This window comes from Arvicanthis niloticus, chromosome 6 (assembly GCF_011762505.2).
Source record: "Arvicanthis niloticus isolate mArvNil1 chromosome 6, mArvNil1.pat.X, whole genome shotgun sequence".
NCBI classification, from domain to species: Eukaryota; Metazoa; Chordata; class Mammalia; order Rodentia; family Muridae; genus Arvicanthis; species Arvicanthis niloticus.
In genome coordinates, this window is record NC_047663.1 from 49,250,056 (window position 1) to 49,533,661 (window position 283,606).

Here is a 283,606-nt window from a genome sequence, read left to right on the forward strand (position 1 = left end):
CTAAAGGCCCCGAGGGGTGACCATCAGGCATTGGTCAGTGTGATGCTAAAGGCCCCGAGGGGTGGCCATCAGGCATTGGTCAGTGTGATGCTAAAGGCAAGAAGAGAACCTGGAGGACCACTGAAGGTCACCTGAAAGACACTATCGTGCGTGGAAGCAACTTGTAGAAAACACTAGGTTGGCTCACTGAGGATCAGTTCCCAGCCTTTTCCCTTTCTCCTCCTGCCATTTAGGCTAGAAAGCTAAATACCTGTTTTCCCAGCCTCCCTTGCAGCTAAAGATAACATATATGATTCAGCTTGGGTCAAAGAGATATACTTATAAGTCCCTGGTAAAGGTGTCTCTTTCCAGCTAACATGGAAAAACACGGGTAGGAAGAACAACTACTCTGCTCCTTCTGCTGTACCTTCCATGTGAGAGGAACACAGGCAGGAGCCTACAGACATGCGAGTATCTTGTGACTATGAGGTAGTAAGCAAGTGTACAGAATGATGTACTGTATACAGGTGGTAAGGCAGTCAATAGATTATCTGATGACATTACTGGATGATAAACTGTGTGACCTATTGTAGGAGAGATGAATACTTATTTCTGCCACTCTAGGATAGGTTTTCTGTTTTATTTTTGTTGTTGTTTGTTTGTTTACAGCTATGCAATTCTAAGCATTGATTATGGTGTGCATTAAGGACTCAGGCAGGGGAAACAAAGGGAAAGGTTTTTTAGTCCAGTAGAGGTTGGGCCAGACATCCAGGCCTTGGATGTATGCATTATCTCTCTTAGGATGAGAGCAATAGAACAAATGAGGGAACAGGAATTCTGTAAAGTCTAGAAAAAGATGTGAGAAAAACATCTCATTAGTTGGATTTCTGGTTCTTCCCGTGGCCTGTGTAGTCTGGGGAAAGAGGATCCTGTCAATGCAAACCTTAAAATTTTTTTAATTAAATATATATTTAATATATTATATATTAATTTACTATATTTTAAATTGTATAGTATATAATTTTATGTCTATTATTTATAGTCAATGAATTTACATTAAACATATTTATATTAAATGATTATATATTAATTATGTATATTAAATTATATAAACTTCTATACACACATTGATATATGTGTGGAGGTCAGAGGACAACTTTTGGGAGTCTGTTCTCTTCTTCTACCACGTGAATCCCTGAAATTAAATTCAGGTTATCAGTTTTGGTGGCAGGCACTGTTACACTCTGAGCCATCTGACTGGCCCTGTCCCCTTCACCCCCACCCCTCTTTGCTTTGTTTTATTTTTTTGAGATAGGATCTTGCTATGTAGCTTTGACTAGTCTGGTACTTTTTAGTCACATAGTCCTGGCTGGCCTTAAACTCATGGCAATCCTCCTGCATCAGCCTCTCCTAGTTCTGGGATTTCAGGTGTGCATCACCACACCCAGCCATTTCTTTCAGTACAATAGGCAGTAAATATTGTACACCACTCCCAGCTAATATATAACAAAAAGATTATGATGAGTGACTTCTTTACAAGAATTTGCATTTATTTAATTTTTCAAACTAACCTGGCTGGTACAGCTGAAGGCAAGACAATTATCAAGCATAATGAATCCAACTATTAGACGGTGCCATTAAAGGCTTTCTCGACTGCAAATGGAGAATATTGCTCCTCATTCATTATTGTTGCATATATTGTCTTTAACATCACGTAACACATGCCAGGCACAGCAGCACTATTTCCTACAGAGAACAATGAGGAAGACATGACTAACTAACACACACTTACAAAGTGCAACAGGTACATGAACAATTACCTTCATTGACACATGCAGCCATTCTGAAGCTGTGGAATGTATAATACAGATTTATGGCAAATGTGTGTTTCATCACATTTCTCTCTCTCTCTCTCTCTCTCTCTCTCTCTTCCTCTCTCTCTCTTTCTCTCTCTGAATTCCAGCTTTGAAACATAAATAAGTGAAATATGGAGGAAGAAACCTAGATAAAAATCTCTTTTGTGAGACAAGGACAACAGGAAATCTACCAGGATCCTTCCTGAAGCATCAATGATCCAGAAGCAGGCGCCTGGCTTTTCCAGAGTCACCTTCAGCCCATCTTCCAAATCCTATTAAAAGGGGAAACAGAGGCAGTCATTAATGGAGAAAAATCTGGATGAATAAACACATTTCTGACATTATTTCCACGCTAGTAACAGACAGGAAATATGGTATTGTATTAAACATTATAAATCTTTAACTTATTTTGTTACATTAGACACATACTTTTGTAGTAAGAAAATTAATAAGGAACACTGTTAAAGAGAAGCAACTGCTTTGTTCATTTTTTTGTATGTTTGTTTGTTTGTTTTGTTTCTTTAAGGTACAGTTGGCCACACTAAAAAGAATAAGTAAACTAGAAAAGACTGACAAATTCTTTGCTATTAGCTAATTCTTTGTTAATAGCAGTTTTGTGGGGGCAGACAGGCATTTGGGTAGCCTCAGGGTGGTGGTGGTAGTTACAATATTTATAACAGTTATAACATTTTTTTCTGACCTATGCCGCCATTCTGAGGGGGACAGCCCAGTGCACTCCCTGGGATTAAATAAGTGCCTGGAAGTAGTCAGTGCTCAAATCATGAGGAGTCCTGCTGAATCCGGATCATCCGCAGCCTGCTGTTCTAGTGGCAAATAGCACAGGCATTATTGAAGAGGGGAAGAGGGTTCCTTACAGAGCAACACACCCTCTTCCTCTGAGATCGCTTACTCTGCTCTCACCAGAAGATGCTCTCCACACACTTCAGTGACTGTTTTTCAGGCTTTCCACAATTCTGCTATGCAGAAGTAAGGGGTTTGCTCAGTGATCACGCTCTAGCAAAGCTGCTAGAGACCTCGACGTTTCTCAGCATCACCACTACTGTCTTTCTCAGCACAGCCACTTTGTTGGAGGAGGGACAGGGTGCTGCTGACTTGGACACCAGAGCATGTTAGCAGCACCCCAGACTTCTAGGCACTTGAGGCTAGCAGTAGCACCTTCCATGCTGCCCCAAACACACGTGCTTCTGGAGACAAAATCATTCCCAACTTGGGTACCAACACAGCAACGATGGAGAGGTAGTTTTAAACTGTAAACTGCATCATGCACTTTGCTCCCTTGCATCATCTTTTTTTTTTTTTTTTTTTTTTTGGATGATCTCAGAATAAAATTTAAACTCTTTACTATAATCATAGTAAATTTCCAAAACTCTATATGAACTGGCATCTTCCTCTTTTCTTTTTTCTTCCTTATACCTCGCTCTCATATACTTACTGATCTTTTCCATAAACATCGTCAATTTTTTTAAATGTAGGCGTTTCCTTCTGTCTAGAATGCACTTCCCTCTAGATCCCATTATGCCTCACTGTTCACCCACACAGATCTCAGACCTAATGTAATCAGCAAGGCTTTCCCTGAGTGTACTCTCTAAAAAACTCCCCATTCTTTACCACAAGATAGATACCTTTTCCTTCCCAGGAATGCAACAGAACATTGTCTTACTGTCCCCTTTGTTGTGTGCCTCTTCACTAGAAGAAGACCGTAGTCTTTTCCAGTGCTAGAGCTGACACGCTCTGACTAGTACCTAGCATGCAGTAGGTACTCAGTAACCTTCCTCTGTCAGTCTCACGCCTAAGGCCAAGTGCCATGGTTTCTTCTTCACTTTCCTTTCCAAGATAATTTTTTAAATTATTAATTGACTTGCCCATTTTTTTCTAATACCTCCTGACCTATTTTTAAAAGTGTAGATGGAATACTCTGTATGACAACTTAACATGAGAAAGCTTATTATGAAATATAAATATTAATAAAAAGCCAATTAATAATTTGTAAAAAATGATGCCTTGCCCTGTAAGTTTCAAGCAAAGATATGATGAGGCCTGTGGTCAAGAATCATAATTAGTTTGGCCCCTCTTTGCAAATTTCAAGTCGTAAACACATTCTCGAGGGACCCAAGACTATAAAACTTACCTGGTGTAGAGGCTCAAAGAATCTATTTGTCTATCGGCTGGGTTTATTAAACAGTACCACAAATCTGAAACCCTTCTGTGCTGGCTTCAAGTTAATAGCACACTGGGTCAATAGCAGGATGGACTAAGGTGCTGCAATGTCAAGACATGTTGACAGCGCCCAGAAACCACAGCCTGTTTCTTACACCGATTTATAGGCTGTTTTCATGAAACCAAAGATGTTCGGCTCTCCTGGAAGCTGGCTGGCTGGCAACTCTTCAGTCCTGGCTATGGACCATTCTGGCACTTCATCGAGCCATTCTGGCACTCTGCCGAGAGGCTTGCTTGTCTCGCTTGGCTGGGCTTTCTACACGGTGCACAGTAGTCTCCACCCGCAGGGATGACGACGCCCTGACGTGGCGAGAGGACGTTTCCGTGCACTGCGAGGAGGTTTCCACGTGCTGGGAGGACACCTCGAGGAATTGAGGGAGTCGCTTCGTGGAGGGGGTGAGGGAGGGCCCCTCTCGGTGGCGCTGGGAGGTCTCTACCTGCCGCGAAGACGTTCGAACCTGCCGGGAGGACGTCTCCACGCGGTGGGATGACGTTTCCTCGCGGTGGGACGAAGTCTCTACGCGGACAGTCGATGTCTCCTTGTGGCGGGTGCTTTCCACTCGCGGGGCGGAGGACTTGCTCCTAAGGGGCGAGGCCATCCTGCCCGTACACCTTGGTCAGGAGGGACAAAGAGGCCAAAAGACCATGCTTGCGTCACATCACACAGGGAAAGGTGACGTCAGTGTGGTGTATTACGTCAGGGTAGGCAGCAGGACGAGACCTAAAAACAGAGAAGGCTTCCGGCACGCCCCGCTCGATAAGTGCGCGCACAGCGGGCCAGAGCCGCACAGATGGGCGGGGCTACTTTTTCCGTAATTGAGGTTGTCCCCACCCTCACGTCCCACTCTGCCCCGCGACCGGAAGTAGGAGCCGTGGCTTCCGGATTCTCTCTCCCCAATCGAAGCTGCGGTTCGGTCGGATTAGTAGTGTTCGCGCCTCTCTGCTTGTTATGGCCGCGGCCGTCGCTATGGAGACAGGTGCGTTGTGCCCTGAATCCAGAGTCTTCGCCGAGGGACTGATCCTTCGCCCCGAAATCCTGTCCTGTTTCCCTTTTCCTGCGCCGTCGTTCGGGCTCAACTTGGCATCCTTAGAGTTGGGACCGGCGGAGGAGAAGGCGGTGTTGCTTTTCAGAATATGGCCTGTGAGACCATCTTTGCTCCTGGGTTGCTCAAACCGGTACTCCAACCCTGGCTCTTGGGGCCGGGCGGGGCTGTGGGAGAGGACTGAGACCTTCCACTTTCCGCTCTTTGAAGCTTCTCCCGAAAACTTGCCTGAAATGTCGATAACCTGTGTATTCTAATGCACTGTCTTCTCTCCGTTGTTTAATCACTTTGCATCATGCTTCGTTTTTGTGTAGCACTTTGTTTTTGCTTAACGTAATCACTGTTGGTAGCTGTGGTTATAACAACATAGGCAACCACACAGCTATTACAGACTATCCAGTGATCTTTGCTAACATGGTGGCCTGCAGGTGGTAAATTCCCATTCTACTTGTTTCCTCAACAAACTTTAAAGGATTTCTTTGCTATTTTCTGATGTTCTATTTTTGTTCTGGAAACAGGGTCTCACTACGTAGTGAAAAATATATATCCATATGTATATATGTATATATCTTTAATTTCTCTCTCTCTCTTTTTTTTTTTTTTGGTTATTCGAGACAGGGTTTCTCTGTGTAGCCCTGGCTGTCCTGGAACTCACTCTGTAGACCAGGCTGGCCTCGAACTCAGAAATCCGCCTGCCTCTGCCTCCCAAGTGCTGGGATTAAAGGCGTGCGCCACCATTGCCGGGCTATATCTTTGATTTCTAAGGAAGTCTCTTTAGCACTTTTATATTTGAGTTCATTCATTCATTCATGTGTGTGTGTGTGTGTGTTTGTTTATAGGGGTGGGGTGGGGGGGGGACGGTGCATACCAAGGTCAGAGGACAACTTGGACAAGTTGGTTGTCTTTCTGTAACCCTATGGGTTCCAGGAATCGAACTTAGGTCATCAGACTTTGCTGTAAAGCACCTTTACCTGCTGAGCTGTCTCACCTGCAGTTTATTTTTGTTTCTACAAGTCAATATTTATATTGTAACTTTGGGGTGATTTTTTTTTTTTTTTTTTTTTTTTACTGTCTTTTTTCCTAGATGATGCTGGAAATCGACTTCGGTTTCAGTTGGAGTTGGAATTTGTGCAATGTTTAGCCAACCCAAATTACCTTAATTGTAAGTTAAGAACATCATTAACTTAAGTAGCTAGCTCTTAGTGATTTCTGAGAAGATATGCAAGTTTTAATAGTATTTATTTACTTCGATGTGTTTGAATGGGGTTTTACTTGTGCTGGTCTGTAAGTATTAGCCGAGCAAACAAGGGCTTGTGGTTTTTAATTCCTTGTGTTTTGTTGTCAGGGATGTTAAGAAGAGCTACTTTATTTTAGAGATTACAGATCAGTAGTCCAGCAGTTGGTTGACATACAGATTGTTTCTTTGTGTCTTTCAGTTCTTGCCCAAAGAGGTTACTTCAAAGACAAAGCTTTTGTTAATTATCTTAAGTACTTGCTTTACTGGAAAGAACCAGAATATGCCAAATATCTAAAGTAAGTTTAATTTTTATAATCCTAAATTTATTTATACTTTATTATAAATACAAAGTGCTGATATTTAGCAGTTTTCTCGGTGTCAGAATGGGAAACAATATTTTGAATCTTTCTGCTTTTAGTGAATGTAAGACACTGTCATCTCTAACTTGGATTATTATAGGAATTGCATTTATTTTTGCTACCATTCTTACCTCACTCCCTTCAAACAAAACCAAACAACTGTCTATGTGGGAGCCAGCTTACTCTGTTCATGCAGGCTAAGGTCCAGTGAACTGGTTTTAGACTACAGTTCTAATGTAATTTGGTCGTGTCTAACCTTGTCACTTAGCACTGCCCTTGTCTGTCTGGATATTTAATGCCTACCAACCCTTAAAATCTTGGAAGGTAGGAAGTACTGTTTTCTGGGGTCTTAGAGGTACTGCCCTTCTTTATAGTGCCCTTTGTTTCAAACACCGTGCTAAATGTATTGTGCACATTAACTCACTATAAAAGAACAAACACGAACACACTATTAAACTCTGCTTTGACTTAAAAAGAAAAAAAGAAAAGGAAGCTGGCATACACCTTTAATCCCAACATTTGGTAGGCAGAGGTGGGCACATCTCTGAATTCAGGGCCAGCTTGGTCTACACAGCTGCTTCCAGGACAGCCAGCTCTATACAGGTAAACCCTGTGTAGATGCCCCCCTCAAAGGAGTGGGCAACAAAAAACCCAGAAGTTTAGCCTGTCACCCCTTTAATCCCAGCTCTCAAGAAGCAGAGTCAGGTAAATCTCCATGAGTTTGAGGCCAGACTGGTTATGTAGCAAGTTTCAGGCCAACCAGGGCCACACAGAGACACCCTATTTTAAAAATTAGGGGAAAGCACTTCAAACCTCTCTTTATCCTTGTCACGTTCTGACTTGATTCCTGGGCTGCCTGTAGATTTGCTCTTCATGATGCAATTATAGATTCCTTTAGAAATCCAAATGATAGACTTGAAGTTATTATTAGAAGATTATAACGTTACATGCTATCAAGTTTTCAGACTGGGGATTGAAAGCCTTAGCCATCTTCAAGTGAGTCTCTCCAGCCAAGCTGTTGAAAGATGATTATCTCCACTCTGGTTGGAGGCTTCCTGTGAGCTATGTCCCTCTTAGAGGCAGCTTACTCCATTGATAGCCAAGGTCTAGGGAGCACTTCTTTATATTGTGATCAAATACACCTCCTTATAGCTCTAACCTGTTTGTAGGTTTGTTTGTTTGTTTCTTTCTTTCTTTTTTTTTTTTTTTTTTTTTGTTCATCTATTTCCTCTTGGAGGTAACAGCTATAGATATTTAAATACAAGAGAGGTTGTGAGGTAACTTTATTATATCTTGCATAATGTTCTGAAATAACATGATAGAGTGATATTGTCAAAGGTACTATAGTAATAGAAATGGTAGGCTTGAGATCATTTTTAGGGGAGTATCTGAATTGGAACTTGGAATGCCTTAAATAATGTTGCTAATTAACTGATGAACTTAAACCCAGGTACCCTCAGTGTTTACATATGTTAGAACTGCTCCAGTATGAACACTTTCGAAAGGAGCTGGTGAATGCTCAGTGTGCGAAATTCATTGACGAACAGCAGATTCTACACTGGCAGCACTATTCGAGGAAGCGGATGCGTCTTCAGCAAGCCCTGGCAGAGCAGCAACAGCAGAATAACACAGCAGGAAAATGAAGAGCTGGGGACAGACCAGGCTCTTAGGACATGTATATAATGTATTGCTATTTTACAGTACAGAGAAAAAGACTCTTCTGCCCCCTTTATTGTTGCACTCAGAACCATTAGTGTTATTTTTTGGTTGGCCAACTTTTTATTGATAGATTATTTCTATTAAACCAGGATTGCTCTACTTTGATTTCTCTGGGGATTTGTAAATTTCAATTGCATTTAACATAACCAATTGAGTAAGAATTGAAATGTTAGGTGTTTTAGAACAGTTTAAGAACATGGGGGGGGGGGGTGTGGCGGTGGTGACGCACGCCTTTAATCCCAGCACTTGGGAGGCAGAGGCAGGTGGATTTCTGAGTTCGAGGCCAGCCTGGTCTACAGAGTGAATTCCAGGACAGCCAGGACTATACAGAGAAACCCTGTCTCAAAAAAAAACAAAACAAAACAAAACAAAAAAAAACCCATGGGGGTGACATACAGTGGTACCCTGGGCCATATCATTAGGAATGTTGCTGAGATAGATCAGTTATTCCACCCTGTATTAGTCAGGGTTCTCTAGAGTCACAGAACTTAATGGGATGTCTCTCTATATAAAGGGATTGTAAGTCATTACAGTCTGCAGTCCAACTAACCCAACAATGGGCAGCTGAGAATGTTCAGTCCCATGAGGCTAGTTGTTTCAGCTGGTCTTCTGGATAGGCTAGAATCCTGAAGAAGTTAAGTTCAGATGTGTGCTGGCAAGTAAGTACAAGCTGGCAAGAAGAGTGAGCCTTCCTTCCATTATCCTTAAGTAAACCTCCAACAGAAGGTATGGCCCAGACTAAAGGTGTGTACCACTACACCTGGATTTGGAACTTGCTCTGTTTCAGGCTGGATTTTAACCCAGAGATGTGCTTACCTCAGTCTCCTGAGATTAAAGTCTCCTGGTAGTACCTCACCTGGGCCTAAGTTTTTCATTGCTACTATGTCTCAAGATCTGGATCAAAAGTGTGCCCTCCATTTCTGGATTATAGTTCATTCCAGATGTTGTCAAGTTGACAACCAGGAGTAGCTATCACACACCCCTCCTGTTTTCAGGAAGCTCTAAGTTCCTTCTTTCTGCAGGAGAGGATATACTCAATTGTTCCTTGTTTTGTAAGATAGCTGACCTGGTGGTAGTGGGGAAAGACTGACAGTTAATGACTAAATGGACTTTTGTCCGTAAAGATGAGCCTCAAACACCTTTGGGAAAGTTAGCATTTATTTGGTAAGTACAAGTAGGCACTTTCTTAAAACACTCTGAATTCTCTTTAATCTATTTCAAACAGATGTTTATGTATCTGTTAATTGCTTTTGTGAATGTGCCCCATGTATCTGGTCCTGAAGGAGAACAGTAGGAGAGGACATCGGATCCCCTGGAATGCAGTTGAAGGTGGTTGTGAGCCACTACATGATGCTGGGAACCAAACCTGGATCTACAAGGGTGGCAAGAACTGTCAGCCACCACTCTTGAGACAGGTTCTCACTTTGTAGCACAGGTTGCCTTGGAACTTGTGATTCTTCCACTTCAATCTCCTGAGTACTGGGCTTCAAAGTGGCTACTAGGCCTGACTCTTATTTTTTTAATGCATATGAATCTTTGGCCTATATGTCTATCTATGTATCACTTGCATTCCTGGTTCTCTCAGAGGCCAGAAGAGAGTATCCAATCCTCTGGAACTGTAGTTATTATTTCATGAGCTGCCTGCCATGTGGGTGCTGAGAATTGAAACCATGTCCTCTGGAAGAACAACCAGTGCTCTTAAGCACTGAATCACCTCTTCAGTCCACATTCTTGCCTTACTTGTAGAATAACAGTTGGGCTTTTCATTTGTGACAAGGTCTGGTTCTGTAGTTACCCTTGCCTCAAACTTGTGATCCTCTTACCTTAGCATCTGAAGTAGTAAGATAACAGGTGTGCGTTATTATGCCTGACACAATTATTTGAAGAAATTGAAATTTAGATAGTACTTTGCCTGTGGCTAGGAGAACCAGCCTGTTTCACAGCAAGAGAATCATATTTTAGACATCTGTGAAACAAAACTGCCTGAATTAAGCATAAGAATTCCATGTCTTTCCTAAATGGTTTAATGAAGTTCTCCATTTCAAAGGCAGAAAAGGGTTTTGCAAATACACAGAATTTAAGGTAATAGATACTAATTCATGCTGATTTGGAAGTTAATAAGTTACTTTTTATCTTCAGTGTGAGGAGCAATGTGCTCGAGCTCTGCTTCTTGGCAGTTTGCGCACTGTGCAGTCCCCCCCCCCCCCCCCTCGCTGCTACGCAGGATCAGGCTGTTTGAGGTGCACCAATAAGGCATGCCCACGTGGCAGGTGCTGATTGGGACATGCAGGGGTATAAGAGAGATGAGAGAAGACCACCTAGAGAGATAGGAGAAAGGCATCCAGAGAGAGGACAGAAGGGCATCCAGAGAAAGATAGATAAGAAAAGGGCTTCCATAGAGAGAGGATAGTAAAAGATCCTGAATAAAAGCTTCGTTGAGAAGAACTCTGAGTTGCGTCATTCCTGTCTGCTGGTTGGATAGAGAAGCAACACTTCAGTATTTCCTTTGAGTTACTACTACCAAACTGAAGACTCATTTTACTCAAATCTTTTAGATAGCCATGTGTTTAAAAAAAAAACCTAATTAATGGTTTCTATTTTAATTCTTTTTTTTTAAAGATTTATTTATTTATTTGAGTACACTGTAGCTGTCTTCAGACATACACCAGAAGATGGCATCAAATCCTAATACAGATGGTTGTGAGCCACCATGTGGTTGCTGGGAATTGAACTTAGGACCTCTGGAAGAACAGTCAGTGCTATTACCACTGAGCCATCTCTCCAGCCCGTATTTTAATTCTTTATTGTTTAGACATACACTGATTTTAACAACATCATTTACTCATCAACTCAAAGTGTTTTTGTGACTTCTTTTAAATGAACCAGGCAATCAATACAAAATTGCAGTCATCAGGCTTTTTTGGTTTGGTTTGGTTTTTCCAGACGGGGTTTTGCTGTGTAGCCCTGGCTGTCTTGGAACTCAATTTGTAGAACAGGCTGGCCTCAAATCTCAAAGAGGTCCAGCTGCCTCTGCCTCCTGAATGCTGGGACTAAAGGCATGTGCCACCACAGTCCAGCAAGGTCATCAAATCTTAATCTTCAGAGAAGATCATCTCCACGAGGTTGGCTTGACAGCACTCAGACTCCACAAGTTTTTGAGGCTGTAAAAAGAATGGATTAGTTTTCACCACTGCTATGAATATTAGAAGGAGTGGAATGAATTCTACTTTGACAAATTTTTGAACACAGAAATTATGCCATCAGCTAGTTATAACAAGCTTTATTAAATAGTTAGGCTACTTGTCTCAAGATGAATCATTAAAACACTTGGCCTGAAAGGACTTAAATTTCCACACCAGGAAGCCCCATAGGCTGAAAACAAGAGACAGCATGCCCAGTGCCATCTCTTTCCCTCAACTCTTTAATTGAGGATGCTAGGGGCAGGGCTGAAATAAAGGGAGAGCCCTTTTAAACATGAAAAATGAATTTAGGGAACACTAACAAAGGTGCTTTCAGAAATGAGTCAACTTTCTTCTGAACACAGAATCTTAAAAAACACACCCTAATACCTGCATTATTAATAGTTCACTGGGATTGGCAGAGGAATGGACACCAACTTTTGTGTTTCTGATGTATTCTGAGCAACAATGTGATGTTGGAAATCAAAGGTCAAGATCTTTTCAAACTTGACTCTAAAGCAACTTGAGTTTTAACTACATTGTAACTACAACATAAAGGTAGATACTTACTGTTCCATATTTAAGTAGTGTAGGCACTGCGGTTATTTTCAGTTTTTGTCTGAAGTCATTATTTGGGTCTTTCCAGCTGTTCCAAAAGGAAAAAGATAATGAAAAATACCACTTGGTTTATTACAGTTTACGCAACAGTTACTAACATATTAGTAATCACTGCTTTTATTAGCCTTTAAACATTTTGAGAGCTGTAACTTGTGTCACTTTCTGCAAAGTTTAAAGTGTGGCTAAGCTAAAACAAATGTAAAGTCAATAGAGTTCTGAACTTATTCCAGACCAAATTCATTGATGATGATATGTGGCTGAACATAAATATGAATTCAATAATTCTCATTGTTTGGCTTATCAGACAATACCTAAAACACAGAGCCTGACCAATTATCTTTGGTCCTTTCTACCCAACTTTTTAATCTAGTCCGTGTCTGGAGATACAGTATACATAATTGATCACTTACTAAGGTTTGTCTCCTACTTGGCAGTAGATGAACACACAGTCTTCAGTAACATGCTTCAGCCCCTCTCGAATGACTGGCTCAGCTTTTTAAAAAAGTTAAAAAGTAATTATACATCTGCGATAGTCCAGCGCCCTCCCCTGTCCCCAGTCTTAGACTTTAACCCGTGGTAAGATAGGTGTCCTCTGGCCTCGTGAATCACTTAAGTCCTAGTCCTGATTGTCTTTAAGGCACACTCAGAAAATTGGCATAGATATTTGCTAACGGAAAGATCAACTGGTGAGTCTGGTCTTTTTTATGAGACACTAATGGTTTGGGGAACTGAAAAATTTAAAGAACCAAGTTCCAAGATCTAAATCCATGATAAAAATGAGGGTCATCCTTGGGTGGAGCTAGTAAAGACCTGATGAGAGACGGGTATAACTCAGATGCTTCTACGGGTCTGCAGGACCAAGATCCTTATTTCAGCCCACTTTCTGACTTCAGCAGGGGCCTTCTTCCTACCACTTCCGTGGCGCAGCAACCCCCAGTCCTAGTTCGAGTCTCACCTTCCACGCAGTCCGGACACCAGCTCTTCCCTTCGGTATCCTTAGAACCGCTGAAGTAGGCGAAAATGGTCTTGCCTTCATGCTCCTTCACTGCCTTGTCGAACTCCTCGAAGCCCAACACGCTCACCTCCTCTAAGGTGGCCATGAGTACAACAGTCCAGAGACGTTCACAGGAGATGCCCTAGGGTCCCGCCGCCTTAAGGCGGGGCCCAAGTAAGGCGTGGGCAAGTTTCCAGGTGGGCGGTGCCGCGGCAGCAGGGCGGTGCTACGGGAGCCTTAGATGGCCATAACTCCTTAGGACCGTCTTTTTGGTCTGCTGGAGTTTCTTTTTGGCGCCAGTTTCCTTCAGACATCTAAACGCCTGACCTAGTCTGGTCTCCACCCTGGCTTAATGAACAATGACTGCAAATCCCGTCGCGATACAACACCTTGATCCTCAAATGGCCCAGGAAGCTCAACGGCTCCCAAACAGCGGCGCGCCTGTTGCCATGGCAACTGCGCGAGAGGCCGGAAGCGAGGCCTAGTTTGGGGTCGCCTTATGGTCTCTTGGTGTCCGCGCCTCGCCCAAATCAGGTGGGTTCGGGTTGGAGCTGGGGGAATTCTGGGAAGCTGCATTAGGGAGAGAGACAGTGAGAGAGACCTCGCCTCGGGTTTGCCTTGCAGCTCCGCCCCTCCTATTACCTTTCCATTTGTCAGACTTTAGGGGGGCCGTGGCTGGGGGCGGCGTCCGGGATTGGGCGGGGGTTTGGAGAGAGCTGGGAGGCAGAAAGGCAGCGAGGACTGGATCCGAGTGTTGTGAGTGCGTGTGCGGGGCACGCTGTCTAGGGGAACAGGTGCAAAGACAGCGTGCCTGAGGTTGCGTTGGGGAAAGGAATTGCCCAAGAGCTGCGAGCCCGGCACTGGGCCCTTGCCTGGGCTACGCGAGTGTACGCTGGCAGCGAAGATGCCGGCTCATTGCGTGAGGGCCGGCAGGTTGCGGCGGGGTGTTCGGCCTCTGTGGGCGAGGAGGTGGGGTGCAGGGTTGTCCCGAGGCTATGGAGTAAGGCGCCGGGTGAGGTCTTCAGTGCGGCGGATGCTCTGTGCAAACATAGGGAGGCTGCAGAATGGTCGGAGGCCTTTAGAGAAGAGAACTGTGGAGCCCGCAGGCCCCCCTGGGGGGAACAAGGCCTTTGGGGCACCTGGGACTGCAGGCTCCGTTGAGGCAGCAATGGACCCCAGGACGGTGTGGGTGAACGGGGCTGTGGGTGAGCCCGAGGTGGTTGGGCCTGCTGGGTCTGTGTGGGTGACTGTATCAGGGGAGGAGGAGCAAGACAATAGGAGCTCACCAAGCTGTGAGAGAAAAGGTCGACCAGGAACACTTGGCCATGAGAGCATCCTGGAACTGTGGTTGAAGGTGCAGGCTATGAGGTTAGCTTCAGGATGCTGGGAAGGAAGCAGAGTGGAGCTCCATCCTGTTCCTGCGGGAGAGGGGCCTGTCGAGAAGGGTATTCCTGGGCGAGCTTCCTGGGTAGAGACCAGCCGAGGTGGTGTCACGGGACCCTGGGTGAGAAGACATACTAGGACATTCCCCCAGGCCTCAGGACTGCCCACAGCTAGGGGAATAGGGGTAGGTTGTGAGAGAGTCTCTATCCTTTGTAGGGAGGGACAAGCTGGGAAGACGCCTCCTGATGTGGGTAGATCTGAGGTAGTAGAGAAGATAGACTGTGCTGCCTCGGGTCCTTGGGAAAAAAGACAAACTGTGGCGGTGCCTGAGGCCATAGGATGGTCTCAGGCCTTGAAAAGGCCCAGAGCTGGAGAAGTGAGGGAATGTGGAGTTACCTCATGTCTGTGTGGGGGAGGGCAGTCAGTGCAGGTTTCTGGGGCTCTGGCAGAAGAAGCTGAATATGGGCATATGTTATGGGAAAGGGGGCAAATCGAAGGGAGCCCTGATGCTTTGTTGGTACTACCCAGGGCTATGGAAGATGAAACCACCTCCCATGGGGGCCCAGGGTTGTGGCAAAGGAGACAAGAGGTGGAGGATATAGGTTCTAGGGGTATTCCTGGCCTAAGGACCATGGGACAGCCTGTAGGAGTGCCTTGTGCTAGAGAAGAGGAAGCTCGATGTGGAGGTGACCCAGGGTCATGGGGAGCTGCACAGACTGCAGAATTGTGTGCTTCTGAGGTGCAAGAGATAGATTCTCGAGGTGCCCAGGGCCTGTGGGGTATAGAACAGACAATGGGAGCAGTCAGAGCTTTGGGGAAGGAGGCAGATGATGCAAGTGTTCCAGGATTGTGGGGAACAGGACAGTTGCCAGGTTTGCAGACTGTGGTGGTATCAGGAGAGAGGGAAGAAGAAACCAGCTATGATGTTTCAGGCCTGTGGGAGAGGCAGCAGGCTCAGGAAGCTCCTCTGGCTGAGCCATTGCCAGGGCCAGTTATGGAGGAGACATACAGTGGGAATCCTCTAAGCCTGTGGGAAAGGAGGCAGGTCATGAGGGAGCAGAAGGCTCAGGAGCCTGTAGCTGTAGGGATACCTGGGGCTGTGGATCAGGATGTCAGATGTGGAGCTCTCTCATGTCCATGTGGGAGGAGGCAGGCTGTAGGATTGCTTGAAGCAGTTGTGCCAAAGCAAAGGTGTGCCACAGAAGTCGTGCCCTCAGCCCTGGGTGTGCCTGCTGCCTTGTGGGTGTGTCAGGAAAGCAGCCCTCCAGATGGTGTGAATCTGCAGGGAAGAACTCATATTGCCTGTGGGAAGCCCATGGCTCCCGAGGAGTGCTCATCTATGGTAGAGTGTACTGAACCTGGAGCTCTCCCATGTTCATGGGGAAGGAGACCAGCTATTGGGGTTCCCATGGCTCCTGAAATACCTGGTTCTCTGAAGATAGAGGCTGGCTCCAGAAGTTTCTCAGGCTTATCAGGAAAGAGACAAACTGTAGGTATACCTGTGACTGCTGGGGTATCTCCAGCTGGTGTGGGCGTGGCTCTCAGGGCATCTAGTTCTTTGTGGGAACACAGCTGTAGGAGAGCCTCAGACTCAGGAGGCAGGTCACCTGCAAGGGTATCAATGACTGTGGGGCTCCCTGAGCCCATGGAGGATGCAACACTCTCTGAGGGTTTACAAAGAAGCCAATCGGCTATGATGCCTGTGGCAGCTAGAGCTTCCACAGCTTCTGGGCGCTTTGGAACTCACAGGGTGGTAGATAGAGGCTATGGAGAAAGCTCGGGGATATGGCAAAGAAGACAAATGACTGAGGTACCCATTGCTGCCACTGTCCCTAAACTTGAGAAGGAAGCAGGCGCAGAAGGTGTCTCTGATCTGTGGAGAAGACACAGTGGAAGAGTTCCTGAGGCAGCAAGGGAGGCTTTGCATCAAGGGGTGCTGGCAGGTGTTGGGGTTCCCATGGTCAGACATGTGCCTGCACCAGTGTGGGTGACTGGGCCCTCTGGAGAGGAGGCATATGAAGCTGTCTCTGACCGGACAGTGCTTAGGAGACTGTCCACTGAGGGGGTAAGGGCATCAGGGGAAGAAACAGTGAGCAGACAGAGCCTGGGACTTGTAGGGAGGGGCCAGGCTGTGGAAGTGCCTTACGCCGGCGAGCTTGGTTCCAGGATGTGGATCAGTCCAAGGTCTGCAGGGGAGGAAACAACTTATGAGAATATTCCCAGAGTATCTGCAATGAGGACAACTGTGCCGGCAGTTTCAGGGGAGGAAATAGACCTTGGCCATTTCAGAGATGATGTGCAGGGGAATGGGAAGAGAGCTGTGGGAGGGATTCCTGAAGCTAGAGTGACAATGAGTGATTTGGGAGAGATGGGGGAGGGTGGATTGAGAGGCACCTTCCAGTAGATACATAGAAAACAGTTGGAGATGTCCTGGGGTTTTTGGGGGGGGGGGGGGGAAAGAGGTTGGGGAACCGTTTGTCTTGGGTATAGATGAAGGAACTGATGTTCCTGGAACCTCATGATTCCTGGAGAGATACTTTGTGGCAAATGTCATAGGGTGTGTAGGGTAACAAATTGGAAGACTTTTAGAAAGATGGGGAGTGCATTACAAGGAGAGGGCTATCCCAGGACTTTTTACAAGGGAATGGTATGGGGTGGGTGTCCTTGGACTTGTGTGTGAGTGTATGTGTGATTGTTGACTTGAGGTGCACAGCCTCAACTACGCAGCTCATGATGTGGCTTCAGTTCCAGCCCTGTGGTGCTGGCAAGCTAGTTAGTTGGCATTGCCTTACTAGTGTGTCTCCCATCTGCTTCTTGGATCATGTCTCTGTAGTCTTAGAAACAAGCAGTCGTGTACAGCTGTCTTTATATTCCTGCAAATGCATCCAGAGGATCCAGTCTGTAAACTTCACATTATTTTTAAAAAATTTAAGCCAGGTTTTTTTCCCCCCTCTTAACCTTGAGCTTCCCAATTGATTTACTCTAGAATTCTTTGAGAGAACAAATTTTCCAGTGTATTTAAAAGTTAAAATTTCTTAGAAAATTGCTCAATGCAACTATGTTGCATTAAATTGTTTACTGTGTTCAAAATATTGATTGTGGGAAATAAAAGAGTAAGACAAGGCCTTCAATTCTCAAGGAGCCATGTCTAGCTGGGAAGCTGAGACAGACAATGAAATAGGTAAATGGCTGTGTGTGACAACGTGGTTAAGCTAAGCCGCAGGGGGCCATTCAAGTGTTAAAAGATCTTCAGAATAGAGAGAAGGATGGGGGTGGAGCTCCTTAGAGCATCTCAGATTCTTCAGTTAGCCAGAAAGTGGTCTCACTGTCAATGTGTACAGAGTGGAGATGGTGGGGGAGCTGAACATCTAGAGAACTTGCTCAGCTAGTTAAAACCCCAGCTTTAGTTAGAATCGATTGGGATTTATCTGAGCTACTTAACATTCTGGAATGAATACATTCTGCTCTTTTGACCATTAGTTAGGGTTTATTTATGTAGAACATGCCCATGAAACTATCCGGTCATAAAAACAATAGTTTGTCACAATACAATTTACCATAGAACCCTAGGATTTAAAATGAAAATGGCCCGATGGATTATCATTAAAATAGTGGCTCCCTAGTCTTTTGAAAATGAGAATTTCAAAAGTGGCTGCTTTTATAAATGCAAGAACTAGACCTCTTTTTAAGCAGTCATTCTTGCATGAGGTTACTGTGAGTTCACTCTAAAATGTTGCTATATATGCATGGGATTATGGGGTTTTTTAATCTGATACTTGAAGAGAGTTGCACTGTTTAATTTGATACCTGTTTCATTTAAGGAAGATTTGCCTGATGACTAGGCAGTCGCTCATGTTCTTCATCATCTGACGTGATGGGACCAAGCCAGCCAGCTTCTACATGTGTTCAGTTAGCATCCAGTCTCCAACTGGATGCAATGAGTGACCCCAGGAATCTTCAGCCCCAGGTTGGTTTGCTGTTTTTCTTCAGATATTTATTATAAAACATTTTAAACATGAAGAAAAGTTGAAAAATAAAAAGGCATTGAACATTTTGAAGCCATTTTGTAGATTTAGCAGTTGTTAATAATTTGCCTGTTTTCTGTCTGCTTAACCATCTGTCTTTAAGGTTTGTGTATAAGCATTCCAAAGGAAGCTACAAACAGTGCCGCTTTCATTTTAAATATTTCAGACATTTTACAAATGAAATTTCTTACCTAGTTGTATTGTTTTCATACTTAAGAAAATAACTTTTAAAAACGTACATGTGTGTCTCTGAGTTGTATGTGCACATGTGTGTGCAAGGATATTTGTAGAGGCTAGAAGAGGGCATTGGACCCCTCGAGGCTAGCATGTGGATCCTGGTATCCCTTATCCACAAATAGCTATTTAATCGCTCAGTCTTTGGGTGTATGGATAAAAAGAGTTCAGTATTTAAAGTGCTTTGTTTGTCTAATGGTGGTCGCTCAAATGCTGTGTTCAAATGTTATAGGTTAAAATGTTTTTCTACTCGAATTTTTTCGTGTGGTTTTGTTTCACTGTTTTCTGTTGATACTATTTTCTAGGCTTTTCTGTTACCCCACCTTGCTTGTGTATGTGAAGCACTCACATGGTTGCAATGCAGACCTGTACAAATATGCATTCAGGAGAGTGTTGTTCCGCCTGCTCATCCTCCTGTTCTTTTCATCATGCCCTGGGGGTAACTGATCTCATTAACTCCCAGTTTTCTTTGTCATTTTCTTTATGTCCTAAGGACCAGATGCATGCACATATTCTTATGGCACCTTCTTTTCTTGCTGTTACAGCTACTCTTTTCCACCATGTTTTCTAAGAAGTATCTCCACACCAGCTCCTAGAGCTGTTTCTAGAGACATCCTATGTCTTCCATTTCTAGCACTCTATTCCAAGACAAAGATTCCTTCATGACCAATCCTCCATGAACATGTAGGCTGATTTCAGCAATTGGCAATTACAAACCACCCAGAAGTATGCAAGCCTTTTTATGTGTACTGTTGGGAGTGCATCTGCATGGTATCCCAGAAGTGATACTAGACTGCTGGGTCAAAAGTAGAAGAATATTGCAAAGTTACCTCAGAAAGGTGTGTGCCTTGACCATTACACATTCATGTCCTCTCCCTCTCTTTCCCCCTTTCCCTCTCTCTCCTTCTCTCCCTCTTCCCTGCTTTTCCTTTATCTTTTCTGACTTTCTCATTTCCTATGTTTTTTTTCTAAATGTGTATGTGCCTGTGTGAATTTATGTGCATTACTCTATGATAACATGTTTCCCTGCAGCCTACCAAAAGCATATAGTGTTGTACTCTTTTATCTCATGGAATTTCACTATCTTTTTATAAGGTTGAACATTTTTTAAAGATTTAAAAATTGTTCTAATTATGTGTGTAGATTTGTATAAGGATGTATGCACATGAGTGTAGGTGTATGTCAAGGTGAGAGCTTAGAATCCTCTGGAACTGGTGTTACAGGTAGTTGTGAGCCTACACACACACACACACACACACACACACACACACACACAGCCCTTTGTACTTGCAAATAATATTTTCTTCTAGTCTTTGCTTATTGGGGCTTTTTTTGGTTTGGTTTTGGTTTTTCAAGACAGGATTTCTTTGTGTAGCCCTGGCTGTCTTGAAACTCATTCTGTAGACCAGCCTGGCCTTAAACTCACAAAAATCCATCTGCCTGTGATTAAAGGTGTGCACCACCACTTTCTGCTTTATTCAGGCTTCAAGCGTGTGTGTGTGTGTGTGTGTTGGTTCTTAATCAGGGAGAAAATTTTCAAAGAAATTTTATTTATTTATTTATTCATTTATTTTCAAGACGATTTCTCTGTGTAGTCCTGGCTATCTTGGAATTTGTTCTGTAGACTAGGCTGTCCTTAAACTCAGAGATCTGCTGCTCTGCCTCTCTGCTAGGATTGAGGGTGTGTGCCACCACTGGCCAGCTAAGACATTTCTTTTAATGGAGTCAGATTTACTGCTCATGTATCATTTCACTTTCCCTCACATCAAGAGATCCTGATATTAAGCATGAATTTTGAATCATAGTTTAAAGAGACTTTTCTTGTGTTCACATTAAAGAGGAATTCATCAGTTTGCCCATCCCCCAGTGTGTATATCAATCTTGGGGTATTGAATTATGTTTAGAGAAAGGCTTTCCCCAAATAAGATAATAGATTTCAGTTACTGTTTGTTGTTGCTGTTGTTTCAGTTCGTGTACTTTCAGGTGTTTTCTACTTAGTGAAGTTTTCCCTACTCCTTTATTACCACCTACCTCCTCTCAAAACGTCCCTCCAGGTTTAGCATAGACACGTGACTGAGTACATTTGTTGTGAGTGTCAGGGAAATCTCCCAGTGAAGGTGTCCTGAAATTGGATCCACTGAATTCCGTGACATGGACTCCCTAACTTTCCATAGTAGGTAGGTTCTTTTAAATTGTAAAGTCATAAAATTATTTATTTCTCTTGACCTGATAAATCTTCGAGCAAATTACTTAACCTAAGAAAATAATGTAGAAACAGAAAAACAAAACAAAATCCCAAATACACACCTGTATTAATAATGTAACCTGTAAGTGGAAAAACTAGAATAATCTTATCTGTTCAGTGCAATTGTAGCTCAGCCTGCAAGGCTGGTTTTGATGATTAGAAAATGCAACAGTGAAAGTAGTCTTAAAATCCATGAGGAATGTAGAAGGATGTTTATGTGTATGTTTATGTTAAGTGTAGAGCACCATAAGGCTGTCTGTTATGATGGACTCTGGTAAGAACTTAAGTCTATGCAAGCCTGGGTAAGTGACTGACTGTTTAGAACAAAGTGCTTTATGGGCACAGGGTGAAAAGAGTGTCTAATGACCAAATGAAGATCTCGGGAAGACCTGGGGACAGCATCCACTGGCTTAGCTCTGCTGTGTAGTGTGTGCCTGTGGGGCTGCTGTTAAGAAAGCTCTAATCCACTTTGACATTCTGAACCAGGGCAGATCTGTAATTGGGAGTTGAAGAACTCGCTGGTTGTTGCATGAAGCTTTATAAGTAGCCTTTGTAGGAAGACCCAGTATTCTGTTATCAGGCAGAAGGCTGTCACTGTAGGACTAGGTGATTTAGTAGAAAACCTTGTATGTCATGTATACAGGTGGTTCTGTGGGCACACCAGAAAAATATCTCTTCATACAAATAATTTTCTGGGTAAAATATTGGTCACTGGAGTGTGTGTATGTGTGTGTGTGTGTGTGTGTGTGTGTGTGTGTGTGTGTGTGTATGTGTATGTGTGTGAGAGAGAGAGCTATATAATATGTTATTTTTCTAATGTGAGCTTACTTTTGCTTATTTATTAAAGAACCAGCTGCAATTTAATAGGAGTGTTCCTACAAATCCCAGCAACTTGGCAGTCCGGTACTCTTGCCCACATGGAATTAAAATTGAAAAACTGAAGCACTCATACAATGAATTGTATCGTGGTAAAGACTTGGATTTTAGAGCTGGAAATGAATTAAGCAGTTCTGTTTCATTTTCTGTCGTATCAGAAGAGAGGCTTAGCTATGCTGTCCACCTAGCCAAAAGAGATGTAAAACGAAGACAGTTTGAAGAACACGTGAAAGATCATCTCAGAAGTCTGCCCCATAGCTCTCACAAATGTATGCACACCAAGGTGGAAAGGAAGGACTCAAAGAGTCAGGATGTCTGTCATTGCAGCCACCAGCCATCCAAAGTAAGCATTTCCAGCTCAGGTGCCAAGGTGTATGTGTACACATCTCATCCAGGACGATCTGATCTTACTGTGCCACATTCACCACCCACCCATGATCCAGGACTTCAGCCACAGCCACAGCCCAGAATAGAGGAGAACAAAAACCTGTGGGAACAGAAAGGCCTGCTAGAAGTTCAGCGGCTCCAGAAGGAATTGAGCAGTTGTATCCGTAAGATAGAAGCGCTAACTAAAAAAGGTGAGAAGAACTCAGTTCTTCATTTGATGAGATACCATGGCCTGGGATAATTTAAATGCATTCATTCTTTTGGGCCTCCTCCCCCAATACACACACCAACTGAGTTCTGCTGCCTCCTGTGAGCTAGTTGGCTCAGTAGAGCTTAGCAACCACTACAAGAGAGTTGGACTTGTAGTCTGACATAGGTCTCCTTTTTTTGATAAGTTTGCTCTGCCCATCCCGTGTATGGATTGCCTGACCATACATCTAGCACCTACATATAAAGTATCCTATTATATTTGCTTCTTGCAAAAATTATTTTAGTGTGCCTTAAAAATACTATAGTATTTGTGTATTATAGATAAACCCACATCATGTATGACCACAGGGTAGAAGGGAAAAAGCATAATCATATACCATTTTCACAGTAGTTAGTAATGTCAGGGTCTTAGCATTTCCTTGAGAAGTAGTAGATTCAGAAATGGAGAGTAGGGTTACTATAGCCAACAAGTAGAACATCAAGTCCAGCTCTTACACAGTGAGGCATGAAAAGCTGTATAGCAAAATGTGCTGTTGGGCTAGGATAGTACATACTCTAAAATTATATTTTGCATTTAAAGTTTAAAAAACATATATGCTTGTTAAAGAGAAAATGAAAATGCCTTCTAATGTACCTGTTGGTTGACACAAGATAAAACTACCACTGAGGTTGTGGCTGGATAGGAGAAAAAAGAGATGCACTAAGGATGGGTACAGGCTCATCTCCCAGCTCTTGAGGAACCAGCTACAAAGAAACTGCCACCAGTTGCAGACCAGCAACATCTAGAACAAAATACACCTGCCTGAGGAAAACAGCTTCCACCCACCACCAGAAAAAGTCTCCACATAATGCCTGAGCGGCATGGGTGATTCAGAACATCTCTGTAGAACACCCCAGAGATATTGTGGTTTGTTTCTCATCATCCCTTACTGTTGGTGTTTAACATGACCCCACCAGATGCTTTAGGTAGAAGCCAAGCTCCAGGGAACAAAGCTCCCAGGTCTCCTGCTCTATTGATCTGGCCTAAGACTACAACCTTTAGAACTGAGTTTTAAAAGCTTTGATGAGGCAAGGCTGACCTGGATTACTTTTTTTCCTTAAATATTTCAGTGGGTCACCAGTAGTTGGTGACTATAACAATGTCCTGACAAGGACAAATGATTAAAAAGACATGTGAATACATAGTCTCAGTTTCTGATTCAGAAGCCTGTGCTTCCCAAGCCCAGCTGATTGCATTAGAATCACTTTCAAGGTGAAGAGTTAAAAACTACTGCCAAAACCAGTTCCTGTTTCTGTTCTTACAGGTATGTGGGCTTGGATCTTCTCTCCCCTGTGTCACTCAAATAGAGGTGGCAATAATGTGGCCTAGACAATCCCATATGTGCAACTTCTGGCTTCAAAGTTTTGTTTCTCTTAGCAGTCTAGTTGCCTTGTTGTTCTTGTTTGACTCCTTTTCTGTCTGGTGCTGGGACTTAAACCCATGCATACTTGGCAAGTACTGTAGGGCTGCTCTTCATCCCCCTCTCATGTGTAACAAGTAATGAGAAAATCAAACTCGGAATATAGTTACACAAGCAAAGTATTGTTCTTATCAAACTTGTCTGTTAAGATGTTTATAGAAGAGTTTGTGTAAATGTATTTGGAAGCAGTAGTCTAGAAGAAATGGGTGGATTGGCTGTCTCCTGAGCAGTATTCCAGAAACGAACTGCATTAATCTTTACAAAAAATATGGAGAGCCAGTGTGTACAAGAGTGTGTTTCTTGACATATAGCTTGACACTTAGACATTCAAATGACTTTAGCACGTCTATCTTAATGTGCTAGAGAAAGAATTTCTCACTTGGATTCAAGATAAATAATTCAGCCCAAATAATCTCACTTAACATGATAGTCCAGTAAAGGGTTTTTTTTTTTTTTTTTTTTTTTTTTTTTTGCCGTTTGTTTATTTGTTTTTGTTTTTGTTTTTTTTTTAAACTAGGGGAAGCATTGAACATTTTGGCTCAATATAAAATAATTTTAAGACAGTGAACTTGCTGTCCATTGGGATTTGTTTTGGTGAATTCTGGTGCCCAGGAGAGTTTGCCAGCATCTTTGTGTCCCTTCTGTCTCTGAGTCCATATACAGATCACTCACTCAGTCTCAGCCTTGGCTGTTAGAAGTTAAGTCCTCTAAGGCAGCCTTTTCGTTTCCTTAGTAAGACACGTTAGCTATTACTCTATTAAGTACTTAAAGTTTCTGTGTGTGGTTTTTAACCTAATGTGGAGAAATACTTTCAGATAGACTAGAAGAGGCTTTGGATCCAGATGAAGAACATCGAATCCGAGTCAGGAGACAGGAGCAAGCTGTGCGCTGTGCCCGCATGCTCTACGGTCTTCAGCAGCAGGTAAGGGAAAGCCAGGGGAGTTGGAGCAAGTGGCCTGCATGTGGATTTCTTAGAGATTTGTAGTTTTCCTTCAGTCACAGGAAGATGAGCACAAGGGCCCTGCATAAGTGCTAATGAAATTTCAGGGTTAATTTTCTAAATTTATGGACTAGTAATTCACATTCTTTTGACAGAAAGGTGTGTGTGTGTGTGTGTGTGTGTGTGTGTGTGTGTGTGTGTGATATGCATATGACTAGGCTTCTTAAACTTGTTTTTAACATTGGGGCAAAGACTATTGAATCTACTAAAAGACATTTTTCCTTCTGAAAAAGTGCTTGTACATATGAGCCTGAGTCTTAAAGTGACTTTAATATCTGTCATAAGTTTATTACACATGTTATTCTTTATTTTATGATACAGAATGAAGACTATTGTCTTTCAATGGTTTATAAATGTGACACACTACCTCGCCGATAAGGAGCACGTCACATTCAAGATTCTTCTGACAGTGTCTTTTATTGTTATAGCTCTTTTAGTTAGAAGGATGTAAGATGGAGAACAAAGGAAGGACCCCAAGCCCCAGAATGTACTGACTTATATACTATCAAAGAGACATGATCTGTCCTCATTGGCTTACAGACTGGGGTCTCATTTACATATCCACTGATAGTACTATCAGCGGGAAAATTCGCACCTACGCGTGCGCACAGCTGCAGACACCAAGGCCAAGAAGAACCAGGAACAGGAAGCCAGCGCCATCTTCTAATGGCGAGCGTATAGCTACTTCAGCAAACGCAGCATGGCTCCTAACATATAAACAGGCATTTGCATTGGATTTTGTGTGTGTGTGTGTATATGTAATGGATTTTTTAAAAAGTTTGTTTTAACTTTAACTTTTATTTGTTAAAAAACCTTTAAACCCATTTTGGTCATTTGAAGTTACATGTTGGTTTTTATTGCTTGAACCAAAAGCTTGTTTGTTTGAAAACAAATGTCATAATTAGATTTTCTTATATATTCTTTTTGAATCCTATGTTGGTTCTTATTCTATACCATTGACACAGAAATTGTTCTAGGAAAGTGCAATACCATAAGCTATATGTATTTCTAGCTGAAATTGTTCTGAAGCATAGATCTACCATGTCAGATTCTGTCTGTCTGTCTCTGTCTGTCTCTGTCTCTCTCTCTCTCTCTCTCTCTCTCTCTCTCTGTCTCTCTCTCTCTCTGTGCGGGTGTGTGTGTGTGTGTGTGTGTGTGTGTGTGTGTGTGCGTGCATGGTATGAAAGGGTCTTACCATGTAGCCCTGGCTGGCATGGAACTCAGATAACCACTGTCTATGCCTCCCTGGTCCTGGGATCAAAGATATGTGCTAGTACACCTAGTAGAAAGCCAAAGTCTTTTTAGTGTGGCTCATAAGACTCAGCAAGCTGGTCCTTCTATTGGTCATTCATGGTCAGTTCTTACACTGGAGACCTGGGTATAGGTCTATTAACTGTTTTGAAGAAATCAGTCAGTGTTAGGGGGCTATGGGGAATAAATGAGAAGCCTTTTCTCATTTTTAAGTGACTTGAGTTAGTAAGGGTTGTGTTTGGATAAACCAGGGTTTGTTTTTCTATAAGAAAGATCAATGGACAGGCATAAAAGTTTTGTTTCCCCCTTTTCATAAAACAGGTAAAGGAAATCCAGGAAGAATTGGATAAGTTGAGTCCACAAAAAATTAAACATACTAAGAAGGTATGTTATGATTCTAATAAATGGTTATTAATAGAGTGCATTTACAGTGTTTAGTCAGTGTTTCTGTATTCCTGTTAGGGAGAATCTGAAACAGGTCACTATGTGGTCATTCCTGGTATAGACAGGTCACTGTATGGTCATTCTTGGAATACAGACAACAGGAAAGAAAAGAACTTGTTTCTTGAGAATGTGAGGTTTTGTAATTCTCTTCTCTGTGAAAAAGGTTTTACAACAGAGAGCACTTTGTGTGGCAGATAGACTCCAGATACTCTTAAAGGTTGCTGTGGTGTCAGGAAGTCAAAACCTGAAGTAACCCCTTGCTTCTTGTTTGTTGCCAGTCGTGGGCAGTGTCTAGGCTAGCAGCCGCTCATCGAGCAGCCATCCGGGCCTTGCAAGTGTTTGTCACTCAGTTTACTGACCGAGGGGAGCACCCAGTTCCTGCTCGGTGTAGGGAACTGGGCAGCCTTATTCGTCAGTTGTCACTGTGTTCTGCCAAGCTGGATGTTGATCCTTCTGTGCCAGACGTGGTCATAGACATCTTGCAGCAAATTGAGGTAGGAAATGGACTCCAGTTTTTGTTAAAAGGATGTTGTTTCCAAGCAGGGGAATAACTCTGACTCTCTCTAGTTCCAGTCAGTGAGACTATAAGGCAAAACTTCTGCCTTGCCTGGTAATTGGTGCTTTGCAAAGAACGTAAGTTTGCATTTTTATTGCCTTTACACTCTGATTTTATTACATAAAAAAGGAAAGGAAAGGAAAATGGCAAGGAATTCTTAGATTAGTGCTTAATTATCAGTATTTGATCTAGATAGGTTCTAGAAAAGAAACACTTAGGATACATGTAAGTAAGAACCTCAGAGTTCTTTAACAATGCATCTTAAGCATATCTCCTAGTTTTGAAAGTATTCAGTAATGTAGGAAATTAAATACTTGTTGCTTGATTCCTTTCCCAACTTACTATCTTGTTTCCATATGAGCCTCCCTGACTGTGCTCTGTTGTCTTTAATTCGTACTGACTACTACTGCCAAGTAAGGAGTGTGGGTGTGACTAAGAGGGTGGGGACATAGACCTCCTGCCATTGCTGTGGGCAAACAGCCACTGGACCCACAATGTTCTGTTAGCTTATGAAAATGTATATTCAGAACTACTTGAGTTCATGAAGTTTTGTTGAAATGAAAATTAACATGTAGCACATACAGCTATAATCTGAAGACTGTGCTTAGTTTCCAAAGTAATGATTCTGAATTTTAAGGTTAGGGTGCCTCTTAAAAATGGTCATATCTTTACTGTTGATTTTAACAAACTAAACTAGTAAAAGAACTTGTGGATATTACTTTTATTAATCCCTGTTGTAAACATTATCAATTTTAAACTAATGGGAACATCTTGTTAATCATTAGAGATAGCCATTTAATGACATATCTCTTTGGAAGGTAATATTTTTCAGTGTTGTGACTAAAGTCATACTCTAGTTGGATAAACTAAGAGAATAATGACTGTTTTGTAACAGGCTTTGGAGTCTCTCCTGGAAAAGAAATTGTCACCTAAAAAGGCAAAGAAATGTTTCACAGAAATTCAGAGCAGATTTCCTATTGGTAGCCAAAAGATCTTAGAAAGATGGCCAACTGTACTGCCCAAGAATGAGAGGAGACCCTTGGTCACAAAGGAGACAGTTCCACAGGAAACCAGTCGACCTTCTGTGGCAAAGAGACTTCTTGCAGGTATATGTCTCAAAATGTTACTGTGTGATATTTTACTCTGTGAAATTGCAAGCTATGGCATCACACTGGGAAGTCAGAATTTGTGGCCCTGTCCAGGATTGCTACTTGTCCCTAGGATCAGGAAGTAGCATCTAGTATTTATCCTAGGACTGGAGGCTGGAATATGCATCTATAGAAGACCATGAGCAAATCAAATCCCCTTTGCTCTATCACAGTGCTAAGCTGACTGTATTGTACTGGTGTGTGGATACGCACATCTGCACTTGACATTTGTGCATTTCTGGATCCTCATCCTAGGAAGTGGGTTGTCAGGTTGTGTGGTATGCATATTTGAGCAGATTTTGCCACTTTACCCCTTAAAAGTATGTGTTTGCTTCTGTTTTGATGAGTGGTATTTTATATAATAAGATCTGAATGTTTCTAGCCTCTCAGTGGGAAATGGCATCTCACTGTTGCTTATTGAGGCTCAGTCCCCTTGAGACTGTTCATGGTCTCCTTACCTGTGCTTATTGCTGCTCAGATCTCCCCTGTATATTCTTCATCCCTCTCCTTCTTGGGTTCCAGGTCTCTGTGGATAGTGTAGTTCTCAATCTTTCTTTGTCTTTTCTTTTTTTGGCTTACATGTATTATAAATATTTTCTCCTACTTAGTCACTTATTTTTGGAATCAGTTTATGGTGTTTCCTTCTGGTATAGAAACTTAACTGTGCAGGCAAATCTATCAGTTTTACTCATATTTTAATATTTGATAAGAAAACTTAGTTTTTCTTTGTTTTTTTTTTAAAGATTTGCTTGCCATTGCTCACTCTGTGAAATGTAGATTGGGCTTTCTGAGTGTGAGTGTGCTGCTGGCAGTCTGTGTTAGCTCATGGGGAGTGGTGGCTCTGTTGCCAGCAGTCTTTGCCAGCTCATGGGGAAGAGATGGCCATACAGAGGAGTGCTCATTCAGGCTTCTTTTCTATACCTCAGTCCAGTGGTAGAGCTTTCTACATAAATTTTTATAAAATCCTTGCTACATAAATTTCTTTTTTCTTTCTTTCTTTCTTTCTTTCTTTCTTTCTTTCTTTCTTTCTTTCTTTCTTTCTTTCTTAAGTTTTTTTTGAGACAGGGTTTCTCTGTGTAGCCCTGGCTGTCCTGGAACTCACTCTGTAGACCAGGCTGGCCTCGAACTCAGAAATCTGCCTTCCTCTGCTACATAGATTTCTAGTTTTCTGTTTTATAGATTTTATTGCAGTTGTGAAAGAAATTTTTATTAATTATGAAGCTGGTTATCGCTACTTAAATGGGAGTTGTTGGGTTTATGCATTAGCATCATAATCTGGCAGTGCCTTGAAGGCTTTTATTGTGACAGTGTGTTTCACTGGGCCTGAAGTTGAAGATTTCTGAAACCAGAGAGCTTTTCTTTCTTAGAGCTCGATACCCAGCCTTTGCACATCAGGCAGACACAGTGCCCTGAGCTGCACACTGAGCTGCACAGCCAGCTGGAAGGCATCCCCCGAGCCCTGAAGTAGAGCTATCCTGCCTATGTCCTTGGTAGCCCAGGCCAGCCTATAAAACTGAGGCTGACCTAGAACTTTTTCAAACCTCATGTGTTAGGCTTCTGAGTGCTGGGATTACAGGTATGAACCACAATATTCTGCTAAGGGATGTGTCTGGTAACCGGTTGCAACATTTAAAATGTTTAATATTTAAAATTCCTAATGAATAGTGATGTGTGTTATAAACTGATGTTTTGGATTTGATGTAATCAAGGATTCTGTTGCTTGATCTTTCTGACTTTTTCCAGTAAATGAGATAATCTATAAACATTTATGGATAAAAGCAGTAATCTGGTTTTCCCTTCTAAAAAAAGTTCTGTTTTATTTATAATTATAATTGGAGTGGAGGGAGAGGGTGGGGTTGATAGGAATGTGTGTGGTGGTCAGAGGACAACCTTGGGGAGTCAGTTCTCCCCATCCACCGTGGGTTCCAAGGAGTGAACTCAGGTTGTCAGTGCGTAGTAAGCTCTTCTTATCCTCTCAGCTATCTTACTGGCCCTAATATTCATTTTTTTAATGAGGTAGAAGATACAGATAGAGAAGTGTACAAAGTGTCAACCCACTGCTGAGCTAATACCCAGAAAGAAGGCCATGCTCGTTATGAACTGCCTGCAGTAGACTAGCGCGACTGCACCTCGGAAATGCCTTTTGTCCTCCTCCCTCTCACCTGGCCTCCTGTATGTACTGAATTCTTAAAAATATTTTAGTTTTGGTTTTAATTATATGTATGCAGTGCCCATAGAGAGCAGAAGTGGGCAGTGGATCCTCTAGAACTGGAGTTACAGGCAATTGTCAGTGGCCTGGCCTGGGTGCTGAGGTGGGCACATGTTTTTAACTTCTGAACTATCTCCAGGACAGAAGTTAATCCCCCTCCCACACCAGACAGAGTCTCAATGTGTAGACCAGGCTGGTCTTGAACTGAACTCAGATATGCCTGCCTCTGCTTCTTGGGTGCTAGGATAAAAGGCGTGTGTCACTTTTCTCAGCTATGGTTGGTTTTTTGAACCCTGTTGTAGAGTCTATATTTAACCTTAGATTTACTGAGAGTAATGATGTATTGAATTTTCTTTGACCTTATTTTGTGCTTTTCAGTTGCCAATGTTACAATGTTTCCCTCATTGCAACTTACTATGTCAACATTTTTTGTCATTTCCCTTCTCTTAGGATCTGAGACTTACAAGAGTGTCTCATATCTGTTAGAGCATTTGTCTATCTACTGCTCTTCTGTGGACCCTGAACAGCTCAGTGTTTCACCTGTAACCTCTGTGAAGCCCTAAGTAATGACAGGAGGGGCAACTCATTGAGGGTGTGGGGAGGGGTTCTACAGCTCAGCTGTTCTGACAGGTGGAGTAGGGTCCAGTCCACAGACGGAAGGCTCAGTTCCAGAAGACAGCCCCACTTGAGATACCAGTTGCAGGTCTTAGGTTGTCACTTGACATTCTAAATCTAGGCTTGGTGGGATTGCTCACCCAATTCACATATATCCAATACAAAGGCCACCACACAGGACACAGGTGAATAGCCAGACGGGAGGTACCTAAGGCCAGGAATGTGGGAAGGGGCACACCAGAAGCTCCAAGAACTTCCATGTATATAGCAACCCAAAAGCTCTCTGAAGCCCATAGTGTAAGAGGTTATCATGAAGCTTTCATCACATGGGCAGGGTTGATTATAATGCAAGCCCTACCTATGTTCTACCCTTCTTTGAGTGTGGAGATGTGCAGAATGCAGGAGGCTTGACTCTCACTCACCCTCCTTGTGACCTTGAACAAATGCTTCATTTGTTTTCCTCACCTGAAGAATTTTAGCAATCCTGTCCTGCCTGCTCTGGGAGGCAGCATGATAGGGCACATATGGATGTGAATTCTGTACCAAACATGAGGCATGGTAATAGCTGAGGCGTGGTAATAGCCACGCTATCACCATTACTATGAAGTGAAACTTGGCTATATGTAGCCGGTTCTCAAGTGTCATGCACTTGCTCCTGGGGAGCAATGTGGTGATCTTTAGCTTTGTTTTTGGTTTTTTTTGTTGTTGTTGTTGTTTTGTTTTGTTTTGTTTTGAGACAGGGTTTCTCTGTGTAGCCCTGGCTGTCCTGGGACTCACTCTGTAGACCAGGCTGGCCTTGAACTTAGAAATCCGCCTAACTCTGCCTCCCAAGTGCTGGGAGTAAAGGCATGTGCCGCCACTGCCCGGCTTGTTTTTCTTGTTCTTATGATTGTTCAGGTCATGTTTTTCTCCTTCTATTTTAGATAGCGCCCTTTCTGTTCCTAATTCTTCATTCTTATTTCCTGAAGTTTCTGCTTCCTACTCAATACTTCTAAAATATTATGGGGAGCCCCAAGGGAGGGAAAAATGTCTCTGTGTCATTTGGGATTTATGATTGAGCCTAGTTGGGTCAGCTTCCTTGTGATTTGAGTAATTGTTGGCTAGTGCATTTCTTAGAGGCTTCTGACTACTGATTGCATTAGTATCCTGTGTGAGGATGGCTGGTGGCTGCCACTCTGCTGGCGGCAGTGTCCTCAGACTCAGCTTCCCATGGATTTGCATAGCATTTTCTGTCTGATTGATGCCATTCACAACTGAAAAGGTGTCAGGACCTAGCAGCCAGCATTGCTTCAATAGATGTAATCTTGGGAGTTACTAAGCTATAGATTAACAGGAGTTAGTCCTGGCATTCTTATGTTCTGCTTTGTAGTACTTGTTGTGAAACTAACTGAGCTTTGAGAACATCTAAGGAGAACAGTGGTATGAGGGGCTCTGGGTCCTGACTTACTGTTGCTAAGGAAGAATCTCAATAAAGTTTTCTTTGGTTCATATGTATATGCATGTGTATATGTATATGTTTTACATCTCAACTGCAGTATCCCCTCCCTCCCTCTCTTCTCTTCTCCCAGTCCCTCCCCTCTGACCCCACCCAAATTCACTCCTCCTCTGTTTCCCTTCAGAAAAAGCAGGCCTCCCATGGGTATCAACTAAACATTGCATATCAAGTTGCAATAAGACTATCGACCTCCCCTTGTGTTAAAGCTGGCAAAGCACCCACTATGAGGAAAGGGGTCCTAAAAGCAGGCAAAAGAGTCAGAGACATCCCCTGCTCCCACTGTTAGGAGTCCCCAAAGAAGACCAAGCTACATAACTGTGACATATGCAGAGGTCCTAGGTCAGTCCCATGCAGGCTTTCTGGTTATTGGTTCAGTCTTTGAGCCCCTATGAGCCCAGGTGCCCAGGTTAGCTGAATCTGAGGGTTTTTTGGTTTGTTTGTTTGTTTGTTTTTGTTTTTGTTTTTGTTTTTGTTTTTGTTTTTGTTTTTGTTTTTTTGTGTGTGTGGTGTCTTTTACCCCTCTGGCTCCTGTAATCCTCTTCCTCTTCTGAAGAATTTCCTAAGCTCTACCTAGTGTGGGTCTCTGTATCTGTTTCCATCAGTTGCTGGGTGAAGCCTCTCTGATGACAATTGGACTAGGTACCAATCTATGAATATAGCAGAATATCATTAGGTATCTTTTCATTGATTTTTTTCCAGTCATGTTTGGTTCAATCTAAACAGAAAAGATGAAAATAATAAATATCCTGTAACTACCATGCATTTTAAAACATTTTACTCTGGAATTTAAAAAAAAATGTGACAAGTACTGTTAAAGACCCTTGAATACTTCCCTCCATTCCATTTTCTTCCCTTTCTAGAGGTTTCCATTATGAACCTGTTCTGGTTTATGTCTGAGCTGCTTATGTACATGTCTATAACATATTACTTCACACATGTGACCACATACAGTATGTATCAGCATGTAATATGATTATTTTTAAATTATAAGACATATTCATAGGTGAAGTCTAATTTTTCCAGTGCTAGGGTTCAAACCCAGGGCTTTACACACTAGGAACTCTGAGCACCTCTGATCTAGTAGCATCAGTTCTGAGTAGCATCCCTAGTTCAGAGGATTCTAATTTTTTAATTCTTAATGTGGGTCTCTTTTGTATGAATAAACCATAAATGCTTTTCATGCATATTAACAAACTCTTGGGTTGTTTCAGTTTCTGCCATCAGTCTGTATGTGTGGTACAAGGTGTCACTATGTTGACCAGGATGGCCAGAACTCCTGGCATTGAGCAAAGCCTCTCTTGCACCTCCTAAGTAGCTGAGAATACACAAACATGTTACCGTGCCACTATGCTGGCTGGTTCTGCTTTTATAAACAGTGACAGGGTGAGGTCAAAGCCAAGCCGGCACCTTCTCTCTGTTGTTTACATGTGCAAGTTCCCTGGGCAGAGCGTGCCTGTAACTCAGCTGCTATACTGAGAATTTTAAGCCTCAGAACATTGATGGAGCCACTCTTGAGGGGAGCTAAGCACTTCACTCCTACACTACTGGCTTCTGAGTTCTTTCCTTCTTCATTTATGTTTGTGTCATACTTGACATTTCCCCATTCTAATAGTTAAGAATCCTAGCTTATGGCTTGATTTTCCTGATTACTAAACGAGGTTTATCATCTTTTTTTTTTTTTTTTCTCTGAGTCATGGTTTCTGTGTAGACTTGGCTTCCCTACAACTCACTCTGTAGACCAGGCTGGCCTTGAACTCATAGAGATCCACCTGTCTCTGCTTTGTGAGTGCTGGAATCAAAGGAGTGTGCCACCACCTGGCTCTTTATCATTTTCATGCTTTTACTGACCACTTGTTTTTCTGCCTAATTTGTAGCTTTTATACTTTGCCCATTTCTCCATTGAACTGCTTATTTCCCATATAGATTTGTAAAAGTTCTTTTTATCATCTGGGTACTGATGCCATGTTAACTACACATATTTCATGGCTCTGCTTCCAGATTTGTCTGATTTGTTATGGTGATTTTTTTTTTTTTTATCAAAAGCTGTAGTTCAGTGTAAGTAAACTCTAATAAGTTGGTATCATGTTTGAACTTAGGCAGTCTTTTCTGCTTTGATGGCTTGATAGTATTATCCTTCTTAAAGCTCAGAAGGACTTCATGCTGTTCGTGAGCTAAGCCCTTTTCAATGTGAGCATAGCTTCCACTTTGATTTCGATGTGTGCACAGTAGTCCATAGCTGCTGGTCTGTGGCTTCCATCCTCTGCCATTGGCCTCTGAGTCACTCCACACTGCCTTACTAAGATTCTCGTCTCTGGGCAAGAAAGACTTTTGCCTCCACCTTATTTCCCATTTTGTTGTTGCTTTTCAAATTTGTTGGATTAATTTTTAGAATTTTACTCTTCATATGAATTTTTAAAATTTGATTTATTATTTTATGCATGAGTATTTTACCTGCATGTGTGTATGTGTACCACATGCATGCGTGGTGCCCTCAGAGGTCAGAAGAGGGCATTAGATTACCTGGAACTGTAGTTATAGATTGCTATGAACCATTTTGTGGGTGCTGGGAACTTAACCAGACTCTTCTGGGAAAAAAAAAAATGCTCTTAACTTCTGAGCCATCTGTTTGGCCCCTTCATAAGAATTTTAGGATCAATTTATTTAAGTTTTGCTTGCTTGCTTGTTTGTTTTTTGGTAGACCCACTATTAAGCCCTTACTGACCTGGGACTTTCTACTGACCTAGGACTTTCTGTGTTTGTCAGACTCACCTCAAACTCAGAGATCTGCCTGCCTCTGCCTCCTGAGTGCTGGAAATAACGGTGTGCACCATGATACCCAGCTGGATCAATCTGTGTACAGACACACACACACACACACACACACACACACACACACACTTTAAATTTGATATGCATTTGAAATTGTAGATCACTTGGTGGAGAACTGACATGGTTACAATGTTCAGTCTGTAAAGAAAACTTGATTCAGATTTTCTTTCATGTCCTTTCAATGGCCCAGCACTGCAAAGATAAAATAAAAGCTTTGTAATGTTTTCTGTGAAATTCCTATATGTTTTTCATTAGATTTTCTCCTCATTTTCTTGGATTTTTTGTTTTTGTGTATTTGTATGTTTGTTGTCTTTGTGGTTCTAGGGCTGGAACCCAAGTCTCTCACATGCTGACACAAATTTTCAGAGCTGGCCATGGTGGCACATACATTGATCCTAGCATTCCAGAGGCAGAGGCAAGTGGATCTCTGAGTTCCAGGACAACCAGGGCCACACAGAGAAACTCTGCCTAGAAAAACAAACAAACAAACAAGTTTTAATCTGAGGATGGAGAGATGGCTCATTGGTTAAGAACAATTGGCTGCTCTTCCAGGATCTGGGCTTAGTTTCCAGTACCCACATGGTAGCTCATAGCTATCTATAACTCCAGTTCCAGGAGATCCGAAGGTACTAGGCATACATGTGGTGCACATGTGGTGGATAAGTGTTTTGCCTGCATATATGTTTGTGCTCTTGTGCATGCAGTGCCCATGGAGTTGAGAAAGGCATCAGAAGCCCTGGGACTGAAATTATGGTTGGTTTTGAGCCACTGTGTGAGTGCTGGGAACCGAACCCAGGTCCTTTATGCAAAAGCATAAAGTCCTCTGACCACTGCCATCTCTGGCTGCAGTGTTTCCATTTTAGAAAGATAGCATCTGCTGTGATAAAACACCATGATGGAAAGTAACCTGGGGAGGATAGGGTTTTTTTATTCACAGTTCCATATAACAGTTCATCATTAAAAGTAGCAGGGAGTGGGAGAGAACTCACAGGGCAGGAACCTGGAGGCAGGAGCTGATGCAGAGGCCATGGAGGAGTGCTGCTTACTGGCTTGCTCATCATGACTTGCTTAGCCTACTATAGAACCCAGGACCACCAGCCCAGGGATGGCACCACCCACAATGGGCTAGGATTTCTCCCTTAATCACTAAGTAAGAAAATGCCCTACAGTTGGATCTTTTGGAGACATTGTTTTTCAATTGAGGTTCCTTTCTTTCAGATGACTCTAGCTAGTGTCAAGTTGACACACATCTAGCCAGCACATACAGTTTGGCAACCCGGTGGAAAGGTGTCTAAGATCAGCAGGGTGCCAGTGAGGGGAGTATCTTAAAGTCAAGAAATCTAGAGAAGCCAACCTTGGTAGGAACAAGAGATATTACAGAATTAAGACCACAGACAAGAACTGGAAAGTCAGTAAATGTGGTCCTGACATTGAGGAGGTTGGTCATGGTGCTTGGACATTGGTAATTACACCTGTGGGGGTGTTGCCAAGGAGGTAGTAGGTGTGGCACCAGAGGTCCATGCTTCTCACAGTGCCAGGCTGGAGATTAGATCTTATGTGCTTTTAAGTCATTTCCCCTGTGTGGCTTAAGTAGAATTTCTCCTATGAAATCTTTGTGTAGATGTGTGTCAGCCTGATACGGAGCTTCAGAGGCTGGAGAGTGAACTGGATGTGTTAGACGCAGATATACTTCCAGAAGACGCCCCCCGTAGATTGGACCCTGGTACAGACCTCAAGGATGAAACATTAACCCCAGCAAAGCCACAAGCAGTGAGAAAGAAGACCATGACAGGGCACATGCCATTTAGGAAGAAAGACACTTTGGAGTCAGCCAGACCACAGCAGGTATGAAGTCTTCCGTTCTTGTGACCTGTTTATATTCATCTGATATTGTCCAAGGTCATACAAGCTAGTAAGGGGTAGGACCAGCATTTGTTTTGGGGCAGATGGATATCCTTTCCTGTGTCAGTAAAATCCTAACTAATTTAATAACATGGTCATAATTAAGAAGCTTGTTTTAAAATTCAATATTTGAAAGTGTAAGAGTTGAGAGAATTTAAGATTCTGTTCTGAGTAGTTAGTGGGATATGTTATTCCTGCAGCTGATAGTGGCTCAGTGGTTTTAAGGGTGCTTAGTGCCCTTTTAGGAGGCTGAGATTAGGTTCCCAGCATTCACATGGTGGCTCACAGCTATCTGTAACTCCAGTTCTAGGGGGTCCAATGCCCACTTCTGGCCTCCACAGGCACATGTGGTGCACAGACATCATGTAGGTAAAACACATAGAATTATTTTTAAAAGATTATGTTTCTACTAAAAATAAATACTGATCTATTAGTCACTGACTATTAAAGGGTCACTTTAAGTGAGTGCTTTTTAATATAGCTTTAGGAACTAGCTGGGTAGTTAGAGCTTGTGATCTGAAACTACCTTATATTTTAAGCTTCTATCTAAAACTTCCTTATGGGGCTGAAGAGATTGGTCAGTAGTTTATCACTGGCTGCTCTTCCAGAGGACTTGGATTTGATTCCCAGCACTCACATGGTGGCTCACAGCCATCTGTGATCCAATTTCAGGATATCTGGTGTCCTCTTCTGGCCTCCATGGGCACCAAGCATTTAAGTAGTACAGGCAAAATACCCATACACATAAAATTAATTAATTAAAAAATTAAATATCAACAATAGTAGAACTTACTTATAGTCCTACAATAAAAACCTGGGGAGATGAGCACCTCTGGTCTGAGTGTACTTACTGCAGTGACTGCCTCTCAGAAGTGCTGTCTGAAGGCCTCTATAGCACATGGGTATTGTCACATGGCCTTGGAAAAGGAAATTTCGGCATACTAGTGTCTTAGTTTCCTTTCTATTATTGTGGGGAAAAGCCACCAAACTGTGGAAGAAAGAGTATTTTTAGTCATGAAGGGAAGCCAGGGTAGGAGTTCCAGGCAGACAGTGTACCAAGAGACCATGGAGAAATCCTTCTTACTGACTTGCTCCCCATGGATTGCTCCTGCCTAGGAGTGACACTGTTCACAGATAGCTGGCTTCTTTCCCATCACTCATTAATCAAGAAAATGCCCCAGACTTGCCTAGAAGCCAGTCTGGTGTAGATACTTCCTTTCTCATTTGAAGTTCCTTTTTGTAGAGGGCTCTAGTTTGTGTCAAGACCACAAAGCACTAATCAGCACAGCTGGTAACTGACAGGTTATGGATTGGGATCACATCTTTATTCCTTCCCAAATAAACTTGTAACGAGGTCATTGAGAAGTCAGAATTGAGCCTGTAAGAGAGAATTCTACTTGGATGATCTTCTCAGCCTCATGCACAAGGGCTGTTTGAAATTGTGTGATTCATTGTGATTAGAAAGGTTAAGTATTTTAGGCAAAAATATTTTGTAATTTACCTGTAAACAAGCATGGACTTTTAGAAAGGAAGATTTAATTAAGGAAAAAGATAATAAATATTTTATATACAAATGTGGAAAAGCCAAGGGTTCCAGGTTTACTTCATTGTCATTGATATGCTTCTCACATTCCCTCAAAGTGCTTTCAGTAGCTTTTAGAATGTATGCATGAATAGCAAAGAGGCACTTGGAGCTCCATTGAGTCAGAGGTTGAAGATACAGTGTCTTTGATATTGTCTGGCTTTTAATGCATGTTTACTTCTTACAGGGACTCCACATATCTGAAAGAAATCGACCAAACCAACCTTACAGCAAAAGCAGGTTGCAGCAGACAACAGTGTCATCCAGATTAAAAATGACCCGACAGCCTGTGAAAGACCATAGGGCTCCTTGGATACCTCCAAACCCCACATCCCCACCAGCCTCTCCTAAATGGTATGCAAAAATTCAAGGACCCTGAGTTTATATGACTATATTTTATTCACGTTAAAGCAGATGAATTAGTAGGTTTCATTCTTTGCCATGGGCAGAAATTCTTATTTGGATGAGTGATACATGAGGTTTTTGTCTAGAAGTTTGTTGGTTTCTTTTTGTACCTGTCCGTGGGTGAATGGAGCACCTCAGTGTCCACTGGGCATGTGTCAGTGTCAGAAGGATTATATGCTGTGTTGTTTGCTCTGTGAGCAGAGTGTGCTTACCTGAGGCTGGGCATTGTATCTTTCTTATGCCTTACTATCCAGTGCCTACACATAATAGGCATTCACTTAATCTTTGCTGAATGAATAAATATTTTTAAATAATTTTAATTCCAAGTTAAGAAAGTTGTTCACTCTGACCTCATCCATATTTGCCTGACTTAGCCCCACCTGCAGGAACTAGTCATTGTAGTGCTAACATTACTGTCTTTTTACCCACACTCATAGCATAAGGATAGTATGGAGCTGCTATCTGTCCCACAGGGCTAGAGAGAAGGTTCTGTCCTCAAGGGGAGCAGGCTCTGGTTTGAATCAGGCTGGGGGGGGGGGCAGCTAAAGATAAGAGGAGCTTGTTTGCCAAGATTTGGGAGTCTTTGAAAGCAGAGTGCAAAGAACTAGAAGGTCCAGCAGGACAAAGGAGGAAACACAAACAGCAAGTGAGAGCAGGGCAAGGAGCTGCCTAGCTGGAAGGGCTACCTTGCTGGGTCGAGTGGGCAAGTGAGCAGCCTGGTTCTAGGGAGCCCCCTTGCAGGTGTGCATGATATAAGTCTGTGGTGGTATGCATCCCTCAGCCTTAAGGGGAGGAGAACAAGCACTGATCAGAGAAGATTATGTGACCAAAAGCTGGGTCTTCTGACCCAACTGTGGGGTTTTTTTCTTTGTTTTGTTATTGCTGTCATGACTTTGTTCTGATTTCTTTGCTTTATGCATGTCAACACTGGTATATGAGCTGAGTTGGTAATGTAAAATATCAACAGGTTGAAGTTTGTACTGCTAACCACATGCACAATAGCTGCTAGACTACAGTTTCTCAACCTGTGGGTCATGACCCCTTTCGGGTCAAATGACCCTTTCCCAGGAATCACATATCCAATATCTTGTATATCAGATATTTACATTATGATTCATAACAGAAAAATTACAGTTATGAAGTAACAATGAAATAAGTTTATAATTGGGATCAACACAGCATGAGAGGTCATTGCATTAGGGTGGTTGAGAACCACTGATCTAGACAGTGTGCATGGTGGGTGGAGATGTGAGGCAGATAAGGCTTCCTGAATCAGAGTGCTGTGTGAGACCTAACACAGACACTTAGAGGAATGTGGCTTGCCATATTATTAGTGATTCATATTTATATATTTAAAGCCGGTTTTGTTTGAAGTATGTTCTTTATTTTGTGACAGTTTTTTTTTTTTTTAATTTAATTGAAATAGTGACTGCTTCTTGAAGCAAAGGGGTCTTCTCCCTTCAACATAGGGCATGAGAGGAGGATCCTCACGTTCATTTTCTATGCAGGCGCCAGGCTCTGAGCTGTAGGTCAGCGGCACATGGTTCTTTTAGGATGAGTCACAGGGGGTGGGTGAGTGACTACAAAGGCATGCTTTTCCATTCTATGTAGTGCTGCGTGGCTGAGGGTGAAGTGCAGCCCCAGAGATGCTGCAAAGGAGCAGTCCCTGCAGCAAGAGGATACCCACAAGGGAAGTCAGCTGGGAGGTGCTGCCGAGCAAGAAGCAGCCAGGTCTGTATTAGCTGTTTCAAAATTAAAGGGCTCTATTTATACAAGACTCTGAAGCAAAGCCCTCTTGTCTTTCCCGTGTCTAAAGATGATTATTTAAAATTAGATTGTTGGACTTTCCTATCACAGTCTCCATGTTACTACCAGCCCACCATACTTTTAGCCTTTCTTTTTTCATTCAAAAACTTCTGTGTATGTCATTTGCCAATTTGTATATGGCACAGTTGTATGCTTTATGTACTTTTTAAAAAGAGCAAATAAAACCATAATCCCAGTTTTTATTTGCAGCCAGTGGAAAATACATGTAATTAGCTGTGATTGAGGATAGAATGTGGTATACACCCTAAGATCTGGGCATGTTCAGAACAGGGAGTGTTTTCCTCTTGTTGCAGAGAATGAAGCCTCACAAAGGGAGGTCGACATTAAACCAGGACTTGCATAGGCAGGAATAAATGTAAGGGGTATAATGAGCGTTCCCAAGGATAACAGAGGCAAAAACAGCTTGCTCTGCATTTATTAGTGGCAATTATAGGAAAGCAAAAATGAGAGTGGGTATTAGGGCTTGGGGAACTCAGGGGTACGATGCAGCTACACTGTATACGTGAAGGCCCAACTCCAGCTTCAGCCCTTAGAAAAGAGTGGGCATCAGGTAATGTTCACATAGCCACAACCATAGGAGTCGGGGCTCTTTGACAGGCACATACAATAAAATTGTTTACAGTTAACGTCCGCTTTTGTTTTTATTTGGCTTTATTAACACCTACACTGGGCTCTGTTTCTTTATCCAAACAAGTAACATGTTCTGAGATCTGTGGTGGTTGCCTTTCTTTGTGGCAGTTTCTTGTGTATGTACTAACTTAAAGAACTTTTGTGTATAAATATCCTTTTATAGGAACATGGTGTGGGAGCTCTCATGGTACACAGAGGATACATTACTTTTGAGTCCTTTAATAGAGCCAGGATTGGTGCTGGGTTAGTGTTATTTCTGTGGTAATGACACCCTGTGGTGTTGAGGCATGGTTACCTTGACTCCTTGTATTGTCTGTTAGGCTTTCTTGGCCAGATGCTGAGTCTTCCAAAAGACTGAAGGAACTAGAAGAATTGGAAGCCAAAGAAATGGAAAGAAAGCAAAAGCAGAGGTAAGTGTTTGTTCCTGAGGTAAACAAGAAGGCAGGCTTGGTCTGCGTCATCAGTCCTTCAACAGTGAGCCAGCCACACTCCTGTGCGTACTGGTTTTCTGCCTCCTTAAGACTTCGAAGCCACCTAGGAAGTCTTTAGTAGAGCTGAGATAGATAGCCAAGGGCTTCCTGACTTGGCTTTGAGGAGAGTTGATGTGACTTTTTCTGCCCTTTAGGCTTGATTGGCTGGAGGCTGAGACTTCTAGAAGAACCAAAGAGTTGGATGAACTGAAAGCTGAAGAAATGGATAGGCTTCAAAAATTAAGGTATATGTCTGCTACCAGGGAATGATAGGGATTTAGTTGATCCATATAGTTTGAACTCTAAGAGTGAGTAATCGAATGAATGAGTGTTTGCATGTTTCCATGTGCACTGTGGCATGGTTTCCTGGTTATGTATGGAGTGTGAAGGAGAATTGCAAAAGCATGTATGATCTGAGGATGTTCTGTGTTTGCTTCTTGTTTGCTGCCTTACATCCCAAGGCACTGTGCCAGGCAGATGCCAGTCTACCTGAGGGCAGAGAGCATGTGGAAGTGCATGGTCTGACTGATGAGTATGTGGATGCTGTTGTCTCACCTTAGCCTGATACAGATGAGGTTTTCAGATGAGGCTGCTTTTCCCTATCCATCACCTAAGAATAGCAAACGTCAGTAGATGTTGTGACCAAAGGTAATGAAAAGATGATCTCGGGAGTCAGGGCTGTAGGTAGCTCTGGGAAAGGAGATGTAGCTTCTACAACAGTATTACTGGTTTGGGAGGTGATGCACAGGTGTTCATTTATAATATCCTGAATCATACAATAAAGAAATCAAGCAATAAAGAAATATGCTTAAGATGTAATGGGGACAGTGCCACTGACATAGTTAACTAGTTTTTTCTAGCTTTGATGACCATTTACCCTGTAGTAAAATGAACAAGCACTGATTGAAGCATCTGTACATCTCCCCATCATTCATAACAGCATTCAGCTCCAGTTACAGGGCTGTGGTTCTTCTGTTAGAGGCCAAGGGGACTGGGGTTAAGATTTCAGTTATATAGTCACAGAATTTTAGGATTTGAAGGATAACCCTACACACATAGCTAATATTTCCAGACTCTTCTGATGTTTCCAGGAAGTAAGTGGCCAGCGTGGCCACTTACATACCCCTGGGATAGTGTGGTCCACTGCTGTTGGAGGGAGTCTTCCTTGGTCATCTCTAGCTATTAGAAGGTTGATTGCCTGTCCCTGACTCCTATCCACTTACCTTTTTGTATCTCATTTATTCTTTATGTGTATTTTTTCTATATGTATGCTACATTTATTTTTTTTTCTATTTCTCTGAGTGTTAAAGGGGCACACTTACTGAAGTGCACTCTGTGGATACCCTTGTGAATATATTCTCAGGTTATCCCAGTCTTAGTTACTTTTCTATTGCTATAATAAAACACCATGACCAAGGCAGCTTATAAATGAAAGCTTGCAGTGTCAGAAAATTAGACATGATAGCAGCATGAAGAAATGGCTAAGAGCTATATTTTGTTCCACAAGTAAGCAGAGAAATGGAGGGAGACACAATGGGAATGGTTTTGAAACCTTAAAGCCCTCCCCCAGTGACACACCTCCTCCAACAAGGAGGTGTGTCACACACCCCTAATCCTTCTCAAACAGTTCCACCAATTAGGAACTATTCAAACAGGTGAGCCTGTGAGGGCTATCTTCTTTCAAACCACCACAGCCATCTCACTGATGGCAGAATGGATTTCTTCACCCCTTGCAGGAACTGTTCTACCAGGCATGGTGTGTATGCCTGTTGTTCCAGCACTTAGAAGACTGAGGCAGGAAGATTGCCATGAGGCCAGCTCACTCTACAGTAGCTTGACCTTGTCAAAAATAATAATGACAGTGATTAATGGGAGGGGAAGGAATTTATTTTTTCAGACATTTCAAACCTAAAAACTTTGTTCTATGCTTATATTTGCTAATTTTATGTTCCTGTTATTAGCCTTGTTATAGAATTCTTGTTTAGAAATTATTTTAGTGGGAAAAATTTAATATTAAACTTTTTATTAGTAGATACTTATACACTCACACAAAGTTGTAATAATACAGAAAAATTTGGGGTACTCATTTCTCAGCTACCTTGTGTAACATCTTAACAAACTGTTGACTATAGCCAGAATATAGTGAGACATTGAGGATACATGGGACTAGTGATATTGATATTAATATGTTTTATAAAACCTGGTATGGTGCGGAGTGAGGGAGTGCCTCAGTGGGCCCATGCTGAGGCATCCCTCCTCACACCTGAGGTAGTATAGAATAAAGTTTACTTGGGGGCATAGGAAGGGGGATTGAGAAGGGAGGAGAGGTGAAGAGAGAGGGGGTACAGAGAAGAACAGAGAGGGGAAAGAAGAGGAAAAACATGGAGGGAGGGTTGAGGGGGAGAAAGGAGTCAGAGAGAGGAAAGCATCAGAAAGCAGAGAGAGGAAGAGAGGCCCATGTTGCTAGGTAGAGCTACTGTTGGGCCGAGCCTAGAAGGAATACTAGCAATAGTCTGGAACATACCCATCACCACCACTATTCCTCATGTTTCTCTTCTATAGCCGTACCTACTTCTCTGCTGCCCCAGCTACCTTGTGACTCGGTAAATGTGGCAGTTAATCCAGAGGCCAGTTTGCAGGAGGAGCCAGTTCTCTTTTCAACTATGGAGATCAGACTATGGGCATCAAACTGGGCAACAAATGTCTTTAGCTGTTGAGCCATCTCATCTTAGAATTAACTTTTTTCTAAGAATTAACTTTTTTTTTCCTAGAATTAACTTTTTTCCTAATATAATTCTATGGAGAGTCATTCTGGTTACTACATGTATTATTTGTTCATTCATCTGCTGGTGAGTCAGATCTCATGGTTTAACCACTCATAACAACTGAGGGATATATGGGTTGTCTTTAGCTTGACATTATTTTGACTAAGGATTGTATAAACACCCATGTATTGTGTGATGTGTTTTATTTCTCTATAGTAAGTGCCCAGAGTAAATTTGCCAGATTATATGCTTCTTGTATGTTTTAGTTTCTGTCTTAGTCAGTGTTCTAGTGCAGTGAAGGGATACCATGACCAATACAACTCTTACAAAAGAAAGCATTTAATTGGTGGCTTGCTTACAATTTCAAAGGCTTAGTTTATTATTATCATGGTGGGTCATCAGACAGCATGGTGGCAGGCAGGCTTGATAGTAGAGAAGTGGCTGAGAACCACATGCTGATCAGTAAGCAGAGAGAGGGTTGGGGAGAGAAGGAGTGGGGAATTTTGGTCTCACTTAGAGCAACTGAATGCACATCTACCTTTCACAAGACCCCAGGAGGTTTGTGCAGTCATGGCAGTTGGAGGAACACTGTGGATTTATTGTTTCTTTGTTTGCCTTTCCTGGAGGAGTTACATGATTATGCAGAATAGAACATTCTGGCTGCAGACTTGAATTTTCAATTTTACTTCTAAACAGTGTCTCTGCCACCCAGTTAGCTGACAAGGTGGAGGAGGCAGTGCTGGAGCGGTTGAAGCCCCTCTTGATCAAAGCCCAGGTAATTGATTTATCTTGTTTGCTTGCCTTTAGCAGTTCTGAAATAAAAAGAGTTGTTGCCTAGGTCACACTGACCCTTTTTTAGAGGGCCAAGTGTCTCCTCAGTGGTGGGAGGCTGAAGGACAGATGAGCCTGTAGACAGAACATGGATTCACTGCTGGGCCCTTCACCACCTCCAGACCATCACACAGTATCCACTATTCACTGTTCATGTATCCTCTATGTGAGTGGAGGGCGAGAAGATACAGGTAAGCGGAAGAGAAGCACTGTTTTTGAGAAGGGTGACATTTTAACCTGGGGAAGAATATTAGACTGCATTTTCCATTCTTTGTAAAGGGAAAAATTCATCGATAAAAATGACATTCACTTAATGATCCCCTGGGTGCTGGTCTCTGTGACCTTGATAACTTAGAATGATTGGCTATTTTACAGTTGAAGAGGGAGATTTGGGGCACTTCTGCACAAACTAGGACTTTCTCAAAGATGAAATGACTTACAGCATACCAGAATTTTATGTCACTCTCCTGTAAGCAGTAGGATTCAATAGTGAGACTTGATGGATCCTCCCTGGAGATAGAAGCCATGGTGTTTGCATGTTTATAGATGAGGCCATGTCAGAACAGCATGGCCGTAACTGGTTGAATGGCATGCTGAGTCTAAGAAGTGTTAGGTTATTAGAGTCTATGGCTATCTTCGGATTACTAACCTTAGAGGGCTCCTAGAGATGGAGTTGTGTAGTCTCCTCGTTTGTCTAGGAGCAGAATATACAACAGGCGAGTTGATGACTTGCACAACAGCATATAATCTGGCAGTGTTTATAAAGTTGAGAGATTAAAAAATGTTCGGAGTACCAAGAGCAACACATGGCATTTGTTTTTATGAGGACTGAGTACTTTAATTGCTGCAAAAAGCATAGTGCAGCTAGAGCTGATGGATAGTTCCTCACAGGTTACTCTGCAACACGACTCATTTGTTCAAATATAAATTGTGAGTTTTTATAATCTATGAGTGCATTTGTCCATTTTAATAGAGAGTGAATTCTTCGGTGGAAGCAAATAGTCATTTGAAGGATCGTCCTTCATGGAATGCAGCAGCCGCAGCCGCAGCCGCAGCCGCAGCCGCAGCCCAGCCTGCTGAGCAGGTGTGTGGTCGGTATTCTGCTATTATCACATGATAATGTCTCCAGTCAAAGGAAAATGATATGCAGATTACTTTGCAAACACTACATTATCCCACTCAAGGAGAGTGAAAATTATTTTTCTTATGCAGCATGTTAATTCTTTGGGTGTATATTTAGTTCTAGGTCTGGATCAGCTGTGCAAACAGCTCACAGACATCTCTAGAGCCACAGGTTTCTGTTGGTGCACTTTTATCTCTCCCCCTCAGGATAGAGTGTAGATAAACTGTGGCCCTGACTGTTGATGGCCTGCAGCAGGAGAATCACTGCCCTTGTTTCCTTTCATCCAGCCTACTTGCTCACCACTGGCCCAATTTCCTTTCTTTGTAAGGCCTGATTTTTTTGTTAGACAAACAAATTTTGAGTACCCAGTACGGTGACTGTGTCTGGCCCAGCAGAAAGGAAAGAAGGTCCAAGAAAGAAATAAGAAAAATAAAAACCTCTTTTGTTGTTGTCTAGGCTAATATTTCTCTGGAAGATTTGCTTTTAATGTTTAGGGGACTGTCCCTGCCTACCTGGCCTTAGAGACTCTGGAGTAGAAGGTGAGGATTGCATTCCTTTAGTCTTCTAAAGGTTGAAAAGAAGTGCTTGCTGCTGTAATTGCTTAAAGCAAGCAACAGGCAGAGTATAAAGGAGTAAGTAGAAGAGGAAGAGAAGGAGAAGGAGAAGGAACTACAGGAGGAGGAAGAAGAAAAGGGAGGATGAGGAGGAAAAGAAGAAAAGAGAAGACGGAAGAGAAGGAGGAAGTGGAGAAGGAAGAGGAAGTAGAGGAGGAGGAAGAAGTAGAGGAGGAGGAGGAGAAGGAAGTGCAGGAGGAGGAGGAGATGACAGCGACAAGAAGCCCAGAAAACTTGTTCAGAGTTGAAGGGCAGAACCAGGCCTTAATCTCAGAAATGTTTTGTTCTTTACCCAGAAGAGATTCCTTGAGAAAAAAAAGGTAAATAAATAAAAATTTAAAAATGAAAAATTAAAAACAAAAAACCCAAAACGTCAGATTACAGATCTATATTAGGATCAAGATAAATAGTGAGGTGTAGTTACAGACATCAGCACTCAGGAGGCAGAGGCAGGTGGATCTCTGTGAGTCTGTGGCCATCTTGGTCACATAGTGAGTTCCAAGACAGCCAAGGCTTATGTAGAGAGGGGGGGGGGGAAGAGAAAAGCAACTAATCAGGGAGAAATGCTTTGCAACCTGTAAAGAAAGTACTTTGTGGATTTAAAGAACACAGTCAGGAGAGAATGGTAAAGCTCTCAAAGATTATACCAAGATCAAAGAGAATAAAGAACCCTGTACTTGGTAGTGCCATGGTCCTTTAAGGAACATTACCCTAAACATAACAGAAGACATACATGCTCTGCCAACCAGCAACACAAATGAAATGGCTGCTCACATTGGCAGCGATGGTACAGCTTGGTTAGTGCAATCATTAAGTGACTAATAAGAATTGCATTGGCTAGTGCTTTGTCACCTGCTGACTGAGAGGTTTGTTCTCTGTAGAATCTCTGCCAGTTGGATCACTGTGCTTTAGGGTGTAATGATCAACAACAATCCTTGATTTTTCAGTTCTCTTATATCACGTTTCCACCATTTTTCTTCCTTTATTTTGTAGGCTTCAGATGTCCATTTTGAATCTAGGAATATTTGTGAGCTGGATGACTGTTTTGAAGATACTGCTAATGAGCTCTGGGCTGCGACTCATGATAAGATCTTGGAGTCAGAAACTTCAGCCAGATTTGGGAACAGCAAGGACAGCCCAGATCTGGAGACCATGATGCTCCGGATGGAAGAAATGGAAGTAAGGTCTGGGGTGCTGCTCTGTTCTGTTCTGAGGGGGTCCACCTCTGCTCCTGATCACACTGCTGATACTCAATATGGCAGAGCCACTGCATCCTACTTTTAAATTGAAACTGTTACCAACTGAGTGTAAGACCTTGCTTAGCTCAGTTGCTTACCTTAATATGTAGGGTATTTGAGAATAGAAGAAGATATAAAGTATTTAGCACATAGCCCCGTAAGTGTTATCACCATCCTGTTATCACAGTTAACAGTAACTTCTAATTCCAAAAACATAGAGGTCCAGACTTGGTCCCACAGTTTGGATCATTGGATCAATCCCTTATAGACATCAATCTTGCCTTTTTCTACCTTGCTGCAGTGATCCTGTTGAATCACAGATGTCCTCACCTTCTTTAAATCCAGACTACTGCTTTCAGAATGACTCCTTTTTCTTATAAACTTATAGACCTCAGACATGAGCCATCCTACTGAGCAGGAAATCAAAACCAGTGATCAAATGGTGTGGTCAAGGTCATAAAAACTACTGAGAGCTCCGATGGCTGGTCCAGGTCTGACCCCACACTCAGCAGTTTTGCTTCAGTTGTATCATTTCTCATTGCTAAGTAGGAAATTATAAAGAAGATAATTTTTGGTTGTTTTTGAAAATTTAAAGACATGCTGTTTGTTCTATTCTTTTAACCACTTTCCTTCTCTTGGGGTAACTGACTAGATCTGAGCTGCCCTAAGCAGTAGAAATAGACAACTTATGTCTGTTGGAAGACAGACTAATGAAGATTAAAGTACAGGTGGTCTGTAGGTGAACAGGGACATGATGTGTCTGTCATCACAGCAAACTCTAGGGGACATGCTACCTGAGGATACAGCCATGCTCGTCACACTTTCAGAGCTTCCCTCAGAGCTGCTCACTTTCTGTCCCAGAAGACGCCTGTTCTCATCAGTGTCTGTCTGCTGAGCTCTTTCCACACTTACTACTTCTGGTTTATAATGAAACTTACTTTTTCTCATAAATTAAACTTTCTTTTTTAAAGAAATACCAGGAGACAGTTCGCCAAAGATATAATAAAATTGTATACGCTGACCCTCACTTATGGATGCACGAAGAGAAAAATGGTAGGTGTTTCTCCCTAATCTCACCTTCAATATTTTACTCTGAAAATTTCTAGCATAACAAAGGATTGAGAAAAACTATCCAGTGACCAAAATCCCACTATAGTCCTGAGGTTCCCACATTGCAGTTCCCCTGTGTCCTCAGCTCATCTCAGTTTGTATGATGATCTTATCTGTGCAATTCAAAGCACATTGCCAGGTAACAGTGCACTTTACTTTACAGATATGCACCATGAGCTTGAGTTTCGTATTTATTTATTTATTTATTTATTTATAGTTTTGTTTTGGTTTTCTGAGGTAAATTTTACATATAAGGGATAGTGAGGTGGCTTAGTGAGAGGCTGAAACAGAATTGACAGAAGCTCCTGAACCAGCTAACCTGGCATATGCAGCAAGAAAGAACCTGTTTCAAAGTGAAAGGTCTCCACTGATGCCTAAGGTTTTTCTGACTTCCATATGTGTTCCATGACATGTCAGTGCTTGCATTCTTACACCTAATCTCACATGCATACACAAATTTATTAACTAGGAAAAAATTACATATGATGCACACATCTTAACTCTTTTCATTTGAGGAGTTTTGACAAATGGATGTTTCTTATCCAAACTCCTGTCTAGGTGAAGCACACAGTGTTGCTGCGGAAATTTCCCCTCTGCTCTTCCCAGTCAGTGCCCTAACTTTAGGTAACACTGCTTTTCAGTCATGTTGAGTAATATAGAGGTTTGAGGAAGTGCAATCTATTGCTGGGCGGATGTTTGCTTGACTAAGTCTTTCAGTCAACATAGCATTTGATAGCTTGTTGTTGCTTATTTCATGTTGCTACTGTAGCAAATGGAACCTTAGAACACTCCTCACCCACACATTACTGAATTAGAACACAGACTTATGCTCTTAGAGTTTGAGAGGTCATAAGGCTAAAAATTATTGGGAGCCTATGGTCAGGCCTTCCTTTGTTTTGTTTGCCTGTTGTAAAGATACTACAGTCACATACACTGATTACTCTCCACCCATCTCAAGATCTTAAAGTCCCTTCTGCAATGGAAGTAACACAGAATCCAGCTATTGGCTATAAACGTCTCAGGGTCAGTTTACCCTACTAGTTAGGCCTCTCTCTAACCCTCTGTCTTCTCCTCCCTCATTCTTCCTGAGTCGTGCTCCTTAGAATGTTCATACCACATCTAATTTGCATGTTTGCCAGTGAATTTTTTTTCTTTCTAGCTTGGGACTATTAAAAATAAATCTAAGGCCGGGCAGTGGTGGCGCACGCCTTTAATCCCAGCACTCGGGAGGCAGAGGCAGGTGGATTTCTGAGTTTGAGGCCAGCCTGGTCTACAGAGTGAGTTCCAGGACAGCCAGGGCTACACAGAGAAACCCTGTCTCGGAAAAAAAAAAAAAAAAAAAAAAAAAAAAAAAAAAAAAAAAAGAATAAATCTAAGGTGTTGGAGAGATAGTTCAGTGGTTAAGAGCATCTGTTGCTCTTGCAGAGTACCTTGGAGTTCCCAACACCCACATGAGTGACAGTAGGCTGTAACTCCAGTTCCTGGTGACCTAGATTCCTCTTCTGATCACTGTGGCAACAGGCACACCATGTATACACATACATGCAGGCAAACACAAAGAATAAAAATAAATCTAAAAAGTTTTTTTTAACTTAATTATGAATCTAAAAGTCAGCATGGTGATCTGAAGCTGAGGCAGGAGGATCAAGAGTTCTATTCTAGGTGACATGAATTCCAGGCTAGCTTTACTTACATACAAACCTATGTCAAATAAATCTGTTGTAAACATACTAGTTTTTAGTCTTTGTGTGGCCCATCAGTTTTTATTTCTCTTGGTTAAATATCTAAGAAGTGGACTTGCCAGGTCATGTGCTAGGTGTACCAAACTTCATAAGAACCTGCCAGACTGTGCCTAGAGGCTGAGCCATGTCAGCTTCCTTCTCCACTGAGTTGTGCTTGCTTGCCTCTGGCAGTGTAAGTCTTGCATTTTGTGTTCTTGGAATGAATCTGGTGGGGGTATTGGTTCCTCATGGTATTTCAGATTCATTTTTTTCTAATATTTTAAGCTTTATTGTTATTTTTGGTTATGTGCATGTGCCTATTGGGGTAGGAGGTGGGGCCACACAAAGGTATTGATTTCTCCCTAGTGCTAGATCTTCAAATGGTTGGTAACTACCAGATGTGCTGGGAACTGAACTTGTGTTCTCTGCAACAGTGCTTTATGCTCTTAACCACTGAGCCATTTCTTCAGGCCTTCAATTTCTCTTTCTTGATGAGTAGTGCTTCGAACCTTTTCAAGTGATTAGTAATTAATGATGTATAATTCTTAATGATATATCTCATTTTTTCTGATTTTTAATTGGGCTGCCCTTTTATTTTTTAATTATACAGACTATTTGTGTGTTTTAGGGATTAATTGTTGTCAAATACATGTTTTGGGTAGGTTTGTTCTGTTTCTGGTTTTTTGTGTTTTGCAGTACTGAGGCTCAAGCCCAGAGCCTTGCATATGCTCAGCACACACTGTGCTCTGAGCTGTCTTCATGGCATTGCCTTTTTAAAAAAAAGGTAACTGCTATATTCATGTGGTTGTCTGACCAGTGTTTATTGCTACTTTCTCAGTTCCAGAACATTTATTTTCACACACCCCTCCCCCCAAAACAGCCTTTTGTATGTGTCAGTGGTTACTTCCTCTACCACTACCCTCCCCCCACATACACCATTTGCTGGCAACCACAACTGAATGACATTAAAAGTTTTAATTCTGATAAAACCTCGATCATCTTTGTATATGATGCATTTTTTGAGGCCCAGGGAAGCTTTGCCTGCCACTGAGATGAGAGGATGCTGTTTTCTTTCAGGAGCTCTATGGTTGGTTGGTTGGTTGGTTGGTTGGTTTGTTCGTTTGTTTGTTTTAGCTTTAATGTTTAGCCTTAGGGTCCGTCTTAGATAACCATTTGTGGTTTGAGGAATAGGCTGCTGTATATGTATGCACTTGTTCTCGTTCCATTTGGTGAAAGAGACTTGCTTTTCTACTTTTCAGAACTTAACCATTTACACTGTGGCTAGTTGCTGGGCTGCTGCCACACTTTGCTGGGATGCATCAAAAATGTGTTTGACTCATGTTCATCTTCCTCAAGAAGGAGTGGATGTGAGTGAGCATTGCCCTCAATGGAACTCAAATCCAGTGCATATTACACTTACCTGGAGATGTGAAGGAAGGTGTAGGTTAGGTGCTTGATGCCCTCTTATATCATATGGAATTACTTCAAGATACAAATTTGGGTCATTGTTTTAGAAAAAGGATTCTCCATGTTAAATTTTGACAGAAAGATGGGCCATCTAACAGAGTACTTGTTGTAGGATATTTGCTCACACTATGAACCCCAAGATTTACTGAAAAAAACTGTTTCTAGTTATGGTGTGGCTCAGCCCTTAGCACATATCATTAATCCCTCTGGCTGGAATTCAGACGGGCCCTTAGGATACGCCTTTAATCCCAAACAATGAAGGTAAAGTTAATTTGTAGAAGGAAGCACCCATGTTTGAAAGTGATGTCTAATTGAGTGGCAGACAATGTGACGAATCAGATAAAGATTTGACAGAATAGGATATGCCCAACTCTCATAAGAAGAGAGAGGAAAGGGAAGTTAGTTGAGGGGTAATGCAGATAAAAAGAAGGCAGTTTTTCCCAGGATAGTTATAGAGAGACAGGTTGATGAGAGAACAAGCTAGACACAGGTAAAGGCAGAAAGAGCCAGCCATAGAATGAGAAGGAGACAGAAGATTAGAACAAATTGACAGTTTGAGGCCACACAGATCTATTCAGGAGAGGCCAAGAGAGAGAGGCCAGATTGAATCAGTCAGTGTGGAGAGGAGTTTGAGCTAGAACAGCTGAGTTGAACCAGCCAGCTGGAGCTGAGAAAGAACTAGCTATTCAGCAGTAAGTCTCAGAGGCTGAAAACATTCTAGGCCTAAATTAGATTGTAAGGAAACTAGAAGCTTCCAGTTGAAGCAGTAATAAGTCCTGGGATGACAATTACATCAGGCAAATAAAAGATACTTTTACAATAGTCTTGTACTCTTTGTGTGTTTTCTGCAGTTTTCATGCATTTAGTTGTTATTCAAGGTGACAAACCCTGGCTTCTGCTTCATGGGCTGGTAACTGAATTGCTGCTCTGGGCCTGGCTTGTGTGATTCTGCTCTTGCAGTACTTTTCCTTATACAGGCTAAGCAGACATATACAAAAGTGCTGAGATCCATTGTACATCCAGAGCCTTAACATACTGGACTTTCCGATCTGAGATGCTCAGTGAAGCTTATACTCAAATCCCAGAATCTAAACAACTACTGCACCTGAAACCTTTCTGGTCCTGAGCAATTAGGGATACTCAGCCTTTATTATAGGGCTCTCTCCCTTTGCCCAGCCCAGTTCCTGCCTATGAACACTTACAGCTCGTTCTAGCAGGCTACAGCTGTTTGCCAAGGTGCCTTAACTTTTCACAGGTTCACTGAGACCTAGAGAATTTGTCAGTCAGTCATGCTGGCAACATGCCTACTGTGCAAAGACCCTTCTAATGCTTGTGTAGTCAGACAGTGGATATTTTAGCATTTCTTTTTGAGTTACAAACAGAGAAAAGGGATGTGTTTTACTGATGGTTTGGATATGGACCACAAAAGTTGCATACTTAAAGGGACTTAGTGTCTTTTCCTTTCAAGAGGACAACCTTTATTAGTTTGTATGTCGGTCTCTATGTAGTAGCTACATTAACATTTAAGAGGAACTCTTTAGGGTCTGGAGAGATTGCTTAGCATCTAAGAGACCATACTACTCTTGCAGAGGACTGGAGTTTGATTCCCAGCGCTGACACCAGGCAGCTCTCAACTGCTTGTAAGTGCAGTTCCAGTGCCCTCTTGTAGTAGTTACAGGAACTACACTCCAGTGCACATACCCACACAGAGACATACACATAATTCAATATTTTTGTATGTTTTTACAGAGGAGCTCTTTAGAACACTAAAGCTGAAGTGGTTATTGGATGCATGTAACTCCAGCATCCTGAGTCCATGCTTGTTGCCTCAGGTGCATTACAGAACCAAACTTACAGTGGTCTTAGGGTTATGTGGTGTCTAATCCATTTCTCTCACCTCTGTGAATAACTGAGAAGTGATTGTACTCAGTATCAGTAACGCTCTTCCAAAGGCTGCCCTTGGCAGTGTTTTTCCTGAAAGTGTATGATCTCAAGCATGTATGTGTCTCAGAAACAGAGTGGTGCTAGAACAGCTTTACCTGAGTGACGGGTGCTTTTTCTTCCACTTGAAACACATTTAGAACTAGAAATCACCCAAAACTCAGGAGAGCTCTCAGGCCTGCAAGTTATAGTTAATAAATTAGTATTTTGACTCTCATGAAGATTTTTTGCAGCAATGTCCAGAGACAAGTTAGATCAGCTAATTAAGTGTTCAAGTCTGAGTGGCTTTCTCCTTCTTCAGTCATCAAAGCATTTAAAGGTTAAAAAACAAACTTCATGACTTCAGCCTCCTTGACTGGCAGCTGGGTACCAGTGAAATGGTGTCTCCTAGGGCCTTGCATGGACTGGGCAAGGAGTCTCACATAGAGCTGGGGAGCAGCTCTCTTCTGAAGACTGCCTGCGGGGGGTTGTTTCTCTGAAGCCCCTCTGCACCACTTCTTGTGTTGTAATGTGTAAGCCAGATGCCTGTGACTTCCTTCCTCACAGCTCACTAGCTGCTACCATCCTCTTAAGAAGGACAATTTTGCCGGGCAGTGGTCGCGCATGCCTTTAATCCCAGCACTTGGGAGGCAGAGGCAGGCGGATTTCTGAGTTCGAGGCCAGCTTGGTCTACAGAGTGAGTTCCAGGACAGCCAGGACTACACAGAGAAACCCTGTCTCGAAAAACCAAAAAAAAAAAAAAAAAAAAAGAAGGACAATTTTTCCTGACAACAGTCATTTTATACCTGTCCTTTCTAGACCAGAACACCCCAGCAGTAAGTGAAGGACCTTTGGCTTCTCATCCAATCAAGATCATCAAGACAGCAACTCGAAAGTGCCCTGCTGTGAACATCTTGTTAGAAAGGCCCTGCAATGGCAAGTGAGTGGCAGGGATACTGCATAATTTTGCTGGTTGGTGACACTGGGTGTAGTTAAATTCTGCATTCCTTTTGTTCCTACGTGACAGAAGTTGTTTTGAGCAAGGTCTTATAAACTCTGTGATGGGTCAGGAAAACAGTGGTTCCATGGTGGGCATCTAACACTTGCATTGTAAGGAAGCCTCCAGCACTTGACAGCATTTAGCTGGCTGGCATATACAAGTTGTGCTGAAACTTAGTGTGAGTTTTATTTCATCTATGGAGCAAGAATCCTTGCAGTGTGGAAGATTATTGCGTTACAAAGAGGAGTGGGCAATGATGGTAGGGTGCTGAGTTTTGTTTAAACAAACCATTTGTTCACATTTGAATGCCTTCATCCTTTTGTGTTCTCAGCTCACTGGATGAAAGTATGGGAACAGAGGAAGGATCGGGGAAAAGAGAGTACCCCCTTCCCTTCCTCAGAGAAGATCCGCATCAGAAAGAAGGCCAAACTCCCCTCTCAGTCCCACCAAGGATGCGGCACAGCATTGGTGATTACTGTAGCCGATTTGAGCAATTCCTACGGATCATATCTCATGAGGCTATAGGCTCCTTTAACCCATGGCTCATAGCTGAAAGGTCAGTAGAATCTCTGTCTCTGTTCACAGGCCAAAGACCAAGTTTTAGACTTGAAGAGGAGCTGGAGAAAGGGTCAGCTGAGGTCCTATTCTTTGCTTTAGGGTCTGAGGCTCCACTGTGGCTGCTCTTGGGCTGGTGGGCAGCCTCCTCTGTGAACTGCTCTTCAGATGCAGGAGGCTATGAAAACATCATGGTCTTTGCCACCTGGAGGAGTGGAGTGCCCTTCAGTCTCCTTCTCTCAGGCAAGCCTGTCAGGCTGAGCTCAGGGTGCCATAAAACACTGTAGACTGAGGGACTAAAAACAACAAGACACTCTTTTTCACAGTCTGGAGGCTGGGAGTTATCTAAGATTGGAGTGTCTGGTGAGTGTCCCCTTCCTGGCTGGCTGACAGCTGGCTTCTTGCTCTTGTCCTCTAATGACAGAGGTCCTTTCTCTCTTCCTCTTGGGGCACCATTCCCATCATGAAGATTCCACCCTTGTGACCTCATTTGAACTTCATTTCCTTCTAGGCTCAGGCCATCACACTGGGAGTTAGGGCTTCAGTGAATGTATACAAATACTCAAGTTGGGGCTAATTTTTTGATGCTGATGGTGAGGATTGTACTCAGAGTGCTCAAGTTTTGCTGGGAAGGAAACAGCCATAAGAATCCTCACGACTGAGGCACACTGGCCTTGGCAAGCAGCTAGCTGCTGACTGCACTACTGTTCTCACATCTTGCACCCCCGGGCCCCTCCTCTGAGTACCACTTTAGTACAAAATGCAAGGTGTTTTTCATCACTGAGCAAAGTAGTAGATTGCTTATATTTTTTTTCTTAAGTTTTAAGCATGCCTCTTGTTTTATCTATTTCTGAGCTTTTGCTATCGTGTTCTGTTTCTTCTTAAGTTATTGGAGGTCATGTGCTTTCCTGGGCAAAATGCGCACTAAGAAAGAAGATTTAGGACTTCAGGGGACTAGATTCCAACGTGGGATATCCAGAAAAATGGCAGAACCACTTCCAGAGACAGTGCCAATCAGCATAGGTAGACTGGAAGGGGAAGACAGAGGGCTTCAGAAGGAATGTTTCTTTGAGGCACAGTAAAGAAAGGAAGCCCCTGTCCTGCCACCTGTTATGCTGAGTGAGTGAGAAGTGCCCTTGTGTTTCCCTCACAGTTGGGTGGAGAAGCAGTAGTGGGGACTTAGAGAGTGAAGGGAACACAAGGACGAGGTGGTCACTTCAGTCTCCAGAAATCAACGCGTGGTGATTTGGACCACTTCTCCCCTGAGGGTAACTGTTAATAGAAAAGCTGGATTAAAAATAAAATGCATACACTTGAAGGCATCAAGATACTAACTAGGTAATGAAGAACAAGTAGGTCAGGACCCTGGAGAAGAGAGCGCAGCCCAGGCGTGGTGCTGAATGGTTCACTCTGGAGGAGAGCACTGCCACAGCCTCCTGAGGCCAGAAGACCGAGGCCTTGCTGAAGTTTCTTCACTTTGTTGGTTATGGTGTTGGTATTGAACCCAGGACCTTGTACACTTTGGGCCAACCCACTACTGCTGAGCTACATCCCCAGGCCTTGTTGGGGCTCCACTCAATGTCACATCTTCTCATTTGCTGAGGTGACTCTAGATGTTCTTCCCTGGGCCCCATATGTAAACAAACATGTCTTCTCTGGAGGAAAATTGTATCATCATAGGAGACTTAGTTTACTTCTATAATGTTCATAAACAATGCCTATTTTATGTGAAAATACCCAGGCAACAGAGAAACAACACTAACAGCACATCCACAGCAGGTCCAGATAGTGACACTATTTACAGATGCAAATAGCTGCCTGGAGTGTAGAAATAAAAGACTCAGCTTAGAATTTTGCCAGAGGACTGGGAGCTCGTCAAAATCCAAACAGATATCCATGGACAAAAAATACACTTTCTGAAATGAGGAATGTATTGGATAGGCTTGATAGCAAACTAGATACAACAGAAGGAAAACCTGGAAGCTTGGAATGTGGACCAGTTGTGGGGTGTGTGTGTTTGTGTGTGTGTGTGTGTGTGTGAGAGAGAGAGAGAGAGAGAGAGAGAGAGAGAGAGAGAGAGAGAGAGAGAGAGAAGAGAGAAGAGAGAAGGCAAAATTAAAGATGCAAAGTAAAGATGGGCAACTAGGAACATAGAAGACAGAGCAGTGTGGTCTAATACATGTGAGGTTCTGTCTTGGGAGAGGAGAGTAAGAAAATGAATCTGAAACAATGTCCAGAGAGGTAGTGGCTATCATCTCCATAGTAACAAAGGCCATGAAGACAGAAGAAACTCTACAAACCCCAAGTGGGTCTGAAAATATCTCCATATGATTTATGTATTAGTTATAGATGGAAAATAGCAATTTATAAGGAAGAAGCCTGGTAAACATTACCACATCTGAGTGGCCAAACTCAGCAGTCACCAGTAAAGGAACAAGCACTGAGGGGACACAGTATCCCCACTTCTGCATCTGTTCCAGAACTATGCAGCTGATGGTGATTATAAGAGAATACTAAACAATCCAGGACATGAGGAAAATGAGGGGGAAAAGCTTTACTCTCCAAAAACTGTTATGGTCTGAAAGAGAGACTGGGGAACGTATTTTAAAGAAAAGATGTCTAAAAAGACAGACAACTAAGTAGCCTGGATTGGATCTTGGATTCTGAGAAGTTTTAAGGGCCTTATTTAGACAGCTGGAAGGTTCGACTAAAGTCTGTGCGTAAGATTAGACAATGGTTTATAGGAATGTTACCACACGGTGTCTTTTCTAGGACACACTGAAGTTCTTGAGAGATTCCAGATCTTCAACATACTCTCCAGTTCAAATAAAAAAGGCTGTGTGTTGTGTATACATGCATATGTTTATGTAGAGGTATCTGGGATATGGAGGGCCTTGCCCTGTCCCACAGAGAAAGCATGCTTCTTCTCTGAGCTGGGGCTGGGCTGTGGCCAGGTCATTCATTTTCAGTCTGCTCTAATGTCAGCCATCTCAAGGGTGAGATCCATTTTATCTGTTTTGGTGCTCCTGCAGGGCTTGGGGATCTAGGTGCTACCATCTTAATATCTGGGAGAGCCAGGCCCTTCACTTTCATTTTCTTCTCCAGAAGTATCTTGGCTCTTAGGGCTTCTGGATCATCACACAGTTTCTGAGCTGATTGCCTGGGTTTTCGTGACTACTAAACAGCTCTGTTTGGCTGCCCACGCCTTCAGCTGTGTCCTTTGTCTTCCAGCTTTTCAGATGAGCTGGTAGATGAAGCACTGGGGGCCGTGGCTGCAGAACTGCAGGATGTGTGTGAAGACTATGCAGAAGCTGTGTTCACCTCAGAGTTCCTAGAGGCCGCTGCATGAGAGATGTCCAGGCAGGGCCCTCTGATCACTGCTGGAGGGACAGCACCACCCGCTGTCAGCCCATGGGGGAATCTTTGTCCTCAGATGCCCACTGAAGGGGAATGCCAGGGAAGTCACCCTCCCCTTGTCTTAGCAATGCTTCTAGAAGTTATAAAAAGGTGGGTTACATTTATTAGTGCCTGAGGAGCATGAGACAATTAGAATGGTACATTTTCAGAATGTATAATTTTCCCATTGAAATGATGTGTTCATTCCTCTGACTCAGTTGGAGATCAAAATGTTTTGAAAGGTAATGGATAAAGATATTTCACATAGGGATTCCAGTCTCTGTGAAACCCACGGGGGTGGAGGGATCAGGGCTAACCCAAGTGCCGTTACTGTCTGGTCTCAGCACCTGGCTCCTGTTAAGTGTGTTCCTCACATTGTCATTGGTGGTGTCTCCCCGCCTGAGCAGCAAGCTCCGTGGAATGCAGATTGGTGGTGCCACCAAGCCTCTGCTCAGCAGCAGTGGAAGTGGGGAGCCCAGCACACGGGCACACGGAACAAACAGGCCCAAGCATACCTTTCTCCGAAGCTCACTTCCTAGGGACTTTCATGTTCTCAGTTTCTCAGAGTCATGTATTGCTGTTTTGATACATGCTAGTATAAAAAGCGTTTTTCTGAATGCAGAAGAAGTTTGAAGAGGCCCTCCCCATGCCAGCTCGCTCTCCTAGAGAGCAGAAGCTTCTCTGCATCACAGAGCATCCCATCTGGAGGAGGGAACCAAGACTTGAAGACTTCTGGACTCTTCAGAAGACCAAAGATGCCCATGTGGCCTTTTGAAGGCTCTTAGGTCCTGGTGCCAAGATTTTCAGGAACTCTGAATTGAGAAAAAGAAATGTGCATAAAAATAAGGCAACTGCCTGAAAAACCTTTTCCTGGATCAGAGTTTGGCTCAGTTATTTGTGTGAGGCTTGGTGAAAGAAGTGTAAGGAACAAAGGGAGAGGACACCCAAGGACTAATGTGAATCTGGCTACCACAGATACCTCAACGTGGCCTTCTGGGATTGTTTCTAAGGTACCAGAAATTCAGGTGATGATATAAGCTTTTTGGTCACAAAAATTGATTCTTGTTTAATATTTTTCTGTTTAATATATAACCTCAGAAAGGACATCAAGGGATGCATGGGTCTTCAGTGTGGGGGGTTAGACATGTATGTGCTCTTGAACCAACAGAAGCACTTGTCGTTGGTAGTATCATCATTTGTTATGCGGTTTTTACTGTGCTGATTTAAAAAAAAAATAAACTCAGTATTTTAAATTGTGAACATGTCTATTTGAAGTAATTTACATCTCCTTTTTCCCACAGGTAATGTGAAATGGGATTTACAGGAACCACTGGGAAACTTTTGTATTTGATATGAACATAGTAGGCTATTTACCACCTCAGAGAAAAAATGAATGCTAATAAAAACCTAACATTTATTGAGCACATACTAGAGTATTGCACTAAAAGAGTTCCCTGCATAACTTAATATGGATGCACTCTGTGTGAGACAGATACCATCACACCTCCAGCCAGCCTGTGTTCATGAGATATGCCATGGTCATGGAGTCCCTCTCCCATGAAGATTACTGTGTCCTGTGCTCCTGCCTCTCCCTGTCTCCACTCAGTATCCTAGACACTGCTTCTGGAGCAGCGCTTTTGCTGAGTACTTCCCGCTGTAGCCTGTCCTTGCAAGTCTGGCCCAGCTTCCTGTACCAGGTGACTCCCACTAGCTCAGGTGGGTGAGTCTCATCCCTGCCTTGGGTCCAGGGTCTGCTTCGTAGCCCAGACTTGCAGCCACAGTGCAAGAGAAGTGAGTGAGCCACAAGAAATTAGAATTTGGAAATGAAAATTAAATCCTCTGATTCCATTAATGTTGCTGTATACAGCCATGCACCCAGACCACTAGAATGTTTGCTGTGTGAATTAAGGCTAAGCACAAGTGACTCATTCTCTAATTCCCTTCAGCTTCCTCATGACCAGTTCACAGCCTGCCTTTCTTGACTGTGTTTGTGTTTGTTGAGGTGTTTTAGTGTCCCCTTCCATCATAGGCTGACTTTCACTCCAGGCCAGACTGTCTCTCACCTGTTTACCCCTCGTCTCTGTTAGACGTGGGGCAAGGATTCTGCCTAGCACTTTGTTGCCCTGCAGGTACATTTGAATTAATGTATGGGGGATGGATCACATTCAGTACAGTCCGCAGATACATGTTGACCTTGTGTGACCCTGCCAGATGGTCATCTAGGAGTGTGCACATTGGCCCCTGAAGTCCACTGCCATTGGCTTCCAACTCATTGTGGAAAACTTGTCTCCCTCTACTTAGACTGGGGCACGGGGGTTAGGGAGATGTCTGCCCCAGCTACTCCTGGGCCTCAGTCAGACTGTTCATGTTAACTGGATGTGGGCCAGGCCCCGGGCTAGAGAACTGACAGAAGAGTGAGTGTGGGTGGGTGGGGATGGTAAGGTGACCCTCTCCCCTTCTTAGTATGAGTGCCATTCTTGCACCAGGGTGGGTGATGAAAGGTCTTACCTTCTCCTCACTAAGTCCAAGTCCCTGCCTCCCTAAACTGGGGACCTCCAGGAGAGTGGGTAAAAGAGGCAGTGCTGAGAGGGGACACAGTGGCCACAGGCTGACAGGTGGAAGACAGACCACAGTGAAGCAGAATCACGTCAGGAAGTGTCTCCAAGTAGTGCTGGTGTCTTAGCTTGACACTGGTCAGAGTTGCCTGCAATGACTGAAAGCCAGGTGTATCCTCACTGTGACTCCTGGTCACCATGGAGGTACTCTCTGGAGAAGTGGTCCTCAACCTTCCTAATACTGCTACCCTTCAGTACAGTTCCTCATGTTGTGGTGACCCTCCCCTATAAAATTATTTTCATTGCTACTTCATAACTGTGATTTTGCTACTGTTATGAATTGTAATGTAAATATCTGTTTTGTGATCTTCAGGAGGTGAGAGGCCCTGCTTCTGGGGGTTTCTTCTAAGCAAGCCCCTGCTTCTTTGGGTCCATACAAAGCAGAGGAAGGCAGCAATCTAGCTGTATGTCCTCATCAGTACTGACTTCCCATGGGGTCTCAGTTGGTGCTAGAGCTGTTTCTGGTCAGTTTCAACATGGGTGTGTACTTCAGTAGCCAACAGTGGGGGCCTGGGTTACATAGACTCCTGTAAACCATGCTTCTGTGTGTTCACTCGGGGTTCTTAGTAAGGGCCCCTCCCTTGCTGACTCCTGTGAGCAGCCCATCTTCTCCTTTCATGGGAGCTCAGTGCTGAGTCCCCTCTCTTACTTGCCAGGCCTCTATTCCTATACCATAAGCCCAATTGTGCTTACATCAGTCCACCCAAGGCACCATGTGTATCTTCAGTCCAGCCAGAGTATGCAATACCCTATTAATTGTCCCCCTTCCTAGAATGCTGAGTGTGCCCAGTCTCCTTGACTTTTTCCCCCATCAGGGTCTCATGTATCACCAACTAAGAATGGCTCTGGAGAAGACCTTAGCATCTCTTCAGTGGCTCCTGACCTTGCTGCAGCCCCTTCCCAAGATACCTGTGCCCAGGCCTCAAAGACCCAGCCTCTCCTCATAGAATCATTCATTCTCCTGGCCCTGGGTCTTACAGCTTTGGTCTCTCCCTTCCCCACTCAAATGCCTTAAAGTCATCTGTGGAGAGCCTTCGAAGGCCCACCCTGTGATTTCTGAAGTGCCTCTGCAGCACAGCCCATGGCTGTTCTGGGGGCGGGGCTGAGAGTCTGGCTGCTCACCTCCACCTTTTGTGCTCTGACAGTCCTCCTCCCGCACAACATTCCTGCTCCCCTGCCACTGTGGGCCTCTGCTCTCCTGCAGCCTTCCACTCTGCCCCCTCCTGCTCTTCTCTCTAGGTCTTACCTACACTTGCCAGGTACCCTCCCCCTATCTCTGTCCTGGTCCTGCCTCCCTCTCCAGCCCAGACCTGCTTCTTTCCCAAGCATCCCACCCACAAATCCTCTCCTCCAACTCCATCCTGGTGAGGTCTCCTATGACCCTCCCACTTGTGGACTGCAGGTCACTGGGCCTGTCCTGCGAAGCTCCCTGGATGTTCCTGTCCCCAGCTGGGGTGGGGCCTTCAGTAGCTTTAGTCTGCCTCTCAGTGCGAGTGAGTCTATGCGCATGGAAGAATTCCAAGGAGCTTCTGACTCAGGAATCTGTGTTCCAGGGGGCCAAGAGTACTTAAGTCTTGGCCCTTTGGGCTCTGCTGTCCATCAGACTCCTACCTCAGGTTCACCAAGTCTAAGCTATATTTGACCTAGAAAAGCCAAGCAAACACTGCTTACTCGGGTGCACACAGGAAGCAGGGACTGGGGACCATGGAGACTGGGCCAGCTACCGGAATGTTTGCAGAATTCTGCAGGACCCTCAAGATCTCCCAGGAGAGCTCCAGCTCCAAGATACTCTGTGAGATAAAGGGCTTCAGTCATCACTGGTACCTAATGGAGTTGTCCAAAGAACAGGAGAGGCTATGTGTGTACCTGGATTAACCACCCACCTCCTCATCTTAAAAACCCATTGTTTAAAAATTCCCAAGTGCCTTTAAATATATGCTATTCTCTCTACCATATAACCGCCCCTTTGTGTACCAGCAGTAGTTCGGATGGTACATTAAAGGATATAGCCATGAAAACAAACCAGCCTCTGGCCATAAGATTATTTATTATTATTATTATTATTATTATTATTATTATTATTATTATTATTATTATTATGATGATGTAGATTTTTTTAACAGAACCTGTTAGGAGGGAGCCTTGCAGGCACTGAGAAGCTGGGCTCTGGAATGCCATCCTGGCCTCTTACATTGTTTTTTCCTGCTCACTGTCCCATGTGGATTCTTGCCATGTCCTTCCATCTGGACACCTGACTGATTTTTTCCAACTTTGCCTTTTTGCTGCCCTAGGCAGCACATCTGGGGCCTATCCATCTAGTCTGCTGCCCTGTCTCAGACCCACAGCCTTGACTTGGGCCTCACGGTCACCAGAACTTTCTAAACTGGATCACAGCCTTAAGCAGTAGATGCAGTGTCAGTTCCATTTTATAGATAAAGAAATTAAAGCTTATGGAAGAGGAACTTGATTAGGGCCATCTAGACAGAGGGACAGGTCCAGAACTATCAATCTTCATCTTTCACCTCCAGATCCAATGTTCTGTTTTTACAGTTGTCTGGATACCAGAGTCCAGAGAAGGGTACTTCAGTACAGGAGGTGGAGGGGAGGGGCAACAAAGAATTTCCAGCCAGACTTGGTAATGACTACTCTGTGGTTGGGAAATCTTCAGCTCACTTGGCTTCAGTTTCATCTGTAGAATGGATCAGTAATCTCTAGATCAGTGTCAGTGTGAGAACCCAACGAGGTGGTAGAATTATAGCACCTAGCCCCCAGGTGATGGAGTGACTTGATTGTCACTTCTCTTATGGAGGCCAGTCTAAGCAAGAAGGTAGGGACAATGGAGGCAGCTTAGGATGGAGTGGGAAAAAAAAAATGGTGCCAGTAGCTGGTCCTGAACCTGGACTCTGTGGCAGCCCACATCAACAAGAGGGGATAGATGGCCCAGTCACCTTCGTGTGCTCAGAACCAACCACTGTGGCGGCCAAACAGTAGGGGTGCAGCAACTACACACTCCCACTAAAAATGAAGACTGCACTTGCAATTGACAAGTACAAATCTACTCAGGCTGTCGCTCACTGGGTAACATGCTCATTTAGCATGCTCAAAGCTGGTCAGTCCTCAGCACCAAATTAACAGCACAATGATGCACATCTGTAATCCCAGCACAGAGGTGCTGGAGGCAGGAGGATCAGAAGTTCAAGTTCCCACATGGAGCCACATGGGCACAAACAGCCCATGTACACAGCAAAGACCTTCCTCTTTCCAAGATGGCTCCTGGGCTACCTCATTGGCATTGGCCACTTCCAGTAACAAGACACAGGTCCATCTAATGCCTCTGCTCTGATTGGTCAGGTCAGAGTCACCTGTCCTCTGGAACAGAGAATGACACTCCATTGTCTCAATAGCATGAATTGTGCCAGGCAGTGGTAGCACATGCCTTTAATCCCAGCATTGGGAAGGCAGAGACAGGTGGATCTCTGTGAGTTTGAGGCCAGCCTGAGCTACAAAGAGAGTTCTAGGACAGCCAAGGATCTACAGAAAAACCCAAATCCTGTCTCAGATTAAAAAAAAAAAAAAAAAAAAATTAAAAATGGTGCTGGATAGTTGGCTCAATGGTTAAGAACACTAGCTGCTCTTCCAGAGGACCTGGGTTCAATTCTTAGCACCCACATGGCAGCTCACAACTGTCTGTAACTCCTATTCCAGGGGACCTGAACCCCCAACACAGACATACATGTAGTCAAAACACCAATGTAAAAAAACAACCACTAAGTATGGATTGCACCTGGGTGGGAAACGGAAGCCCTGTTCTCTGAGACAGAAGGAATTGATGTTGGCCAAGCAGAACAGCCAGTTAACATTAAAGAAGCACCCTAGCTCCCTGGCAGAGGCTGTAAAGCAGGCACTTGGCACACCAAAGGCCAGAGGTTCAGTTCCCAACACAGAAGCAAAACAAACACACCATTGTCTTCAGATGAGGCAGTAACAAACTGCCGTTTGCACTAATGTTAAAGTTCACTGTGTATATAGAAACACAAAAGCAGGCAGAATGAAAACAGAGCTGAAGCAAAGGGGAGAAAGGGGGGGATGCATTTCTACTGAGTGAGGACAGCAGTTGGAATAGTCTTCCTAGAGAAGGCAGCATTTACTTAGACCTTGAACAGTAAATAGGTAGTTCAGACCGTGTTCAAGAAAGAGAGGAAGGGCCTGCCATCACTAGCAAGGGGCTTGCAGGAAGGTAGATGCAGGTATGGATGTACTGCATGGTTCAGACAGCGTGGAGGGCTTCAGGAGTTAGGCCTCTCCACGTCATCCCAGGACAAGTGAACAGGACAGCTTCATGGCCTGAGGAGGCTGACTGGATATTAGGTGGCAGCAATGGTTCCAGCTTTATTCATTTTTTTCCTTCTGCCAAGGAATTTCATCCAACTTCAAGAAGATGCCCTTGAGCCGGAATAGGCAGCTTCCTCCACCCCTAGTCCCTTCCTTCCCTTGAAAGCAGGTTTGCCCCAGATTGCCCTCCAGCTCTCTAATCTTTATTCCATGTCTAAATGAGGGAGTCTACTGGGAGCCCCAGGCCCTTGCCAAGTGTTCCATCTGTGTTAATCAACCCCTGTGAAACCAAACCCGGCATACACTCCTGCTTCAACAATAAACGTGGAAAGAGTCTGCAGGCGCCTGGCTGTTACAGTGGATGAGAAAATGGATTGAGAACAATAAGAACTGTGGAGGGGCAGATACTGAAGGCTGAATGGTCATGTCAGGGGCAGAGGGGCAGATACTGAAGGCTGAATGGCCATGTCAGAGGCAAGTCAGCTGTGTCAGGAACCTCCCCACAAGCCCCTACAGGCATATCCTGTTAATTCTTTGGCTCTGTGTGATGGAGAAGTCTTGGCAAGTCTACAACCTGCCCAATCTCCTCCCAGCTCTCCAGCCTCTCTCCCAGTTAGAAGGCTCTCTGACTAGCATTTGCTTTCAGAAATCCAGGCATGTGTGCTAAAAAAAAAAAAAAAATGTGGGGCCACCTTGAACCTCGATGGTCAGGTTTTTGTGTGAATGGTTCAGGGCTTCAAGACCTGAGCTTTCTCTGTCAATGTGTCTGGTCTTCCTTCCATTCTGAGCTGGGACCCGATAACAAGGGAGTTCTGCTTTACTGTCTTATGATCTGTGTGTGTCATAGGCCACCTGAGCCTGGGAGATAGGTTGCTGGTCAGAGAGCTTCCCCCAAAGCTTTTAATTAACTGGTCCATATTCACAGCTCTAGTCAGGAGCAAGCTCCAGATTCCCCATACCGACTAAAGGGACTATTTCCGTCTGAACAAAGGGATTGAAACAGGGTTCCTGCTAATCGGAAATGTCAAGATTCTTTAAAATCCGATCAAGCCTGTTGTGCTGGGGTACACCTATAATACCAGCTACATGGGAGGCTAAGACAAGAGGAGCACGAGTGTGAGGAGGCTCAGGCAGCACTGAGTTCATAGCCAGTCTGCACAACTCAGGGAGACTCTGTCTCAGAAGAGAAAGAGAGATGAGGTGGACCTCAGTGGTAACCAGAGCCGTTACCTATCACATGTGTATCAGTCGGGCTTCTCTAGAGGCGCAGAGACATAGGATGTCTCTATGTATGAAGAGAATTGTAGGCCACCGACCGGACTCGGCTGGTCAAGATGGCACCAGCTTCTGGTACGACATATTGGTAAACAAGTGTACTGCGCATGGGATCAGCCCTTCCCAAGCAGGGTATGCTAATGAGGCACTACAATCCTGACCAATCACCCCCTCCTGAGCAGGGTATGCTAATAGGGTATGCTAATGAGGCACTGCAATTCTGACCAATCTTGCACCTCCATGCGTTTCCCCCCCCCCCCCCAGGGCTGAGGGTATATAAGCAGCTCGCCCTGGGCACTCAGGGTCCCCTGCAAGAATGAAGAAGCGATTCTACAATAAAGGCTGTTGAGAAGGATCCAGTTGTTCCCGTCTTCCTTGCTGGTCGAGAGGGGTGAGACAGAGAATATATTGTAGTGACTTACAGGCTGCAGTCCAACTAACCCAACAATGGTCCGTGGTGAATAGGAAGTCCAAGAATCTAATAGTTGCTCCCATGAGGCCAGTTGTTTCAGCTGGTCTTCTGAATAACCTGAATCCTGAAGAAATAGGCTCCAACAGATATGCTGGCCAGTAAGTAGAAGCAGGTGAGGAAGAATGAGCCTTCTTTCTTCCAATGTCCTAATGTGTAAGCCTCCTGTAGAAGGTGTGGCCCAGATTAAAGGTGTGTACCACCACACCTGGATTTGAAACCTGCTCTGTCCCAGGCTGGTCTTGAACTCAGAGATCTGCTTGCCTTAGTCTCCTGGGATTAAAGGTGTGTACTATCTTGCCTGGACCTACGCTTTGCTTTTCATGGCCACTATGCCTCAAGATCTGGCTCAAAAGCATGCATCATCCCGTGCCATGATTGGAGTCAGAAGCCTGTGTCTTGCAGCTTCAAGATCTGGATCACAGGTGTGCTCTCCATTTCTGGACTGAAGTTCATTCTAGATGCAGTGGAGTTGACACCCAGGAACGGCCATCAGAACACACAAAGCCCTCTGGGTTGGATGGCAACGCTGAAAAACAGACAAAAATCTGTGCCCCCCCCAAACGTACAAATAGTGACATAAAAATGTCCACATATATACACAAGCACATGCCAAAATGCATATGCACGTGTGTGTGTGTGTGTGTGTGTGTGTGTGTGTGTATGGCCTTGCATGCACATTACACAAAACATGTACACAAAACATGTCCACTTTTAGGACCTAGGATCCCTAGGCCCAGGTAGGCCAAGCCCCTCTGATTATGCACCCAGAAGCAATGATTCCAAGTCCTGGCCCTACCCCTTCAACAGTCTGAAGTTATTTATGCGTCTCCTCTACACCTTATCCTACCCAGAGGCAGAGGGGAAGTTATTATCCTCGTGTCTGCAGGTGAGAACAAAAGCCCAGAGTGGAGTGAGATTCCCAGGAAATCACAAAGAGGTGTGTGTGTGTGTGTGTGTGTGTGTGTGTGTGTGTGTGTGTGTGAGAGAGAGAGAGAGAGAGAGAGAGAGAGAGAGAGAGAGAGAGAGAGAGAGAGAGCTCCAGCCTTCTTCCCAGCTTGCAGTTGTTTCCTCTGCCTCACAAGCGTCTCCTCTGACTGGTTAGCTATTGCTTACTCTCCATGCACAAAACCAACGCTAGGTCATACTCCCACCCCAGGAATTTATAATACTTTCACTAACATGGGGGCGGGGCGGGAGAGGGAGTGAACGGGAAGGAGACATCTACTTCCCAGTTGAGGGCCACAGGATCTTGGCGGTTCTACTTCAAACAGCTTGACTCTGAAAACCCTAGATGCTTTTATTTCCCAAAGAGGAACGAGTACAATGTCCTGATATTAAAAACTTCACGGCTCGGAGCAACTTCAACATGACATCCACAGCCCCTTTGCTGGTCCGGCTAGGGTGGCAGGTGCTAGACATTGGAGACCTAGACCACTCGCCAGCAGTTTCCTGGAGGTGTACTAGACTCCTTCCTGCAGAGGGCGCTGCTGAGTGCCCACTGCAGGCTCAGAGTACCTGGCTCAACTCACATGCCCGGCTACAAGGCTGGGGCAGCTGTGTTTCCTGAGGCTTTCTTTGACCTTTAATCTTGCCAGGGCTTTGGGAAATTGTTGGGTCTACATAATGAGCCTACCTACAGTGTCCTTTGTTTGGAATTCATGGTGCTAGCTCGAATCACAGTTTGAATGGTCATGGCCGTACCCCTCCTCTCTCTTTATAGATCCCAAATTTCCAGGTCCCCATCCTGGAATGTACTCATCCAGTCTAGCACTGAGCAACCAGGCCTGGCCTGAATGAGCAATGTAAAAATGATGTTCCTTTCTGAGCCACTGGCTTCCAGATCGTTTCACTGGTGTGGTGTGGTGCGGAGAGGTGCTGTCTGGCCAATATCTTCATTCAGAGAAAAGATGGCTGCAGTGCTCACAGCTCCTGGCCCTCTCAAGCTGCCTCAGTTCAGTTCCTACTTTCTAAGCCAGTCTTTGGGGCTTCCTTTTACTCCCTGTGGGACCCTAACAGCTCCTTTGGACTCCTGGGGCCCCTGAGAGTGTTCCTTACAATAGGGGCACACATGTCATCTGGACCACCTATGACTACCACAAGCCAGGTGGCCTGAGCACCAGTACACAAGACTTCTCCTGGCAGCAGGGACTGGAAAATAAACTTCTTGGGGATAGAGAGGGAAGAAAGAAGGGACGGAGGAAGGGAAAGAGGAAGGAAGGAAGGGAAGGAGGGGAGAAGGGAGGGAGGGAGAGGACAGACAGACAGACAGTCAGACAGACAGACAGTCAGACAGACAGACAGACAGACAGACAGACAGAGACAGAAATATCAACATCAGCCAGGGCTGGCTTCTACAGATTCATGGGAAGGTGTGAGCTAGGAGCCTCTTCTCTTAGTTACTATGGTATCATTACTGCTCTAGTTGTGGGTGTATGTTCATATGTGTGCACATGTGTGTGCCTGTATGCATACAGGTATGTGTGTGTATGCACAGAGGCCAGAGAGGTTAATGTCAGGTTAACCTCATTTGAGGAGAAACTTCCTCAATTGCGTCTCTGCTGCGTGTGTTGTGGTTGTATACATGTATATTTACGGGTGGGAGGGAACACGCACATGTGGGAAGGACTAAGGTGAACTTTTGGTGTCTTAGTCAACCACTCTCCCCCTTATATATCTAGTCTCTTAATCTGAACATACAGCTCTAGTTTAGCTGGCCAGCTTCTGCCTCTCACATGCTGGAATTACAGACAGTCCTGCAATGCCCAACATGGGCACTGGGAATCTGAAGTCTAGTCCTCACCTTCTCACAGCAAGAACTTTCCCTGCTGATCAGTCTTCTCAGTCTCCCCCCTACCCCCCAACGCCCACCCACCCCTGCCACGAGGACCCTGGAGCTCACCAATTCAGCTATGCTAGTTGGCCAACTGCTTCGAACTTCCCCTCTCTGCCTGCTCAGTGCTGCTGCACCCTAGTTGATACTGAGGACTGGAACTCTGGTCCCCATGCATTTTACTGGCAGAGCTCTCTCCCCAGCCTCCGGTTTGTTTTGGTTTACAGTCACTTAATACTCAGCTTGCTCAACCGTATAGCATGGTGCTGGGCACACTAGGCTGGGGTAAGATACGTGGGCAGAGTCAGGCTAGCTACCCTTCACTAGTCAGCTCCCTCATTAGTGTGAAGGAGGACTCCCTGCCTACGTGGGATTCAATCACCAGGTGCTCTGAGCACAAGGCCCTCCCCTCTCTATGTCCCTCGTAAATTCTGTGACTGAAATCTGAAGCTCATGCCCTTGAGCACTTTTTTTTTAGCACTTTTTTTTTTTTTTTTTTTGGCCGTGCTTCCTGCCCTTAGAGACAGATTTATATAAAATAACCTGGAGGGATTTCTAGAACCACATTTTTATTCCCCAGCAGCCTTTCTGGGCCAGGATGTTTCCTTGATGGACTATGATCCTTCAGCCTGCAATTTAATTGGCACCTGTTTGGTGAAATGTCTCCCACCGCTTGCAGAGAATCTGGGAAAGGGGTGTTTCCATCTCCATGATACCAGAAGTCCCTAGGGTGTCCTTTGCCTCGGCGTGTAATCTAGTATATCTTTAATAAGTGGAGTCAATTCACTTTCAAAACCCTTGTAAAATCCAGCCTTTTAGTCATTCTGACCAGAAGCATTCAAATTGCAATATGAATAGATAGCCTTGCTGCCCGGGAGATCTGCCTGGGAGACCGACTTGGCAGTTGCGTTGATAGCCCTGGGAGGCCTCTGCCCAGACAAAGGCACTCACATCTGTGCTCCAGAGAATCCTGCTGACTCAGAGCCTCTACCTGCCAGGGCACCTCCCCTGGGGATTCAGAAAACCGCAGGATTGTATCGGAGCTGCCAAGGTTCTGAGAACCCTGTGGGACCAGTGGGCTTGCAGCAAGCACAGACAGGGAAGCAAGCACACAGATGCAGGCGGCTGGTGAACAGCCGAGGCTGCAGCAGAGTTGGTGGTAGAGCCCTAGCTTCTTGGTTTCCTGTGGTGTGTGTGTGTGTGTGTGTGTGTGTGTGTGTGTGTGTGTGTGTGTCTGTCTGTCTGTCTGTCTGTCTGTCTGTAGGTATGGCACCGGTGTGGAGATCAGAGGGCAATTTTCCATCTCAGATTCTGAGGACTGAACTCGGATTTGAGTAAGTATGCAGCAAAGGTGTTTATGTGCTGAGCCATCTCACATGCCAGTCCTTCCCTTCTGTGATTAACAGGAGAGTGAGCATTGGGAGTTTTGGGTTTGCTTTCCTGCTTTGACACTTATCACAAACTCTGGGGTATCAAGAAAGATGTTAAACCTCTCTGAGTGTTGATTATCTTATTTCTAAATTTGGCATGGTCAGAATGCCTACCTCATTTCTTGCTATCAAAATTAAAAGAGGTAACAGCACTCCTAAAACACGATCTCTTTACCCACAGACACCTGTTACTCTTACTGTTTTTATTACATAGAAATGTGTTGTTACAGTAGACACTGCAGAGCAAACGCAGCCAAGAGCATCCCAGCTGGCAGAGTTAGGGAACCAGGACAGTCTCTGTACAGGTGACAGGTGACGGGATTTCTTCTTAACAAGCTTTAGGATGTGCTCTCTCTTCTCTCTCTCAGCATACCAGGCCAGTGCTCTGCCACATACCCACACCCAGCCCTGAGATTCATGTTTGGTTTTGCTTTATTTTTATTGAGTCAGAATCTAATGTATCTCAAGTTGGCCTTGAACTTTACAGGTAGTGGAGGATGACCTTGAACTTTTGATCCTCCTGCCTCTGGGATCACACCCCCGGCCTCCACATGTGCTAGGCAAGAACTCTGCCAGCTCTTTTCATTTGTGGAAGGGAGAGAACCAACTTTGGAAACTTGTCTTTGGACCTCCACCCTTGGGTTGTAGCACATAAGCATGTCTACATTCAGTAATAAATACACTAACCTTAACTGTAGTAAAAGTAAGAGGCAGACAGCAAAGTAAGAGGTATCTCTATAAAATGTCTTCTTCTTCTTCTTCTTCTTCTTCTTCTTCTTCTTCTTCTTCTTCTTCTTCTTCTTCTTCTTCTTTTTGAGACAGGCAGGGTCTCACTGTATAGTGCTGGTTGGTTGGCCTGGCCTGGAACTCATGAAGATCTGTCTGCCTCTGCCTCTGCAGAGCTAGGATTAAAGGCATGTGCCCCCATGCCCCACTTGTCTATGTACTGTCTTAAAGCTTGATTGTATAATGTCTCTGCATATATATGGGGAAAGCTTTTGGAGTCAGACTGGAAAACATGCATACTTCAGAGAGGATGCTCAGAATGTGGGAGGGGATTCGGAGGTAAGTAAAGGAGGGTGCCCAGACTGGTGGGAGATGCCAGGCTGCCAGAGAACACAATAGACCCTACTCTACCCAACCATGCTCATCTTGGGCAAACACAAAACGACTAACAGTTCCTTGGGCCTCCAGAGTCCCCTGGGTTCCTCCATTCTTTGTGCCCCTGTCCTTGACAAGAAAAGTAAGAGCTAGAACAATGGAGGAGCCCGGAGCAGCAGCGCCAGAGAGGCAAGCCTTACCTGAGGCAGGTGGATGGGAGCCAGACTATGTGTAGATAGCATAATACACGCTGATAAAGCCCCATCTGTTAGACAATCTATTTACATAATCTGATAGTGAGTTCTGCCCTGGCTGATAGTGCTGTTTTAGTAAGCGCCCTCCACCATTTATGTATTGTCTCTTCAATACCTTATCATCTACAGCTACGTTTGACTTTCTGCATTCTGGAATCCATAATAAATAAGTGGTGTGCTGTGTTGGGGGGGTGGAGAGAGGAGGTACACCTGGGGCTAGTGTGATGTCAGATGTCAGAGCACCTAGATGAGCTAGTTCCAGCACTGTGCTGCTGGCCACTTCCAGGAGTGCACAGTAGAAAGCCAGTGCTGCCGGGCTTTAAGATTTTTACCCAGCACCAGAAATAATTGGAAAACAACAGGACTTTGCCTGGGGCCAATTTTAACAGTCTGGACGTTAAACAAATGCAAAACACAGGCACACCTGCAGAAAAACACACGAGGAGGTAAAATTGTGGGTGTCATTCCATGGGCAGGAAAGAGAGGGTCCTGGCACAGCCAACTGGATAGCTACATGAAGTAAACTCCTTGCCCTCCTTCAGTTTATGACTGCTGCATCCCTCCACCACCACCCATCTCCCTGGACACTGTCTTGTTTTGAAAACTCACCCATCACCTCTTGAGACCTCTCCAAAATTTTATCTACCAGCACCAACACCACCTACTCAGTAAGAGGGAAGACCACTGCTGTGGAAAAGAAAACCACAGTTCCTGAAGTCAAACCTGAGAACACAGGTGAGATAGGTCACTGGATGCTTGCTGGGTAAGCTGGGTGACCTCAATGTAATCTGAGGATCCCACATGATGGTGGAAGGAGAGAACTGCCACCATATGGTCGTCATGGTGTGTGTGGCATATGCCATGACAATAATGAATATTTATGTAAAGTGTTTTACATGTATGTACTTTATTTCATGAGTGTGTTTTGCTTGCATGTGTGTATGTGCATTGTGTGTATTTGTGGTGCTCACAAAGATCAGAAGAGGGCATCAGATTCACTGGAACTGGAGTTATAGTTGTGAGCCACTATGTGAGTGCTGAGAACCTAACCTGGGTCCTCTGGTATATATATGTATGTATGTATGTGTATATATATATCTGCCAGGCTGCCAGAAAGCACAATAGGCCCTATTCTACCCAACCATGCTCATCTTGGGCAAACACAAAACGACTTACAGTTCATTGGGCCTCCAGAGTCCCCTGGGTTCCCACTTGGAAGATATATATATATCTGACAAGATTCAGCTCAATGGGTCCTTCTTCCTTCCCTTTCTTTTTCTTTCTTTTTCTTCCCTTTCTCCTCCTTTCTTTCCAGCTGTCCTTAAACTCTTAGGATGGTAACCACATCTGGCCAGTTCAACAGACTCAGCATCTTGTCTCCAGCATCCTTTGAACACACAAGGTGTACCTGTCGCTTCTAGTGTCTGCAGCCCACTCTGGTGGGAACAGTGTGAAGGAAGACACTAATCAGAAACTACATTTGACCTCCCTATGAGGTAGGGTCTGTCTTGCCAGCAGCAATCCTCGCACACTGGGATCTTGGTGGCGTTGACATTGAAGGAATCTTTCTGCTTCTTCAAGAGTCCCTGAGAACCACAAGGCCTTCCTTATATAATCTGCCCTCACCAGGGAAATGGGGACAGGCATGGTGCTATTCTTCTTGGGATGAAGGTGGACACACACAGTAAATAAGTCTTAGCTGGCAGGAAGGAGAGGCAGGAAGGGCACAAGGATAGGACACACTACACTGTGTCCTGGACTCCAGGCAGAACTAGGGCAACCTAGAGTGAGAGAGGAGGGTGAGAACAGGCTGGCTACTCCCAGAGCTGTCCTAGGAGTCTCTAAGAGAGACTTGGTGTGGGGCTGTTCTGGGACTGAGGTGATTCCCCACAGGCATGGATGGCAATTGAGGGATCTGAAAGCATGGGGAGTAGTAAAGAGAAGCTGACAAGGGCCTGAAGCCAGCCAAAAGATGCCTGAAGGAAGGGAGGTGACAAAGGTAATGATGGGCTAGTGGCAAGGAAAGTCATAGAGGGAGATGGGAAATGGGGCTGTGGAAACTTCCGTGGGAACACAAGCTGAGAGCCTGGGAGAGACGTGGAGAGAGGGTACCAAGCCTCAGATATGCTTGTCCATCCTTGCTCATCTCATCTTCTTGGCTGTGGCTCAGAGTCCCAGCTGCAAAGGCCATTGTGAGTTGTCATGAACCTGCCACATGGCCCCCTGCTTCCTGGTCAGGTATACTTTTGTTAACAGGCATGATGGGCCCCAAGGCCACCATCTACTAGAGTCCCTTCCAGGGCGACAGACACACATCATGGATCATCTTGTCAGTGGCTCACTGTGTTGTTCTCGAGAGAGTTGCCATTGGAGAGTTGAGAAGACACTGTGGCCAAGCCCAGATGGTGTGGTAATGCTCAACTCTGTCAGCCTTTACAACCAAGTCCAGAAAGAAAATGAGCTGGACCCAACCTAGCTGGCTTCCCCCGTGGCCACGCTGGCTCCCAGCTCTTGCTTATTCTTCCAAAGGCTTGAATACCATTTCTCCAGGACTAGTAGTCATGCCTGGAGTCTGGCTAGTGGAGAAATCATCCTGACACCAGATCCCCTTGCCCACCTACCAAGAGCTCTACCTTTGGACCACAGCTGTATCTGAGCCTAGTCTGGCCCCTCTTCCCTTTCCCCAGTTATCTGGGTTTTAATATTTGCATAGGCTGGCTGGAGAATGGCTGGCCACTATGATGGTAGAAGCACTGTAAACTCAGAGATGGAAGCCCAGACACAGTCACTCTCCCATTAGGAGCTGGAGGCCTAGGAGACACCACAGGCTCCAGTTCCTCCCTCCACCAGGCAGTGAGGTCAGCTGCTGCAAATTGCTAGTTATTCTTTTCTTCAATTAAGGACGATTCTTCTAATACAGGAAGTTAACTCCCACCAGCTAATCTAACGGCCTTGAGTCCCGATATGTCTGCTCTGTCTGAAGGCAGGGCCTAAGCTGCCTCGGCAGTCACTCCAGGTCTCTGCACAGAAGCTACCTGAGAGGCCAGGCTGTGCAAGCCCTGCTGGGCTCCAAGCCCACTTCTCAGGGGAACTTCACACCGGCTGGAGTTGCAGGGAATGCTTAGTTAGAGGGGAGTCAGGTAGCTAGCTTATGGAATGGGGAGGGTAGACTGTGAGATGCTACATAGCTCTCTCTCTCTCTCTCTCTCTCTCTCTCTCTCTCTCTCTGTGTGTGTGTGTGTGTGTGCATGCATGTGTGTGTGTATGTGCACGTATGTACATGTGCATATGTATGTACATAAGTAGATGTGTATATGAATATCTGTGTGCACATTCATATGCACACAGACCCAGAAAAACACATCTGCTATTGGTGATAAGAGCCCCTAAGATTCTCTCTGAGTCTGGTCATCCCAAACCCTAGACTACTGACCTTGGGAAGGGGTGGGTGGACCATACAGGTGAGGTGCCAAGCAGAGCTACGCCAGGAAACAGGACTGCTGTCAGCGGTCACTGTTGCTGCTGAGAGCCATAACCTGGGGTGGTACTTAGGCCCAACTGTGTCCCTTCTGTGACAGGTTTCATTACGTTTTCTGTGGTCAGTGGTGTCCACTGTCACCACTTATGAACCCAAAGACCAGGTGACTAAATGGAGACATTGTACAAACTGCTAAACCTCTGAAATTCCCCGAGCCATAAAGAAGTGTAAGGATGAGGAGACCCAGAGGGACAGAGCTCAGGCCTGAAGTGGAATTCTATAGGCCAGTGAATTTTCTTAGCCTGTTTCCTCTGCATAAACTGGGAATGACACAATACACCCCAGAGGGTACATCCAAACTTAACAAAAGTTCTTAACACAGACTGCAGTTCCAATATGGGGGAGTACTCCAGGGTTAGGAGTGGAAAGGGGATTATCCGTGCCCTCCCTGCTAATAGCCAGTGGCCTGAGGTGGTGAACAGCTTTGAATTCATGACTTTGGGGCTCCTGAACTTCCATGTCTACAGGAGTCGGTGTTGCTGTTCTACTCTGGAGCCCTTGGGACTAAAGGGCTTCTTGAGAGGTAAGACAGTCATAGCAAAAACCAAGATGGACAATCTTTGTCAAAGCATGGTGGCTAGCTGTCGTGAGTGGAGGATCGTCAGAAACCCTGGTTTGGTAGATGAGGCATCAGAGAACAGGGAGAGGTCCATAAGTAGGTGGTACAGGATATAGACTTCCGCTGAGGTAAAGAATTTTTTTTTTTTTTTTTTGCTACTGCTAGCTCTGTGCAAAAGTTTTGGGAAGGCTCTTGCCTGAGGGACTGAGCCTTTGATAGAGGGAGTATAAAGGCTGATTAACAAGGATAGACTGGAGGAGTCAAAAACCAAAAGTGGGTGTGTCCGTGGAGGCCCCTTGTTTCTATAGGGCAGTAGATGGGACACTAAAGTCCTGGCTGGCCCAGGGGTGGAACTGTCTAGTTTTCAGGGTGGGTGCTTGGCTGCCGACTGTGGGAGAAAAGCAGGCTTCAGGGAAGGCCCAACAGTCCTCTGAGGAGCCTAGCCCTCACCCTAACCGGCAGCAGGGAGGAAGTAGCCTAGCCTAGAACTGAGCTAGGGCTATTCTCTCCAGGATCCTAGCTTCTAGGCCCCATCTAAAATGACTGACCATCTCCTGTGGATCCCCTGACTGCAGTGGACAGAAACCACAATTTATATGTCTCAGGAGGCCTGTTAATTAGAATGTTTGCACTTCTGTGAGAAAAGTGTTAGGGAGACCCTGCTTTCTGCCAGGCCCTGCATAAACCTTGCTCAGCCTGGACTGGCAGGTGGGGTTTGCAAGTTTAACGGGTCCTTTAGGACAAAAGCTTTTCTCTTTTGAGACTAGAGTCCATCCAAGCATCCAGCACCCCTGGAGTCGAGAGCTGATGGAGAAGTCCCCTCTCATTTCTGTGAGACTTCATTCTAGGTTTCTCTGTCTCTTGGGTCCTGATCTTCCTAGCTCTCTCACTCCGTCCTCACGGACTCTAGCTAGCGCCGATTTCCTTGAATTTCTCTCTCTCCCAAGGGTGTTTCTGCCCTAGGAGTGTCTCTTTCTGGTGCTGTGTCTCAGGGTCACTGCGCCCCAGGCTCGCAGTCCATGTCTCCATCCCTGCCCGGCCCGCAGCGTCTCCGGGCTGTATAATTCCGAGTCTGTCTACGACTGTCGTTCCGCGAGGGTCGGGGTCTCAGTGGCCGCATCCAGTGGGCTGCGCCTCCCGCGCGCTGCGGTGGCCGCGCGGCTCGGGCGGGGGTGCGGGCCCGCGGGGGCGGTGTCGGGCGCCTTCCGTCGTCAGTCCCTCCCCGGCGGCGCGGAGGGGGGGCGGCGCGGCCGCCGCTCGGCTCCTTTAAGGGAGCGGGAGGGAGCGACGAGGCGGCGGCGGTTGCGGTGGAGGCGGCCGAGCGAGCGGGGCGGGGGCGCGGGGCGCGGCGCCCAGAGAGTCCGCTCCGGCCGAAGGCGCCGGGGCCGGGCCGGGAGCGAGCAGCGCCGGCAGCACAGCGGAGCCCGCCGCCCGGGACATGGCCAAGGCGGGCAGCGCAGGTGAGCGCGGCACGGGGCGCGCGGCGGGTGGCGGGAGGGATCGCTCGGCCCAGGTGATCCCCCCCACCACCAGGTGGGCGGAGGCGCAGTGACCGTGGCGACTCGCCGGGACCCTCGGGCGCGCAGAAGGGGATCCGCGCGCCCTGCGTCCTTCCCGCGCCCCCAGTCACCTCGTGGGACACCGCATCCCGCTTGCCCCGCTGCATTGGGTCAGGTCTGCGGCTCCTCGGTCCAGGAGGCAGTTGAGAGCTGTCGCTGCCCTCCGGGAGACCGGGGGAGTAGACCCCGGCACCGGAACCCAAAGGAGATGTCCCGTGGCTGCCGATCCATCCCACGCCCAACAAACCAGGACGCGCCCCCTTGTCCTGTCACTCTGTATCCTGGATGCGACAGTCCCCCGACCCTACCATCAGCTGGGTCTGGAGACCCAGATTACTGGTCCTGACGCTGGAGGGGTACTCTACGGCTGGGGAGCCGCCCCGCCCCCCATCTGACCCAGAGGCAGAGCCTCAGGTGCCAAGCTAGGCAGGCGGGGCCTCTGTTGTGGTCCCATGGGCTTTGCTCTCCTGCAATTTCAGAGCTGTAGCCCAAGGTTCACAGGGAGTAGGTGTTAGTCGTCCCTTCATTCATCCAGTGAGGCGTTCATTCACCAGCATTTGCTCTGATGTCAGGCCCTATGAGTTGGCTAGGACCGGAAGGGGACCAGATTTAGCCCCCGACTCCCCACTCTGCACCCTGGATCCCACAGTGCCCTAAACGGCCAAGTTGAGGAAAGACTGTGTTCATAGGGCTGGCCACAAACGGGCGAGGCTAGTCTCAACAGTCCTGAGCTTGGGAGCTCTGTGAGAATCTGCCATGAACTCACATCCAGCCTGTGACGTTGGCAGGTGCCATGCTATCCCCGTGGGGCCTGGTGTGAACCCCACTTCTCCACCCATAGGCATGGCAAAGATGGAATGAATATGATTACTTGCCCACATTCTAGATGTGAGTGCCTTTGAGCTGCCTGCGACCCCGGGACAGGTCCCAATCCTTGGCATGGACTGGCCTTGTGACTCAGGTGCCTGTTATTACAGAGGAATCCTGTCAGGGAGAGGCTGGTTGTGTGAGACAGCATAACCAAATGCATCTAAACACCCCCTTTCCCACTTCCCTCCCCTCCCCTCCTGAGGGAGGCACAGTGAGATGACACCAGGAGGCTGGAAAAGGCTCTCTACTCCCTTCTTTCTCCTGCCTCGGTCTCTCCCCACCCCTGCTCTTCATAAAGGAAGAGCATGTGTCTCTGCTGCCCTTTCTGCATGTGCTCCTGTGTAAGCACAGGTCTGGGTGCCTGTATCTAGGTCTCTTGCCAGGGCACCAGAGTAGCAACAGCAGTTAGAGAAATCTCTTCTTGACCTGTGTACCAAGTAATGTACTCAAGCCCTTTACTGCCTCTTGATCCTGAGACATAGGACGGCACTCCCCCTTTTAAAACCGTTGGAAGCAAACAGCTCCCTGAAGGTGGCTGGGAGGGTCTAGGCAAAGCCTGGATGCAAGACCAAGAGGGTCTTTTTGTTTGTTTGTTTGTTTTTGTTTTTGTTTTTGCTAAGGAATCTTTCTACTCCGCTCCTCATTCTGGGAGAGGGGCAGCCCTAGGTCCTATGCATTGGCTTGTGGGTCTTTTGGTCCCTAGCTGAGATCCGTGGGGAGAGTATCCTGTGGAAGATGAAGAAATCACCAGGCCTCCCAGCACTGTTGCCAGAGGCTGTGCTACAACTTTTCCATTTCACACTCTCAGTCCTTTCTCTCAGGGCAAGCCAGACTTCCCTTCTCTATGACCACCTGCCTGGTACCTCTGTCCCTTACTCAGCTGCCACCCCAAGGAGCTCTGCAGATGACCTCTGGCAAGATCTGACCACTCTTTCCTTCTCAACTCTCCTGGGCAACTTGGCAGCCTGCGAACATCCCTTCTTTTTCTTTAGCTGCCTTAAACCCAGTGACTTGAAAATGCACAGTATGGCAGAATGTCTGGTTTCTCTCACCAAGTACATTTATGTTGAATTATGTCATTAAGCTTTACAACAGAGGCGGCCAAGTCCTTCTATTCATAGCTGGGGAAACCGAGGCCCAAGAGTGAAAGATGGCAGTTCAGTACCACACACAGACTAAAAGGCAGAAGGGTCAGCCCTCCACCCTGCGAGGTGAGATTAGACTAAAGAGAGGTTGTAGGAAATCTTGTCCATGAGTGAGGGGGTCTGCTTCCTGATTTGTGTGGGATTTCCTGTGAAAAACTGACCAATGGTCCAGCTGCTGAGAGAGGAGATGGGCTTTGGGTCCTGGGGCTGTTGTACCAGACTCCAGGCTGTACACTGTACAGTTCCATCATCACATCGTGGTGAATGGTGGTGCTGGAGCGGCACAGTGTACATCCTGAGCAGCCAGCCAAGGCTATGCCAGCTGTGCCAGGAAGGCAGTTCAAGGACTTTCGTGTAGCTAGGAGAATCCAGGCACAAGAGAAAATGTAATCAGATCCCAGAAAGGATGAGATTAATTTGCAGAGAGTGGATCCAACTTGATTATTACCAGTCTTCAAGCTTTGGGGCAATCTCAGCCACACCGAAATCAGAATAATTGGCCATCTCCAATGCTTGGAAAGGAAGAACAACACCCCTTGGTCTTGTTCTGCGGACAAAAGAAGACAGGATGAAAACCAGAGAAAGAGGTGGGGATGAGAACAGGACTGGAACTCTATAAAGGAAAAGATAATTCTCTGCGTAGAGCCACCCATGGCCAGAGGAAGCAGCAGGTTGGAGCAGCGAAGGCTGGGTTCTCTAGCTGGATCTTCAAGGGTAGCAGAGTTTAGACAGAATGGTGGCAAGGGCCAGGCTTCCTGGTCCTGGAGACGCTTAAGCAAAGGCTGGGAATTTGGATAACGAGATGAGTAAGTGTGCAGGGGCTGCTACAGAAACATCCAGCTGGGCTGGGATGCCAGGTTCCTAGAGACTTGGTGCAGAGATCAGAAGGAACTCCAGAGAGAGAGCAGGGGTCAGCAGAAAGGTGGTAAGGCTTGTGCCTTTGGACAAATCCCTCTGGCACAATGTGAGCGCTCTGGAGGCTGGAGGGCTGCCAGCATGGGAGCTGCCTCTGTTGGGAAGGGCTTGCTCTGCCTCTGCCAGCAGCCCTGCCCCTCCCTTCCTGTGAACCTTACAATGACCCCCTCTCTCTCTGTACCCCAGCGGGACAGCAGGATTGGTTTGTCCCCAGCCAAGTGCAAGTGGGAGACCTAGATCCTTACTTGGGTCAGGCAGAAACTCAGCAGACAGCCAATAGAGTTTGTAAAGCTGTAGGAGAAGGGAAGGAATGTTTGGAGAGCCCAGAAATCATGCCACAGTGCTGGGCAGGAATTCCAGGCTGGAGGAACCAGTTTATGCCATTTCCAGGTGTTGGCCTCTGCTCTCAAGAGGAGGAGCTGCCTGATGGGGGACAGCAAGCCTAGTCACCAACTGCAGTTTAAAAAAAAAAATACCAATCTGATGTGTAGAGGCTAGGCAGGGGGCTCGCTTGCAGATCCTCAGGTTCAAAGCCTTGATTAACAAGGGGAACACCGGGGCCTAGGTGTGTGTTCAAGGTCACAGGAAATGGTAACAGCAGGCATGAATGCTCTAGGAGGAAGACCTGCTTCCTCTGGCAGGGACCAGGGACCAGTGGCCCAGCAGAGGAAACAACCAGAAGTTAGGGGACAGGACCAGGGCTGGGATTCTCTGCACTCTGGAAAGATGGCCGAAGAATTGAGACACATGGAGAAACTCCCAGGCCTAGGGTACCAGGATAATGTCCCTGCGTATCTTGGGAAGACCATCACCTCTGCAAGGGGACTGCAGTCCCCCTTTGCAATTTCAGACTCCAGGACTTCCTCAAACTCTGCCTCCAGGAAGCCTTCCTGGGCTTGCTAAGGTCAGGCAACATATAGGTTCACAGAGGCTGACACACACAGGCTGCAGTTTGAGACCCTTCCCAACCTCTGTGCCTTGGTCTGTGTTGGGGAGTAGAGAAGTGGGAGACTTACTAAACACAGCTTGGCATCTTCCTCCATTGCTCTCTGGGGGCAGTGTCTGCAGCTGGTGGGTAGGGTGAATGACAGCAAACTGTGGTAGTTCCCAGCTGGAAGTTTGGAGACTTCTAGTCCACCTGTTAAAGAAAAGGGGGGGGGGGGCACTGAAGAGATGTGTCTCAGTGGTTAATATATATGCAAGCCAAACACACATAAAATAAAATTAAAAAAAATCTAATTTAAAAAATGTATGATGGTGTGCAGATTGAGAAAGGCAAAGGGTCCTTTTCTGAATCAAGGGCAGGAACATGAACTCCAGAAACGAAGGCTTTGAGAGTTGGAGGAGTCTTAGAAAGAACCAACCAGTTGCCAGAAATGCTCTGAGATGCCAGGCCTGTAGAAAGGAGGCCAGGACTAGGGGTTTACAACTGGCTTCTTTTTTATGGAAGCCCTCAGAATTATTTCCCCTTTGATGGTCTGACAGCACCTCCTTGCAGGGTAGGGTGTAGGGTTAGGATAGGTGCGGGATGGATACACACACAATCACAGTGCTGTTCCTATTTTGAAGATGGGAAAACTTGACTCCAGAAAAGTTGAGTATCTGGTTCTAGATTCATCCGTGGACTTGGAGGCAGACCGGAACTAGCAAGCAGGACTCTAACCTGCTTGCTAACCTGGTCTGGGTTGACCTTGAACTGTCTGCTCTGAGACTTAGCTTTTGCATCTGTAAGAAGGAATGGGGAAGAAGAGCGTGGGCTCCGGAGGAGCTGGAAGTTCTCTACCCACCCTCTCCCTGGGGTCTGTCTATCTTTACTGCCTCGCCTCTCACCTCTCACCTCAGATGGGATTTGGAGGAGTTGAGGATTAAGGAACCCCGGGGAGTCAAGGACTTTCACAGCCAAAGTCTTCTAGGAGGTCTCAGACTAGCTTGTCACCCGGGCCTCATGGAAGGGTGTGGCCAGCTGCACTGAGCCCCTAGGGAGAGATTTAGGGGTAGGAGGGGGGTAGGAGAGAATGCATAGCAAATAAGTTTGGAAATCAGATGAGATCTAAGCTCCCCACCCACTCCCTCCAATCTCTCTACTCACTCTCTTTTAAAATTCTTGTTTTCTAAAGAGAAAGAAATGCTAAATTGCACCCCCTTTCCCAAGGAATGGGAGCCTTAGTGAGTCACTCCGGAGGTAAATGCCACCTCCAAGGTCCCACGTGTGCCTGTGGAGGCCTGCACAGCTGTGTGGTCACAACCCCCACCTAGGGTACACATGTGGGTAGGGTGACAGGGGCCTCCTGCTTGTCTTGGCTCTGGGTGGGAGCTGGGTCGCTGCAGGGGAACCTAGTCAGCTGGCCTGTTTCCTGCAGTATAACCCAGATGGGACCAGGCTTTGAGCCAGTGTGGCAATCAGCATTCAGTTTGAGGCTGGTGAGGTGTGTTTGGTGGCATGGTGGGGCTGTCTGTGGCTAGAGTGGGTTGCAGTATGGGTGCATTTGAGGAGCCAGGGGATGAGAGATTGGACCATGTAGCTGACTGTGGAAGGTTGCTGAGGGTCTCCTGGTGTCAAGCTGACCTCAGCTCGAGGTGTGTGTCTGGGTGGGCGGTGCCAGTGAGGAGGTGTACCACCTCCCCGTGACCCATTATTCTGGAGGGAGGAGAAGTAGTCCGTCTGTTGGCTGGGGATGCCAAACAAGGGTTGAAAGCAAAAATAGAAACACACTGGGCCCATCTGGGAGGGGCGCTGAGTTCTGGTGGCTAGAGAGTCCTCTTCTGAGCCGGCTGTTGCTGACGCTGTGTTTGTTCGGCTCTGGGTATTTACAGAGTACGTCACTGCCCTCCTGTCCTCCTCAGGGATAGACTTAGGTCTGCAGACTTTGTGACCGTGAGCTTAAGGTGGGGTGGCAGCTGGAAGGCTCTGAGCATGTTCTAGGAGCTGTCTTCACACATGTATTGGTCACACATTTGACCTTTCCTGGATTGTTTTCAGGACCCCAGTGCCATCCTCCTGGATCAGAACTCCCCTTGGCTCTGCTGTGGCTTCCCCTTATGAGCCTGGTCTGAGCTAAGCAATTCTGGATTCACCTCTGGCAGCATAAAGAGCTATTTTGAGCCTCCTATTAGGGCCTGGTGTGGGGAATGTGTTTATTCTTTGCGATGTTTTCTTTCCTTCTTGTGTATTATAATCTGGGGCAGGCAGGGACGGCAGCATTACCCAGCCTGCTGTCAGGGCTTCCCTGCCTCACTGGCAGTTCCTGGCACCCTGATGATTTGGCACCAAATCGAGGGGCCTGAGGGCAGAGATCACCTTGAGGCTCATCTTTACAATCTGGGAGTTGCTGGTGGAATGGGGTGTCCATGTGAGAGATCACATTGTCCATTGCTGGGGTGTGGCAAGGAGCTGGTCTCTCCTGCTGTTTGCTTGCTGCTGATGGCAGCCTTTGCTGCCCTTACCAAAAGCTCACTGAAAGTGGTGGTCCCTGCGAGAATGCACAGCATCCAGAGTCTCTGGCTTGGTGCATAGATGTCAAATTCTTATTCTCTGGCCCCCACCAAAGGGTTCTGGGATGATTAGGTAGGATGTCATCTTCTGTCTTGACACTCTGGGCTGTCCCATGTCTTCCCATGTGTGGGACAGTGGCAAGTGCTATGGAATGTTTCCTGTGGGGTAGGGGAGACAGCTTTTGCCTTCTGGAGCAAGAATCTGGCGGGACATCGGGGAGACATCTGGGCCTTGGAGAAATTGTTCCAAAGAATTCAGAACTGTTAGGAGTCTAATTGGCAGAGCAAATGAAAGTACAATAGATAGCCAAAGCTATTAATCACTCATTATCTCCTAAATAAGGTAATTAAGGGGTATTTAAATGGCATATTTATAAGATACCAGCAGGTCTTCAAAAGCACATCGTTCCCAAAACAATTGATCTGGCCAACTAGGCCAGGCATGGAGACCCAAGTTCTAGTCCTCACTTTCTTCCTACCCTCCCCCTTCCTCCTGACCTTTAGGGATCCCAAGCCTCTCTGCAGGAACATACCTGCACTGTGGGAAGGTGATAGGTCACAGAAACCCCTGCAATTATAAAATGCAGTACAGCATCCAGAGTGTGCTGCAAAAATATTCTTTAGGCATGTCCAACCTTAACATGGTGGCATGGTGTTGTCACCTACAAAGTTAGAGATCTGTGCTTGAGATCTAGGCAATGGAGCTACAAAATAAAAATCTCCTAATACATTTCCAATTTTGTGTTAGACCATAATCATAGCTCAACTGGCCACTTGTGGTCTGTAGGCCACAAGTTGGATATGCCTACAAATTATTTGATATGGCTCTGGGTCTGGCCTGGGCTGGGTTTCTCCTGTGCCTATGATTGTCACTTGTCATATAACTGGATTAAGACTGGGGATGCAGTCATGGTCTAGTTTGAGGCTGGTCTGTGTTAATGTCTGAGGTCAAGGTTTAGGCCATGGTTGGTTTAAGGACCCCAGTTGCTGTCAGGATGATTCTGTATCTTGAGGGCTCAGCTTCATTCCTTGAGTATGATCTGCATGGACTGGGTCTAGTTGGTTGCCCTGAAATCGGGTCCCTCCTTGGGTCCTTCAGGATGCTGGCTCCTGAGCCTGGGTACCCCTTTGGGGTTCCTGGCAATCCCCTGAAAGAGATCAGCACACAGCTCATCAGTGGCACATCTAGCATTTTAGGAGATAGTTAGGACTGTTTCTATAGCAACCAACCCCCGACCAGCACTGGCTTCCTTCAATAAGGCCTTTTTCTGGAAGCAGCTTCTCCTGGCCTCTCTTCTCTCCCTGGGTGGCCGTACAGCCCCTTCAAGGCCATGCATGGGTTGGTTGGCTCTGGATTGTATGGTCCCCATTCTTGTCCTGACCCACAAAGAGCACCTGAGGGTACACCTTGGTGTGTGTGCTCTCTAGAGAGCAACCTTCCTCAGGCCCTTCCTGTGCTGTTCCATGTGGAACCACAAGAGAACTCTTACCACGCAGCAGCCCTGTTCAGCAAGAGGCAGTGGGCCTGGAGAAGGCTCCTGCTAGGCATCTGCTTTAGGGGAACCTGTGGTCCAGAGGGGAGGGCAGGATGACAGAGATGCAGATATTAGCTGCCATGGGACACCGGCGAGGAATCAGGCATCGGTCTGGCCTGGGAACAGGGAAGCCCACCCTCCCCTTCATCTAGCATGAATGGTTGGAGAATGGAGGCCCCAGTAAAGGCCTGGAGGAAGAGGGAGACACATGGAAGGTTTTGGCTGAGGCCAGATGGTGGGAGGATGGGCTGGGAAAATGGAATGAGGGGAGGAGGAGAGAGGAGCAGCTCCCATTCCTGGGGCCCCAGGAGAGTGGACTGCACTTAAAAGTTTCCACTTAAGAAATACCCAAAGAAAAGCCCTTTGGATAATCACGGTTTCTTATTCCACTTAACACACTCCTTTACTTACTCATTTTTCATCCTATTTATTGTACGTGTGTTCGTGTGCATGTGTGCGTGTGTGTGTGTGTGCATTTGTGTGTGTGTATGTGTGTGTTTGACATGTATGGAGATCAGAGAACAATTTGCAGGATCTGGTTCTCTCATTCTACTATGTAGGTTCTGGAGATCAGACAAGGGTCATGAGACTTATACAGTAAACTAAGCCATCTTCACAGCCCCAACAAGCCCTGTTATGGCAGCAGTGGAGACTGGGTACTATGCTATACTTTTCTTAAATGAATGAATATTCATTTCCTGCCTTTATTACTCCTGATGTAGGCATGGCCATTATCTCTGCTTTACAGAGGCGAAACTGAGGCACAGAGTAATTGTTGAATATCTAAACTGGGAACCAGGCCAATAGAAGTGGGCAGGTTCCCTGGAGGGTGAGGAAGATAGCAGAGAAAGGAGAAGGTGGGAGGAGGAGGGGGAAGAGGGGAGGAAGAAGAAGAGAATAAAGGAGAGGGGGAGGAGGAGGGAAGGAGAAGGGGGAGGAGGGGGAAGGGGGAAGTGGGAAAAGGGGGAGGAGGGGAAGAGGGGAAAGAGGAGGAAGAAGGGTAGCAATGGGAAGAGGGGGAGGGGAAAGGAAGAAGAGGAGGAAGAGGAGGAAGAGGAAGAGGAGGAGGAAGAGGAGGAGGAGGAGGAGGAGGAGGAGGAGGAGGAGGAGGAGGAGGAGGAGGAGGAGAAAATGGCAGCAGAACCAGTGGTAAGGAGGCAGCTTCCTTGGAGTCAGTCACCCGCCAGTCTGTGAAGCCACCCTCAGGCCATACTCCACATCCTGACTCTGAGTCCTCAGGGCCATCATGAAGATCAGTGATGTGTGCGTGTGCGTGCGTGCGTGTGTGTGTGTGTGTGTGTGTGTGTGTGTGTGTGTGTATGTGTGTTTTCCCCGACCGGATCATTTCAGTCACACTGATGGCCAGGAGTTAGACCATAGCACTGGCTTATAGAGCCCACCCATCTCTGTGTGTACGGTGGTGGGTAGGGGTGGGTGTCCAAGGCTTGTAGCATCACTTCCCTGCCACCTTCTCTGCTCACTCACTGGTGTTCAGTTATCCGTGCCACCAGGACAGTTTCAGTTGCAGTGGGTCAATGGTCATTGCCAGGCAGTGGGTATAGACAGGTCCAGGGCTGTAACCCAGGCCATGCTCAAAGGTACTTGCTTCACCCTGGGATCTAGGAATCATGTATGTTATTCGTATACCCTAGCAAATGTTCATGGTTCTTCCTGGAGAATTCTATGTCTTCTTTGCCTGGAAATGGCTGTCACTGTGGCCATGCCTTTCTCTAGCCCCACTCTGCCTCAGCCTGGTTAGTCCTGTTCACTTCTTCCTTTGAGGTTCAGCTTAGGACTCCTCCCCAAGAAGGAGCACTAGGTTTCTTCTTGGGGTGTGGTCCTCCCATGTGTGACCCTGCCTGCCCAGAGACTACTTATATGGAATCTGGCTCACGGACCAAGCACCTTGCTCTGTGCTATGTGCAGGGCAGAGCAGGGCTGAGACCTGAGCCAGCACTCCCAAGGGCCAGGATGGTTCCAGTTCCTCTCTGCTCTCCCTTCCTCCCCCCAAGCACCATCTGGCCTAAGGTCTGTCCCAGGAAACATTGGCCTATACTTCTGCCTCCTTCCTGTGAGGTGGCTTCCCCTCTGGACAGGGCTCCTAAGTACAAAGCAGTGTATCCTTAAAGAGGGGCTTCTGCCTTAGGCAGGGCTGACCTGAGGTCCTTAGGACAGACCAGAAGGCTCCTGTCTGGCTGTGTGTCTGCCTTTCTGTCTATTATAGATGTAGAGCCTGAGATAGAGCCAGTGATCTGAGCTGGTGTCTGGCTTCACTCATGTAGGAGGAACTCAGGCCTGTCACAAATCCTAGGAGAACACGCTGGGCCTGAGGTAAGGGGCTGATGGATCTGGAGACAGACTGGAGATGTCTCAAACACCCCCCTCCTGCAGGGCCTGCGCTGGGCTGTGAAGCAGCAGTAGCTTCTCTGTAGGCAGTGCTTAGGTAGTCTCTTCTCCTTGATGCTGACTTGGGGGTTTAGGTAATTGTGGTCCTCAGACAGAGACAAGCTGAGCCTTGGCAGACATAAGCCTGAGGAGTCCCTTGGCAGCAGCTAGAAGCTTCCTGGGTATTCTTTCCCTGCCTTAAGCTTTGGTTCTATGGATGACAAAGGCCGCCTCCAGGCAGTCAGCTAGAAACTCTGGTGACTGATGTTAAATTTAAACCTTATAATGATACCCATTTTAGAGATGAGAAAAACCTGAGGATCAGAGAGGTTAATTTGCTTTGAACCATAGAGGAGTGAGTGAATGCAAGGTCTTGTCACTCAAAAGGTCATGTTCTAAGCTCTGTGCAGAACTTTTACTGGTGCCTGGTAACTGGTTGCCTGTAATGTTGGAACAATCCTAGGAAGGGAGAGTGGGAGAGTGGGAGCTCATGTCCCTTAAGGAACTCTCTCTCTCTCTCTCTCTCTCTCTCTCTCTCTCTCTCTCTCTCTCCCTCTCTCTCTCTCTCCCTCTCTCTCTCTCTCTCCCTCCCTCCCTCCCTCCTCTCTCACCCTCTCTTTTCTCTCTCCTTCTTTCTTTCCCTCCCTCCCTCTCTCCCTTTCTCTCTCTCTCTCTCTCTCTCTCTCTCTCTCTCTCTCCTCTCTCTTCTCTCTCTCCACACCCCGCCCACACCATGTGTCTGGTTTTTCTTCACCATTCAGTTCCCAGCTTGTCTGATATCTTTTCCAAGCAGTCTCCCCCACAGAAGACCTTGTGGACTTTTTCTCCTTTGAAATGGTCTTTATCATTTGTCAGAAGTCAGTGTATTGGAGGGCCAGTCAAAAGATTGTCCTCTCCCAGCCGGAAGCCAGTTGCTTCTTTTAGTATATTTATTTATTTGTGTGTATATGTGAATACACATGCATGTACATGTATGTGTGTAGGCATGCCTTTGCCACAATTTTGAGGCAGTTGATTCTCTTCTACTCTGTGGGGGTCCAAGATCAAACGTAGGTCGTCAAACTTGAGGGCAATCACCCTTACCTGCCTTGCTAGCTGCTTCTTAACATGTCTGTTGTTATAGGTTTATTTTTAATTTTTTTAAAGATATGATCTCACTAGGTAGCTCTTACCATCTGTCTGCCGCTGCCTCCTGAGCACCTGGATTAAAAGTGTGCTATCACACGTGGCTACAGGTTTCTTTTATATTAGATATATGTAGCTGGAGTTCCCTGTTACTTTTACAGAGGTTGTTTCGGGTAGACACCCAATGGGAGAGAAAAAAGACCTGGAGTCTTCTTTAAACAAACTTACAGCACACATTAAAAAGCGCAAGCAAATGTAGTTTGAAAGCAAGGTGGGTAATCATAAATAAGTCAGAATGTACAATTGAAAATAAGCCCAGAGACGTAGTTTGAACTCAGAGGAGGCGAGGGACTCATCAGAGAGGAGAGTTGCTGTGAGCTGCAGAAGAAGGGAGTTACTGGGCTGGTTCACACATAAAACTAGCATGGGCCACCAAGTGCTTCTGATGAGCAAGGCTGGGTGACAGACCCTTGCATGTGCTTGTTAGTTTCTCAGGCACAGATGGCACTGTTAGAAACTCTTGTGGAAGAAAGAGTTTGAAAGGGACAGCTCTAAGTTGGTAGCACCTTTCCTTACCGTGGTGAGCAGGTGGCCTTTTGGCAGCCTCCAGAGAACGTGTGTGTGTGTGTGTGTGTGTGTGTGTGTGTGTGTGTGAGAGAGAGAGAGAGAGAGAGAGAGAGAGAGAGAGAGAGAGAGAGAGAGAAGTCCCATCTACTCATCCCAGCATCCCCAGCAGTCCTTGCAGTGTCTGTGGCAGGGGAGCTTCCTTTGATGCCCAGCAGCCTCTTCATTGCTCTGTTCTAACTAGAAGAACTTGTTCCCTCTGAAAGAGCCTGCCTGCCCCCACCCCAGTGCTCTCTGGGGACCTTCAGAATGTTGCAGTGATCATAGATGATATGGCTGGCACTTCGGGCTGCTGTGAGAATGATGAACCCTCTTCTCTTTTTTTTTTTTTTTTTTTTTTCCTCAGGCTGTAGCACACACTGCAAGCAAGAGCTTGGCAGGAATGTCCATGCCTGTGCACTTGTACATATGGTGTGAGTATGAGAGCCTCTGTGTGCTGAGGCCTGTCACTCATCTCTGGCTATGCAATCTCAGGAACCACAAAGACCCTAGCAACTCTCCAGATGGTGACACCACCACGAAAGCTCTGTCTGTTCACTGTTGCCAGTTCAGGTGCTGAATAGTCAAGGCTGACAACACTTTTCTTACCATCTAAGCAAACTCTTGCTTCTTAGGAATGAAATAGACTTGGACAGTAAGGGATGTTTTTATATCAATATGTCAATATGTGGTATATATTCATATGGGCTATGGAATAATTTTAATAAATCACATCTGTTTCTTGAGAAAACTGCATTAATTAAGTTAACTTAAATTTGGGACAAATTTTAAATGATTTTAAAAAAATTCTTATTTTTTCAGATTTATTTTTATTTTCATTTGTGTGTGTGTGTGTACGTATGTATGAACATGAGTGCAGGGCCTTTGCAGGCAAAGGAGTCAGATCCCTGTGAACTGAAGTTATAGGCAGTTGGGAGCCTCCTGATATGGGAATGGAAGTTGGGCCCTTTGCAAGAACAGTATGTGTTTTTAACTTCTGATACATCTCTCTAGCTCTATTTTTTGTGTTTTGGAGTCACAAAAATCTCTACATGTATTTGAAGATGAAAAGACAATAGTATTTATCATATCACAAAAATATTTAGGTATAAATCAAATTCTAGCTGTTCATTATTAGGGTTTAAGAACACAGCGGCTTCTTGTGGATTAATCTCGATTCCCACCATCATGCTATATACTCAGGCTTAATTCTAGTAGATTTTCTTTCTGTAGAGTTTTGGTTTTCTGTGTAGATAATCATGTGATCTCACAATAAACACAGGTTTGTTTCTTGCTTTTCAATTTATATTTTCCATTTTTCTTGCCTTATTGCACTAGCTGATAACTTCCACATACATTTGGAAAATAGTCTTGCATCCAGGGTAGACGGTCACAGTTATGGCACACCTATATTCAGACCTCCTGCCAATAAATACAGGGCTTATGGGTGGGAAAACAAGTGCCCTTGCTCTGCTGCAGCTTCAAGGGGCTCCATAAAAAGTATGGGGCAGAAATAACTTTGCATCTAGAGGTGACCCCACACTGGTGCTTCCTGTGACCTCTGCCCTTTCATGTTTCAGAATGTTCTCTCTCTTGCCTGCAAACCATAGAGCATAACCTGGGTATGTGTCTGGGAGTCTGTGCTGGGTAGGGCAGGAGGGCTGGCCTCTCCCTAAACTGTTCATGTACATGGTAGGAAGTGGTGCTAGTATCCTGCAGGTTGGTGGGTAGGGTGAGCTGGGCTGTTGCAGGTCTCCACAGACTGCATCGTAAGATGCCCCCTGCCCGAAGCTGGAGAGATCTTTACCTTTCACAGTCCTGGGTACCTACTGTGTGTCAGATGGACTCCTCAAGATCCAGAGTTCATTTTTCCCCATGGGGGAGCCTCTATTAGGTTTCTCATCATACAGATGGGAAGTGGAGGCAGGAGCATTGTTCATACTAGCACCTAGGTCTCTGTGGGGACAGGATGTGAGTGTCTGAAGGCCAAAGCCTTTGCCTGAGGGAAGATGTACCCATGTGCATGGTGAGTTCTCTGTTTTTTTTTTTTTTTCTTTGAACATGCACGGACTGCAGGATGCAGCCTTATTTGAATACCAATGAGGAGAAGGAATAAATGATGCTACTGAGTTCATGGTGTACCATCACCTAAGTCACCACCCAGTTCCAAAGATGCTGGTGTGGGGAAGGTGCCTCTCAGAACTGATGCATTAGACTGAAATCATGTAAAATTACATATGCACCGTCAAAGCTGAGTTTCCTCTTTCCTCTGCCTCTTATCAAATTCCATTCCACAGAGATAATGTTTATAAATGGCATCTTGGTGTGTGTCCTCCCAAACATTTTAACAGCTTGGGAAGTATATTTATGTATTAATTACTGTTCCAAACACTTTATCTTTGCAAGACACGATGCTAAGCTTTTCAGCGCATTTTGTTTAATCTTTGCAATAAGCTCCGAAGGCTGGCATGGGCTAGCGCCACAGCATAGAAGGGGAAGCCAAAGCACAGAGAGGAGAGGCAACTTACCTGACATCACACAGCTTCTAAGAAACAAGGCCTGAACTTGAACCAGGCCTAAGCTCTTAACCAAATGCCACACATAACCCTCAGTATGCAGGTCTATGTTATTTTTAAAAAACAAGGTCAAAACTGTTCTGGAACCTTCTTGTGTGTATTTCTGCTAACCATACTCCATGGGCACCTTTTCCGTGTCCATGCCTAAAACACTACTTCATCTCTTCAACCATTGCTGGGAATCATCTCATATGACTGTGTATGGATGTGTGTAGCTCATCTCCTGCAGATGAGCACTGGGGTTTCTCTCGCCATACAGGCATCACTGAAATACTCTGACAATCAATTCACACCTGTGTCTTTTAGAACTTCCCCAGGAAAATTACCAGGTTGCTGTTGCTGTTGTTGTTGTTTTTCCTACCTCTTCCATTGTTTTCATTGTATAATGAGATTGCAATTGACCTACAATCTCTTGCATCTCACACACCTCAGAGTGTGTAATGCAGAGGTCTTCATGTGCATGGTGACCCCATGTGAACCCCACAGTGCTAAGTAAGGAGGACCAGAGGATGGGCGTGGGTACCAGCTGTCAACAGAGACAGGGCACATCTTTAGTCATGTCTCTCCTCACTTGGATGTGTGTAGTGCTGAGTCTTGCCATGGTCCCCGTGTGCCGTGTGTGGCTGACATCTCTGGTGATCATCAGGGTGTCTGGTCTTTCCACACGACTTGTGTTGGTCAATGAAATGTGAGCAAAGCGTGCCATTTCTGGGCAGGAGAGTTTAAAACCGGGCACGAGTTTCTGTTTCTTTGCTTTGATGGACCTTGACATCTCATTTGGAGATGGTGACATCATAAGGTGGTGGCCCCTCCGAGCGAGCGTGATGAAAAGAGCCTTCTCTGACCCATGAAGTGGAAGTGAGTCACTGTTGCTATAAGTAGCTGAGATGATTTCTTATCACAGCTCCACTGTGGAGCAATATATTGTCTCCTTGGCTGAGTCTCTTAGCTACCACCCCAGCTCTTTCCCCCCGGGAGCTTCCTCAGCGAGAGTTTTTGGACTTAAATGAAAACACCATGGTGAGAGGTGTGGTTGAAGGCTACAGAGGGGGAGAACTCAGATGTGGAGGATGTAGCTGCCCTTTGTCTGAGGGGCCTGGTCTTGGCCCCATCATATTGGAACACCCTCTCAGTCTTGACTAACACACATGTTCTCTTTGTAGGTGGCCCTTCCCCGGGTGGCGGTGCCCCCTGGCACCTTCGGAATGTCCTCAGTGATTCAGTGGAGAGTTCAGATGATGAGTTCTTTGATGCTAGAGGTGAGTGAACTTTATTTCCACCCCACCGGTTGGGTGATCTTTCTAGAAGTCCTGCACAGTGGATCCCTGCTGAGGACTGGAGTGGTCTCCACCCACACTTGCAGTTTCATACTCCATAGGTGGGAATGGGGACTCAGTACCCTCCTGTTCACTCTTTGAAATATTTCCAAAGCTCCTAATATGTGCAAGGTGCTTGGGATGGCACAGGATACGGTGGGCTTGTTTGGTGCTCTCATAAGCAGATAGTCTAGCTCGAGAGCAAACATCACAAGAGGATACAGAGGGAAGCCCAGTCACTGGTGGGAATGATGTGATCTAGCCCAAAGTACCAGCTGTCATGGGAGAGAATATAGCCAGGGCACGGACTTTGATGTGGGTGGGATACCCTTTCTGCAGAGCCAAGAAGTAGGAGCTTGCCAGGTGAGGAGAGGTGGCAGCAGGTATGGTAGCTCTGACCTAGGAAAGATTAATGAATGTTTTTTGGCTCTGAAGGGAGACCTATGTGGTGGTGGTGGTGGTGGTAGGGTGGTACACCAGGGGAAAAGGAATAATAGATGAGACTGGTTTGGATGCCAACAGTACCTATGTGGCTTCTAAGACAGGGAAGATATGGAGAGAGCCACCAATGATACTCAGAGGAGCTGTGACAGGTAGTGGGGATCCAAATGGTACCCAGAGGGACCCCAAGAGTGGTATTTTAGGTAGAGAGAACATAGAAGCCAAGGTGTGATTATAGTAGGCAGATGCAGGGGCAGGAGGCTAGTCAATCTGGAATTAGGAAAGAAGACAGGGTGGCCATACTGAGGTAGGCTGGGTGGAAAAGGGGTCTTAGTACCTTTTAGCCTTGTGGGTCTCACTCAGGGACATCACCAAGATTAGGGGGCTGACTTATTTGAGATGGGGCTAGTTTGCAATACTTAGTAAATGTGATCTTAAGGACAGACAAATGGTTATAAGCAGCATGTGGACCTAGGACAGGCAGCAGGGACTAGTCTGAACATGATCTCCACTTTGGCTTCAGACATGGTGTTCCCTTTCTGGGGTCTGAGTTTCTTATTAGCTCTGTATGTCCCCAGTTGGAGAATATTTCCCAAATATTGGGATTCAGGAGATTTCTAGGGAAGCCTGGCTGGATGCTGCTGGACTGTCCCCACTTAAGCCTCCCCCATTCTTGGCTCTGGGCAGAGAAGCCTCTCCCCAGTAAGGTCCCTAAACCAGCCCATTGGGGGCTCACTTCCCATCTTCCCTTGGTGTCTGATTGGAGTGGCTGCCAGGGCTGCTATTCTCCATAGCAACTAGCCCACAGTGTGACAACACAGCTTCAATATTTTGATACGCAGAAGAGTTTCATTTCAATATTTCTGCAGTTCATCAGGGCTGTTTGTCCTTAGCTGCTATGATGGCATGCTGCAGGAGGCAAGCATCTGTGGGTGGCACGGGGTCAAATCTGTTTTGGGCCTGTCTTCCCTGTGAGCAGCTGAGGAACCTTCCTGCTCCCATCCCTAGGACCATTGTCTCTCTCAGTCCTCTCAGCAGTGTCTGTCCTCCCTTCCCCAGTCTCAGAGAACTTGGCCTTACCATGTGCTCCCGGCTTCACGGTACACACACCTGTTTGCTGCTCCTCCCTTTGCCTATCATCTCATTTTCCTTCTCCATTCTTCCAGCATCCTAGACTTCACCTTACAGTGTGGCCTCAAACCCAGATCATATAATAGCTGGGATGTCACTCAAGATTGTGTGTGTGTGTGTGTGTGTGTGTGTGTGTGTGTCTGTGTGTCTGTGTGTTTCCTCAGGTGCTATCTACTCTGATTTTGGAAACAGAGACAGGGTCTTTCACTGCCCTGGTACAGACCAGTCAGACTAGGCAGGCTAGTCAAAGAGCCCAGAGACCCATTTGCCTCCACCTCCCCAGATCTGGGATTACAAACTACCCAGCATTTTATGTGTGTGTTGGGGATCAAACTAAGTCTTCATGCTCACACAGCAAGCACTTTACTGGCTAAGCCTCTTCTCAGTCCCCAGTCCATTTTACAAGGTGAGAAACTCAGTCAGGGATTTTACTTAGGGTTGTAGACTGTAGCAGAGCAGGGGGTATAATCCTACTTCATGTGTCCCTTCTTTCACAAGTACTTATTATCTGTTCAACCAGTGTTAGGCTCCATCCTCATTGTGGAGACTGAAGGTCCCATTTTAGTCCACATGTGGCTTGGATAGCAGGTAGAAGGGGAGAAGACAGCACATGAGCAAATGACATATATTGAGAATTGCTATATAGACAACATAAAGCAATAGACATTTCACTGCAGAGGATGTTTGAATGGCAAACACATGAAAAGTTGCTCAATACTATCAGTCATCAAAGAAAGACAAGTCAAAACTGCAAATAGGGATTGGGAGGGTGGCTCGGCTGTTAAAGTGCTTTCCTTGCAAGCCCAGGAACCTGAGTTCAGTCCCTAGCACTCACATGAAGACACTAGGCATTGTAATCCCAGAACTGGGGAGGGACACAAAAGAGTCCTCAGTGCTCAATGGCTAGCTGGTCTAGTCTAACTGATGAGCTTGGGGCCAAGGAAATGGATGATAGTGTTCCTGAGGGTGATTCTGAGGCTGTCCTCTGGTCTCCACATGCACATATGTACACACACACACACACACACACACACACACAGACAGACACACACACACACACACAGACACACACACACACAGACACACAGACACACACACAGACACAGACACAGACACACACACACACACACACACACACACACAGACACACAGAAGGAAAGCAAGACACACCTGTAAAGATGGGCTGGTGAGATGGCTCAGCAGGTGAGGGTGCTTGTTGCCAAGCTTGATGACCTGAGCTTGATCCTGGGAACCAGATGGTGGAAGTAGAGAACCAACTCCTGAGAGCTGTCCTCTGACCTCCACGTGTGTTTTGTGGAATAAGCGTACCCCTCCTACATATGCATATAAACTAAACAAATATAAACATAAGAAGTTGTTTGAACTGCAGTGATACCATTGTGTACCTATTAGAATGGTTCATTAGAATAGCTGGCTGCAATGTGGAAGAACAGGGTCCTTTCAAACTATCCTTGGGGGTAATGGACAGTTTCATAAAATTGGTGGCAGTTTCTAAAGAAGGGTGGGGAATGTAGCTCAAATGTCGAGTCTCCCAGCATGCACAGTGGCCTAGGCTCCCCTCCCCACCCAGTCCTGTGATCCTTTTATGCTAGGTGTTTATTCAAATTGAGGGAAATGTTATGCCAGTTTGATTTATTCTAGCCTTAATCTGAAAACATCCCAAGTGAAAACCAGCGAGTGAATGGGCAGGCAGAGTCTGTTCTAGAAGAAAGGCATGAACTGAAGCATGCAGGAGTGCAGACAACATCAGAATAAGTCACTCTGACAGAAAACAAGTCCAACCAAAGCAGAGCACACTGGCTGACTGCCCTGACAAAAAAACTCTAGAAAATGCCAAGCATCCCACAGGGACAGGAGCAGATCAATGGTCTCAGAGTGGGAAGGAGAGCAAAAACAACGAGAGAAAACTGGGTGTGATCACTGCCTCACAGCATCTATGACTGTCAAAACGCTACACTGAGGTTTTCATTCATTCATTTGTTCATTCATTCATTTCCCTCAGATTATTATTAGAAGATTTAACACAATACAAACTAATGAAAGTTGAAAGGCATTAAGATCAAAATAAAAATGGCTAAGAATTGCCATCCTTGTGGCCCATGATGCCTTCCCTCACTGAGAAAGGAAGTGCCTGTTCCCTTTGGTTCTTCTCTCTGGTTCTGAGTACCCACCCTCTTTCTATGAATATGCATCAACAAGCTGAGCTTGGCCTTAACTGGGCTAGTGGCTGGGGAGGTGAAGGGTCTGGAGCCTGATTATATTTAGGTATACTGGCACTGGAAAGTCTGACCAAGAACAAAGCAAAGGGACACCCTCCCCCTCACAGGATGCCAACTTTCTGTTATTTATCCATCTCTGTTTTCTTTTTCTTTGGTGCTCTCTGCTTTCCATAGCAACTAGGAGAAGATAGTGCTCAGATTAATAACTTAAATTTTATAGAAGACTAGGGCAAAGTCAGGTCCCATAGCTGATTAGGAGCTTAGATCAGATTGTCCCTCCTTGGTTGAACTTCTAGTGTGAGCATGTGGATTCCCAGGGAGTCCAAGTTAGGGAGTCCAAGCGGAGATAACATAAAGTGGAGTCTGAGGGCCCAGGTCTTCATCATGGTAGTGCCATTGACTGGCTGCCATCTGAGCTCAGACACATCTCAAAGCCCTGGCTAAGGTTCTCCTCTAGAAGATAATAGGGATGTAGCCATTAGCCCATGGGTGAAGAAGGAGAGGAGGTGATTGCTGGACAGAGGAGCTATTATAGATGCAAGCCACAGAGGTCTCTAAGGTCCTGCCCTCATCCCATATTAGGGGAGTTGAGAGAGGGAATGCCTTTAAGTTTTTGGGGGTGGGTGGAGTGGGCACCATTCTCAGTGTGAGAGAGGATTAGTAGAGTTCAGAGAAGCCCAAGGGATGGGGTCTATGTTAGTGCAAGGTGAAGGTGAGGACCAAGCAACAAGCATTCAGGTCCTTGGAAAGACCGGTTCTGTGGGCCTGATGTGGGTGATATTGGACAACCAACTAGAAAAGGTGATACATAATCTGGTCTATGAGCTGGAGGCACAGGAGAGCCCCTGAGCCCTGGGAAGGAAGATGAATTCTGGGCCCTAATAGCCCCGGAGGCTGGGCTTACAGGGCACTACCAGGCTTCAGCTTAGAGCAGAGTCATGCTGGGGTTAAGGTTTGAGTTGTACTGATGGTAAGGGAGGCTCAGCATGGAGCTTAGCATGGGGAACAAAACGCCTGGCAGCCATCCAGATGTTCCCTCTGGGGTTCTGTGGGTGCTGTGGGGAGGTAGTTCTACTTCAGAGACAGTGGGGGGATGCTAGGGTTGGATCTTGTGGCCCCTCTGTTAGGAAATACTTCAAGTAGAGTCATTTTGCATGCTGTGCACCCCCTCCTTGCGTGTGCGTGTGTGTGTGTGTGTGTGTGTGTGTGTGTTCTCTGGGCATCACAGGGGACAAAGCCCATTGTTTCCAGAATGAAGATCTGAAGGATGAATGTGAAGAGTAGGACAAGCCAGAATTCCAGAGGGATGGAGAGGCAAGAGAAAGTGTTTTGGAGGGATAGGTTTGAGCAAATGGAGAGGGTGAACAGAGAAGGATTACAGGAGAGAGATTCTAGATAGCAGGGGGAAAGGAAGCAGAGGAGAGGAGAGAGAGAGAGAGAGAGAGAGAGAGAGAGAGAGAGAGAGAGAGAGAGAGAGAGAGAGAAGTTAAAGAATTCTGGAGGTGCGTAAGACAGCCAGTGATCCAGAAGAAAAAGTGCCAAGGGCAGGAAAGCCTCCTGCATGGATTGAGGAGTCTGAGGAGACAAAATTGAAAGACAGGAGAGAGATTAAGGAGGCTCTTCCACTCAGAGAAAAGGAGAGACCCAGGGGAGGAGGCAGGGACAAATACCGGGATGTGGTAGAACAAGGGAGAGAGACAGTGAGGCTGCTTAGAGAGAGCACAGGGAGTCTGAGAGATACAGAGGCAAATTCAAGTACCAGGAGAGGTAGAAGCTCATGGGAAGAGATCCAGAGAGAGCCAGTCTTTGGGGCCAGGGCCTGGAAACCAGGCAGGAGGGAATCATGCTGAGTTTGCAAGTGAAAGTATTTGACAACAAAGGGAGCTGAGCTGTACATGGAATCAGGAGGAGGAAGTGGGGGGGGGGGAGCCTCACACTCCAGGGATGGAACTTCCCGAATTGTAAGAATCACTATCTAGTTTGTACTGAGCACCCACTGCCTGACTGGCACCAGACCTCGCACCCGGCTCTCTGGTCTTCCCACACTGGAGTTCTTTATGATGGCATCCTTCACATCATGGCTTCCTGTGGGAAAGAGGTCACATCTAAACACACAACATGTGCTTAGGAGTCTGTTTGCTGCAGGATGGTTGTTGGAATGGAAAAAAAAAATACCTGCTTACTTGGGTAACCAACTGAACCAAGAGACAGAACTGAGGCCTGTGCCACGATGTCTGGCTTTAACCTCTTTGTGATTCTGTTTCCTCAAGGATAAGCCACCTTATATTTTTGCATGCTGTTTTTAGCTTGTGTAATTCTTTCAAAGTTATTATATTATTTGTCCCTGTGGCAGCTTGCAAGAGGACTTAGAGAGCTAGACATTTTATTGCCATTTAAGGGACAAGAAAACAGAAACAGCAGTGGGGGGAGGGGCATGCAAAAACAAAGCTCACAGCTTGTACAATCTGCACTGTAACCTGGTCAGATCTCTGCCCAGTGTTGGATGCCACTCACAGGTGTGAACTCGTCCCCAGAGGGAGCATATGCGAAGTCTTCCAGGTGTGTGGGGCCAGTCAACACAAGATGTCCAGGACAGGGGGCTGGAGGGCAGGATGTCAGGGCTTTTTTTTACTCTTTTGTGAGACAGGTTCTCACTGTGTAGCCTAGGTTGGCCCCAAAGTTAATGATTCCCCCCCGCCCCCCCGCAACAGTCTTCCCAGTGCTGGAATTATAGATGTATGCCACAGTAGCAGGCTTAAGGATATCTGAGCTTACCCAGTGCTCAGAATACTGTTTGCTAGGCAGAGCTCTTGAGCAAGGATTTTTCAACTATTCAGTGTCCTTGTCTACATAATAAAGATAGTAATCATTGTTCCTTGGAGTGTGGTGTGTGGTGTGTGGTGTGTGGTGTGTGGTGTGTGGTGTGTGGTGTGTGGTGTGTGGTGTGTGGTGTGTGGTGTGTGGTGTGTGGTGTGTGTGTGTGTGTGATGTTGTGCTGTGTTTGTGGCATGTATATACTTGTTATTGTGGGTTTGTTCATACATGCTCATGTGGAGGTCAGAGGTTGACTCTGGCTGTCTCCAGTGGTGAATTTTTATCTTTACTTTTTGAGACAGGATCTCTCACTACACCTGAAACTCCACTAGGCAAGGCTATCTGGTTAAACAGCTTCAGAAAACCACCTGTTTCTGTCTCACAACTCCCAGCAACTCCCAGCACTAGGGCTACAAGCATGTGAAGCCATTAATCTTTGTTGTAAGTCCTGGGAATTTAGGTATCTCTGCTTGTGCAGCAGGACTTTACTGACAGAGCCATCCCTAGCTCCATTGTTTGTCCCATTTTTATGAGAATACAGTTAGTGGTTTTTTTTTCTTTATATGATCTTTCCCAGGCTGGTCTTAAATTCACTATGTAACCAATGCTGCCTTGAAGTTCAGATTTCTTGCCTCCACCTCCTGAGTGCTGGGATTGCAGGCATGCACTACTACATCTGGCTTATGAATTTGTATTTGTAAATCACATATAACAATCTCACTTGTGAAAGTTTTATAAGGACTGTTAAATCAACCAACAAATCAAATAAATAACAGAATAAGACAGGAGGCGTTGATAGAAATGGGATCTGGGTTACTGAGCACTGGTGTGAGTCAGAACGCTGGACAGCTCCCAGAGGTTTGGGTCCTCCATATTGATTGCTGGAGAAACCCTCTCCCAGAGAGGCAGATATCAGTCTTTATTCTTCGTTATCCCGAACTTGGGGATTCTCCTCAACATCCTTGCTGTCTGCATTGTGAAGGAAGGCACTAAGCTCTTCACCATGAGGGCTCATCTTGAGGCAGAAGGTGGAGTGAGAACCATGCCCACTCCCACAAGTGCGCTGTTATAGAAACATTCTTTCTCAGGACGAGGGACTATGTCACGTGTGTGATGTTGGCGACAGGGGACCCAGAGGCTTGTACAGTGCAGTGTGGACAGGGGCTATGTCCCCACCAATTTTTCCCAGAATAATCATTAAGGACAGAGTCAGGGCTAGGGGGAGTTGAGCAGGAAATAGAGGCATTAAAAGGTTCCTGTAGGTGAGATGGAATCTAAGGACTCCATATAACTCAGACAGTTTAGAACCAGAAGGCTTTCTCTATGCTTACCTCAGAGCTGCTTCTGTACCCATCCAGCTCCAACCAGCCTACGACCTGCTGGTGAATTACTTGTCAGAAGAAGAACTGAGCTCAGCAGCTCTTATCTCTGGGCCCCCTCTGTACCCTGGGGCTGACATACTTCATCTCAGTTAAGCCTTCCCAGAACTCTATGAGTTGGACATTGCCTGTCTCCTTTTACTGTTGGGAAGATGGAAGTTCATAGAAGTCCAGTCACAGTCCTAAAGGGAAATAATGGGCAAATAATGAGGTTTAGGTTTTGGTTCTTTCTTTCCAAGAAATGCTAGTTTCAGTGTTAGCAGTGGATGACGTCCTCCTTCTCACTTTCTCCTGCTATAGCATGTAGGATTCTGGTGAGTCACAGCATCAAGACCTTATTGCAATGACAAATTCATCAATAGTTTAGTCCGGTTACTGAAGTAACTCTCAGCAGATAAAGTCTTGGGTGGAGGATGTAGTTCCGTGGTAGAGCACTTGTCTGGCATGTCAAAGGTTCTGGGTTCCATCTCTAGCACTGCAAAAAAAAATATGTTGAAGTCTGTTTCAACTTTTGGGTGAAATGCCTACCCTCTCAGACACCAGCTCTGGTTAGGACTACCCAACCAGCCCTGTCTGCTAACATCCATCTCTCCCCATCCTACAGAGGAGGTGGCTGAAGGAAAGAATGCCATCCTTATTGGAATGAGCCAGTGGAGCTCCAATGACCTGGTAGAGCAGATTGAGACCATGGGGAAGCTGGATGAGCATCAAGGTGAGTCTCTGCCTCTCCCAAGCCCTGGTTGTGCATGTGTGTTACAGGGTGGGGGTGGGGCTGCCCATTGTGCCTGGGACCTATAGGAACTCTCTGGGTGACAGAGGGTCTGGGTGGAGGTTGAGGAGGCAGCGCTCTATAGGGCTGCCTGGTTGGGGGTGCAAAACAACTCAATGGCACATATACAGAGTACTTCCTTTGTTCATCAAGTGGCATTCAGGAGCATTGGTAATTAAGGGCAATTGAGGCCAAACTGTTATGTTCCGGGTCTATGGGACTGAGATCATTTAGGTAAGATAGGCTTCCAGGCACTAACCCGCTCACAAAACCTGCGCAATTCCCTTCCCAAGGCAGTCATAGCCCAAGTGCTTCCTACCAGGTTCCATCTTTAAGAGGTTCCACTGTGTCCATGCTTTTACACTGGGGACTAAGCACCCAGCATATGAACATTTAGGAACAGACACACCTATTCCATAGCATTCATTTTCTTTTCTTTTCTTTTTTTTTCTCTCCTTTCTTGGTCTTGACACTAGACAGTTTTAGTCTGGGCCAGAGTGGCTAAGTGGCTATGGCCATCTTATCAGGGGTTGTCTAGTGGAGGTAGTGTTGACCCAGCTCAAGAAAATGGTCACCTTGCCCAAGCACCCAATTCTTTTCTTATCCTCCATCCCCTTCACTTTTGGGCCAGAGCTTGTCCCATGCAGAGAGATGGGTAGGCTCAAGCTGTTGTTCATTCACTATGAATGAAGAAGCCATGAGAAGCTAGGTCTGAGTCTTATTTAAGGTCCTTCTAGTCTAAGACACCATCTCTAAATAGGCCTTAGTGGCCACATGCAGACTGTCCTTCCATGAATGTGATACTGGTCTAGGGAATGTTTAAAGGCTTGGCCCTACTAGCTTGACTTGTGATCTGGGAGATAGTGCCACAGCCACATATTTGCAGATGGCTCCTCAGTCTGCTCTTTGCTTCACACCCCCAGGAGCTCAGAAGGAGTCCAGAATGGGTCACCTATTCTGGATTCTCCCCCCCAACCATGCTTGGTAGCCACAAAAAAGACAAAACCAGGTTTGTAGTCACCACTCAGTTGGCCTTCCCTCCTCACTCCCACCCCCACCTGTCTGTTTAGGCTTGTGTGACTCAGACTCAGTGTGAGCTCAGCAGGGGTGAGGGAGAGGCAGGGTGAAGTGTGAGGGTGGTATGGTGGTTGGGGGAAGGGTGTAAGGAAACATAAGGAAGGTCTATTGGACAAGCAGAGCCTCTCAAGTCTAAGGTCTGGACAGGAGCCTCCGTCCTGCTGTATCTTGGTTTCTTCAGCTGCAGTGTGGGGTATGAGTATTAAGGGTGTGAGAATTATGAGATAATACTTGCAAAAATGCACCCAGTCACAGGTCGTTTTAGTGATGGAATGAACAATCTTTCACAAGCATAGCTGTCACATAGCAAATGCCATGTGCTGGTGTAGGATCAAGTCAGGGAGGTGAGTGTTCTGATTGCAAGGGCTGATGCCATGGCACCCACTGCCTGATCCCCAGTACAGAATGTGGAGCAGGGATCAGGGAGCAGAGAAGGAAGAGGATATTCAGAAAGGCAAGCCAGCTGCATTTCTGGCTCCCGCTTTCCTGTGGATTAATAATGTGGGTTGCTGTAACACAAGGGACATACATGTGAAATGTCACTTCACATATCAATTGTGGGGCCTCTGCAGGAACCTAGCCTTGTGCTAGATGCAGGGGAAACAAAGATGGGCAAGATAGCATCTTCATCCTCAGGGTCTACCCCACAGCGGCAGGATGCCGTGCAGTGAGTCAGGCTGAGAAAAGGGCTGAAGAGGGAGGCTCTGGGGACTATTCCAGGTAGAAGGATTTCTGACTGTGCTTGCTGGAAAAGAACTGATGATCTAAAGAAGCTGATGCTACTGCCTGCTTCAAGCTTCCTATCCTTCCCCTCACTCATCCCAGGAACTCCTTTCATGGTAGTGCCTTGGCTGGTCCTCCTTACCTCCAGCTAAGACCTCTCAGGAGCTCCAGACTTCTGATTGATGGTAACACTCTGTCTGGATGACTCAAAGACCCCTCATGCTCTTCAGCTTCAAAACACAGTTTACTTTCTTCTGCCCCTTGAATTATCTTTTGCATTTCATCTTTTCTATCCATCACCATTTCTATCATGTTACAGAGGCTCTCCTCAGTCATCAGAACATCCAGTCCTTGAGGGCACTGACTCTGAGGAGAGTGCACTGGCATGCACATGCTCCTGGGCATCCATCCTTCCCTTGTTCGTTCCTCCCTCCCTCCCTCCCTCCCTCCCTCCCTCCCTCCCTCCCTCCCTCCCTCCCTCCCTTCCTTTCTTAGTTCTTTCCTTTCTTTCTTTTTCCTTCCTTCCTTCTTCCTTCCCTCCCTTCTTTATTCCTTCCTTTCATTCTGTTCTTTTATTGTGAAAACATCTTGGTCACTTTATTGTTTGTTCTGTGGGTTTCTTTATGACCTAGATCATGCACATGTCCCAGAGAGACTGCTTTGTCCTCCCTCCCTCCTTCCCTCCCTTCCTTTCTTTCTTTGTTTTTGTTTGTTTGTTTTTGAGACAGGAACTCTCTATGTAGCTCTGGCTGTCCTGGAACTCACTAAATAGAACAGGCTGGCTTGAACTCACAGAGAGCCTCCTGCCTCTGCCTCCCAAGTGCTGGAATTAAAGGTGTGTGCCACTGTATCTGGCTGGTCTTGTTTCTCTTTTTCTGAACTGGAGACTTTCACTCACCTAAAATATTCTTTTGCTAAGTTTACAGTTCACAGTTTCTTCTCCCCATGGGCGATGCAATTTTAGACCCCACACCCATATGTGGCACAGGCTTAGAGTGTTAATTACTCATGTGTGGCTTTTTCTTTCTCACTGTCTCTGAATGGTTTTTTTGCTGCTGCCCCAAAGGAATGGTGTCTGAATGTGCATCTATGTATATATGAGTTTGTGTGTGTATATATGTTTGTATATGTTTGTATATGTGCTTATGTGTGCACGTGTATGTTTGTGTATATGTTTATGCTATGTACACTTGTGTATGTGTGTATTTAAGTGTTTGTATTTAAGTATTGCCTATTTGTATGTATGTGTGTTTAAGTGTTTGCACATGTCTGTATTTGGGTATGTATGCATATCTATGAGTGTTCCTTTATGGCTGTCACATCCCTTCAAGGACATACTTTAGCTCCTCACTATCCACAGACTGGGGTCAAGTCTGGAGTTGGCAATTTATCCTCAGCCCCTAGCCTGGACCCTCCAGCCATGGGATCCCAGGTCTGCTCTGTGCAGCTGTTGACTTCCTTTCCAGTGCACCCTGGGTTTGCTTCTGTCCTTTGTCAGTTGCCAACCTTTATTGTAGTCCTGGCTATATAGTCACCTACTGGGTGATATGTATTCTACTAGAAAGACACCCTTCAGCATTAGCCTTGTGCACACTAGTTATTATTTGACTATTACTTGTCCTGTTTTTACTTAGTAATTTTTACTGTAAGAAAAGCCACATAACTTAAAATATACTTTTTAAAATACATTAAGTGTCTGGTTCAGCAGCGCTAGGTCACACTGCTCTCTGGCTGTCACCATGCATCTTAGGAACTTGGTTACCATTCCAAACTGACACTGCACTGAGCACCAATCCCTACCCCCCAGCCCCTGACAAGTAGTAGGCTGCTTTCTTCTCCAGGTTGCTGAGAAGTAGGCTCATGCAGCGTTTGTCCCTTTGTGTCTGGATATTTTCAATAGCATAATGTTTTTGAGATTCATCCATGTTTAGCACGAATCAGGACTTTATTCTATTTGTGGCTGAATAACTTTCCATTGTATACGCCATTATGCTTATCCACTCACCTGTTGATGGACATCCAGGTTGTTTCTGTTTTTCCCCTATTGTGACTAATGTGGCTGTGAACACTGGAGTACAAATATCCACCTTCTTTCTTGAATGCATTCTTGTTGGGAGAAAAAAATCAAACAATGAAAACAGAGCCACGTCTTCCTTCCCAGTCCCTTCCGTGGCAGACCTCATTGAACAGCTTTGCAATGTGTATAGTTCAATAGCTCGGATTAGACATTAGTGTCGCAAGTCATTCTTTCATTTTTTATTCATCCTATTCTGACTCGCACGGTTGCATGACAGACGCGCTGTTGCAATAGATGTTGACATATTTCATTAAAGGAATGCTTAAACTTTATTTAAGATGATGTAGACCTGTATATGTCTCTGTGTGAGTACATGCACATGAGTGCAGGTGCCCATAGAGGCCAGAAGAGGACATCAGATCCCCTGGAGCTGGAGATACAGGTGGTTGTGAGCTTCCTGACATGGGTGCTGGGAACCAGACTCAGGTCCTCTGCAAGATCAGTGTGCACTCTGGGCTGCTGAGCCCACTCTCTAGCCCCTCTTCTGAATTGTTGTTGTTATTATTATTATTATTAGTGTGTGTGTGTGTGTGTGTGTGTGTGTGTGTGTTTAAACAGGGTCTCTTTATGTGACCCTGGATGTCTTAGAACTTACTATATAGAACAAGTTGTACTTGAACTTACAGAGATCTGCCTGTCTCTGCCTCCAGAGTGCCTGATTTTCTTAAACATATTTTTTTGTTCATATTTTATTGTGATATTTGCCCTTTGCTTCTACTTATAAGGGAGCCTTTATATATTCTAGATGTAGCTCATTTTCAGTTATTGAGTAGTTACTTTTCTCGTGATTGTGACCCATTATCCTACAGGAGGCAACCTGAATGAGGAAAGATTGATTTTGTGTCAGGTGATACAATCTATCATGTCTGAGAAGGGACCACATCTCCCAAGAGGCAGAGAAAGGAACATGCCTGGATTCAGCTGGCTTTTTCCTTTCCTTTCCTGTTTTAAAAAACAAAACAAAATAAAACAGGTGTGTGTGGTAGGTGCATGTGTGTGTCTGCATGTTTACATGTTTACATGCACATATGTGTGTAAGAGGCCAGAGTTTGACATTTGGTGTCTTCCCCAGTCATCTTCTGCTTTATATATATTGAGGCAGGGATTTCTGAAGTTTAAACTCATTTGTTTAGTCTGGTCAGCTAGCTTGCCGGAGGCTGATAGTACAGGTTGTCATGCCCAGCTCCATCTGTGTGAGTGTTGAGGACCCGAACTCAGGTCCCACCCTTGCATAACAAGTAAGTGCTTTGCCTGAGCTGTCACCTCAGCCTCTCCTTGTGTCCTGTTCATTTTGTCTGGACCCCAGCCCATGGGATAGTGTTGGCCACAGTTGGGGTGTGTCTTCCTCCTCAGTTAATCCTTTTTAGAAACCCTTCACAAGGACCCTTAACGGATCCAAAACTGCCTCACGAATGGCCTAGACTTTGTAGTGCACTAGAATTGACAATCAAAGTCAACCATTGCAGCTGTGTATTTGAAATTTTACTTCTTTGAAAGCTTGCACCGCACTAACAGTTTGTCAGCTGATTCTTTTGGGTTTTTCAATATGCCATATCATTTAAAAATCTTAGCAGTTATATTCTTGCCAATATTTATACTACTTATTTTTCATTTTAAATTGCGTTGCATGGCTCTCTTAGACGTTTGCCTCCGTATTTACTCCCATCTCCATGACAGGGTAACCCACTTTTAAAAAGGTTTATTTATTTATCTTTATTTATGTATATATGTGCTTATGTGAATGTATGTGCAACATAAGCATGTGGGTGCCCACAGAGGTCAGAAGAGGGCATCAGATAATCTGGAACTGGAGTTACAGGTGGCTGGAAGCTGCCATGTGGGTGCTGGAAACTGAATCCAGGTCCTCTGGAAGAGCAACACATGCTCTTAATCACTAAGCCATCTTTCCAGTCACAGCGATCCATGTTTAATGCCCAAATCACAATTCACAATAAAAACATTGCATTATGAGGCTGGAGAGATGGCTCAGCAGTTAAGAGCACTGACTGCTCTTCCAGAGGTTCTGAGTTCAGTTCCCAGCAACCACATGGTGGCTCACAACCATCTGCAATGGGATCCAATACCCTCTTCTGATGTCTGAAGACAGTGCCAGCATACTCACTTACATGAAATAAATAAATGTTTTAAAAATAATTTTAGAATATTGCATATATGTATAATACGCAGCTGAGTTGTTGGGCATCCCTAAGTCAGGACCGAGCAGCAGAAATGTTGGCAGGCTTTTGTTTGATTCTGACTGCAATGAGGTATGATAATGTCACCCACTTTACCAGTAAGTACAGCCCTTGATTTATGGTTTCAGAAATGTCTATTGGGTTGAAAAAAAAAACTTTCTAAAAAATCATGTCTTTCCGTTTCCTTTGTTCTGTACCCATTCCTCCTTGTCATTCTTAATCCTTTTCACCAAAGACTTAGCAATTTTGATTTTAAAAAAAAGTTCTTAGTTTTATTTTTAATCAGCTCCACAGTCTCCTTTTCCTCTTTAATTTACATAAATCAATGTTGCTTTTATTTCAGGACATCTCCCCTCTTACTTATTCTCCATGTGATGCAATCTAGAGAGAGACTAGAGGACACTCACTGGTCCTTCCCGACTTTGGTAGGATTATTTTTCAGTGGGAGATTGATTTTGCCAATATCAAACTTTGGATAATTTTTTTTTTGTTTAAGGGAACCCCCAAATTGTACAAGTTTTAATCACCACAAAATATGTGTCTTACCCACTAGTCCATCTCACCAGCCTGAATAAGGAGTCTCTTCACTCAGTTATGCCCAGGGACTTCAAAGCCTCCTCCTTCTTCTTGATCTATGAGTATTCAGCACCATTTATAAAATTTTTGGTGAATAGATTATTTTTACTGTTTGTGAATTTTAGTATCTTGTGATTAAAATGTTTGAATTTTAAGTATTATTCCTTTGAAGTTTTTCATGTAGTTCCCCTCTCTGAATATTACATGTAAGTCTTGTTTTTCGAGACAGGGTCTCTCTGTGTAGCTCTGGCTGTCCTGAATCTTGCTATGTAGAGCAGACTGGCCTTAAACTCACAAAGACCCATCTTCCTCTGCATTCCCAGTGCTGGGCTTCCATACATGTTTTTAAAAATAAATTTCCTCTGTTTGTAGGTTGTAATTTTTCCATCTATTAGGTCAAACGTATCAATCAGTACAGTTTTCTCCTTTCAATTTTTAAATGCCTTTGTTTGACATAATTAAATTTCTTACATGCCATTTTTTCTGTATGTCTAAAATTCTACACTTAAACAGTTATTTGTGTGTATGTGTATGTATGTGTAGACCAGGATACAATTTCTTTGAGTCTGGTTTTTCCTTCCACTATGTGGCTTCTGGGGACTGAACACAAGTCAGGCTTGGTAGCAAGCAGTTTGGCCCCAAGACATCTGGCCTGTTCCATAAGTCCTTGTGCTTCTAAATACCTTTGTTTAGCCTTTGAATGCAACATCTCTTACATCCACAAGATCCTTGTCAGTGGCTTTCTTGGTGTGCAGTATCTCTGGTAAGCAGTTGGAGGTCAGCGTAATCCTTATTGCTGTGTGGATAGCCTGGAGTTCTGTCCCAAAGTGGTAAATGCTCCCATGTCTCCTCTTATGTTGGGTTCACACTGATCCTGAGTGAGATTTCTTGGCACCTGGATGCACTCATCCTTGCTGGGAACTTTCCTTATCATTGCTCCTTCAATTCAAGCACATTTTCCCTGTTTGTCCTTCCAGAGCTTATACTAGACAGATGCAGGAATTTTTGTAGCAGCATTTCAACCTGTCCTTATATCCACTACCCACCCTTCCCTCGTTTTTCAGAGACAGGGTCTCACTATGTAGCTCTGGCTTTCCTGAAACTCATTATGTAAACCAGGCTGGCCTTGAACTCACAGATCTGCCTGCCTCTGCTTCCCCAGTGCACCACCATACCCAGCTAACTTGTCTGTATTCTTATTTCTTGGTTCTGTTTGGTTTCTGGGCATTTTTCCTCAGCTCTAAACAACAGCTTGTCTGTTTTCTTCTCATGGGCGCTTTTGTTTTGCTGGTCGACATCTATGGAGCTGGTTTTTCTTTCAGCAATCATCTTTCCACTTTCTTCTGTTCTCATCTGTTTTGTTGCCTAACAACCTGGCATTGACTCAGAGAGAGCACAGGTTCATTCTGTGTTTTCTGAAGTTCCCTTTTGCCAGCTCTGTTACATCTCGGAGTTTTCTGTTGATTGGAGCTGGGTGAGAACAGACCACACACTTAAGGCAGGATTAATTAGCCAAGGATGGAAAGTGAGATTACAGCACAGGGCGGTGACCACCTGATTCCATTAGCTAAGAACGTGCAGCCGCTGTCAACACTGTCCAAGCAAATAGTTTTTGCCAAGTTCTATTTTTAAATCAAGGTATAATTCATATGCCATAGAATTCACTCTTTAAAAGTGTACATCCCAGTAGTATTCAGATGTCTGTGCATAGTCATCACTATTACCGAGTTGCAGAACATTGTCCCCCAAAGAAACGCCATTCAGATCAGTAATCACTACGAGTCTTGTCAGTGGAATCCAGCAGATGTGGTCCTTCGTGTCTGTCTGCTTTCTGTTATGATGTTTATGAATCTCGTCTATATAGTAGCACATATCAATACTTATGATTGCATGTTACTCTGTGGCGCAGATACGCCATATTCTGTTTATCTATTGATCAGCTAATAGGCATTAAAATGGTTTCCACTTTTTGGGTATTGTGAATAACTCTTTCCGTGTGTGTGCATGTGCGTGTGCGCTTGCGCGTGTGCGTGTGTATGTTCATGTCCCCCAAGTGCATGATCAACTCTCTTGATACATCCCTAAGACTTATATTTTTTTAATTAATTATTTTTTTACTTATTCAATTTACTCTGCTCAATTCCCCCCTCCAAGAGTTAGAATTTTTTTTTTTTTTTTTTGGTTTTTTTGAGACAGGGTTTCTCTGTGTAGCCCTGGCTGTCCTGGAACTCACTCTGTAGACCAGGCTGGCCTCGAACTCAGAAATCCGCCTGTCTCTGACTCCCAAGTGCTGGGATTAAAGGCATGCGCCACCGCGAGTTAGAATTTTTGTACATTTTATTTAACCTCTTGATGAACTGTCAGAGTCTTCCAAAGCACCCCTCCCCCACCCCCATTTCACATTACCCTGAGTGACAGGAAAGTGCCCCTGTTCTCCAGCTCCTCATCCATGCTCATCTCCTCTGCTTTTTTAGGTTGTAGCCTCCTAGTGAGTATTTGAATTGTCACTTCCCTAATGACTAGCTAGGTTAGCATCTTTTCATGTGTTTATTGGTCACTTGCTTTTCTTTTTGGAGAGCTTTCTATTCAAATCCTTTTCCCACTGTTTGTCTTTATACTGTTGATCTGTAAGAGCTCTCGATGCACCCCCAGCACTGGAATCTTGCCATATACACAAGTTACAGATATTTCCCCATCTCACTGGTTGTTGTTCCCTTTCTCCAACGGTGTCCTTTGAAACAAAGATTTAAATTTTTCTTGAAGTCCAGCTAATTTATTTTCATTGTTTATGTTTTTGATCTTATATCTAAGAGACCATTACTTAACCCAAGAGCATGATGGTTTATATGTTTTAAGTATTTTATAGTTTTAGCTCTCGTATTTAGCTATTTTTTTTTAAATCAATGTACTCGGAATTCTTTGGTATGATATGATGCAGGGATTCAACTTTATTCTTAACTATTACTTATTTTTAAAGTTTTATGAGTCTCTGTATGAAGGAGGCTAGAGACATCAGATCCCTTGGAAGTGAAATTACAGGTTCTTGTGGGCTGTCTGGCATAGGTGTTGTCACCCAAACTCAGGTCCTTTGTAAGAACAGCAAGTGCTCTTAACCACCAAGCTGTCTCTCCAGGTATGTTGTTTTGCATACGGGTAACCAGCTGTCCCAGAACTATGTACTGAAATGACTTTTCTCTATCTTGAATTTCTTGGGCATCCTAGTCTAAGTCAGCTGGTCATAGGCATATGTATTTAATTCTAGATGTTCCATCTTACTCTGCTTAGATATATATGTGCCAAGAAGTTCTACACATTTATAATAAGTTTGAAATCAGATGTGGGACACCAATAACTTTGTTTTTCTTTTGCAAGATTGCTCTGCCTAGCCTGCATTTGTATATGAAATTTAAGGTGAGGTTGCTCATTTCTGCAAAGGGGCCAGCTGGGACTGTGCTGAATCTGAAGATCAACCTGGAGTCTTACGTGTATGGCATTATCAGTCCTAACCCATTAATTCTTTATTTCTTTCTTTAGAGCTAATGTGTGTATGTGCATGTGTGCACAAGCATGTATATGTGAGATTGTGGTGTGTGTCCATGTATGTGCATAGAGGCTAGTGAGGGTGTCAGGTGTTCTGCTCTGTCATTCTCTGTTCCCTTGAGGAAGGGGCTCTCACTGGATCTGGAGCTGGGTTGGTTGCAAGCCCGGATTCCTCCTGTGTCTGCCTCCTGCAGCACTGGGGTGCAAGCACAGGCTGCCACTCTAGTTTTTACATGGGTGCCAGAATTTGGAATCTGGTCCTTCTGCTTGCACAGCAAGGGCTCTTACCTACTGAGCCATTGCTCCAGCTCCCTCTTCTTTAATTTCTTTCAACAATGTTTTATAGTTTTTAATAAACAAGTCCAAACACTTATATTATTAAATCTGCTTCTCAGTATTCTAAGTGTAACTGGAATTGTTTCTTAATTTCATTTTCAGACTGTTCACTGCAAATATGTGGCAGTGGAACCGACCTTGTATGTTGATCGAATATCCTGAAACTCTGATAGACTTACATCTATGTGCATGTGTGCGTGTTTCTCTCTCTCTCTCTCTCTCTCTCTCTCTCTCTCTCTCTCTCTCTCTCTCTCTCTCTCTCTGTGTGTGTGTGTGTATAAGAGTGTGTGTAAGTAAGAGCAGAGGTACTCCTTAGTATCTTCTGTACATAAAATCTTGTCACCTCCAAATAGAGGTAGGTTTTGCATATTTTTCCAGTCTGTTTACATTTTATTTCTCCTCATTGCCTAGTTTCCCTGACTAGATCCTTGAGAATAATGCTGAATAGGAGTGGGAAGAACAGGGTCTTCTTGCCTTATTCCTGATCACTTGGGGATGTTTCCCGTCTCTTATTTATTTTTATGTGAGTGAGTGTTTTGCTGAATGTATGTCTTAGTCCCACATTTGTACCTGGTGCTTGCAAAGGTCAGATGAGGGGAACTGGGACTGGAGTTGTGAATAGTTGTGCGCCTCTAGGTGGGTGCTGGGAGTTGAATTCAGGTGCTATGCAAGAGCAGCAAGTGTTTGTAACTGTCGAGCCATCTCTTTAGCCCCGGTTTTGTTTTTTTTGAGGGTGTCCTTCATCTGGTTGGGATGAACTTCCCTCACATTCCTAGACTGTTGGAGATTATTACTATTTGTAGGCACTGGGTCTTGTATCTACTGAGATGCTGGTGGGGTTTCCCACCCTTGGTTCTGGCTCTTTGGTGTATTTGATTTTTATACACTGAGTGATCTTTTGAGTTCCTTGACAGCTTCTGCCATATTGCTAACTTCTTATGCTCAGGGCTCATATCTTCCAGAATCATTTATACTGATAGTCTTTGAGATATCCCCTAAGAGCTATTCATGCTCAGAGCTCTTTCCATTCCTAAACAATCATATCATCACGGATGGCAAGGAAGCAGTTGGTGCCTAGGTATCTCGGTCAATTTCTCTGCCTCTGGCTTTGCAAAAAGCACTGCTCCCCAGCTGTTCACTCCCTGGTTTATGTCCCCGCATCTAGATACATGGCTTCCGAAGAGTTGTCCCTGGGCCAATAGCATTAGCATCACTTGGGGACTTGTCAGAAATGTGAGGGAGGGAGTCCCACCGAGCCATATAGAGCCAGCCAAATTCTGGAAGAGCTTAGGAGCTGTTTTAACTAGTCCTCTAAGGGACCCTGCTGCTTGTTCAAACTTAAGAGTGATTAAGGCTTATGATACTGAGCTGGTTCTGGGGGATGCACCATTTCCCTCTCCCGCCTTGCTTCACTCACTGAGTTTGATATCTTTCTTGGCGCAGCTTTGGCTCTCCTCTCATGTTTAGCAATATTTGGCTTTGTGTTCCACTCTGTTTGTAGCTGCCTGTTAGCAGAGCTCTGACTGATGGAATCTGTCTATCTAGCACAACCTGCTGGCATGTGATTATTAGGGAAGGCTACAGGGTAGCTCTGCTCCCTGTTTATTCCGCCTGCGTGTTTCCAGCTTCTAAGGATGTCCTGTACTTCACCTGTCCATCTTTTCTCATGTATGGGGACGGTTGTCTTTGCTTGGCACACGCCGGGGTCAGGGAAGGCTTGTTGCACTGGCTCATCCACTGTGGATGTCTAACTTCTTGCAGAATTCCCTGGCTCTGGTGCTTCTTTTGAAGCCTGCCCTGTTCTTCAAGCTTCCTCCACATGCCTCAGTTCTTCCCCTGCAGACCTGAGCTCCGGTCCTGTTTCTGCTGAACTGGATTTCTGGGCATTTGGCCTTTGTAGTCACCTGAGGCTCCATACTGAGAAGGGGGCACAGTACATGTTATGCTCCACTGTAGCCATCTTGAATTCCTTAATGATTTTGAATAAAGGGCTGTAAGCTTCTATTTTGCCCTAGGCCCTGTCTGGAGCCATCCCTAGCTCCATCCTTCAGAATGCTCTGCCTTTTACTGTGTGTGTGTGTGTGTGTGTGTGTGTGTGTGTGTGTACTTATACAGTTTGGGTTTTCCGAGGACATTCCTTCTTATTTTCCATTGCTGTTGGAGATTCATGTGGAAGTAATTTATGTCCTTTGTAGAGGTTTGGGGCAGAGGATAAAGTCTGGGTCATGCAGTCAATTTACTGTCTTCATTTTCCACTATCGTGACGCTCCTAAAATAGAAGAGCAGTAACACAGTGCTGCTGCGGCAGAATGGAGCATAACGCCCCCACCTTGGCATGCATGACCATCTTGCTCCCCACGGTTGTCATTTCTCAGGGTTAGTGAGTTCTCTGTTACTACAGGGATTAAATATCCTTGGGCAGCTACCATGAAGGGCATTAAAAAGGGAGCATCAAGCTGTTGCTAAGGCCTGAGATACTGAGATCACACCAGACGTTCTAGGCATTTCTCCCCTTCTCCTCCAGCAGGGCTGGGGTTCTAGCTCAGTGGAGACAGGCAGGCTTGCTGATGCTTAGGTCCACTTGGAGCACCTCCCTGAGCATCTCTAGATCTCACTATTCTGGGCTCTTCCTCCAGGGACCTGCCCTGAGATCCCAGCCTCCCCCTGTCTCTCCTGCCCAGCACAGTTCATCTGCCCCTCACCTACCCATCTGAGCACAGTTGTGTCTTTCTGGCTTGCACGTTCCTTCCACGACCTGGCATACGAGGCCATCATGACCCCCCCAGAGCAGTCAGTCAGGTATCCAGACGTCCCCTCACTCACTCACATGATACATTGTGTCAGACCCCAGTGCTAGATAGTCTGCTAGATAATTTGGGAAGGGTCTCACATTTGATTGCTTGCTCATCCTCCAGCCCACTTGGGGATGTTACAGTTCACTTAACCAGCTGTTCTAACAAGATGGGGGCGAAGTAAAGAGGGGGCTCAGAGGACACAGAACCAGAGCAGAGACTCCAGAGGCTAAGGAAGCTTTTCTGGGATCAGGACAGAGCAAGGAGGACACACCAGGTGGAGGGAACAGGTGTAGAGGTGAGGATGAAGGTATGAGAAGCCAGGAGGTTTGGTAAGTACAGGGAGTCCATCTTATTTTCCTCCCTGTGTTTTTGAGATAGGGTCTCACTAGGTAGTTCAGCCTAGCTGTGAGCTGGAGACCCTCCTGCCTGGGTTTCTTGAGTGCTTAGATTACAGGCATGTCCACCATTCCTGGAGTTCATTCTCACTGAAGTTTGGGTTTGAGGAATGAAGATAAGGAATAAAAAGGGATGGAGGGGAGGTCGTCTTGGGGAGGAGGCAGGGAAAGAAGGCAGAAGCTGGAGGTCCTGTATGTAGGCTGAGGAATTAGGGGCTTTCTCAGAAATGACTCTTAGTCTTTGAAATGATCTAAGTGGGGTTGTGCTGAGCTAGTTTTGGCAGAGCTCATTATGAAAAAGCAACCTGGGGGACCAAAGGAGCACCCTAGGACCCAGTCACTGCGGGCCAGGGATTGTAGGTAGTGGACTTCACTAACCTGCAGCTCAGCAGTGCTCAGCATTTGGAGAAAAGCCTGCTTAGGAGGCACAGACAGGCTTTCCACGCCAGCCTCTTTATGAACTGAACTGAGTTGTCCTGAGCCTATTCCCAACGCCCAGAAACAGGAGAGTATGGGACACATAGGGGCTTCAGAATTCCCATGCCCTGGGATAACAGACAGAGAATTCCTAGAATCTTCTCCGGGTCTGAAACCCTCCCCAGCAGCCACCCAGTCTCCACTTGAATGCTAGGAGCAGCTTCTCCTGTTCAGTGTGTTTGCTGAAAGAGATTAGTTCATAGCTGCACACTTTGCTTCTCTTGCTGGAGGGAGCTTGCGGTTTTCTGGAAGATGGATGGAAAGAGGAAAACGATTACTTGGGAAGTCATTAGCAAGGGTTGGAAGTGTCTTCTTTCGGGGAGATGCTGTAGCCAAACTCCCCAGAACATATAAACTTGAGAAAGGCAAGATTCATGGGACTACAGCCTGGAGCATCAGTGCCCCCAGCTCCTAACTCCCAGCCCCCAGACTCCAACCCTGAGCCCTACCACGGCCTCTAACTGCAGCTCCCAGTCTGCAGCCTGCAGCCTGCAGCCAACTTTGCATAACTATCTTGCTTATTAGAGCTTCTGGCAGCTCCTGTGATAGAAGAAAGCTTAAGCTGAGGCAAACTGGTTGGGCCCAGGGGCCCTGGAAAGTTCCAGGCCAAGTGGGGTCTCATTTAGGCAACGCTGAGCCAGCTGCCCATTTGGTTAATGGCTTATGTCCTGGGAGCCTACTAATTAGGAAACTGGATTTTGAAGCTAAGATGATTCCTCTGTCACTAGTGGTAGCTCTGAGGGGGGATAAAGCTGGTCTGAACTGAGAGCAAGGCTGGTCTGCTGCTGTTGCTGCCTCCTCTGTATGAATCATTTATATTGTAGATAGCAAGCCCACCAACATGGTGACAGTTCTGTAATTCTAGGGCACTGGATAGTGGGGTGGCTGAGCAGGAGGATTTGAATTCCAGGCAAGCCTGGGCTACACGGTGAGACCACCTTTTCAAAAATCAAGGGATTGATCAGGTTGGAGGGACACAAGGTAGGGGAGGTGGCAGGAATAACCAGAATGCATTATTTAGATCTATAAAATAGCAAAGAATAAAGAAAAAACAAAATGACAACTACAGAAAGACTTGTTCTGGCCTCCCTCAGCATCCTCATCAGTCTCACCTGGTCCCTGGCTCAATCATCACCGTAGGGGAAGCTGAGTCTGCAGGAAACACTGGCCAGGCTCAACACCCTCTGCTAACAATCCCTTCTCTGCTCTCTCCCTCCCACCCTTAGCCTCTCCCTGAAGACTCTCCCCTCACCATCTGAGCCCTCCAGAGAAGCCATGACCTAGAGATCCCAAGAGGGAGAGACAGGGTAACGGGAGCAAGAAGTCCTCATCAGAACCAGGGTGCTCATGGCCAAGTGATGGGGCCCCACTGAGTCCCCATCTCCTTATCTATGAACGATCTGTTTTGCAGAGGTGGAAGCCACAGTCATTTCAGGTGTGGAGAGCACAGGGCAAGACATGAAGTACCTGCACTCCTAGATATCTAGCCTACTGAGTTTACATAGGAGTAGCCTTGACTGGCTGTGAGATCTCCTAGCTTGGCTTTGATTTCCTTCCTTAACATTTCCTTCTCCAAATCCAGGCACATCCTGTGCACCAGCATCTCAAGGTCATGGGCCTCCTGGCTTCCCTAACTCTATATCCCAGCTTCCTCAGCATCGAGAGTCTCAGATCCCTGGGCCACTTCTTCATTAGATAACCCTGCTGGTGAAAATTCTGCCCCAGCTCAAAGCTTTACTTGCTTTATGGTCAGGAAACAAGCACCGGGACCAGAAGTTCATAAAGGTGTGAAACTTCTGTGAACTGGTGTAAACCAAAATGGCCTCCCTTATCTGGTAGGTGTATAAGAAATGCCAGAGCATTTTTATTATGGGCTGAGCTGTGGTCAGTGCTCCAAAGAGTTCTTGGGTTGGGTTTTACTGTTCCCAGTTCTGAATTATTTCATTTCCTATTTTGTGTCTTGTGAGTGAAGTCTGATGGGTCACATGCCCCCGGCTGAGGCTTTGCTGCATATGGTCCTGCACTGAAACACCTCAAAGGGCTCCCAAGATGGGTGCTTGGCTTTCCTTCACCCCATCTGGCTATCCTGTCCCACATATTTCCTCCCTCCAACAGGAGCCTGGGCACAGGCAGGGAAGGGGAACCATGCTTCCATCTGCTGTGTTTCTCTAGGCTGGCAGTGTCACAGTGTATTCGGAGTGTAACTCAGAGGGAGCAAGCTATTACCCATCCTATCCAAAGAAGTAAGTGCTCCCTTCCTAGAGGGTGAGGACTCTTGTCAGTCCTGAATGGGAGCAGCAGGCACACGGGAGGGAGGGCGGGCGGGTGTATCACTCCACTCCCCAGCCCACTATGCAAAGTGGGTAGCAGAGGCTAGCAGTGGCGGATTTGGGGGATGGTAGGCTCCCAGGATGTGTGTTCTGAGCCAGGGGGTGAAGGTTGAGAGTCTCCAGAGTGAAGTTGGCACCTTTGGTGCTCTTGCTTTCTGGCACAGCCATTGCTGTTCCTTTTGCCTAGAACCCAGCTAACTATGTCACTGGTTCCTGAGTGCAATAGAAGCAAGCGGCAGGAGCTTTGGATGTGGAGATATTGAGAGTCGCTTTTGCACCGAAGCTTGGCTTTCTTACTTATTATATTCATACAAATGGGCTTCCTGCCCAGGGTCACCGCCCCCACATCCTGTCTCCCCTGGACTTGGCATGCCTTGAGCATGATGCTTCCTGACCACTTGAAACACCCAGTCTTTTTCTCTTCCTTTGGAAGAATCAATCATGGTTCTGCTGAAGGCTTCCAGGGGCTTCAGCTGAAAATGGTCTCCTGTTCCCCATCCATCATGGCTGACTGCATTCAGCACCGTGCTCCATGCAAAGGTTTTTCTTGCCCTTGTACACACTTTGCTTTTCCTCTCTGTGTCACCCACAGCCCTTGGCACCATGAGTGGAGAACAGAATGTGTGCTTGGAATGTGTGACCTCATTTCTGTGTTAGGGAAAGTGACTTCACCCAGATGCACCTACACTCCTTGGCCTTAGGTGATATATGAGTGGTGCCTGACATTAGTGTCTGATGCTAGGTCTTCCTTGGTTTCTGTTTGAATATGGGTTACGGTTACTCTCATTCCTCTGACACAGTTTGTGGCCATCTCATCATGCTGGGTGACGGCCACTCCATGAAAGCCCAGACCTTTCTTCTTCAACTGGACTCTTATAGGACACAAACTCTGTCCTGTGTCCAATAAGTATTGTAGCATTGGCTCTAGGGAGTACTGTGAGCCACCACCACCCCCAACATTAGCCATTGGCTCTGTCCATCTGGCTCCACCTGTGTCATGATGAGGACAAGAGACACGATCACGAGCTAGTTGTCACAAGCAAATCAGTAAATAAAACACTAAGGGTAAACTGGACACGGCGACACACACCTTTGATCTCAGCTTGAGGGAGGCTAAGGGCAGGCAGATTTCTGAGTCCAAGCCCAGCCTGATCTGCATAGAGTTCCAGGCTAGACAGGGCTACACAGTGAGACCCTGTGTCAAATATAAACAACAACAACAGCAACAACAACAAGAAGGGTGACCCTCATGAATCGAGTGTGGGTTAGCTGCCTGCTTGTGCTCTAAAAACACCAAGTACTCATTGCAAAAAGGACCCTCTGAGCAAGGTACTGGGGCAGCCCTCAATTCTAGAAGTCTGTGACATAGAGGCTGTGTAATTGGCTCCCATGGACACAGCAAGTGAAAGACAGTAGGTGTCTATCCATCCAGCTTTCAGTATCCAAAGGGTCTCAAGAGAGCATTGAGTCCATAGTATTTTATAGGAAAGAAGCCCAGAAAGGAAAAGGGAGGTACATTGGGTCACACAGTGGGTTGGTGTGAACCAAGTCCTAGCCTCAGACCCCAGCTGGATGCTCTTTCCATTCATAGACCCCATTAAGGAGGTTATAGACCCTTCTGAGGAGGAGGGAAGCAGAGACTTGGATCCAGGTGACATGAAACATAGAGGAGGGTATGACAGGCAGAGGGCTGTGGAAACAGGGGCTCTGAGAATGGTGTCTTGGATCACAAATGTAGAGTCAGACACATTTGGAAAAGGAGTCACAGCAGGCCCTAGAGGACTGGCTATGAAGACAGAGGCATTTCCTGGACAGCAGTGCCCTGGAGGGGGTGTCCCACAGTGCTTGGGCACTTGCTTAGAGAACCAACGTTGCTTCAGATGCATTTTTGGAGGGTAGGGAGCAACTCAGAATTACTTGGGAATTCCTAGTCATGGAGAATGTGAAGTGTCTGGGAAGTTTCCACAGAAGCTATAGGCAGCAGGGTGCACAGGTCACAGAGAAGTCTGGTTGGAGAGAGGTTTAACTACTGTTGCCTAAACACAGTGCCCAGCTCAGACTCTGATAAGACAGTGTGATGGGAAAGGGGGGCAGCATCTAGCAGCTGCTTTATAAGCTAGGAGAGGAGAGGAGCCAGCAAAGATAACCTTGGAAAAGCTAAGGTCAAGGGCATAACCAAGGAGCTAGCCAGCACTCAGCAATGGCATCCTGTGGGGGTACAGGGCTGGGTCACACACAAGGGTTAAACACTAACTCTGAGGTGGGTAGGGCAGGGTGGGAAACTTGGGTGGTGTGTCTGCCACCCTCAGCTCAGGAGGGGTAGTGGCAACTGCCAGCAGCTCCTCAGGGGAGTGCAGGGTAGGTGCAGCAGAGCAGTGACCCAGCTGCTTATGTCCTTTTTGTTTCCACAGGAGAAGGGGCCACGGCGTGCACATCCAGCATCTTACAGGAGAAGCAGCGTGAGTTATACCCGGTCATACAGAGGCCTTGCCTTTCCTCCCATTGGATGAATGGTGGCCCTGGGCCTAGTCCCCTCTGAGGCTTAGAGCTCCAAGGGTGGAAGGGGCTATCCCATCTTATTCCTGGGTGGAAACAGAAAGCCTGGGTCCACTCAGCATGGGTTCAGCAGCTCTCCTGAGACCCCAGGTTTTTAGGCCATCTTTGCTGGGACATTCTGATGTCGCAGCTAGAGCTAGGGCATGAGGCTGATGGCCCTGCTAGGGGATGGGGCAGAGCAGGCAGGACCACTAAAAGTTTGGTGACTGTCCTCTTCACAGGGATGGGGGGGGTACTGGGAAGGCAGCCTTCTTGAGCCTTTCTGGGCATTGACATTTGTATGCCAACTTCCAGCAGTCATGGCTGGCCCTGTGCTGCCCAAGATCAAAGCAAATGAGGTCATTCAAGGAAGTGTTCCAGAACATGGTTCCTTGTAAATATATGTTTTACTTTCCAGATATTGTCATTGTATGTGAGAGTGTGGACAATTGTGAGGTCAGAGAACATCCTTTGGGAGTTGGTTCTCACCTTCCATCATGGGTTCTGGGTTCAGGCTTGCATGGCAAGTGCCTCTACCACTGAGTCATCTCACCAGCCCTGCACATGCTGGTCCTCATAGTCCCCTCCCAGAATGACTGGCTCTGCATTCAGGCTCCTGGGATTGACTTTGGGGTTTCCTGTGTCACATCAGCCTCTCTTGACTTCTGCCAGTTTTCTTAGAAAGATGGGTATGATTGGATCTACTAAGGTCATACCAGCATGCTGGCCACATGTCCTGTGAACATACCAGGTGGACTTGGTAGGCAGCACCTGTGCCAAGTCTTATCTTTACTATGGGCAATGTTGACTTCCATATGAGGCTAGGTTTGGGGCAAGGGTTCAGAACTCCCCTCATTTCCTGCCTGCTGTTCTGCTTGTGGCTATAGCTTTGGGGAGGCTCAACCCATTTTGCTTCCTAGCTCCCCAGGCCCCAACTTGAAGCCTTCTTTCAAGCACTTCCCTTCTCTGTTGAGCTTCTGTGGAGGATGTACAAACACCAGCATCCACAACAACTCTGTGGTCTAGGCCTTCAGCACAGCTTCCCTGGTGCTCAATGTCACAACGCACAGACAAAGGCATTACTGCTCAGAAGGGCTGGTGATCATGAGTTCCTCTGTCACGATCAACCTCCTGGGTACTGACAAAGAGAAAGGACAGGGTGCCCGGAAAGAGGGGCAGACAAATTTGTACCTGCAGGTTCTTAATTTTTAGAGGTGACAAAGTGGTGACACAGAGACTCAGGCCATTCATGAAAAGAATTGCTTACAGAATTTGCAAAAGCTGGGCCATTACACTTGGAAGCAGGAAGAGAGAGGGGCTCTGACCCTGGCAGCAGCTGTGCGTGTGTTTTGGGTGGAAGGTCTTTGGCAAAGGAGGGCAGGGGAACAGCTTGGGACAAGTGGTTTGAATAATGGCAGGGTTTTCACTCTGTTGGTCCCTAGTTACCTGGCACTTGGCCTGGTTCCCTCAGGGTAGAGGAAGACAGGCTTGGTGGGTGAGTGTTAGCTACAGTAGGTATCTGGGTGTGGATTGGGCTGTGGCTGGCTGGTTTTGAAAGGCATATTCATGGGCAAGTTTGGTCTCTGTTTGAATTAGCCCATGTATGTCTGCCAGCTTCTCACTGACCAGGAAGTCTCCAATATACTGAACTGCTAAGAAGTTAAAAAGACAAACAAACAAACAAACAAACAAAAAACCCAACCCAAACCAAACAACAAACATGGAGGGTGGCAAACCCCCCCCCCAAAAAAAAAAAACCCAAAACACAGAGGGTAGGAAGAGCCTGGATTAGCTGTGCTGGGATTTCTTTTTTTTTTTTTTTTTTTTTTTGTAAAATTTATTTTAGAGACAGAGTCTCACTGTGTAGCCTGAGCTGGCCTCAAACTTTTGACAACCCTTCTGTCTCAGCTTCCTAAGTGCCAGGAGCACAAGCATGCACCATTATGACTTGCTGCTGCGAGGCCTTTAGCAATAGCGAGGAGATGAAAGCTAGCCACCTGCAACAGCCTTTGTCACCCAGAGGCAGGTCACAGCTCCTTTCCCCACAGCTCTCACATACACAATTGAATTGACAGAATGCTTAGTGTCTCCCGAGCCTCCCTGGGAAAAAAATTGCATTTCAATAGCAGCAAAGTCTTTTTTTATTTCGTGGTTATAGATTTTGGTCAGAATTATATTGCTGAAAGTGGTTACTGTAGCCTGCTCCTTGAGGATATTTTTTATGAAGGAAAAAAATATCAGTTGATGTTAAGAAGAATCTTAGAGCCGTAAAATCTGTGTCTTGGAGGTTGCCTGTGCTGATGCTACCCAAGTTGAAACCCAGTATGTTTGGCAGGGAGGAAAACTTACACTGTAACCTCGTTTTCTATGACGGCAAAAGTCTTTAAGCTGAGAGTAATGCTTTTCACATAGCTCTATAATTATGTCCTGCCTACAATTTCAGACATTAAAATCATTTTTCTTTTATGAAGTGGTGGTAGTAATTGGTGGTAATGTGTTTGTTTATTTTTAAATCCTAAATGGGCAAAATAAACATTAATGACCTGAATTTAAAAAGGCGATACCCACGGCTTATGTTTAGAATGTGTTTTTCCAGTGGGTATTTTAAAACTCTGAAAATAAGATATTAGTCTGGGTGAGGAATCAGATCCTTGCCACCAGGGAGTGGCACAGTGATGTCTGGGCTTTAAAGGGAGAATGTGTTACATTTGGAAAGATGGCCGAACTCTCTGCTTTCTAGGTCGGCTGAGGGTATCAGAGGCTGTATAACCGATACACAAAGGTCTTACAGTTCTCAGTTATACCTTGAATTTGTATAAGCCTGGAACCTCTGGGCCAGATATGAGGGTGCATCTTGTGGAGCTCAGTTGCATTGATTTTCTGCTTATCCTATGGCTGCCTGGTTCACCATCATGGAAACAGTGTTTCCCCCCTGTTATGGTTGAGATATGAGGTACTCCCTGCCCTAGCCCCACTCCCTGGCCATGGGATCACAAGAAGAAGGCTTGAAGGGTCAAACCACTGAGAAGTGATAGATTCATAATTTGATGTTGTCACTGGGAGGTGGCAGCAATTACCGGAGTCATTTTCTCAGGGGTTATATCTTATCTCTAGCTCCTTGTTCTGCCTCTACTTCCTGGCCACCTTGAGGCAAACTTTGTGACTTCATGTTTTTCCGCCATCTTCTACCACATCACAGACATACCTGACCCCCAATACACCCTTACACCTTTACATTGTTTTTCTTTGACATTTGGTCACAACGATAAAACGCTAACTAATGGGCAGGAGGTTACCCAGTCTTATGTCTAGCAGCTCTGGGATTTATGTGCTCAGGACTCCCTGATCCTTGGTGTCTTCCACACCGCTCTGCATGTGTGTGCCTGGAAGCCCAAGACCACTTGTGCTGTTTAGAACCAGGTGGGAAGAAACTGGGGAATGCTCAGGTGTGAGGACAGGGTGGGGACATGGACCGGGGAGCAGGTGGCATAGGCCATTTCTTCCAGCTTGCCTTGCAATAATGACCAGGACTGGGGCCCAGCCCTTTCTTCTGTTGGCACATGGAGTCCCTGTGGGTCTGTTATTCTGGGTGTTTCTGCTGCCGCCTCTTTGTTCCCTGGTTTCCTTTGTTCATATCTCTTTGTGTTTCTGCCTTTCAGTGCCTGGTGACAACAGGGACATTTTCAGATACTTCCCATGTGCCTGAGTGAGCCTTCCCCTGGTCCTTTGGGCCCTGAAAGACCAAAGCTCACTGCTCTGCTCTTCCCTTTAGAAAGAAAAGTACCATTCTCCACAAATCCGAAGTCCAAACCTAGGCTCCTTCTAGACATCACCCCTACCATCTCACCACCACCACCATGCCAAATTGGCCCCCAGGGCAGCAAATCACCTCCAGCAGAACTCAAGCTCACCTCCATCTCTTGGTTCCAATCCCTCATCTAAAGGAAGACTAGCCTTCTCTTGCCTAACCCACCCTGGCTTCCCATGCAGGCCTCCATGGCTCCAGTGTTTTCCACTCCTGTCCTTAGGAGTGGCAGAGAGGTCTTTGTAGGAAATCTGGTCCTTCTAACCCTGCCTGTCTCTCTCACTTGCTGCCCGGTGCTTCCTGTCCCCTGTCTGTCCTGTCCCCTTCCATCAGTGTGTCTCTGCTGTGGCAATTTGAATGTTAATTGTGTGAGTGCATGCAAACCCCTGTCCTTTCTAGAGAATGATCTCTGGTAGCACATGCTTCTCACAGAAAAGTGGACAAGCCTGAGATGCCACCCATCCCAGCATCCCAGAGGAAGAGCAGGTGCACCCTCCTTCCTGGCAGACAGTAGGAAGGAGGCAGGTCCCTGGGGACCCTCTCCTCACTTCTTCCTCTATGGCTGCAGAGACTGGATATCATGCTACATGTAGAGTTGTTCTGTCCTTGCCATGGACTTTCTGCATTGTCTATAGGGTGGGGAGTCCACTGCCTCTACTCACACCGCACACAAGTGTCCCCAAAGGCCTCCTCTGTCCCTCTGACTCAGCAGCTTCTTGGTGTGGTGGAAACTGCCCAGGCTTTGCCCTCTGATACCCATTAAATCTGGAGCGTGGAAGGGTTGACACCGTGATTTCAGGATCACAAGGTGAAAACAAAGATGGGCAGGAGCCGATGACTTCTGAGGAAGGCAGTCATTCTGCCCACTCCGCTCAGAGGTTATCCATGCCTGGCCAATTTGGGTCCAAGTTCCCTCCTTTCCCACAGCTTCTCCTTCCCAGGCACCCCGGGTACCTGGGGGAGTGCTCTGTCCATCCTGTCGTACAGCTACTTTCTGAAGGAAGTCTCATCACCACCTGTCAACCCCTAACCCCACAACCCCATCCCCAATCTCTTTAGGTTCAGACTGTTCATAGGAAAGGGACATGTGAGGACATCTGGACTTCCTCTACCTCAAAAAAGTTTCCCTACTGTGGGCCTCAGAGTCAGGCCTAGCCCACATGGCTTACAACAGGAACTTGACACATGCTGGCAGTCAACTGGTTTTCCCAAGGGCCAGGGCAGTGGGACAGCTCTCCACAGCCATGTTTTCAGATCAGAGTGTGGTGCTTCCTCTAACTCCCTCTAGTTCCTGGACTAGAACCTGGCAGTGACCAATGCTAAGCTCCAGATTTCAGGCCCCAGACTGACTCTGTGTCTCCATTTATACCCTATCTTCCCTCAGAGCCTGACATATCCAGGGCCTGAGTCCAGACTCCAGGCCCTGGCTCTAGTCTGAACTTGGATCCTCAGTTCAGATGTTGAGGGCAGCTTGGCAACACCCTCTCCACTGGACAAGGTTGATGTCATACCCCATTGCCTAGGCCTCCTTTCCTACAAGCCCTCAGATCTTAGTCCATTTGGGATGACCCCCCCAGTCATGGTGTACAAAGCCCCTTTCCCACAGCTGGCCTTCCCCTCCTCCGCCTGGTAACTGCTATCTTTTCCTGGCCTGTGTGGGCAGCTTGCTGAGCACAGCTGCAGACAGGCTATATTTAGCCGGCTTTAATGAGCTCAGGGTGGCAGACGTCCGCCTTGGGAGCACTTTTTTCTTGCATGTGTGCGTATGTTTGGGCCTGGCATGCTTCCTTCCTTTGTGCTCACGCATGAATTTGCTCCCCCTACCCCTGCGGCTGTGTGCACTAGCATGTGGCAGTGCGCTGGCTAGCATGTGCCATGCGAACAGATGCAGTTCTCTCTGCCCGGCGTCTCGGCTGTGGAGTGGTTGTGCGCAGTTCTGACGCTGTGCTGCAGAATGGGAGCACATCATTAGTCTGTTGGCTTGTTTGTTGAAGAATATTTAATGAATACCTTTATTATCCAGGGCTGTGGTAGTCTCTGGGGATAAAACAGAGCAGAGCCAAATGAACACAGTCTATCTCCTAAGGGTTTTATAGTCTGGGAGCTGGAGGAGAGAGTCCTCAAATAACTATAAAATTACAATTGTGGGCTGAAGAGATGGCTCAGCAGATAATGGTGCTTGCTGCCAAGGCTGACAACCTAAATTTTATCCCTAGAACGAACACTGTAGGAGAGAATCAGTTCCCACAAGTTGTCTTCTGTTCCCCACATGTGTGCCACAGCACACGAGTGCTGATACTTACCTTCTTGTGCACGTGAGCACACACACACACACACACACACACACACACACACACACACACAAATTGAAAGGAATTTTGGGCTACAGAGTTGGCTCAGCAGTTAAGAGGACTGGCTTCTCCTTCAGAGGACCCACGTTCAATGTTCAGAACTCACACGGCAGCTAACAACCATCTCTAACCCAGGGCATCCAGAACCCTCTTGTGGCCTCCACAGGCCAGGCACCACACATGCAGTAGTACACAGACACATATGCAGGCTCAACACCTATACACATAAAACAAAAATTAAAAAAAACTTAGACAATTGTAAAGGTTTGTTCCAGGAAAGAGAGCTATGCTGCTTTGTCTGTGTGTGTGTGTGGGGGGGGGGGACGATGAGACACCCCCACCTCAAGGAAGAAAGAAAATGGCTGTTTCTATAAAAAATTTGTGTACACGGGCAGTATAAAAAAGTCCAGGTTCAGAAAGTGGAGGGGCAAAGGCCCCGTGGTGAGAGGGAAAAGGGGATGTTTGTCAACTGAAAGGCAGAAATGGCTGAGTTTGGAAGGAAAGAGGAAACAAGGGCAGAGGTGGAGTGGAGGCTCTGGACAGACTATGGTTGTCAAAGAACTGTGAAGGCAGAGCAAAGCCTTGCCTGGAGGTGAGCTCCCGGAGCTGTAGGCTCCCAGAGCTGTAGAATGTAGCCTGGGACTCAGTCAGAGGTCCTGCAGAGGGAAGGCTCATAAGTCATATGGCAGGAGGACAGCCTGCAAGGGACCCGATGCACAGCTGGCCAAGATGGCACCTTTGGCAGCAGCTTCATGGAGTGCATGGCATAGGGGAGACCTCCTCTTCCCAGTTTCCCCATAGTGTCTCTCATGGCTTAACTTTACCGGAAGCCATGGAGCCTCCGCGTCTTCAGGGACAGGGCCAAGGGTGTGTAGCCAGCAGGAGGGGTCAATGGAGACCACTCGGTGCAGACCACTGATTTGATATGGAGGAACCGCATCCTGTTTTTCTGAAAGCCAGTGTGACTTTGACCTTGTGTTCCCACCTGGCTGAGCAGATGAAGGATCCCTCTCTGTGAGTGCACAGCTGTCTACCCGAATTTTCCTGTCACTGTTCCTGAGACTCTACATCTCACCCCACGCTGGTTGGACTGTGCAACCCTGTGCTGTGCACATATGGGCAGGATCCTGTGCCCACACGGGAGGGTATAGTGACCTTTAACCCACTCCCTAGCCTCCCACTCGTTTCCCTCTATGGCTCCCTGTGGATTCCTGGGACTCAAGGGAGCCAGGCCTTGTGAGCTCCCCTCCCTCATGGGATTGTGAAAGGCTCGGCCTCTGTCCTCCACTCCACTAGAGTGGTGAGGTGGGAACCTTTCTTTTTTTTAATTTGAAAGGTTCTCTCGTGTCTTCAAATCCTCTTTTCCTGGTAACAAAGGAAAAACAAGAGCCAGAAAGCTTTGCCACAAACCTCGAGGCAAGGAGTTGGAGCAGGCGGAAAATATAAAGTCAGATCTCAGAAAGAAAAAAAAAATCACCTTGTTACATGCACTTTAAAAATATTCTTAGTTTTGATCTGTGTTTTTTTTTTTTTTTTTTTTTTTTTTTTTTTTTTTTTTTTTTTTTTTTTTTTTTTTTTTTTGAGTAGGCCGTGCATGAACAAGGTAAAAGTCTCAAAAGGCATGAACGATGACGCACGTACCTCCCTCTTCCCGCTCCGTGCCCGGCTCAGCTCACCCAGCTCCTCTTCCCAGACCTGGAGAGGATGACGAGTGTCTCATGTCCCACTCCAGACTCTGCAAACATGAACATATCCATAAATATTCACTTCCATATATATTTTTATATATACCCCACACAGATGGGAGCGCTCCGTGTGCGTTTTCCCTCTTGCCTTCTGTGGGATAATATACCACGATTCTCTTCCTGTCTCCAAACAGCTACAATGCTCAGGTTAATTGCGCTTGGCCTTGAGTGTGTGCTAGATCTCTGTGATGCAATTTATTTAGCCTGCCCCCTATAGGTTGCCTCTTACCACTCAGTAAACAGCATGGCTGTGGTTGATTGGGTCCCTGCAACATGTCCATCACATGCACTTGGCCTTGCTGGGTCATGAGCATTTTGTAGTTGTGATGGCACTACCAGATGTCCCTCCAGAGAGGTTGTATTGGTTTTTACTCTCACAGCAAGGAATAAAGAAAACCTGTTCTCTCACAGGGTATTGATAGTGGCTTATCCAAGAAACACAAGCAAGGGATTATGGGTGATCCCAGTAAACTTTAGGGTTCTCAGCACCTTTTTGTGGGTGAGAGTCATTTCCTGTCCCTTGGCTGGGAGCCACTGAGATTGGAAAGGATGACTGAAAGGGGGTTTGGGGCTGGATGAGGTGGCTGCATTCTCTTGTGAGAGTGTGGACTTCCCGGTATGCAAGCTTAGGATGACTACACAGGGAATAGTCAGGCCCTACTGTCCCAGCAGGTTCCTATACTCAAAGACAGGGGCTGCCTGCCCTCCCTCCCAGCCCTGGTTCTTTGTGAGAGGATAGGACTGTGGAGGAGGAGGCATTTGAAGACTGAAGAGATCACTCCTTTCTATTCACTTCCTCATTTTAGAAAGAACAATCCCAGGCCTGACCTGAGGCCTGGGTTCAAATCCTTGTGTGTATCAGTTACCTGTCCTCAGTACTGGGACAAAATATCTGTCAGGAACTTACAGGAGAAAATGACAGTGTTGTTGTTTGACTTGGTTTCAGTTCATGTGTAGAAGGCCTGGCCACGAAGGCCTTGACCTTAGAGGCTGATATCTGCCATCTAGACCCCAGGTCCACAACCTCCCCCAAACGATACCACCAGCTAGAGACAAACAGAAGCCAATGGGGAGCATTCTACATTCAAGCCTCCTACTTCCATTAGGAGAAAGGTTTCTTTAACCCTTCTGAGTCTCAGTTATCTCTGTGAGATGTTCAGAAAACCATAAAGATTACCCTACATACAGGGTGATGACTGGGCACTTAAGACACAGGGGAAGGGACCTGTGTTCAGTATGGAGGGCTCAGTGGGAACACCAGGTTGGGGTTGTCACACTATTCTGGCCATCTCACCAGCCTTGGTTCAAGATGGTGGTTTTCTGGCCCTGACATGGGTTTCCTTAGCCGAGTTATTTCTCCAAGATGCTCCCATGCTCATTTAGAGTGACCAACAGTATGTTCTGAAGAGGGTCTTACTAGGGCCCAGACCCTAATAAGGGTCAAGGGCCAAGCTTTTATCTGGCTAGTTTCTCTTTAAAGACACTGGTTCACTGAAGACCTCTACCTGTTAGCTAAGCAAAATCAGGTGGGTGCAATTTGATTTTGACTTTGAGAAGGTTAATGAGACACAGGAGGAATCTCAGTTTCTAGATCCTCCTAACCCTGGGTGAAAATTCCATTCCAGCACCCCTACCAAGTGGATATTGCATAACCTGCTTGCATAACCTGGGTGAAGGCGAGCTCCCTGCCTGCAGGCCAGCACAGGCCACTGTGGACACGACAGCCGTAAACGCTTCCCAAGTAGGCACAAGCCGGAGATACTCAATCCACCATGACATGCTGCTGTACTCCCTTGTTCTGCCCTGTACTCCCTTGGCTCAAACATGGCTCAGCATGCATCTGTAACTGGATCTGCATCGTGAGTCTGCAGTGTAGATCTGTTCTGTAGATCTTCACTGTGGATCTGTGGTGTGGAACTACAGTGTATATTTACTGAGTGATCTGTAGGGTAGATCTCTGGAGTGGGGCTGTGGTATGGACCTCTGGTGTGGATCTGCAGGGTGTATCCATAGGGTAAGGAGATCTGTGATGGGGAATCTATGGCGTGAGTCTGTATGTACATCAGCTGCACTAATTCCTGTTGAGAATCTGCTATATGAACCAGCATGGCTTCTATAGCATGGGTCTGCAGAGAGGATCTTCAGTGTGGATTCTGCAGCCTGGGCATGCAGTGTGTATCTGCAGGTCCACTTGGGTCTACTTTTTTCTGGGCTTGACCCTACCCTTTCTACAATCATCAGGCTCTAGGTAGGTCCTCAATGTGGCCTGAAGTCCTCATTTTGAACTGTAATTCTGGCTTGGACAATCTCATTTTGCAGCCCTGCATTATGTGACTAGACCTGGTTTACATGCCTACATAAGTTTTAGACATGTGACTTTGACTTGGTCACATGACTTGGTTTTGCTCACATGATCCTCCAAGCTTGGAATCTTTGTAGCCTTGTGCTGGGTTTGTTCAGGTGTTTTCTGCCCTGACCCGAGTGGGATGATGAGCAGCAAAGTGGAAGTCAGAAAGGGATACTGAGTTATGTGTTAAAAATCAAATACAAGATTTAAGCTTGTTACCAGCTTGTAAACGCAATAACACACGTTTATAGTGTCCACCCAATATACATATTCATAAATACTTTGAGACTAAAATAAATACAGGCTAACTAAAGAAATGGTAGAAAATCTAGAAAAGTAGAGAAGAGGAGGAGATCAATCACTGTCCCAGCATGCAGAAAAATTTCCACCATTTAGGTGATTTTGCTTTGACTGCTAGGCTCAGACCCCTGCCCCATCCCTTCTGCCCACACAGAATGTTGTTTCACAGGGCTGGAAGCTGAGGCACCTGTAGGGGAGGGTGACCTGGAGTTTGGATGATGGCTGAAGCTAGAACCTTTCCACTCCAGCTCTGACGGGCCTTCAGAGACTGCCTAGCAACAAAACTTGGCTAGAGTCAGGAAGAAGGCCCATGTTAGTCGACTTACTGATAAAAATAAAATGAAAAAAAAAAAAAAAAAAAAACCCTCAAAACCAAACCAAACCAAAACCAAAACCCCACAAAAACAAAACAACAACAACAAAAATACAGTTACCTTTAGAGAAAGATAGGTTGAACAATCAGTGGAATTCAGCCAGACCTAGTTTATTTTCATTTTTCAATAGCTCCTAGGCTTTCATTGAACAGACAGGAAATCTCCCTGGCTTTTGAGAGCCCAGGAATCTTCTGGAAAAGGCCTGTTATTTTCTCTGCCTCCCTCGGTCTTCTGTGCATTCGGCTCTTGGAATTCAGTCCCTACCTATCATTTTGGCTCGGAGTTTCAGAGGCATCAGTCTGCCATTGCTTGGAGCCTAGGTGGTACAACGTTGGGAACATGTCATGGAGAAAGCTGTTCACCTCCTGCTGGCCAGGGAACAAAGAAGGGACAAGAGGGTCTGGAGGACCCAGAGACAATAGAAGGCCACATTCCTTCCTCCTACCAGAGTCCATTTCCCAGCAGCATGGCAGCTTGGGGACCAAGCCTTCCATACGTGGGCACTAGAGGGACATTCACGATCCAGTTCAGAGAAAGAGAACAAAACCATCATGTTGGTGCAAAACTATGCTTCTATCTACATGTGTGATTACATGTCCTGGAGCCATTTAGGTCCCTTTCAAGATGGTCCACATGGTCCTAGGCTGGGCCAGCCCCACTCAATCCGCCCGATTGGTAGGTGGTAGAGGTGATAGTCAATGCCAGGGGACTGGTAGAATGGAGAATAAAACTGAGTAATGAGTATTCGATCCTGCTGGGTCCCAGCAGTGAGTGGCAAGGGAGGGGGAACAGTTGGGCTCTCCTGCTAGGCTAGGGTGATGTTTTGCTTAGGGAGCCAAGCACATGAGTGCTGACCTTGGCTTTTGTCTCTGTAGCAGTGTGGCGCACGATAATTAGAAGGGCTGATCACGATCTGTGATTTCCAAGGCTGTGATTAAGCAAAAATAGCCTCTATTCTTCAGCCATCAGAAGGAGCCATGGTGAGCTGGGTGGGTCGCTATCCCAGAGCTGGGGCAGCGAAGGGTGCTGGGAGTAGGCACTATGGTAGCTACCTCAAAGGCTACCGTAAAACAACGTCACCAAAACAGCTTACCTCCTCTAAGTCTGGGCCTAGTAGGAACCCAGCCTGAACAAGGCCACGAAAACAGACATGAACAGGTGGTGGAAAGAAACAGGTGGCTTGATGACCAGGTCCCTGGGCCCCTTGCAGGTGGCTTTTCACCACCTAGGATTCTTTGCTAGCTTCTTACCACCAGAAAAACCTGGGAATTCTCCAGATGTCAGCTCAGGAGGTGCTAACATTCCCAGAGTATCTAAGCTCCTAGCTCCTCTAAGAACTTGCTCAGGGAATTATGCATCTCATAGAAAGAGGGGCTCTTCCCCAAATCTGGGGTGTCAGGGGACTTGAGCAGCTCAGAGAGGTTGTGTAGCTGCGAGCACCTGGGACCATCACTTCTAGCTTTTACAAAAATGCTAGTGCCTGAAAGCTAATAACTTCTGCTTTTAGTTTGAGGGAAAACAAAGTAACCCTATAATAGCTAGTCATACCCCATTCAGCACGGTGAGATGACCATCTTGGTCTAGGTAGAACTGAGCAGACTTACCAGCAGAAGTGGCTACTGAGTAGGATTTTGCAGAATACACAGGAGTTTTCAACCTTGCAAAGGGAGGAAAGGCTCACAAGCACAAAGTTCGGCATAAGCAAAGGTGACAAGGAGCGGGGAGTTCTGGCTTGTGGGAGAATCAGACCCAGTGGTCTTGGTTATTGTGGGAGGGTCTTAAAAGGACTAGGTTTGGCTGGGTGTGGTGGTACTTGCCTAGAATCTCAGTATGCAAAAGGCTGAGGCAGGCTGGGCAGTGGTGGCTCACACCTTTAATCCTAGCACTCCTGAAGGCAGAGGCAGAGGCAGGTGGAACTCTGAGTTTGAGGCTAGCCTGGTCTACAAAGCAAGTTCTAGTATATCCAGGTCTACATAGGGAAATCCTGTCTTAGAGGGGGAAAAAGGCTGAAGCAGGAGGATTGCCAAGGATTGGAAGCCAGCCTGAGATACATAGTAAGATTTAGTCTCAAAACAGTAGCAGCAACAGTAACAATAGCAAAGAAGTAAAGTCTTATGGCAGACAGACAGACAGACAGACAGACAGGGCAGCCTTCTGACCACTTTTCTGATTGTTCACAGAAGCCTCTGCTTCTGTGGGTGGCTGTGGTCCTGGCAGGAAGTACCCGAGAGACCAGAATCTGCATCTATCAGGCAAGGTCTCCTGTTGGCTGAAAGTACAACTTCTGTGCAACTGTGCATCCAAGGAAGCAGGGCTCCGTCCCCAAACTGCAGAGAAAGTGAGATATTTCCTGGGGGTGGTACAGGGGAGTTGATGCTGCAGATGCCCTTATCCTGCCTCTAGCCCTCAGCTCCCATCTCTACTGATCTGAAAACTGCTTCAGCATCATCTATGGCCAAGATGCCCTGCGCATCTACCAATTTTATGAGTATTGTGTCAGCCCCAGGGTGGCTGACACCGGGCAGACGGAGCCTGTGGAGGCTCCTAGGTCTATGTCACCAGTGAAGATGCAGGATTTAGCCTCCACCTAGCAGAGGGCATAGTGCCTGGGAGACAGCAGGACCCTCATGTCTTCTCACTGAGTTATTTATAGCCACGCAATGGTAATTTGTGGCAATCACAGCATTTAATCCTGTAATCACACTGCAAGCAGGCACCCAGCCCAGTGAGGTCGGTGAGCCTGCCAGGGCTCGGGGAGGGACTTGGCGGCAGGGCAGGGAGTGTAGAGGCAGTGATGTCCCTATCAGCCTTCATCCTATCTTGTCAGTCATGCTCCTGCCCCTGCACCTGGGATAATATGAATAACAATAACAGCTAACAGGGATCACAGGTCCTATATTCCATGCCTTGTTCTAAAGCCCCTCACCCATAGGGACTCATTGGTCCTCACTCCGCTCCATAAGGGAGTTATGTTGTTACTGTGGCATTCCTGGACTCCAGGTGAGAAAACAGGCTTAGATCACACAGCTGATAAGAACCATGTCTTGAACTCAGACTTTTTGGTTTCAAAGCCCATGGTTTTGGAGATCACAGACTCAGAGGTAGAGCTATTCCATCCATCCCCTTCCCCAATGCTGCTATTGATCTTGGCCAACTCCTCCCTGTACTTGCTCCAGAGGGGCAGACATACTCAGAGGCTACATGCACCACAAGACCACTTTTTACTTCATGCTGGTGTTGGCTTCTTTCCAGATATTCTTTCTCCAGTGACAAATGGTTTCATGTTGAAAAAAAAGAAGAAGAAGAAGAAGAAGAAGAAGAAGAAGACTTGGGCAGCAGATCTGGACTCAATTTTCAGATGCTGTCTGTATTTTCCTTCTTCAGGGAGGGATAGCCTGCAGCTGCATCAGAAGGGCAGGGCACCACCTGGCTGAGTGCCATCTTCAATGGAGGTGGGGCCCTCTAGTGGGGATTTCTTGGCCTTATTTGTTATATGGCTGGCCCAAATGACCTGGGATGTGTAAACTAAAGATTTAAGAGCTTGCTCATCTGTAAAATGGGACCAAGGACAAAAGTCATCTAAACTGAGAAGGCAGCTGGGGAAATGGCTCACTTGACACATGCCAACCCTTGATAATGCTATTGCTGTTCACTGCCATTCTGTCCCGAGTGCAGAACCTAGGCCTCCCCTATTCAGGCCCAGGGCCAGGTCTTTTGTAGTTAGAAAAAGACAGAAGGACTAGGGGGAAGGGTGGCACTGTCCTTCAATCTTAGCATCCAGGAGGCAGGGACAGGAGGATGGAGAACTCCATGCCAGCCTTTGCTATTTAGGGAGACCTTATCTCAATTAAAGTCCAAAATGAAAGCAAGAAGCCGGGGTTGAGAAGATTGAGTAAAGCACTTGCCATGCAAGTGTGAGTATCTGAGTTTAAATCCCCAGAGCTCAGGTAAAGCTGGACACAGTAGACCATGGGTCTGTGGTTCCAATGCTCCTAATGTGAGATGGGAAACTGAGACAGAATTCCCAGAAGCTTGCAGGTAACTTTGTCTCAAGGTGAAAAGTGAGGCCCAGTGTCTGGGGTTGTCTTCTGACTTCTGCATGCAGGCTGTAGCACTTGTGCATGTTTCCACATACATAGCACACACACAAATGCATGCACACTCGCATGCATGCACTTACCCTATATAGACAATAACAGAAACAGGAGAATTAGAAGGTGGCAGGCAGAGCCAGGCCTCAGGAGCACTTGTCCTGACCTCCTTCTCATAAGTAACTGCCCCACTCAGGAAACAATTTTCATCCACACTGAAGCAACCCAGAGCTCACAAAGAAGTTGCCTCTAGCTTAGGGTTGTGTCTGTACGAACCCAATAGTTCAGAATTGCTCTTCCCACATGAGAACAATTCCTTGTCTAGAATTCTTTGCAGGTAGTTCTCCCTTGACCAAGCTGGGGAATGTTGACCCAGACCTTGGTTGGCTAGGGATGCCTTCAGAGCCATGGGAAGGACCCCCACAAACCTTGCAGAGGTCATAGGGGAATGGGGGAGGGTTATCCTCATCTAGAATGGGCTTCTGAGCAAAAAGTTGAGTTCCCCGTCAGCAGAGGCAAAAGAGTGCTTCACAGTCCAGCAGTGAGTTTCAGGCACACAGAGGCAATAATATCCGTCTCCTGGGTGGGGAGAGAGGAGGCATGGTGGACTGGATGAAGGAAGGATTCTTGGGGTGCTAGGCATTGTTTAAGTAAGGGGTAGTTGTGGGATGTCTGAGATCTCTTTCCATATGAGAGTCTGATTAGTCTGATGCAATGAGGAGCATGGGCCTTGGATCAAAGGTTGGCACATTGTTCTGGAAAAGTCCAGAGAATAAGTATCTCAGGGTTTGAGGGCTGAGTCTGTTGCCAGGTGAAGTCAGGTGTTGTATCGTGAAAACAGTCATAGATGATATGCAAATGGATGCGTCGCCTGTGTTTCAAAGAAACTTTATTTACAAAAGGCAAGCAGCAGAGGCTGGAGAGATGGCTCAGAGATTAAGAGCACTGACTGCTCTTCCAAAGGTCCTGAGTTCAGTTCCCGGCAACCACATGGTGGCTCACAACCATCTCTAATGGGATCCGATGATCTCTTCTGGTGTGTCTGAAGACAGCTACAGTGTACTCACATACATAAAATAAATAAATCATTTTTAAAAAGCAGCAGATTCTACTCTTGGCTATAGACCCCTTTATTAGAGCAATGGGAGCTCAGGGGACCCCAAGAAACCCTTCTTGGAGAGGGTGTTGAGTTAGGCAGCAAGCAGGATGAGAAGGGTAGTTCTGAGTGATTCCAAAGCTCCTAGTTGATCCCAGATGGCTGCCTTCCCTTTCTGGGTAGTCACCTTCCCCAGGACATGGTCAGAGCCTTGCTATCTCACTAAAAGCATCAGCCAGGTTTGATTATTTTATTTATTTGTGGTGGGAATGCAACATATTAGGCAATTTGCTCAACCTCTGAGCTACATTCCCAGTCCCAAGCAGATATTTTATATAAGAGGGCTGGGCCCGAAGACTTGACACTTGTTCAACGTGTTCAGGGAGCACTTGTTCTTGTAGAAGAATTGGCTTCAATTATGAGCATCCACATGGTGGCTCACAACTGTTTGTAACTCCAGTCCCAGGCGATCTGATGTCCTGTGTTCTTCTGATCTTCATGGATAACAGGGACACACATGTTACACAGATATATACATTAAGGCAAAGCACTCATCGATATTAAAAAAAAAAAAAACAAAAGAAAACAAAAACAATGTTAATAACTGAAACCAGGTTGGTAAAATGGTTCAGCAGATGAAGGCGCTTGACACAAAGCCTAATCACCTGAGTTCAATCCCTGGGACCCACATGATCAAAGGAGAGACAATTGACTGCTGTGGGTTGTCCTCTGCGTGTGTGTATGTGCACACATATAGATACAAACAAACAAATAATGTAATAAAAGAAAAATCAGCAACGACTCCTCCCCAAAGCAGGAAAATAAAAATGAAAAAAATCTAATGAGTGCTGGACTTGCCCAGCAGTAAAAACTGAGAAGTCCTGTGATCTGCCAGTCATCCGAAGCCAATGAAATATAGTAATATAATTTTTGGGTGAGCCCAGAGACCTGAGGTTTAAGGGAACCAGGGATGTCAGGCCTTAACTCCAGTCAGAAGGTGGAGACTCAGAAACATAATATCCTAAGGCTAACACCGTGAGCATCCCAACCCTTTGTTAGGTTCAGGCCACAGCAGAGGAGGGGATGTCTGCCTACCCCAGGGACTGAATCTTCTCAATTCAGCCCCTGGAGTCAGAGCTAAACCCTCCTGGAAGCTCTTCAAAGGCCCACCCAGGAGGCACAAAACATCTTTTAGCTTGGTCACACTTAGACGAGATGAGCCACAGCGTTCCAACCGTTCTCAAGGGGCGTTTGCCTCAAGTTCCCGAATGTCACAGGACTCTAGCAGGACTTCATTACCGGCAAAGTAAGAAGGACCACTCTTTCTTAGGACATCCTGTCTGTGATGGGTGGCCTCAGCTGGGCTTCTTTTCCTAAGAAGGGCTAAGCCATTTTGTGTTGTCTAGACTCAAGAGCTGGAGGCCTGAACTGAAGGGTACTCCCTAGCTCTGGACTATAACTCTAGCATCCCAGTGAGCCAGGACCCCTCCCCCATGCAGCCAGCGGCACCTAGGGAACACTAGTGTAGTGGGAGCCTGCGGCATTCTTTCTCTGTCCTCTCTGCAGGAGAACTGTATCGGGTGTCCCTTAGAAGGCAGAGGTTCCCAGCCCAAGGAAGCATCGAGATCCATGAGGATGGCGAGGTGCGCTGCGTTTTGGAGGCATCCGGCCAGCATCATAGGAAGAACCCTAGGAGGCTAGACAGGCTGCCTAACTTCCATCCTGTTCTTCTTTGCTGTATGACCCTTTGGTAGCTCCCTGCTGTTCTCTGGGCTTCAGGCTCCCACAGGCACAAGAGTCACTCTAGACTCATCTTACTGTGCTGTCCATTGAGGGTCTGGCCTTCCTAGTAGCTTTCTGGATGTACCAGAGTTCTACAGCGGCCTATGGATGTCAGCCATAGGCCCCCTACCCTCCACCCCCCTTCGTCCTTGAGCGTCCTGGGTGCCTGCTGCCTGCCCGTCTCTATCCTCGCCATATCCCCCTCAGGAAGGCTGCTCACAGCGCTCCTGCAAGACACATGTCCTTCTGCTGGTGCTGCATGGGGGCAACGTCCTGGACACCGGCTCTGGCGACCCTTCCTGCAAGGCGGCCGACATTCACACTTTCAGTTCTGTGCTGGAGAAGGTCATGCGCGCCCACTTCCCTGCTGCCCTGGGACACATCCTTATCAAGTTCGTCCCTTGTCCTGCCATCTGCTCGGAGGCTTTCTCGCTCGTCTCTAAGTGAGTCATTTTGGCTTGTTTGCCCGGTCTGAGTTCGGTGTGGGAGGTGTAAGAAGAGGAATACCCTGCCTTGGGAGCACCTGCTGAGGCCTGTCTGGTGTCAAGTCAGAATTGCTGAGAGCATCACTAGTAGGATATGGTCATTAAGAGTCTTCTGTCAGGGACCTGGGGATACCAGGATCCCTGTGATAGCTCAGATCCACTTCCGTTAGAATAAAACAAGAAACGGACCTTGAGTGATTATCCATTTCCCCCAGCTATCCAAAGAATGGAGCTGGGAGTCACACCAAGGCAGCCTCACTTCAGAGAACAGCCCTGTAGGGGTAGATACTCCAATGGAGGTAGCCCAAGGCACACTGACACTCAGTCAAGGAAGACTTCCCAGAGAAGTTGACTCGAATGTCATAGTGTGGCTAAGTGATTGTCTTCTTTGGCCAGCCTGGTCTTAATCCTGGCTGTGTGAGCTTGGGGAATTGCGTCACCGCTTCCTACCCCAAGAGTCCCATCTGTAAAATGGAGATGATAATGTTATTGACTGGTTCCTAGAAGGTCAGGATGCTGGTGCTGGTCTGTAGGACTAAACCCATTGCAGCACATGGGAAATGTCCACACTGATCAGGACTGCCACTGGCTGCAACGGTGACATCCTAGGGCCACACTTAGCCTGTTTCCTGTGGGTGGAGAATGTCCTGTCCTAGCTCGCAGCAGGGAAAGGATGCTATATCAGAAGCACAGGCAGAACACTAGGCCACTTCCTGCAAGTGCCAGTACGTCCCTCCAATTGTGGACAAGGGTACTAGTGAGGGACAGGCTGAGAGACCAAAGGGCTCTGTGAGAACTGGTCCTCATAGAGACATTCCATCAACCATGCTGGGACTTGAGGGCTCCAATGTCCCAGGGCCCCAGGTGTCACTACTGAAGGAGCTGAAGGTGGGTACCTGGAGCCAGTTGGACACCTGCTTTCTTTCCAATTGTCTGCAAAACAGGCTTTGTGCAGCTGCAGGGCCCACGTGGCCTGGAAGACACTGAGTAAATTATTAAATTATTAAAGCAGGGAAAACAGATTTTTCTGCAGGTGGGGCAAAAGGGACCCCTCGCTCACCCTCCCCTCATATGACCTCAAAGTTCTTCCTTCAAGCACCTCCTCTAGGCTTTCTACCTTGGGGTACACTCAAACTCTCAAGAGAAGGGAAACTTGTATGCTTCCAGGAACTCCAGTGTGGGATGGGCCCGAGAGCCCCGTCTTTCACTTCCGGTGGCCCAGGATCTCGCAGGGGTTAGACATTTCCCCTCCTGCTCATTCCCTGAATGGTGCCCAGAGACTCAAAGGCTGGTGTTCCCGAGTTCCCAGGATGTCTTCAGGTAGATCTCCATCAGAGATAGAAGACAGGAAACAAGTTAGGTCTGTGGCTTCCCAGCTTAGCCAATTGCCCCAGTTCTCCTGTGACCCATGTCAAAGGCAAGATGTGCAGGCTCCTGTGGAGCGGCTGAGTGGGCGGAGCCCTGGAATCTGCTTCTTAGACAAGGGCTTGCTACTGCTGTAGGATTAAGGAGCAGCTGAGCTGGTGGCAGGGCTCCAGTCCCCCACACTCTTAGCAGTCCTGGAGTTAATATTGTTGGCCCACAATCCATCTCAAGAGCCCCGCCTCTCACCCCCACCCCCTTAGGATGGCTGACCTCTAGAGCTGGGTCATCCCTATCTCCAGGAAGATGGATGGCCAGGCCCTTTGAGGGGACAGCAGGAGAGAGCTTACCTCTCCCCCAGGCAGCTCTTGCCAGGGCCATTAATCACCAGTAATCACTACTGGGAGGGAGCTCCTTCTCGGCTAATTAAAATCTCTCTGGCTGCAATCGAGGCCTGTTTCCTCTAATTTGTGTTCTTTGGAGATGAGAAATGGTTGGTGGGAACCTGCCTTGTACACTGCTAGGACTCTGACACCTGCTGAGGGTGCCTGAGTCCTGTCACTTGTCCTCGATTCTGTTGGTCCAGTCTGCTCTAAGTTTTAGGCACTCTGGAATTAGTCATATGGGGTAAGGGCAGGTTGATGGCCTGGGGTGGGAAGTTCTCAGACTTCCTCTGTGTCTATTCTAACCAGTCAGGCTCAACAAAGCATCAGGGTTAAGGGTGCCAGGGGGCAGAGGTAATCTGGGTAGGTATGGGAAGTCAGGTGGGTCTGAGCTGCCCAGAGAGGGAGGGACTTCCTAGGAGGGAGATGGAGGGATACAGAGTCCTCTGGGAGTGGAGTTCTGTAGTGCAGCACCCCCCAGCCCTCTCTGCAAAACCGATGAAGCAGAGAATCTGTCCCCTGAACACAGAACATAGAACATAGAACATACCATCATACATACAGTTAGGTGGTGTCATCTTTACACCAGAGTCGTGGTCATGTCTCCCTTCTCAGCTTCCCAACATCTCTCTTGAGAGATGCTGCTTGCCCACACTGTTCTTCATTAGCTAATTCTCTTTCAGAACTGGGATGTCTTTAGGCTCCTGGCAGATAGCATGGCTATGCCACACCACAGGCTGGCATGGGCTTGCATATATGGGGTCAGCATAGCCTTGAGTCCTCATCTTTTTTCCCCCCTTGCCTCATTGTGATTTGCCTCAATGGACCTTTCCTGGGTCCTTACATTTTTCTGGAGCTGGGCATGGTGCAAGGAGTCCAAAGGCCCATGCCACCCAATTCTTGGTCCTGGCTAGGCTGACTTTGGGCCCCCTGTCTTCAGCCTGAACCCCTATAGCCACGACGAGGGCTGCCTCAGTACCAGCCAGGACCACGTTCCCCTGGCTGCCCTTCCCCTGCTGGCCATCTCCTCCCCACAGTACCAGGATGCTGTTGCCACTGTCATCGAGCGAGCCAACCACATCTACGGAGAGTTTCTCAAGTCCTCTGATGGGATTGGCTTCAATGGGCAGGTAGGGCATCTTGCTCTCTCTCTCTCTCACCCTGTGCCAGCTGCTACCTAAAATGGGGTGGGATCCGCTGCAAGGATCAAAGCAGACTGGAAATGTAGCATCTGAGACTGAGGGAGGCTTTTGATGGGGAGGAGGTGGTCCCCTTGTCCTGATTTGAAGTCTATGCTGACCCTTAGCTAGTATGACTCCTAAGCATGGCCTGACCATTGACTTCTGGCTGACCCCAAAGGAAATCTATTGTCAAGATGAGCCTACCTTCCATTTGTGCTCTAAGCAACTCATTAGGACAAATTCCTTATTCTCTCATGGGAACATGCCCCTTCTGAGTCTGGGTGTAGGGCAAGAGGGCTTCAGCAGGCAAGCCTACAACCCAATTGTACCTCTGCAGGTGTGTCTCATCGGGGACTGTGTGGGCGGCCTCCTGGCTTTCGATGCTATTTGCTACAGTGCCGGGCCCTCAGGGGACAGCCCTGGCAGCAGCAGCCGGAAGGGGAGCATCAGCAGTACCCAGGTGTGGCCAGGCTGGGGAATGGTAGAGGGGAGATGTCCCTGTGTGTGTCTCATAAGAGCAGAGGAGCAGGTGGCTCCCCCAGGGAAGGCAGTTCCGGGTGGTCATGTTGGCATTATGGAGTCTGTGGTACAAAGGACTCTATGGAAATACCAAGAGCATGTTAGCACAGACCAAGAAACAGGCCTAGAAGATGCCTGCTAATGTGTGTCTCCCTAGAGAGCTGCCCAGTGTCTTGACTCAGTGGTCCATCCCTGTGGCCATAGGAAGTGGCCCATGCATAAACCCATTGCAACCATGAGCACATGTTTGGCAAAGGGGGAGAGTCACTTACACCAAAGGGAGGAGGCAGGGCCCCAGGTCCCCTGTGATTGCTATGTGTTCTGTTCAAGGACACCCCTGTGGTGGTGGAGGAGGACTGCAATCTGGCCAGCAGCAAGCGTCTCAGCAAGAGCAACATTGATGTCTCCAGTGGAGTGGAGGATGAGGACCCCAAGAGGCCATTGCCACGGAAACAGAGTGACTCTTCCACATATGACTGCGAGGCCATCACCCAGCATCACGCCTTCCTTTCAAGGTAATCCTCCCTGGCCCCCAGCTGCATCCCAGCATTCCAGAATCCATGAGAGTAAGGACTTGGCTCAGAGTCACCCATCAGTGGGACCTGTGACCAGCCAGTCATCCTAGACCCTTCCCCTGAGACTCATAGATAGCAGGGGATTTCTGGAACCAGGGCCACTTGTCATTGGCCCTGCATCCACACCAGGGAATTTTCTGTTTGTCTCTGCTCTGTTCAAACCTGCAGACACTGGGGATAGTCTATTGCTCCTCTCTGGCCTTTGGCTTTCCCTGTGCAAGGATAGGGCAGCCCATTCACTTCTTGTATAGATTGGCGAATCTAGTGAGGTCACAGAAAGAGGTGGTGGATTACCTCTTGTGCTTGGTGGACTACCCCAGAGTTCATACTTATTGTTTCTCAGAGAAGGAGAAGTGACACTGCTGGGTCCTGAAGAGCTGGGGCAGCATTCTGCTCTCCCTATCCTCACCTCAGTGTCTTGGACACGACAAACTCCACAAACTGTCGTTTCACTTTCTAGAAGAGATGGCTGATGGGAAGCTAAACGAACCATCTGCACATTGATTCAGGAGAGAAATGAGCACTGGACATGGACCCAAACTGGTGGCGGGGGGAGGGGCTTTGCTTATCATTTCTATTCAATTCTCCCCTTTCCACCCTTCTTCACTTTCCCCCGTTTGCCTCCTAAGTGGCAAGAATCATGGCGTCATCAAAACAGTATTTTCTTTCTTTTTTTTTTTTTTTTTCATAATTTATATATAGCTTTACTAAAACACAAAGAATCTCAAAGCCTCTTATACTGTGACCTTCCCCCATATAATTAAAAATATTTGGCAAATATTCTTAATGTAATATAAATTTGGGTATATAACTACTTCCTTAATCCAACTAATTGGATATTTTGGGGTTTTTCAGTTTTTTTTTGTTGCTATAAAAAGCTCTGCATTGGGGATATTTTTTTAAAAAAAGATTATTTTGAGTTTTACTTATGTGTCTGTGTGTCTATGTATGTATGTGCAAATACCTGCAGAGGCCAGAGGAGAGCACTGGATTCCCTGGAGCTGGAGTCACAGGTGGTTGGGATCTACCTGATGGTGGTGCTGGGGACCAGTTGTCTGCAAGAGCACAATGCTCTTGACCACTGAACCAGCTCTCCAGCTCCTACACTAGAGATCGTTGTGCATAAACTTAATGTGTATGCTACACTTACCCGTGGTTTGTATTCCGTGTTTCTATGTATTTATGGTCAGTCAACTACGGTCTGAAAATATTAAATAGAAAATTCCACAAGTAAATCAGTCCTAAATTGTAAGTTGTACACTCTGCAGAGCGGCACGATGATGTCTCATGCTGTCCTGTCCTGAGCACAAATCGCTCCTTTGTCCAGTGTATCCACTCTGTCTATGCTACTTACCTGTTACCACCTGGCTGCCAGGATATCAGATCCACTGTCATGGTACCACAGTACTAGTGTTCACGTGATCCTTGCTTTACTTTGGGAAGGTCCCAAAGTGTAAGAGTAAATTACTATGCTGGCAATTTGGGTATGACAAAGAGAAGCTGCCAGGTGTCCTCTTTAAGAGAAAATGTGAAATTATAATATTTTGCAAAATACACCTAAATAACTTGTATTACATTATATTGTTATAATTGTTATCTTGTTATTAGCCATTCTCTTAATGTGCCTAACATATAAATTAAACTTTATTTCAGGTGCATTAACTATAGGAAAAGCACCCTATGCAAAGGGCTTGGCACTTTCACTGAGGTCTTGGGAGACGGCCCTGTGGATGAGTGGGGATCTCTGTTTATCCTGCAGATGGATTCCTGGAGGTTGGATAGGAGGCTGCAGGTTCTGTAGGGTTAAGCTTTGGATGTTAGGGCTCCTCTATCAAGTCAGCCTCTGGATTAGCATCCAGATACAAAGGAGGGTTGAGAGGTGAAAACCTCAACATTTCTGGTTCATCCTTGAAGCATCCTTTAGGAAAGCCCAGATCTGAAGAGCGATCAGTCAGACATCCACGACTTTAAGTAGTGAGCACAACACAGCCAGCTTTCCCCTCTGGTGCAGGAACAGATGGCTGTTTCTCTGGCAATTAAGTAGTTGGCAAGTGTCTAGGGACCATGCTGTACATGGAATATACATAGTTAAACTTTGTCATCATTGGCTGAGAGAGCAGGAGGCAGTGCGTGAAGACTGCATGCTGGCTCACTCCTGAGGGTGGATCCTTGCCTGCAGCATTTTAAACTGTTACTTTGAAAATTTTTTCTCTAAATTGAATATTTTAGATGACTTTGCCTTCAGAAGGTGACTGATACATCTTGTAATCTCCTGTCACAGTTTAACCATTTACTGGCTCTGGTGCTTGTTGGAAGGCCAGGGAGGCAGCCTTGGCTTCTGTTTGGTTTCAGTGCCCAGCTCTACATCTGTGGTAAACAAAAGCTAGATTCCTTGGGGGTATATCAGGCTCTTGGGATGAGAATGTGGGATCCTGCTCTTATGCATCTGTTAAGAGGAGTGGGGAGACCAGGCTATTTGCACCTGTGTCTGCCTGTTGCCTGAAACATGGGTTATGGTAAAAACCCCACTGCTAACAGCACCAACAGCAGCCAGCTGGCCCATGTGCTGACCAGGCTCCTCCTGTGGAAAGTGCAGGGATTTTCAGACAAACAGCATGCAGGGAATGCAGGATGTTCAATTTTTCTCAGGTGCTCAGCCAGGTTTCATAAGAAAAGCTATAGCAGATCCCAGCTACACAGATTGCTTAAGCATGATCTGTGGATGTCTGGCATGGCAGAATAAGTCCAGGCGGTGGATGCAGGTGGCCCATAAAATCTTTCAGACTCACCACCTGGCCCCTGCGGAAAATGTTTGCTGAACTCTGCTCCAGCCAAATATTGGCCTGGGTGGCTAATGCTAAGTCACGAGCCTCTGTGGATGGTATCAAAAGTGGTCTCTGGTTCGGAGTCCCATTCCAGTAACAGAGGGTTGGGCACCCTGCCCACATAATGCACCTATGCGGTAAAGTGGACACTCCCACGGTCCTGGCCCTCCTCTGACCTGCCATCCCTCCCTCTGGCAGCATCCACTCCAGTGTGCTGAAGGATGAGGCAGAGGCTCCTGCTGCTGGCACACCCCAGCTCTCTGAGGTCAGCCTGGGTCGCTTTGACTTTGACGTATCTGACTTCTTCCTCTTCGGCTCGCCACTGGGCCTGGTCCTGGCCATGCGGAGGACAGTGCTGCCTGGGATAGATGGTGGGTATGGGTGGGCCAATGGCTCAGAGGATCAAACTGGGGAGTGGGAGGGCCGACAGAGTGATGGAGGCAGGTTGGATACAGAGAAATGATAGAAACTGGGGGAGAAGATAGGTGGCTTCCCCAGGCTGGGCAAAGATGAAGCACTTCACTGTCCTTTCCATGTGCCACTAAATTATTAATTGCCCCTCTGTCCTCTGGTCATGCTCCATGAGAATGTAGGCCACAAACATTCACCCTATCACAGCAAACCCTCCCTTCCTGTGTCCAGCAGACTTCCTGCAGCCACATGGGTCTCAGAACCTCTCTACCCAAACTAGCACTGGGGGCCTTTGCCACATAGCAGCTGAAGTTAAAGCTCTTTCCAGCTCCTACAAAGCAGACACATGATGTCATTTGACTAGCACATGCCTTCCAGAGGGTCTGAGGACAGGAATTCAGACTGTCATTCATTGCTCTCTGTTGAAACTCTGGGTCGAGTAGCTGAAGCAAGGAGAGGCAGAGCTCATGGCCACTCTCAATGTTGCAGAGGAGACTTAGAATTCCCTGAGTGCAGCAAACCCAAGCTCCTGTCCTAGGACAGGAGGGAGGCAAGGGCCTCCATAGAGACACCTGCTGGCCAGTGTAGGAATTACCTCACCTGTTCTGACTAACCTTGAGAGCTCCTGCTCAGGGGGCCATTGTCCTAGGTGAAGGGACTTGGGTTGACTTAATAAATCGGGTAGTGGCTGAGTGTTGGTTAGAAGAACTTAAGGAAGTATCCCAGTGTGAAGAGTGGAACGAGGGCCTTGTAGTCTGAAGGAAGTCCTGTTTGAACACAGAGGAAGAAAAGCAGCAAGCTTGCAGATGTTCACCAGGGCTACAGTGATGTTTATTTACAGTGGTTCCCCTAGGTGGGGCGGATTGGCCAGGCTTTCAGTGCCAGACTGGGCATTTTGTTTCTGGGTAGCATGATGGCTAGCTTTCTGTCAAATTGACAAAAGCTAGATTCATCTGAGAGGAGGGAGTCACAGTTGAGAAAATGCCTTGCCAAGATTGGCCTGTAGGCAAGGCTATGGGCCATTTCATAACTGGTGATTGACGTGAGGGACCTGGCCTAATGCGTGTGATCCTGTCCCTGGGTGGGTTGTCCTGGGGTGTATAAGAAATCAAATGGAGCAAGCCAGTAAGCAGCATCCTCCATGGCTTCTGCTTCAGTTCCTGCCTCCAGGTTCCTGCCTTGAGTTCCTGGCCCAACTTCCCCCAGTGATGGTGTGACCCGAGAGCTGTCAGATGACATAAACCCTTTCTTCTCTAAGCTGCTATTTTTCATGGTGTTTTATCACAGCAATAGAAACCTTAACTAAGATTGGTAGCAGGGACCCAGGGGAGGTTCTTGAGCAGGAGAGAAGGCTACTCAAGCTTCATCCCAGGGAGCCTATTAGAACCATTAGAAAGGGATTTCCGCATGTGTCTTCTTCCCACTCACCCAGGTTTCCAGATGCGTCCTGCTTGTAGTCAGGTCTACAGCTTCTTCCACTGTGCAGATCCCTCTGCTTCCCGGCTTGAGCCACTGCTGGAGCCCAAGTTCCACCTGGTGCCTCCTGTCAGCGTGCCTCGATACCAGAGGTTCCCCTTGGGTGATGGACAGTCTCTCCTGCTTGGTAGGTATTGAGACTATGAGTGTGTTAAGTTGCAGGCTGGTAGGTCCTGGGGATGCTCTTTCTGGCTCAGCCTCTCAAACTGTCAGCAGGTCTGTGCTGTTAGAGGTGTGGGCAGGAAGCCAGTTGGCTTCAATGCTCTAGAGTAGCTCCTTATGCCAAGGACCTTCTCTGTGATAGGCATTTTGGTGCCACCTGTCACTGGCAGGCTCCCATTTGAGCTTCTATGGCTAAGGCTGGAATAACTGTGGAGTTAGTGATCTGAGGGCAAGTCAAAGGTGGCTGCTCAGGGATGCTTCCCAGTGCATATTCCAGACCCTGCAAAGACACAGCAGAGTGTGTGTCATCCTGGTAGGATTCATGGAAGGGGTGACCTTTGGCCAGCGCTTGGAAAAGGGTTGTATTTGGATGGGTAGAGAGGCATTAGAGGGACAATAAGAGCTATTAGTTAGTTTGGAGAAGAACAAGTGGCTTCTGGGTTCAAAGTGATATGTGTGTGATTGGGTATGATATGGCCCAGCATGGACAAGCAGGCACTTGGCAACCAGTCTTGGCTCCATAGCTCTATATCGCCATTGGGGAACTCTAGCCTAATGGTTTTAGTGGTTTTGATCAGAGATGAGAGGATGCTGTACCTGTAACTCTTTCCAGGATTAGAACTTACTTGTCCTTGCTCCTTATCTCAAAGGGATATATCTGTTTAGGACTTCCATGAGGATCCCCCAACCATAGAGGTTCTTCCCTACCCCCGGCTGGCTGGTTAAAGTTATTTCCATCTGTTTTCACCTCAGCCATGTGTGTCTGTGGGTTGGGGGAGGAATTTGATGAGAGAGGACATGGTTAGGCATTACATCATGACTTTAGCTAGCCCTTAGTGCCAACCTCCCAGGCTTCCCTGTAGCGTTTGTGAGATAGGATAATGCTGAGTTCACCACCTATGTCTATATCACTCACAGTTTGTACTATGTTTGTATGTGGGTATGGGGTGATGGTGGACTCCTAGGCCTGGGCTGGCTTCTCTGCATTTCCAGTCTCTTGCCCAGCATGGGGCTGGCACTAAATAAGACATTCTGTTGGATACTCAGTGCTTGCCCTGACCTTGCAATTCCCCCTCCAGCTGATGCCCTGCACACCCACAGCCCCCTATTCCTGGAGGGAAGCTCCCGGGGAAGCCCCCCGCTTCTGGATGCCCCTGCCTCACCCCCTCAGGCCCCAAGATTCCAGCGCACAGGACGGAGGCTAAGTGAAGGCAGCTCCCATAGCGACAGTTCAGAGTCCTCGGACAGCCTGGCACCTATGGGTGCCTCCCGCAGTGAGTGAGGCCCTTTGGGGACCCAGCTTGCATTTGAGGGGCAGGGACTTTCTCTGAGGGTGGTGGGCCCGCAGCAGGGCTACTGTGGGCAGGCTCTTGGGTTAGGAGGGGTTGTGAAAGAAGTCATGATGACATTCCTGTCTTTGGGGTGGGGGATGGGGTTGTGTGGAGGGAGGACTGATCTGGTTTCCCTCTGAGTCCTCACTGATTTCCTAAGCTGGCTAAGCTCTGATCCAGAATAGAGTCCTGAATGTACCAGCTAGGATTATGTTTTCCCCATCCCCCAACTCACTGCTGGATATTAAGCCTTAGGGCTTCCCTCACACATGCTAGGCAAACTCTACCGTCTTAGCCTATTTCCAACCTTGGAGTCTGAATTCTGATTTTGAATGTAGTTTTGACCTCTGACCATGGCCCATGATTGAATTGTGACCTCATGTATAGTCTTGACCTCTGACTCTATACAGGCCTCCGATCTCTGACATACACTATGCCCCGATCTTTGCAGGCACAGATTAATTTGTGACCTTAGAGAGAGCCTCAGGGAAATTACTGTGGAGTTGTACCCTGGGGTGCAACTATGACTGTCTCCATGGGGCTGGCCCTCCTTCTTGTGACTAGTTGGAAGTCCATGTCTTAGTGGTGGATAATCATAAGGGCTGGTGAAGGGGCAGGAGTTACCGCTCCATCCAGTTCATTCTGAGCATGTGCAGTAGCCCTAAGCTTGCTGGCACATCTCTACCGAGTCTGTGCCTGCTGGCTTTTGGCCTTTCTGTCCTCACCTACCTCTTGGTCTCACAGTCACAGCCAAGTGGTGGGGAACCAAGAGGATTGACTATGCCCTGTACTGCCCGGATGTCCTCACTGCCTTCCCCACGGTCGCTCTGCCTCATCTCTTCCATGCCAGCTACTGGGAGTCTACCGATGTGGTTGCCTTCATCTTGAGACAGGTACTGTGGCTCCCTTATTGGGCCCAGCCTTTTGGCCCATCTGGGGAATCCCAGGCTTCTCTGGTGGCCACATGGAGCAGTTGGCCTCTGACAGTGGTGGGAAAACACTGGGGCAAAGATGTCAAAGAAATGAGAGGCCAGAGAAGGGGTTCCTTTAAAAACCCCGACTTTCCAGATGATTAAGTAGAACCTGCAGAGAAGATCTCTGCAGGATTGGCAGGAAGCCCATAACCTGGAGGTAGTGGGGGCAGAGAGTTGGGGACAGCTCTGAAGGTCTGGTGTGGTTTCACCTAGGTATGGTAGGGATCAAGGAAGAGCTGTCAGCTGACCTGTGCTTTGAGAAGGAAGCTTTGGGATGGCCATTATGGGATCCAGGAGAGGAGACTTGGTGTCCCTAGGAAGCAGAGATAGTATACGAGTCCCACCAGGACATGAAAGCTTGAATTAGATGCCAAGGAGTGATAACCTGTGGATTCAGTGCCAGTACTTCTGGGTTCTGAGCTGAGGGAAGGAGCCAGCTAAATGGTCCTGTCTACCCATTGAGCAACCATGAGAGTAACTTCCTAGGACTTTGGTAGAGAGTTTTTGGGATGGGGGAGTCAAGGCTGTGCTACTGCAGGGGGAGTCATATGGTAGGTATTGGGGGGCAGTGAAGTCTGGAGCTTAGGGAAGATATCAGAACTGGAGGCAAAAATGTGCTTGTCATCAGATCTTGGCTGTTCTTGACAAAGGATATCAATGAGGTCATCACAGAAAGCAGTTCAGTGACAAGCCTGGAGCTCCTCGGGGAGACAGGAAAGATCATTAAAGAGATGGAGGCTCTCGTCCCCATAGGTTGGAGGAGAATCTGGGAATAGTAGCCAGGAGAGATAGAAGTCCCAGGGACATGGCAGAAGTGGCTTTAATGGCGTGCTGGAGACAAAAGCTGTTGGGGTAGCCAGAGGAGGGGAGGCAGGTTAGGACGTGGAATGGAGTGTAGAAGTCTTATGGAGGACTTGGTGTCATGAGGGTCTCCAAGGAGAGGGTGATTTTATATGAAATGAGCAGTGGTAGGCATTTTGGATGTTGAGGAGAATGATCCAGCAGAAAAGGTCTAGACCAGAGAAGGGAGTACTGGAGAGCAAGGGGACAGTGCAGAGTCAGGAGTCCACCACTCCAGTTGACCTTAGGCAAAGGTCACCTGTAATACTGGAGGGCAGGCAGAGAATAAACAAATGCTAATTAGGTAGCTGCAGGATTCAGGCATGAAGGTCGGAGGCTGCCCCCAAAGCAGATCGACCAAGGGCACAGTTCTCTGCTTCCAGTTGTCCAGACAGGTGTGAAGGGAACAGCTCCCAGGACTGAAGCAGGGTCCAGGCAATGTAGGAGGGAGTCCAGAAGCAGGCTCTGGCTGGCAACTGTTTGGGGGAGGCAGAAGGACAACTCTTGAGAACATGCTACCAAGCCCCTCCTCGCTCTCCGCCAGGTGATGCGTTACGAGAGTGCAAGTGTGAAGGAGAGCACCGGTCTGGACCCCACAGCTCTGACCCCCGCTAACCCCCGTGAGAAGTGGCTGCGCAAGCGAACCCAGGTCAAGCTGCGGGTAAGCTTGCTGCCGCCGTTGGCTTTGTTGGGCAGCTGGCCTTGGGAACGTGGGCAGCCATGTGCCAGATAAGAACCCCGCACCCCCAGGTTTGCCTGGTAGAGTTCATCTCCATTCCAGCTGGGCCGAGTGCTTGTATGAGGGAGCAGGTGTGGGCTTCAGAATCTGTCTCCGTGTCTCCACCTGGCAGTCTAGGGAGGGTTCCAGGGATGGTAAAAGTAGGGCAGTTGTAGAATAATCATGCCAGGCTTCTGAAAACAGGGACTTGACACAAAAGATCTTGCCTGTGCCCAGGGCTCTCAGCTATTAAGTAGGACTTGGGGTGATCCTTGCTAAACAGGGGTGTACACACCAGGATGAAAATGGGTTGGGATTGCCAGGGTAGGTCACGGCAGGCTTCTGTAAAGATGGGGCTCCTCTGTAGGGACTTGGGGATAAAGAGGAGTCTGGGAAGCACACATTCTTTTATTCTTTCAGCAAACTGTCATCATTGCCTCCTTTGTCTCAGTCCCTCTGCTGGGATGATGCACAGTCTGAGACTATACTGACACAGTGGTGAGCAGCTCCAGTCTAGTGAGAAAAGACAGTAAGCAGGGTCCTAAAAAACAGTCCTAGAAGGCAGAGTGACTAACTCTTCATGAATCAACTTTTTTGGGGGCACGAACATACTTATTGAGATACAATTCACCTATCACATAATTCAGACATTTACAGTGTCAAATTCAATGGATTTTAGTATATTCACAGTTGTATGCGACCCGACCCATGGTCAGTTTGAGAACATGTTGTCACCTCATAAAGGGAACCCCTTTCCCTGCATCCTTCTTCCCTTCCGCACTGCCGCTGACTCCTCCATGAGTAACCAAACAGTCATCTAGTGTCAGCCTCTGCAGACCCACTCTCAGCATTTCGTGTAAATGAAGTCACACATGTGTTTGTGTCTGCCTTCTTTCACTTAGCATGTTAACACAGGGTCACCCATGATGTGTCATGCATAGGAACTTGTCTCCTTTTCCTGACTCTTCTACTGTATCCATATGTTCTGTTCATTCCGGTTGTCAGTTGGTGGGCATTTGGGGTGTTTCTGCCTGTTGGCTATTTTGAAAAATTTACATATTCATCTGCACATTTTGTGGACTTATATTTTCATTTCCCTTGGGCATAGATAGGGAGGGGTGACTCTACACTTAATCTCTTGAGTATATGTTCCATAGTGGCTGCCCCATTTTATTCCCACCAGCAGTGTTTGAGGGTTCTGATTGTGGCACATCCTCCCCTCAGCATCCATTGTTGTCTGTCTTTGATTCTGGGTATCTTAGTGTGTGATGAGCTCATTGCTCAGGCTTATTTCCAAGCACCCATCCACCCTCTGCAGTGCTCCACAGTACTTAAGGTACAGTGCTTGACCTCCAATCCTATACTAGGGCAGGTCCCATGATGGGGTTTCTCTCAAAGACTGGTGTCAGTGAGTTCTGTAAAGGTGTATTGGGCTGAATCGCAAGACTTTCAAGTTGAGAGGAGGTGGACTTCATATTTTGGGGGAGCCAGTGGGAGTAGGGAGATGAAGTTGAGTCTCTTGCTGGAGGACGGGCTGCAGTTTGGGAAAAGGGATGTCAGAACGAGAGTGCGGAGGAGGGGCACCAGGAAAGCAGAATGCAGAGGCACTTCTGCAAGGCATGGCTCCCTGTGCCACACTCAGGGTTTGGCGTTCAGTGGAAGGTATGGGATGGTGGCCAGGTTGGGTCAGATCTGTGTCTTGTAAAGGACATGGAGGATCTGTTTAGAGGCAGCCCTGGGATACAGAGATTCATCAGGAAGCTTCTAGCAGAGTCTAAATGACACGTATGGGTATGGCACACACAAAGACTTGACCAGGATGACGTATAAAGGTCACCAGACTGAGGGACTGAGATCTCAAAGGCTAGTCTGGAAGCTGACAGTTGGGGCCAACACAGGACTTGGAGCTGCAGAATGAATGGGGGCAGGACTGAAAGACAAGGGCACAGAGGTCTGGAGGGAGGGGATGATTCACCATCCAGGGTCCTATGAGGGGTTGAGGCTTCAGGGAAAGAAGACCTGGAAGGCAGTCAGATGATCAGTGTGGATGTTCTGGTCGGGCTCACAAGCTTGTCTATATTATTCTTTCTATTCTTGTGCATTTGAAATTTTCCATTAAAAAAAAAAAAAAAAGGACCTATGTAAATGGTTGTTTAAGCAGAAGGAAGAACCAAAGGTGACTGGGTAGTTTCCAGCTCAGAAATCTAAAAATGATCGTCAGGCTGTAAAGGCCAGTCATCACGTCAGGGGTGTGCAGAATCAAGAGCACTCGGCATGCCTCTGTGGCAGCCTAAGGAACAGTTTGGTATTTCACCGTCTGTTTCTGGGATTCTAGTGTAGGAAGCTCACTGGACAGCTGATTCAGTTGGGCCACACCCTGGAAGCCATTCTTACAGGGCTGTAATGACAAAACAAGAGTGAGCCTTATCTGCAAAAGCTGAGCCGGGTTGTTTCTTTCTGTCCTTGCAGAACGTTACTGCGAACCACCGTGCCAATGATGTGCTTGCTGCTGAAGACGGCCCCCAGGTCTTGGTGGGGCGCTTCATGTACGGCCCTCTTGACATGGTAGCTCTGACTGGAGAGAAGGTACCAAGGGTTGAGCATCTCCTCCTTGGCTCACCTGCCCCACATGACTCACAGGACCACAGGGCCGAAAGGGTGATGGAACACAGCACAGGGTGTACTACCAGATGATCAAATCAACAAGGGATAAGGGGAACTTGATGCCTTCAAAGAGGTGGCACCAAGAGGTGGGGAAGTCAGTGTGGCCGCCACATGGAGGGAGTGTGATAGAAAACTCTAGGATATGGCCGGCAGGAACCTGTACCCAGGGATCTGTTGTCTTAGCTGTTGAGCATGCTGTCCTTTAGCCTGCAGCAGGTTCCTTGCTCCCTTCACTGGCTGCAGGTGGACATCCTGGTGATGACAGAGCCAACATCAGGCCGCTGGGTCCACCTGGACACAGAAATCACCAACAACAGTGGCAGAATCACATACAATGTGCCCCGGCCCCGGCGTCTGGGGGTTGGTGTCTACCCTGTAAAGATGGTGGTCAGGTAGGACCAGGATGTGTGTGAGGACATTCACAAGGTGGACTTTGGGGTGGCTTTCCCATACATGCTCGGCTGGAAGACAGAGTTTATTTCTGTTTGCATGGAGAGAGGAAAAGGGAGAAGGCCATCAGTCATAGCACCAGGAGGTGCCACCAAGACCCTGATCCCAGAATGACTGATTTCAGCTGCAGGCTGACTTCAGGTTGATACCTTTCAGGGGTGACCAGAGCTGTGCGATGAGCTACCTCACGGTGCTGCCCCGAGGCATGGAGTGCGTTGTGTTCAGCATTGATGGGTCCTTTGCTGCCAGTGTGTCTATCATGGGAAGTGACCCCAAGGTCCGGCCAGGTGCAGTGGATGTTGTTCGGTGAGTGTTACCTCTCCTAAGGAAGGTATCTCCCCAGGGCAGGAGCCAGAAGTTTTGGGGGAAGGTACATTAGTTTTTTATCCCCTAGCTTCCTCCAGGACTTCTGTGGGTCTCTGGCCCTAGGCATTACAAAGTTCTGGCTTTACCTCCTATTCACTGGGGGTCTTTGGGAGGATCAGTCTCTTTTGTTCCTCCCTGCTCGCTCTTCTCTTGGCCATCCCTTCACCTTACTCAGATCAACTCCACACCAGGCTCTGGTTTGGGTTCTGTGTTAAGGCTGCTGCTGGTGGGAGAATCTGAGATCAGGGCTGAGACATGCTCAGTGGTGACAATAGAGGCTCAGGCCCCAAGGCTGGATGGGAACGGGCAGCTGGCACGGGGATTGTACTGCCTTGCTTGGGGAGAGAAGCTGGGCTGACTTCTAGGCTCAGAGACAGTTGTCCTCCAGCTGCTTTCTGGCTCCCAGGGGAGGTCCGGGATAGCCTGCTGGGAGGGTAGCAGGTTTATCCCACAGAGAAAGACAGTGCCTGAGCTAAGGACCAGGCACTGAAGGTGGGTGCACAGAGTGCACAGCCTTTGGCCTGTGGGTATTGGAAGCTGTCTTGTTAGTGGAGAAGGTGGAAGCAGGAGAGGGAACGGGGAGGGATCAGGTAGGGCTAGTCCTCTCACAGGCCATCCAAATGTCCACCACTCACCAGGGGCGAGGACTTGAGAGCCCCCTTACCATTACTGCTGGCTTCTCCGGAAGGCAGCAGCAGTCGGGGCAGAAACTTGGGCAGCGGGCAGCCTGTAGCAGGCTGAGCTGGACCCAGCGATGCCATCTCGCCAGGCACTGGCAGGACCTGGGCTACATGATCCTTTACATCACGGGGCGGCCGGACATGCAGAAGCAGCGGGTGGTGTCGTGGCTGTCCCAGCACAACTTCCCACAGGGCATGATCTTCTTCTCGGACGGACTGGTGCACGACCCACTGAGGCAGAAGGCCATCTTCCTTCGCAACCTCATGCAGGAGGTAAGTGTGAGCTGGTAAGGAGGTAAGGAGGACTGGACTGTGGCTCCACCCATGCAAAGGCGGGGTCTCGCGGGCCGCAGGCCTTCATTAGCTAGCAGAGGGGTTAACCCCTGACCTTCTCCACGCTCCTCCCCTTCTCTCTAAATGCCAAGGGGCTGGGCATCTAAGTCATCAGCTGGCATGTGTGTGGGAGCATATGTTGATAGAGTGTGTCTCTCACTGGGACGTCTTAACAGAGCTAGGAGGCAGGTATTATCTTCACTGACAGATATTCATGTTTTATCATTTCCTGACTCCAAGGCCTAAAGTTTTGTCTCTACATCTGGTTATTTCTTCAATAGATATATCTTAGTGCCTATTGAAACATTGCAGGCCTGGTTGTGTTCCTCGCTGCCTGGTGCTGGCGGTTCTAGCCTGTTTTGTTTTTGTTTTTTTGTAATCTGCCACCCAGAGCTGTAATTCTTGTATCCGCACCTGGGAATCATTAGACATGCAAGCTCCTGGGCTCAGCCAGGCAGCAGAAACTGGGAGGAGGCTGGGACATTTTTATGTAAAGCCTTCCAGGGCTTCAGGGGATTCTGATGCTTTGGAGATGGGTTTTGGGGGGGGGGATGGGGGGAGGGATGGAAGGAGAGAGAGAGAGAGAGAGAGAGAGAGAGAGAGAGAGAGAGAGAGACTGAGACTCACATATGAGAGCAGGAGCAGACAAATGAAAACTACACAAGTTCAAATTTTGGTGTCCATAAATAAAGTTTTCTTGGCACACAGCCAAGCTCATCTGTTTATGTATTGTCTGTGGCTGCCTTCGCGCTGCAGTGGAAGAGCTGAGTCTAGCCACTGTGGCAGAGCTCAAAGCCTAAAATATTTACTGTTTGGCTTTTCAAAGAAAAAGTCTGCCAATCCCTGATCTAGAGAAAGAAAGGCATGGAAATTGACAATTACTGGTGTGTGGCAGAAAAGGGGCAATATTGGCAAACAGAAGAGGAAGGTCTTAGGTCCGCCTGGGAAAGCCCGAGCGGCTGATAGTAGGTAATAACTTGTGGGCTTAGTCTTGACATACGAGTGTGAGTTGTCAGGTAGACAGCAAAACAGCATGTGCTGGACCTGGGGAAATATAAAGAGGTTAAGATGGATGTGAAATCAAGCTTTATTTGGGAATAGCTACGTGGCAGGATACATGTGCCACAGTGGTTTATGGGACTAGTCAAAGAGATTGAGGCAAAGGGAATTTGTAAAGGCAAAAAAAGGAGGGGGGTGGATGGCACAATATATTTTAAAACAACACTGTTTGGCTACAACAAGCAATAACAGATGACCTCAGTCTAAGGGTGAATGGTAAGTCATTGAGCAGACATAATTGGAGTCGGATTGTTTGTGTAAGATTGCAGTTGACTTTTTGTAGGGCGTAATATTTAGAAAACGGCACACAGTCTGGCTTGTTCCCAGGAAGCCACCATTTTCCTTCTGCTCCAGCTCTGGACTGCAGCTCCGGCTAGCTAGAAACACCAGCCCTGGCACCCATAAGATGCCAGCATGGTGGCTGGCTCTGCCAATCCACCACACTGTCCACAATGCTTGGCTGAGCCCAGACCATTTCCGCTATGCCCGCAGTATCCGGTAGAATAAAGACTCCTAATGCTTAAAGATTATCCAATGGATGTGTATATTTGGAAATGCTCAGTTGACAAGATGCTCACACAATTAGAATTGTTACCCAAGACTGGGCAGTGGTGGCACATGCCTTTAATCCCAGCACTTGGGAGGCAGAGGCAGGCAGATTTCTGAGTTCGAGGCCAGCCTGGTCTACAGAGTGAGTTCCAGGACAGCCAGGACTACACAGAGAAACCCTGTCTCGAAAAACCAAAAAAAAAAAAAAAAAAAAAGAATTATTACCCAATTATCTAACCTAGATATTACAACTACCTTAGACTACTAGAGACACTCGTACATCTGCAGCCATCTTCTCTCTCCTTCCCTTCCTTTCCCTCTTTCCTCCCAACTCTTCACTCCACCTACCTCTCATACTGCCCAATGACTGAGCTTTAATGCAAATGTAGCGAGAAAATATCCTGCTACAACTTTCTATATTTAAAATTCTTAATTTTAGATCATGTCTCACTGTCTAACCTGGCTTGCCTAGGGCCCCCTATGTAGGCCAGGTTAGCCTCAAACTTACAGAGATCCACCTGCTTCTACCTTCCAAGTGCTGGGACTAAAGGCATGTGCCACCATGTGCAGGCTTTTGTGTAAGGTTATGGTGCTGGGAGAGAGAGAGAGACAGAGAGAGCGCGCGTGCACACGTGTGTATGTGTGCATGGGGGGAGGAGTTATTATCAGGCCATCATGACTGGGAATACTTCTTTCATAATCTCCTGGCTTTGTATTTTTGATGGAGTCGATGACCCAAATGATTCCACTTTGATTTTGACAACTTTCACCAGATGCAAAGGTGCAGGGATAAGAAGTAGCCTGGGATATTCTCAGGGCTTCAGGGATACAGAACGGGGTTATGTGCAGGCAGGGTCTAGAGCTGAGGCTCTCTAGATATCATGAGACACCCAAGCTTGATAGGTTTTATAAACCCTGGAAACCACATCAGCTCTTTGGCTCTCTGCTGAGGGCAGTGTGGAGCAATGGGCGAGTCTGAAGTAGGGCAGTGACAGCATCCAATTTGGGTTGTAGAAAGATCCCTCTGGCAGCTCACTGGAGAACACACTGGCAAAAGAAAAGGGGGTGGGGTGAGTAGTTAGAAGACTAGAATCCAGATAGTAAGTAGGGGATGGAGAGAAAGTCATGCACAGTCAGGAGAATCAGTTGGTGGCATTGTCAGAACTTGGGAATGATTATGGGCAAGGAGCTCACAGATGTCCCATTGCATGGCCAGGAGAGATCAAGGTGCCGTTGGGCTTATTTGCATTGCTCAAGGTGTATCTCTAGGATCTGGGGTAATGATGATACACAATAGGTGCTCAATAAATGCTAGTAGGATGAATGCACAAATGAATAAATGGATGAAGTGAGAATGGATACAGAAGGAGGAGGAGGCAGGGAGAAGGTGAGGTCAGACATGGCCATGAGGAGCACGGATCATGAACCATGCGACTTCCAGCACGTGGATCAGGGCAGCAGCCTGGGCTGCAGGCTGGAGCTGTGTGGGGACAGCCATCCCCCCGGGAATGGCTGGATCCAGGTGAAGCTGGGCTTCTGAGAGCAGAGTGAAAAGCCAGCCTAGAGAAGGGAGGATGGTTGGAGAGGAAGAGGGCCAGGACAGGGAGGGCTGCCAGCATCGAGAGAGAGACCCTTTCTTGTGAAAGTGGGACAGTGACAGCTGTCTGCCAGCTGAAGACTGGGCAGTGGATGATCTTGGTGAGGAAAGGACAGCTCTAAAGGCCAAGGGGATAGAGCAGGATGGTACAGATGAAGGTGAGTACAGATAGAGATGATGGTACAGATCCTGGAGCAGGTCGTAAGGGTGGGAGGCATCAGGCTCTCCATGGGGACAGTGTACATCAACTCTCTTTCTGTCCTTGCGACAGACACTTGAAAAATTGACTTGAGAGAGGAAAGCCTTATTCGGCTCATGATTTCAGAGGTGTCAGCCTGTGGTCTATTGGTTCCATTGCTGTAGGCCTGCTGTGGGAGTAAATTATAATGTTGGGAGTGGGTGGCCGAAGAAAGCTGCATGCCTGATGGTGTCCGGGAAACAGAGCAAGCCAGAGGAAAGCTTAATCTAACTAAGTCCTACCTAAGAACTCATCAATGGATCAACCCCATCGATGAAGTTAGCACATACCAACTAGTCACCTCTCAATGGCGCCACCAACTGGAGACCAGGCTTACTGCACATGTGCTTGTAGGGTACGATTCATAACTGAACTCTAGCTGACAATAAGTCATCCTGGTGACGACAGTGCATTTTAAAGGAAAGAAACTGCAGCTCAGACTTAAGCCCCCTGTTTTAGCTGGGTTACTATTGCTGTGATGACCAAAAGCAAGTTGGGGAGGAAAGGGTTTGTTTATCTTATACTTTCGATTCATCATTGAAGGAAGTCAGGACAAGAGCTCAAACAGGACAGGAGTCTGGAGGCAGGGGCTGATGCAGAGGGCATGGAGGGGTGCTGCTTACTGGCTTTCTCACATGGATGCTCAGCTTGCCTTCTCATAGAACTCAGGACCATGAGCCCAGGGATGGCACCACCAACAATGGGCTGGGCCTTCTCCATCAATCACTAGTTAGGAAAATGCCCCGCAGCCAGATATGATGGAGGCATTTTCTCAGTTGAGGTTCCCCCCTTTCAGGCGACTCTAATTGTGTCAGGTGGACATGAAACTAAACCACACATCCTGAGTGAACATCGTAGGACAAAGGGTGACATGGATAGGAGACATCCATCTCGAGTAGCTGGGTGGTGAGCACCACCAGTTGGGTGAGATTAGGTGATGAGCTAAAAGAAAGCCCTAGAACAAGGAGGGCCAATCTTCAAATTGCGTCTGGACTTTTGGAGAGCTCATCAGACCAGTTATCAGGCCTAGAGCTTGCCTCCAGTTTAGGGTCCATAATGCAAAGACCTGGAACCAAAGGGACACTTGGCCCCACAGTGGGAGATGTGTTGTTGTTGTTGTTGTTGTGGTGGTGGTGGTGGTGGTGGTGTGTGTGTGTGTGCATGTGTGTATATGTGTGTAATGGGCAATGGTGTCAGCAAATAATGTGGTCATTTTCTGGTAGAGCCATAGAGCCATCTCGGACCTAATGTGAGGAACTGAGACAGGGAGGGGCAATCATCTGGGGGTGGCTTCTATCAAAGGAGGAATGATGGCTTGGTGTCTGAGTGCAGATGAAGGGTTCCCCAGCAGGGACTCCCTAAGTCTTCCTTTCTCTTCACTAGCTTGTTTTTGTTTCAGTGTTTCATCAAAATCACTGCTGCCTATGGCTCCACGAAAGATATCTCTGTCTACAGTGTGCTGGGCCTCCCTGCCTCCCAGATCTTCATCGTGGGCCGGCCCACCAAGAAGTACCAAACCCAGTGCCAGGTGTGTGAGGGCCAGGGAAAGGGGTTGGGGCAACTTTTACTTATTTATTCATCTCTATTGAGCAATGCCTTGGGCCAGGCCCCCTGCTGGACGCACGGAAGAATACAAGTGGCGGCAGACGCAATGGCGTCTAGGGGAAGGGAAAACAGCAATGACTTGTATAGCATAGCAGTGCCATTGCAAATGACAGAATGGTGGGGCTTTGGAGATGAGCCGCAAACTTAGACTCTAGGGCAAAACTTGCTTCCCGGGAAGCGGGTAGAGTGGGGACGAAGGACAGTCAGGAAGAGCCTGGCGTACACACATAGGTAGGTGCTCAGTAGCCTACAGGAACCCTGTTACGGTAATGAGCATCCCTGCTACTGGTTTTGGATCCCAGAGAAGCTGCAGACTCTCACGGAGGATGTCTTAGGGAAATGGCGATGCCGGGAGACAGGGTCAGGTGCTAACCTGACGTTTGTTGCCTCCACAGTTCCTGAGTGAAGGCTACGCAGCACACCTGGCGGCATTGGAGGCCAGCCACCGCTCTCGCCCCAAGAAGAACAACTCGCGCATGATTCTGCGCAAGGGCAGCTTTGGGCTGCACGCGCAGCCAGAATTTCTGCGCAAGCGCAACCACCTGCGCAGGACCATGTCGGTGCAGCAGCCGGACCCTCCAGCCGCTAACCCCAAGCCCGAGCGGGCGCAGAGCCAGCCCGAGTCCGATAAGGACCACGAGCGGCCGCTGCCCGCTCTCAGCTGGGCGCGTGGGCCTCCCAAGTTCGAGTCGGTGCCCTGAGGGGTGGGCGGTGCTCAGTGCAGTGGGCGCAGCTAGGCGGCCTGCAGGGATGGGAAGGGATGCCTTCTCCCCGACACAGGCGTTTTCCTGCTTTTTCCCTCCCGTGTCTGTCCAGCAGTGTCCAACCAGAGCAGGGAGGAACCTTGCCCTGACGTTGGGGAGCTCTCTGGGCTGCGATGGGGTGAAATCCGGGGTGTCTCAGTGAAGCCGCCTCCGCCTCCCCACTCCTGTGCCCGCAAGCTGGAGTCAGGGGTAGTGTTTGTGTGTGTGACCCTGGGGCCAAGCCTGCCTATGCCAGTGTTTGGGTAAAGTTGACCATCTTTTTGAGTGCTGAGGTTTCTGTAGCTGCGCTAGGCAGGCTCTAACAAGAGAACCCCCTAGCGCTGGGCACGCGGCCGGGCAGGTGGCCGATTGCAGTACAGCAACTGTCTGTAGAGGAGCGAGTGGCATTTGTGTCCGCCCTCCTTGTAATATCCTGGGCACCACTTCGAGGCTGGCTGTCTTATGACACAGAGAGACCACTTTATGGGAGAAGATAATCCCTGGGTCCAATCTAAGTATGTGGAGTTTGTCCACAACCCTGGGGACTGGGCCTGGTGCTGACTGTTTGTCTTGCAGCTGTCCTTTGTCTCCGTTCTTGTTCTCAGTATAGTCTCCTGTGGCCCTTGAGGACAGTCCTCTTCCCTGAGTCTTGCCTTGTGCAGTGTGGACTCAGCCCCCCCTTGGTCTGGCTGTGTGCCCTGGAGTCTGTAGCATAACTACTCTTTGGGCGCTGCCTTTCTTCAGTAACTAGAGGGGGCCTCCTGGCTGAAATGGGTACTGGGCTTGACTCCAAGGCTGTCCAGCAATTCTGCTCCTTCGGAGCTTTTCAGAATGCCCTGTGGGCTTCCTCCTCGTTCCACCCCTCCTCATCCTTGGAGAGGGGTTCTAGCAGTGAGGCCAAGTACTTCACCCCTAGAGTCCAGTACTTCAGAGGAAGGAAGCTACTACTTCATGGAGAATGAGCCGATCTGTGTAACACGGAGGGAAAAAGAACCGTTTCCACCAACAAAAGGCGACAACATGGCTGCCCTTCCCGTAGCTGTTCAGACTCACAGTTCCCTTTAGGTTTCTGGCATGCACAGAGCTGAGATCTTGGGTTCTGGAGATTCATGGAATATTGGCTCAAACCGTTGTGTTGTATTCTCTTCCTGGCCACTTAGTTTGGGTTGAGCCTAGAACCTCCTATAGGGTAGACAGACCCCTTAGGGTGGTGGCAGGGGTGGGGGGAGGTGTCTCCTTGTTGCCAAGCCCCTGACCTTGGCATAGGCCTCCCCTTGCTCTCTGGCCCAGGCTGATACCTGTTGCATGGCCACTTGGATGTCTTGGGGCCCTCTGGACTGCCACTGAGGCTGGGGCCAAATACCTGTGTCCACTGCAGGCACATGTCAGCCCAGTGTTGCTTCTGCTCAATGTCTACCTCTTGCAGCTCCCATGCAGCCCCTGGTGGCTGCTGATGGGGGTGGCTGGCACCCTGTTGTGAGTTGCCCAGCAACCTGGGTGCCTCACTGGGGCTGGGGGGGCGTGCAGGCTCCCGGTACCCACCCTGCTCTTTCCACTCAAATGTCTTCTCCAGCCTGCCAGCTCCTGTTCCCTCTGCCCATCCTGTCCCATCTGCCAGCTCTCCACTGCACCATCAGCACTGCATTCAGCAAACGAAACCAAGCACTGCCAGGGGGCTGCAGAGCAGGCAAGAAGGCGTGGGACCAGTTTCTGCTTCCTCCTCCTATCCTGCCTCCTAGAAGTTCATACCTGCCTCCCCCGACCCCATTCCTCCTAGAAGTTCATCCTTGCCTATCTTTTGGCACCAGCTCATATGGCGTAGGTACCTTAATCCCAGTCCTTTTCCTTAAATGCTGTGATTTGAGTTTAGACAGACCCCATTCTCTCTCTGCTCAGCAGGAACCACTGAGGCTAACTTTCAAATGATAAATACTCAGCCTCTTCCTTTTCTGAGAACCCCAGGCTGAGTGCATGTGTGAGTGGGAAACCCCCAAGGGAGACTAGATCCTGTGACAGGGCTCTGTGTGGGCCAGAGCCAGCCAACCAGAGGCCCCACCCCTCTTTTGCTTGGATGACCGCTTTTTGTGAGAAGTCACTGGCGTACAGGTGTTGTGACCACCACCTTAGGAGCTATGGCTGGCCTGTGAGGCATGCTTCCTGGCAACTACTCTGTGTGTGATTCCTACTAGTGCTTTGTTGAGTTAAGTCAGAGACAAAAGGGACGGATTCCTAGTGTTCTCCAGGAGGAGTGCTGGTGCCTCCTCCAGTATTTCTGTGACCCTCCAACCAGCTGTTTTCTAGTTACCTCTAGCTCCTGGTGTGCCTGCTCTCCAGCTGCTGGAAACATGTTCCTGCTTGACCAAAGTTCCCGTATCTGAGTGGCATGTTTGTTCTTCCCGTGTGGTGGCTGTCCTGACCTGGCTGAAAGATACTTGATAGCTTCCTTTATCCCTTGTCCTGTTGTGGGTTGCTGGAGTCTGTTCTTCCAGCTTCATACCCCTCCCCCAAAGACCGACCTCTCCCTCAAGCACCATGAGATATTTTTTAAAAAAGTAAATTATTTTCATGCATTCAGACAAACAGCCTTCCTGTCTGGGTGCTGGGCTACAACATATGTATCTGAACCCCCAGTATTCCTGAGATTACTGGGGTGCTCCTCTGAAGGAGGGAAGGCTGTATCTAATGGTTTTTAAACTGTACTTGGGGTACTTTGCAACCCAGAGCTGTGCCCTGGAAGTGACCTGCAGATAAAACATGGCACCTATCAAAGACTGGACCCTGCCAGACCGGTGCCCCCAAGTCTGGAGGAGGTGCCACCTTTGCAGGCAGGCTCCACATTCTGCTCAGGTGCTGCCCCACCTGGGAGGGGCGCCCTGACTGTAGGAGCTTTGCAGTTGACCCCGCCTTAAACAACCAACTTCCCAGTGGAATTCCCAGGGTTCCATTCCAAGTGCTCTGGAAAACAGAAACAGAAACAAAAACAAAAACAGAAACAAAAAACAAAAACAAAAACCCTTTTCTTTCCTTCTGGGCTTGGGAGGAATTTCTTATACACCCAAGTTAAATGTTTAGTACAAGTAGCAAGGACCTGTTGAGTTCTGATCTTGTTGGGAAGCTAACAGGAAGGTTGGGGAGAAAAACTGACTCCACACTCTGGAAGAGATGGGGGACACGAGGAGCGGGAGTCCAGGAGAGTGGCTAGCGCGGGACACTCCCCCTCAGACTCAGACCCACTGTCCCTTTCTCTTTGTTTACTCAGTGGTGGCAGCCGGTCTGACCTTGTCTGCGGTCTGCCTGTCCCTGTGTGTAACTTCCAGTCCTCTCTGTGGTGGACGGTTCTGTGACAGAAAAGGCTTATTTTAGTCCTCATGGCTGCCTTGTACAAAATCCGTTAGAAAAGAAAATGTAAAATATCCGATTTCTAACAAGACAAAAACAGCATTACAGAGTTAAAAGATTTTTACAATTGGTCTTGATTTTGATGTGAGCTGTTTTTAACTCTGAAACGTTGTCACTTAAATAAAAACCTTATTTGCCTTTAAGATGTGCTTTGTTTTGGACTAAGGTGAAAAAGCTTTTCTTTTATTCTTTATTCCCTCTGAGAGAAGGACAGGAGGGGAGGGGATAGAGGACACAAGGATGAGCTCCAGACCTGTCACTCAGCATGGGGTCAGGGTTTGTGTAGATATATTTTAAAAAAATGTCAAGCATCAAAAGCGAGCTTTTATTATGAAAAACAATATGATCTACGAAACTGACACACTGGTATCTTTTTAATAGAATGACATAGCAGATTTCTTAAATAATTTACAAAGAGAAGAAACTGCTTTCGAACAGTGTTCCCCTCCCTGCACACCATAGTGCCCCCACATGGAGCTTAGAAGTAGGCTCCATGAGCCAAGGCTTGCAAATATCTCCTCTCTTCCTGTGGGGTTCTGGGGGTGGGGAGTAGCAGTGTAAGTAGGTCCTCCAGAATCTCTGCCCTGGGAATACAGGGGGAGGGTTCGTGAGATGACTCCTACAGGGCCTTGGTCCTAGTTTCAAGACTCAGAACTATCTAGCATCCTCTGGTACATTCCTAATATGGATGGACAACTGAGGCTGGAGAGCCGGATGAGTGTGCCTGAGTCCAAGAGTCCACTGGGGGAACATGGGCAGTTCCTGTCACCTCTTCAAGGTCTTCCTAAATCACTCTCAGGCTGTGGCCAGTGGTTATTCGTGGGCCCAGATATGGCTGAAGTAGAAGGGTTCTGGATCCCATGTTAGTCAAGTCCTTGTTAGCAGTGGCCTGGGATGCTGATCAACCCAATGCCGCCTCCAGGAAGTTCATGGGTTGGGTGGCATGGACATCCTGGTGGCTTAGTGGCTGGGCAGAGCCGGCTTCCTGTAAGACAGAGGTTCCATTGTGGATCTCTTTATTCTCAAGGCAGGGGGTGTAGGATACTATAGCTTTCCTCTCCAAATTGAGAGGCTGGGAGGTGGCTTTCAGTCCTTTGAAATCACAGGGTGTTGATGTGATCAATAAGGGTAGCAGCTTTGGCTGAGGGAAGTGGACGACTTAGACAATACTCCCTTCTCTGCTTCATGGATTAAGAAAACCACCACAGGGTAGTTAGTGGTTTCATTCACTTCCTTAGCGCTCCTGCAAGTGTGCATGCAAACTTATATGTGGAAAAAGAAGAGAAGGAGGAAGAGACTGAGAAAGAAGCAGGGTCATTACCTGTAGAATGCTTGCTTGCTGTCCTCATTCCCGGATAAGGGAGACGGTCATGTCACTACTAGGGACAGAGAAGGGGGAGGGATGGATGACCTGGGATGCTTTATGTTCTGAAGGCACATACTATGTATGACCTGAAAGCACAGACTAAACAAGACCAGAACCTGTAGGAATGGTGGGAACATGGCCACGGGGGACATAAAGCCTAAGAAACTTTTGTGGCCATTATAGAAGTGGGCAAATAGTTTCCAAGTTAGGGCAGATTCAGAGCCAAGGCTCTGCCCCCAGATTGGAGTCCTGAACAGACAGACCAGGGACTCCATAGCAACTATGTTTCTTTTGCCAAGTTAGGGGTGGACAGGGTACAGAAGAGTCATGAAAGGTATTGGAGGAAGGGGAGGTCTCTCAGGAAGACCTCTAGCCACACGTGAGGTTCAAGGTGATTGGAAAAGGTGGGACTCCAAGACCTGAATGAGTCATAGTGCATCCTTCACCATCATCCCCAGAAGCTGATGCAGAGGGACAGGGACTGGCCTGGGTCATGTGGCAGGTTGGTATTGGAACCAGCATCCTCTCTAGAAATACAGTATGACCCAAGGGGCCCATGGCCATTTCACCCTGACCCCAGCTCACCTCTCTTCAGCCTTGATGGCTTTGTCCAGCTTTTGAGACAGCTTCTGAAGATGCTGGATTCCAGCTCCCACAGGTTCTAGGTCGCTGTCAGACTCACTGAACACAAACAGATGTCACAGCAGGGATTAGCAAGACCCTGAGCAGGGCCCAGGTGACCCTGGGGGACTGGGAAAACCACATTAGATCCTCACTTTGGGGTGTGACATGCAAGCCTGTGAGCCTGAGCAATGGGCAGTTATTTTACAGTTAGGTGAGGGCTGTTGCTGGCCTTGCACCCGTGCTTGGTCTTCTAGAGGTCTCCTTCTAGAAGGGAGTCATACTCATCTCCTATTTCTTTGACAGGTAGGGAAACTAAGGCTCAGAGAGACTTTTTCCCTCAGGTCCTCACTAGCTTTGGGGCAGACCTGGCCCAGCACAAGGATGAGGCAGATCAGGCTGTTCTCATCCCAGGTTGTACCGAGGAGACTCGTAGGTCAGGAAGGGAAATCATGCTGGGCTCATTATATTACTTGCCTGGGAGAGCAGAGAGGTTCTCTGGAGGAACAGGGGCTCCGGAGGGCAGCCTCCCTCCTTAGCCGCTGACGACGATGGGCATGTGGACCCATCTGGCCAGAGAGGCGAGGATGTCCCCCAACTCTAGCATCCCGGTTGGCCCTGCATAGCCGAGTATTCTTCTGGCTCAGACTGGGTGGTGGTGACCCTTTGTCTTTCTGGGCTCCTCGCTTCCTCCTCACTTTCACCTGTGTCTCCATCAGCCACTTGGTTCCACTTTGACAGGACTCCTGGATCCTCTGTGTTGGTTCATGTAAAAAGGTTGGCACAGATAGGATAAAGGTGGGCTACCAGCCTCCAGCCATCCCTCATCCCAGGGCCTGTCCCACAAACACAGTCTGCTGTTAGTAAGCAGCAGTGACAGTCAAGAGCAGCAGTGTGACTCCCTGTGAAATGGTACTCTCCTGCAAGACCTTCCAGAAAGCCAGTGTAGGAACTCAGCAGGTAGCAGCAAGACCACTCAGACATCTGAGCCTGCAGGCAGAGACTAACCCAGAGAGGGAGGGAGGCTCGGTTTTCTGGATACCAGCTCATTTCTCATCCTGGTCTTATTCCTTCTCTTCCCTGCTCCATCTCAGACTAAACAGATACTTCAGTGTTAGGTCTGATCACAACACTTACTTGCTCTAAGCACTTCTATGGCTCCTTATAATCTGCAGGGCCGAGTCCCAATCCTAGGATCTTTGACATGTGGCTGGATCAGACAGTTCTGTTAGATTGTTTTTGCCTTGGCAAACCAGAACCCAGAAGTTGGAGCAAGGCCCAAGATAAGTTTTGATGAGTTGGGTGACCTTAGACAAGACGTCACATTTCATTGTTCTGATCTGTAGATGTTGAAAGCAGTCTTAGGGATCTTCCAAGTCAGAGCTAGATTTTGGCAAGGAGACCTCTCTGTGGAGTTGTCAGAAGCCTCGGCTCTCTCCCTACACCATCAGAATGCCAGCAAGATGCCAAGGAGGGCCATTCCCCCTTCTTTCCTTAGTGGCCTGCTCATTCCCATAGCTTCTGTCCTTTCCAGGGGACACCTGCCCACATCTCCAGCTCCAGGTTTAAAGACCCACGTGGGGTCAACGTGATAGCTTAGCAGGTGCAGCTTCTTGCCACCAAGCCCGACAGCTCGTTTATCTCCAGAACCCACACAGTGGAAGGAGAACTTAAGCCTGCGCGTTTTCCTCTGACGGCCAGACACGTACCACTGCATAAACGCCCCTCCCATAAACAAATATTAAAAAAATGAAAAAAAGAGATATCTGCCCGAAGTTATCCTGGACACACCTCACACAAACACCACCCCTCAAATCTGCCTTCTGAACCAGTCAGGAAGCTGCACCCTTCTGGCAGCCCCGCCCCTCTGCCTTTTCCTACCAAATAGCTGATAGCCAAGGTATAGTAGTGTGACTGGGAGAATTTAAATGGGGGTCAGCACACGGGATCACCTCCCTCATGGTGTGACTGCTTAGTCCTTACACTGGGGCCTCTTCTCCTCAGCAGCCAGGCTGGACTCACACCATCCCACTGGTCCTCTGTCTCCGTATACCTCCCCTTTCCTGAGTGATCTTGGAAGAGTTACCTATTCTAGGGAAGTCTTTATCAACTAAGCTTGAGACTGGTATCTCTTTATAGATAGTCATTTCTTGCCATTCCCTATCTTAGGACATAGCAGGTCACCTTGCATGGGAAACATCAATTTCTTCCACGACCTTATTCACTCACTGATTTGTTGGGAAACTATTATGTGCCAGAATGACTGGGGTTCTGGGAAAATGGCACGGAGTCTATATTCCTGGGGCCTCCCTGAGGATAGGAACCGTCAACACCAAGGACGCTTCTGTAAACAGACGGCTAGTAGTGTCATTGTTACCTGGGACATGACACCCAAGGCGCTTTTGGCTGAGCGAGCTGCAGCCTGAAGACCTTGTTGCTCTGGCTCTGGACTTTCCAGGCGTTTCCAGGAGGGGCCATGACCGAGGTTCAGGCTGACCGCTCTCAGTGGCAGCCTCCTTTGGAACTGTCTGCATAGGGAGCTCAAGGGACCGGTCTCCAGATGACCCCCAGCAGATCGGGTCACCTCATTTTCTAGCTGTTCCTCCTTTAGGAGTGATCGTCTGCGCACGGAGGTCCTCATGCCCTGCCACTGAGACGCCATGTGCTTGGTCCAGTTTCCTCTGGCCGCTAGATCCTGGGGAGGTCAAAAGGTCACCAAAGTACTCCCTGGCACCATTCCAAGGCTCCAGGGACCCTGGGAATTGGGAAGAGATGAAGTGGAACCTCTCGGGGTAGGCCTGTTGGGCAACTGTGAAATCCAGAAAGATGACCATGGATGGCGTCATGGTCAGCAGCTGCCTTGGTTGCAAGGCAGCAATTCGTCCGTCTTTCCATCCTAGCCTATTCCCCATAGGCTAAGCGGAGTGGCACACAGTTCACGGAGCCTCGGCACTCATGCAGGGCACCATCAACAAGCGGTTTTCACAAAATTTCTTCTCCAGAGCAGACTTGGCTATACAGCCAAGGCCTTGGATTCGATGGGGCGTTTGCAACTCTTAGACATTCCCTTTGTGTTGCGGGTCCTATCCAGAGCCCCGGACCCGTTCCCCATTCTGAGCTTCCCGTGAGACCACCCTCTCCCCGCAGCCCCTCGGTGTCCCCGCGTGCTCACCTCCCTGCTTGATACCCGGATCAGAAGACACCCTCTTCTAGCCCTCCGCCGCTGATTTGAAACTCAGCGCGGACCCGCCCTGTCCCGGCGCTTGCAGCCCATTGGCCCTATCAGCCATCTGCCGCCGCCCCTGGATTTCGATTGGTCTTTTTCTCTCGTGACTGTGAATCCTGCCTTGGGATTGGCCTGGCCACGCCCATACATCGTTCGGAGACCCCCGCCTGGCTCTCCGCCTAGGGTCCAGATCACCATCTGACCACTGTCAGTGCCCAGCCCCCCTCCCTACATCCCAGCTGCTTGGTCCCGGCCGGCCGCGCCTTGTCCATTGTACTCCCCGGCTCTCTTCCTCCAGCCTGCTGGTCAGGGTGCTACTATGCAGGATGCTGCGGGGGCTCAGATCACTACCACCCAGGGCACCCCTTTCAGCCCTTCAACCCGCCTAAGTTCTCTCTCACGTCCAGTAGTTTTGTCAGAGCGATAGGCTGGGACTGCCGAGCTTTGCGTTCCCTGGGAAGTTTTGTTTCAAATCCCCCGCCTAACCCTCTTCCTTCCTGCGATATGGCCCTGCCCCTGTCTGTTCCTCAAACAAACACCCGGCTGGCGCCCAAGAAAGCACATCTCGGAGGAGAGGACAGACTATAGATTAACCTCTCCGCCCGTTAGGTCAGGTCCTCAGCCTGGTCTTGCTCCAGGCAACTTTCAATTTTTCTTTTCTTTAGTCTCCCAGCAAGCTAAAAATACAAAACAAAACAAAAAACAAACAAACAAACAAACAAAAAAAAAAAACAAAGACGACGACACCACCACTACCACCACCACCACCACCCAGCCTGGATCAGTTTTTCCTATGCTTTTATTTTTATGGTTTTGACTTATAAAAAAATATTTTTTATTTTTAACTATGTGTCTCTGCGAATATAAGTGCCTGCGGGGTGCGGTGGGGGCTACGCAGAAGATGAAGTCAGAGCCTCTGGAGCTGGAGTTAGAAGAGGTTGTGAGGTACCCCATGTGGGTGTGCAAAACCAAAAAAGAGCAGGAGGCTTTTAGGGAATGAGCTAATCTTTGCTGCCCACCCCCTTTTAAAACCAGGGCTTCCCTGTAGCTGGGAATGGGCTCTATCTGGCCACATTCTTGTCTTAGCCTCCCCATTATTGAAATCAAGAGGCCCAGTGTGCCACCACAATGGGGCCTTCTTACCTGGTCCTCAAAGAAGCGTTACTCTTCTCTCTGTTTCCTTGCCTAAGCCTGGAGTGAGACTCCTAGACTCTTCAGGCCTCTTCTGATTGTCTGACCCTCTCCTTAAACATCAGTGCTCAACTCCCCCTCTCCCTCCACGATGATGGTTGGTTTGTATATCAGCACTTTCAAACATTCCCTGTGTACCCGGGAACCTATTTTATCCCCCAGTGCTCTACAGCTCTATGAGGTAACTGAGGTGTAGAGAGACTGGCCATACATTTCACTCACTAACAGGGTGAAGGGTGAAGGCAGCAGGGTGAAGGAACCAAATGTCACGTATGCAGGAGCAGGCTCGATGTGACCAGGGTCGACCCCACTCACTGTCACTCCTTTGACCTCACACTTTCCCAGACAGGATTTCTCTCTTGACTCCTGAAGCCAACACTCTTCTGGGTCCTGTCACCTCCTGCTGGCTACTTAAAGCTAACAGACTCAAGGGGAAGATACTCTGGTTCCCAGCTCCCCCTAAATCTCCCTAATTTCACCAGTGGGAACTTGTGATTTATTAAACTTTGTGCTTTCTTCTTTCTTACGCCCATGATTCTCAAGCTCAGCATGAGTGAAGAGATGAGTATTTTCAGGTCAAATCTCCAATAATCAGCCAGAGAACTGTGTGTTATCTAAACGTGAGACCCAGGAAATGAACTGGGCAGGCAGAGCGTATGTGTAGGCATTTGTCTTTGTGACTGTGTGTTCATGTTTTGTTTTTGCACAGGACATATCAAGTTTAAGGTCATTCTCTGGAAGAAACCATACACACACACACACACACACACACACACACACACACACACACACACACAAATAAATCTTCCCGAATGGCTATGACTGTATGATGTGCTCAGAGAAGCTTTATTGCTGTCGTCCCTGGTGACAGTGGGTATAGGCTGAGGTTTGCAAGCCTATGAGGTTTGCTCTCATTTGCTTGATGACTTTGTCTCTCCCCCCCCCCCCCCCCCGCCCCTCTCTCCTCTATGGGACTGTTTACCAGGAATCAGGAATGCTTGCTTCTCAACCTGCTTGTGTTAGGCCACTTGTGTTTGTGATCATAATCAGGAGATACATGCAATGAATCAGAGGGAGGAAGAGAGTGGTTTCTATGAGGACAGAATTCAAAGTGTGGGCATGACTCAATGAAGACGAAAACGCTAGGAAATGAATCTCTCAAACAGCACTTCCCCGCACTCAACTCCTCAGCATCTGCCACAGCGCCTGGCGTGTCAAGGCATTCATAATAAGAGCTTATAATTTCTGAGCCCTTACCACGTGTCAGACACTGCTAAGAGCTCTGCAGCTCTAGGAAGTCGGATCTATTTTTAACCTCATTACTGATGACGACACTGGAGATTCAGACAGGCGAGATCCTGGGTCTCTGACTCTGAGCCCTGCGCTCCTCTCTTTGGGTCACACGTCCTTGCTGAGCCTCTAGATGAGTGTGTGCATGCATGCATGTGTGTAGAGAGGTTTTGGAATGTGTGCATGTATGCATGTGTGTGGAGAGGATTCAGAATGTGTGCATGCATGCATGCATACGTGTGGAGAGGATTCAGAATGTGTGCATGCATGCATGTGTGTGGAGAGGATTCAGAATGCTTGCAGCTTTCTACCCTTTTGCCACTTGGAGACGTAACTGGTGGACCAGGTTAATGAAGGGAAGTCTCCATGGCAACGAAAGAAGGCAGAAGAACTATTTTCTTCTGAATGGGAAGCTGCTCCCTTCAGCCTTACATAGAGAGTGGCTGGAGGGGGCTCCACACAGGTGTAGCTCTTTGATGAGGGCCAGATGCAGGGTCTCCTCAGCTGGAGCACAATAAAGCAAGAAGCTCCAGTGAGACGCAGCTCTACCTTTTCCTCTGTGGAGGGGAGGGTTAGAAGAGAGTGATCCAGCAGCCCTGTCCCCTGGCTTCTGCTTCAGCCTCAAAGCTTTCACTAGTTCTGCCCAGCCCCAGATTTATCAAATCTTACAGAAAAAACAAAGACATCCAGCAGTTACCATGTGCAAAATGCTATGGACACAAAGAGCCAGAGATTATGGGATGTACATGGGGTATCGGGACCTGAGCTGGGTTGGAGGTAGGGTTTCCGAAATATGTGGCCTTCTACCTGAGGCACTGGGTGGAGGGTGATGTCAGGAACACTGCCACATTCCTGGACTGACTGGAATGAGGCTGAGAGTAGCGGAGAGCATGCCTAGGGTGGAGATCAGGACCAGAAACTTGAAGGTTAAGGCAAGAGCTTAGAATGGACCTGAAGAGAGTGATTCATCTGGATTTGAAGAGAACAGGTGACTGGAAATATATTCCAACGAGGCCTTGCAAAGATTTGAGGCTACGGTCTAAACAGGCAATGGACCAGTCCCCCTTAGCAGTGAAGCCTGGCCTCTGGAATCCCTTTGCTGTGTGCCATTTGACTCTCTGCAAAGTAAGATATGGATACAGTAGCCAAGTGTGAAGCATCGAGATGGGACTTGAAGGTCCTTTTCTGCCATTGTGCATCTGATCAGGAGAGAGAAATGTCCCAAAGGGAAACCGCACTATAACGGGTCATTATAAAGTGGCTCACAAGACCACTCATCAGGTCAGGGGTTAAATACAGCAGGGAGCTCAGAGTCAGTGCCTGACCCTGGTGTATGTGGCCAAGGCAGTCCCTTTAAGCTGCTGTGTGACCAGAGAGAAATGGAAGAGGAAGAAAGTGTCTACATCTCTCTAAGGCTAGAATGGAAACAGGTTTGAGAGGGGCCACTGGCACTCAGAGTCTGGGTGTGGACTTTCTAGAAAGCCAAGTTGCATCCAGTTTCTGACAGGCTGGCCTAGGTTTGTGGTCCTTTAAGGCAAGGACTTCTTATGGAAATCACGACTTTTGAGTGTGCTGGATATTCCCAGGTTTCTGGCCTTCCTGGAGAAGAGAATAGAGGAAGGGTGGCTGGAGACACCCAAGGCCATGAAGCCATTAATATTGATGTAGGAAGCTCTGGTTGGTTTCTAGCCAGTTATAATGTCTCCCTGTGGCAAAGTTACTGTATATCTCTTGGACACACGTCAATGCCCAGAAGGGACTGGTGGTGTGCTCAGAATCCTTTCATCTACCTCAAGGCTCTGGGAAAGAAGCGTGAGAGTTTGAGATGGCCACAAGGTGGCGCCAAACACCATGCCGACACATTACGCTTTCTCTTCTAGTCCCCCAAGGGGATTCCTCGGCTCCAAGCTCTGCCTGCTTCTCAGGACCCCAACAAAGGCCCTCTGAAGGACTGGGGAGAGCCCCACCCCCAGCCAGAATTTAGAGTGGAGGCAGAAGCTTGACCCTAGGAACTCCTCAGTTTCCCCCAGAACTGGGGTAACTCTCTTAGTCATGCCAAAGCTAGAAACCTTCTCCCAGATCCCAGGAGGAGAGAAGCAGGGGAAAATGGAGAAGCTAAGAGACAGACAAAAGACAAGGTGGTCGGCATTACAGACACAGGACTGGCAATGGTGGCTTTGGGCCTCCTTCCTTTTCCCCTCTACTGGCCCCAGCCTTCTACTGCTGCCTGCTTTCTCCTCTCCCTCTCCACAGAAACATCCGTGGATCTTTTTTCGTTGAGGTGGCACAAAAGCAAAGCCTGATGTAATCACTATGGGTGTCAGACAGGGGATCTGCATCTACTGAGGGATTCTGAGGAATGTAGACCCTGGAGTCTGTAGTGGCTAGGCTACCTTCCTTCCATCTTCCTTCCTTTCTTCTTCCCTCCCTGTCCAGAAATCCCCTGGGTGTCAGCTGCTGTCCTCACCTCTGGTGGGATTATCTAGGCTTGCACAGGCCTCTTCCTGGGTGTCAGCAGACTGTTCCCTGCTTTGGTAGGATTATCTAGGCTTGCACAAACCTCTCCTCTACATGCAGCATGGATGTCTCTCTACTCCTCAATGTGGAGGGTGTCAAAAAAACCATTCTGCATGGGGGAACGGGAGAACTCCCCAACTTCATCACTGGCTCCAGAGTGAGTATCTAACCCCCAGATAAGGTCCCCATGGTTCCTTTCTCTGCTTCAGCTGTGCCCAGAGCATTATAGGGAGCCCTAATCCAGCCAGGCAGGCCTTTGCTGGAACTGTCTGTCCAGCACCCAGACGGTTTGGAGTTTAAAATCTTTTTGGTAGATTTCAGGGTAACTTTAGTGTGGGCTAAGAGGAGGGGTTGAGGAGATTTTCCAGAGCCCCAAATGTCAAGTGAGTAGGAAGGAACCTTAGGAGTTATGGAGTTTGTCCCCTTGTGTTTGATGGGTCTCTCAGGGTGGAGAAACACATCCCTGGGCATCTGAGTTTATTGGAAAAGGAATTCCTGGCAGTCTTCTGTGAGAAATGGGTATAGGGTTTGCTGGAAAGGAATGTGTTTCTTGTGGGGACGTGTAGGTATTGGAGGAGGAGCTGAGACATCTTCTCTTATGAGATGTGGGTGAGCTGACCCCAAGGACAGCCTTGGTGGCCTGTGGTGGTTGGGTGACAGCTGCTGGAGCTGGGGAGGTATGTCTACACCAGGGCCCTCTGTTCTGGGGACTAGGTGACCTTTCATTTCCGAACAATGAAATGCGATGATGAACGCACGGTGATCGATGACAGCAAGCAGGTGGGCCAGCCCATGAACATCATCATTGGGAACATGTTCAAGCTGGAGGTGTGGGAGACGCTGCTGACCTCCATGCGGCTCGGCGAAGTGGCTGAGTTCTGGTGTGACACCATCGTAAGTAGTCTCATGGCTCTCTCCGAGTTCTGTTCCCTCACACTCTTCCCAGAGCTGTCAGGGTTCAGCAAAGCCAGGGCAAAACAAGATGCTTCAGGTGAAGAAGCCTCAATACCCATTCTCTGCCACTACAAACATGGCACCCAGTCCTTCAGACAAAGCAGGTCTTAAGGTGATATAGAGTATATGGTTGGCTCAGGGCCTGTGGGAGCATGTGGAGAAGGCTCCCCTTTCTTTTTTGCTCAGCATTGTAGATCCTGGAGACACACGCCACTGGGCATTTCCTCCCTCCCCCTGTTCCTACCAACTCTGTGACTCAGTTCATATTTATGTCACTCATAAAACATCTTTACAACTTCTTGCTATGTGATTTGGAGGGTTAAGTATTTCTTAGAGAAACTTCCAAACATGCAAAAGTCAAGAAACAAGTTGTTGAGTTCCTGCCACTTATCAACCCACAACCCTGTCTTGTATCCTCTTCTATCCAGGGAACTTTCTTCCTTGTCCCACATGGTGTGGGCAAATTTCAGACATCGTGCCAACTCATATAGGAGCATTAGAATTTGATACTCTAAAACTACAGGACATTAACCCTCCCCCACCCCCACCACACACCCAACCACAGCATCATTGTTACATCTTCATGCCTCCTAATTGCCTGTCACAGTTAGGATTCTCTGACCATGTCATTTACTCCATGTTACAAGATTTTATTTTTAAGTATGCACATGCATGTGTGTATCTGTGTGCATCCGTTCACGTGAGTGCAGGTACCCAAAGAGTACTAAAGAGGGTGCTGGGTCCTCTGGAGCTGGAGTTGCAGATGGCTGTGAGCTGCTTGGCATGGGTACTGGGCGCTGAGCTCAGTCCTCTGAAAGAACAACAGATATTCTTAACTGCTGACCCAGCTCTCCAGTTCCCTCGTTTGTTCTTTAGAAACGAGTGGCATTTCTGTGTTCAGGCAGGATCCAGGTTAGGTCAATGGGTTAGGCTTTGGCAGCATGGCTCTGTGTCTCCTTTCTCCCTGGGGTCTTCTGCCTCTTCTGAGCCATGTTGGGAACTGAGTTACCGGTCCTGGAAAGATGCTCATTTGGTTTCATCTGGTTGCTTCTGAATGTAATTGTCTGACATAATCCTTTATTTCCTGTATTTTTGAAAATGGGCTTTTAGCCTCAAGGCCTTGAAAAGATTCTAGTTCTTTCTTTCCTCTCTCCTTCTTACCTCCCATCCCTTATTGTTGTTTCAAGTTTCATGTAATCTAGGCTGGCCTCAGACTCCTAGTGTAGCTGAGAATGACCTTGAAGCTCTAATCCTCCTGCCCAGTTTCAAGGGTTCCAGGTATGCACCACCACATTTGGTTTATGTGGTACTAGATAGAGATCAAACCCAGGGATTGTGCATGCTGGGCAAGCACTCGGCCAATGGAGTCCCACCCCCAGTCTCTGTTTAAAGTCACAGATAGCTCTGTGCACTTCTCACAGAGGTCCCCACTGTGCCTGCCTATCTCACGCAAGATTGAGATTGATGGCTGAGTTCAGGTGTTGACAAGCTGAGCTGTCTATCACAAAGCTCCCCCTGGATTTTCACAGTGGATGGTAGATAGATACTCTTTATTTCACGGGGAGCTAATGACCTTTTTGAAAGAGCAGTTTATAGAGAGACAGACTGCATTTGAGACGTGCTCTATTAGTGTGGGGTGACCTGGGAGGGCCTTTCTCTTCTTGCCACCCTTTCTCCTTATCTGTAAATGAACGAAGACATGTCCAGGGATATTTTGGGAACCACAGAATATGATATAAATGAGCAGAAGTCACAGTATTTATAAGGCGATTAAAAAGTAGAAGTTATTATTTTGAGCTAGAAGAATGTTCAAGATTCACACCTCCATTTTATTGAGGAGTCTTTCTGTGGGTAAGATTCTGATAGAGGAATTAACCTGCTCTGGTTCAAATAAGTTGAGGGGGCAGGATCCAAGTGGGGTCCTTAGCCTTTCTGTTGGATACACGCATCTTTCAATAAGGCCAGACTACAGTGCCAACCAATAGGAATGCCGTGTAACACATCACTCCTGGGTGTTCTTCAGTACACAGGAGTCCAGTATCTTTTCTTTGCAGCAGTCTCAGTGTTATAATTTTTAGCTTAATGTCCTTTAACTTAAAAAAGTGTGCGTCTGTCACTTCAGGACTTCATCCAGTTGGCTTATTCTGTGATATGTTAGTTTAGAACTATCTCTTTTGCCTTTGCTCTCAGAGGCACTCCGAATTTGTGAGACTCCTGTGTACCTACGTCAGGCATTCTGTTCTATAAGGCCTTGTCACCAGCAAGAGTCCCCCACCAAATATGCTCCTCAGGGTGCATATTTGATAATGTGGTAGGCTACACGAACAGAAGGCTGTCAATAAGATCTTGATTAGTTGATTGATTTGCTGTTTGCAAGGTTCCAAGCTGCTGCTCCCTCCAGGAGCTGTCCTGTGGCTCTGTGGTCTTCTGGCCACATCAGCAGTCATGTGATGTACATCTCATAGTGGGCAAGTTTTAGACATAGTGACTGTTGGTTTTCTCAATGCGTTTGGCCTTCATGAATACTGTGTATGAATCACTTTTCCACTTATACAGTCATACTTTATCTACACAATCATCCACCCTCCCACTTTTACTCAGGCACGATTTTATTTATCCTTCTATTCAACCAGTGTTCAGTCAAAATCCATTCTTTCATCATTAAACCTCCAACACATCCATCCATACATCCATACATCCATCACATCCATCCATTCTTCCATCCATCCACACATCCATCCATCCATATCCATCACATCCATCCATTCTTCCATCCATCCATCCATCCATCCATCCATCCATCCATCCATCATCCATCCATCCATCCATCCATCCATCCATCCACAAGTTCTCCTACCCAGGTCTCAATTCAATGTTCCTTCACAATCAAGACTTTTTGTTTTTGCCTGTGTGTCTGTACATGTGTGGTCAGAGGTCATGACTAATCTCAGATGGTCTGCCTCACCTTCCACTTTGTTTGAGAGAGTCTCTTGTTGCACTATGCTGAGTATACCAGCTGGCCTGTGAGCTTCCAGGGACTCTTCTGTCTCTGTTTTCCATCTGCCTGTAGGGCCACCAGTATCATAGATGCACTACCTACCCACACCTGCTTTATGTGGACTCTGGGGATTTGAACCTAGGTCCTCCTCACACCTGTGTAACAGGCACTTTCCCTGATGTACCATCTCCCTGGCACCCATAATCCAGGTTCTCACCACTAGGTCTCTACATTATCCTGTTTCTCCTTTTCTCCCTATGATATCTTCTTCCTCCCCCCTCTTCCTTATATGATCAAGCTTTTACTGGCACCCGACTTGGCCTATTCTGTGTTAGGAATGATACAGGTGGTCTCCAACCCGGGAGGAACTGAGTTGTGGAAGTGCAGACCCTTAGCCAGTTAAAGTGAAAGGCAACCAGGGCATGGCATAGAGAGCAAGGGAAGAGCACTTTGGGGGGTCACAAAAGGCAGAAAGCTAACTAATTGCCTTAGAGTCTTGGGGGGAACTTCTTCAAGTAGGTGACATCGGGTCTTAAAGAATGCATAGGAGTTCACACTGTGTGTGGACTAGATCTATATCAACTTGACCCGGGCCAGAGTCTGGAGGAGGAGAGAATCTCAACTGAGAAAATGCGACCACTAGATTGGCCCATCGGGCATTTTCATGATTGTTAATTGTTTTGGGAGTACTTAGGCCATTGTGGGTGGTGCCACCCCTGGGCTGGTAGTGGCAGGATATTGGGCTCTGGACTCCAATACAGCTCTGCACTAACTTGTTAGTACTCTGTGTTTAGACGCTGGCAACCAACTTAAAAAGCAGATCTTCAAACTTAACACACTTTTGTGGACAAGCTGGGAATCAGTTGGTCTGAGACACTGCAGGTGGCATCTTCCAGTGCAGACAGGGCCTTGGCCTGCACCAGACTCTGGCCTCAGAGAAAAGAGGAAACCATAGTTCTGAGCTCCCTGATTGGCTGAATCCTTAGATGTCCCATGAGTGACAGTGGCCTTGCCTATCGCCTGTAACTTGGAAGGAGGGATCCAGGATCCCTCTCTTTCTCAAAGTTGCTGCTAGGAGACTAAAGACCTGCCTTGTCCCCAACTTGTTCTTGTCTCCTGGATTCTATTCTGTTCCTGATGTCATTTTATAACCCTGGGCATGGGATGGGGCACTGGGCCTCCCAGGCTGACAGGTGTCTAGTAGAATTCAGCCTTTGTCTGAGGTCCTGCTCAAATAGCATCAGTGGGTTCCTTCTGGAAGCAAGTGGATGGGATCTCGGTGCCCCTCCCTTATCCTAGCCTTAATCCTCAGGCACCTGCCATCTGGCCTTGCCTCTCAGAAGGCATCTGGGCTAATTCAGTCAGTCGGGGTAGGGGAAGGTGACCTTCAACCCTCAGCTTCTGTCTTTCCTACCAGTGGCAAGGGACTAGAATCTCTCTGTAGGAGCCTGAGCAGGGCGACTTCACCTCTGTGGACATGGGCTCCGAGGCTCAACTGGAAAGTTGAAGCTTGGCATGGAGCAGGTCTTGCTGAACCCCAAGGGCCAACTCTGCACTGGATGCAGCTGGATCAGACCAGACATGCATCTGTCACATTTGATGGCTCTCTCAGTTCTAGGACCCTGCTCCCTCCACTGCTGCATGCTGGGAGCCTTGGGCTTGTGAGGCTCAAGGGTTCCTTGGGGGGGGGAAGGGGGAAGAAATGTGTTATACCGACCACAAGGCTATAAACAGGCAATGTGTGACTAAAAGCACAGCTTGGGGAGGCAGGTTTGAATCTTGTCTGTGTCATGCCTAGCTGTGTGACCTTGAGAAAGTTGCTTAACCTCTCCAGACTCTTGTCCTACATCTGCAGCACAAGGATAACCACGTGGCTCCTTTGATGGGTGGTCATGAGGACAAGAGGTGCCGAGAGATATAAGGCAGTTGGTGGTACACCGAGAAATATGGTTATTCGGGGTGGGGGTGTCCTGGGACATCAGCGCTCCGTTGTGAGGGATGTGGCATGGGCTGGGTGTGGCCTGGTAGGCTCTGACATCTGAGGTACCCCCTCCATATCCCTACAGCACACAGGGGTCTACCCTATGTTGTCCCGCAGTCTGCGGCAGGTGGCCGAGGGCAAGGACCCCACAAGCTGGCATGTGCACACGTGCGGGCTGGCCAACATGTTTGCATACCACACGCTGGGTTATGAGGACCTGGATGAGCTGCAGAAGGAACCACAGCCCCTTGTCTTCCTGATTGAGCTGCTGCAGGTAGGAGCCGGGTGTCAGAAGGGATGCTTCAGACCCCCTATCCCATGCCCAGTTCACATGTTTCTATAGAAAATAAGAGGCTAGTCAGGGACCCCAGCAGAACTGAAGGTTGCAAAACCAGCTCCTCCCCGCTCCCCACCAGGCAAAAGCTCACTCAAAACCAATGTTTGAAAACAGATTGAATTTCATTTTTGAAGCATTTTTATTCAGTTGGTCACCTGCTTCCACTTCTGCAAGATTTAGGGCTGCAGCCTTGGCCCCTGTGATTTGTGGCTCTGGACTTGGGTCTTGTACAGTATGAGATCCTGCGTGGATCTGGAAGAACCAGCCTCAAGGTCAAGGCCAGGACAGGACTCAGCTTATGAACGAAGTTGAGGCTCAACCCGAGGGTTGAATGGGGAAGTAAAACAGAACAGTTGTGTCTGTACACTGAGCCAGAACATCCGTTCCAAGACGCTCTCTGTAGATACTACATGCTTGTGTTATTATGATGATAAATTCCCACCAGATGGCAATAAAAGTGTCTTGTGCTAACACAGTCAGTACTCATGACAATTTTCCAACTATTGAAAGCAAACTTTCTTAAAGAAAGGAGTGTTTTCATAATTTGCCCAAAGTCACTGACTTGCTTAGGGCAGGAACGGGCCTTGTTGCTTCTTTGCTCTGTCCTCAAGTCCTACTCTAGTGTGGCGCCTCACTGTGGGACATAGCAAATCCCTGCAGAAGGATACTGCAGGCCATCTTGTCTGGTCTTCGCCCGGCTAACCTGTAGCTCCTGGTCTAGGTGGAGGCCCCAAACGAGTACCAGAGGGAGACATGGAACCTGAATAATGAGGAGAGGATGCAGGCTGTGCCTCTTCTTCATGGAGAAGGTAACAGGCTCTACAAGCTGGGCCGCTATGATCAGGCCGCCACCAAGTACCAGGAGGCCATTGTGTGCCTGAGGAACCTTCAAACCAAGGTGTGAGGCTACTTCTGGCTGGGTGGGCTGGGATGAGCCTTAAGCAGCAGGTGGCTGAGCTTCTGCCCCCGCAGGAGAAGCCCTGGGAGGTTGAGTGGCTGAAGCTGGAGAAGATGATCAACACCCTGATCCTCAACTACTGCCAGTGCCTGCTGAAGAAGGAGGAGTACTATGAGGTGCTGGAGCATACCAGTGACATTCTACGATACCACCCAGGTGCAGCTCTGGCAGGGGTGAGGGGTTGGAGGTAGGGGTGAGGGGTTGGGAGTGGGGGAGTAGGAGTGAGGGTGAGGGAGCCGAATGGGAGTTGGGTAGATGGGGTAGCCAGGTCTCAGCCACCTTGGAAGGCCTTAGTAGACCTTTCCCACCCTGTGAGGCATGGAAGCTTGTCTTCTTCCAGTGGATTTTCACAAGCCTGCAGCTGCGTTGTATGTGCTTCTGGGTGGGTGATGTTTTATGGAGGGAGGTGTTTGTTTCTGACTGAGGCCAGCCATCTAGTCCAGACTCACTTGGAACCTCAGCCTCCAGAGCTCTGGGCTTTACAGGTGTGTGTCATTAGACCAGGCTTTCGGGAGGTGGTTTTTAAAATCGTATGTATTTTATGTAATGTGCATATGGCTGTGTATTCCATGAATCTGGGAGTAGCAGCCAGGCTCTTAATGGAGGCCAGCAATCTAGAGAAAACTATGAAGTCACACTGAAAGCAGGTCTCCGGCAGTATTGGAGAAGGCGCTTGACTAATGCTAAGTACGATTACCAGCACACACTTGCTCCATGCACCTCCACCCTTATTGCACTGAGCCTCACAGTCACCCAGATTGGTCAGGTATGAGGACAGGTTGTGATGGTGACAGAGCTTGGGTCCTCAGTGGGAACAGTGTTGAGCTCTGAAACTGAAATCGGTTACAGGATTGGGGAAGAAACCAAGGCTCAGTAGCTTAATACTAGGGCTTTCTGGGACTGACTGGGTGGGTGCAGCGGGCGCTTCTTCCCTCAGGGATCGTGAAGGCCTACTATATGCGTGCACGTGCTCATGCGGAGGTGTGGAACGCTGAGGAGGCCAAGGCGGACCTGGAGAAAGTGCTGGAGTTGGAGCCGTCCATGCGCAAGGCGGTGCTCAGGGAATTGCGGCTGCTGGAGAGCCGCCTGGCTGACAAGCAGGAGGAGGAGCGCCAGCGCTGCCGGAGCATGCTGGGCTAGGCTGGGCTGGATTCCACTGGGTTAGACTGGGTTAGGTTAGGTCGGATAGAGGGCTGGGGCTATGGATGGGGAGAGGGGGCTGTACCCACACTGCTCCCCTTGCTGCAGGGTGCTCCAGGGAAGGTGTCTTTGGTTACCAGGAGACTGGCAGTGACTTCTCTGCGTGTTCCCACACCCTGTGAACCACCGGTGCAGCATAGATTGGCCGTCTCTGATTCAATTAACTAGGACTTTGATGTCACTTTTTAGCACATATTCGTATTAAATCACATTCAGACTAATGTCTGAGAGCTGGGGATATAACTCAGTGGTAGAGTGCTTGTTTAGCAAACCCAGAGCCCCAGGGCTGAGCTCCGACATAAATAAGTAGATACACACATAAACAAATGCATTTTTGTGAGATCAAAGTTCCAGATGCCCATGGAAAATCAAAACCCCTCCCCCAAACCCCAAATTATCAAAGGGCATAGGACAACTACTATTCCTTAGCTCAGGTGTAATAACCAAACTTATTTTAAATTAATTTTTGAAAAAGGTTTATTTAGTTTTATTTGTGTGTGTCTGCCTGCCTCTCTCTCTCTCTCTCTCTCTCTCTCTCTCTCTCTCTCTCTCTCTGTATACATGTGCCCAAGGAAGTCAGGAGAGGCTTGCGATCCCATAAACCTACAGTTACGGTGGTTGTGAGCTGCTCCACCTGAGCCCTGGGAACCAAACCCAGGACCTCTGGGAGAGCAGCAAGTGCTCTCAACTGCTGAGCCTTCTCTCCGGACCCAGCTTAAAAGTGTTTTTAATTAGCACTCACAGTATCTTCATTATGATGTTTTCAAACAAAATTAGGCTTTTAAAAAATTTCTCCCCCTACCCTATCCATCAGGCCCATTTGTAATTTTTTGACATTTTTTTTCTCAATCTTCGCACAAGTCTCCATTTCAGCCTCTTGTATCATGTACCAGTGTTGCTTACAAATGGGCTCCCCCTTTCCTGGGCTTGGGTAGCTGTATTTTGGCTGTATTTTGGGATTTCTGATTCTCCTGGTTCTTTTTTTTTTTTTTTTTTTTTTTTTTTTTTTTTTTTTTTTGTCACTTCATAGATAGAACCCCTCCGAATGTCATTGACCTTGATGGCTCTGGGGACTCCTGGAAGAGATCGATAGCATTCCCTGTGCCCCTCTCTCCCCGAGGGCGTGGTACATTTTTCCTTCCACCATGCTTGTGGTTAACATCCACCCTTAGCTCTGCAAACAAATGAGGTCTGCGCTCTCTGCTCAGGTTGACTAGAACATCTGAAAATCAATAAACAACATTTACATGATTGTGGCTGTGCCCGTGTGCTACCTGCTGACTGGCTTTGATTGCAGTTTTCCCAATTCTTCCATCCCCAGGCCACCCTAATGAGGACGCTCCTGGCATCTAGGTCTCAGGGTCAGCCCTCCTAGCCCAAGAGAAAAGGTTGTTTTGTTTTTTTTTTGACTGGGGTCTGAGTCTTGTAGACTACCTGTGTGTCTAGGGTGGGCAGGAGGCAGAAGAGGACAGAGGAAGGGATGTTGTGACCTGCAGAGGCACAGGAGGGAGTGTCCTGAGGCCCTAGAGCCCTGAGTTGTGGAATGGGAGGGAGGACAGAGACTTTCACTACCTCCTCCAGCAGTGCTGCCCAGGAGAAGCCTGGATGGTACACACCACCAAGTACCTGGGTGCAGCCCTGAAGGGGCTGAGGCACGTAGCAAGGAGCATTATTGAAGGGCCAGGAATGATGGCCTGGACTTCCCCTTTCCTCTCTTCCTCTCACCCCCACCTTCTCTCCTCTCTTTCCTTTCCCCCTTTCTTCTAGTCTCTCTCCTCCCTTCCTGGTGGTTTTGTTTTGTTCTTTGTTTTTTTTGTTTTGGATACAAGGTCTCACTATGTAGCAATCCTCCTGCTTCTACTTTCCAAGTGCTGGCATTTCAGACACGAGATTGTCTGGCATGCTTTTCTGTGTGTGGTGTCCCCTCCATTGCTTTTCCTTCTGCACAGACAGGATCTCATCCACCCAGATTCCCAGCATGACCCATGTCCCAAAGTATCTTAGAGTCCTGCCTACTGGTTCTGTCCTGCCTTCCTAAGTGGGGATCTTCTCTTCTGATGCCCCAGCACATTTACAAGCCCAAGAACAAAGAAGGCTGGGGCCTAGGGCACCTGTGAACTACAGTAGGAGGCACACCGAAAAAAGTCCTGTTTCCACTGTACCCAAAGATGAGGAAAAGACAATGGAAGTGTTTTTTTTTTTTTTTCCCCTCACTACTAGTGAAGAGGGTGTGATGGGGAAGTGGCAGAGATTGAGCCAGCTACCCATCCAGGGCTCTAGTGCTTGTCTGGGCTTCTTCAAGTGCTCTGGAAACAGTTTTTTCTGAGGTCCTGGCTGGAGGGATTTTGAGGGGGTGGGTATGTCCCACAGGTAGCCTTCAGAAGCTCCTTTCACAGAATCTAGCCAGAGGATGCCAGCAGGGGGCACCAGACAACAAGCAGCTTGAGGTGCTTGGGGGTCTGATGCCATTCATTCTCTACCTCCCCTGACCACCCCTGATGCCTGCAGAGTGGTCATGGCCAAGAGGACACTTAGAACCATAGAACGAAGATCACTGGAAGACTAGGGACCCAGGGACAGCCTGGTTCCCACTGGCTTTATAAACTCTGGGAAACTGAGGCTTAGAGTGTGGCCAGAATCAGCAGATCCCAGAGGATTCCCACTGCTGACTAGAACTTTCTGTGCTACTCTGGGATGCTCAGCAGCTGGTCCATTCTGGGGAAGGTGGATTAACAATGGAAAAAAATGTAAAATTTACACAATGAAGGGAATCTGTCTATCAGGAGCCTTTGCATGAGACTAGGTAGAAAGGCCAAGATTTATGTGGGTTCCTCAGCCATGCTCCCTCTGAGAGTCAACTGCTTAGTCAGGCATTTGGGCCAGGTTTGAGCCACGGTTTGAACTGTGCCCTACACTGTAATGGGTGAAGACCCAGTTACCAGAGAGTGATGTGGGTGTCGGTGGGTTTCTCCCATCTTCTGCAGGTACCTTAGGCCTTATAGCTGCTGTAGTATATACAGTGGCTAAAATGACAAAGCTCTCCTGGGTTCTGAGGGTGTAAGTCCTCCAATGGCTCAGCCTGTAACCTGTCTAGACTTTCTTGGGAGACTCTTGACTTCACCAACTTCTAGAGACCCCTGTGTTCCTCAACTTTTGGTCCCCTCTTTACATTCCAAGCCAGTTGGGGAGTATCTTCTAGTCTCTGTGTCTCTATGGTCTGTCACTATCTCTGTGCCTCTGACCATCCTGTCTCCCTCTTATGGGACTCTTGGAATGATGCTGGGACTACCTGGAAAGCCTAGCAGATGGTCTCTACCTTGGTACTCTTGCCTTGACCATACCTTCACAGTCTGTGGTACCATGTAAACCTTATGCAGGCTCTGGAAACTTGGTCAAGACTGGGGAACATCACTCACCTCACCTCAGTTAGCTGATTGTCACCATCTACTGTGCTCTGTGTCCTGAATGCTCTCTCTCCCAGGGCCTTACCTGGTTTTGTAGCTGGAAACACTTTGTTGGATCTAACCTTGATCCACTGATCTGTGAGTGGTGGCATCAGACTGTCTGGGAGCCATTTGGAGCTCTCCTCCCCTCCCACCTCTTCCCTGAAGGCAAGCACTTGGGCTTATTTCCCATGCCCTGAGTCTGCGCAGCTCTTGGCCTAATTTCGACCGCTCTGTTCCTTCTGCTGTTCTCATTAGCGAGAGACTGTGATGAGCAGGGAATCTCACCTTCCCTCTCACCACCAATAAAAATACCATCTGAGGAGAAGCCTGAGTGTTTGTGTTTCCTCAGCAATGTCAAGGCTGGCGGCCCCCACTGACAGCACTTTTACAGGGTAGAGGTGGGGTGTGTGTGTGTGTGACTGATATGTCTCCCCCAGTGAGAACCATGGTCACCCCTTGAAAAACTCATATCCACGATGCCTTGTAAAACTTACTAGTCCAGCTTGCTGCTGTGTAGAGGGGGAAACTGAGGTCCAGAAACAAGAGTCTAAGGTAGAAGCAAAGAAGTCTGGCAGGACAGCGGGGGTGGGGGAGCTGGGTATTTACTGGCATCTGGTGTGGTGTCATCATCTCTGTAACCCACTCATGATTTTTAGTTCTTTTTTTCCTTTTTTCAGATAACAGCATTTCTGCTCAGGTTTTAGATGTTGTCATTGCTAGTGTGCGGAGGTCAGAGGACAACTTGTCAATCTGTTCTCTCCTTCTACCACGTGGGCCTGGGGATCGAACTCAGGTTGTCAGACTTGGTGTCAAGGGTCTTTTCTTACTGAGCCATCTCGATGGCGTGAACTTCTTTTTAAAAATGTATTTTATTTTTAATTATGTGTCTGTGTCTGTGTAGCAGTATGTGTACATGAATGTGCACATGTACCCTTGGAAGCCAAAAGTGTCAGACTCCCTGGAGCTGGAGTTAAGGGCAGTTGTGAGCTGCCTGACATGGGTACTGGGAACCAAACTTAGGTCCTCAGCAAGATCTCTTGACAGCTGAGCCATCTCTCACACCCTCCTTTTAAACGTTATTTTGTATTAATTTCTTCTTCTTGTAAAACCATCATTCCTGTTCTCGCCTTCCTTCTCCCCCTCTCTTTCTAAGATTTACTTTTATTGTATATGTCTAGATGTTAGCCTATGTGTATGTCTGAGTACTTATTTGTGCCTGGTACTCACAGAGGCCAGAAGTGAGCATTGGGGATATCCTGGAGCTGGAGTTACAGATGGTGGTTAGCTGCCATGTGGGTGCTGGGAACTGAATCCAGATCAAGCTTACTGGCTGGAAACAAGAGCAGCAGAGCTCTTAACTTCTCTAGCCCCTCCCTCTCATTTCTTATGAGCCTCTGGCTTGAAGCTTCCCCAGACAGGTTTCTGTCAGTCAGCATTCCAGCCCCCAGAAGGGGAAGGGAGGCACAGAGTCTAACTGGCTGGGGTCATGACTGCAGGCCTGCTAGCCCCTTCCGGTGTAGCTAATGAGGCATCCAGACCCTAGGTAGGGAAGGCAAAGGTTTGTTTTTGTTTTTCAAAACAGTGTTTCTCTGTCTAGCCTTGGCTGTCCTGGAACTCTCTCTGTAGACCAGGCTGGCCTTGAACTCAGAGGCTTGTCTCTGTCTCCTGAGATTAAAAGTGTGCACCATCACCAAGAAGGCGGAGGTTTGGGTAATTGAGTTCCACAAAGCTTGGTGGTGGATGGAACCCGCTAGCTCCCTCTTTCTGCAGATGGCTGTAAATACAATTTCTGCAGCTGCTCAGCCTGTCAGTGAGCGGCTGCTCTCCACAGATGCGTTCATGTTTATTAGAAAAAAAAATTAGTGTGGACTTAGACATCTTCTCACCATCATCATAAGGACACAGGGACCAGAACTGAATAGTCAGGAGCTTTGCTTGCTAGACCTCCATTTGTGTTCAGCTGGGTTCTGGGCTGTAGGGTTGGAGAGGTCTTTCACCAAGGTTTCCCATTGGTCAGCTTTCAGACAGAGGCGGAGATTGACGTGGCCACGCCTCTTTTCTAAGCATCCATCTTGAGTCTTCCCTCTCTTTAGGCCCCCCCCCTTTTTTTTTTCACCCAAGAAGGGAGAATTGTCTTGGTGGTTTTCAAGGCCTCTCCTCATGATGAAGGAGGTGAGCTTGAGACCCAGGGGAGCCAGGGGTGTAGGTCTGCTCCAAGACTGAAGGTCTGGGAACCAGGAGAGTTGCTGTGTAATCCAAGGTCTGGGAGTCAGGACAGCTGGAGTGTAAGTTCTATGCCCCAAGCCTGAGGCAGGCAGGCGGGCGGGAGGGAAGGTGGACTTGTTTGTTCTAGTTAGACCTTCAGCTGACTGGCTGAGACCCGCCCACAGGAGGAAGACAATGTGCTATGCTCAGTTGGCTGATTTAAATGTCAACCCATCCAAAATGCCCTTAGATGAATGCCAGGGATAATGTCCACTAAACATCCAGGCACCTGAAGACCCATTTAAGTTGGTACAAGAATGTCACCTGTCAATTCTGGAGGCCAGATGCTGAATACCAAGGTATCAGTGGGTGGTTCCTCTAAGCCTTAGAGTGAGAAGATCTCCCTGGACCTGTCTCCTGTGTTCGCATTCACCAGTTGCCTTGAGTTCTAGACACACCTCTGTCCCCACACTTTCTTTTGAGAGCATTCTGAAGGTCCTCACATGACCAGACAATTTGTCTTTCATGCTGCCTGGGACAGAACAGGATAGATTATTCAGAGTAGGCTGGGCATGGGGCTGGTCTATGGTCTGTCTAGGTGAGAAGGGGGGGGTTCGGTGGGGGGAACCTATATATACCAGGATGTCTTAGGAGACAAACTGTAGGTGGTCAGGCAAGGCCATATCTAGAGGATCTTGGAAACCAGTGAGGAGCCTCTGAGAAGGGAAAAATGATCAAATTAGCTTTCTAGAAAGATCTTTCTGTGGCAAGTTTGAGCTTGTATTGAAGGGGAGAAGCAAGTTTTGAGACTCCTGCAGTAGTTCAGGCAAGAAATAGTGTTGGAGGGGCGGAGGGGCCTAAGGGAAGACACTGGTGAGGTGGGTGCAGCTAACGTGGTAGAGAGGCTTGGAATGGGCAATTGCAGTCGTACAAAACACCATAGGCAGAATCCCAGCCTCCTACCCTTAACCTATGGTGTCTACCTGAGATACGTGCAGGGCTTACTAGTTCCCAGTAGATGGCAGGCAAGGAATTGAAGATGGCACCTCTGACTGATTTGCATAGTTTTCATGCTGACCAGGTCAGAAGAAGCCTTGAGTCATCTCCAATGGCCCATGGATTCTATTTTGAAGGACAAGGCTTGAAGACATCCAGTTCTGACTCTAGACAGTACCAAGGGGACAGAGTCAGTGACAGCCAGATGATGTTGGGACCCTGTGCCTTTCTCTCCAGCTGAACACCATTCATTAAAGCAGTTTATAAAACAAAGGGGCTGGGACTAGGGGTCCCTGGTTAAGGTAGGAGGAGGGGAAGTGTCCTCTGGGCTGCACTTCCTGACAGTTTGGAGGGATTGATTTTCATTCTTAGTGTCCTAGACAGATGAATCCCTCGAGGCTTCCTGGGGTTCTGTCTTGTAGGCAAAGAAGACTCTCACCTTTCAGCCGGAGCACAGCTTCCTGCTCCTCCTTCTAGTTTATCTATATTTTATTTTTACAAACCTCGATACTGGTGTCTGTGGTTCCTGTACAGGTTTAAACTCCCACCCCATTTTGTTGATGGTAGTCATTCTGATTGGGGCAAGAAGGATTCCCAAGGCAGTTTCAGTGATTACTTTCCTAACGGCTGAGGAAGCTGAACACATTTTCCATACTTCTGGACCATTCAAGGTTCCTGTTTTGAGAAGATGTGTTCATTTCAGCACATCAGCACATGATTGTGTTTCTGGGGCTTTTCTGTTGAGCCACCCCTTCACAAATCATGTTCCTCAAGTAGCCTGCAGAGGGCACTGTTGCACGCTGGCATTTTGGACCTCTATAAAGCCTGAACTGTCACTGTTCAGCTGATTTTTATCTTTTCAGCTCTTTACAATGTATCTCCCACTTTGTGGTTAGAGATTTGATCGTAACCCATTCAGAGCCAGGGTTTACAGCAGCAGACTCACTGGCTGCAGACTTGAGCTGCCATTCCTAAAGTTCCAGCCTCTCACAACTTGACCTGCAGTGTTGCCCTCCCAAACATTCCCCTCTGTGTGGCGACACACTAGTGACTTCCAAAAACTATCCATCTTTGGTTCTCTAGCCTCGGACAAGGAGTCACTGTTGCCAGTCTGTGTTACACTGTCTATAAATCACTGGTGATAATGACCAACCAGGGGTCCCCTCAGATACCATGTCAGAGGCACCTGTCCTCTGTCTCCACATCTGGAGCCAGGATAGAATGGAGGCTAAAGAACAAGGGATAGTTAGACAAGCCTGGGTTCCTAACCCAGCTCTGAACATTTACTAGCTGCATGGCTGTACACACACACACACACACACACACAATTTTAAATCTAGATTCCTTAGGTGAGAGAACATGATGTGATGTTTGTCTCTCCAAGTCTGGCTTATTTCAATCTCTGGTTCCATCCATTTCCCCGAGAATGTCATGTTTTCATTTTTCTTCACAGCTGGATAAAATTCTACCATGCATACGGGCCACATTATCTTTATCCAGTCATCTGTTGATGCACACCTAGGTTGGTGCTGTTTCTTGAATAGGGCAGTAATGAACACAGATGAGCAGGTTCCTTGTGTGTTGTGGTGTCTGTTTACCCAGTGGCAAAGCTGGGTCATGTGATAGTTCTATTTTTAGCTTTTAAAAATCACGTATTTATTTAAGATGGGAGAAGGGACTTGCCACAGCACCTGTGGCAGTCAGGACAACTTGCAGGGGTTGCTTCTCACCTTCCAAAAGACAGTGGTTAAATACCACAAAGTCAATGGCAATACTTTACCAGTGCATGCTATTAGGCCTAAGGGCCTCATCCATCCTCCTGAGGGAGTGTGCTGACCTACTCCCCTTTCACACAGCACAAATTTTTAGTTTTTTCCCCCCAGAAACTTCCATATTAACTTCTATAATGGTTACATAAATTTACATTACAATGAGCTGTGCAATTTTGTACAATTCACTTAACATCTCTGAGCTACTGTCTCATTTGTACACAGGAGTCTGTGATTTTTGCTATTTCATTGAAGTACCTTGATAGAATGACCATTGTAATACACAGTGTCTGCTTGGTTACAGTGACCAAATGCCCAGCTCTCTGGAGTCCCTTGTGAGCTCACCTTGCCACACCTCACACCCCTAGCCCTCTATCTTCTCAGGGTCCTCTGTATTCCCCACTCCGTAGCTTTAGGTGAGAGTGAGTATCTCTGCTCCCTGCTCTGCCTGCTCCAGAGAGAGGGAGATCCAGCTATGTGGCCCTGGAAGCCGCCACCTGCTCTGTCAGGGTGCAACCTTTCACTATTGTCCCCTTTCTGTGATAATATTCCAAGTGGCCAGTGCACAGCCTTCAGTTCTTCCATAGCTTCTTTTTAGGACCCCTTTGGGGGAACTTGAAGCAAGAGGAGTGACATGGACTCCTAGCTTGGTAGTCATCCTGTTAGTGACTTCACATCTGTCTATTAGAAAGGCTGCTGTTTCCTGTTTTGGGAAGTCACAGCTCTGACTAACAGTGTGTGTGTGTGTGAGTGTGTGTGTGTGCGCGAGCGCGCATCCACTGCATAGGAGCTCCCGGCAGACTGCTGTCCTGGGACGGGCAACTGGCCTGACCTTCAGAGGGAAGATCCTGAAAAACATCCTTTGGCCCTGTAAGAGCAGGAGGCTTGTAAGAGGCTGGTGAGGCCTCTCCACACATTGTGAGGCATTCACAGGAGATATTTGGGCCAAGAGGACTGGCCCTCCTCCCCAGGGTGTGGTGGTTTCTCACTAGCAGCTTCTTCTCCCAAGGGGACCACAGTGAGGCTCTAGAGCCAAGTCACTATGAGAGGGAAGAATTTATGAATGAATGCATTGTTAGGCCATTTGTTTTTCAGATGGTTTATGTAGCTCAGGCTGTAGCTCAAATGTTCTGTGTAGCCAAAGGTAATGCAGGACTAAACCCAAGGCTTTTTGCATGTAAGGTAAGCTCTCTGCCCACTGAGTTTTGTATGCAGCCCCTATATGAGGTAATATTTATAGCCTATCTGGTCTAGGTGCTGAGGCTTTTTGTGTATCAGGTGAGAAGGAGTGAGACTGAGACTGTTTCTTGGTCTCAGTGGGACTGTGGGATCCTATGGGGAACTGGTCCAGGTGAATAGCCCAGCAGCTCCCCACCTGGAGGGGAAAGTAGCTTTATATGAAGGCAAATACATGGAAAAGTTATTGAGACAGTCAGTTATTCCAGCCATCAGAGGACAAGGCTAAGAATATTGGAAGTTTGATGTCAGCCTGTTTGATACAGCAAAAACAAATGAAGAAATCACAAAGAAGGCCAGGGAGAGGAAGAGGCATCAGGACCCCCTGGACAGGACACTTGAGCGATCTGTAGCAACGTCAGAATGATAGAGAGTTTAGGAGACAGTGCAAATGCCGGTAAGCATTGGAGGGAGTGGGGGTATCCATGGGTTTGTAGAGTCTCCATGGAGAAGGGGAGCTCTTAGCTGACTAGTCATTTTGTGGGGCAAACTTGCTTGTGGGGAGGGAAGGGAGGCAGGGGAAGGACAAGGACAAGAGGGTGGGATTGGGAAGGACACACAAGTGATCTGATCCTTAACCATCGTTTGATAAAAGGGACCTACTGACCATGAAGCAGCTGCTCGCCCAGGAGCTTCTGGGTCATTCTCCTGTGTGCACCTCCCATCTCACCATATGGATGGGGAGGTTACAACACTCACCCTCACACTCACTTTCTGTGCATTCTGGGCTGTCAGGCTTTGGTGGCAAGTGCCTTTACCCATTGAACCATGTGGTGTCACTTTCTGAGATACCCCTTTCCTTGTGAGGTGGTGAGACCCCTTGTCAGACCCTCCTTACTAGAAACACCTCTGGTATCCACTGCTGGGAACCCTCTCCTCTCTTTTCACCATCTGGCTCAACCACTTCTTTGGGAGCCCAGTCCCTGTTATTGAGAAACAGTAAAACTCTCTGGGGTGGTCTGAATGAAAATGGTCCCAACAGGCTTACACAGAGTGGCACTGTTAGGCGGTGCAGCCTTGTTGGAGTGGGTGTGACCTTGTTGGAGGAAGTGTGGCACTGAAGGTGGACTTTGAGGTTTCAAATGCTCAAACCAGGCTCAGTGTCACTCTCTCTTTTCCTGATTCCTGCCGATCCAGATGTAGAACTCTTGGCTGCTTGTCCAGCACTGTGTCTTCCTGTGTGCTGTCATGCTTCCCGCCATGATGACAACAGACTGAATCTCTGAACCTGTAAGCTAGTCCCAATGAAATGTTTCCTTTCTAAGGGTTGCCATGCCCATGGTGTCTCTTCATAGCAATGAAACCCCAACTAAGACACCTATGATGAATAAGGTATAGTCATTGTTCACTACTAACCCCTAGTGCCTGTGAATTAGGACATTTATGGGAAAAAACATATTGGGTTGTTAATGAGCTGATTTAAAAATGGGAATATTTTCCTGAGTCTTCTGGCTGTGCCAACATGTATTGAAAGTCTTTAAAATGAAAGAGAGAAGGAAGAAGTAGTCACATGGAGGCATAGGAAAGACTTCCTTTAAAGATGGAGAAGGGGTAAAGCCAGGCTCCAGATGCTGGACAAACAAGGAAAGAGTCCACTCACTCCAGCATGCCAGGTACCAGCAGGAACCCAACTCTGTCAGTACCTTGGGCTTAGTCCAGTGAGTCCTGTCTTGGACTTCTGAGCCCCAGAACTGTATGATAATAAATGTGTTTTGTTTTAAGCTATTGGTTGTCAGTTGTTATACCAGCCACAGAAAGCCAACGTAACTCAGTAGTGTATGAGGTTTCTGTCTTGAGGGGAAAGAGTAACCGGCATGGACCTCAGATGGGGAAGTCTGTTGCTGAGCTTTTAGGATGTTGGTTCGGAGTTTAGCTGGCACATAGCAATCAGCAGCATCCAGAGCCAAGCCAGGGCAAAGCTGGCTTGAGTTTCCTTCCACGGTGGAGTCTTTTCTAGATTCTCTGCCTTCACAGAACACAGAAACAGGACACTTTCATTTACTTGACACATCTGCCTTTCTTCCTGCCCTCTCTGCATCTTTATCGCCTCACTTCTGCCTTCCCATCTTCTTCCCTCTACTTCCCATCCCTTCCCTTCCCTTCCTCTCTCCCTTTCCTTCCCCTCCTCTCCCTTCCCTTTCCCTCTCCCCTCCCTTTCTTCCTTCCTTCCTCCCTTTCTTCCTTCCTTCCCTTCCCTTCCCTTCCCCTTCACTTCCTTTCCCTTTTCCCATTTCTTCTTCTCTCCCCTTCCCTCTCCCTCTCCCTTCCCCTCCCTCTTCACTTCCATTCCCCCTCCCATTCCTTCCTCTCTCCTTTCCTCTCCCTCTGCCCTTCCCTCTCTTCCCTTTCCTTCCCTTTTTTCTTCCCTTTTCCTTCCTCTCCCCTTCCTTCCTTTCTCCTTTTAAGACAGGGTTGAGTTCAAGCCACTTTCTCACTGTGCAGCTCAGGCTCTGGCCTCAAACTCACCATCCCCCATCCTGCCTCAGCCTATCAGGTGTTGGGATGCAGGCATGCATTCTCACACCAGGTTTTGTAACTCCTTTCTTTCTGTGGCAGTTCTTTCATGAACTGTTTTACACCCCCAATGTGGTTTCCTGACTCTATTCAAGCCTGACACTTTTTGGGGAGTCCTGACATTTGCACTCATGCTGCCCAAAACTCAGGTCAACAAAGCCACTTAAGTGTCGGGCACAGCAACCCAGTCAACCAGGGTAGAGACATGTCAGTATCACTGTGATGGGAAGGCTGCTATGCATGCTTCCCCACCCCCTACATGTCTTCCAGGCTCCCTCCATAGTGTAAAACCTTAATTTCTATTTGTCTTTGGAACACTCAGGGCATTTGAAATAAAGAAAGAGAAGACTAGCCATTGTGTTCCCTAGGGGATTCTACTGTGAGCTGTCAGCGGATTCTGCTTGGTAGCAAGAAACAGTGACCCTGCCTTGAGGTCATGCTCCCCAAGGCCTTGCAGCCTACCCCAGGGTCAGCAAGACTCCACAGCAGTAATCATGGCCCCTTGTTTGAATGAAGGTGAGTGCCCATGACACCATTTTGCATTAGGTAGTATAAAGTTTGTTTATTGACACTGTTCCGCAGCTTTGGGGGCTGGAGAGATGGCTCAGCAGGAAGAGAAGCTAGAGAAGTAAGGGCACCTTCCCATTACAACCAAGTAAATCCGAGTGGAGGGAGGAGGCATCTAATTAGAATTATAACAACATCCCCAGCCTGCTCCCCCTTTGTGCTGTATTGTTCAGACTGATTTTATTTTTCAAATTGCCAGTTTAAAAAGACACCACTTGAAAGGTACACAAAGATCAGCCCTCAATTTTCAATTTTGGCTCCAGTCTCACTGTAAGGGAGCATCCGTTGCCAGTGGGTTTTTTTCCCTCTCAGTCTGCTGCAGCCGTGTTAAAAATCCACTTGGGGAGGGAATGCATATTCAGGTTTGTGTGAAGAAAAACTAAAATGACTAAGTGCAGCGCAAACCATTTAGAGAGAGGTGAAGCTGGCACAGAAGGAGGGAATCTGGTTACCTGCTGTTCGTTACAGTGCGGCAGATCACAGGTCTGTGTCTACTGCAGAAATGCCTGCCATGCATGCGTCAGGATGGTTGAACCCTAAGTCACACACGGGCTTGCTGTGTAAGTGTGAGGCCTCATGTGTCATGAGCAGCATGTGTCCTCTGTGACCCCAGTGTTGGGAATGGGGAGACATGGGGATTGCTGGGGTTTTTGGCTTCAGTTGAATTGGTAAGTTTCAGGTTCAATGGGAGACCTGCTTCAAAGAATAAGATGAGAATTGACAGAAGAAAACACACACACACACACACACACACACACACACACACACACACACATGCACGCATGCACACACATACACAGACAGACACACAGAGACAAACAGAGACAGACAGACAAACACACATAGAGACAGATAGATATATGCACAGACACACACACACACACACACACACACACACACACACAGAGAGAGAGAGAGAGAGAGAGAAAGAGGGAGAGAGAGAGAGAGAGAGAAAGCCTTTGTTCTTGAAAGAGTGCAGAATTGCAGAAAAAAAATACTACATTTCTTTCTAAAATATCCTACCTGGCAATTAGCGTGTAATAAAAGAAAGGGTGTGTTTAAACTGAAGCAGCTCCATAAACAGATACTCAAACATTAATTCTAATTTAATTGCTTCACTGTGGGCACTGTGGAGATTTCAGACCACGGAACAAGCATCTCCTCTACACTCGCTTAGCTGAACAGCAGGCCAAGCTAAACACTCAGCCTTGACTGAGTGACTGAGGCAACATCATCCTACCTCCGGCAATGTACCCTTTGCCAGGCTCAAGATCCCCACCTTCTCCTGGGGCTCAGGCCAACTCACCAGTGCTGTGGGTGTGGCTGCAGAGGCCAGGTAGCTAGAGAGGTAGGGAATCAGAGCGTTCTTGCAGGGCATCATTTTAACCAGTCTGGAGTTTATCCTCCAAACCAGTTGTCAGTTTTACAGCCAAGCCTGGAGCTGCAGGTTTCAAGCGCTGTCTATTCCTGTCCTGTGAAAAGAGCAGACTTTGCCTCCAGACCCTACTTCCCAGCTCTCTCACATTCCCATCCAGCTGGCACAGTGAAATCACCATTTTGTCTGTTGGTACCTCCTGTTTGTGCCATTATGACTCATTATCGAGCCATAGATACAGGGGGACCATTCTTTGCCTGTCCGTGTTTGGGGCTTTCTTCTTCTGTTTCCTTTGATCTTGTCATGTTTCATAGCTTTGAACAGCAGGGATAAAACGATGGTCCCCACATTCCTATCTGTAGCTCAGGCTCCTCCATCAGACTGCAAGGGTATCCTATCAGCTACTCAATACACCCATCTGGCCATCTAAGTCCCCAGTCTCAATACTCTGAAAACACAACCCTTTATCCTCTGCCCGCAATCAACGATGCTCTCCTCATCCCAGTTTCCAGGGCTCCACCCGTTGGCTGTGTAGAAGCATGGTGGGGAGGAGGCTCTTTCTCTCCTGGCTCTCAGCCCCTTTACACACCCATTCTGCCTCTGCAAATCCACCCATTATCTGTCTATCACCACCTTTCTCTGCAGTCCCCTCAGATTATGTCCCATTGGCTCTCCTTGCCAGGTGTCACAGTGTGCCCCCATAATTGGCCTCTCCATCCATTCACCACTGCTCCCCAACAGTCTGTTTCAAGATGGCAGTTGAACAGGTTTTGTTTTGTTTTTTTGTTTTTGTTTTTTTGTTTTTTTGGAATATGAGTTCAAGTATAGCGGCTCCTCTGGATCTTTCTGTGGCCATATGAGTCTCCACACTTGACGTACAAGGCCAGAGGCGTGGGGGTCGGGAGGAGGGCTTTCTGACCCTCTGGGTGCCCTCCTATCTTAGTTAGGGTTTCTATTTCTGTGAAGAGACAGCATTTCCACAGTAATTCTTATAAAGGAAAGCATTTAGTTGGGGCATGCTCACAGCTTCGTGGTGAGAGCACGGCAGCACAATGGCAGCACACAGGCAGACATGATGCTGGAGAGGAAGCAGGGAGTTAACATCCGGATCCACAAGCAGCAGGAAGAGACAGACACTGGATCTGGCTTGAGCATCCGAAACCCCAAAGCCTGCCTGAGTGACACGCTTCCTTCAACAAGGCCACACCTCCTAATACCTCCTAAATAGTGCCACTCATCAATGGCTGCCTACTTCCACTCTCTGGCCGCCATAGGTTTGTATATATATCATAATGCAAAAATGCATCCAGCCCAACTTCAAAAGTTCCCATAGTCTCTCACAGCCTCAACATTATTTACAAGTTCAAAGTAAGCACGTCCCTTCTCAGAACCTCCTCAGAAACTCTGCTCTACCGCTCCCAGATACCCACGGGGCTTCCCAGTCCCCGGTTCAGGACTTTTCCAGCTGCCTTTTCTGATCACTTTCCTTGAAGTCCAGCCTCCACTCTCCTCTTGGCACTTCATCCCCCGTGTGATTGTCCCCTTAACACTAACACTACCTCTGACTATCAACCAGGTTCTTGAACTGTGGGGTCATGTAATCACGTGTGAGTGGGGTTGCAAACAATTTGGCGACAATAAAAAGTTTCTGAATAGTCAACAAATTTAGTTCAAAGGCAAATGCTCAGCGAATCTGAGGTTCTTCCTGCAGTGCTCAGCTGTGTTCTTCCTGCAGTGCTCAGCTGCGTTGTCCACATGACTTGGCTCTGAACACACAAGAGGCCCACTCACAATTCAGCGTTGTGGTGTCCCATGACACCAACCAACACTACTCCACCCCTGGCTCAGATCTGAGACTGTCATAGATTTTGCGCTGCAGTGTATTAACTGTGCATACAAAGGGCTCTGTCTTACAGAAACACAGCGGTTTGCTCATAGAACACAGAGACTTCTCACATTTTCCAATCCTCATTCCTTAGCATTCGTCAAAGTAGTGTGGGAATGTATAGAGTTAGAATGTTTACCTTAAAAAAAATCTCTCTTTGAGTGGTTGAGTTGAATTCCATTAAAAAGAAGTTGTCAAATGAACTTCATTAAGACAAAATCCCCAACAATCTTTGAAGTGGCCCTAAATTCTGGCATTTGGGGCTATGTATTTATGCAAAGTGATAGTCTCAGCATCGGTTGTAAAACACTGACCAACTCTGAAAGACTTGGAAGATGCCCTGTGTCCTGCACTATCAAAAATTCAGCACAGATTTCTTTGTGTAAAAATAAGCCACACATACATTATCAGTGGCCCACTCACAATTCATCCTTGTGGTGTCCCATGACACCAACCAACACTACTCCACCCCTGCCTCAGATCTGAGACTGTCACTTGCTTTTGTGTTGCCGAATGTTTAAATTGTACATACCAATAAGTTGCCTTAGAATAATTGTTTTTTATAATGTATTATCGCTAAATGCTTCATTCACATACCTATTTTACATGCCTATGGATCTGGCTCCTATATAAGTTTCCTGGGTGAGAAGGGGTATTTTGTTGAAAGAATGTAAGAGCCCTCTCTGACATGCTACAGATTCTGCAGGCTTCCAAACTGCCTAGTTTGCTAGAAGGTACCATGAAGGTAGATGTATTTTTTAAATGTATTTCTACATTCCTTAGTGCTCAGGATGGAGTCTGGCCCTTAGAAGGGGCTCAGCAAATGATGGCCAAGAAGGGTTTTGCTGAGCTGTAGAGACAATCTATTGACAACACTTAATGAATATTTCTAAATACTCTGCGTGGAGAAAACCCAATGTGATAACCTGCATATTCAGTAATCTTACAATTTAAAATAAGTTCCATATGTGATTTATTTTATTATTTTTACATGCATGGGTGTTTTGCCTGCATGTATGTCTGGCACCATATGGGTACAATGCCAGAAACAGGTGTCAGAGTCCTTGGAGTAGAGTTGTAGACGGTTATGAGCCACTGTGTGGGTACTGAGAATGGAATCCTGGTCCTCTGGAAGAATAGCCCATGCTCTTAAAGACCACCAAGCTACTTCTCCAGCTCCAAGGCCGAGATACATTTTAAAAATCTTCTCCATCTGTGTATATGTTTGTTGTCTATATATGTGAGTGCAGTGCCTGCAGAGGCCAAAAGAGAAGGCATTGGATCCCTTGAGCTGGAGTTACAAGTAGTTGTGAACTCCCTGAAGTGGGGGCTTGAACCAAACCCACATTCTATTTAAGGACGGTGCGCACTCTGAGCCAACTCTCCAAGCATTGGGTGAGATCTAAACAGTTGACTGCATTTCTGCAGATGGAGGGAACTCACAGTGACTAGAGAATCAGGAATAGGGGTCTAGCCACAGAATAATTATAGAATAGGGTTAGGGTTGGAGTCTTCCAGTGTGTGCATCTTATAGGCTTTTTGTCCTGGGCCTTTCAGGCTATGCAGAGCCCTGCTTGAAAGAATGTATGTGGCTGGCAGCAATTGGAGCAGTGGACCGAGGCCTTGTTTTAGTGTATGGACTTCTCTGACCAGCTGCCGCTGTTCCTTGCATCCCAGGATCAGATGGCCTTTTGTGTGCATATCCCTAATCAACCACCTCTATCTGTAAATGGAAAGCGTCCTGCTGCGGGGTGAAGAAGGACCCTGGCAGACCTAGGCATCCTTATCTTTGCCAACCGCCCATGCTTGGTCCAGGGTGGTTCAGATGACCAAAAACCCCTAGCGTATCTTTGTATTTAATTCCCGAAACTTACTGGGTATGGGCGTGGTGTGCAGCCCACTCCTTCCCCTTGTTCTGGGTCACCAAGGCACCGTCTCTGTCTCACTCCCTTACTAACTCAGTCTGCCTGCCTTCTGTTAGCATTACTTTCCTCCATCCTCATTCATTGCCTACTGATTTCAGAAGGTTTGGGGAGCAGCGGGAATCATTTTGTGGGATAACTGTGTCCCCGAGACACTTCTCTCCATGTGGGAGCTTAGCTATCATTACCTTTCTGATATTTCAGCTCCCCTTTACCAGCTGCTTTTTTTCTGTGTCCTGAGAGGCTGTTTGTCTTGGGTCACAAACATCATGTACTTTCTGGCTTCCAATTTGGCTAGATGGAGCCTTTGGGAGGTAGAATGGGGAGAAAAGCCTTGCTTTTTTTTTTTTTCCTTTCCTCATTAGCTTCTTCCCCTAATTACGTTGGACTAATTGTTGGACCTCTTGGCTTGACTTGTAGACTTGTAGCCCTGCCTCCCTGCTTGCTCTCTCCCATGTTCTTCCTCTTCCAGTAGCAAGAAAGCAAGGGTGGTCCCTGGAACTGACTGGTGGAGTCCTTCCTGAATCTTCGTAACAATGTGCTTTTCAAGAGCTATTGCCTGGCCTGGCTTGGGCTGCTTGTTTCCAAGGTTGTTTCTTAATAACCCCTTCTCCTCTTAGTGCCTCATTTCTCCATCTCAGCCCAGTTGTTATTTCCAAGACCAGTTCCTGTGTTTTATCTTCTTCCTGCCCCCCCCCGCCCCCAATGTGAGGTGGGATGGGGTATGTTTGATCTTTTAGCAGTAAGTTGCTATTCTGAGCAAGTGATGGGAAGACTACTTTCCTAAGCTTTCTAGGATAATGTCTCAGCATCAGTGGTTCAGCACCATGTATTACTTTGTATCCACTCTGTGGATGCTGGTTGTAGCACCTGCTGCATGTCCCTGTGCTGAATGATGTAGCAATTTTCGTTTGACTATTGTAGGTGCCCAATAAGGAGTTGAGCAGTAAATAATGTCTGACTACATGGTTTAGAGACTTTGTTTATCTGGGGCTGGAGAGCAGATGCCCTGCATGGCTTGTTCAATCATCATTTCCCAGTGAATCCTTTGTTATTTTATTTCAGTGTTGTTTTTCTGAAGGGCTGTTTCTCCCTAGGCTTGCAGAGGTGGCTTTGAACCAGCTTGATCAAACTCCAAGCAGCTGGGAGAGGCGAAAACTCACCACACAAGGGAAAAAGAAGCTGAGGCTGGAGAAAGAAGCTGGAGTCTGGGAAAACAGGCACCACGGAATGAAGAAAACCCAAGAATATTACTGCAACACCACCCCGTTGAATGGCACTGTGGTAGAGCTGAGCCCTCAGTTAGAACTACAGTTTCTCTGGGAAGAGACAAGGGTTAGCAGGGAACTGTTTGGTCAGGACCAGGTGTCAACTGCCCAGAGTTTCCTGCCACCCCAGCAAGCCAATCATCTCCACCCTTTTCCATTCCTTCCTCCAGGGGCAGAGGGGTGGCAAAGAATCTGGGTTTTGGGGACAGATGGGACGGTACTGCCTTGTCTAGTGCATAACTTTAATCTCTCCAAGCTGCAGTCCCCTCACCTGCAAGTCAGGAATCACAGAAATGCTTGACGGTGGTGGCCATGAGAGCAGGAGCTTATTAATGGAGATTAGCAGTTGGTACAATACAAAGGGGTTCTCTGCTGCAGGTAATGAACCCTCCGGTGCTGGAGGTATGCAAGGCTTGACTTTTTGTGGTGCTTCAAGCCCTGAATGGGGAGAGTGAGGACTAGTCTGGTCAGCCTGAATTAATCCCGTCAGTAGCAGAGGGGAGGTTTTGATTTTGTTAAACAGAGTCTGGGATTTTATGTGTCAGCGTGCTGCCTGGCAATTAAAATCAGGAGAGTTTAATCTGAAGAGAGTTCCAGCTCTGTTGTTTGCCCTTTTAATCTTGTCTGTTACCATGGGAACGGCAAGTGATTGCAATCACCACTGTTTGTATTGTGAGCCTGCTCCCATCAATGTGGCTTTTGAAAAACAAGAAATAAAAATCTTGACTTCTGCACACCACTCATTACTATTCAGAATGAACCAGGAAGTTCCGTCAAATGCTTCCTTCCCAGCACGTGCTTGCTCTGAAATTTCCACCAGCCCCATTTCTGACCTGCTTTCTTTCCGCCTCTCCAGCCAGGTGGCTTTGCCACGTGCTCAGAGCATCATCACCAGGCAGGATGAGATGCTGTGTGAGCTGGGGACCCATCGTTGGTGAGGAACTGGCTCCTGAGCTCGCTCCTCAAGGAGTGATGGGTATGCAAGGGGTTGTTTTAGTTCTTCCAGATCATGGATGTTAGTTTTTAAGTTTTGTATTTGTTTATTTACTTTGCACGTGTGTGGCTGTGCACACGCATGTGAGTGTGTGAGTACAGGCGAGTGCTTGCCACAGCACATGTGTGGAGGTTGGAGGATAACTTTGGACTTTGCTTTCTCTCTTGTTTGAGACAGAGTCTTTCTTCTGTTGTTCTCTGCTGAGTGGTCCAGGCTTGCTGGTTCTCCAACTTCTGGGGATTCTCCTGTCTCTGCTCCCATCTCACTGTAGGAGTGTTGGGATTACAGATATGATCTATCACTCCCAGATTTTATGTGGATTCTGGGAACTCAAACCCAGGTGTTCACACTTGTGCAGCAAGCACTTTACCCATTTACTATCTTCCCAGCTCCTCGTGGAAGTTGTGTTAGCTGCTCATCATCTCAACTGTGATCGCTTCCTGAGATGCTGCCCAGGACTAGTGCCCCTGTGAAATGATGAGTTGGGACCAGCGGTTCCCAATGTGTGGGTCTGAGAAGTGTGTGATTTTTGTTTAGGGGGCTACTGGTCACCTGCAAAGTTATAGCAGTGGCCTTCCTGTCTTCTGGCTCCTGCTGGCCTTGATATCTAGAGGCTCCATGGCCTAGAGGGAGATGACTTCAGCCTTCCTCCAGTGGACTCCAAATACCTCTGCCTCTGCTTCCAGCTTACAGAATGCTTTATGGTGAGAATGTGAACATGTTGGCCCAATGCCCAGACCTAATTGATTAAAGCATTTTTCTTCGAGTAGAGAGAGACTCCAGTGAGCATTGATCCCACTCCGGTGTGTAACAGCTGAGAATAAACTGTTGGGTGAGGAAGGGACTTGCCAGAGGTCAGAGGATAAGAGAGCGTCTCCCAGCCCTGGTGGCTTGTTTTGTGTAAATCCAATCTCATTGTAAGACATGCCTCAGGCTTCTTCATTTCATAAACCTTGAAAAATTGAAACTCTTTTTTTATTTGAAATACATACATGCCTCATATCATGTCTCTTTAGAGAAGATACCAGCTGGTCCAATATGCATTAAAGTCTAGAAATGCATACTGAACAGCTGCGATGTTTTCAAGTTAGAACCACAGGCCAGGAGAACGTTGGACTCTCACTGATTCCAACACTAGCTCCAATCTCTAGGTCTTCTAGTTGTGTAATCTTGAGGGACCACTCCGCATCTCAGGCCTTCAGTCTTGCTCTGTAATATGAAGGGAGTGGATGCTTTTGTTTGAATATAAGAGGTTCCCACAGGTTCATATGTGTGATGAGTGGGAGGCAGTGGAATCTTTTGGATATAGGGGCCCATCAGTAGAAACAGACATCGAGGGGCAGGTCTTTAGCAGTTACATTCACCCCGGTGATCCTCTGCATGCTCTGCTTCCTGGCCTTCCTTCTAATAGCATCCAGACAACCAGCCCAGGGGTGGCGCCTTGACAGTGAGCTGGGTCTTCTTCCCACATCAATCATCAATCAAGAAAATGTATCACAGGCTAGCTCACACATCAGTCTAGTGGGGGCATTGTCTCACCTCAAGTCCCTTCTTTCCAGATGTGTCTAGCTTGGGTCAAGCTGACATAGAACTGGTCCCACACTTCTGTTGCCACCACCTTCACCATGCTTGCCCATCAGGTTGAACTTGGACTCCTTTGAAACTATGAGCCTGAAGTTGTGTCTGTCAAACATCATGGTCCCAGTGAAAGCTACGAATGAACGCAGAGGACTTGCCTGGTCCACCTTGCATCATCTGAGAGGTTTCACATGGGTTTATGAACACAGATGCACTTGAAAAGCAAGGGAGAATCACGTGTAATTACTCCGTGGCTATTGGCAACACAGATTCGTAGAGTTAGGTCTTCCAGGTCTCAAGGGGACTAGAATTCCTCAGGCAGATTTGGAGTCTAGCTGACGGACCAAAGTTTCAGTCCTCTTTTGATGTTTTCCTATTTACACAGACTGAATCAGATTGTAGCAAAACCCAGAGTGATGTCCCTTCCAGATACAATACAGTTCATTCTTCCTTACCTCAAAGTCTTCCCTGGGGCTGAATCTTGAAAGATTCAGCATTTTTCACTGATAGCCATAAACCCTGCCCTCTCTGTATCTTGTATTTTTTCTCCGTCAGAGTAACCTGGCTTTTTTTTTTTGGTTATGTTTCCTTTTCCTTTTCCTTCCTTCCTTCCTTCCTTCCTTCCTTTCTTTCTTCCTTCCCTCATCTCTTCCCTCTTCCTTTTCTGTCCCCACTCCTTCCTCCCTCTCCCCCTTCCTTCTCCTTTTTTGACCAAGTCTTACTGTATCTATATACAGCCTGGAACTCACTATGTAGACCAGGCTGGCCTTGAGATCACAGGGATCCACTTATATCTGTCTCTGGCATGCTGGGATTAAAGATGTGCACCACCATGCTCAGCTTGCTTTAAAAAAATCAACAAAACACCACCACCACCACCACCACCACCACCACCACCACCACCACCACCACCACCACCACCACCAGGGTGTTACCCAGGTGCCCTAGGCTAGTCTCTAACTCCTGTCCTTAAGCTGTTCTCCCATTCCCACCCCCCACTCCCCAGAATGCCGAGCCCACAGGTGAGCACCACTATGTCTGGGTGTTCTTATACATAAACAGCACCCTGGTAAATAAAGTGTTGCTAGGACACGGCCACCTCCATATATCTCTGTCTTGTCTGTAACTGAATTTGCAGAACAATGGTGGAGCTGAATCATTGCAACAGAAGCTGTGTGGTCCATAGAAATGTCCCGCCATTTATAAGAAAAACATGGCCCAAGTGTCCTCCCCTGCCAAATGGCAGCCACTTCACCTTGCAGTTGCTGCCCACAGCTGGTGCAGGACTGCAGCAGGGGTCTAAGAAGTGCCTCATTCTGTATCTTGATAGGACTGATTCTTGTGTGTAAGCTACACAGCGGAGCTCAGTTCTTCCAGGGCCAGTCTGAGGATGAATCTACTGTACTCATTGATGAGCCTTCCCCCTGCCCTCTCCTGCCCATTTGATTTGGTGACAATATATAGGCACTAGAACTCCCACCTTGGGTTATGTTTCTAAGGGGCTTGCCTTTTATTTTAGTAGTTCTAGAGGTCAAGCTTAAGGTGTCCTACATGCTAGCTAAGTACTCTATTATAAGCTACACCCCTTTGTGCCCCCTAAGTACTCTAGCATCAAGCCACATCTACTTTGTGCTTCGGAGCTCAATCATCATGCCACCTACTCATGTCATGACTTCTTTTAAAGTCACTGGAACCTTTCCCACAATCGCTTGAGTGGAAGCCCAATTTTCAAACAGAACCATGTGTGTGTGTGTGAGTGTGTGTGATGTGTGAGTGTGTATGTGGTGTATGTGTGAGTGTGTATATATGTGTGTGTATGTGTGTAGTGTGTGTATATATAGTATATGTTTGTATGAGTGTATGTGTATGGTGTGGGGTGTGTATGTATGTTGGGATCCAGGTGCTTTGTCTACCCTTCTCCCTTTGTCAGCCCCATCTCAATGTCCCCAGATCCCAGGAATCTCATAGAACATTAGTGAATCTTTCCTGGACAGGTGTGTATAGCAGAGTATGACCACAGGGACTGTTATAACCATCAATGTCCCCAGATTTGGCATTCCCAGGAGACTGCAAAGCGCCTTTGTGTTTTCAGCATCTGCACGAGGGAACTTCTGTATGAGATTCTGGAAAGCCTAAGATTCTGTAGCTGTGTGTGACATGTCAGTCTGCCACATATGCTCATGGTGGGGTTCATGTGTGCCTCATGTCTCCTTGAGGTAGACAGACATGCAGCAAGTTGGATTAAGATAGAGGGGACACTTCCACATCCAGTGGTGGGAAATGAAGACCACCCCCTCACTGTGACAGTTGAGACATCTTTTGGTGGGAAGGAATGGGTTACTCTAAGAGAACTGGGAAGAATGTGTTTCAAACCTGCCATCCCTTTTAGGGTAAGAACAGAAACTCTGGCTTCAGTCCTCTCTTTCCAAGGCAGACAAGCCTCCTCCTTTCTTCTAATCTCAGAATTATATGTGTCTAGAAGACAACCAGAAAGATAGTTTGTTGTTAAAATGACCAAGTTCACTTTGGGCTCATTGAAGAGAGAGAGAGAGAGAGAGAGAGAGAGAGAGAGAGAGAGAGAGAGAGAGAGAGAGAAAAGACCTATTTCCTAGTGTCTAAATCTCATTAAAAAAGCAATTTTGCAATCAATTACAATGCAATTTAGCCACTAACTGTTTAATTATATATTTTTAAAAAGCAGAAAGAGAAGATACAGCCAGAGTGAGTCCATTCTTTCTGTCCCCACACTATAGGCCAAGCCGAGAGAAACTGTCTTTGGGTGAGGTTTGGCAGCGGGGAGAGTAGCTGGCTTTCCAAGTCAGTAAGTTACACTAGCCCGAGGAGGAGCCACACTCAGAGCACTCTGAAGCCCGAGACATACATTTTTTTTTTTCCTACAAGAACTTGGACCTTTCTTATTCTGTCATGCACTATAAAAATTGTATAATTTTGTGTGGCTTTTATTAAAAGAACATTATTTCTATAAATTATTTTTTAATGCTGTGGGAGAATTTGCCTTCTGGAACCATCTTGGTGAAAATAATCTGCAGATGAAATAGAGACTCAGGCCTGCGGAATGCTGGACATATCAAGGTCTGGAGGAGAGAACTGGCTCACTCACGCCTTTAAGCCCAGCGCACGGGAAAGGCCAGCCTGGACTGTATAGTAAAACTCTGTCTTGACAAAAAAGAGGGCAGTGCTGAGGCAGGTCCAGTCATCCTCAAGGGGAAAGGGACATGGGATCAAGTAGGGCAAGTGGAGCCTGCAGTTGCTTAGGTGGAGGTGGGCTCTGACAGATTCAGTCCTGCCTGAAAGACGGGGGGTGGGGGTGGGGGTCTCAGGAGCTTAGTGCATCCATCCTTCCAGCCTAGCTCTCACCAAAGCAAAGAGGGAGGTCACAGAACACACTTGGGAACCCTGTGGGGTTACCTTTTGGTGTGTTCTCTGTGGTCTCTGCTCTTGGACTTGCTTCTTGCATTCCTTGTTTGTAACTTTTGGTCCTAAGAATTACACACTTTGGATATCTGTTCAATTATAGACAGTAACTCTTTCTCCCTCTCTTTCTCTCTCTGTCTCTGTTTCTCTCTGTCTCTCTGTCTGTCTCTGTCTCTGTCTCTCTCTCTCTGTGTCTCTCTCTCTCTCTCTCTCTCTCTCTCTCTCTCTCTCTCTCTCTCTCTCTCTCGTGTGTGTTCACATATAGACCAGAGAACAACCTCCAGTGCTTGTTATCCAGGAACTACACACTTTGTTTTTTGAGACAGCATCTCTCATTGGCCTGGAGCTCACCAAGAGGCTCGGTTGCCTGGCCTGAAAACCCAAGAGATCTGCCTGTCCCCAACTCCCTAGTGCTGGGATTCCAGGCATATGCCACCATGTCTGGCTTTTTGAATCTGGGTCCTGAGGATGAAACTTAGGTCCTTGTGCTTGTAAGACAAGTGTTTTGCCATCTGAGCCATGTGGGACTGTCCTTTCTTGGGTGGGATATTGCATGTAGAGGGTCATAGCCTCTGCCTTTTGGATATAGTCAAGGGAAGACTTTCTTTTGCTTTCCTTCTGTCCATCCTGACCATAGGGAACAGAGGTAATTCTACTGAGGGTACCTTTTTGGGAAGTTAGTGGCAGAATATATGTTCTTGCTGAGAGAGAGATGACTAGTATCAGCCTACCTGTTTTTAAAACTTCATTCCTGCTGCATGGGGGCTGGCAGATGTAGTGACATTATTCAAGGAAATGTTGGCATTTCAGCTGTAGCCCAGCTATTTCTGGAAGTCCACAGAACCTTGGCCATGGGCTGTGTTCATAGAAGTTTTTCAAGAAGCCCACAAAATGTTCACAAAAAACCTGATGTCAGGAATCTCTGTTCCCTATTCTTGGGCCAAGAGCCACATTGGCCCCAGCATGGGCTGTAATTCTGGTTGCAGGTCGAAGATGCGCTCCAGCCACAGACTAAGTCCTGAGTTCCTTTCCAGATGAAGTTCTAACTTTGGACCAAATGCTGTACCCAGATGGGGCTGGGAATCTTTGAATTGTCTCAGCTACGAGCTAGGTTGCAGCTACCTGTGTCCTCACCTCCCAAGCACCTCCCATTATTATGTTCCCAAGTGAAATGTCTCCCCACCCTGAGTGACGACTCGCATCTGGTTCTAGGTCTATAAACCTTAGAGCCTCTGGAGATTAGAAGATGATGCTAGAGGCTACCTGTATTCCAATTGCTGCTCTGGGGAATGGCGGAAGGAGGGCTGTGGAGGAGGATGCTCTGGCTTTAGGAGCTGTAAATAGGGATGAAGGAAAAGGCTGAAGAGATGAGTACTAGTTATATGGTGCCTACAGTGTTCCATGCCTGGGAAGAAATGTTCTGTATTACATCACAGACCTTCATACACAGTGCTGGCACGTCAAGATTCTTACATTTGCCACTTTGCAAAGGGTCCACTGACTGGACTAGTACCTTGCTGGCCCAGGCAAGTCAAACTTGGGCCTTTGTGACTTTGTGCAAGATGCTTTAAACCCCAAGCTGCTGTGCTAAGAATGACCACTGCAGGTGGTGACATGGTCTAATTTGCACTTTTGGGAAGATGATTTGGGTGAAGCATGTCCATGCTTGGTGGAGACTGGAGGCTGCTGCAGATTCAGCTGTGAATTCTGGTGAGGAGAAGCCATGCAGCCAGTGGTCCCATTTTGAACTCATCTGAAAACACAGATGTGTCAGGTGAAGCTAATACAGTGAAGACCTGCAGTTGGTCCTCAGCCCCAGCTTCTTCCCTTTGGCCAGAATACACCTGCTGGTCCAGCCTTGACCACTTGGTTTCTCTTCTTGTTAATTCATGATCTGCTTGGCTCCGAGATGTGCAACACAGAACACATAATTATGTATTGATTTCCTTCCAGAAGATGCACAGCCCGAGTAAACATGGTGATTTTGTGGCCCTACATAAACACAATCTGGGGAGATTTTGTGGCCCTACGTAAACACACGCTGAGGAATAAGAGGGCTTGATTGATGTGGGAAAGTCAGAGGAGTGAGGAGAGAAGGGGTCCTGCCAGCATAAGACTAACAACAGTCTGCTAGAGAAACACACTGATTCAGGAGCATCAGAAGCTGGCTTGGGAAGGGCATGCAGCTGGGATACAGAAACCTGATCTCAGCCTCCATCACTGGCCAGGTGAGCAGAGAAGTCCATTTGTCCATCTGCCTCTCCCTCCTCCCCCAGTACAGCTTTCTCGGATTTCTCCCAGGCGATTAAGCTTTGTGGTGCTTTGCCAGATGGCATGGTCTCCTACTTCCCCAGGCCTCCAGGGACTGTCTGGAACACGGGCCAAGCTCTCTTACCTCAAAATTATATTAAGGAGTTTAATTAACAGAAATGACTCCACAACCCATAGATCACACTGAGACTGCGCCTGCCACGTACAGACACCGGCAGGGCCTTGGCTGTCTCCCCTTGATTCTGGGGTCCTAATAACATCACCCAAAGTCATCAGATAAAGCTGGGACATTCTCTTGTTGCTTAAATAAAATTGGAGGTGGGGGGAGCTTGTGGCCTCCAAAGCTAAACCTCAAGGTAATTCCCTGGCCAGATTTTCTCGGCAGAGATGCCCGATTTCTTCTCCCTTCTACCACAGAGGGGCAAGTCTCCTAGCAGAGATTTCAAACAACTGCCCACCTGACACCTTCATGGCCTCATGATGGGGGTCCATGAGCCACCTTGGTAGCATGGCTTGCCCCATCTGTAAGGGGCAACATTGCTGAGTCCCTCTTGACTATGAGAGGTGTGGGAAGTACATTTCTTCATCGATCCTCTTGAGTCTACAGCTGCTTCCTTTGTTCTTTCCTGACCACTTCCTCTGAGACACTTGCTTTTCTCCCCAGAACCTCACTGTTGGTTCTGCTTGGTGAAGCATCATCTCGGAAGATGCCTTAGAACCTTGCCATAGAAGGGGTCTATGGTATATAGCTTTGTAACTCTTCCCTGGCGGGCTGTGTGCAGCTGTCACTAGCGTCCCCTATGGGCCACCCTGAGAATGCCTAGTCCTATGATCTCAAGAAGTTATCCCTTGTCTTACTGAACTTCAAATGTCCAGCTAGACTTTCTTGTGGGTGCACAACTTGTTCGCAGTTGTCTGAATCTGGAAGGCAAGCTCTTTGGTCTAGTTTTTAGTCTGTTCTAACTGGTGGAGGACACGGCTATGTATATCAGGGGAGTTTCGGGTTTGGCTTTATTCTAACATTTCTAACAGTTGATCCCCGGTTTGAAATCATCACTGACAACAATGATGCTCATAATGTCTGAGCCACCATTGTAACCCCCCTGTGTCACTCCACATGTGATGCTCAGCATATATAGACACAGAGGGTTGATTACATCATGGTGCTCCCAGGGCATCCAAGCCCAAGCATTTACATACTGAAATGCATATTATTTTTATTAGAAAGTGCTTCACTTTCCTGTGTCTCTTATATGGTGTGTAATGAATTATTTTTATTTTGCAGCTTTAAATATTTTCCTGTAGGCTGGCTCTATTTTCTGCACACTCATCTTAAGGGTATTGGGAGGCACCATGGCAGAGTGTAATGACTATGAAATGCTGCCTTCCAGGTATGAATCCCACTTATAGGCAGGTCAATCTTCTTAGCCTACTCAGACTTTCAGCTCATTAAATGAGGTCCACTCACTTTGGGGAAGGCAATATATGCTTTATTCAGTGAATCAACACAATGTTAACTTCTGTGATGGCTTCTCTTGGTTGTTAACTTGACTACATCTGGAATGAACTACAATTCAGAAATGGAGGGCACACCTGTGTGAGATTTGTTTGTTTGTTTGTTTGTTTGTTTTTGGTTTGGTTGGAAGTGGTTGAATTTACTTCTAGTCTGGACCTTTGAGATGGGAAGACACACCTCTGATCCAAACCTTGAGGGCAGGAATTCAATTCACACCCTTAATCTGGGCCAGAACTTCTGCTGGAAGCTTGTATAAGGACAGGGGAGAAGGAAGCTCCTGTTTTCTGCCTGCTTGCCTTTACGTTTACTAGCAAGTCCATCCCTTCACTGGCATTACAACTTACTTGTTCATGACTCCAGCTTATACAGAAGACCAGCTGAGACATCCAGCCTTGTGCACTGAATAACTACTGATCTCTTGGACTTTCCATTCATAGCTGGCCAGTTTTGGACTATCTGGACTGCAGCCTATAAGTCATCCCAATAAATCTCATATATATAAAATACATATTCATTCTATAAGTTCCGTTATTCTAGAGAGCCTGGGCTAATAAAACTTCCTTTAAACACACTCTGACAAAAGAACACTTGGCCAAATATCTGGGCACCATAGAGTCCAGTCAACTTGATGGGTAAAAAAGACCATTAAAAAGAATTCTATGAGTTTCAAGACATTAATGCTTTTGTGTTTACCCATCTGGAATTCCACCTTGGGGCCACCCATTAAACAAAGAAGATGGATGAGTCTGGAAGAGGGTAGAGGTGAATTGAGGGCACTTGCTTTCAGCCAGACCAACTGCCAGCCATAAGAAAAAGCCACTTTCACTTCCTGTCCCAGCTAACTTTTCAGGGTTTTCAGATGCATTGGGAGAATCTAGTAGAGTCATGTCCAAGTCAGCTAATGGAAAACACAAAAAATAATAAATTATTTTTAGGCCGCCAAGGTTTGTTATACACTAGTAATTAACTAATATGGGAGCTTTACAGAAATATTTGGTTGTTAGAAAGGATTGAGAACCACTGGTGAAGTCAAATCAGTATATATTGAGCTCCTGCTGTATGCTGAAGGAGCATTGTGTGGCAGAGATTGGCAGATACAGTTTTAAGGCTGGGGTTTGTGTCCAGGGGAGGAATACTGAACCCCACTGTTAGAGTGTAGCCATGAAAGGGACTTGGGTTGGGATAAGGCAGACACTATCACGGTAACTAGGACACAAGGTCAAAGAGAAGAGGATCTTAGGCCTGGGGACCAGGGTGAGACAGGTCACCTTCTGTCAAGTCACTCACACCACCAACTCTCCAGCTTGCCAACATCAGATCTTGGCATCTGGCAACCTTGAGGTGATGAATCAGGAGCAGAGTAAAGCTTCCTTCCTTGGGTTAGGCATTAGTTACTTTCCTGTCACTCTAACAAAAATACCCGGCAGAAAGAGCTTAAGTTAAGAAAGGGTTGCTTAGGGTCACAGTTTTGGGAAATTTCAGTCTGTTGAGGTAGAAAGGGCAGAGTGGAGACACCCATTCCGTCTGAGGCAGAGGAGTATGGAGCAGTGGCTTGGTTCAGATGTGACAGCCATGAAGCAGAGCTCTTAGAACCAGAACCAGGCTCAGGTCTAATCTAGGAAGGTCTGCCCATCAGTGGCCTATTGCTATCTCCTAAAGGCTGCACAGTCTTCAGTATTGTACCGTGAGCTGGGGACTGAGGGTTCAAAATGAGCCTACGGGGGAACATTCCAGTTTCAAATTGTAACAGGCATTGACAAATTTATAGTAAAGAAATACCAAACTCTAACATAAATATAAACCAGTCCCATAAGGTTCTGGTTTTTCCTACAATGGATGCTGTCCTTATTTTATTTATTTGTTTCTTTTAAAGACATAAGGTATCAGATATAATAGAATTGTTTGAACTTATTTTCAGTTTAAAAATATTTTTATTTAAGTCATGGGTATATGGGTAGGTCTGTGAACATGAGAGTAGTAGGTCCCTGTGGAGGCCAGTGGTATCTGGTGCCCAAGAGCTGGAGTTTTGGGAGGTTGTGAGCCACCTGAAAAGGTGTTGGCAATTCACTTGGGTTTTCTGCAAGAGCATATGTGCTCGTGATGATGAACCATCTCTCCAGCCCAACTCCTGTTTCAATAGTGGTTTATGTCAGCACATCTCTTTTGCAGATGATAATTATGAGCTCTGGACAAAAACTACTTGTAGATGCTGCAGAGTGCCCTGTAGTGGGCAGACAATGAAAGCTATTCTAGCCTTGAAAGGAACACATTGGGTGAGATGCCTGTTTTGACTGGGACCAGGACTTAGGCTGAGGGTCTCTGTCTTACTAGCATAGAGTTCAAGGCTTTGAGAGAGGATAGTGGCCAGCAGCTGAAGGCTAAAGTGCTATCAGATAAAAATAAGCACTCCCCTCAAATCTCTGGCTAATCTCTGAATTATACAGGGACAGGGTCAAGAGCTTAGAAAAACAAACAGCCGGCAAACTAAAGCAGTTGAACACAGATTTTTTTTTTTTTTTTTTGAAACAAGAGTGGAATATGGATCCTGTCAAGTCACGAGGCTTCATAGAATCTTGGATTTTCAGAGTTATCATCATAGCAGGAGAGCCTGTATCTAGGGACTTGTCAACTGAGGGAGAACTAAAGCAAATCAACTCTAACAATGTCTAAAACCATCTCTTCAGGACTTCAGGGTGCTTATCTAGTAACTTGACCTCCTGCTAGGAAAAACAAACAGCTCTCATTTTGGAGAAAACAAAGAACTTAGAGTCTCTATAATATATTACCCACACTGATGGTATACTGCTAAGAATTACTAGATACAAAAGCAGGAGATTGTGACTGATGAAAAAGGAAGCCAATGCAGACAGATGTTAAAAATGACTCAAACTGGAATTAGGTGACAAAATATCTTTTAAAAGAAGCTATTAAAATACACATATACTTGGGGCTGAAGGGCTGGCTCTGCAGTTAAGAGCACTTGCTGCTCTTCCAGAGGTTCTGTGTTTGGCTTCTAGCACCCACAAGTGGTTAAAAGTTGTTTGTTTCAGGGACTCTAACACCCTCTTCTGGCCTCCTCTGGCTTCAGGCATGCGCATGGAGCACATACGTCCAGGCAGGCAAGACACTCACACATATAAAAAGTGAAAAATAAACAAATCTAAAAACAAACAAGCAAACAAAACCCCCACAAACAACCAAACCAAAACACATGGACACAATCGCCATGATAAACACACAGGAAGAAAAGGGAAGACATAAAAACCAAATAGAAATTCCAGAATTTTAAAGTGAAATGGGAAATGGGGAAAAAAAAAGTTCACTAATGGGCTTAAGAGCAAATTGGAGATGCAGTGAAATTGAACAGATGTGTTAAATTGAAAATAGAACACAGAAATTATCCAATTTGTAAAGAAGAAAAAATACGGTTGAGAGAAAGACAAACATGGCCTTAGTGTCATGTGAGACGGCACAAAGTTGCTGGTTATGTGTGTAATTGACTAGACAAGAGAACTAGGCACAGAAGTGTATAGAGCAAGCTGTCCCAAATTTCCCCCAGTTGTGTGAAATACAACTCCACAAAACCCAGGAAGCTACACAGTTAGATAAATGCAAACAAGATGCTACCTGGACATATCGCTATCAAGTTACCTAAAAAACAGATAGGGAGACATTGAAAGCAGAGACAAGAAAGCTTTACATATAAGGGACCACTGATACCAGTGATAATGGATTTCCCATCCAAACAGCAGAGATCTCGAGACACCAGAGATGTGGCTGGGTTGCTGAGAGACCAAGGAAGCAGCCCAAACGGCCAATGCAAAACTCTGCAGCCAGTGAAAAGCATCCATGTCCTATCAAAATGAAGGTGTCATCAAGCCAGTTTTTTAGATAAACAAAAGCTGAGCAGACACTCACTGCACAAAATGCTGAGGGGAATTCTTCAAGATAAGTGGGGACAGCAGCAGACAGGAGCTCAGATAGAAGAGAGTGAGCGAGGGACCCCAGCAATGGTGTGAGAAGGAATAGAGAACAGACTGTATCAAGGAAGATGTATACTCTTGTATTGAGGGTTACTGAGCATGGCAGAGGAGAATGTAGGCAGGCCAGCATAGAGGCAGGGGTGGGCCAGCAGTTACATTGAGGTAGATTCTTGTATTAACAGGAAAAACACTTTGAGTCCCCAACACCACTGATATCCAGGAATCCGTTCAATTGAAGTGATGGAATGAATCCAGGGTAGAACCAGCAGCCCCAATAGTCGTGGGAAGTCAACCAGAGATAGGGACCAGGAAACCTTTACTGCTGGGCTTCTCTTGAGTGTGGATAGGATTTGGGGATTACTCAGATCTCAGAGCATGCCGACTACATGGACGCAGAGCTGTAGGTAAGTGTTGAATTGGCCGTCTCCCTCCTGACACACACAAAGAGAATTGAGTTTCAGAGGGATGAGCTATTTATCTGTTCACATTGGCTGTGTTTGACCAGATTCAGAAGTAGAGCCCAGGTCTCTAGGCCCTGAGCCTGTCTTCTAACCCATATCTACTTCCCTAAACGTCTCTCCAGAGGCCTTCTGAAGGTGGGTGGGGCTGGGGAGCTGACTCCTCAGGCATGTGGAGATCATCTCACTAAAAATGAGATTATAACACCGTTCATCTTCTGTTTCCCCAGGCAGCATGGGTGTGCTACTGTTTATTATAGGAAGGCCTCTCCCAGGCACCCTGCTACAGCTGAGCACCTAGCCTCTGTCTTGTTCCCATCAACATAATCTGTTTGCGACATGAGATTGGGCTTTTCCCTGGCCCTTTATCACTAATAGGATCAGCGGATTCTGCAGGATGTTGGGAGCTGCAGTGAGCATGCTCAGCCAGGGAAGCAGCTGTCCCTGAGACTGCAGCTCAGCTAGCTACACACCAAGCTTTTGTATCTAGGAGAGGACTGTTCGCCAGGACTGGGTCACTCCTGGACAGCTTTAGCTCAGGCTGCAGCTCTAACTCAAAGCCCTGTCTACCAGAGGATGGTTTGGTTAGTACCATGGAGAGCCTCCACTGAATTGTCACTGTTTTACTTCTGGAAGCTTCTCTTCTCATACTTTCATCTCTCATTAGGTTCGTCTTTTTTTTTTTTTTTTTTTTTTTTTTCCTATAACAAACCAAATGCTTTTAAATAAATTTACTTTAGAAACGACTTGGTCAGAAGGGACTGGATCATTTATACATTTTATACCGCCCCATTCAAGAATCCTGTGCAATGCCAACTTTATAAGCTTTAGACATTATAATTTGATTTTTCAGTTTTCTTATCTTTTGGAACCAGTTTTTCTTTCCTAGGCCGTCAATGTTTTTTTTTGCTGTAGGCACTTCCAGCTTGCACCTGATAGATAAAGAGGTCTCACACAGGAAAGGAAGAAGCCAGAACACCTGGAGCTCCCGCCTCAGGTCTGCTGCGTCTTAGCTGTGCTCCATTGGGTGAGGCCTCACGCTTTGGGTTTCCTAGTGAGACAGGGAGCGAGAGTGGAGCAGACTCTGCGACCTTCCATCCCAAGCTGTTGCTTTTGGGGACAGGCTTAACGTCAGGTATCTTGGTGCAGGAGAGTTCAAGCCTTTGAGTAAGGTAGCTGGAGATCAGATTCCCCACCCCGGGAAGGGGAAGGGTTAGCCAGCTGGAATCCAAGCCAGGAGCTGGGGCTTCTGTTGCTGGGCAACAGCAGCCTTTGTCTTGCTGTGACTCAGATAGGAGAAGGGTTTTTGAGTGGGCTCCAGCCACACATGACTTCCTGCCTCTGCCATTGACTCTCCCATCTTCCTGTTTCCTGGAGTGCAGCTTTAGTCACCACTTGGGACTCTCCTCAGCGCACCCTGTACAGAGGCTGCCTCTAGCCCAGCCTTTAAGTCTTACTTCCAAATGCGTGGGAAGGAGCCAGATGAGTGTCTACACGGGGTAGGAAAATAGACATGTGCAATGTAAAAGCCTGAACGCTCTTCCAGAGTTCTTAGGGTGTGTGGGATATGCTCCCCCCCCACTTCTTAGCCCCTCAAGGTAGGCTTCAAGGACCCCCACCTCTGTCACCAACCTCTCTTCACCATCCATGCAGAGCAATTCACCAGGTCTCAGACTGCTTGTCCCTATTCTCAGATCCCTTTTCCGCTTGCTTTATTTTTTTTAGGACTGGGTTTTGAAATATCTTCACTTCTGGAAGGCTCTTCCCTACTGACCCCACACAGGTAGATGTGGCTTGTATCCCAGGGGTCAGGTGTTAGAGGCTTGTTATCCAGTGTGACAGGGTTGTGTGGTGGCTAATGTAATTAGGTCATCACCACTGGGAGGGACTACTGTTGGGCTTGAGGGAAAGTTAGTTGTCCTGACTGGTTTTGTGTGCCAACTTGACACAAGCTGGAGTTATCACAGAGAGAGGAACCTCCCTTGAGGAAATGCCTCCGTGAGATCCAGCTGTAAGGCATTTTCTCAATTAGTGATCAAGGGTGCGAAGGCGCATTGTTGGTGGTGCCATCCCTGGGCTGGTAGTCCTAGGTTCTATAAGAAAGCAAGCTGAGCAAGCCAGGGGAAGCAGGCCAGTAAGCAGCACCCCTCCATGACCTCTGCATCATCTCCTGCCTCCAAGTTCCTGCCCGGTGTGAGTTCCTATCCTGACCTTCTTTGGTGATGAACAGCAATGTGTAAGCTGAACAAACCCTTTCCTCCCCAACTTGCTTCTTGGTCATGATGTTTTGTGCAAGAATGAAAACCCTGATTAAGACATTAGTGTTCAAGGGACTGGAGAGGTGGCTCTGCAGTTGGGAGCACTGGCTGTTCTTGCTTGGGTTTGATTCTCAGCAAACACATGGCAGCTTGAGGTCACTCCATGGGCTTGGGTTTTTCTGTATTCATAAGGCCTTTCTGTTTTGCTCCTCTGCTGTGTTGTAACACATCCAAGGGGCCTCAACAGATGTTGAATTGATGGGGCCACTCAATTTTTGTCTTTTAGCTTCCCAAACTGTTACATAAAGCGTTCTTGCTTAGAAAGTACCTAGCATCAGGTATTCTGTTAAAACAACATGGAATGGAGTTGTCTACCTGACCTACCTGTCTTGGAAGGGCTCTCCAGTGACCCTTTGGGTGGTAGAAAGTAGGATGTGGCCACAGTGCTGTTGTTCACAGTAGCAGCCACTTTTCTTATTGTTGTAATAGAATAGTTGGTAAAAGCATCTTAAAGGGAAAAAAAGAAGAACTTACTTTGGCTTACAGATTGAGGGGATACTTTCATCATGGAAGCAGAGGTGTGGGGCAGTTAGTCACACCATGTCTGCTGTGAGGAAGCAGGGAACTGTTCTCTCTCTCTCTCTCTCTCTCTCTCTCTCTCTCTCTCTTTCTCTCTCTCTCCAGGACTCCAGCTCATGGGATGGTATTACCTGTATTAAGGGCAGGTCTTCCCTCCTCAGCCAAATTTCTCTGGAAACACGTACACAGAAGTGGGTCTCCTATGTGATTCCAAAATCAAGTAAACTTGACAATAAAGACAAATCAAATTCACCCAAACAATTTTCCCTCTACTTTCTAGATGGCCAATTCAACTGGATACAATTTCTCAGGCCCCCTTCCAGTTGGGTGGCCTTCAGGATGGCATGTTCTAATCATAAGACAGAGGGAAGAAGTTACAGCTGTGCTTTCTGGGCTAAGATTCATATCCATTTACATTCCCCCACTGTGTTATTGAGGGGTAACTGGTATTCAGTGAGATGCTATTTTCCAGCACACAGGTTGGTACATAGCTTCACTATTAGGTCATGTAGACCACCACAGCTAGAGTACATGCGTCATCCTAAAGTACCTTTTCATGCTCTTGTAATAAGTTTCTCATGCTCCAGTTAGGGGCTGGTAGAAGCCAGTGAACTCTAGGATGTCAAATACATGGATTCATGTGACATGCAGTGTTGGGCTGGGTGTTTTTCTTCACATGATTTGAAAAGTCATCTATGTTGTTTGGATCTGTAACCCCACCCCTTTTCTGTTGGGCAGCTTTCCATTGTATGAATGTACTAGAATCTGTGATAGACATTTGGCTTGCTTGCACTTCTGGCCTCAGTGGTTAAAGCTATACATACCTGTGTCTCGTCTCCATGTGAATCTATACTTTCTGTTCCCTAGTAATGAAATTGCTGAGTCACACAAGTGCATATTTAACTGCAAGAAAGTGCTAAGCTGTTCCCTGCAGTAACTGTTCCAGTATTCCAAAGTGTCTCCATCACTTGATAAATCCAGTCCACTTAATTTCAGCTCTACTGCTGGGTGTATCCTGGTATTTGTTGTGGTTTAACTTGCATTTTTCTTGATCATTAATTCTATTAAACACTTTCAATGTGTTTCTTGGCCGTTTGAGTATCTGCTTTTGTAAATACCTTAAAAATATTTGTTCATTTCAACTAGTTTGGTTTTACTACTATTGAGTTTGGATGTATATTGCATATAAAACATTTGCCAGCTATATGTCTGACCAAAAAAGTTTTCTTTATCGCTTGTCCTTTTATTCTGTTGATAGAATCCATTGAAATGGAGACACGTTTATTTCTACACAGTCCAGTTTATGGCCTATTGACAGTATTGATGATTTGTCTTTGTGCTGTTCTAGCTTAGGTGTCTTTTCTTCCAGGTCATTGAGCCAAATGTATATAAAACATATGTATTCTCTCCTGCCTTCTTATTCCATCTTCTCTGACTTTCAGAAACATGAAGCACTAAAACCCTGGGGTGTAGAAAAGGCATAAGACAAAACGTGTCCGGAAGCCTGGGACCTAGTCATGAGGGAGAGTCACTAGCCGGGACTATGTCTTTGGACTGGAAAGCTTGAGGCAGGAATGAATACCGATTATATATGAACCATTAACTTTCACATGTCTATTTGAGCTTTTTGTTTGTTTGTTTGTTTTAAAGACAGGGTTTCTCTGTATAGTTCTGGCTGTCCTGGAACCACCTCTGCTGACCAGGCTAGTCTGGAACCCAGAGATCAAATTGCCTCTGCCTCAGAACTGCTGGGATTAAAGGTGCAAGGAACCATGCCTGGCCTTGCAGGACTACATGGTATGGCAGCCTAGCCTGCCCTAGAATTTAACTATTTCTCCAGTGTGCAAATTCTGTGCTTTCTCCAGCAGTCCCCAGCGAGGCTCTGGCATGAACTGGAGGATCACTGCCCTTCACCACTCCTCTATGTTTCTAAGCTTCCGTTTTTGAACAAGCCAGGGAAGACAATTAACTCTGAGGAAGATTTGTGTGTATTGTTTGTGCATATGGACTGGCATCTAAATTGCACTAAGCAGGGGGTTGGGAGGACTTGGTGCTGACCCTGTTCCCTTTCCATTCAAAATAGAGATGCTGTGAGCCTACCATGATTTTCTTCATTTGTACTGTTCATTCCGTCATTATCTAATTCTGCCTGTCAGTTTATGTGGCTCTCCATTGCATTGTCTCTGGGGGATTGTCTTCTAACTCTGCCTTACCATGGTAGTGTCATTTTTCTTAAACAAGGCTGAGTTTTACCCTACCAGCTTCTCACTGGGTGCTTTGTTACTTACTGTAATGCAGATCCGTAACACATCAGTCCCTAATCTCTTTTATAATTTATTTCTGCTAGTTTTCATTTGTTTTACTTGTTGAGTAGAAACAGATAATAAAATCCAAAGTAGTTACTTTTCTGTTGCTGTGATAAAAGACCATGACCAAAAGCAACTTAAAGGAAGAAAAAGTTTGGTTTGGTTCATGGTTTCAGAGTCCCAGCATACCCTGCTTTTCCTGATGTGTGTGTGTGTGTGTGTGTGTGTGTGTGTGTGTGTGTGTGTGAGAGAGAGAGAGAGAGAGAGAGAGAGAGAGAGAGAGAGAGAGAACAAATAAGAAGTGAAGAGAGCCTATAAGTTCACAAAGTCCATGCCCAGTGACATACTCCCCCCAGCAAAGCCCCACCTCCTAAAGGTTCCCCCTCAACAGTGCCACCCACTGGGAACCCAGTCCGTGGGAGGAGCATTTCTCATTCAGGCCACCGTGCCCACCAATCAGTGCAGTGAGATTGCCGACAGCCTTCCGCATTCTCCTTCAGCTTATGACTTCATCCTCTCGCGTCCATAATTTCTGTCCTGAATTTTATGCTTATCATTCTTCAGCTTCTCTCTACAACTCAGTTTCACCTTTAAAGTCTGTCTCATGATTTATGCTTCCAATAGCATTGTGTGAGTGCACTGAGAACTAATGTAGATGTAAGACTCACCTATTCAGAGGCAGAGTTCAATGACAGTAAATTTATTTAGTCGGGCAATTGTCTAGTTTTAGACTTTTTTCACCAGAAGACTCCTTGTTCCCATTTTCTGTCATTTGAAAGCACATTTGAAGGGTGGTGTGATGACACATACCTGTGATCTCAGTGTTTGGGAGGGTGGAGGCAGAGGGATCACAAGTTTAAACCCAGTCTGTGCTGTATTGTGAGATGCTGTCTCAAAAACCCAAGGGCTGGGATATTGTAGCTCAGTGGTAGAGTACTTGAGTAGCCAGCATGAGGTCCTGGGTCTTTAATGCCTCGAAAAAGATGTATTGTTGTGGGTATGAATATTTATATTAAGAAATTTTCATCCTTGGAGGCTATTTATAGTATCTTCTTTGTGGAGTATCTTTGTATAAATGTGTATATGTGTACATATACATTTGTGTGTGTACATATGTGTGTATATATATGTATATGCATATATGTGTATATGTGTGTGTACATATATATGTGTGTGTGTATCGATGTATGTGTGTATATGTGTGTGTACATGTCTGCTTACTTGTGTAGGTGCATGTGAAGGCCAGGTGTTGATAGCCAGATGTCTTCCTCATTCACTTCTCTTATGTTTTGAAACAGTGTCTCTCACAAAACCTGGAGCTTGCTGTCCTACTAGATGTGTTGTCCAGAGATTCCCTGGCATCCACCTCTTTGCCCTGAAGAGCCGGGATTACAAGCAGGCACCCAGCTTTCACATGGGTACTGGAGATCCGAACTCAAACATTCATGCTTTTACGGTAAGCATTGTACCTGTGAAGTCATCTCCCCAGCGCCATAAAACGTCATTTTAAGTCTCTTTCCTATTTCCTAAAACACTTTAAAACTTTGAATGTATTTAAAAATGTCAAAAGGTAGACTGTGTTTATATCACAATGCTCACTCTCCATCCTCCCTCTAACCCTTCACATGTCTCCCTCCCCACGCCTCTCAAATACATGACCTCTTAGTCTTTAATGATTATATATATAATATACATACATATATGTATATATATTATATATAAATACAGCCAAATGAGTTCATTTAGCTGTGTATACATTTTTAGAATCCACCACTTGGTACTGAATAGCTAATGAGGGGACTTATTCATGGGGAGGACTATTTCTCCCTCCATGGGGAGGACTACTACTCCCGCTCTCAGTAGCCAGAAGTTGCCTGTAGCTCCTTTTACCCAGTTTGAACATTGTATTGTTTTCTTTTTGCTGTTGGTTAATAGTCTTTGATATAGTCTGGGGATAATTCTCTTGTTAGACGTTTATGTTACGATTTTTTTCTCAGTTTGTCGATTGCTTGTTAATTCTGTTAACACTGTTTTTGGAGGAGTAGGGATTTAATTTGGATTAATTAATTTATTTTTTGTCTTTACCGAGTCTCAAAGATATCCTTTCATTTTCTCCAGGGTCTTTTTCTGCACTATGTTTGGTTTATGATCCACCAGCACTTGCTCTTAGCCAAAAGGATAGATATGCTCTTTCTCCAATTAATCTTCATATGTGGGATGAGGTAGGAGTTAAGATTTTTCCATATAAGTTGTTCTAGGATCATAGAAAAGAAGAACTCTTCTTCTTTGTTGAGTTGGCTTGTCTAAAAATTATGTGACCTTACATGTGATCCCCGTTTTGGAGCATGTATTCTGACTGTGATCCTTGTTTCTAGACTACTCTTGACTTGGGACAGTTAAGGAACACTGAGAGGCTAGTAGTTCCCCTCTTTCTGTATTTTCACTTCTCCACATCCCCTCCTGGGATTTGAGTTGCGAGTGACCAGCTAATTGAATAGGAACCAGAAATCTTAATGGTATCAAGCTTTGTTCGTGAATGTGGAATGTCTTTGCACTTACATAGGTCTTTTTAAAATCCTTTCAGCAACGAATTTTAGTTCTCAGCACAGTGAATTTGCAACTTTTAATTTGACTCACTTCTAAGTAATAAAAAATTCTATTGCCCATGATAATTTTAGAAGTTCTTTTATTCAATATGTTTTTGCTAATAGGTAAGACAAGAATTGATTTTTGGATAATGACATTTTACCCTGCAAGATTGATGAATTTAATTCTGGTATGTTTTTGGAGATTCCCTGAAATGTTATGTGTTCAGACAGATACATTACTGGTGAGGGTCACTGCTTTAATTTTTTTAAAATTATTTTTAAATCGATTATTTGGTAATCTCTAATCATGCACTCTGATCTTTCATCTCCTAGCCCTCTCATGTCCACCTCTTCCCTCCCCCCACCCTCGTGACGTGATCCCTACTCTGCAGAAAAAACAAAACAAAACCAAACCAAACAACAAATCCATTTTGTTTGGTTCATATATTCACTGGAGCATGGCCAAATTTCTAGTGGCCAGCCCTCCTAGAGAGGATGAGTTTTTCTCTGCCTACATCTGTGCCAGAAGCCATCAGCTGAGGAGAGCCATTTGGAGGCTGGATAGGGGTGGGGCGGGGCCTGCTTTGCTTCGAGGGGTGGGGCCAAGCTCTCTCACAATCACAGAAATGAACATGGCTTCAGGTAGCATCTGAGACCCTGGGCATCAGCATGGACTTTGGTGGTGACATGGGTCGCAGACAGCAGCATGGTCTGACCCACTCAAGGCCTTCAGCGGCTGTGTGGACCACAAGCCTCAACATGGTCTCAGGTGGGTTATACATGCCAACAGTTTTACCGCTTAACTTCTAGTTATGACTTATTTTTCATGTCTTGTTTTATGGTCTTATATTTCTATGGTCTAATGTTTAAAATAATACCTTTGTCATTCATTTTTTTTTGTGATCTCCTTGACACCTTTTAACACGATATCTGGAAGATATCTGGATATCTAGGCCACTTTTTTTTGAATTATTGAAAATAAAAGCAATATATTCTGATCACCTCTGGCTGCCTCCTTGGACACTTGGTGAAGACTTGCTGAACTTGTTTTCTTGTACACTTAATTTGACAATATTTTTGTAAAATTAAAAAAAATCTGTCTAGTTTTTATGCTTTGGTGTGGAGTTACTCTTGCTTCATTAAATTAGTTGAGAAGTTGGTTTCTTAACTCGGCTTTCCAGGAGTTTGTTTCGTATTGGCATTATTTCCTTACAAAATATTTGACAAAATTTCTCAAGTCCCATAGGTTTTCAAGTTCTCTTTGTGAAAAAAAAAATTGTTGAACATTAGAAGTGAACAGATAAAGGTTAACTTAGATTAAAATTTTATGTTTTGTTCATTTGGATGAGTCCCCCCCCCGTCCCCCCCTCAAGGAACTTACACATTTTGCTTAGTTGTCAGCTTCATGACTTAAAGTTGGTCAGGATATTTTCATTTTTAAAAACAGGTATAGAGTCTGGAGTGAAGCCCCTTCCTCATGTTAGCAGAATGTGGTTTTCTCCTTATAAACATAGTCACAGTCTTTCAGTATCCATTTATTTTTAGTCTTTTCAGAGAAATGACTCGGACCAATTTTCCCATCATGCATCTTCTGTCCAGTCCCACTTTCTACCTTCATTGAGACTTATTTGCCTTTTTATTTCCTTCTATCTATCTGTCTGTCTGTCTATCTATGTATCTATGTATGTATGTATGTATGTATGTATCTATCTATCTATCTATCTATCTATCTATCTATCTATCTATCTATCTATCTATCTACCTACCTATTTTAATCTGTATGTGGAAGTTTAGACAGCCGGTTTAGCATCCTTTCTTCTTTATGGGTATAGGTATTTAAAGCTTTGCCATCCTCCGCCCCAACGCTGTGCCTTGCAAATTGTAGTCTGTTGCTTTCGTTATTACTTAGTTTGAGATATTTTCTAGTTCCCCTTGTAATTTCTTGATCGGTCTGCGGTTTACTTAAAAGCATTTGTTTAATTTACCAAACCTTGGTGTGTTCCTTTTAAATTTAATTCCATGCGACCAGAGACTATAACTTGAATGATTTTTTTTTTTTTAATCGTTAAAAACTTGCTGAGATGTGCTCTTTTGTGAAGCACATGGCCTGCTTGGTGAGGATTTTTTATGTACCTGAAAGGGATGTGAATTCTCTTTTGAGGTGGACTGATACGTGAATGTCAATGAGGTCATCTTGGAGGACGGCATGAAAACATTCCATGTGCTCATAGCTCTGATAAGCTTGTGGACACACGAGGAGCAGCAGCTCTGTTTGGGGATGCTGACTAGAGAAGATTTATCTGTAAGGATCTAGTTTGGTGTTAGTTTGCTACAATCATTTCTACCTTAATAGAAGCAGACTGGCCTAAGATGCCCGAATTTGTTTAATTCACCTTGTGCTTGTTGACCTACTGTGTGCTTCTCTGTTTTTGGGAAATACAAGAAGACAGGCTAAACTTTCACTAAAGAGGAGGCTCTTGTTGCTCTGTGCTTGCATTGAATACATCAGGAGACATGGTCTGCTTGGTGCTTTAGATGAGGGATTTGATGGACTTACCACCGAGTTATGCCCTGTGAGTACTGCACTTAGATTTGAGCATATTCAGCGGGCCACACACGTGGGTCTGAGCATGCTCATTGGGTCGCTCACCTGAAAGTTTCACATGCTTGGAGGGTAGGTCAGCCGATTATTAATTGCAGTAAGTAGTTCATCTAGAGAGTTAGTAAATTCAACATGTAACTTCCTTAGGGATTAGGTGTGTTCTGTGCTCCTGGACTTTGAGCTTGCTTAGAGGTTAGCTCACTTGGGGATTTTCAGGGGTGGGCAGTTTCCCTGGGGACGAAGTGTGCCCTGTGGGTTGCTCATTTAGATATTGAACATGCACAGGGAGTGATTCTTCTAGGTGAGCTAGTGACGTGTGTGTGTGTGTGTGTGTGTGTGTGTGTGTTTCATTGCTTAGCTCTAATTCTTGATGCTCTGGTATTCTTGTAGCACCCAGGAGGTAACTCCAAACCCGCAGAAGCTAGATTTGTCAGAACCAAATCTTTCCTCAAACAGGTGGGGAACTGTAAGGAGCAGGCCCTTAACAGGACTGACTTCATATTTGTAATAGGGAAGGAAACAAGTTTGAAGTGAAGTAGTTTTGAAGTGCTCTGATAGCCAGAAGTTGTTATGATAATCAAAAGTTGTTTTGAAAACCTTATGAATCAAACAAAATATTTGTACATTAAAATAAGTTGTTTTGAATAAGTGTGATGACCAGCTGTAATGAAGTCATAGCCCCACAGATAGCCAGACACATCTGGTTATCTGCCGTATGTCAGAAGTAACCCTAATTCAAGCATCAAAAAGGAGCCCTTGGCTGGAGCACTTCATCACACTGGTAGCAATGGTTACCTAACGTGATCCCATCACACTGGTAGCCGTGACTGGCTAGCGTGATCCTCCATTCAGGCCTCCTCGGCACCTGAGAGACTGAGCACTCTGCACCCAATCATCAAAGAGACAGCCGAGAGACTGAAGCCTCCAACTTCGTGGTCAAACACTCTCCGGACCTGAGCTGCTGGAAGCTACAGTCATAAGGACTCAGGTCGTATAACCCACAATTAATAATATACTTATTGCTATACTTATTTCTTTGGTAATTACCAACTTATTATTTGTGTACTGACATTGATAGAGTCAATGCATAGGAAATGTGACAATACCTCGTTGTTACTATAGCTTTAGCATTGGTGAAAATAAATTGTTTGCTGTGCATTATTAAAGAGCAATTAAATATCAACCCTCTGTCTCTGGAGCACTCTCTCCCCTCTCGTGGAACTAACCATCTCACAGTCAATCCTGTATACGATTCCTGAGTGGAGAGGACCTGTCACTCCTCTCCCCACGGGGACCCTAAAACCTTATCACAACCTGCTCAGGACAGATAACCTACTGGGCTTGCGACAGGAACCAACATTCTAGGAAGTCAAGACTTGGTCAAGGTCATATTTCCCGTGTCTGTGCAGGGATAAGTCACCCTGCATTAACCTTCCGAATTTCTCACTTCTCTGTAATTTTGGACAATTCATGACAGCTGATTTTTTACAGTGATCAAACAGGGAGGATGGGGATGAAGAGACCTCTTTAGGATGCCTGTTAGGAGAGTAGCTGAGGAAGGGAGGGCACCTATAGCTCATCTTGCTGTTTCTTGATGGACCTTGTTTTCTCCAAGGACTGATTTACTGGTGACTGAGGTCAGAGTGTATAATAGAAGCACAGGGGATTTGTGGTTTAATTGCCCTGAGCAATTGAGAAGGCAAGGAAGAGAGGAAAGCCCTTCAGGGGGAACGGTAATTATTTGTATACAGAAATCACAGCACTCGTTACAAAATGTTTGCGTACTCTTGTGTATCGGCGGATGAGCGTACGATGTACGCATTTGAGAGCAGTTTATCGGGCCTATCTCTCAATCTGTCGAAAAGCAGTGTCGGCATGAGAGTCTGATGGTTTATTTCTTTCTGTTTAAGCGAAACGTAAATTATCTGGCCCATTAATATCTGGGCGCTCTAATCCATTATTAGAGGAGAAAAGTAAAACCCCTGCACTAAGATGAATGTTTGCTTTTAAGATGATTAATAATGCCAAGTCCCTGGCACATTCCTCACACTGCTGCTGGGCTCTGTTTGGGGGAAGAACAGAAACAGACTGGGAAGATCACCAGCTGTGGTTCAGTGTTCACTCAAATGACCCTTCTGTCCCCTCCTCTCTCCCAGAGCCTTCACTAGCTTCCCAGTGCCTTTGTCATGTAGGACAAAATCCTAGCAAACCAGCTGATGATGGAGCATCTGTGATCTGCCTGGCCTTGTATCATGGCAGAAGCAAGAGAAGGCTTTTCTGCTCCCGAATAGTTATTTTATGTACTGGGAGAGATGAGGACAGCTTGTGGGGGAGGTACTAGTTGTGAGGCAGAGAGGATGGGGCAGTTGTGAGGATCGGTACAGCCAAGAAGAGGAGAGACTAACCCTTAGTGGTCCAGAAACGCTTCCTGGAGGAGGTGAGCCTTGGGGAATGAGAAATCCATGGAGGTCCTCAAGCATAGGACTGCCTCCTGAGCCCAGCTTTGAGCTCCCAGCTTCGGGACTATTATTGCTCGTGTGGCTGTGTCCTGGGGCTTCAACTTCAGAACACTCATTGTCTCTTTGTGAGTGAGACAAATGAGGCTCAAAGAGGTGGACCTGGTTTCACTGTGAGTGAGGGACAGAGCCTGGATGAGTATTCAGTATTGAGAGACTCTGAGGGGCTGGAAGCCCTAGCCTGAGGCATTCACTGTTCTTATGCAAATACATGTGTATAGGGCAGAGGATGCCCTATCTGGCAGTAATTAACCTGTAAGGATGTACCAGTGTGGGATCTCAAGGACTCTGATTGATGGGAGGCACAGTTTCAGTCCTGGTCTGGACCTTAGAACTTTCAGGTCCAGTCCTGGTCTGGACCTTAGCAGGTGGTACTGTGTCCCTCAAGTGTTGCTGGGGCTTTCTCCTTGTTGGTGGTTTTGGAAAGGTCTGGCCTTGTCTCTCTAGCCTCACACCTGGGCTCAGGCCACATCACCTCACTGCCGATGAATGCAGCAGCCCCGAGGCTCATGGCCTTCAGTGGCATCTGTCCACAGTGGCCACTGCTAGGATCCTCACAGCACAGATCCTCTTGTTCCCAGTGTGCTTGAAACTGCCGTTTCCACCGAATCCCCAAGGATGCTGCAGCCCTCCATCTCCTGCCCCTGCTTTTCTTCTCTGCCTCTCCATTTAGAAACCCTCTGCTTCTCTCTTGACTATCTTTGGGCTACCTGTGATGGCATCGGCTAGGGAGATAATCCTGCCATTCAGTTTTCAAAGGGCTCCCTCCTAGTCCAGCCACCTGCGACCTTCATCCATCTCTCTAGGTGTGTGGATAGATGTTCTCTCTCTCCCAGTCTCAGAGGATAAGGATGGAAGTAGGGGTAGATTTAGCTCTCTTGAATGGCTGCAGGCCCAGCAGAGAGTAGTTAGGGAGCTACAGCCAGGCCTGCCTGCATCTCCTCCAGCCATCCTACAGGTGTGCTTCTAGCATCCATTTGGAGATCTCTGAGGCTGGGTATTCTGAACACTGAGAAAAGTGAAGCATAGTGTGCCCTGTCTTTGTGGCATGCACAGGCCACAGGTTTGACTTTCTACAAGTCATAGCTACTCTATTAGGGAAATCAGCTGAGCTGTGTGGGAATACTGTTGGGAGCAGGTATGGCTGAGCCCATGCTTTGTCTCTGCACCCCTGGTGGCAAAAATGGGAAGAGCACTGAAGAACAAGTGGCCAAAGACTCAAAAGCGGCAGCTGGTCTGTCTCAGTCCTGCATGTTTTTTTCCTGTGTAAGGATGGCTTTCCTTCAAGACTCAGTGATCCATCCCCCTTGAGCCCCTCCACTGCAAGGTGCTGCTTCAGCTACTGTGGCCAGTGTTTTCATGAGCCAATCCAGGGAGCTCACAATGACCAGAGGAGTAGGTCTTAGAGCCACTGCCCACAGGATAGGAGGGGGTCCTGCCAACAGGCAGGCATTGTTTACTATAGACAGACAGCAGGCTGCATGTTTTCCTAATTTCCCAGAGAGCTCATTTTACGCTCTGCTAAGAGCTCAATGAGCTGGTACAAACGCTGAGAGGCCCTCCTGCTTCTGGCAGGATGGTTGGTGAGAGCCTGACAAGGCTCTCTGTTGAGGACCAGGCGTCCAGAGCCATGTTCCTGAAGGTCTCCTCTCACAAGGGTCCCCGGAAGATACCTTTGCTCCTAAGATGGATGGCTAGTATGTCTCTGCAGTGATGACAGCCTTGGGGACATCTGAACTGGTGGAGACTAAACTAAACAAAACTCAAAGACTAAAGGAGTCTTTTCTGGGCTTCCGGGATGGCTTCAAGGAAGAGGGGGCATGACATGGAAGATCAATTCCCTCACCCTGGCCCAGAGTGAGAGTCTATCCAGAGTGGCTAGGATGAGCCAGCTGAGGCCTGGAAATGCCCTGTGGTGCAAATAGAATGTGGGCACCAAGTGACTGTCTTTCGATTTGACTGCAGACTTAAGTAGGGGCTTCATCACAGACACCTGAAATATGCCCAAAGAGCTTGCTATTTCTGCTGTAAAAAAACCAAAATTATTTTTAACATTTATTTATTTATTTTGTGTGTGTGTACATGGAGGTCAGAGGACAGTTTATGAAAGTCAGTTCTCTCCTTCCATTATGTGGGCTCTGGGCATCAAACTCAAATCATCAGGCTTGGTGGCAACTGCCTCACAGTTTTTTTTTTTTTTTAATTGTCTCTTTTTATGGTGTTGAAAATGGACTGCAGGCTTGTTACATGCTGGCATTACCCACTTTGTGTTTTGAGACAGGGTTATCACTGGCTTGGCACTTAGCAAGTAGATTGGCTGACCAGCAAGCCACTGGGATCCTCCTGTCTCCAATCTTCCCAGGGCTAGGATTACAAGCACACGCCATGATTCTCAGCTTTCAGAGAATCAAATGCAGATCCTTGCTCTTGCAAGGCAAGCACTTCCTCAGTCAAACCCGGAGTTCCTCTTACTGGCATCTGTATGTACCTCATATCTGTATATACCTCATATCTGAAAATTCCAGTATTGGAAGCTCTTGTGAGACTTTTTTTTTTTTCCCGAAAATTTATACCTGTTATTCTTTATTTCTTTGTGTGCTTGGTATTTTGGGGGCTATATGCTGCTTATTACTTTGGGGAACAGCCCTTGTGAGGATTCCTGGGGCCTTGTTGGCAGTTTGGTTTGTTAGAGAGATTTCTGTTTGTGGGGAGCCAGATAAGTTTTGTGGTCACACTGAACATCCGTGGATCTTCTCTTTAGTTCTCAGCATCAGGAGAGGATTTCACATCTGACCCCCAGCCTTGGGACACTGGTCTGTGACTGAATTTGACCTTTGGCCCCCATAACTCAGGTGGTCTCAGAAGAGGACCTCAAGGGTTGGAAGGTCTAATAGGAAGGATCGAGCCATCAAGGAGGAAGCAGTGCCGTCTCCAGTCTTCCTTCCCAAAGTCTTATTTCACTTTGTTTTAGGATTCTGCATATCTTTCTTTTGTGCTAGATCAAGTAACCTATTTAAGCAGAGTTAAAACATGTTTTATATAGCTCCTTAGTCAATTCACCCCGAAGGCCCCATAGGGGGACCAGATCACATCAAATCCAGCCCTGTGGTTGGAAACAAGCCGTGTGCCATTCTTTATAACTTAAGTTAATTTACTAAAATTGTCACCAACTCTACCCATGTCAGCTTGGGGTTTTTCTTTTGTTTTCTCTTCTCAGGAATGGGTGGAAGCTTTGCATGCTGAGGCATGGGTATGGGACCACCGTACACTGGGCATGAGTGCCATTTCTGCAGAGGGCACCGGTGGAAATGCGTGTGGGAGCAGTGTGCACTGGATCACAGTGCTGCTTTTGCACTGGGCACAGGTGGAGATGTCCCATCCGTATGTCCCAAGATATGTTCACACGCCAGGGGTTCTTCTCAGTGGTCAGTGCAATTCCTGAGGGTTGTGGCACCACTCACTACAGCCTGGACCTTGAACTTCCTCTTAAAATCGTCATGCTGTGCGACCTGGCCTTGATCATCTATATCCTGGGGTAAGAGATTGATTGACTCTTGTGTTGCACTTGAGCCCCAGTTGAGGGGTTGATTCACAGGTATACAGGGCTCAATGGGGGCGTTTCTAGAGAGGCCAGGACTCTCCCCCCCCCCCCAATTCTCTCCCTGGATCTCTGGCCTTTTCTTTCCACTTTCGCTTTTCTTTTTTCTCTGTCTCCTTTTTTTCCCTCCCTCCATACTTCCCCCCCTTCTTCCCTCTTTTTCTCCCTCCCTTCCTCTCTTTCTTCCTTCCTTTTTTTTCCTCTGTCTGTTTATGTAGCCCAGGCTGGCCTCAAACACACCATCTTTCTGCCTCAGTCTCCTGAATACTGAAGTCACAGTGTATACCACTGTGCCCATCTGCTTTCTTTTGTGTTAAAGAACTCATTTAATATTTTTATATTTAAAAAAATAATTCTCATTTTTCTTTATTTATGGATATAATATAGATTAAAATTCATGATAGAAAACATAGAAAAGCACAAGCCCATCTACCAATATTTAACCCATTACTTGTATTTGCCTGTGTATAGTTATATATTTTATAGGTAAAATAGGAAAAACATAATTCAGTGCTTTGTATTATAAAATTTAGACGATATTCTGTGACAAGGTTTTTAGAGATTACTCTTCCCAAATTGTTGATCTATTACATAATTTTTATTGTTCTAAGTATCTTTGAAAATATTTTTTGAAAAGATTATTTTTAAAGGCTCATAGATTCTGTATGTGGAATATTAGATATTCAGTTGCATTATGCATTTGAATGTCTTCCAGTTATTCTAGCTTTATAAATAAGTCTTTGATAAGCACCTCTGTGGATATTATTTTTGCTGTTTACATTTGATTTTTCCTGTGTATTTCTATAAATGGATTTGTTGGTTCATTTTTAGTTTCTTTGTTAATTAAAGAAATGTACTCAACAATAATGTGAAGTGTATGTGTATATGTCATATAAATGTTGGAAATATTATGTTTTTAAAAAACCATGCAACACAAATAACACAGCTTATGGGAAAATGGGTTTGAGGCTGATCACTCAAAATTTATGTAACATCATGACCATGACATGAATAGAAAGTAACAATCCTAATAAAAATGCTATTAAAAATTAATTATATTCACAATAAATCAAGTAACTACACCACTAAATATTGAACTTTTCCGTTTGCATGTTGTTTCCTGGGAGACGGGTAAGGAGGAGCTCATGTCGAGGAATGTCCATCTGTAAGATGCTACAGAAAAATGAGGTGAAAGTCTGTAGAGTGGTGTGCAGTCAGCAACAGGAGCCTCCAAGGCAGATCAAGAAGCCGAGACACTAAGGGTAGAGCATGCTGAGGAGGCAGAGGTGAACTTCAAATTCAGCAGCTGCTACCTAGTGGCTTAAATTAATACTCCCTAAACCTTCTTCTCTTCATGACTCTTTTTGCTAGGGAAATTAATTTCTTATTACATTTATTTATCTATCTATCTATTTATTTATTTATTTAGTGTTTGTGCATATGGTAGTGGTGTGTGTGTGTGTGTGTGTGTGAGAGAGAGACAGAGGATGGCTCTCAGGAGTTAGTTCTCTCTTTCCTCTCTGTGGATCTTGGGGCTTGAATTCAAGTTGTCATACCTAGCAGAAAGTGTCTTTACCTGCTGATCCATGTTGCACAATTTTTATATAACCCTGGGGCATGTAGTTATAAATCCAAACATTTACTAGAGAAATAAATCATGAAGAAGTGTATTTTAACATACTTCTTTGGTATACAATTCTTCCTCTTATTTAAGATGAAGGAAAATTGACAAACTAATCAGAATGATGTGTTTGTATGTTTAACACACACATATGCACTCTCTTTCTATACACACTCTCTCTATATAGTATATCTCATATATATATTGTATCTCCTAAGATATACTAATTTGATATTTATATACTAAGGAATGACAATAGGGAAATATTTTCAAAGCCCTTTTTTTTTTTTTTTTTTTTTTTTTGTAATTAAACTATTATGTGCCTTTAAGGGCCAAACCAAACCAAACCAACCAAACATAAAAAGGATGTACATTGAAAACACTGAAATTCATAGCTCATGGCAGACTCACATCCAGGGCACTCCAGGAGGTATGTTGGAGTTGCATAGCCTGTCATCGGCCTGCGCAGTGTGAAGCATGGCCCAGGGCATATTGTGTGTTCGGAACCAAGCCTGCAATGAAGCTGCAAGCACAACAGGACAAGTCCTGCTAAAAATACTTTGACTCATTGTGTGTGTGACTTTTGTCTTGAGATTTTGGTCATTGTGTGTTCAGAAAATTCTTACTGTTGCCAAGTTTCTAATGCTTACTCCCATTCAGTGTTGTAACCCCATAGGAGGCCCTGAGTCACAGTGTGAGCCGTTTTGGCTTAGAACAGAGACTCCAGGAGGCACATGGACAATGGTCCTCCAGGCTCTGTGATGTCTTTCTTTGCTATGCCCATTATATATGACCTTGTTTTTCTTAGGGAAACATGTCCTGAAGACAAACGGGACTGCATGCAATGAGAGAGCCTGTCTTAGATAAGGTGGGCAGAGTTCTTAAGGATGATACCCAAGATTGTCAATCAGTTGCCAAACACACACACACACACACACACACACACACACACACACACACACATACACACACACAGATACACACACAGACGGAGAGAGAAAGAGAGACAGAGACAGGCAGAGACACACACACACACTTTTGGAAATTCAATAGATTAATACTGTGTTGAATATTTCCAAATGGCTGGAAATTATCTTGAATATTATACCACAACAAAACAGTCAATGAATGAGGTGATGGACATGCTAAAATTTAAACAATATGCATGTTTATGGAAACCTCACACCGTCTCTACAAATATGCATGACTGTGTCAATTAGGAACTTTTTTTTTTTAATTTGAAAGAAAGAGATTCCTGTCTTAGTTTATTTTATATTGCTGTGATAAAATGCCAAAATCAAAAACAATGTGAGTAGGTAGGGATGGTTATTTGGCATATGATGCAGGTGTTAGAGAGTCCATTACAAAGGGAAATTGAGACAGGAACTGAAGGCAGGAACCTGGAGGCAGGAATTGAAGCAGAGACCATAGAGGACTGCTGCTTACTGGCTTGCTCCCAATGGCTTGCTCAGCCTGCTTTCGTGTACCTCTCAGGACCACCTACCCATAGCTAGCTCCATTCCTAGGGGTCTTGGCCCTCCCACAGCAATCATTAAGCAACAAAATGTCCTACAGATCTACGTAAGGTACAGACTAATGAAGACTTTTTTTTTTCAATTTACATTCTCTCTTCTCAGGTGACCCTGGCTTGTGTCAGGTTGACAGAAAACAAACAACCCCCCAAACTAACCAGGACAACTGCTTACCAACCATGATATTTCATCCTATAGTGCGTACTTTTAATACTGGGATGTGCGCTATTTCTTACACATTCTGACGCCAACTCTACACCATCTGTGAGTTATTGGACTGCTTATTTTTCTGTGGGAGTCTTGGGTGTTTTTCCTTATTTGTCTTTTTGCTACATGTGATGGTTATCAGTCCTTTCTCTGTTTTATGCTTTCCTCAGCTCTCCCTTACCCCATGTCTGGGTGCATGGTTCTCTTGAGGTACAGGAGTTTGGAATGTTGTCATCAAATCTCTGCCACTTTCCTGTGTCATTTGTCTCTCTCCGAGGGCATAGGTCCGATCCATCCAGCCATCAGGTACATATTTACACACATACTCTTCCATCCTTTTAAAAGATTTTATTTTTAAATACCTAGCTTTTCAAATCAGCTCAGTATTGGATCTTACACATGGCGTAATGATCCAGCAGTTTTTCTCTTTCATTGTAAACTTTCACAGCGTTTAAGCAGTTATATTTGTTCTTATAAACTTAAGAGGCTTCTGGTGCTACACATGTCTTATTACGTTGAACAAGCCCAGGTAAGAATGATGCCTCATATCCCACAGATCTACAGCCAGTGTTTTTCTCAGTGTACACTCCTGTTTTAATTATGTTAGCCTTGTCCTTGAGAACCTCGGAGTGTGTTTCAGTTAGGTTCCCATCATTGTGATAAAACACCTCACACAACTTGGAGAGGAGATGGTTTGTTTTATCTTATAGTCTGTACTCTATGACCCAGGGGAATCAGGAAAGTAAGTCAAGGCAGGATCCTGGAGGCAGGGGCTGAAGGAGTGTTGCTTATTCCCTTGCTCCTGGTGGTGAGTCTTGGTCTCCTCCTTGTCTTCCTTTTCCTGTTTATATTTGTGAAGTAGATAAAAGCGCCTCTTGGTTTACAGGCTGTAGAAAGCATGCACAGGCTGGATTAGGGACAAGCCAAAGGTTGCTGGATCCATCTCAGTAGATTGTTTTGTTCCTCAAGGATGTTGGAATAAAGTCTCACAAATGGTACAGCTTAAAATAATACAGATTTATTGTTCCACCATTCTGGAGGCAAGTGGTCTGAGGCCAAGGCATCAGCAGCTGTTTGCTCCCTGTAGAACAGCAGGGGAGTCCTTCCCCACTTCTGCATGGCTTACGGTGGACCCTGGCTTTCAGTGATGTCCTTGGCTGAAGCTGTGTTACTCCAATCCTGGTGTCTGTTCTCATGTGGTTTTCTCCTTGGGCCTACGTCTTCACATGGTCACCTTCTGGTAAGGACACCAGCCACACTGGAGGAAGAACCTACCTTGTTCCAGGGTGATCTCATCTTAACACATTGTATCTGTAGCATTTCTATTTTCAAATAACATCACATTCTGAGTATTAGAGGGTAGAATTGCACAACACATAGTTTTTATTTGGATGCAGTACAGGGGAGTCAGATTCAATTTATCAATAACACCAATCAACTGGGGACTAATAATACAGAAGTATTTTCAGTTTTTAATATTGTTGTAAACTAATTAATTTGTAACATTCTCACAAACTTAAAGCAATCATTATTTATCTATCAATGTAATTTAAAATTTCTCTTGCTGTTAAGTACATGGGATTTATATCTGTGTTCTTAAGTAAACTTGGCCTTTAGTTTTCTAAACTAATGGTTTTTATTGTATCCAAACAATATGTAGCTTAGATTTCCATGCTTGTCTATGAATGGGGATAGTTTCACAGCATATAAATTATTATCCTTGGAAAATCTGAAAAAGGTCACCAGTAAAACTATCAGGACCTATGACCTTTTACGTTTACTTATTCATCAATGTGAAGGGATTTTTCTAATTCTGGATTTACTCCTTAGTTACAGCCCCATCTCTCTTTGTGGATGGCCATATCTGAATCATCAGGGCAATTACTTGGAGGTCCAGAAATCCCCTCTTGCACTGGCTGCCACACAGAGTGAACAAGTGTTCCCGACTGAATATAAAAGAAAAGATAGGTTTTAGTTAGGAGCGATCACTTCAGGGGAGTAAATGATGCAAGGCTTAGGAGTTTACCTAAGGCATAGGCATGGTGCAGGCATGGCCATGCCAGGCACATCCACACGTACTGAAGTGACTGTGTGTCGAGACTGTGCTCAAGGGAGTCTGGGCTGGTACTCTATTAGCAGATTGTGCCACCAGTAGTCACTGAGGCAAAGTGACAGCAGCTATCCTCCACCTTCACTAGAACCTGACAATCCATGCAACCATTTTATAGCTCGGCACACTGAGGGCTCATGTGTCTCTCTACCACCCTTACCATGTTTCATGCCCCTTACAAGTCCAGGAGGACACCTATTTTCTGTCGGGCACCCATAGGTAATGTGGCCAGAGTGACCCACTGACAATGGGATTTCTGGCTGTTCTTTGGAGCTGCTGGAACCAACATGCTTTCCCATATGCTTGGACCTTCTTGCAATTCCTCCATCTGTTTTTGGGAAATGTGAAAGAATGTAATGATCTTTTCTGGGGTTATTAAACCGACAGCTGTTGTCATTAATAGAGGACATTCTTCACTGCGGTGAGCAAACGCTAGTCATAACTCCATCCTGTCGTTTGCGCTCCCAGTAATGACTAGTGCATTTGTCTCAAGACCAGGGTTATGAACACCGGGGGTTCTAACGCCAGCTTTGAACATGATTCATCTTCAAAGCATGGGTGCCTTCACTTCTTTTTTTGTACTGCAGGCAGCTTTCGAGGCAAAAAATGTATAATTGGCAAAAACAAAATCCAATCTCCAAGCCATTGGCTTTCTTTGAAAATGAAGGAGTCTGGGTGCTAAAAAGCCAAGATTACATTTTACTGCCGGTTTCAAATTATGGCTCATTTTCGGGTGGCATGTTAGCGGCAGAGAGAAACACCAGCGTTTACAGTTTGAATTGAAGATTTCCCCCCCCCCCCCCCCCCCCCCCCCCCCCCCCCCCCCGTCACAGTTAGAAAGTAGGAGGCAGGGCTGAGTGCCACAAGCAAATAGGGAAGAGAAGGCTGAACAGGAGACCTCTTTCCCCGCCCCTCACCACCACCCCCCCCCCCCGCCTTCCTCACCACCACCCCCCCCCATCCCAGCCTTCTTCTGCCCCAAGGGCAGAGTGGATCTCACTACCTTGAGGTGTGGTCTTTGGAGTTTGCGCATCCCAATAGCAGGGAATATGGATTTTCTGTTTTGTCAGGAGGCAGTGATACATAGAACCAGCAAGAGAGTGAAGTATTTGGATGTTCTTATCCTGGCATCTCCTATGAGTCTGCCCTGGACATCAGGTTCTTAAACTGGTCTCTGATGGTGCTGGGCAGACAGACCTCTACAGAGGACCCATTCTGGTGAGAAGCAGGAGTGCAAATAGCCAGTGCTGAGATGGACCCAGGAAGAGCAACCTTCACAATCATGGTGACAATGGGCTTGGTCCCCTGGTGCTCTTTCTGCATCTGAGGCCATGCACACCTGAGGAGGAAGTGGGCACTTAGAAGTTTGCTCTGGATCCTGGATCAGACAGAGGTGAGTTTGACCCTAGGTCTAACAGCTAGGACATTAGGACAAAGGTCAGTCTTAAGGCCTTTGAAGCCTTCTCTGCTAAAGGGTGTGAAAGTCAAAACCCAGGGTCAGAGATGTGGCTCAGTGGTTAAGAGGACCAGAGTTTGAGGCTCAGCTCCAAGGTTGGGTGGCTGACACCTGCTTATGAAAGTCCAGCTGCAGAGGATATGATGGTCCCAACCTGTACTGCACTCATGTACACAGCCCCTGCCCTCCCCACAGCACGTATAATTAAAAATAAAACTGTAATAAAGCTAAAAAAAAAAAATCACAGCCTACAGCAGAAAGTAGAGTGCTAGGCAGATGTGGGGGTGGAAGAAACACGGAGGTGTGGGGGGGATGACTGGCACAAGGTCATTGTCATTAAGCTCTCTCTGCAGTGATGGAATCTGCTCTAATTGTCTTCTTCTCTCCACCCACTTGGAAGTGGTTAGAATATCTGAATATGTACTGGACACTGTGCAAAGGCCTGGGCTTCTAGAGGAGCCTGGGGACCTGCCCCTAACCACTGAGCCATAACTCATACTTCAGTCTAGTGGAGAGAGAAACACTCACCAAAAGACACCATTGAGTATGGATCCCTGCAGGGTGCTACTGGGGAGCAGAGGAGTGGTACCCATTCCCGTCTTGGCAGGGATCAGAGAAGGTTGCCTGGGGGATGAGACATATCTCAGCACTAAAGACAAGCAGGCTTCACCCAGCCTGCAGAGGGTGGAAACAGTCTAAGCAGAGATGTAGCAGAAGTATGTGTTCCTACTTTAGTCCCCAGCCTGAGGCTGGAGTGTAGCAGGGAGGCAGGAAAAGCATTCTCATTCTCTCTCTCTCTCTCTCTCTCTCTCTCTCTCTCTCTCTCTCTCTCTCTCTGTGTGTGTGTTTCCTATTGGTCTTGCACATTGTCCTATGTACCAATTAGAACATAAAATCAAGGCAAGTGGAAATTAAGTGGGCTCTGTGCTGCTTGCTCGCAAACTGTCAGCTCTCCCAAGCACTTTAGTCACCCCACACAATGTCTCCCACCACATCTCTGTACTGTGAAGGAAAAAAAGAGAATACAAGTCTCTTTGGTGTGGCTGTGTTTATTCTCTCCAGATACTCTCTGTGGACAGATACTCTACAAGGACTGTATCCGGTGATGTCCCCGATCTTCCCTGTTTTCAGGACAGTTGACCCACCATGGTTCCTCACATCATTTATCTCTCAGGTTTCCAGTGAGTACTGTAGGGCACACAAGGACCCAGGTTTGATGCCAAGAACTCCAAACCAAACAAACATCAACAAACCAACAAACATCAACAACAGATGAATTAAAAAGAAGGAAAACCATGGGCTGATTTCTCTTGGGGAAATCACTTCCACTGGCAGGAGCTGGGAGACGCTGACCTTGTCCTGAGATCCCTCACACTGAAGAAAACACTTCTCCAACCCGGAGCAATACACATCCCTCTTTTAAAATAAAAATACTTTCAAGAATTCTTTTCCCTCAAGGACTTTTTATGCTAGTGCTATTAAGATCTGTACCCTCAGGGGCGCTGGAGTAAATCCCCTTCTGCTGACGGCTCTCAGCAGTCTAGAAAAGCAAAACAAATGGACAAATTACAGAACGGCGAACTAAGAAATCAATAAAATTCAAATTAAAAGCATTAATTTAATAGGGTATTGTTTTAGCAAGCCTACTTTGAGGTTCTCCTCTGCAGTATAGAGTGTGGTTTCTTGTGAGCCTGGGGGATCATTCAGAGAGCCATCCCCACTCTCTCTTGCTATAGCAGCAGTGGAAGCTGTCCATGGACAGAGGGCACAGGGCTGCATTCTCTTGTTCTGAGAATAACATAATTAAGAAAAAGAACTGAATTGAATGCAATTGAATGTGGGCCCTCAAATCTTGGGCTTTAATTTTTTAACCCTGCCTCCAAAGCTAACATTTCCCCTTCAAACACACACACACACACAGAGAGAGAGAGAGAGAGAGAGAGAGAGAGAGAGAGAGAGAGAGAGAGAGAGAGAGAAAGAGAGAGAGAAATGCATGCTCATCTAAGACAGAGACAGAGGCAGATCCTGGCCTTATGGAGCTAGTGAGAGAACTAGGCTAAACAGGGAGACAGCTAACAGAAGCAAAACCAGCATTCATGCACTTTTACTTACCAAAGGACCCAAGGTATGAGAATGGAGACGCCAGAGATGTGAGCAGCAAGGTGCCCACAGGAGGGTCTAGCCTTCGAAGATAAGCAGAACATATTTTGAGGGTGGGTGGCTGGGAAAGCAGGCCACTTGGGGGTGGGGAATCAATCTCAGTAAGGGGCAGCCTTAGATGGGAGTACCAAGCCCCACTCAGCCTGCCTGGGTCCAGGGCTGATTCTGCCCAGTGTTAAACTTTGACTCTCAAGGGGAGCTGGGAAAAGCCAACAGCTGGGAGGATTGCCTGCCTTGCCTGACTCCTGCTCTGCTATTTTCTTTCACCTTCACCTCCAGGTTCTTTGCCCAATGTGTGATGGATGTTAGACTGTTCTTCAGCACATCCCAAGACAGAAGACAGTTGAGATAAACCAACTACATTATAGACAAAACCTTTGCAATGTCTATTCAACCAAGAAACAACAAGTCCTGGGATGAGGGGTGGGGCAGGAAATAATATCAAGGAATCTGTGAAGGAAATAAACCATGAGTATAGATCAGTGTGGTACATGGGATATGTGCATGAGTGTGGGAGATCGGGGAGGATCCCAGAGAGCTTTTAAGATGGGGAGCTTCTGAGGATGGCTGCAAGACTACTTGGAGGTATGGGTGAATTGCTGGCCCAGAAAACATCAGGCAGGAAAGGTATGGAAGCCTCTCTCTCTCTCTCTGTGTGTGTGTGTGTGTGTGTGGTTGTGGGGGACATGGAAAGCCAGGCAGAAGAACTAAGGCTATCTCCTGTAGTCTAACCAGACTTGTAGTTTTCTAAACACCACTCATAATTATCTGCTTGCTGATTCTATCTGCCTGAAGGGAGTGTGGGAACATGGAAAGGGAGACATCAGAGATGATGGTATCTGTCTGAGAGAGGGCAGCCAGGGCCTTGGATAGGGGTGGAGATGGAGACAAAGACACAGGGACTGCATCGTATCATGCACTCTCCTCACCCACTTGTCTGCTCCCTCAATAGTATATGTAGAAGAATCTCTTTTTTCCTGGTCCTGGGGTGCCAGAGAGTCCCCCAGAAACAGGGTCTATGAAGTGAGCAAGGACTTGGAGGACATCCATGACAATCACCACACACACCTCCAGTTCCATTATCTATCCTCTGTATATTCTGATGTATGCTGATTGCCCCTGTTCCAAATCTACCAAGCATGCCTGTCTTCCAAAGTCTGACATTGACCTGGAGGTTGTCTTTGATGAAAGGGCTAACCAAGACTGACATATGTCTGTCATGCATAGCACAACAGAGTTTGCAGGTCGCATACTCCTCTGTGTGTTCAGCAGCAAGTCACCAGTGAGCTGTGCCATCCCTTGTCCTCCATGGGGAATTTGGTGAGTCACCTGAGAAAGGAGGCTGTGGCTTACTCAGCCAACTCCACGTCACTGTTCCCCTTTCCCATTCCAGGCTGTACCACAAGACAGTTCTGCCCACGCTAACCTCTCAATATTGTGACCTTATATTCTCTCTCTTTGCCTCCACCAAGACCTGCTGAGTCCAGAGCCAGGCACAGGTACCTTAGTGATGGCTACCAGCACATGGACCGAATGCCTACAAGTGAATGGTCGCTTTGTTGATCCCAAATGAAATTCCCAGTGTGCTGATGGTTCATGATCAGGCTCCACGCAGTGAGCCTGGACCAACTCCATTTTCATGGCCCAGACTTTTGGTTCTACATAGGGCAACCCTCATGCACAACCATCTGTCTCTAAAGCCCTCTTATGCAAAAGACTCTTTACCCTAACCTCATACCTCTTTACCTCCTTTCTCAAGTCCCGTGGTTGCCCCTCTGCTAGCTTGGTCCACATATTTCTCTTTGGGTATGTGTTTATCTGACCTGGATTTTAGTCCAGAGACTAGAAAGCACTTTTGCTGTCTCAGCTTTCTGATTGGATATACGGCTTAGGATGCTACCTCTTTCTGTTTATCACAAGAAATAGTCTCTTCTACCAAAGCGAGATGTGTGTGTATGTGCTTGTATGTGTATATACATTGTATGTATATTTCCATGCTTGTGCATGAATATATATATGTATATATATCTGTGTGTGTGTGTGTAACTGGGTATGCTTGTGAATGTGTGCATATGTGTACAAACGTGTGTGTGGTATGCAGAGGAGGTATATGTTCTTTTTGTTGTTATTCCCATGTGTGCCATACAGGTAACTTCCTCTATAGGAAAGATTTAGACATGCCAATCTATTTCAGCTTGTGCATAGTTGAGCTAAAGACACCTTTTCAAATATACTCTGATTCACACTTTGCATTATGACTGAGCAAACCTTAATCAACCACCGTGAATGAACACACCATTTATGCTTGCATTGCTGGGACGGCTGATGGTCAAGACAGGGAGTGGCTAAGCCCCCTCCCAAGAGGCCTTCTTGTTTCTGCCACTGTTGAGTTGCAGAGTCTGTGGAGCAGGCCTGGGTACAGGGAAGAATCTGCTGCTGAGCAGGTAATGAAAGGGGCCAGGCTCCTTAGACTAGATCATTCCCACATAGGCTGTTTGCTCTGGGGTTGCAGGCCCATTTGGTTCCACTCAGATTGCTAGGGTTTTTTTTCTCTCTTTTAAGCTCAATTGAAGCCAGTGTTCGACTCCTACATCTGGACCTATGGACTGGAAGTTCACTTCCTCTGAAGTATCCCCTTGCAGGAGATTATTGTCTTTCTCATCCCACAAGTACCCCCTGAGCACCCGTTAAGTGCCAGATGCCTTCCTGTATTTGAGGGAAGCACAGCAGCTGAATGAAGCCAACAGAGACCCTGCTCTCTGGAGACTGATACTGAAGGGCCGTGAGGGAGCTTCAGGAGGGAATGTCATTTTCTGCATCCTGGTAAATATTTGCATTCCATGGTATTTGGATCTGTCAGAGCCTGTTAAAGGTACACTTAAGACTTGTATGTTTCCCTTGGTGCAGGCCTTACTTGCAAACGGAAAAAGAATTGGATGTAAACACTGACGTGGTGGCTGTAACACCGGTGCAGGAATGTTTGGCAGAGCTGTACACTGATGTCTGCAACTGCTTTGAGTGCATCAAGAAAGGACATGGCCCAGAGCACTGAGGCACTGTTAGGAGATGAAAGCAAATGTTTTGAAAGTGTTGCTGAATCTGTGAGTATTCCTTGTTTAATTCTTTCAACTTGCCTTGCTTTTGAATAGTCTCAGGATTTGTCAGGAAAATGAAATCTAAATGAAATAGACATGAAGACCTAAAAGCCCAGAGTGGACTCTACCCTCCCTGGCTTACATTCTAGTGGGAGGAGAAAATGTTTAGTATGTTAAAGGGTGAGAGGTAATTAGAAGGAAAAATAAAGGAGTGGGTGGGTAGAGCCTGTTGAGAGTGGGGCTCATCAAGGAAGGTCTGATACAGCATAGGATCAAGCATCTGGGAGATCTTAGCAGGCAGAGCTGAGCCTCTTCAGAGGGACTAGGGCCAGACACATGGATGATCAGAAGACAGTGGGCCTGCTGACATGGGAGGGAAGCATCGAGAGGCCCCTGGGAAGCATCTGGGGCTTATAGTACCTTTAGAACCTTGGCTTCTCTTCTGAGGGGGATGGGAGTCACTGAAGAGCATGTGAGCAGAGGAGAGGGAGAGTAAGATATTAGATCTCAACTTTAAAAGACTCAGTCCTATGTGTGAGCAGAGTGTGGGTGGGAGGTAACCAACCACAGGCCACTGCAAAGGGCAGAGGCAAAAACCAAGGAGGTTTTAGTTGTGGTTGGATTGGATTCCTGATGCTCATTCATGGATGTTCTTGCAGTCATGAGGAAGGGGAAACAGAAGTTCAGGTGGCCAAAGGTTTTAGGTTTGGGTGGATGATTTCCCGGGCAGCAGAGAAGTCAGAAGAGAAGGGGAAGAGTGATCAGGGAAGAGCGATGTCACCTGTGTGCACTGCTAGCCAGCGTGCTGGCTCCAGGAAGAGCTGGAACTGGGTGGTGGTCAAAGAAGCCTCTAGTTACAGGCCAGAGTCACAGCTGGGCAGACACCAGACATCAAAGGAACAGTCTGGACTAGCTTTGCTGGCACCTGAGGATAGACCTGGCTTATGAGCCTGGTTGTAGAGGAGGCTGTGGTAAACCTGTCATCAGTATGTGCAGCCAGCCTATCCTGAACCTTTTGTGAGCAGTGCACACTCACAATGCCAGGTGAAGCTGCTCAGCAGGAGTGCTGATGTGTTTGTTAAAAGGTGACCATCTTTGAATGACCCCATGCAAAGCTGTGGCCAGGGTCTGCATCTGGGAGTGGGCCTGCAGAAGTGCACAGTATAAAGCCTCTGTCTTCATCTAAACTAAGCAGCTATCTTCAAAATGTTCTGGTCTCAAGCAGAAAAAAGTTCTAAATAAACCTGAGCTCTGCCTGCCCTCTGCTCACCTACTGGGTGTGGTTCACTCTCTGTTCCTGATCTTCTTTCTGCTCTCCACTGAACTCTGATCAGTTACTATGTCAGCCTGTGAAAGGTGAGAAAGACACTCCATTTTGAGAATAAGTCTAAGATAGTGACTGCTCCCCCTGTACAACTTCCTTACCCCCAGATAGCCTCAAAGCCACTTTCTGGACCTGGTGCTGAAGAATCAGAGCCTCTGGGCTTCCAAAGCAGGGGTGAATGCTATCTTGTGCCTGAGTATTATAGGCAGCTACCAAATGGTGAGGGTCTGTGGCTCTGATGATCCCAAAGGCCATAAGGTTTGGCACTATTGAACAGAAGTAGAAAGAATACACTTGATTGAGTGATGAGCTTGGCCAGGATGAAGCCAGGGTTTCTGGAGAGGCCCAGTGAATTTGTAACTCTCTTTTTTGAGATGGGCTGGACTTTTCAGCTCAGCTCAGCTCAGCCCAGCTCCAGGATGTTCTTGAACACACACACACACACACACACACACACACTCTACCACCACCACCACCACTACTAGAATATATTATCAATGTTTCATCATAACTGAAATATAATACTAATAATATTGTTAATTAAGCAAGAAGAGAGAAAATATTTTTTTGTAAATACAGGTTTCAGGAGATAGAGGGAGAAATCACATTGTAACACGTGAAGATCCTAATTTGTTGCACACACTCTATAAATATCCTGGGATCATGCCAGCCCTGAGTGTTGGATTGCTTTCCTCTACTTAATGGACTCAACCCTCTCCGCCTTCTTGTTGAGTGAAGACTTTAAATGAGGGCTGGAAACGTGACCAGAAGGGAAGCTTTTTTTTTTTTTTTTTTTTTTTCCTTCTCCCGTTATTTCAAGACGGACAATAAAAACATGATTTTGTAAAGGGAAAAGCGCGATCTACAATTATCTGCATTTAGGAGATACACAGCGGAGGCGTCTTTGTCCCGTGGTGCTTCTGGAAATAGCAGTTGAAGAAAAATCAGATCTCTAGTTGGATGGGATGGGAGGCGATTGGATGGGTGGTTCTGATCCATTCCCAAATCATCCTTTAAGTGGCTGACATTCTGGGTCACAGCACATGGTGTGGGGCCACGGTGAGGCTGCACCAGCCCTCAGCGTTCCTCCCTCTCCTGAGAAGACAGAGTGCTGAAATATATCTGTGATTGAAAATACTTAAGTTCGAGGCCTCCAGCGCTTTCCCCTTTCAAGGTGACAGTAATTGAAGCATGGTGCCGTCTGAATCTGACATTTATAATCCGGCTAAGGAAAAGGTCATCTTCCTTTCGGAGCTGCACCAGAGCCAGCGGGAAAAGAGTCCTGAGATGTCACAGCATGTTTCTGAGGTTTCCGGTGGTGCTTTGATTTAATAACAGCTTCAGTTTGCAATGTATAATTATAACCATCCCAACTCTCCATGGTGTGAAGTGACAGGACTCTAAAGAAATAAAGCCATCACTTTCTCTACAGAAAGGCTGGCATGGAGGGCTCCCCCAGAGACTGGGGCAAATGGCCAGTGTGAGAAGCAAACTGCTTTCCTCCTTGGATGACCATTGATGCTATAGGGTGCTTTAGGTGGATAATGAAAGAATCAGATCACTAGAAGCAAGGCTTCATCTGTGGGCCAAAGGGAAGGTACAGGTTTGTGTCTGATGTCTTAAGAGTTTTTGATGAGTTGGGGGAGGGAGAGGAGGGAGAGATGATGAAACTTGGGATAAAACCTCACCAGCAACATCCACTTCCACTCAGGGAATTTGAAAAAGGAAAGTGTCTTTTAACACAAGCACTAGCCAACAAGGGAAAGCACATGCTCTATGTGACTTATACAACTTTCATGACCTTGGGCATGGCCTCCCACCCAGGGATGTTGGAGTGAGGATGGAGAGGGATTTGCAGAAGTGTTGGAAGGCAGAAGCTATTGGCACACAGAAGAGAATCTGACGTATGAATCCGAGGTGCTCTCAGGGATTAAAGTCCCATCCCTTGTGTGGGAGATGTCAACCAATGTTGCTTGTTCAGGTTTTTGTTTTTAAGATTGATGTATTTTTACTATGTGTATGAGTGTTTTACCTGCAACTATGTGTGCGTACTGTGTGTGTGCAGTGCCCACGAAGGCCAGAAGACAGACACACTGGATCTGAAGTTACCAATTCCCAGTACCTATATGACCTGATCATGCCTGGTTCCTTTGAGTCATAGGACAGATGACAGCAGTTGGTCTGGGCAATGGGTCTCACACTGAGAAACATGTCCTAGACCTTGTGTGGTAGAAACAGATCTAGCACCTGGTCATCCTTGGTGCCTGGTGGGGAAGACCTGATGTGGCTGCTGTTATGGGAAACCAGATGTAAATATAAGACCCACAGGGTGGAAGAAAGACGTCTTCTCTCATACCATGGGACACCTGTGACAATGACACATACTCTGGAGATATCCAAAGGGGCAGGCAGGGCTTACTATATTGTCAGGGCCACAGTTCAGCTTTATGCAATCTACGAGCAGGTCAAGGCTTAGTTCTAAGGTTAGGATCAAAGTTCACAGTTTGGCCAGAAATGGGGCTCCAGGAAAGCAGGGCTGGAATCAAGGCCGAAGCATAGACAGCTCTGCAGCTTGATAAGCAGTGAACTTAAGGGACTGATTACCTCAGAACTCACCATAGGTAAGAATATGTCCTCAAGCTTGTCTTCTGCCACAGCCTGAGCCACATGGTGGCTTCCATCACAGGGTGGAGTTTACAGTAGTTAAAGATATTCTTTAATGCTTTAGACTTCTGGGAGGGAGACATGTTGATTAGTTTGGCTGGTGTCAGGTGCTCCCCCCTGTATTCATCAATCATTATAGCCAAGTTGGGGGTGGGAGCTCTGAAGGCCCAAGGTGATGGTTACTTTCCTGTCATTACAACAAAATACTTGACAGAAGCAACTAAAGGGAGAAAGCTTTCCTTATTGTATTAGGCTCATGGTTCCAAAAGAGTGGGCCATTGTGAAGGGGAGGAAGGAATGGCAGAGTAGCCAGTTCTACAGTGGTGAGACTGTACGGCAGCAGGTCCTCACAGGAACCCAACAGGAACCAGAGACTTGACTGGAATTGGAGGTGGAATAGAACCCTCAAAGGTTGTTAGCTACACCTCTGTCTTAGAGCTTCCACTAATTCCCTAAATAGCACCACCAACTGGGGTGCATGTCCAAATGCAGGAGCCTCAAAGGTACACTTCAGACTCAAAGTGAGACATGTACTACTGTGCACTGGGCTGTGATTCTTGAAAAGGGGGTGCTGTATGATCCAGGAGCCCTCTCAGTCACTGGTGTTTCCAGTAGCATTCCAGCATGCTTCTTAGGGTATGAGAGGACCTCCAGTTACCGATGCTGAATGAACAGGAAGTGGCAGAGAAACAGAATGGGGGAAATGCTAAAAGCAGTTTGAGCGAAGTAACTTGCTTTTCTCCTTATCAGTTTCCTCGTGCATAGAGTTGATGTAAGGCTGGACTCAGCATAGTGTCATAAGAAGTGCTGTGCACATAAAGGACTGAGCATAGCTTGGAGTGAGATAGAACTCAAGGCCAGATGTTCACAGGCACACTGTAACTATTGTTAAGAACCCAACACACTGGCTAGAAAATGCATTAAACCCCAGATAGAGCATAGAAAAATAGAAAAATTCCAGAACACCATGGACACACACACACACACACGCACACACACACGGAGAGGAGAGATAGGGAGACAGAGAGAGACAGAGAAAGACACAGAAGAAGAATGAAACCTTTCAGAAAGAGCAAAGGAGAAATAGAAAAAAAAAACCCGAATTCTTCATAAAACAGCAAGTGTGAGCGACACAGAGTTCAAGAATACAGACAGCCACATAGCCCAGGCTCCAAGGGAAAACAATTTAAAGCTAGAATTACATACCAAGCCTAAAATACCCTGGAGGGCAAAGATATTTTCAGGTATTCAAGACTCAGAGAGCATGCCTTTTGTAAGCTATCTGAAAACAAAAATGACTAGGAACAGGAATGATGAATGGAACATGACATCAGGAGGTGAAGTGGCATGCAAAATATGAGCAAAATCAGAGTCAAAATGAATAATACTGGGTAGTTAAAATAACTCAAATTAACATTCTAGAGGTTGTAAATGTGGAAGTGGAGACAAGGTCAGGGAGGGGGTGAAAGGTCAGGGAAAGGCAAAAGGTCAGGGAGTGGGGAAAGAAAAGCAAAGGATGTTCTGAATTTGGTTCTGTTCAGGGAGGAAATTTAAGCATGACTATATGTAGACATGGCTAGATAACTGAAGGTTCTGGAAGACTGGAACAATACTAGCGGAAGGAATATTAGCTATTAGAGGGGAAATGGGCTCAGATGTTTGGTTGTACAATAATCATTAGGAGTGGGTGTGATTGAAGGTCAAGGGACACAAAGAAAAGAAGCAGAACACAGAGAAAGGAAAATAAAATGTCAAGAAGCCCAAGTGACTAGGCTTGCACTAAGGGAAATCTCAAGCCAGACCAATCCCACTTAGGGAAATCTCAAGCTAGACCAATCCCACTTAGCAGTAATCTCAAGTTAGACCAAAAAAACCCTGCGCAGTGGTTTCTGAGAAGTAGAAATAGAACAGAGATCATCCAGGATGTTATTAAGAAAGAGATGACAAGAGCTGTTCTGGGCAAAACTAAACAAGAAGAAGATGAACGAGAAGGAGAAAGAGGAGGAGGAGGATGAAGAGGAGAAGGAAAGTGAGGAAGAGGAAGAGAAGGAGGAGAAAAGTTATTTTTTTCTTAATGGTGAGGGAGGCTTTGTTTGTTTTAGTTTGTTTACAAGATTATAGATTTCCCTCATTCTTTACACTTCCTTCACTTTGGTTTTCCCCGCCCCCTGTCTCCCTGACTCCCCCATTTCTCCTCCCTATTTAAACTTTCCCAACTCCTCCATTCACCTAGATTCTTCTATAGAACAACTATCTGCCTTTCCACCAAGCACCCTCCCAGTGGGCTCTTTCTAGGTTTCTGGTCTTTACAGGAACTGTTGGATCCAACACACTGAATCAGAAATTCAAAGATAGAATCCACTGATAAAGGACGACAAGTGGTATTTGTCCTTCTGGGTCCAGATGACCAAATTCAGTATTCATTTTTCGGTCTTATCCATTTACTTGCATATTTTGTAATTTCAATTTTCTTGAATAAAATTCTATTGTATATAGGTGCCACATTTTAATTATCTATTTCCCAGTTTTATTTCCTAGCTACTGTGAATAGAGCTAAAGGTTGTTTTTATATTGTTATTAGATAATTCAAGATAAAATGTATTGGAAAGGATAAAGAGAGCTAGTACATGTCGACGGAATGTCTAACCAAATCATTGGAGACAACAGAACAGAGCCTTCAGAAACCCAACAGTAAGTTCATAAAAAGCAAATGTTCTCCAATGTTGACATGTATGTGGCTCCACTGAAAATCTCAGAGCCTGATCAGTATAGACCTCTGCTTATATAGACCTAACTGAGTTCCATGACCCCATAAAACAGCCAGTTTTATCCTTAAATAATAGAAAGAAAGGGTCACCAAAGTTCAAGACCCTGACTAACATTACTAAACCTGGTGAACTTGAACTTGATTTTGTTTGTTAAGACAGAGTCTTTCTACATAGTAGTTATAGGTGCTTTGGAACTAACTTTGTAAACCAGGATGACCTCAAACTCTCAGAGATCCTCCTGTCTCTGCCTCCTGAGTGCACCACCATGCCTGACTTGCACTTAGATTTATAATAAGAAGCAGAATAAAACCATAGGCAGGTGGAAAGTCTGCTCAGAGATTCGAATGAGACTGCTCTTGCACATGCTCATTGTCTCAGACTCCCAAATGCTAGGATTAGAGGCATGTGCCACCATGCCCAACAGAAATAGCCTATATTTATTTTAATGAATGAACAAATGAATGAATGAATTTTTGAGACAGAATCTTGCTGTGGCAGCCCAGGCTGGCCTTGCACTTGCAGGCTTTGGCTTATCTCAGCCTTGAGGCTAGCACTAGAGGTATAGACCACCGTGCATGGCCCAAATTGTTTGTCTTTAAATTTAGCTTGTGGTGGAAGAGGAGATTCTTTTAGGTCACCCATTTATTTATAGTATATTGTCACACACAAATATGCATGTTGAATCATTTCACTGCATCATAAATATACAGAAATATGCTACCCCTAGCTCCTTCTCACTTCCCAATTCTCTCTGTCACGAGGTGAACATCTCTATGTGGCCACACCCTTCTTTCCATGATGCTCTGCCTCACTCTTTTCCAGAAACAGTGGTGCCAGTCCACCATGGACCAGAGCCTCTGAAGCTGTCAGTCAATGTAAAGCTTTCCTCTTTGAAGTTGTTTGTCGAAGGCATCTCTCACAGGGAGAAAAACAAAAATAAAACTGATGGACATCCCAGGCAGTGTGTTTCTAGGCAACTCACTTAATGACTTTAACCCTCAGTTTTCTGCCTGTAAAGCAGAGGTAACAACTCCACCTTCTGTTAAAGTTATTCTATCTAGGGTTTTGGGAATTGAATGTGATGAAACATTGAAAACCTTAGTAGAGTTTACCATAATATTGTTTGTGGCTGCAGCATTTGTTGTTGCTGCTGTAACTGTTGCAATAATGGTATATATTGTAGGCACTGCAGACACAGAAGGCCCTCTCTGCATCTTTAGCAAAACAAGCACCAGATGTAGGAGCAGAATCCGAGTTTGTTCCCAGTTACAGCTCCTACTCCTCTGATACAATGTATGGATCAATCATCAGAATGTGTCAATTAGAATCTCATTGACCGAAGAATCATGGATGATAATACGTTTCCCTTCATTTAAGCAGTGCTCCCTGAGCTAGTCTCCCTGGTGGTCTTAAAAAATGAACTCTTTATTCTGTTGTTTTCTTCTTTCATTGCTTACCACAACCAAATAGAGGCTTTAGCAAAGAAAGGCCTGTGACCTCACCCAGAGGGACTGGCCCAGCAGGACAGCTAGAGCAATGCCAGCCTAGGGGTCTGCCCAATTAGTTCCATAGTTGTGGGATTTAGTAACTCAGACCTGTTTTATTTTATTTTGAGACAGGGTTGTGCACTGTAGCTTAGGCTATCTTGAACTCCTAATCTTGTCTCGGATATCTAAGATTATATATTAAAGCAATTTTGGATAGGTCTTTTAAAAACTAAAGCATTACTATATGTTCAAAAGAAGTGAACCCAGCATGCAAATGGATATGGAAGAACTCATGCTTATCACAAGATTATTCAACATACCTAAGACAAGGGACCAGTCTAGGTGTCCCTCAGTGAATGGATAAAGAAAACTGGGTGCACACACACAATGAAGCATTATTTAGCTATGAAGGAAAAGGACGCATTCCTTCCCATATGCAGACATCTCTTTAAAGAAGTCATCCTGAAAATTAAAATAGTATTAGTAGGGGCTGGGAAGAGTGTCAGGCAGGGATGATGAGGTGGAAGAGGGTAAATGGATTTGGTCAATATACACCATCTGCATGAGAAAAACCAGTGTAAATGCCATTGCTACATAATATATGTTATTAAAACAATGGGACACATTGAAAACACACACAAAGCTAGACAGCACAGTGTGTTGAAGTGCTAGGGTTGTCAACAGCTGTCAGCCCATGGCCAATGTATAGTTCCCACTCTGCTACGCTCCATTCCTTTGTTTCTTTTTTTTTTTTGTCCACTCTAGTGCTGAGCACTGAGCCCAGGACCTTGAACATGCTAGGCAAGCACTCTACCACTGAGCCACAGTTACAGTCCTTTGCATATTTTTTTGTGTATTTCCTATATTTCATGAGATGGGTCTTGGTTTAACTTGTATACAGTGGATGTGGCATCTTAGGAGAACTAGTAATCCCTGCAATCTAGATTCCTTGATGTCAGATGCCAGACCCAGCTTGGATGCAGACATGCAGAGCCACATGTCACCTACATGGGAGGTGACTCTGGGAACCGAGGCCTAGCTTTGGATGAAAGAAAAAGACAATGTCAGGTCCTGTTTGGTGCGATCTTAATGCTACACTATGCTCACAGTAAGTACTTAACACCCATTGTGCTGTCTAGCCTTTATACAATTGGTAAAACTAGGTTTTTCTATTATTGCAGACTGGGAGAGTGATCTCCATATAATGAGGTTCTAGAGCCAGTAAGCAGAGTCTGCATCTGAAACCAAAGGCTGATGCTTGGTCTGTCTTCTCTACCATCTAGAGCTATCCGAGGCAGGGAGGAAAACATAGGCTAACTTTACAGGCTATGGATTGGAAGAATATCGATTAGCCATGTGACCTTGAAGGAGAATACATCCTGGAGGTTTGGGACACCTCAACATGCAGCATCTGAGCTAGTGTGAGGGCTAGTTTTATGTAAACTTGATATAAATTAGAATTATTTTAAAACATGGAACTGCAACTGAGAATACGCCCCACCAGATAGACACATGGACAAACCTGTGGGGCATTTTTATAATTGACAATTGAGAAGAAAATGGGACACTGTGGACAGTGCCAGCTCTGGACTGGTAGTCCTGGGTGCTATAAGAAAACAGGCCGAACAAACAGTGAGGAGCAAGCCAGGAAGCAGCTCTCCTCCATGGCTTCTGCATCAGTTCCTGCCTCTAGGTTCCTGCCTTGCTTGAGTTCCTGTCCTGATTTTCTTTGATGCTGAACTATGATGAGGAACAATAAATGAAATAAATCCTATCTTCCCTAAGTTGTTTACTATAGTCATGATGTTTTACCACAGCAGCCTAAACCCTACCTAAGACAAACAGTGTCTGATACGATGCTCTCCTTATGTCGGGAGCCCTAGTAACAGGCATCTTCTCACAGCCCATAAGGCATGCTGTTCTCTATGGCTTGTCACTTGTGTCGGTGTCTGTTCTATTGACAATGGCCTTGCCTGCTTTTCATTCTAGCTAAACCTAAAGCTGGACCCAATATTCCAATAAAAGCCTCATTTAAGTTACAAACTGTGGGAGGATTAATACCATGTTTATTGACCAAATTAATTATCGAGTGAGTTTCAGGGTCCATATGTAACGATTTCAACATTGTCCTTATTAATGGGCTTCCTCTGTAGGCATTGCAACTGCTATTCAAATTGGCTGCCCTGTAGCAGCTACCACAATCTCAGTGAAGGGCTCATTATTTTTGCATATTTCATGCTTCATTTTCTGCTGAAAATGATCCACATTAGCTAATTGTAGATGCATTGTTCAGGTCACGGCTGTGTGGTGTGAACTCTGTACAAGATCGATGGCTCTTGTCTCTTCTGGTTCAGGGAAGATGCCCTAGGGCTATGGGGCTACAGGAGGGAGGTAGCACCCAAACACCAAGCAAGTGGGAAGCCGAGCTGTGCTTTAAGTTGAGTGATACCAGCATAGACCCTGCAGGAGCTTGGATGTACTGTTCAGAAAGATAGGTATGTCTATTTGCCTCTGCTTCCACCTCTGTCCTGAAGAGAGCACAATTCTATCCCCTGCTCACTGTTCTCAAGGGTGTGGCAGAGTAGGATGCTTTATCCTCTCATTTTACTAGAAAGAACAAAAGAAGGAAATATCTTGTCTAAAGCTACAAAGAGACAATGGAAAAAAGTCAGATGCCAGTTCTGGAAGGTGACATAGAACCTCCTACTTGGTTAGTCTCCTGAACTCACTCAAATTTTTGTGACTTAAACACCAGATATTTTGGGTTACTTTAACCACCATAGCTCCCATGTGACTCTGGCTGACCAATCAGAACATTCCATGGAGGGATACTTCTACTTTCATGTATTTCACATTCATAATTGTTAATAGCATTTGTGTTGATTTTTATGTGGTGTGATCAAAGTGCCTTTCATAATCAGCTTGAAGGTTTATCTTGGCTCAAGGTTTCAGATGCTTCCCTCCATGGCTGCTTGACCACAGGTGCTTAGGTGAGACATCATGGCAGTGCGTGTGTGTGGTTAAGGAAAGTTATTTACTTGTTGGTAGTCAGGAAGTGGGGAGTGAGACAGAGAGTACAGGAATGAGATATGTATCAGAGGACCCAGATCCCCCAGAACAGAAACATTCCCCCAATCTCTTGTCCCAGCCATACTTAATTGCAGTAACACCTTCTTGGTAAATAACATTTGAAACACAAATCACTATAGCTTCATCCCCCTGCAGCAGAACAGTGGACAATGCTATTCTTACCCAGAACGTCACAGGCTCAACATCTTCATATAACTTAAAAAAAAAAAAATCTAGTAAATTACCTTCTGCTAGAGCTCCAAACTAAACATTTCCTAATGAGTCAGGGCTTCATTTCTCTTCCTTTGTGACGCTCTTGGAGTTGGTGACAGTTACAACATAAATTTGTATAATCTCACACTCTCAGCAGGGACTAATGAGAGGGAAATGGTTTTGACAAATAATTATGGGTGAGCCAATGTGAATTTACCAGGGCGGCTACTGGATGTGAAGCGTGTGAGCAGTGTGAGCAGTGAGCTCCTGTGGTCCTTTGGAGTGGTCAGGGCTTCTGATGCTCACTGATGCTCTGCCAGCAGGCACACCCATGAATGGTCTCCATATGGTCAGTTCACACTGGAAATTTCTTGACACCGTAAGGGAGTTTCTTGTTTCCTCCTCCTATGTGGGCTGACTGGGATAGGTCTGTGGTGTGTGTGGGTAAACTGCCTACCACAGTCAGAACCCTCTCTTGTGTCCTTAGGAAAGTCCTAATTGGATCAGGCTCAGAGTTTAATCTGAACCAACAGTCAGTTTGGGGAGACAGAGCTCAGGTGGTTGGAGGGCAGAGCCTCCAGTCAAAATCTGAGTTCGTATACAGTATTCCTCCTTCTCCATAATTTCATCATTGAGACTTCAGCTACCCAACATTACCTGGGGTCTGAAAATCCTAAATGGAAAATTACAGAAGAATCAGGTGCTTAGTTTTAAATAGCTCACCTTCCCGAGTAGCCTGATAGAACCTCAGCTTCAGTCACTATTCTAAAAGGGACACCCTATAATGCAGCATGCCCACATTGCAAAACCCAAAATTTCTTAAACTGCGTGAGCCCATTTGTGGTCATGTAACTAAACTCGAGGTTGCAAAGAAAATTGGCAGTGGCAGGAAATGCTGTCAAGAATGTGGGGAGACGGGGGACAAACTGGGAAGTGCTGGGATTGCAAACTGGTACAGTCACCATGGAAACCAGTATGAAGACTCTCATGTGTACCTGAAAGTGAGAAGTAAATGCACCTGCTTTTACTATTCCTTGGCATACACCCGAAGACTGGACATCCCAGTCTACAGATGTTTGCTCACTTGTTCTGTCCACAATGGCTAGGAAATGTCCTTCAGCTGATGATTGATAACGAAGATGCATGTATTCACAGCAGGGAAGAACAATCAAGTCATGAAATCCACAGCTAAACGAATGGACTTGAAATCAAGCAAGGTAACCCAGACCTGGAAAGACAAACGCAGCATTTTCTGCCTTATTTGTGGATCTTTTTCAAATCTTTAGACATGAGTATATAACTTGCAGTAACTTCAGAGACCAGTAAGAGGTTTCTGAATATGCAGTGACCAGATATTAACTCAAAATCAAATTACTCTGTGATGTTTTTGGAAGCCCTTGCCTATGCTGTACCATGTGACATTACCATAGCCTTAGTTGTGAGACACAACATGTGTTCTTTGCACCTTGTGCGCGTACACACACACACACACACACACACACAGAGAGAGAGAGAGAGAGAGAGAGAGAGAGAGAGAGAGCGAGAGAGAGAGAGAGAGAGAGAGAGAGAGAGAGAGAGAAAGAGAGAGCAAATAAATAGCTCAGATTGCAGGCTACTGTGTGCCACAAACTACAGTGAGTTTTGTACTTAAAAAATTTTCTGCTTTATAGAAACGAAAGTGCTTCCTTATAGAAAGCAAAGACGGTTCCTATTTTCCATCATTTCTTAGCATTTATCAAATTTGTATTTTTTTGAATTGAATTTTGTTTGACTATTTGATTAGAAACTGCTGGATGAGTTGCTGACTTGGACTTCATTAAAATAAAAAAGGAAGAAAACATTAAATGAATTTTGGCTTGAGATTGGGACAGAATTTCCAAGAGTTTCTGAATTGGCCCCGAACAGTCTGCCGCCACTTTGCTTTCCCTACATATGTAAAGTGAAAGTCTCAGCATCTTTGATTATCACATCAAAATAATGATCAATTCTGAAAAGTGTTGAAGATGATGTATGCCCTGTAGTGGCAAATATTTAGCCAATGCTTAATTACGTTAAAACAGTCACCATGTCTATCTCATTAATACACTATAACAAATGGTAAAATTACGTGGACGCCAAAGAGTTGTTTAAAAACAAATCCCTTCATGATTTATTATTAGTAAATACCTATATACTTAGGGTTGTGTAAAGTCTCCCGTGGGGCTGGTGATTTTGCTCAGTTGATGGAGCACTTGCCTAGCATACAGGAAGTCCCGGGATCCATCCCCAGCATGGTGTAAACTAGGCTTGTGATGCTGGCACTTGGGAGGTGGAGGCAGTAGGATAAGAAGTTCAAGATCATGCTGGGCCACACAGCTAGGCCAGTATGTATTATATGAGACACTTCTTTGTTTGTTTGTTTTTTTTTCTATCTGCTGGTGAGTTTAAGCTTTACTTGTCTGTGTGACCTCTCTCCCTCTTTGTTAGGTTCTTAGCAGCTGCTGGGCCAGTAGGAGGTGCTGCAGCCCCCAGCTGCTGTTTGCATTCAAGTAGCCTTATTTTTATCTAGCAAAGACCCCAGGCAATTTGAATATGCTAAATAGAGGCCAGAGAAACGGCTCCTTTTAAGGGAAGTGTTTTCAGCTTAATAAGGAAGGTAAGTTGACTATTCACTGTGGTTGCTAAGCCCCACAGTAAGACCTGATCTGCTGTGAGGCTGGGAAGAAGGCAAAAGCAATTCCTGTGGTTTTGTTGCTGTTGTATTTCTGGCTGCAGAAATGACAGCCACAGGGTGACAGGAGTATAGTGAGGAATAGAGAGTTACTATCCAGGGCATGTCATGGTTCTCAAGCTCAGGCCAACACTGGGAGGACTGGCCTTCTAATGAGGGATGGACACTTTTTTATGGCATGGAGGGGGTGAGCCGGTCTGGGGAAAGAACAGTGGCTGGCTACCAGCTCATCAGTGCAAATTTGACATGGATCTATGAGGGTTCATTCTGAAGCCTGTGATGCTCCTGGGTCCAGGCTGTCCACTCCCCCCTCCTCCCTGGGCTTGGCCTCACCATGGCCATTCTACTGTTTTTAAGAACAGATTTTGAAACTCATCCACCTTTCTCCACCTTGGCTGCTCTGTCCCTTGGAGCAGTGCACACTTTGAAAGCCAGATAGTATGTTGAGTTTCCTTCCACCATTTAGGTTTGTGGGGCTCATCTTTGCTGGACTGCATGTGAATACATATATGCCTGTGTGTATACGAGGCAGGTGCATGAGTTCTCTGCCCATTATTCTAAGTGTTCATTCCCATCCATACAGTGAGCATAGTGTGCATTCTCCCTCCCAAGAGCTAGTCTAGAGTGAGGCACTAAGAGCTGGCCAGAAGTGTGACCACTATGCTAGGAGCTGCATCTCCAGGAAGCCAAGTGGCCATATAACTGATTTTGACTGTGGGATATGAATGGAAGGGACATGTGAGATTTTAAAATCATTAGCATAAAGACAAAGCCACTTAGCTTTTCCTGTGTTATTGTTATTTGTTGGGAAACAACAGAAATGGAAGCCCACGTCTTGAATGTGGATGTGGGTCTCCTGGGTCCCTGGGGGACTGTGTGGACTGGGACCATTCCGTAGGTCTTTGTGAGAGTGGTGAACCATCTCATGTTTTAAAAGTGTGTGTGTGTGCGCGCGCATGCGAGAAAGAGAGAGAGAGAGAGAGAGAGAGAGAGAGAGAGAGAGAGAGAGAGAGAACCACAGCATGCATATGTAAAGACAATTTGAAGGACTCAGGCCTTTCTTACCATATTGGTCCTGGGAATTGAATTCCCGCCTTGATGATAGATGTTCTTCCCTGTTGAGCTAGCTCACCAGCCCAGCAGCTGCACTCCTGAGTCTGTTGGTGGCACTCAATCTGTTGCCTGGCTAAAGACAAGTGCTGGCTCCACCCATAGGTCCCAAAGTCTAAGGCCAAGGCTCCCTTGAAATTGGTCTCTCATCTGAGCTTAGCATTGTTGGCTCCTGTGAGTGGCAGCCCCTACATTTTACAGACAGCCAGTGCAACTGAAGTTCAGAGAGGACCTGGCACTGTCTAAAGTCACAGGCACAGAGCAGGAACAACAATCCAGGTCCCCAGCCTCCAGCGTGGCTTGTTCACTGGTGCCAGGCTTCTGCCTGTAGCTCTTGGAATCAAGACCATAATGTTGTTATTAAAATATTTACTTGCATGAAAAATTTCTATTACCTGAAACTCATGTATTATAGATGGAATCAGTAGCTTAGAAGGAAATACACAAGAAGAATCACTTTAATAACAAAAGCTATGCAGATAAATTCCTCATTTCAGCAAGCTCTTGGCGGTCCCAAATAAATATATCATTTTTATCAGGCAAGTGCTCTAGAAACAGCGTCTTTGAGAAATATGTCAAAATAATCTCCCCGGCTGTGCTCCCTTCTGGAGGAAGGAAAATATGAATGTGACAGCAAAAAAGGACGATTAAAAAGGATTTCCTCACTATAGTATAAACCACCGCAAAGAAGCCTCCAAGTGGCAGGAGGAGGCTGCTTGGGGTCAGAGGTCAGGGCTCCTCGCTGTAGCCTCCTGGCTGTGTGACCTGTATTCCATGCCAGCCTTCATCACCTCCTAGGGTGTTTTAGGGGGAGATTTCTATAATGTAGAGTGTATCATTCAAAAATAAAGTATGACTCAATTTAGCTGCGTCACTCCTTATGGTTTAAGTCATGGAACTCAGTGGGAGGGAAGCATGGTGAATGGATCTAAGAAGCCTATTATTGGCTAGCGAGTGAAGCATGCGCATGTGCTCACACACTCCATTCTGTTCTGTAAGTGCGTAGTTGTCATTCTCATCATCGTCCTGGACTTTGGTCTCTTTCTGTCTTCCCTTCTATATCAAGCACCTCCAACATCTGCAATGCCTAACCTCTTACTCTTTTCTATCCCAGACAGTCTTTGCCCATTTCCTCAGTAACCTCTACAGTTGCTGCCTCTTTCTCTATGTGGGTCTCTTTGCCCATCCCCTCCCTCTTCTTGCCTATCTGATGTTCCCGAAGGGCAAGCATTTAGCATCCTTTCTCAAAACCTCCCATAGGAGAGGTCCAAGTTCTTTGCTTTGGCGCTTGAGGTACCCTGTACCTCGCTAGGCCGGTTGCTTAGTGCAGGCAAAAGACTCCCCAGCAGCCTCCACACAGGCCACACCCTCCATGTCCTGTACCCCCTCAGGTTGCCATCTCTCAGGTTGCTCTTTCTTTTCTTCTTCTGGGTGGTAGCTGGTCCTCTGGGTCCAACACAGGTGCCTCTTCCATGCAAGCCTCTGGATCCTCTGAGGAGAGGCCAAAGCTTTCTCTCCTGGAATCTCCCCAGAATCCTCTTGGTGCCTCCTGCCTGAGCCCTCTGAGCTGTAGCCCCCTGTCTTAAGTCCAGGACGGGAAAGTGTAGGAGATAGAAAGCCAAGCTCCTGGCTGTAGGGTGGGTAGCTTGGCCTTCATAGCTTCCACCCTGCATCATCATACTTGGAAGCTGGGAGCGGGCAAACAGAGCAAAGAGAGTGAGGTGTGTATATGTGTCTGCCTGCATGCAGATCTGCACACATGCATATGTGTGGTCGTATGCCACAGAAATGCTCCTTTTCTTTAACAGAAACATCATTATTTCAAGTGCAACTCAAAAAACACTCTCCCCTTTCTTCCCTCCATTGCTTGCCTCTGTGTGTTCCCACCTGATTGCATCCTGGCCCATCCCCATAGCAACCCTCAATCCCCACCAAGCCTCCAGGGCCTGTATGAGAAGGAGGCGGGACACACACAAAAGACCATGCTGTTTTGCTTTTGCATTCCTGTCTGGTGTCCTTCTGTTTTTGTAGTTTTCTGAGGCTTTGAGAGATCTAACCTCTGAAGATGAATCGAAGACCAATCCTTTTACATCACATGCCACTAGGGTGAGCACAGGCAGTCTCTAAATATACATGTATCTTTCTCATGAAGGGGAGTGGGGATGGATCTGAGCTCCAACTGTATTAATGTTTCTGATCCCAAGAGGAACCTGTACCTGTAGGGCTTACAGAAGGGCAATAGGTGACTGTCTTCAAGGCAGACAATAAATATCCAGTGTGTAAGGCTGGAGGCTTGCAGCAGGCTCTGTGGACCCTGAAGCCTGTGTTTTCTACATGACACTTGCTCTGTGTGTGTGTGTGTGTGTATGTGTGTGTGTGCGCGCGTGCACGTGTGCGTGTGCATGCACGTGAATGTATTCTTGCTTTGTGCTAAGTCACATTGAGCTTTGGGTCCATACAGTATCAGACATCAATGATTCCTCTTATCTACTTGTAAAACTAGTCTGAGAATACAGAAGTAATGAATGCCTTTGTTACAGAGGAGGGACTCAGAGAAATTGGCCACAGATTTCTCATCAGTTGTGCCCAATGATACTCTCCGATCCACACAGTGACTGGGCTATGCAGATGTGCCAGGAACTGACCTTGTAAACCTACTTCTGAACAGCCTCCACTCTACAGTTTAGTTAATTAAGGGATCCACAAGGGATTGGTGGTGGAGAAGATTATAATGATGTTTCTTCATTGTGTGTGTGTGTGTGTGTGTGTGTGTTTTATTGGCAGCCCCACTAGTGAAGAAGCTTCTCACTTTCTCCGGAAATTAAGCCAGCTTTCCACTATCAGATCATTTCTAAATGAGTAAAGGATTGGATTTTGACATCACCACCTCATTTCTGCAAGAAAGAGACAGCCTGACAAGTTGTTGTGTCTCACGCTCGTTTGAGCAGAACATTTTGAGGAATGTCCCTGTGTGTGAGAAGATGCTGCTGGGTAGGACAGATGTCCACAGTGACCAAATGTGACTGCCATTTGCAAGTAATAATCCCATGCTGTAGTGTGGGACAAGAGGAGAGGCATTCCTAGCTCCAAGCTTGGGCTGGAGGGGGTATGCTCAACGTGTGTGTGTGTGTGCAAGTGTGTGTGTGTACATGTATGCATGTGAGTGTATGTGTGTACATTAGATGAAATACTGTAGCCATTCTGCACAGCTGGGTATGCTATTGTATACATCCTGAAATCAACCAGTTTTGCTCAAGAACACGTTAGTTGTCAGTAGCAGCTTCCCTGGAAAGGCTGTCTAGATCACACAGTAACAATCCCCAGGACTCAGAATGGTTCCCCAGAATCTCAGCACCCACTGGACACAACTGATTGGTCCGAGGTGAGGACAGTCCACTCAAGCTTGACCAATCAGATTTTTTCTCCCAGAGACCAAGAATCTTGAATCAAGATGAACAGAACCAGAGAATCCTTGACCTTGAATGGCAATTGGCAAGGGCAGGTTCAGTGATGGCCCCATTCTCCTAAGATGGATGGGTGCAAACTCTCAGAGTCCAGCCGTGGAGCCAGTTTCCGTATTGAATCCTGCCTTGACTCCAAGCTATCCCAGGGCTGAAACTGCCAGCCAGGGATTTACTGTCTGTTTTTTCTTCTGCAACCTGAAAAATAGAAATCAGGTAAAACAGAAAAAATGTCATAGAAATAATTATTATGAAGCCACTTTTACTGGTTGTGAATATCTAGATGTTTGCTAAAAATATTGATGAAGTCTTTTACAAAAGATAGGTCTGAGATATGGCTGAAAACTCAGAGACAAGGCAGGAATGGCTTTGTCAGGCATACTTCAGTAAGGATTGTAGATACTTTAGAGGGAGGAGGAGGCCAACGGTGGGAATGGGGGGTGAGGAGTCTCAGAAGATGGGGATCCTGGGTCCTCTGGAGAACAGCACCCATTTCCTTCTCAGGTCTGTTCTCACAGAGCCCGGATGCAGTCAGCCTTGCCCCTTAGCTTCCTGTGCACCCCTATTTTTCTCAACACCACAGATGAGGTGCTATGGACTGATCTGTGTTGGGGAAGAGAAGTGCCATCCTGAGCTTTATTATCTTTGTTATGTTAATCAGATTTTCATTCTGTGACAAAATATTAAAGAACGTTAACTTAAACAGAGAGGTTTATTCTGATTCAGAGTTTCGGCAGTTTTAGTTTATAGATGCTTTGGACCTGGCATAGAGTCACCACGGCAGGAGCCCACAGCACAGAGGTTGCTCACCTCATGTGTCAGGAAGCAAAGAGAGGTGAGAAAATGCTGGACTTCCTAGAACATGTCCCTGTGACCTGACTCTCCTCACTCCCACACTGAAACCTTGCCTCTTAAAGGTTCCATCATATTCCAGTAACACACAGGTTGGAACAAAGCCTCTTGGGACATTTCACATCTGAAGTAGAGCAGTTGGCACACTTAGACAGCCAAATGGGCCAAGTCAGGCTGTGGGGATGGCTCAGCTGTTAAAGGCTCAGAACCAAAATGACAAATAGACCAGGTCATCCTCTTTAGTGACTAGACATGATCTCTCACCTCTGGTGTTTGCACCACGCCACATTCTTTTAGAAGATTCCAATTTGCCAGGTATCTCCTGGGATGTAAATCTAGTCTTCAGGCCATAGTTCAAGGGTCTTAATCCTTACAGCAGCAGACATATTCAAAGTCAAGATCCCTCATGGGCCTGTTAGTTACAGGCACATTTACCCACCATCCCTAGCATTCAACCAGGCTTGATGAATAAGGAAAAAACTGATGTCAGGTTGACTTTGTTCTTTTGCAGGAGAACTTTTGTCTCTTTCTGGAAGTTTCTCTTTAGCACAAGGTCAGTATTTTTTGTGTCCAAGTAGATTCTGTTGTCCCTGTTCTCCTCCACTGCTACAATGTGAAAGAAACTATAGATTACATGTAAACAGGCAGATACAGATATGTTTTAATAAAGCTTTATTGATAAAAACAAGTGGTGGGCCAGATATGATACTTAAACTGTTTCTTAATTTTTGCTTTTAAAAATCCATACATGTAAACAGGCAGGTACAGATATGTTTTAATAAAGCTTTATTGATAAAAACATGTGGTGGGCCAGATATGATACTTAAACTGTTTCTTAATTTTTGCTTTTAAAAATCCACAGGGTGTTGTCCTTGACATTTCAAAAATCCCCAATGACCTGATTATAGAGTGTTTTTTATTTTATCAGTAGTGCTTGAACCCTGGTAAATTTCCCAGTCTTGTTGCTCATGTTCCTACCTTTTTGCATATTTTATAGTTTTCTTCATCCATTTCTGGGGAGTCTGTTCTGCAGTTACCGTCTGTCAAATCCCCTGGATTTATGCAGAACCCTCTCATTATTTCTTCTCATCTTTCTTGTACTTTCTTTTTGGTTATGGTTTCTTGGTTTTTTAATTTAACATTTTCAAAAGTTCTCTTACATATTTAAAAGTAATTTTGGATTGCCCTTGAAGATACTAAAAATTTTTACTTAAAAATATATTATACTTCTTGAATTATTTTTAGGGTTACTTTTTTTCTTATTATTGTTGAGCTTTTATGCTGTTAAGATGTAATCTTTTTGGGGGATATAGCTTAGTAGTAGAGCACTTGCCTTAGTTTGCATGTTTCTTTTTTTAAATTATTTTTTGAGAATTTCATATATATGTACTGTGTTTATATTATTCTCCCTCCCTTTCTTCCCCCTTTAACTCCTCTGATGCTCTTGAGATACCCTCTCAAATTCATGGCTTTTGTTTCTTTAATCATTATATACATATATACATATATACATATATACATCATATATACATATACACACATATACATATATACATGTATATATATACATCAAAACATCAATATATCAGTACATCATATATACATATATACATAAATACATCATATATACATATATACATATATACATCAATACATCAATACATCATATATACATATATACACATATACACATATACACATATACACATATACACACATACATATATATACATATATACATATATGCACATATGTGTATACACACATACATATACATACACAAACATATAAATACGACCCCCTGAGATCATTTAATATTGTTCAAATAAAATATGTTTAGGGCTGACCACTTAGTACTGAATAATCAATTAGGAAGCTCATCTCCAAGGAAGATTGAGTTTTCCTTTCTCAGCAGTCATTATTAGATAGCATGTGTGTTTGGTCCCAGAACACACACAAGAAAAGATTGCCTAGTATACTGGTTGACTACTTAGATTAAAGTTTCATGGAGTGGCTGAGCAGCCTATAAGTATGTGGAGAGATACTAAGTTGTGGAATTTGCTTTAAACATGTCAGTTGAAGAGCAGGTCTTGGGGTTAGAAGACTCCTAAGTTCTGGAGGTCTACTCTTACGGGGGATGCTTGTTTTCACTTAGGTCTACAAGCTTTGGGTGTACCCCTCTTCAGGAGGAGATACTTCATCCTCCCTCCTTGTAGAAGGGTTGGCCCTAGAGATGATTCTCCTGAGTAGAGCATGCCACGGTCTCCCAAGGCTCAGTAGTGAGAAGCACAGCAGTTTCTTTTTTCCTTCACTCCTGTCAAAAGCCAGCTGCTGTGCTATGAGGTCACTCTAACAGTTCCAGGAGGAATGGCAAGGGCCGGGGGCTTCCAGCACACAGACTTCTGAGATCACCATCTTGGAAGCCAATCCTACAGTCCTGGTCCAGCCTTCAGATGATTGTCACCCTGGAAGACATCTCAGCTCTGTGAGTGACTCTGAGCCAGAGTCACCAGCTAAGCTTTTCTCAAAACTCTAGCCCATGTAAACTGTAAGAAAATAAACACCCATTATTACAAATGAATGGCTCCATGGGTAATTTGTTCTGCAGCTATGGAGATGTAATTGCATAGGGTATCATTTTTCCTCTACATATTTCATCCTTATGCGAATGCATAGTTACTAAGAATTTTGACAAGAGTAGGTTCAGATTTTCCATATATAGCTGATCAATTAAAGCACACCATTTGCAGCCCAGTGTGCCATTTCTATATGTACCCAAAGTTTCTAGCCAGAGTCCAGGGTTCTAGAGAGGAGGGTGATTCTGGATACTATTGTCTGTTTGTGTCTGTGAGCTGGGATGGCTTGTGCTGCTTACTCTGCAAGGGTCTACCCACTTCCTAGCTTCCAAAGTCCATCTAGATTGCTTGTCTACTAACTGTTCCTTTCCTGTTCTCATCATCTGTCTAGACCTATGACATTTTTTTACTTTCATATTAACAGGATTTCAGGTAAGGAAGGAAAGACACAAGCATGGTTAACCTATAATTTTTAAAGCTACCTTTTTAGAACCACTAAAGGTCTGAACTGGAACATATCAAGAAGACATATGAGAAGGTCAAGGTGATAGAAGGTGATAGAACTCCTGGCTGGTTCTCCACATCACAAAGGGCCAATCAGCAAAACTTGAATGGCCTGTGCTTTCATTTCTGACCCCTATGCTCAGAGGCATCAGTGAGTAGGTAGGTCCCAACTTCCCCAGGAAGTGAAGCTGTTCACAGTCACAGAGCATCTTCGGTGAAGCCCTTGTTCTGTAGCACGAGTCAGGCCCGCCAGCTCTTTCCACGTGACAAAGCTTCTGATGAAAGCTGGGTGTCTTAATGAAGAAATAATTAGTTCTAAGGCATTGCTTGATGTAGAAGCCAGCTAATGCCTTTTTAATTGCTTCTGCTCTTGCATCTTTAACAACATCATCTCCTCACCAACGTGGAATCACTGTCACCTGCAGCTACAGCATGGCTCTCAGGGAGCCACAGATCTCAACCCCAGAGTAGCAGGGTAAAGGTGCCCAGCTTAGGTTAGCCCACTGGTTGGTCCTCACTTGTACGGATAGAATGGCTAACCCATGGGCTCTCAGGATTAGTACACGAGTGAAGTCTTCTGGACCACGGGCTCAAAAACCCAAGGATGCAAAGGATGCAGGGCCAGTAAGGGTGAGACCTAGGGGAATGAGATCAGAAATAAAGGACACAGAGAGACTAGGGGCCTCTCTCATGCTTCTTAGTGGAGGGAAAACTCTGTGTCTCTGGCTCCACTTTTAGCCATTGAGCTGTATGAAGTAAGACACATCTTTACCTTTTTCAAAAGGTTTAGGTGTGAAGTTATATTCTCTCAGGTGACTCAGACAAGAAGCTGGGGAAATCAGCCCATTCCAAGGTGTCGTCGGCCCAGAAAGTGATTGGCTTAGGGCTGGTAGCAGAAGATTGTTGTGACTTGAATCTGAAGTGACCCCCTAAAAGGCTCATGTGTTCACAGCTTGATCTTCGTCTGGTGCCACTACTAAGAGGTGACTGGACAGGAAGACAAGAATCTCTTCCGACGAGTCAATTCATTGACCAATTCAAATGAAGTGGGCTGTTGGGGGGTGGACCTGACTGGAGCCAATAGGTTGCTGGGGGTGTGGCTTGAAGATGTATCTCCTCTGAACCCTTTCTCTGACTCCTCTCTTGTGAGACCCTCTCTTTCTTTCTCCTTTGCAGGGTCTTCTCTCATCTCTCCCTCATGATCCCTGTGTCTTCTCTCTCTCTCTCTCTCTCTCTCTCTCTCTCTCTCTCTCTCTCTCTCTCTCTCTCTCTCTCTCTTGCTCTTTGCTTCCTGACTGTTGTGAGGTAAGCCCTTTTCTCTGCCATGTCCCTTCAGCATAGTTCTGCCTTTACACTGGCCTGAAAGGAATGTAGCCAGCTGACCCCGCACTGATGCCCTGTTAACTGAGAGCGAAACCAAACCTTTTCCTCTGTAAGTTGTTTACCTCGGGCATTTTGTCACAGTGGCAAAAGCCAATTAACACAAGAGAGCACTGTACATCCGAGGGTCAAGATCATCTTTAAAAGGCAGACAGCAGAGGAAAGGGTTCACTTTCTGTTTCCATGGGGTTTCAGCAAAATCCTTTAAGAATGCTAATTTTGTAATAGTTTCATTAAAAGGTCACAGAACCAGTGTTCTAAAGCCTGCTGTCTTTTATGCATTCATTTGCTCAGTTGTTCAGCTGACATGCAACCTGGGTGTCTGCCCCTAGCCCATTCTCCATAGAAGGACACACAGAGTCAGGCCTTTGTGGAATCAAGGGTCTCATAATCTGTGAAGGGCCCAGTGCAGAGCCCAACAGAGCACATGGGAAGTAGTATTTGAGGGAGTAAATGGATTATGAATCCTGTGATTATTTAACCTGCCTTTCTCATATCTTTTCTTGTAGATGTCTTCTAGATCAGTACAAAAGACTGTCCCTGAGGGGCTGGCCATGTAGCTTAGTGGTTAGAGTCCTTGCCAAACATGTATGGGGCTGTGTGCTCCATCCCCAGCACCATAATAATCAGGTATGGAAGCATACATACGGTTGTACTCCTGGGACCTTGCAGATAGGAGGATCACACTTGAAGGCCACCCTCAGCTACACAGTGAGTCTGAGGCTAGCCTGGGCTATGTGAGACTATATAAAACACAAAATACTGTCCCTGAGGGTAGAGACTATGATCTGTGTTCAGTCTCTGTGTCTCAGTGCACGTGGCTCTCAGTCCGTGCTTTTTATGTAGATGAATGCTTTTATACATTTCCCTCGTGGGTATTTTGGCCAGAGAACAAGCTTGTCACACAGTCCTGCTGTGATGTAGCCACGTCAAACTTCCCATGTCTTAATTTCTTTAGCTTTAAATAGAGATAACAGCACAGATCCCACAGAGCTGACAGGAGGATTAACTGGAGGGAAGCCTTTAAGCACTCTGTGTGTGTCTGGTACCCAGGGAATGGTAGGTAAATGATCATGATGGACATTTGTACTGTCTCCAGTGGCTCTGTATCCATCCTGGTGGATGTAGGCATGTGCTCTTCACTGCGATTCACTTCAGTGTGCTTGTGGGTGAGGAGCTGATGAGCCACAGAACATGTGCCATTTACATTTCAGAACTGGCGACAGGTCACATTTTAGAAAGTGGGTACAGTTTATACGTATGCCAATTCCATCTCTGCACTCTGGCGGATCACAGGGCTTAACTTAAGGATGTCTTGTTATTTCTCAAGTCTTTGCTCTCAAGGGAGCTTGAGTGACTCGCCATCTGTGTAACTCGAGAGAAGCTCTCCACCCTACTATGCCCTATGGTCCAGCATGGAACAGCCCTATTGGACAATCCTAGACAAGGTGCCCAATGTAATTAAAGAGGCTTTAGTTGTGTCTCTCAAAGACCGTTACTGAGGCTCTAATTCAGAACTTCAAGCAGTGCTTCTCAAGCATTTTCTTTTCTTTTTGAGTTCTATGTTCCGGCAGACAGAGGGACCCCAGGGGGTAGGGTTGGGGGTGAGTCACAAGCCCACAGCCTTGTTCTCACCACATGTGCATGTTTGTCTTTGATTTACACAAAGCTCTCTCCACATCTGCTAGGAGTAGGCCAAGTCAGGATTCTCCTTACAGCAAGAGAGGTGAAGGCCCCTGTCCTTGGCTGTGTCCCCAACAGCTGGGGGCCAGCAATCGAGTATCTTCAGAGAGTGAAAAATGCCTGCAGATGGCCACCCTTCAAATGCTAACTCACCTCCATTCCTGCTTTCAGCCTTAGATCTTAGGAGTATCTGTATATGGATAGTGAGGTAGTTACTATGGAAACCTAAGCTACATAAAATTGTGTTAGTGAGTTATGGCCAGCATCCTTTAAAAAAATGAAAGAGACTAGATGAGAATATTAACTATAAGAATGGATTACAAGTGGAAAGAGTAAACATTTTTTTCTAATAAAATGGCACACACACACACACACACACACACACACTCATGCTGGGAGTGTGTTTCTCTATTTACTCTAGGAGAAGCTGAAGTTGAATGAATCTAGGCTCCAGGTATATGGCTGAGAGCTTAAGGCTTTGACACGAGACTTGTCTGTTGACATCCAATCATGCTTCCTCCACCAGGTGCCATTGCTCATCTCTGTGACTTATTTCAGCTTCTTCCTTTCCATGTAGCTGGTCAAACCATGCCATGCACTCGTTGTGATAACAAGGACCCATCCTGCCCGTGGCCAGTGGTCTCAGATCCCCAGCTTGCCAGCTGAGCCCCATCTCTGGCTTTGGACCACACTGTTGCTCTGGTCTCAGCCACCTTGAGTTTAGAGATTTCCTTGGGCGATGACCTTCTGCCCTCACCTTGCTGACTGCTTCCCTTTCATCCCTTCAGGGGGAGCCTCCCTCTCTCAGACTGTCCTCCCACCTTCTGCAAGCAGTTGGCCTCACTATGTCTGGGGACTCTTACTTTCCCATTTTTGGGTCATTTGAGTATAGTTTTGGAGAGATGAAGAATGATTGTTGGTGCCAAGTCTACGGACTTGAAAGCAGAAACTAGGCATTTTGAAGTTGAGGTACCACTCACATAAAATCAATCATTTTCAAGCAAATAAGTCGGTGGCATTTGGTGTACCCACAGTGTTCTGCAGTCACTGCCCTGTCTGGTTTTGCATTTGCACAAAGCTCCTTCCACACATTGGCTGCCCTGGATGACAACCCCAGGCATTAAGCAGATACAGCCCACTCTGCCCTCCCAACAGTCTTTGCCCATCAGTAATCTCTGTCTGGAATTTTCCTACAGGTAGAACCACGAAGTGTCTGACCTTTTGAATCTGGCTTCTTTCACTTAGCATAATGTTTTTGGGGTTGCATTATCCAGTTCTTGTTTATAGCTTAATTTTTTTCATTCCTTTTTATGGCTTAATAAGATCCCATTCTGTTAACATGCCACAACTCATCTCTCCATTTATTTATCGATGGTGTGTACACACACGCCACAGTGCACATGTGAAGGTCAAAGGACAGTTTTGTGGAGTTGGTTCTTTCCTTCCATTAGTCCCTTAATCCTGAAGTAAATGTTGGAGAGGTTCAAGTCCATGCGGAGGGGGATCTTGAGGAGGATTTCTGGCTCTCAGTACCTGGAGGTACCAGTGGGCTGCCCCTGGTATCCTGCAACATGATACCTTCTCCAGGGAAGGGACACTCCCATCCTAAGTGAGGGAACCAGATGTGGAGGAGAGCTTAAGTCCATATTTAAGGATAAGGCTAAAGGACCATTTATAATGAGTACTGGATAAAAAGCCACCAGAGAGAGCCAAACTCTGGGCCCTGAGAGGGTTCTGAGTCTGCTGTAGTCTCCTCTGCCCATTGCTTTGTTACCTGCTCCGTGCTTCTCACAGATCCTCACTAAGATCCTTAAAACACCATTGGTCTGTGCTTAAGGTTATCCAGAGTTACCCGTGGAGGTCAGTTCTTCAGCTACAGCAGGCTGAGGGAGACTCCGAAAGGATCCAGATGCAGCTGGGACAGATAGATGTAGGGGTATGTATTTCAGTTATCCATCAACCCCCAGCTGCTGAAGTCACATCCAAGGTGATTGAGACACAGTGAGGAATATGGGATGAAATTAAGGAAGAAGAAGAAGAGGGAGGAGGAGGAAAGGGAGGAGGGGGAGGAGGAGGAAAAGAAGAAGAAGAGAAAGAGGAAGAGGAGAAGGAGAAGAAGGAAGAGGAGAAGGAGAAGAAAAGAAGAGGAAGAAGAAGAGGAGGAAGAGGAGGAGGAAGAGGAGGAAGAGTAGGAGGAAGAGGAGGAGGAAGAAGAAGAAGTTGTCCCATATGGGGCCCCTAAGAGGTGAGAGGACAGATCAGAGTACGTCCCACAAGAAGCTTCCATGACTATTGGCAAAATTAGGCTAATTGCCATGGAGAGGAAATGCTGAGATGAGTTCTTTCTGGGTGTGGACCACTGCTTGAGGCCTAAGTGTGCTTATTAGACTTGGTATAATGTGCACAGTGTGCAGAGGGGGTGGGGTGTGCTTTCAGACTGGTGTGATTGACAGAAAGAGCCTGGAGCAGTGTAGGATGAGAAGTCGTGGAAAACATTTTATTTGGAAAGAAGCTCCAGGCCTGAGTTTTACTTCCATCAAGGGTTACCGTGATGATGGATTCATTTTCTGTGACTGCCAAAGCAGTTGGATTGAAGAACTTAGCTCCTTAAAACATGGTTCAAAGGTCTGAAGTCTGTCTGGGATGAAACCAAGGTGTGGACGCTTTGGGTGGTCTGCTCCACACCCTCAGCAGCTGTCAAGACAAAGATTTGTCATTTGGCCTCTTCTCTTAGGGTTTCCATCGCTGTGAGCAGACACTGGGACCAAGGCAACTCTTATACAAGAAAACATTTAATTGGGGATGGCTTACAGTTTCTGAGGTTCAGTCCATTATCATCATGGCAGGAGGCATAGCAGCCTTCAGGCAGACATGGTGCTGGAGAAGGAGCTGAGAGCTCTACATCTGGATCCAAAGGCAGCCAAAAGGAGACTATCTTTTGCAGGCAGTCAGGAGACTGGAATTCCACGCTGGGTGGAGCTTGAACATAGGAGACCTCAAAGTCCACCTTCACAGAGACACACTTCCTCCAACAAGGCCACACATACTCTAACAAGACCACACCTCTTAATAGTGCCACTCCCTGTGGAACACCAAGTATCCAAACATGAGTTTATGATGGTCAAACCTATTCAAACCACTACACCTCTTTCACAGCAACTCTTGTAATAACATCTCAGCTCCAGGTCCCTGTCTCTTCCTTCTCCTTTACAGGGACCTCAAGACTACATGGGCACTTGTGGAAAACCTGGAAGAATCAGTGATCTCTGCTTCAAGTCCCTCAACTTATTCCAGGTGAAGTAACCCAGCCACTGTGCTGGGATTAGGACCAGGGCATCCTGAGAGGCTGTTCTCTGGCTCACCATACATGCAGAAGAATTTCTTCTGGTTTTTCTCCAGCATGGCGCCAGAAGGCAGAACAATTTAATGGCAAAGGTAGACTTTTTCAGCAAAGACTAGGTAACCCTGCCTTATATATATGACTTTCTATAGGAGACTGGGGCTTAGGGAAAAAAAACAAAACAAAACAAAAAAACTCCTGCTCTCTTGGGCTCTTTAAGCAGGAAATGAATTTTGCTTGAGTGATCCAGCAAGATATCATGTGTGGAGTGGAATGCTAGACTAACTAGCCCAGATGGTCTTGTCTAATTATAGCTCTATTACCTTTACATCAGTCTTTAAAGATGCCATTCCAGTTATCTGGTTCATGACCTATGTTATAATTCCACAAGGTACAGGCATATTTAGGGCTGAGGTAGCATTCCCTGCAGGACCCTGTGATCCGTTGCTCTGCTGAGGTACAGGCCAGCTACAGTTCCTGAAAGTTAATGCCACCAGGAACAGCTAAAAAGAAATGGATGGATAGGATATATAACCATTTCCCTCATTCTGGTGGCACCGCCCCAGTCATAGACCCGCCTTCATGCTGAAGCCTTGAGAACAGGCTCCACCTCTCAGCTGCTGCTCCCAGAGCTACAAGATGAATGGTGACAGGCCTTTGCCACCAGTTTCATCAGGAGTCACATACTTATTACTGACATTCATCTTGTCTTGACTCTCAGCACGCAGCTTGTGAACAGCAGCCTGCTCTGTTGCTCCTAGGGTTTCTTAGCTTGTCCATCCACACTAGGGCTGGGACATTTGTGATCAGTAGTTCAGTCATTGCCTGCTGCAAGCCGTTCTTCTTTTCTAGCCTCAAGAAGAGCCAAGCATATGAGGTCATACGATGGTGGATAAGAATGTTCCTTTTGTCATACCTGCTTTGTGAGCTATGTCTATGGCCTCAGGGTCAGTCCTGGGTTCTGGCTCAGCACCCCAGTGTTTGTGATGTCCTGGATAGATGCCTGTCCCTTCTCTTTGTGGGCACGTAATCTTTCTCTGATTGGAGCCTCTTTATACCCACAGATTCTCCCCCCCCCCCCCCCCCAGTCAACAATTCGTTGAGTGTCTACTCTGGGGACCTCTTGTTGTTTAAGCTCATCTTCTGCCACCTCATATATCTGGCACCATTTCAGGCTAAGATGGATCCTGTCCTGGGTGAGGGTCTGTGGGTTTCCAACCTTAACACCATCCAGCAAACAGTACTCAGTTCTCTCTGTTTCCTTACCCTCTACCCATTTCATTGGCTTTCAGCTTTTTCTCCTCATTTTCCTGCCCTGGGGCTGGAACAGTAAGGAGCTTTGCCAGCTACTTTTAGATTTGTGCTTTTCCTCATGACTCTCCTCTGGCATTCTTATGCAGTACTGAGCAAGAAGAGGCAGTGGACCAGCTTTGTCAGGATCTAGCACCTCATCTTGCAGCCCAGTCTCCAGCTCCAAAGCTGAGAAATCTATGCCTTTGTCCCCTGGTGTCAACTACTCACAGTTAGATGCAAACAGTGACCCCTCTTCTCAGTTCTACGTGGGGGGTCAGTAAGGAGAGTGTTGAAAGCCGGTTGTCTTGTCTAAGACCCTTGCTTCCCTCCAGAGGAATCCCCCTGCCAGCCCTTGGTGAGGTGAACAGTGAATGGGAACAGATGACAGTGACCTCTCAGCATCCTGCCCTCCTGTGGTCCTGGGGCAAGTCCAACTTCAGAGGAAAAACAAGTCAGAGCAGCCACAGAGCCTTTCAGAAATAGCTGGGCCTGGCAGAGGGCAAGTGCTCGCCAGAGCTCACCCAGTCTGAGTCCAGCAGCCTCCTCCGCCTTGGAATGAGAGCAGGTTCTAAAATCCTCTTCTCCATTGCTGCCTGCTCGGCTTGGGGCCTGCAGCAGATGGTGAGGTGGGCCCCACTGGGTCTGGAGCGTGGGCTTCGTGAGTGCTAATGTTTCTCGGATCTCCTTTGTAGATCATCAACTGTGACAACAGTATAGCTAGGGCCAGGACGTGGAAAGGCACTGCCAGGTGGCAGGAGGGGCTGCTTCTTAATTAAGGCACCTCCCCAGCCTGCTGATGACAGCCATGGGTTGGAAATAGTCTATGCACCTGTGTACGACCAGGAGGAAGGGGATACTCTAGGACTATATCCAAGTGGGGTCCAGCCCTTTCATCAGAATAGCAGGAGAAATGGCATCTTTTCTTTATTGAACATTGCTTATTGTTCTATCCAACATGGCACACTCTCATTTTTTGTCTATCCCATTGGTTATGTCTCTGAAGAGTCCTTTTAAATACACTTATAACAGGAGAATGCTTTAATAATTTATTCATGTGTAACAAGAAATAGAAAGTAGAACTCAGATTTAGATTAATCTCATTGAACTCTCACAGCAATCCCATTGATGCTGATGTGAAGCCCATTTAACAGATAGAAAAGTTAAGGCAAGGGGCTGAATCCATAGAGCTGGTCACAGAGTGAGTCACATCTCAAGCTTATTATTAGGCAAATCTGCATCCTAAGCTCCAGTTCATTATGAAGAGCAGGGCAGGTCTGTGTACCTCAGAAGATCACAGTGAAGACAATGACATGGACAGCAATTCACAGCCTGGAACTGGCCATTTAGTGATGGTTTCAGGACTATTTGCATGCCTATGTGAATTGTGTTTTGTGTTAACTTTGGTAGGATATAACACCAACATATTTGGCCAGACATTACTGGAAAGGTTTCAGTTTTTTAAAGATGAGAGAGCAACATTTATTTTGAGTAGATTTTGAGTAGAGGTGATTGATTCCCCTCCATAAATAACATGGGTGGGATGGGCCTTATCCTATCAGTTGATGGCTTCAAAGCAAAAAGACAGCTCTCCCCCAAGAAGATGGAATTCTGCTAACAAACCACATCTACACTCAACTACAGCCTGCCCTGGGATTTCAGCCTGCTAATTCGCCCTGTAGACTATGGGGCTTATCAAGTTTCCATCCACAGTCATGTGACTCCACTTATCTTAGACTCTACCTATCTTAGACTCCACCTATCTTAGACTCTATCTCTGCCCCCTCCCTTCCTCCATCTCTCCCTCCCTCTCTCCCTTCCCCCATCTCCTCTGATTTCTGTCTTATTAGTTACTGTATCTGAAGAACCTTTGCTGATACATTTACTAGTAATGTGTAGTTCTATTAACGTGGGATAATATACAATAATCAAGAAGAACTTAGATTCCCCCCCTGCCTTTGTTTTTTTAAAGAAAAGACATGTGGTTTCCTGTTTGCATGTGTGTTTCTCTGTGAGAGGAGAGATTGGAAGATGCACACATGGAGAGGGATGAGGAAGCAGGGGGTGTTCTTAGGACCAGGGAGGGTGCTTGGCTTCTTTCTTTACCATGAGATTTTAGAACACATTACTGCTGCCATTATAAAGATGTTAAAGAAGACGAATTTGGTAAGAGATTGTCAGTTGTAGATCTTCCCTCTCCCCTCAGTGTTCACAAGCAGGAGGGACAGGACAGCAGAAACTTGCCTAGACCCTGTTTTATTGAGGTTTCTTATGGTGATGTCCTGAGCCTACTGTTTCCCATGGCCTTGCCTGCTCAGACCCTGGCCAAGAGTGTTTTAAGGGCATTAGCCTCCGTCCTCCGGAGGTCTGCCTGGCATCTGGGTAACCTTAGTGGTCCATTGGGATAGCTAGGGAAGGGAAAGCATGGGTCCCACTGCTGGAGGGCACCAACCTGCAAGCCCTGTGTTCCAAAGCTGAGAGTCCAGCTCGCCAGCCACTGTCCCAGGTGCTGAAAATCCAACAGTGGCTGAATCTCTCTCTCTCTCTCTCTCTCTCTCTCTCTCTCTCTCTCTCTCTCTCTCTCTTTCTTTCCTCCTTTTACCTACATTTAAGATGCCATCCCCTTTCCCCATTTCCCCTCCCTAGAACTGCATTTTCACTTACCATCAACTGTGACAAAAAGTTGGCGAGACACGAACTGCTTGTTCGGGAAGTTTAGGAGAACAAGATTCAGGTCAGAATCTGGATTTGGCAACAGGGCCATTTGACATCATCAGGAAAATGTCAAGTAGCTTGAAGCCCTGGGTCTCCATCCTTTCATAGGGTCAGCTGCTGACAATTGGAATTGACTGTTGGCTTGACTGACTCAGCTGAATCAATGCATCACTTGATGTTGCTGCCAAGAGCAATCTCTACCTCCCCTTCTACAGCGGGCGGGGTCCTTACCTCCAGAGACCATGCAGGATGCCAGAAGGAAGCGGGAACTCCAAGCTCCTCCCAGCCAGCTTCCTTAGGGCCCTTCCATTCAACACACATTTACCTGAAAGGCACTCACTGTTGGCAATCCCAGAGACAGCCCCGCTCGGCAGCCAGAAATGGATGACAATCTCACATTTCCGACAAGGAGAGGATATTACAGATAGCACAAGAAAGGGGCTCTGCATACAGCGCACCCCAGAACGGTCCACAGATAATAATGCTGGTATCTGAGTTCAAATACTTGAATTATTTTAGAGTCACAGTTGGAAAGTTCTCTAATAGTAATATGGGATGGACAGTTGTTCTCTGAGACAGACCCTATGCCTGAAAGGTTGAGTTCCAAGCCAAAATGGAAATAGACAAGGCTGAGGACATTAGCCATGTCTCGGGGGCTCCACCCTTCACAGGCAGCTGCCAAACTTCATAAGAAATGTCTTCAACCAATATCCACATGGTGTCTATGTCTAGGGAAAGGCTGACCAGAGGGTGACAATAACTAGCTTTCTGTAGCCATCATCCCTGTTGTGGATGAGTGTGTGACTTCATTTACCAGCAGGTGGCGCTGTTCCAGGAGGCTGTGGAACCTTTAGGAAGTAAATACTGACTGGGGGAAATGGGTCATGGGGGTCTGACCTTTAAGCTTTATGAACAGATCCAATTCCTGTCTGTTCTCTGCTTCTTGACAGTACATGTGCTATGACTACCCGCTCCAGTTCCATATCCATGCCTTCTTCCTGTCCTGGTTAGGTTTTTTTTTTTTTTTTTTTTTTGTCAACTTGATATAAGTTAGAGT

At 46.3% G+C, this 283,606-nt stretch overlaps 8 protein-coding genes, 2 long non-coding RNA genes and 1 other non-coding gene across 32 annotated transcripts; 7 read left to right on the forward strand and 4 right to left on the reverse strand.

Moving 5' to 3' along the window:
- Positions 1 to 1,508: 1,508 nt before the first annotated feature.
- C6H17orf100 (chromosome 6 C17orf100 homolog) lies at positions 1,509 to 4,893 on the reverse strand. 2 transcript variants are annotated; one of them, XM_076936400.1, is made up of 3 exons: positions 3,985 to 4,893; positions 2,027 to 2,107; positions 1,509 to 1,725 (listed from the first exon to the last, which is right to left on the reverse strand). In XM_076936400.1, the coding sequence occupies exon 1, from the start codon at positions 4,670 to 4,672 to the stop codon at positions 4,271 to 4,273; it is 402 nt and encodes a 133-aa protein (XP_076792515.1). In that variant the 5' UTR covers positions 4,673 to 4,893; the 3' UTR covers positions 1,509 to 1,725; positions 2,027 to 2,107; positions 3,985 to 4,270. The 2 variants fall into 2 exon arrangements, with proteins under 2 accessions (XP_076792515.1, XP_034362903.1); XM_034507012.2 differs by having other exon boundaries at positions 1,509 to 2,107.
- Positions 4,894 to 4,898: 5 nt separating this feature from the next.
- Positions 4,899 to 9,286, forward strand: Med31 (mediator complex subunit 31). 3 transcript variants are annotated; one of them, XM_034507013.2, is made up of 4 exons: positions 4,899 to 5,050; positions 6,201 to 6,278; positions 6,553 to 6,649; positions 8,163 to 9,286. In XM_034507013.2, the coding sequence occupies exons 1-4, from the start codon at positions 5,023 to 5,025 to the stop codon at positions 8,353 to 8,355; spliced, it is 396 nt and encodes a 131-aa protein (XP_034362904.1). In that variant the 5' UTR covers positions 4,899 to 5,022; the 3' UTR covers positions 8,356 to 9,286. The 3 variants fall into 3 exon arrangements, with proteins under 3 accessions (XP_034362904.1, XP_034362906.1, XP_034362905.1); XM_034507014.2 differs by lacking the exon at positions 4,899 to 5,050 and adding an exon at positions 5,077 to 5,214; XM_034507015.2 differs by lacking the exon at positions 6,201 to 6,278 and having other exon boundaries at positions 4,913 to 5,050.
- Positions 9,287 to 11,211: 1,925 nt separating this feature from the next.
- On the reverse strand, positions 11,212 to 13,419 carry Txndc17 (thioredoxin domain containing 17). The gene is made up of 4 exons (XM_034506764.2): positions 13,184 to 13,419; positions 12,639 to 12,720; positions 12,181 to 12,256; positions 11,212 to 11,592 (listed from the first exon to the last, which is right to left on the reverse strand). Exons 1-4 carry the CDS (start codon positions 13,326 to 13,328, stop codon positions 11,524 to 11,526), a joined length of 372 nt encoding a protein of 123 aa, XP_034362655.1. The 5' UTR covers positions 13,329 to 13,419; the 3' UTR covers positions 11,212 to 11,523.
- A 37-nt stretch (positions 13,420 to 13,456) lies between these two features.
- Positions 13,457 to 61,405, forward strand: Kiaa0753 (KIAA0753 ortholog). 11 transcript variants are annotated; one of them, XM_076936393.1, is made up of 20 exons: positions 13,458 to 13,756; positions 18,431 to 18,572; positions 21,957 to 22,563; positions 24,858 to 24,964; positions 26,615 to 26,677; positions 27,016 to 27,231; positions 28,189 to 28,399; positions 37,211 to 37,434; positions 39,261 to 39,427; positions 41,090 to 41,209; positions 42,256 to 42,345; positions 42,561 to 42,650; positions 45,177 to 45,254; positions 45,867 to 45,945; positions 46,975 to 47,085; positions 48,732 to 48,917; positions 49,948 to 50,029; positions 56,014 to 56,134; positions 56,526 to 56,750; positions 57,636 to 61,405. In XM_076936393.1, exons 2-20 carry the CDS (start codon positions 18,480 to 18,482, stop codon positions 57,829 to 57,831), a joined length of 3,066 nt encoding a protein of 1,021 aa, XP_076792508.1. In that variant the 5' UTR covers positions 13,458 to 13,756; positions 18,431 to 18,479; the 3' UTR covers positions 57,832 to 61,405. The 11 variants fall into 11 exon arrangements, 9 of the variants coding, with proteins under 9 accessions (XP_076792508.1, XP_076792512.1, XP_076792506.1 ...); XM_076936391.1 differs by having other exon boundaries at positions 13,459 to 13,756; positions 18,427 to 18,572; XM_076936396.1 differs by having other exon boundaries at positions 13,461 to 13,756; positions 18,427 to 18,572; positions 59,981 to 61,405.
- On the forward strand, positions 13,812 to 17,061 carry LOC143442760 (uncharacterized). The gene has a single exon (XM_076936399.1). The coding sequence runs from the start codon at positions 14,127 to 14,129 to the stop codon at positions 17,007 to 17,009; it is 2,883 nt and encodes a 960-aa protein (XP_076792514.1). The 5' UTR covers positions 13,812 to 14,126; the 3' UTR covers positions 17,010 to 17,061.
- Positions 61,406 to 79,878: 18,473 nt separating the features above from the next.
- Pitpnm3 (PITPNM family member 3) lies at positions 79,879 to 168,861 on the forward strand. Its single transcript, XM_034506515.2, has 20 exons — positions 79,879 to 80,011; positions 95,920 to 96,015; positions 104,682 to 104,789; positions 123,779 to 123,826; positions 141,578 to 141,654; positions 142,001 to 142,236; positions 144,964 to 145,153; positions 145,542 to 145,664; positions 146,054 to 146,238; positions 149,322 to 149,494; positions 150,967 to 151,137; positions 152,252 to 152,446; positions 153,248 to 153,396; positions 154,862 to 154,978; positions 157,505 to 157,621; positions 157,943 to 158,091; positions 158,306 to 158,455; positions 159,285 to 159,468; positions 164,371 to 164,499; positions 164,972 to 168,861. The coding sequence occupies exons 1-20, from the start codon at positions 79,990 to 79,992 to the stop codon at positions 165,275 to 165,277; spliced, it is 2,925 nt and encodes a 974-aa protein (XP_034362406.1). The 5' UTR covers positions 79,879 to 79,989; the 3' UTR covers positions 165,278 to 168,861.
- A 182-nt stretch (positions 168,862 to 169,043) lies between these two features.
- Pimreg (PICALM interacting mitotic regulator) lies at positions 169,044 to 173,939 on the reverse strand. Of its 2 annotated transcripts, XM_034507269.2 has the most exons (6): positions 173,878 to 173,939; positions 173,083 to 173,400; positions 171,183 to 171,460; positions 170,670 to 170,765; positions 170,040 to 170,097; positions 169,046 to 169,703 (listed from the first exon to the last, which is right to left on the reverse strand). In XM_034507269.2, exons 2-5 carry the CDS (start codon positions 173,365 to 173,367, stop codon positions 170,064 to 170,066), a joined length of 693 nt encoding a protein of 230 aa, XP_034363160.1. In that variant the 5' UTR covers positions 173,368 to 173,400; positions 173,878 to 173,939; the 3' UTR covers positions 169,046 to 169,703; positions 170,040 to 170,063. The 2 variants fall into 2 exon arrangements, with proteins under 2 accessions (XP_076792516.1, XP_034363160.1); XM_076936401.1 differs by lacking the exon at positions 170,040 to 170,097 and having other exon boundaries at positions 169,044 to 169,703.
- Positions 173,940 to 178,914: 4,975 nt separating this feature from the next.
- Aipl1 (AIP like 1 HSP90 co-chaperone) lies at positions 178,915 to 207,256 on the forward strand. 2 transcript variants are annotated; one of them, XM_034506960.2, is made up of 7 exons: positions 178,915 to 179,086; positions 179,644 to 179,823; positions 184,948 to 185,136; positions 185,921 to 186,097; positions 186,172 to 186,313; positions 187,095 to 187,317; positions 188,388 to 188,608. In XM_034506960.2, the coding sequence occupies exons 1-6, from the start codon at positions 178,991 to 178,993 to the stop codon at positions 187,295 to 187,297; spliced, it is 987 nt and encodes a 328-aa protein (XP_034362851.1). In that variant the 5' UTR covers positions 178,915 to 178,990; the 3' UTR covers positions 187,298 to 187,317; positions 188,388 to 188,608. The 2 variants fall into 2 exon arrangements, with proteins under 2 accessions (XP_034362851.1, XP_034362853.1); XM_034506962.2 differs by lacking the exons at positions 187,095 to 187,317; positions 188,388 to 188,608 and adding an exon at positions 206,370 to 207,256.
- LOC117712219 (U6atac minor spliceosomal RNA) lies at positions 195,740 to 195,863 on the reverse strand. Its single transcript, XR_004607277.1, has one exon. It is a non-coding gene; the product is annotated as a U6atac minor spliceosomal RNA (small nuclear RNA).
- Positions 207,257 to 221,211: 13,955 nt separating the features above from the next.
- LOC117711971 (uncharacterized) lies at positions 221,212 to 246,955 on the forward strand. 7 transcript variants are annotated; one of them, XR_013111219.1, is made up of 9 exons: positions 221,212 to 221,442; positions 221,691 to 221,802; positions 227,217 to 227,374; positions 228,037 to 238,508; positions 240,481 to 240,639; positions 240,753 to 240,888; positions 243,763 to 244,085; positions 245,211 to 245,329; positions 246,588 to 246,955. It is a non-coding gene; the product is annotated as an uncharacterized LOC117711971 (long non-coding RNA). The 7 variants fall into 7 exon arrangements; XR_013111220.1 differs by lacking the exon at positions 246,588 to 246,955 and having other exon boundaries at positions 228,037 to 229,275; positions 236,842 to 238,508; positions 245,211 to 245,995; XR_013111222.1 differs by lacking the exon at positions 246,588 to 246,955 and having other exon boundaries at positions 228,037 to 228,140; positions 236,842 to 238,508; positions 245,211 to 245,995.
- Positions 246,956 to 264,040: 17,085 nt separating this feature from the next.
- LOC143442762 (uncharacterized) lies at positions 264,041 to 271,625 on the forward strand. Its single transcript, XR_013111224.1, has 3 exons — positions 264,041 to 269,044; positions 269,573 to 269,614; positions 271,217 to 271,625. It is a non-coding gene; the product is annotated as an uncharacterized LOC143442762 (long non-coding RNA).
- The last annotated feature ends 11,981 nt before the right edge of the window (positions 271,626 to 283,606 follow it).

Bases quoted from the DNA above. Each gene is read 5' to 3' on its own strand.
- Pimreg (XM_034507269.2), bottom strand. From the start codon at position 173,367: ATGGCGTCTCAGTGGCAGGGCATGAGGACCTCCGTGCGCAGACGATCA. The intron at 170,766-171,182 runs GCAAGTAATATA...GTTTGTGTTCAG, and splicing joins GAACCTCTCTGCTCTCCCAG to TGAGTCTGACAGCGACCTAG. The intron at 170,098-170,669 runs GTGAGCTGGGGT...CTCTGTCCCTAG, and splicing joins GCCATCAAGGCTGAAGAGAG to TAGTGACATGACCGTCTCCC.
- Kiaa0753 (XM_076936393.1), top strand. From the start codon at position 18,480: ATGGGACCAAGCCAGCCAGCTTCTACATGTGTTCAGTTAGCATCCAGT. The intron at 56,135-56,525 runs GTGAGTGGCAGG...TTGTGTTCTCAG, and splicing joins GAAAGGCCCTGCAATGGCAA to CTCACTGGATGAAAGTATGG. The intron at 56,751-57,635 runs GTCAGTAGAATC...TTTCTTCTTAAG, and splicing joins CCATGGCTCATAGCTGAAAG to TTATTGGAGGTCATGTGCTT.
- Med31 (XM_034507013.2), top strand. From the start codon at position 5,023: ATGGCCGCGGCCGTCGCTATGGAGACAG. The intron at 6,279-6,552 runs GTAAGTTAAGAA...TGTGTCTTTCAG, and splicing joins CAACCCAAATTACCTTAATT to TTCTTGCCCAAAGAGGTTAC. The intron at 6,650-8,162 runs GTAAGTTTAATT...ACTTAAACCCAG, and splicing joins GAATATGCCAAATATCTAAA to GTACCCTCAGTGTTTACATA.
- Txndc17 (XM_034506764.2), bottom strand. From the start codon at position 13,328: ATGGCCACCTTAGAGGAGGTGAGCGTGTTGGGCTTCGAGGAGTTCGAC. The intron at 12,721-13,183 runs GTGAGACTCGAA...TTTTTTAAAAAG, and splicing joins GTGTCCGGACTGCGTGGAAG to CTGAGCCAGTCATTCGAGAG. The intron at 12,257-12,638 runs GTAAGTGATCAA...CTTTTGGAACAG, and splicing joins CAAGTAGGAGACAAACCTTA to CTGGAAAGACCCAAATAATG.
- C6H17orf100 (XM_076936400.1), bottom strand. From the start codon at position 4,672: ATGGCCTCGCCCCTTAGGAGCAAGTCCTCCGCCCCGCGAGTGGAAAGC.
- Pitpnm3 (XM_034506515.2), top strand. From the start codon at position 79,990: ATGGCCAAGGCGGGCAGCGCAG. The intron at 158,456-159,284 runs GTGAGTGTTACC...CCATCTCGCCAG, and splicing joins GGTGCAGTGGATGTTGTTCG to GCACTGGCAGGACCTGGGCT. The intron at 164,500-164,971 runs GTGTGTGAGGGC...TTGCCTCCACAG, and splicing joins AGTACCAAACCCAGTGCCAG to TTCCTGAGTGAAGGCTACGC.
- Aipl1 (XM_034506960.2), top strand. From the start codon at position 178,991: ATGGATGTCTCTCTACTCCTCAATGTGGAGGGTGTCAAAAAAACCATT. The intron at 179,087-179,643 runs GTGAGTATCTAA...TCTGGGGACTAG, and splicing joins ACTTCATCACTGGCTCCAGA to GTGACCTTTCATTTCCGAAC. The intron at 186,314-187,094 runs GTGCAGCTCTGG...TTCTTCCCTCAG, and splicing joins CATTCTACGATACCACCCAG to GGATCGTGAAGGCCTACTAT.
- LOC143442760 (XM_076936399.1), top strand. From the start codon at position 14,127: ATGCCGGCTCATTGCGTGAGGGCCGGCAGGTTGCGGCGGGGTGTTCGG.